This window comes from Macrobrachium nipponense, chromosome 20, assembly GCF_015104395.2.
Source record: "Macrobrachium nipponense isolate FS-2020 chromosome 20, ASM1510439v2, whole genome shotgun sequence".
Classification (NCBI taxonomy): Eukaryota; Metazoa; Arthropoda; class Malacostraca; order Decapoda; family Palaemonidae; genus Macrobrachium; species Macrobrachium nipponense.
In genome coordinates, this window is record NC_061089.1 from 61,693,026 (window position 1) to 61,940,525 (window position 247,500).

The 247,500-nt window shown below is 40.2% G+C and overlaps 3 protein-coding genes and 3 long non-coding RNA genes across 9 annotated transcripts in view; 3 read left to right on the forward strand and 3 right to left on the reverse strand.

The window, feature by feature from the left end:
- LOC135226595 (uncharacterized) overlaps nucleotides 1–15,261 on the forward strand; it is a 129,853-nt gene extending 114,592 nt beyond the window's left edge. Inside the window, 14 exon segments of the mRNA XM_064266293.1 lie at nucleotides 3,708–4,039; nucleotides 4,563–4,850; nucleotides 5,419–5,661; nucleotides 6,847–6,999; nucleotides 7,187–7,381; nucleotides 8,419–8,598; nucleotides 8,784–8,984; nucleotides 9,853–9,994; nucleotides 10,287–10,368; nucleotides 11,141–11,301; nucleotides 11,867–12,048; nucleotides 12,392–12,493; nucleotides 12,981–13,082; nucleotides 13,084–15,261. Of these exon segments, the coding sequence (XP_064122363.1) occupies nucleotides 3,708–4,039; nucleotides 4,563–4,850; nucleotides 5,419–5,661; nucleotides 6,847–6,999; nucleotides 7,187–7,381; nucleotides 8,419–8,598; nucleotides 8,784–8,984; nucleotides 9,853–9,994; nucleotides 10,287–10,368; nucleotides 11,141–11,301; nucleotides 11,867–12,048; nucleotides 12,392–12,493; nucleotides 12,981–13,082; nucleotides 13,084–13,593 (2,873 nt within the window). The 3' untranslated portion in view covers nucleotides 13,594–15,261.
- Nucleotides 15,262–42,555: 27,294 nt separating this feature from the next.
- Nucleotides 42,556–141,830, forward strand: LOC135226604 (ATP synthase subunit C lysine N-methyltransferase-like). Of its 4 annotated transcripts, XM_064266322.1 has the most exons (7): nucleotides 42,575–42,879; nucleotides 73,093–73,281; nucleotides 96,041–96,164; nucleotides 104,979–105,089; nucleotides 112,748–112,939; nucleotides 141,437–141,546; nucleotides 141,595–141,830. In XM_064266322.1, the coding sequence occupies exons 2-7, from the start codon at nucleotides 73,202–73,204 to the stop codon at nucleotides 141,626–141,628; spliced, it is 651 nt and encodes a 216-aa protein (XP_064122392.1). In that variant the 5' UTR covers nucleotides 42,575–42,879; nucleotides 73,093–73,201; the 3' UTR covers nucleotides 141,629–141,830. The 4 variants fall into 4 exon arrangements, with proteins under 4 accessions (XP_064122401.1, XP_064122392.1, XP_064122384.1 ...); XM_064266331.1 differs by lacking the exon at nucleotides 73,093–73,281 and adding an exon at nucleotides 72,412–72,512 and having other exon boundaries at nucleotides 42,556–42,879; nucleotides 141,437–141,830; XM_064266314.1 differs by having other exon boundaries at nucleotides 42,576–42,879; nucleotides 141,437–141,830.
- LOC135221125 (uncharacterized) lies at nucleotides 43,906–45,430 on the forward strand. Its single transcript, XR_010315886.1, has 4 exons — nucleotides 43,906–44,398; nucleotides 44,950–45,039; nucleotides 45,143–45,202; nucleotides 45,370–45,430. It is a non-coding gene; the product is annotated as an uncharacterized LOC135221125 (long non-coding RNA).
- On the reverse strand, nucleotides 58,845–69,233 carry LOC135226600 (uncharacterized). Its single transcript, XR_010317258.1, has 3 exons — nucleotides 69,072–69,233; nucleotides 59,877–60,052; nucleotides 58,845–58,980 (listed from the first exon to the last, which is right to left on the reverse strand). It is a non-coding gene; the product is annotated as an uncharacterized LOC135226600 (long non-coding RNA).
- Nucleotides 141,831–143,634: 1,804 nt separating the features above from the next.
- LOC135226638 (uncharacterized) lies at nucleotides 143,635–189,458 on the reverse strand. Its single transcript, XR_010317261.1, has 17 exons — nucleotides 189,283–189,458; nucleotides 182,295–182,372; nucleotides 182,064–182,113; nucleotides 180,625–180,700; nucleotides 175,907–175,982; nucleotides 175,676–175,725; nucleotides 174,268–174,343; nucleotides 169,844–169,921; nucleotides 169,613–169,662; nucleotides 168,196–168,271; nucleotides 164,729–164,806; nucleotides 164,500–164,546; nucleotides 164,217–164,287; nucleotides 163,629–163,706; nucleotides 163,400–163,446; nucleotides 154,057–154,173; nucleotides 143,635–144,043 (listed from the first exon to the last, which is right to left on the reverse strand). It is a non-coding gene; the product is annotated as an uncharacterized LOC135226638 (long non-coding RNA).
- Nucleotides 189,459–190,012: 554 nt separating this feature from the next.
- LOC135226629 (small ribosomal subunit protein eS10-like) lies at nucleotides 190,013–214,057 on the reverse strand. The gene is made up of 6 exons (XM_064266346.1): nucleotides 213,986–214,057; nucleotides 196,093–196,171; nucleotides 195,845–195,936; nucleotides 195,412–195,525; nucleotides 190,259–190,429; nucleotides 190,013–190,091 (listed from the first exon to the last, which is right to left on the reverse strand). The coding sequence occupies exons 2-6, from the start codon at nucleotides 196,142–196,144 to the stop codon at nucleotides 190,029–190,031; spliced, it is 492 nt and encodes a 163-aa protein (XP_064122416.1). The 5' UTR covers nucleotides 196,145–196,171; nucleotides 213,986–214,057; the 3' UTR covers nucleotides 190,013–190,028.
- Nucleotides 214,058–247,500: the final 33,443 nt, after the last annotated feature.

A 247,500-nucleotide genomic window follows, 5' to 3' on the forward strand; every position in this document is an offset into this window, starting at 1 on the left:
TAGTGCAAGTGATAGCCAGCTCAGATCTTATCTGAATAAACCAGCATTTGATTCCTGCACCAGCCAAGAAGGGATGTGTACGGTTGCCTTTCCTGAATAAATATAGGACTCTATTCATCTATGCAGTTAATATACAGTAGCCAGATGCTATAGGTCGCAGCTGGGGTGGAGAGAGAGAGAGAGAGAGAGAGAGAGAGAGAGAGAGAGAGAGAGAGAGAGAGAGAGAGAGAGAGAGAGAGAGAATAGCCTTCCATCGCTACTTCAAAAGGACAGGGGCTCAACAAGTCAATCCTCACTCTCCCGGAGAAAACCCTTTGTAATATATTCTCTCCCTCTTCTTTGGTCATTCAATAAATAAAATTCGACGTTTTACTGTGTCCTTTCTGCCAAATATGGGGTTTGCTGAATCCGAAATCCTTTTATTCTTCCTGCAATTCTCTGAAACAGAAAAAGGAACGTGAGTAGTAGCAATAATAATAAATTATAATGATATCATATCCTTTTCATTACTGTATTCACAAATGGATTTTGACTGATGCCTACAAGTATGCCTTAGGTTCCTCTTGGGAATCATACATAGACACATGCATACATACACTTGCTCACCAGTAAAAACGTGATTGCTTTATGCTTCCAGTTGCTAAGTCATGAAAACCTGAGTTTCTAATATAACTTACCTTAATAATCACTCACACACAAAGAAGATTGTATGTAAGTGCATTTGTCACGGTCAGAATTCGAACCCGTGCTCTATGGATTTGATATATAGATATATATGTACTTATATATATATATATATTATATATATATTATATATGTATGTATATATATATAGATCGATAGATAATAGATAGATTAAGGATAGATAGATAGATAGATAGACAGATATGTGTATGTTTGTGCGTGTTTAGTATGTACGTAATCTGACTGGCAGTGAGACAAACGCAATAAGAGATACGAATCTTGCCCAGGTAGACAGGTCAGAAAGACCCAAAACGGAATTTCCATAATGGCTGTTGACGGGTTTTGCATTTTCGGAATATAAATAAGATGCTAAGCAGGGCGCACGCGTCCGTGAATGATGGCCCCTGCTCCGCAGTGGTCATCCTTGACTTCAGTGAGTCTCTCGAGGCTTTTCCTCGCGTCTTATTTTGCTTCACAAAATACGGAGCTTTTAAAAGACACAGAGCCATATTCCGTAAACAGTTTATGCTTTATGCTTCGCACTACAAAAGCGGAAGAGAGAAATGTCATCTCAATTAAGTCTATCTTCAACTTGCCTATTCCTCGCGCAGAATTTCCGTGACAAACAATACATAATTGAGAATCATTTTGTTAGGTACGTTTACATTTGAATTTTGTTAATTTCGTATTGAACAACAGTTAAAATAGTATGGTAATCCTCGCAGATAAACCCTTTAGAGTCTTTAATTTTGGAATTTTTCACGACAGCAGTGGATGTACTTTCATGAAACTTAGAAGTTGCCTTGTCCGGGACAGAAGAGTCTGGCACCAAGTCCTTGAATTACCTTGAGTTACCTGTCCTGCTGGAGACAGGTTAGATGAAAGAGAGAGAGAGAGAGAGAGAGAGAGAGAGAGAGAGAGAGAGGGGGGGGGATTGGCCGGCGATGGATTACCGTTGCTATATTAACTTAATTTCTTTGTAGTTATTTTCTGTATATTCACTGTTTTGTTAACATCCTCTCTCTCCCTCCTTCTCTACCACTCTGCATCTCTCTCTCTCTCTCTCTCTCTCTCTCTCTCTCTCTCTCGTACTCTCTTCGTCATCTCTCTCTCTCTCTGTTATCTATATATTTTTGTGCAATCACGAGCCCTTTAAATTTCTCTTGCAATTTGGACAACTTGCAAAACCAATTCTATCAGTCTAATTTATCTTTTTCGACTTTCTTGTGGAAACCAGATTCCATCTAACAGAAGAATGAAAAACTATTCACAATACCTTCATCGCCATGATTCTCAGGGTTAATAAAGACTGCAATAAAGCAAAACAAAATTTGTCCTCTGTACATTTTACGCATTTATCTAAGCCTGCAGACTGGAAAGAAATCGATATACTGATAGTGCACATAAACGGATACTGTTTATCCGGGTTCCAACTTCCAATCCACATTACGTAACACAAAAGATCGTATGGTTTCCCAATGACCCGGGCACCTTCCTGAACCATAAGTTATACGAACCATCCCTTTAACGCAGCTAAGGGCATGTGAGGCTCGCTGTGGCATCCTTTTACTGCGATGCTGATACCATCAGGCGATAAAGAGGTGGCTTTCTCATATGGCTCCTTCCGCGTTTTCAGTTCGCAGTTTTATTTTCAGTTTAATATTCGTCTAAAGTAAAAAAGAAGAAAGGCAGATGCGATGTTTACCAGCAATAATAAGTCCCTGGTACTACCATCCTTCACACATTTGAAACTTCGTGATTTTTACCTGCTCTAGCCACGGGCTCTAATTAATAGAAGAAGAAGAAAAATATATGTGTGTGTATTTACGAATGTGTAAACACACACACACATATATATATATATATACATATACATACACATACCTACTAAGAAATCACAAAAGCAAGCACGTGATTTTTTTTATTAGCTGAAGCCACTAAGAAAGTTCGTGCATTTAACACATCTTCGGGGTACAAAGATGGGTTAAATACACGAAAATACTTGGTACTCTGCCTTTTTCATTTTTAACTTTCCTAGAGGCTTCAGCTAATACACATACCTATTCTCGGGTGTGTACATGTAGTCACATATAACTGTGTATACTTCGTTCTGCTATCAGAACGCAGAATGACTGTATCGCCAGGATAACATGTTGATTCATATCCTGGAAATACTAAATGATTTGTCAAACGCGAGGTATCCTCATTAGAAAAGAAAGGATTGGCACTCGTAGATAAGCTGAAATAGATCCCAAAGAACTATAGAAAGGGTCGAGATTGTGTGTGTGTGTGTGTGTGTTTGTCTTTTGGTTAACAGAATTATACAAAGAAACATGTCTGGAGTTTGGCGAAAATTTGACGAAAAATGGGCCTCGTTATTGGCAACTATTTATTATATTCTGGGAGAGATCAGGGTCTGTATAAAGCGCCTTTTAAAAGGACGGGCGGGGGAGGTGCCGTGGGCACATAGATTGCTCATCCCTAGCGGAGATTTGCGGTGTCCGAACATTATTCATTTCCATGAAATTAATCATACAAATTTTATTTTGCAAGTTCTTGGGAATAAATGCTCATTATAACATTTTCCTTTCTACAGAAGCTCCAAGCAGTAAGATCACTATACTCTGTTTTTTTTCATCTGTCCATCCGCCTGTGGTGTTTTTGTATGGCAACACTGCGGCCCGGGCTTTAGATAGTTACATTCAGCTTACATTCAACGATTATAATAATATCCTATTTCGAATATTAACGGTGTAATTCGTATACAGTAAATTATTAAAACACTTTTTAGTTGCAAATATACACCCAGATATCCTTTTATTTACCTAAAACTTACAAATAGCGTAACTATCTAAAGCCCGGGACGCAGTGTTACCATACAAAAACACCACAGGCGGATGGACAGATGAAAAAAAACGGAGTATAGACGTGTTATTACTACCATATTACTCAATCAAAATTATTATCGTGATATTGTAACTTATGGCTTCCATTTTTCTTTCTCTCTTTTCTCCTTCGTACAGAATCCCCAGGAATATCTTCTCTGCGGAGGGACACCGAAGTGGAGGTGGTTCCTTTGAGAGACCCATCCTCGCCCTCGACGGCAGATCACCCCTTCGTCATCCAGGCCTCCGCTTCCACGCCGTCCGACGACGCGGCGTCGCATTTCGCCTACGACTACGACGATGGAACTTTCGTGGACTCTCTGGTGATCCACAAGTGTTGCGCCGAGAAGGAGGTCTTCGACCAGGCCACCAAACAGTGCCAGAGGAGCGATGAGATCACCTTCAGCGTGCCCGTGTTCTCGGTCGATTACCATGGAATGTACACAGAGTCCAACCTCACTCGGGATAAGGTCAGTCGGTGCTCTAGGTGGCATTTGCATCTTTGCCAGGCGTTATAGTTCTTGGATAATTAACACACACACACACACACACACACACACACACACACACATATATATATATATATATACCCTATATATATATATATATATATATGTATCTATATATTTATAATATATCTATATATATATATATATATATATATATATATACTGTATATATATATATATATATATATAGTATATACATATATATATATATATATATATATATATATATATATTTATGATATATATAGTATATATATAGTATATATATATATATATATATATATATATATATATAAAACAAGTGGTTTTCCACTAAAATATGCATAATTCTGTTTGTATTTGCATTCTTAAAGGTTAATTGATTCGCTATAATGCCATTTAACAATTGGGAGAATGTTTCCAAAATTCGAATAGTAGTTTTGAATAAACATTATCAGCTACATTTAGCGCACCTCTCTCAACGGGTCTTGTCTCCCTTCCACAGGTCGAGTTGCAGACCCAGATGCTCGAGTGCGAGAAATACCTCCTCGACGTGGAGCCCGGGAAGAAGCCCGAGTTCGACTTCCGCGTCTTAGACACTGGACAGCTTTGGGTCCCTGAGTACGAGCAGTATTACGACCAAGAGCACTACTGCCTCGAAAACTTCGTGGCCAACGCCAGCGTCAGAGGCTCGCCCCATATCCAGGGAGCGATGGTCTGCGTCCTAGAGACTCAAGTGGAAACCTTCGACCCGTCGAAGATTCCCGTCAGGAAGTGTTGTATGCATCATGAGGTAAACAAAAAGAAGTGAATGACTCTCTCTCTCTCTCTCTCTCTCTCTCTCGTTACATTGAAGAGTCAGATGACGGGCCGTTTCATCATAAGGAAATGATCAAAAGTATATGACATCTGGCAGACTGCTGAAAGTAACACTGGTCAGATGGTGATTGATATTATACTTAGACACTCACAGACACAGATAAGCTACATATGTCGCGTGAGGCCATTTTAAATGTCTCGCAGTCCGCTGTTTTTTTTACAAAGTTGTGATGCATTTTGCCATTAACTCTTAAGGGAACCTTTATTAATTTTATCATAATTCTTGTGTTTTTTATTTGGAAATAAATCTTGTTTTCAGAGAGCTCCGTAAAATATCATGTGAACAAATTGTTTATGCCTAAAAATAAAGCAAATTAATTTTACAATCGTCCATTTCCTTGACAAGTGATATAGGCAGAGTCGTGGTTTTTCCTCCTAAAAACATGAAATCAAAGGTTAAATGTCATAAGCACCATTCAAACAACGAAATAGCTGACAGAGGAAGAATGGGAATTTTTAATTGGCTTTTTGTCTGTTTTTAGGTTTGGGACGCCAGTTCTAGCTGCACTCCTCGTAAGCTGGTCACCGAGGGCCCCTGGCTTGTACCAGTCAAGTCAGCACACCAAGAGACAGCATTTTCCTCCACCTCTCCCTCCTCCTCCTCCTCCTCTTCCGAGAAGAGCACTTTGTCATCTTCGTCCATATTTTCAGCATCGAAAGCTGACCTCGTTGATATCAGGCAGCATCCTTATTCAGAAACTCACGAAGTGGTGCCAAATTTCCAAGTAAGTTTTTCTTCATTTTTTTTATGCACAAGTCCGGTTGACTGGCCGTATTTTTCTGCCATTAATAATTCATACAAATATAACGTCTACATGAATTTCATTATTATCTGTTATCCAATCATACTTCAATTTATAAATAAGAAGTACCTGTACTTCCAGAACTTTTTGATTTCCTAATAGGGTCTCAGATATTGGTGTAACGCCAAATGTTAAAGATTTAGAGAATATTTCAACTATGACATTATATTTCATAATTAAGAAACGCCACTTTACAAATGCAAAATTGAATCTACGTAGAAGCACGCATAATATATATATATATATATATATATATATATATATATAATATATATATATATATATATATATATATCCCGCTTATGGCAATATAGAAATAGATAGCCATCCAAAATTACATAGGAATATAACATTATATTTAACCATCATGAGTAATTCCTACTGGATATTCCCCCACTGAAGATAACTTTCAGTATTTATTTCATAATTTACCTGTCACTTTATCGACACAAATAATGCAAAACAGATATTCATTACATAATAATGCATGTTTTGGAAATAAATTTCTGTCATATCTTATCTAACATATCAAACAACGTTCGATCATCATCATCATAATAATAATAATAAAATTTAGGTCATTCCTCTATTGTCTGATAGTCACAAACACATATATTGCATTTGACGATAATTATACTATTTCATTTACAGCTTGGGATAAATTTTCAGGGTTTTATCATCGGAACTTCGTGAATAGTCAAAACTTCCTCTTTACACAACAGCCAAAGTCAAGGCAATTGTTTCCTAAAGACTGCTCTGCTGATAGTACTACTGACAACGAGTAGGCCTATCTATGGCCCCGTCCACACGGACGAGCTTTGCTCGACGAACTTTGTTCGATGTGACGTCAGAAGCGGAGAAATTGCGGTAAAGTTCTGACTTTTCCCGCTGTTTCTCCGCTTCTGACGTCACATCGGACAAAGTTCGTCGACCAAAGCTCGACCGTGTGGACGGGGCCTATGGCTACCAGGAAACACGTAGCAAACTTGGTACAATTCAATGCTTCAGATTTATTTTCATCGTCGTGGCAACGGATAATCTAATGTCTATTAAAATCCCTGGAACCTCTCATTTTTCTACTCTGCCTTTCTTTTCCTTTCAAAACAGACTTGTGTGGGAGAGCAAATGGGTTGGGAGGTCGACAATTTTTACCTGGAAGCAGAGACGGGTCATCTCTTCGTGCCGTACCTCAACCGCCTGATCCCAGGTAACCAGTATTGCATCGAGGACTTTCATATCAATGGAACTATCGAACCAAAGGTTAGCATTCTTTCTCATTTGTAAACTTGAGAATTTATATACAATTATTACTGAAACGCCATGAGAAGGTTTATCTCAGATAAATTGTGATTTTTAACTAATATATGTTGAATAAGTTCAATTTAAACGTTTTTGACGATATTTTCTAACAATTAAACTCAACTTTTTACGTTGCTCTCATTCTCAGGCATACGTGTGCGTAAGCGAAAGTGAGAAACAGCGCTTACAGCATGTGCAGACGCCCGGCTGTCAGAAAGAGCGGTGTGTTTCAAAGTGCTGTCCGCTTGGAAGCATTCTCGACGCAGCTTCCAAAAGATGTGTCTCGTCTCGCCTCTCCTTCTGGCTTCCAAAAATGACGCACTCTAATTTCTCGTCTTCATTGGTAAGGAAATAAGAAAACGAAACAAAAACTCTCCTGGTTTTTATGTCTTCAGTAGTCCTTTTTTTTTATTTGTTTAAGAGCACGATTTTTAGGTAACACTAATCTCCTTAAGAAGAAGCGCTTAGACAAAGCTTTGCTCGTGAGTGTCTGGACTCCTTCTTTAGAGGATTTGCTTTATTCTCAATTTGTCTAATATTTAGCTAATAGCACTCTGATAAACGGTTGTTCTATTTTAAACAACAGTTTTGACGGAAGTCTTACAAATTTGATTTAAACCGTTCATCTGCATGCCGGGATTTTCAGGGAAATCGATGTTCCAAAGAAAATTTGAAACCTTAGGCTTCATACCTGGAGTTCTGAAGAGGAATGCAGATGACTGACCTTTCTCTAACTATATCATTATTGCTGTTTTTCACTTCGTGCAATCTAAGTTAGTCTCGGACACACATATCTATTTATCTATCTTTATATCTATCTACATACATATATGTATAAACACACACACACACACACACGAACACACACACACACACACACACACATATATATATATATGTGTGTGTGTGTGTGTGTGTGTGTGTGCATGTGTGTGTGTTTGTGTGTGTGTGTGTGTATCATGAGAAGAAAATATAAAGAGACCTATGTGCCAATGCTGAAATACCATAATAAAAGTATTAAGGGCTTTGACACAGAAAGAGCTAGCATTCCTTATAGTGATTTGAAGTACATCATGTTCGTAGATAAAATGAAAAAGTTGGTCATACCTAGAATATTTTCCTTCATGAACATGTTATATTTATATCATATATTTATATCAAAACCATAAGCAGTACATACCTCTCCACAAAGCCAAGTTAATTGTAAAAAAAAGTAATCATGATTATGCTACATTTCGCTATACTGATGGAAATCTAGACTTCTTTATTATTTCAGATATTATGTCCCATCAACAATTCATTGTTCCTTTATCCATCAATCAAAATGCATATACATTCATATATTTGCCATTTATTTATTTAATCTTAATTTTTCTCCAGGTCATGGACGCAGACTTCAAATTCGGTTTCCCGAAGTGTCCCGACCTACAGCTGACGTACTCCAACGAGCTGGTGCAAATGCAAGAGGACGGTTCCCTGCGGTACACTTCCAACGTCACGGATGAATGTAACCCACTGCAGATTTATACTATTCCCAAGGGCCAGTACTGCATAGATCAGGTATCTGTCAGGGCAGTGGATGTTATGACTATGAGTTTGAATAAGTATAAACGTTGAATAGATTTAGGCATGAGGATTTATCGACTTTTGTGCAAAGAGAACGCTGCTCAGTCTCACTAGCAGGTATTACGAACGCAACGACATCAGGCACTCTGCCTGCCTATCAATTCTCCTTTTCTTAACAGGTTCACTACCCCTCTGGTGAACTGAGGGAAGGAGCAGCGTTTTGCTTTAGGGATGAATGGGAGCATCTGGGGAAGCTGGAAAAGCTTCAAGACGGCTTCATCTACCCAGTGTTCCTGGCCATTTCGGATCTCTTCATCCTGATCTCGTTCATCGTGTATCTCACTGTACCTGACCAAAACAAGCGTGGACTGAACAAAAATGTAAGTGAAATTAAGCATACCACAGATTTGATCTTTTTACGTGGAGATTGTTGCATTTAAAGCGATGCAATTTCCTCTGTTAATTTTTCTAGATGACCCTTCCTTTTCTTTATTGTACAGAGGTGACGCCACGTTCTAGCCATTTAATAATTGTTCTTTTCTCCCTGTTTTAGTTTATACTGGAATAGCCACGTGAGTATGAAAGAATATCACTAATTGTTTACGAGTGTATTTTACCTTCCTGACAAAGTATCTGGCAAAGTTAAATCACAGCAGGTGCCATTTTCATCTTGAATGTCAGTATTGGTCTGTGAAGACAATTTTGTCCTATGACATAAATCTGGCGAAAGTTTGGAATATATTCAATAACCAATGGGAAAACTTATTATCATTATAACGAAAATGTAATAACACGTATAATAAAGTGCAGTATTAAACGAAAATAAATTGCATAACAAGTAATGAAAAAAAAGGACAGCTTAATATGAAGAAAGCGAATAACTCACTGAAGTCTTATATTCCTCCAACTGAAGCATGAGTCGATATAAAACCGTTTTATTAAGATTTCTTCTTACTGAATTCCAGGATTGTTTAGAATCATGCAAGAGTAAAGGTAGGATTGCCTGGAATCATATTTGAGTGAAGTAAGATGTCTAAGAATATTTCAGTTGACCAGCAATATGTCTGCTTAGAATCGTCTTTCAGTGGAACTTGATTTACCTAGAATCGCGTCCATTTGGCGAAAGGTTAAAAAAGATTCCTGCTCAGAGGTTGGAGTGATTTATGAAGAATGCGGCTGGTAAAACGCAAGGTTAACCTCGAATCTTTTCAAGCCAGAATTCTCTATAGAATTATATTATCTCAACAGGTGAAACTGGCCCATTCCGTCCTGGGCAGAATATTGCTCTCCTTCTTGTTCAGCCTCTTCTTCGCTTACCTGTTCCTGATCATTGTGAAGCTCTTTTCGGACCCAATTAACCTGGCCAGTCCCAGTGCCTGCATTGGAATTGGTGAGTGTACTTTTGACCCTTTTTGCAGATAGAGAGAGAGATCTAATGTTTAGGAGTATGATCTGTTACTATATTACTATATTTTGCCTCACCGTTGTCAATTTTCTGTACCTTATAGTGCTTTGAACATACTTATAGGAAGTCTCAAAATAATTTATGTACAGTGAAATACCGTAATTTAAGAAACTATTCTTTTTTTTATGTTAGTGCCTATTTTCCTTTTACTTCAAACAAAACGTCATTGCTTTCTGTCGAAAGAAATTCTAATTTATTTCCATTTATTTTTCAACAGGTGTATGTGTTTACATGTTTTTCATGGCCACCTTCTTCTGGCTGAATGTCCTCTGCTTTGAATTATGGTGGAAATGTGCAAGGTACGCAAGAACTACTTTACAAACACGACGAACTTCTTATCAACTATAACTCCCCATCGCTAAACACACACACACATATATATATATATATATATATATATATATATATATATATATATATGTGTGTATATATATATGTATATATATATATATATATATCATATATATATCTATATATATATATATAATATATATATTATTTTCGGGGTGGAGCGAATTGGATATTAATCGATATTTGTACTTAATGCTCGCATATATTTGTTTATACACACACACACACACACACACACACACACACATATATATATATATATATATATATATATATATTTATATATATATATATCAATTGAAGCTACAAATGTCCTTTAATATCTAAATTCACTTTACCTCCCAAATGATATATTTTCATATATGAACCGAAGGGGAATTTTTAGTTGATAATAATTTCGTCGCCCCATGGGATCGAACCACCGTCCAAGTGTGTGATATATATATATATATATATATATATATATATATATATATATATATATTATAGATATATATATATATATATATATATATAAAACATTTGGAGATTATCTTCAAAGTTGCTTAAACAATTCTGACGCTAACGTTAATTATGATTACACGAAAAATAGACGTCAAAATCATGAATATCCCGATCGTAAAGTTTTGATAGGTTACAAATGATTATGGATTGTAACTTTATTCTCTCACCAGTTATTTAAAAAAAAAATGAAACCACCTTCTCTTTCTCAATGAACAGGCAAGAAAGCTCCAGCGGTCGCCGATGGGTGTGGTACCAAGTCTACGCCTGGATTTGCCCGCTCGTCTTTGGTGGTGTTTCTCTCATCATGGAGTTCGCGCCTTCCATCAGCAACTGCTACATCAAGCCTAACTTTGGGAAATATTCTTGTTTCTTCAGCTGTAAGTTCATTTCATTTGTATCAATTGCTTCCCGCCATTTTTTTTCCTTTTATTTTTTTCTGTTACGCATAATTTCGAATGTTACAAAGTTTTGAGTTTTAATGTTATGTCCTTCTGACATATGATATGACCATATTACGGCAATTCTCCAGTTTATCGTCTAATAAGTACTACGTATATAGTTTACAAAGATGCCCTTATGAAAGGTATCGAAATTTGTTTTCGATTAATTCATGGGTATAAACGAAATCAAGCATGAGAAAGATGAAGTCTAATCTTAATTAAGCAGGAATATCATCGTCCTCTCTCTCTCTCTCTCTCTCTCTCTCTCTCTCTCTCTGTGTGTGTGTGTGTGTGTGTGTGTGTGTGTGAAGGATAACCTTTACGATTTAACCTCTACACTACTACACTAGAAGGATGGGATCATTCTACGCTCTCTCTCTCTCTCTCTCTCTCTCTCTCTCTCTCTCTCTCTCTCTCTCTCTCTCTCTCGTTACACGCAAACATACAAGCCCACCCACATCTATTCAGTTTTTATCAATCTGAACCCATCTTACCTGGACAGACTCCGTGACCCACAACAACGCTGCAAAGTGGGCCTACTTCTTCGGTCCCGTGGCAGTCCTTCTGGTTGCAGACCTCATCTTCTTCATCCTAACAGTCAGATCACTCCTGGTCACCGTCCAGCAAAGTCACAAGGGCACCGTCCAGAGACAAGCAAGGCAACGACTCAAGCTCTGTTTCAAGGTAAACATTTTACAGTAGGCCTTGTATTTTTATGTACTTCGCTTGTTAACAATTTTGACCAAATAAATCAGTCCTTGAGTTAATCAATCTATGCATATAATGGTAATTAGGCAGACAGGTGATTTGAATAATGCGTTTTGCCCCTCAAAAATGAGTCCAAAGCAAACATTAATGCGGAATAGAATTGATCAAAATACATCATTGCATGACTGGGGACACAAATTATCGTATTTAAACAAAAGAACATGGAATATATTACTGCAAAAAAAAAAACATGAATCACACGCGTTGTATATTTTTATGATAATTTTCTGTATCTTACTTTTTTTCTTGTCTTCCTCAGCTGTTTCTGGTCATGGGAATCAGCTGGCTCGCCGAGATCATCGCCTTTGAATTAGGTCCAAGAACTGTGTGGTACATTTCTGATGTCTTCAACTGCTTCCAGGTAAGTATTTAGAGATTAGAGTAAAACGCATTATAAAATGTTCTAAAAGATGTGCAATTTTGATAACTCTTAATCTAATTAACTAGCGTCACAAAAAGATGCCTTCCTCCTCTTCCTGTGTTCTAATTATGTAACGAACTTTTTTTCCCCACTACATCTTTATGAAAAGTCCATTTTTTATTCAACTGACCTCATTCTTCCTACGTCATCCACACTGCGCGCACTTGTCACTAGTCCATTTTCTTCCTCTTCTCTCAAGGGCCACATTGTGCCTCTCCGATTGAATTTAAAACTATATCTGCCATGTGCTTTTTCATCACTCCGTCTATATCTAATTTTATTATCCACATCATTTATGTCCATTGTTAATGAAAATTAGACAAGTGTATTGCACCACTTCTCATTACTTAAGTAACAGAGAGATAAACATTTTATAAGATTCATGTGCTCTTGTATTACAACTTCTTAATTTGCATTTGCTTTTCAGGGTTTCATCATCTTCCTCATATTCATTCTGAAACCCAAAATTCTGGAAGCTGTTCGTGTCCGGGTCTACAGATGCTGCTGTGGCTCAGCCCCTCCCGCCAAGCCCTCGTGGTACGATGGATTTCAGTTCGGTGACCTTATCCAACTCGTCCGGTACTGACGAGTTCTCCTTATCTAACCAACAGCTCTCTTTAGCCCGAGGGCACGACCATGCCCGCATCCACCTCTCTTACTCTGGGACAACCACCTCCTCCATCTCCTCCCATAGAAACCTTTCAATAACCAGGTCCTCGTCCCTCCAGAAGGATTCCTCTTTAGCCTACAACACTCCTCCGTCGCCTCCGCGTCAGTTGCACGTCTTGTCTCTTGAGAACCATCTGTCCAAGAGGAGGATCTCTCCCGTATCTGCCCCTCACATCCCTCCTCCACTTCCTCCCTCGCTTCCTCCTCCACCACCCACTCCTCATCCAGGAGAGGCTGACGGAGATGACGAAGGCTCACCTACGTCGACAAGCTCTTCTCCATTGTCCTCTCGATCCTCCACTCCAAGGACCAATTCCACGAGGGCCTCTCTCTCAGCAAGTTGCAAGTCTGTTGACGAAGGATCGTGCTGATAGGAATTCTCCTTCAGGGATTCTTCACTTCAATCAAAGATGGATCCTTTGCATGCAAGCTAACTTGGCATTTAAAGACCTCTCTCTCTCTCTCTCTCTCTCTCTCTCTCTCTCTCTCTCTCTCATTTGTATGATTACCGTATCGTTCTGCGTGAAATAGTTAGGTAGATTGTTGTAGCAAGATATAGAATCTGAATACTTTACTTAAACCCGCACAGTATATATAGATACTGACTCTGTGATATAGGTCTAAAGGACGGTTAGACGCAGAACAGCTTCTCGTGTAGATATAGGATAAACGACAATTGTATATATAAATTATATTACAGTGATATGGCAGCTTCTGTTTCTATTATATATATAATATTAATTGTAAGGAACCATTATGAGAAATATTTTCATTACGAAAAGCCAAGAATTACAGACGTGAGATATTTAACAAACGAAACCTATTTGCGTAAGAAATAAAGCATTGATAGCCCCAGTAATAATGCTTGTAGAAGAATTTATAATGCTCTTTTGAATACGCAATGCGTTTCTCTCTCTCTCTCTCTCTCTCTCTCTCTCTCTCTCTCTCTCTCTCTCTCTCTCTCTCTCTCTCTCTCTCTCTCTCTCTCTCTCTGTTATTAGTGACTACATCGAAGTCTAGTGTTTAGTTTGAATGAGTCCATGATGTTATTCATTGTGTTCGTTATGGAGTGTTACTCTCACAAGATAATTTTGAGAAACTAAACTAATAAACACGAAGGAAAATGTGATAAACAATATCCCACATTGCTCTTTGCAACAAATGACTGATCTACCAGGCACCCCCTTATGGTTTTATGGCTTCAAGTTATAATTATGTTAATTAGGAAAGGATACTCATTCCGATAAGTGCACTGCTGTTTCATTATGATGAACAATAATCGTCTTATATCAATATAAATCCTTGCTTTATGACCAAGGAGCGGACGAGCTTTAAAAAAGATAGTGTAATTTTAAGGTAATGGTCGTTACATTACCTTGGTCTCTCTGTAAGAGTAAGTTGATACGACGCTTTCTCTCTCTCTCTCTCTCTCTCTCTCTCTCTCTCTCTCTCTCTCTCTCTCTCTCTCTCTCTCTCTACTTTATCTTTCCGTTTATTTTACCAAGAGTGTTCATTCCCCTCTAATTATTACGATTTTATTTGTTCTGCATGCTACGTTTGCTTGTTTGTTTTTTGTCTTGTTATGTACACAGTACTGCAACATTTGTTAACATTATGCATTCAAATATATTTATAGCATACTGCAGTTGTTTTCTAACATAACCTCCTTTTCTGTTTGTTATGGTGTGTTTGTTGCTTGCTTTATCCCCACTCCATGTCGTTGCTTTACTTTGTTGATTGTTGCAAAGAGAGACAATGCAACAACTTTCCTATACAATCTTTTATTTTTTTAGCATTAGAAGAATGAAATATTTATAAGCCGGACTTACAAAGACCAAGACACGTTGTAAGTCTTTTAATGTAATTACGGACATTTTCATTTTAATACCTTAGACTACCGATAAGCACAAAAGAAAAACAAGTTGTTGACATTTCTGTATTGCAAATATAATTAACAAAAATTAACCGGGAATCATATATATATTTCACTATACGTGTAAGGGTATTTCTGACGCTAATCACACAGTTCCTCACTAGACGAGTGGGTTCCGTACTCGGCTATCAATCAGGTAGCCCGAGTTCGCTTCCCGCTTACCGCTCAGTGTAGAATCATTAAAGGAATTTATTTCTGGTGATTAGAAATTCATTTCTCGATATAATGTGGTTCGGATTCCACAATAAGCTGCAGGTCCCTTTGCTAAGAAATGAATTAGTTCCCAGCCACGGAAAATCTAACCCTTCGGGCCAGCCCTAGAAGAGCTGTTAATCGGCTCAGAAGTCTGGTTAAACTAAGACGTACTTAACTTTGAGGCTAATCACAGGACAAAGCAATATAAATCAATCAACACAGGTAAGTTTGTTTGAATATGATGGTTATCACAAATAAATGTGTAATGGACAAATATTTGGAATCGCCATTGTTACTGATTAGAACTACATGTGTACATGAGTATATTCAGATCAGATACGCGCACACACACACAATATATATATATATATATATATATATATATATATATATATATATATATATATATATATATATATATGTGTGTGTGTGTGTAGCGGGAGTCTATTTCCAACCAAGTTGCAAGGTGATGTCGGGTTCATTTCCATACTACTCAATGAACGCCTGATATTAATAATTATGCGTTTATTGCTTCGGCATTACCCCACGAGAAGAGGAGAAATTCAGAGAGAAATATTGGAACAAATGCTTGCGAATATCGATAAGTCTTGTTTGCAATCGACGTGCTGATAAATTGTGTATCTATTCCACCACTTTAGGTGATGTCTGTTAAAATGCAGTCATTATGATATCGCACGATATTCTAATAAATAAACCTGTAATTTAAGAACGAAAACTTCAACCGGCTTAAAATAAACCAACCACCAACCATGAACTTTACAAGACGTGTAGTTCGAGTTCCCGCGTTTCTAAAGTAAAATAAGTATTGCTTGTCATGATAGTTCAGTCTGTTTGATGTGATGTTATTATGAATTATTTGCGTTATTGTAGTAAATTTACACCATGCACAGTCGAATAGGGAATTAAATTTTGATATATTTTGGCTATTCTCTGACTAATATTAATTAAAATGAAATTTTACTGGTGCAGAGAAAGTTGAGGCAGAATGCTTTAAAATCAAGTAGTATGTTTGTTTGTAATCTTTTTTTTTTTCATTTATACAAACAGAGCAATTTGGAAATTGTTATATAAGCACAAAAACACTTTCCTTATGTCGACAAAATGATTTAGTTTCTCCAATCAATTGTAACTATACAAAAATCATGGATAAGATGATACATGTTCACAAAAAAAAGAAATACTTCCTTTTGCATCGTAATGTACTCAAGCGAAAAAATAAAGAACTGAAGTTCTAGTATCTAGACACAAGAACTGCAGACAATGGTATATTGACTGATGAGATGATTCCTACGGTAAAGACAGCGGCAACGCTTCTGAAAATATGCAACAGAGGTCCACATCAATTCCCTTATCCCTTTCAGAACCTAACCACGACTATGAATATGGCACACAGCCAGCCTAAATTAAACCAACCACCAACCATGATGAACTTTCCAGGATTTGAAGTCTGGAAGGCATCAACTCATTAAAAAAAATGTTGGAAAAGGTGGAATCGATCGAAAGTTATTGTGTAATTTACAAATCTTGTAGTGTATATCTCAATAGTTCATTGAAAACACTTTTGATTTAGGTAAAATGAATGGGTGAACAGTGTGCACGGAATATAATGCGTATGTGTTAATAAGTGCACGTGTATCTGTGCAGAAGCGCGCGTGTGTAGGTGGTGCGTAAGACAATATATGAGTAAACCAGTTTATGTAAGGGGGCCAACGAATTATTGATGAGCTTTTCATTTAGGCATGTGACTCGGTCCTGTCGTGGAAGTCTTTTGAACGGGAATTTTTTCTTGATTCAACAGTTAAAGGATAAAAGTAATACTCACTATCGAGCAGTTTTTCCTTGAAGCTACTTCTACTGGTGGAATATTGACTATATTATATATATATATATATAATAATATATATAGATATATATATATATATATTATATATATATATATTATATATATAATATATATATGATTATATTATTATAATATATATAATATATATATGTGTGTGTGTGTGTGTGTGTGTGTGTGTGTGTGTGTGTGCGTGTGTGTGTGATTAAATGCTGCGAGTCCAATGCGAGTCCAAAACATTTCACCCCTAGATACGTGTGATACATAATATATATATATGTATATATATATATATATATATATATATATTATATATATATAATATATATATATGGGTCCTTATTTTTGGAAACTAAATAATAAATTCTTATTATTTTGCGTATAAGTGAGTGTGTAGGTCTTCATGTAAAACTGAAGACATTATTTATGCTGTAAAGATGATTAACCTCTGTCACACTGTGATTTCTCCTACTAGGTCCAACAGGTCTCAGAGGAACAACAGAAGAAGAAATTGCCACAGGTTCCGACCTTCCCATGTTGGGCGTCACGTCAAGGACCAGCCATGATGCCTGAGGATACTTCTTCTTCCACCGCGAGGACCTCCTGCCTAAAAGGACTTTTCGTGACATCTTCGTTATCACAACTGTCACATATTCAGCTTTTAACGAAACCATAAGCTTTTGGAGGAAAAAATATATCAAAGTCGCGTGTGTGGTTTAATGATGAAATGATGATTTACTACTGGAAATGGTGATCAACATGGCCTACATCAAGGCTCTGTGTAGGTACTTTCAAAAATTCTGTGAGAGATCAGGAAAATTAATAGAGTTTTAGAGGCTAGCATTTAGCATTGGTTTTATCGCCTTACTGATTGGTATGTCACCATCATCTTGATTATTATTATTATCATTATTATTATTATTATATTATTATTATTATTATTATTATTATTATTATTATTATTATTATTATTATTGTTAAAAAGAATGGCATAATTAAGCGAGTTGATTTTATATATTGTTTTTTTCTGTTTTCCTTACAATTCGCTTCTCAGCCTCAGCGATGTTTCTGAGTAATTGGCCAATATTCATATTGGGAATTTTCAGAAAATTATAAATGCCGCCTACGGAATATTACCGGCACTGACGACGACCCCTGCTTGACCTGGACCTGAGATCCTGTTCGTTCTAATATAATAAAAGATTACCTTCAGCATTTATAATTTTTTGAAGATTCCCAATATGAATATTGGCCAGTTACTCAGAAACATCGCTGAGCCTGAGAAGCGAATTGTAAGGAAAATAGAAAAAACAATATATAAAATCAACTCGCTTAATTCCTCCATTCTTTTTAACAGCATTTGCCTAAAAGAGGGTCTTCTATCCAAATATTATTATTATTATTATTATTATTATTATTATTATTATTATTATTATTATTATTCTGCGAAACAAGCTGATGAGTCCTTTTCTATATAGGTGGTCTGTTGGGTATAGGCGGAAGTACTTAAATAGACAATATGAATCGCAAAACATCAATGTGATTCATAACAAAACGTCTTGTCAGTGAAATGTTGCCAAAACTAAGAATCGGCTTCCTTGAAGAGACAAAGCATCTACTGGAAAAAAAAAAGTTTCAAGATTCTTAGATGACGTTATCATTAAGCGTCATTTTTTTTTACTAGAAAAGACATTAAATATTCGCTAAGAAATAGAATTCGTCCAGTTCGAAGACAAAGGTTCAAGTTCCAATGTTATAATGATTTAATGCATAGCATAAAGAGTTGGTTTATAATATATACGGGAGCTTTTCATAGTTAACTAATTATTCAACTATAAGCCACCAATGGTAACTCTTTTTAAGTTATTTAATTATATGACTTAAAAGTAACAAAAATTAATGGACAATAAACTTGAATTCACGGATGATATACATTTGTTTCACAATTAGTTAGTAATGAAAGTTCGTTTAAATTCTGAGTGAATAAACATTATTGACATTAAAAAATCCAAGTTTAATTAGGTAACGATCTTCTGTTATATATACATACATACATTACATATATATCATGTGGATTTTGGAGTGTCCGACCACCATGTTTCATACCCTAACCGCAGGAAGTGTCGTGGCAGTTAAGAAAAACTAGGAGACTCCAGTTATTTCGTTCAACATAATTCAAGTAAAATACACTTATTACTGCTAGCAGTCCTGATTGCAAATTTCCCATTGCTAAAACATTTATTGAATTTTCAGCCTTTTAGTAATAATCCACATATGTCTCTTTAACAGATGTTATATCAAATATCCCTAGGAACTATACTTGAAAAGTTCAGCTACATAAATGGGTATAGCTTCAACTAAGGAATAATTTGAAAATGCCCTGTGGGGCCTTTAACAAATAAAAGGTGGGGTTAATGGGCTGTTGAGACGTCTGAAAAACAGATTTGAAGATATAGAATCTGAAGTTCTTTTCGCGCAAGGTACTAAATCCCACGTCTTGGTCTAAGGGGAACTAAATTAAGTGTTGAATGGGCATCCTTTGGCTGCCCTCAAGAGGTCAGACCGTCGAGGTCTCTAAATCTTCAGTAAACTGTACCTGAAGACTAATTCGCAATACATACACGGCTGAATAAAATAGGAATGAGTTTAAAGCAAAAAATTCACGGTGAGTCAATAGTTCAAAACAGAATTGATTCATTGGTTGCTCTATTCAATTTGCATCATAACATCAAAAGTCTGAGACGTGCAAATATACTGGTAGAAATGACTTTATATATACATCTAAAAAACTGGCGATTTTTAACTAAATTTCAACAGTCTTTGAGTTAGCGTGATGTAAACAGAATATATATCTGTGTCATACTAAGGTAATTAAAAACTACTTTGCAAATTCGAACAACAGTTGTACTAGTTAATATACTGTTGTTTGAGACCGCTTTTCAACAAATTACCTTAAAGATTACAATAATCTCGCGCTATGTATGTTTGTAAATATTGTTTATAAAAAGATGTCTATAAATAAACAAACACAAACACACACATATACACTATATATATATATATATATATATATATATATATATATATATATATATATATATATATATACATATATATATATATATATATATATATATATATAGTATGAATAATGGTGATTTTAGCTGCTTCATGTAAAAGAGAGAGAAGGCCATAACTGTGCTGCAGCGTGACCTCATAAGGTAAAAAGCATGTCTGGATGACTAAAATGCTTAAAAGAGCGTAAGCAAGTTGAAGAAGTGCTTTTAAAAATCGTTGAGTAGGCGATCTTGAAAACTGTCAGAGACTTCTTTGATCTTTATAGTGCAGCTTTGCATCCAGTGTGAACGGCTCCAAAGGATAAAATGGGAAATGGAGCTTCATCCAAGGTACAACTGTCAGTGGTTCTAACCACTTTTATCCATAGGAGGCATATCACCTAGGCCTACTGCCTTCTACTAGCTATGTTGCTAAAGCTTTACTACACAGCAGTCGGGGTTACGCATCGTGGAGAAGAGACTTCATTGCTTTCCTAAGCCCTTCCTCAGTTTAATATGAAGTACTGACAGTCGACTTTCAAAATTCCTTGCAATCGCTGTTTTGGAAAATCAATTTAAAACTTTTAGGGGGACCATGTGATAGGACAGACTTCGTCGTCATGGATAAGGTCATTCTTAACTGCAGTTACGCAAACTGTTATGACAGTGAAGGTCAGCTTTTATGCCTAAAGTTAGGTTAGGTTAGGTATTTTGATTTCCCATCTTGCATTTTCTCACAAAATGTCGTAAAAACTTGGAGTTTCTTTTTCGTTATTGTTATGAAAGCCACTTCTGTCATAAAACATTCACAACTAAAGTGAAGTTTTCCTGTGATTATGTCATAAGATTCCTATTGGATTATTTGCATAAGGTTAATTTATATTAAGTAATATTTTAAGCATTTATACCTACTATGTACAAATTCAATTTAACAGTTATGAATCTGGATTATATATTAGTAAGGAAATTTTCATAACTAGTTTACTCGTGTGATTTAACTTTAATAATCAGTGTCCTACGCTGGAGCCTCCAGCAGATTTACTTTAAGAATAAATGTAAAATATATTTTTATTTAGCCTAATATTGTTACATAGCTTTCTATAGCACTCAAATTGTTGCACTGATTTTAAAATAGCTTTCACTTGCATATAATAACTGTGCCTATTCGTGATTTTGGCATATGCAAACATATACGCATGTGTGTGTCTGTGTGTGGGAGAGAGAGAGAGAGAGAGAGAGAGAGAGAGAGAGAGAGAGAGAGAGAGAGAGAGAGAGGAGCTTGTTAAATAGTACAAAAACTGAATATGCGATCAAATAAATTTGCCACTTTCATTTAACTGTATACAGTACAACAATCTGAAAGAGATAAAAAAAAATACAGTGGAGTTACATGTAAAAGACTGTTTTTGCTATATGGCTTCAATAAAAGTCACATATAACCAACTTGTTTTAATTAATTTTCCTAAGGACGCAAACCTTTACAACAGCATAACCCCTCGCCACAACCCTACTACCCTTCTCAAATGAAAATAAATGAGGCATTGATTGATTTGCATGAGTAATCGTGCAATGAAATATACATCACTTCCAAAATAATGACTGGCTACAACTGCTAAAATTGTTCTTTTAAACATAGAATTCATTTAAAAGTAAAAAAAAAAATGCTTTACGTTTGCTACTCCTGAAACGTCAACCGTGGGGCACGGTAGTTGGCGGTTAGTAAAGCCTAGCCATCCGTAGTACACAAATGTCCCGACTTTGGCCCCTTATAACTGGAAATATTCAATCGATCAACATGAAACTTTGGCTTTAGAGGTTTCCCTCTAAGGTCTCTGACTGTGCCAGATTTCATCCAAATCCGTTCAGCCGTTTCGGAGATCCAGATATCGACTTTTGGCGTTCTGGGGATGTTGTAGCGGGTGGGCAGGTGTGGAACCTAAAACATCAGTGGAGCAATAACGGTAAAAGGTACAGCCGTGGTATTTTGTTTCTCTGTAAGCTCGTATTCTGGATGCCATTCAAATTAGCCACTAAAATTCAAATTTCCTGATGCTCGTGCGGACTACTCATAACATTAGAAGAGACGCTGTTTTCTTAATATGTGAATAATTGCAGGTGGTGTTAAGAAAAGTTGGCTGACTTACTGTCAATTATCTTAGTTAAAAATGATCAAACACGGTGAATTTACCTATGCGGTTTCGGTTTTAGCTATCGTATACCCTAAATAAAGAGCCTCAACAGTTAAAATGTTTTCACACACATTATGTATATATATATTTATACGTATATATACATACAACAATATATATAATTGTATTATGCAGCAAACGAGCTGAGCCAGGTCCCAGCGCTTGGCTTGATAGCACGACCCATATTATATTTATAATCGTCGGAACGATTTGCGTAAAAAACAGACTGAGCACCCCGAGATGTGTGTTCGTCAAGAAGTGCTTAGTGGCGGCGTGTATCTTTTTCTAAATAAGCTACGACAGTCATTCTAATAAGTAACCTCCATAATGTTAGTCACTTCTATTACTATTATGCGCATTGTTTATTCCTGGTACAAGTTGTTCAGATTCGTTTCTTTACAATTAATCAAAGGCATTTAAAAGGCAATAACAGTTTACCACAACCATTCTGTTCTACAGCAACCAGTTTATTAAAAACCCGTATTGAGAATTGATTTTAAAATATGGGTCCTACGCAGCAAAAAAGTTTTTTATAACCTGTATTTTACTTCATGCTCTAATGTGAAAATTCCTTAAGTAGTTGACAATTTCATTTTCCGTAATAAGCAGAAATGACAGCAGTTCAAGGGTCCATTTCATAATTATGATACATCCAGATGAAGCATTCCATATATAACGGCAGTCATGTTAAAATCCTCCAAACGTTTTTGATTACCAAGTTTGACTATTTTGCTCATTTATCTCCTATTCGGTGTCAAATTCACAAACTCACTAAGCCAATGGTATCCGTAATAATTACTATTCTAAACAACCAGTTCTGAGAATTATTAGCCTTTAAATGATTTCCAGAATAGAATATAGCACTTAAGCCTAATGCCAAGCGCTGGGACCTATGAGGTCATTTAGCGCTGAAAGGGAAAATAAAGGTTTGAAAGTGTAACAGGAGAAAAACCTCGCAGTAGCATTATGAAACAATGACAGGAGAGAGTGGAAAGAAAACTTTAGGAGAATACGAACGTAGGTACAGTAAAAGAAATTAAAGGGTTGTAGCTAGGGGACGAAGAGACGCTGCAAAGAGCCGTAAGTAATGCCTACGGTAAGCCGCACGAGTTGCACTGACGGCAGACCACCTTCCGGGGGTTTCATAGATACTTGTGAAAATAAGTGGTCATTACCCTATATTTTTTTTAGTAGTGACGTATTAGATTGAATGCAATCAGAAAATCTAGGCAAAATGCAAAGCGCTGGGACCTACGGGGTTATTCAGAATCGACAAAAGGAACTTTGCATCTTGAAGCTTTATGTGGTCAACCTCACTCGTTTGCTAAACGACTTCCATTCTCCCGCCTCCTCATCCCCATTAAAAACGCTGCCCAATACTTGAACAAGAATTTAACTTCAGTATTTCAAGTTTTTTTTATATAATTATAACTTAAAATTCTTTTTACCTGCGTAAATCCTATATTTAACGCCTTAACTTCAATAGTTCAGATTTTTTTTTATTATGTATAACTTATAAATCTTTTCACCTGCGTTGATCCTATATTTAGCCACGTAGCCTTAGACATACGTCCATGGAAGTGTAGCTCCACGATATGATTTTTTTTTTCGTACTAGCTCAATCAAACTAAATTTTATCTAGTTTTACCTCCTAATTGTTTATTGTTCTAAAGTAGTAAAATTACGTCATTTTCATTTTTTTTTCTCACATTACATTTAACAGCGTTTTTGGTTACTGCACATTTATTCATTAGCATGGAGTCAAACTTCAGCTCGTTCCTCACAAATTAGCCAAGGGCATTTGAGTGTTCCAACCTATACCCAAACCACATTTCCACTATAAATGTTGAACAAATGGAATTTTCAACAATTCCTTGAGACGGCTTAAATTAATTGCTTACGTTTAAAATTTGATATAGGCCTTGCACGTGTGTATTCACTCACACGTAAATAACTGTTAAACCTTATGGTATATTTCTAAATTAAATAGTTTTTATCTTCAACATCTGTAATTATATGGATGATAAACCAGTTTCCACATACTTCTTTGTTTTCCCCTATGAAAATATCGAGGAAGTAGTCAAGAACCGAAAAATGAAGACCCATTATTTATGTTTAAGAAATATTATAATACACAGGGAAATGGTAGGTTTACGAGTGAAGAATATCCGAGGAACCTAACGTACAAACTTATCAGGATTTCAATGAAAAGCGCAGCGTGGAAAATTTAGAAATTAAATGAATAGAAGCCTACATCTACCTTGTCGATATCTTGGGTTTTTAGAACTATCACACCGAGAGGCTCGCAAAACCCCTCAAATCTTCTTACAGCAATTACTCGGCAACTCCGTAAATAGAACGTTAACTCGAAAATTTCTTATACCTTAAGGATGATTAGTTTATAAAAGTCATAAGTTACGTTTCTCCAATCAAGGCGACAATATCCCCCCAAAAAAGGTTATACCCACTGAAAATTTGTAACCATCTGGAGTATTAGTACATTTTATACCATAATTGTGCATTAAGGCTGTATAACAAACATTTATACTTTTATAATGCTACTCTGCTTCTGACTTAAAACATTTTCACTTAAGAAACCACACATAATTTGTATATTAGGCCTGACCACATAAGCGGCCATGCCCGTTGAGCACTTCCAGCTGTTTCTATTTTCTCTCGCTTCTGAAGCAATGTAACCAGATAATTGCATTGTTCTGGCTCCATACTCTGTCGATTCAGTATAGCGTAACGTGTTGTGGGAGCAGTGTTTGCCCGTCGGGTAGATCCAGCTAGAGTGGTCAAGGCCTAATACTTAGTAAATGTACTAATCTGAAAATCGCCAAAATCAAAGTTAATGTAACCCACATATTTGATAAAAGTCGTGTTCTTAAAAAGATGCCTTTGATCTTTCAAGAAATCAGGTAAAAATTAAAGAAACGGCTAAAAAAGAAGAAAAAAAAGCAACAAAGTTGTGTAATGTGAGCTCTTGTTAGGGAGTTTTACCACTATCATTATCAAATACTCAACAACTCATACCTTAGTATACTCTACTTAAAAATGTATATTGTTACATGCATTAACTGTCTGCCGACCCTTTAAATATTCCAGGTGCTTTATAGCAAATACGACCAAATACCTGATTGTCATGGATAGCTTGAACACTGACGTTTATTACAGCATCGCATTCACTAAATTAATGGGGTACCGCCAATCGCATCCAACTCAAATCTAACCTCATTATCTAAGTTAATGTGTATTTCACAAACTCAGAAGCCTTATTGATGGTTACCATTGGAAACTCACGCATTGATTATGGATAGCATCCCAAACTAACTGCCTGTGTTCATGAACAGTTTCCATAAAGGCCTGTCCACACGACCGGGCCTGATTGGCGGACCTCCCCTCTAAAGGTCTGTCCACACGATCGGCGGACTTCCCCTCTAACGGTCACACTTGACGGGCAAACCGTCATATTGCCCGATGGGTCTTGTAGCAAAATCATCATGGTGGTGCCCGATGGCTTGAACTTCGGCCCTGGCAGACGTGCGTTAACCATATACATTTCTTTTACTGAGCCATTCTTTGCACCATATTCTCTTCTTTTTCATCACACACAAAGCAGTTATCACGCTACACTATCTTCTTCTTTGCGGAAGGCACCATGTTTATCGTACCGCACTGAACACACTACTGGCATCATCGGGCACGCCCATGTGGACAACATTCACGGGTAAAGGCCCATCCACACGAGCGGGCCTGATCGGTGTGCTCCGGGGTTGACGGGCAAATTCTGGCGGGCTTTCCCGTGAATGTTGTCTGAATGTTGTCCACACAGGTGAGGCGATGGAGAGGTGGGCATGCCCAACGATACCAGTAGTGTGTTCAGTGTTGTACGATAAACTTGGTGCCTACCGCAAAGAAGAAGATATTGTGTAGCATGATAATTGCTTTGTGTGTGATGAAAAAGAAGAGAATATGGTGCAAGAAATGTATATGGTTAACATAACTTTCGTCTGCCAGGGTCGAAGCTCAAGCCATCGGGCACCACCATGGTGATTCTGCTACAAGATCCATCGGGCAATTTGATGGTTTGTCTGTCAAGAGTGCCCGTTAAGAGGGGAGGTCTGCCGATCAGGCCCGGTCGTGTAGACAGGCCTTAAGCCTGCCAGAATTTGCCCGTCAACCCTGGAGCACACCGATCAGGCCCGCTCATGTGGACAGGCCTCAACGGGCAAACTGTCAAATTGCCCGATGGGTCTTGTAGCAAAATCACCATGGTGGTGCCCGATGGCTTGAGCTTTGACCCTGGCAGACGAAAGTTATGTTAACCATATACATTTCTTTTACTGAGCCATTCTTTGCACCATATTCTCTTTTTCATCACACACAAAGCAATTATCATGCTACGCTATCTTCCTCTTTGCGGTAGGCACCATGTTTATCGTACCGCACTGAACGAGCTACTGGCATCGTCGGGCACGCCCACCTCTCCATCGCCTCACCCATGTGGACAACATGCACGGGTAAGCCCGCCAGAATTTGCCTGTCAACCCCGGAGCACGCCGATCAGGCCCACTCGCATGGACAGGCCTAAACACACTGTTCAAGGAAGCATCACAGTTCCCACTTATGTTATGACCAGCCCCACGAAGCACTGCCCTTATTCAAGGATAGTATGAATGTCTCAGTGCCTTGTAATCATGAACAGCATCAATCATTGTACCGATAGTACCATTAACTGTGTTCACGGATAGCCTAACACGCATTTGACAGGGTTCAGGGAAAATAAATTCTTCGCCCACGCCCATGGATGGCACCACAAAACTATTGCCAGTATTCGTGGCCAGATCAAACTATTGCGTGTTCATGAATAATATTAACTCATTGTGTTCAGAGTAAAACTGCTTGTGTTCATAAAGTAACGAACTCATTGCCTGTTAATAAAAACTCATGGCATGTATCGAGACTAACCTCAATGGCTATCGAGTGCCTATATAGAGAGTAAACTCAATGACTTGAGAATTGAATTTAACAGAAGTTTGGCAAAATGCCAAGCACTGGGACCTCTGAGGCCATTCAGAGCTGAAACGGAAGGTAAAAGGTTTGAAAGATGTAACTGGAGATGTTAAATGAGAAGTACAGTAAAAGGAAGTTAAGGGGTTGCAGTTAGGGGCCGAAAGCTCGTTGCAAAGAACCTTAGATGCCGTTTTAGCGCGTGTCCTGCCAGGCTGTGACTCCTATATTTGAATTTGTCTGTTTGTACGTGCCAAAATGCCGATAAATACCAAACTGCGAAAAATAGTTAGAAACTCTCAATGTTTTAAACTATTTTTAGATGAAAACTCAGCAACAAACTGCCAAAATAATCCTGATAAATACCAAACTGAAAAAAAAAATAGCTCAAAACTATCTTTCAATGTTTTTGGATAACTTGACAAATCAGCTCGAAGGTTTTTTAAATACATTTCAGTCATTTCGACATTTTGTTCATACACTTAAAGGACTTATGCAACCCATACAAGATGTATTTTCACGATTTTTACGTTAACATTGTTTCCAATGAATGCTCTACCTTTCTGTAATCCATTTTTAATGGATTAGACAGGAATACTAGTCAGAAAATAGATTAGACGGGAATATTTGTCATAAATGCAATGGACCTGCATTCATACTAAAAAAAATCACTGGGAAAGGATTGGCTAGTATTGAGATGCAGGAGAAAGGGTTATCAAGCAGTCAGCTTGTGAGGAATGGTATTTCCTATACAATTAAATTACATTGCAACTTGAGCCTTTCTGCAATTTTTTTTTCTTTTTATGACTCACTATCGTAGCACAGGTTACAAAGAATACTGGATTATCACCCACTACTGTAACTGACTGGTTCAATTATTACCAGAAAGTCTGTTCTAGTATAGTTTGTCAGTCAAAGGGGGTAAATGGTTGGAACCAAAAACAATCCTATTCAAATCTACGAGTCATGATTTGCCGGCCAGTGCAAATACAACAGGGGTCGGATTTTAGAAGGACGTTACACTACATTCATAGTCTTTATTTAAAGGATTCAAAGCTTTGTTTCATAATTTTTGCAACTTTTATAATACAATATGTGGCAATAAGTGACAATCTTCCTTCTGTTTTTGCTTTTCACCTTACGTTGGATAGTGTAGGATACAAATGTCGTGGTAGGATCTACACAAAAGCAGAAACTGGTCTGCATGGGACACGCTAAAGCGACACCGAACCTAACGTAACGCCTACCTAATTCAAATATTCTAGTGAAAAATAGTTTTTGTGCTGTCTGTTAACAGGAACTTTCCTATCCAAGTTACTGACAAACTTCATAAAACTGATTCCATCTGCTAGCAGCAGAAATCTTTTGCTAAGTCTTATTCATGACCAGGTTCTTTATACAAAACATACCCACTCAATTTTATATGGACAACCTAGTACAACAACAAAGGTTTATGGATAACAAGTATTAATGAATTGATTAACAATTAATGAAGTAATAAAACTTCAGTGAACACGTGAATACTTAGGGAACATGAATACTTAAGTTATACAAATTAACGCGACAATAGCAAGTCCTGGACTCTTGAAGCAACCAAACTATGCAGATATGTATCTTGCCGATAAATTAACGACGTTGAAAAGTACGCTTAACTTCGGGTATATCCAAGAATCTTCAATGCAGCTTGCACTATCTCCCTCAGTAGGAATAATGGTCTTTCTCCTCACAAGGGCTCTCTCAACATTTACAGTGCAAAGCAAATGACAGACAGTACACCAGTCTTTGGGGGGGAGTTACAACATAACAGTAGCACATGCAGAAATCTGCGTAAGTATGCACAATCCTTATGTAGTACCAACGGCAATCAACTGACAAGTCTTCCTACTCATCTCATTCACTTTCTTCTGTTATAAAAGAGCGTAAAACATTACCGGTGCTTCTTGAATGTCCGTAAGCCCGGCTCTTCTTATAACCTTGCGGCTATGTCTCAAACCATTACAAGGTCACGGCAATATCACACATCAAAGACCATCTTCAACGTCGTAATTATTGGTAATGCAATGCCACAATAAGACAAAGACAGCCAAGCTCCCGAGACTTACAATCAGAACAGCCTCCGGTACCACGTCACTACCACCACTTGGCTCGCCCCTCACCTGTGACAAGACCGTTGTCCGAAAAAGAGAAAAAACCAGTTAAAACAAGCAATTCCCCACAGTGGAAAATAGCTCTGGACAATCTGCCAGGGAAAAACTTTTAAATGAATTTGATTTTCAGGAGTTAGCTACTGCGGAAGAAAAACCTATTATCGTAAATGACCCGTACATTTAGGGAGCTTCCTATATCACCCATAACCAGAAATTTTCACTTGTGAGAAAGGAAATACAAAGTTCGAATCATCTGGAAATTCTGTTATCTAACGCCAACTTAACACTTAAAAATTTAGTTTGGGCAAAAACTTATGAATATTGGTCAAAACTGAACTGACAACCTATCCACAAACAATCCATTTTCAGGAAGCTAAAACCCTTAAGTAAAGCAAGATGCAACACCTGTACATAAATTTAATAATCATAGGCGTACGGGACCCTTCTCTAAGGGTCTGAACTCTCTCTGCATGTAATATATTTTGAGTAAATCCAAGCTTATACATAAAATGTGTATGTGAGCGCGCACGCGTATAGCAACCAAAATTCATGAAGACTTTGCGCATTTATTCTACACACCATGCAAAAATGAAGGTTAACTGCTAAATTTCACCCAAAAATAACAATTTGTCGAAAATTGTATTTTTCCAAACTATACAAACCGGAGGTCCTTTAACAATAGGAATGTAACTTGTGGCAGCTGGAACCGGTCGTAAGCTTCGAACAAGGGAGTTCGGTAGTTAACTGCTTGTCTGACAGTCCGCGCACCGCGTGACTGGGAGGCGAAGATCCACTTTGCTTTAGGCCCAGGGAAAAAACAGAGTGAGGGGTGGCATGAGGTGGAACTATGTGTAAAGGACCTTAGGTTTGTATAGTTAGGAAAAATACAATTTTTGACAAATTGTTATTTGTTCCGATGCGAATACAAACCATCGGTCCTTTACAATAGGAAGACTCACTTCTTGGTGGGTGGAATCTGAGTCTTAAGAACAGACTGGTGTTCGTCCACCCTTGGTTCCCTCCCTGGTCGTAAGAGCAGAGGGAGGGATCCTAGCCTCTGCCCAATGATCGGGGTATGTACCGCAGGATCAATGGTCAGACTTCTGGACCCAAGTAATAAGAGGGAGGCAAGCGTACCTCTTAAAACTAGCAAGCAAGAACTTGTTCCTATTGCAAGAGGCAATATGAAGTCATGGGTTTGTCTCTTGTTGGCTTCCACTTCCCCCCCCTCCTTGTGGGGGGAAGTGGTGGATAATCGCCCTATCCCTAATGAAAGGGATAGGATGGGGCTTAGTCGAGTAGCTTACCTGCATCGTCTCCTGTTCCAGCATAGTGACGACCACGTCCCTCTGCCCACAGGTAGAGGGGGTGAAAAAGATGGGGAAGAGAAGCTAGTCACACTCTCATTCACTCATCCATTCATGCAGTCACACAAGGATGCAATGCGGTTCTGTCCGCTCGGGTGCTGGGTAAGCTACACAACGTGTTGAGCAGCCACCACGGGTCCCAAGGAGAAAGTGTCCAAGGACCTGTGGGCTATATCCCGAAGGTAGAAGGAGGTGAAGGTGGTCTGGTTAGACCAGGCCCCTGCCTTCAGGACCTGCGCCACAGAGAAGTTCTTGCGGAACGCAAGGGAAGGACCAATACCTCTGACTTCGTGGGCTCTTGGATGAAAGGTATGGATGTCGTCACTACCATCAGCTTCGTACGCCCTCCTGATCACCTCATGCAGCCAGAAAGAAAGAGTGTTCTTGGATACTTCTTTCTTGGTCACCCCGGTGCTAACAAAGAGGCGTCGACATTCAGGCCTGAGGTGCCGAGTTCTCTTCAGATAGCGCCATAGCATCCTCACAAGACAGAGCAGCATCTCATCATTGTCGGTGAAGTCCATTAGGGAGGGGATTGTGAAAGACTCGAACCGGTCGTCAGGGACCGAAGTATTCTGAGTCTTCGCTACGAAGTTCGGGACGAAATTGAGTGTCACAGATCCCCATCCCCTGGAATGCTTGACGTTGAAGGAAAGGCCATGCAGTTCCCATACTCTCTTCGCTGATGCCAGGGCCAGCAAGAAGAGGGTCTTGAGGGTCAGATCCCTGTTTGAGGACTCTCAGAGTGGCTCGTAGGGACTTCGAGTCAGACTCCTAAGGACGAGAGTCACGTCCACGTCCCACCCCAGGGGCCTGAGTTCCCTGGGTGGGCGAGACCTCTCGAAGCTCCTCATAAGCAGGGAGATCTCGAACGAATTCGAGATATCCACTCCCCTCAGTTTCAGGACTAGGGCCAGGGCAGCTCTGTATCCTTTGACTGTGGGGACGGAGAGGAGCTTCTTTTGGCGAAGAAACACGAGGAAATCCACTACCTGCTGAAGAGTGGCTCTGAGAGATAGACCCCGTCTACGACACCAACCACAGAAGACGGCCCACTTTCTCTGGTACACAGCTGCAGAGGACTGTCTGACATACCCAGCCATCTCTGTTGCTGCTCGGCGAGAAAAGCCTCTCGCTCACAAGGGATGGTGGATAACAGCCAGCCATGAAGATGTAGGGACTGGACTGACTGGTGGTACCGTTCCACGTGTGGCTGAACGAGAAGGTTGTGCCAAGGGGGAATCTCTCTCGGTGCTTCTGCAAGCAGAGCCAGCAGGTCCGGGCACCAAATGGGCTGAGGCCATTTGGGAGCCACCAGGATCACCCGGAGATTTGGGGTGACCAGCACTCGGCTGATCACCTTGCAAATCAGGCAGAACGGGGGAAAGGCGTAGACATAGAGGTAGTCCCACGGGTGTTGAAGAGCGTCCTCTGCAGCTGCCCATGGGTCCGGCACGGCCGAGAAGAAAACCTCAAGTTTTCTGTTGTGCTGGGTGGCGAACAGATCCACTACTGGACGCCCCCACAGGTTGAAGAGCCTTTCCGCCACGTCTGGATGTAGGGACCATTCGGTCCCTATCACCTGATTCCGACGGCTGAGCTTGTCTGCTACTACATTCCTCTTGCCTGGAATGTAGCGGGCTGACAGCTCTATCGAGTGGGCCACGGCCCACTCGTGCACCTGCAACGTCAACTGATGCAACAGAAGGGACACTAGGCCCCCTGTTTGTTGACGTATGCCACTACTGTGGTGTTGTCGCACCTCAACACCACAGGTCCTGGAACTCTTAGAGAGCGAGGAACGCTGCCTTGAGCTCCGGGACGTTGATGTGAAGGCGCTTGTCATGACGATCCCACACTCCTGCAGCCAGCAACTCCTCCAGGTGTCCGCCCCACCCCTCGGTTGACGCATACGAAAACAGCAACATCTACGGGGGAGGGAGTGCGGAAAGGCACTCCTCTTAAGAGGTTCCTGTCGTCCAGCCACCAGGCTAGGTCCTGTTTCACCTCCTCCGTGAGGGACACGGGGAAGTAAGGTGGTCTCTTGCCTGTGACCAACTCTCCTTTAGTCTCCACTGGAGAGACCGCAGGTGAAGACGCCCATGAGGAACTAACTTCTCGAGTGACGACAGGTGGCCGATCACGACTTGCCGTAGCTGCTGAGGGCTGACTGTTCTGGCCGAATAGACAAAGAAAACCAAAAACTGGTAGGCTGCCTCCTTGAATCTGCTGATCCGTGAGTCTGCGTGGAAGACTCGCCCTGCTACCGTGTCGATCAGCATACCCAGGTACTTCATCCTCTGCTTGGGCTTGAGATCGGACTTCTCAAAGCTCACCACGATCCCCAGATTGCGGCAGAACTCAAGAAGTCGATCCCTGTCCTGTAGCAACTGCGAGCGGGAGCTCACCAGTCGTTGAGATACCTCAGAAGACGTATCCCTACCGAGTGGGCCCAAGCAGACACCAGAGTGAACACTCGCGTGAACACCTGTGGGGCGGTTGAGAGACCGAAGCAAAGTGCCCTGAATTGGTACACCGTCCCGTCGAGGATGAAGCGGAGGTACTTCCTGGAGGATTGATGGACAGGTATCTGGAAATATGCGTCCTTCAAGTCCACCGAAAGTATGAAGTCGTTCTCCCTGATGGAGTCGAGCACGGAACGTGCTGTCTCCATCATGAACCGAGACTGGCGAACAAATCTGTTCAGGGGAGAGAGATCTATCACCGGGCACCAGCCCCCCCGAAGACTTCTCCACCAGGAAAAGACGGCTGTAGAAGCCCGGTGAACGATCCCTGACGATCTCCACAGCTCCCTTGCTCAGCATGGCTTGGACTTCCTGCCGAAGGGCTATGTCCTTTGATGTTCCAGGTATGTAGGTCTGAAGGTGGACCGGGTCGGAGGTGAGGGGTGGCCGAGACTCAAAGGGTAGTAGATACCCCTCCCGAAGGACGTCTACTATCCAGGTCTCCGCTCCATAGCACTGCCATGTTGCCCAATGGCTTGCCAGGCACCTCCCCCACTTCCGGCACCAGGTGAGAGGGAACGCCGTCCCTAGTGTTTCCCGCCTCTCTTCGACTTCTTCCCTGCTCCCCCTCGTGGGAAGGAGGGCTGGGAGGAGGGCTGAGGATGACCGCCCCTTGAAGAAGTCGAAGGCAGAGTCTTTCCTTTGGGTTTCGACGATGCAATCGTCTTGGTCACAGAGGAAGCGCTAACCAAGCTCTTGGGCTTGGCCGCAGTCGTTCGAGGCTGCCCAGACGCCTTCGAGACTGCCTGTTGGACTAGACGGTCACTGTCATCAGTGCGCCATCATTCCACCACAGCGTCCACCATCTCTCCTGGGAAGAGAGAGGAGGAACTCCACACCGGTCCATTGCGAAGACCCAGTGCCGCCTCTTGCCCAGCCGCCCTGGTCACTTGGGTGAGGACTGCGTCCCTACGCCGAAGAACCAGGTTGGCCCACAGGTTTGCCGTCTGGTGGGCTAGGTAGGAGATGGCTCTACCTCCAGACTGACACAGTCTCCCAAAAGCCGGGTCACCTTCGGGAGTGATATTTCCTGAGGTGGCCGCGACCTTAGACACCGTGAGGGACCACAGGTCTAACCAGGAGACTGCCTGGAATGCCACCATGGTGGTGGATTCCAGTGCAATTGCATCTTGCTGCGAGAACCATAAGTTCTCTGACAGGAGCTGTTGCAGAGACACCCCCGGAGTTAGCCTAGCTAGCTCCAGGTTAACCTGTTTGGGCAGCATAGGATCCTCCGAAGGCATGTAGAATCTCATCTGTCACAGTAGAGGCGGGGGAAGTAGCTTGGAAGACCTGCCGGACCTCAGCGAACCCTCCTGTCCGGAGACAAGCGAGTCCACCTGGCCCAGCACCGAATCAGCCAGAGCTGATCGCGGCAGACCCACCTACGTCTTGGTTTCCTTCTTAGGACCCCAGAACGACTCGAGCCGGGATGTGGACTCAGAAGGTGGGAGCGGCGATCCTTCCCCGAGGTCGTTGTGCTGACGAATTAGCACAATAACATCTGCAAACGACCTCTGGATCTCAGGAGTGACTGTGTCTTGTGGAGTAGGACCGTCAAGTCCCTCCAACAAGAACGCCTCTCGAGACCCTCCTCCTTCGGAAGGAGGAACAGCAACAGACCCCTCCTGGTCTCCTCCTGCCACTTGCGCATATGACCTGGTCGGTCCTAAGACCGTGCCTGGCTCGTAGGGCGATGTGGTGGGACTGTGAGGAGCGCGCTCCTCACGATCACTCCAGATCGCCTCGCTCTTCCCGGCGTAACCCGAGGAAGTTGAAGGGATCGGAGAGGAAGACCTGACGCTCCCCCCTCGCTCACCAGTAGAACCGGTGTGCTTGGGGGGCTGCAGGCGATCGCCAACCCACGGTGGCGATTGAGCTGCAGGCCTGGTCGCGCGGCTCTCCTGGGGAGAGCGGCTGGACCGAGAACAGCCGCTCCAGTCCCGTGCATCAGAGGAGCTGCTGCTGGTCCCCCTACCTACCCGGTCCCAATGGGAGCGATGGTCAGGGGACCTGCAGAGACCACTGTCGCGGTGGGAGCGGTGCCTGTCCTCACAGCGCGTTGAACCGCTGTCCCGTCTGGGACCGTCGCGTCAACCCTGGTTACCTGCGGATCGCTACGAGAGCGATCGCTGGCCTGGCGGGAGTCACCTGAGCGACCCTTGCCAGTCTTCCGCTCCGTGCCTCGGTCCTGGCGCCGAACGAACTCGGAAGCCTGAGCCTTGGCTGTACGGTCACACGCAGGTGACCGTACACACAGTACCTCTCGCGAACGAGAGGCCGAGCCGGAACCTGGTGTAGCGGCAGAACCCTTAGCACCAGGTGAGGAAGAACCGGTGTTAGCCGGTACCCCTCTGGTCCCCGTCTTCTTCTTCCTTGCGGAAGGAGAGACGGGCCCTGCTCCTGAAGGAGTGGGAGGACCAGTGGAAGAACCCCCCCATCCCACTGGAGTGAGACGGCCCTTAGAAGTTCCCGAAGGAGACTTCTTGTGGGGGGGGGGGGGGGGGGGAGGCAGACTTCTTTTTCCTTGGCTGTGAAGCCTTGGAAGTCGAAGGGGAAGAGGCAGCAGCAGGCGACGGCGAAGAAGACGACGACGATAACTTCCTCATCTTCCTCTTCTTCTTCGTCAGCTTCCTCAGGACAGACGTCAAGTCCTCCATCCAGGACGGAGCCGGGGCTATTGCTGAAGCAACATGGCCCAGCTGCACCTGTCCGGGCAGGAACGACGTCGGCAGGGGCTGGTCCAGGAATGGCAGGCACGACAGGAGCGGCAGACACGGCAGGAACATCAGGTACAGCAGGAGGCGGAACAGTGATCAGCGACATCCTGGGTACAGGTGGAAGGTCCAGAGGCGAACTCTTGGGGCACCAAAGTCGGGGGCTGAGGCGAGAGCGGCGAACCCGGGCGGCAGTGGCACGACCCTCCTCGGGAAACCAGCAATCGGGGCCTGCACCGCAGCTGAGGGTGTTACCGTAGTGACATGCTGGTGAGGAGGGGCGGCATACCCCGGGGTCGAGACGGCGGTGGTGGTGGTGGTCACTGGTCCATGAGTGACTGGAGCAGCACCCGCCAGGTGATGCAACAGCCCCCGAATGCTCGGCGTCCCCTGGAGGCCCAGAGAGAACCATACCTGGCCGAGGTCGTCGCCCGCAGCAGGAGCACCTGAGGAGGCAAAGGTCGGGTTAGTAGGAGGGGTTCCCCCTCGCACGGGGGGAAACAAGCCCCACCCCGAACGAACGGAAGACCCCGAGTACAGTTGAATGTCGGGGTACCTCGCCCCTCCTCTACACTCGTCGGATCGGGCGAAGAGAAGGAACGAGAAACAACCCCCCCCTCCCCCCGAAGGGGAAGGAGCCATACGCGGAAGCTGAGATGGCGGCAGGAAGGAAGACGATGTGTCTGTGACCAAGGGAGTTGCCGGAGAACCTTCTGAGGACTCCCTGGCTGGCTTACGTCGCTTCCTCCTACCCTCATATAGCACCCACTGCTCCTCCGACCAAGATATACATAAATCACAGGGCTCGGCGCGAAAGCATTTGCGCCCTCGGCGCCGAGCACACAATTCATGAGGATCCACTTCTGGGAAGGAGCGGAAGCCCTCACACTTACGTCCCTCCACACCAGGGCAAACTCTGTGGCTGATGGGGGGGGCGTGGGGACGTCTCCAGCTCACGGGAATCCATTTCACAATTAATAATAAAATACAAAAGCACACATACCTACAGTATTCTAACACACATACAAAGCAAACCAAGTTTGAGAAGACACAAAGCATGCGACGAAAGGCGGGCAGAGAGAGGTGGAGAACACGTCTGTAAACCAGCACGGCCAAAAGCAAAGTGGATCTTCACCTCCCAGTCGCGCGATGTGCGGACTGTCGGACAAGCAGTTAACTACCGAACTCCCTTATTCGAAGCTTACGACCGGTTCCAGCTGCCGCAAGTTACATTCCTATTGTAAAGGACCGATGGTTTGTATTCGTATCGGAACAATTACAGGTATTACAATGCTTAATCAAATTTAACCAAGTAATTAGTATGGGTCATACTTTTTAACGTAATATACTAAATCGATACAAGCTATTACTGGAATAAATTACAATGGTCTAATAGCCCTGCTACGTTGGCTCTTCTACACGAAAAAAAAGTGACTGCCCAAACCTTAGTGGGGCTGTAGATCCCCCCAGCCTCCCTGTCTCGTACACCTATGGTTTTAATGGTGAATGTCATTTTATGGCATGAACAGTTAACTTCTTCAAACCTTTGGGGGCCTCCACAAGTGGCAGGTATCCAAACACATCTAAGCACCTAATACCTATCTGAATTTGCAACAAAACCAAGCAATAGATTAAATCTATACTTACTACCAGAAATAATTTTCAGTTGCCTTCTACAAAACCACACAAGAAATCTGGGTAATTCTACAGAGTAGTTCCGCACAGACTGCAAGAAATGTAACAGCGGATAATCCACTAGGGATTGGGGCGTCCAATGTATTTCGCCGTGTTTAGTACTGTCCCCTGAGGGTTAATTACAGTCGTCCGAATAAATATTACTTAAAATTCTTGTTCAGGAGGTAAAACTGCATTTGTAAGAGTATATACCTTAAACTCCACCCCAAAGGGGTGGAGTTTAAGGTATATACTCTTACAAAACATTACATACATATTAAAATAGATTAAAACAATTAATAATGTAAACCGAATTTATGGCAAAAAATATGACATTACAAAAATTATATTTATTGCAAAAAATAAAAGGTAATATCACAACTGAAAGTAAATCCATAGCAAATCTGAAGTAAATTTATTTCCGATTTAAAAAAAAAAAGGTTTAAAGAATTCATTTTAATTTTAAAATTTAATTTATTAAATGAATTTGTGACAAAAAAAGGACAAACTAAACTTGGAACAAAAATACCACCTATGTACCTGTTGCTAAAGAGGTTTCTCATGCGTGAAGCTTTACCATTAGAATAGGACCTCAAAGTTAAACTTAAACAAAACATCCTGGAAAAGAAAAAGCTTTAGATGTGTAGGGTAACTATAAACCTCGCAAATTTTAGGCGTTTACTCGCGTCAGATTACGGGTAAGCGGCCACAGAAATGGTTATAATGACTGCCAAAGATATGTAGCTACGATACTAACACACAGTAAGATTCGAAAGTGCCCAGAACAAATATACAAAATTAACAATAACAGTATAAGTTCCAGTCTTACCATGCAGAAGCCCGGAATTTATTCTAACTTGACCAACGAAGTGATAACAATCAATGGAAATCTCAAGCGCAAATTCTAGCCAAACGACGAATTTTTTTTTAGTTAAACACTTCACAACAGCAAGAATTGCACTATAGTGCTAAATTAAGAAGGCATTGAATATAGGATCTCCCGGCAAACTCCTGTTTACATTCTGCGTCCTGCCGCCTAGAACAATGTTACAGTCGAAAGTCCGAAGGCTCAATGTCAGAAGTTCTAGAACGATTTGTCATTTTCCAAGGACTCTAAAGTCTTAGTAGTGTCTTGCATCTTGGAACATGGCCGAGTGCGTTCTAGGGATATCCTAGAAATTGCTAATTTTGCAAGTTTTTTTTTTTTTTTTTTTTTATTTCCTACTCCTTCTTTTACTTCTTTCATGGAAGTTTAAAATATAGCATTTGATGAATAGTTTTACCTGAACGTTACAGCTCACGAAGTAATTTATAGCATAAGTCTGTCGCACATTTCTTTCTATCACTGATAAAATATCGTTTAATCCTTGAACAGGGATGTAGGGTTCCTACCAGATTTAGAATGCATCACTTGAGGAGGGCCTCCAGCATATCTATGGTCTCCATCCTCTCCCCTGGGATGTTTACAAACAGGAGTCTCAAGGGCAAGGCGCCGTTGCCAGGGTTACCAACTTCCAGGACTGCTTTCCCTGAGACAGAGCTTCTGCCAAGCCAAGGAGCATCCCTTATCATAAGGTTTAGGAGGGTCTCCAGTCGTTGTGGGTACCCAGGGATCCCCTGGGAAAGGGAGCCCAGGATGAGGTCCTCTGGATGGTGGGCACCCCTGCGCTTGTGTGGATGACAGCCATGGAGAAGAGGCTTCAAAAATCTCTTGGGGATGACAGACCCGAGGTAGGGCCAACTGGGGATGCAGGGGCTTTGGTATTTAATGGGAAGGTCCCATCTAATTGGGCTGCCAAAGAAGAGAGCCTTCTTAGTGGTATGCTAAAGCACTGAAGACGTTACATGATGTGTCAGGGGCACCCCAATCTGTTTGCCTAAAGTATTCGAACTCCGAATCATTATACGTTTTTTACTTTCACGTAGTTACGAACTGTCAGAAAACTTTATATGCATTATGACATTTAATGAGACTTCTACTTTTCTGAATCGTTATATTTTCTTGTAAGTACGCCTAAATGTCAACCAAACCAGAATATTCGCAAGTTATGTAGGATTTACCTCATTTAAACTGTTTACGGTCGTATTAAAAATTATTACTTTTGATGATTCTTCCCTAGAATGACGAATTAACACACGAGCAATTAAACGTAAGAAATAATGTGGTAAATAAAAGAACAAATTTATTGTATTCAGGTAATTTTTAACACATTCACGCTTTTGCATGAGGGGTGCACTGTTTATCAAGATAACAGACTATATCTAACTAATTCTGATACGTTCTATAGATCACAAGAATTTGCTGGGTCGAGCACGACCCGAGGGGTGTTTCAAAAAACATGTTTTTCCCCCATAAAGCTTCGTCTATCTCGAATCTGGGTGTGATCGATCTGCAAGAGGATAGCAGAACACACACCACACTCATGTCAAAACTTGCGCTTGCCTTGCCTTTGTCCTTTCCCCTTTTCTGAGTAATAGTTTGTTTTGAACATGTGTGGGATACAAAGGCAAAGTTATCAAGTAGTGATTTCCTGTCTAACACTGTTGACTCTGGGATAGTTTTATATTGTTGGAAACTCTAGGTACGTGGTGTGTGTACATTATGCATGCCATTGGTTGTGGATGAGAAGTCTATATTGCCATTTATTCCAATTTCTTTCAAATGCCAATTTCTCAGTTTTTGCCTTTTTTTTTTTTTTTTTTTTTTTTTTTTTTTTTTTTTTTTTTTTGCATTTTTCATCAACAATGGCCAGCAGGCAATATTCTCTGGGGGAGAGATGTCATCAACTTACTTCTAATGGAATGATAATTTAGAGGTTGCTGACAACTCTATATGGCAAGAAGCCAAGTTTGGGTAACAAGAGTTGGATGCAAGGGGAATGACCTTGAAATTATTAGGACACAAGAGGGGGAGAGAGGGGAAGAAAGGGGTGGGCCTCTGCCTTTTCTGGTGACAGATTACATGAGCTTATGTCAATAAATCATGACAAACTGTAAAGAGAGAGAGAGAATAACATTTCTGATATAACAGTAAATTACATCTTAGTGCAGATCTTTTTACATAATTCTGTTCTAGGATAATATGAGTTTATTCTATAAAAAAAAAAAAATTAGCCACTTCCTATTTCATTTAGGTACCAAAAAAATTTGTGAAATTTTGGCCTTTTTTTGGCCAAAAAACTCACCCTTTTTTTCTCGTTTCAGATTTTCATCTCTGGCCCGACACATTTTCTGGCAATCACAGATTGTAAATAATAGTTTTAGGAAGGATTCCCTCAATTTTTGTGTGTATATAGCGTGTTTTGTATTTTTTGCAAATATTTTTGTAAAATATTTTTTTTATATACTTATTTTTTAAATATATTTGTAATAAATATTTAATTTGTAGATAGGTATGATTTATCTTCTCAGTAGTGTTCGGCAATGGTGAAATTGATTTTAGAAATTAAAATGTGCACCATAGCTGGTTTTAGTATTTTCACAAATTTTTCTGGGCACTTGGGTCGAGCTCGACCTCACAAACCTTTAAAGGGGCACCAAAATGGCGATACCTGTCCAGGGTTAATGAGTAACATTAAATTTATTTATATAATATTATCGTGATTCGAACAAATTTTGTATTCTCTCGATAAATAATGGATACCCATTCGTGTACTACATTTGTCATAAACTTTCAGAACATCAGACACCGTTTAAGCCCCAATGTAGTACCTACTCTCCCAAAAGGATTCAGGATTTTCAGGTAACTCCATCAATATGTTAATGGGATCATTCTTTTACAGATTTTTTTTTTTATTGTATATAGTTATTGTATACTAAAAATTTTCAACACCGAGAGAAAGCTAAAAGTTAGGAAACCATCTTGGTTTCTTGTGCATTTCTCTATTATGCAAATAAACAGACAAGTGTGCTTGTCTAAAAAAAAAATTCTATATATATAAGAAAAAAAAAAAAAATTATTATATATATATATATATATATCTATATATATATATATATATATATATATATATATATATATACTATATATTATATGTAGAGAGAGAGAGAGAGAGAGATATGCTGATATAAGGAAAATGCCCTAATATACTATTCCGAGCAGCAAATAATATTTCTCCTACATGTCAGACTATCCATGAATCTTTCCAAAATTTATTTTTTAAAAACATTTTTCATACCGAGTCATTCCTTTCTAGTGAAATGATATTCGTGAAGCCGAGAAACTACTATAATTAGGCTTATTCTAGCAAATAAACTTCAAATTTGATGACAGCAAATTCTCTCAGTCAGAATCACATGCATTTAAATATGTGCTCTTATTCTTCGCATAAAATTAACCCATTTATGATGAATATTAGGGAAAAAAACTAATTTCCAAGTCAATAGAGGGGAGCAATGGCGGCTCGGCTCCAGTTGATTGACCTCCCTGCTGGGTACACTCGTGAAACGGTGAAACATGTTGAAGCAGTTTAAAATATACATGGCAGTTGCGGTTTACTATGCAGTTTTACCTCCTGAACAAGAATTTTAAGTTATATTTATACGGACGACTGTAATTAATCCCCAGGGGCCAGTACTAAATACGGGGAAATACATTGGATGCCCCAATCCCTAGTGGTTGTCGTATCCGAGGTTACGTTCCTTGCAGTCCGTGGGGAACTATTCTGTAGAATTACCCTCTTACTTGTTTCAGTAGGCAACCCAACTTCAATACTGGTTATACTTAGAACCTGTGCTTATGTAAACAGGTAACATCACTTATGAGGCCATCAAACACATGGGCACTTAGGTACATAGTAATTGGAGATTTTGAGGTGGGGTTGAAGTGTGACGATAAACTGAAACGATACGAAAGTACTAACTACTATACGAACCACCAGCCCACCATCGTCCATGTTGTCACCCTGATGTCGACATGCCAAGTTGCTAAAGCTAAGAACAGGACATCATCGTTACTTGGCCAGAGTTAAATGTTTAGAGGTAAGTTGGTAAAACAGGTTATAAAGTTATTAGGCTATTAGCAAAGAAAGTTTACACTTGTGCTCAAGAGATGGCAAGGAAAGTTATGAGGAATACCTATTTGCGAACAACGTTCACTATCGATCAGTTAGAATAGGTCTGGTGGAAGGCTCAAAATAGGAATGTTAATATACTAGTTGCCAACTTCAAAGTGAACACAATAGTTTGACCGCTCAGTGTTCAGATGGCGTTGTAAGTATATCGCCTGTCGTCTGTTTGTTTATATTTAGAATTTGACAGTTGACTTGACACAAACGAAATCATGGCGCCAACAGTGAATAAGTCACACAAAAGTGTTGTTTGCAATAAACGAAAAGCAACCGATCCTCATTTGGTGTTTCACAGGTTCCCTAAGGATAAAGGACGGTGATTACTAACAGTATAATACATTATATATGTGCTACTATTAATCAGTAAGCCCCACTGATATTGGGTATAAGATTAAGGCAAGGCCTCAGCAGTACATTTTTTTGTTTCAAACTTTTTTTTTTTTAAGTTTACTGAGTAACTTTATGACTTCATCACACTCAAACCAGCAACCAAGCAGTGCTGTGCCAATTCAGGAGTGTTAAGAGAATAAAAAAAGTGTTGGTTTAGAGAGTAAAAGTGTTCAAGGTATGTCAATGAAAGTATAGCCTACAAGGTTAGAAAGGTTAAAAAAAAAACTTCCAAATTCCTAGCCTAACCGAAACTGATTAGTATCACAGCAAACATACCGATAGATGTCCAAAGGTTAGACAGATTTAGTATCGGTGATGATCCAAAATCAGTGAGTAAAAGATCGAAAAAGTGGAGAAGCAGCTTCCAAATTTATTTAGAAGCACTAGGGAAAATGGATAAAAAGCAGCAGAAACCATTGTTACTTCATACTGCAGGTTTAGAAGTTCAGGAAGTTAACAGAAGACAATTGAAGGGCTCACAAATCCATTTGCTCCTCAAGCAAATATTTACTTTGAATGTTATTAGCTCATCGAAGCCTCACAGGAATCAGGTGAGACAGTAGATTCATTTGTTACTAGGTTAAGGAAATTAGCTACAAGAAAAGAAGCTAACCATTTGGAAATACATTTGGCTGTAGCTCCGAAAATAGTCATAGGATTTTTTCTAAAATAATCTCAATGGGATTCCCACAAAAAGTTACCTTCGATTGTTTAACGTAACCTAACCCAACCTAAACTAACTTTTAAAGTGATACGCTCAAGAGTGATTATATTTTCTCTGCAACATAAGTCAAAACTATAGAATAGTAGAATGTATTTTTGTATGCTGGTGAAATAGGATGGCATAACATATAGTATTATATCACCTAGATGCTTGATATGGACGAACCCCATCCAAATTCTGGAGTTGAGGCAAAAAAACTCATGACAACTAAATTCAAGCTATTGTGTGTGCAGCAGGAATTTCTCCACCAAAAAATACCTTCATCCAGCTTCTGACAAACTTTGCCACAATGCCTGCCCAGATCAACATGTAGGAGGTATTTGTTATCTATTATGTGTTTAGTCATTACAATATTATCAACTGATTTTTTATCAGTGAGACATATTTTTCTACATAAAAAGCCTGCATCTATTGCGCATTACTGGTTCTACTAGCTGTACCAGATCAGATGTTGACCCTATAAAGACAAGTGAGTTATTGAAAAATGCTGATTTAATTGTAGCTATATAAAGCTTAGATGCCTTTTTACATGTTGGTATGCTACAAAGGAAAATGAAAGGTGAGTATACTCGCAAGCACTTTTGCCATACTTTATTCTGATAGCAGAATAAAGTACACAGTAAGCACTTACCAGTATTCTCACCTTTCATTTTCCTTCATGGCATTCGGTTTCATCCTATTTATATTTTTTTCCATGTGCAATTTTTGGGTATATCTATTCATATATGTATGTATGTAGTCTTTAATGATTTATATAACTGCAGTACATAATTTAGTAAAATGATTTTTGTGTGCTATATTTTTGTGTATATATTTATATACATATACTTTGTATAATGCACTTATTGTTAAAATACATATTTTCAGATACATCAATAAATTTACACCACCAAGCAAATTATACATCAAATTGGTTGCTGACTTATCCACACGAGAATTTGCACAACCTTGAATATGGTGTGTATTTGATGTGCAGTATTTGGTGTGCAGTTTGTATATGTTTAGATTTTCTGAAATGGTAAGTGCATCACAATTATTCTAAATATAGTTAATCTTGTAGGTACCATTCCTGCTCTGGAGAATAGATCATCTGAGATAGGAGCTTCATCCTTGAAACATGGTAAATGGTCTATGCTTTTGGTAGATATTACAGTTTTGTTTTTACTAACTAGAATTCATATAGTAGGTAAAGATTGACCTTTAAGATTTTGCTATATTATGCTACATATATATTCACTTTGTCTTCAGTGAAAAAGTGTTAGACTAATAGTTGTATTATGGCTATAGGGTTCATCTATCAACTGACCAGGGAAAATTCCAAAGAAGATTATGGAAATATTGAATTAAGTGAAAATGTTCAATCAGATATGGTAGAAAATTTGTTTAGTAGTGTGTATATATTTATGCATAAAATACGTATGATTTTACCAGCCAAATAATAAAGTATAATATGGCATTTTTTTCATTTCATATTATTTGCGTTTCCAGAATTTACTGATGGTTATCCAAAGGATACTGGCAGTGAAGTGTACAGTAATGCCACAGTAACAAGCATTATGGATAATATTAGTTGTATTGCTACAAGTGTTAGTCCTACAAAAACTATTATGACTGCTAAACCTACATTTGCTACTAATACTGCTACTACTACTACCCCTCCCCTACTGCTGCTACTACTACAACTAATACTAATGATGATGTTGATTGTAGCATTCTCAATGTAAATGATAATTTACAAAAGCCTGAAATACAGTATGAGACCATACAATAAGGGTTACATGAAGAAGGAGAACCAACATTCACAAACATAAAATCAAATGGCAAGATGATACCATGAATCACTTTTTTTTAAGAGATCAAAACAAAATATTTTTCCCCAATAAATGGTCCGTTCTGAAATATATTAATTATATATAAATTTATTTATATATATATATATATATATATATACATATATATATATATATATCTATATATATCTATATAGATATATATATATATATATATAGATATATATAGATATAGATATATATATATATATATATATATATATATATATATATACATATAATATATATATATATAGTATATATATATATATATATAATATATATATATATATATTATATATATATATATATATATATATTATATATATATACATATATATATATATATATATATATATATATATATATATATATATATATATAGATATAAATATATATATATATATTATATAGTATATATATATATATATATATATATATATATATATATATATATATATATATATTTATATAGATATATTATATATATATATGTATATATATATATATAGATATATATATATATATATAATTTAATGTTATTCTTATGTTTGCACTATATATTTAAATCTTGAAGAAAACCTTTTTTTAGTATTATGTTTTCTCATATTTATAATTATATTAGAATTTATTTGCATGTAATTCATCATGCAATTTTGGTTTGCTTGTTTGTTATTTTGTTGGGTTTACAATTTTTATGTGTTATTTTTTTCTTATTTATGTATAATTTATTAAAGTTTATTTGCATGTGATTTATCTTGCATTTTTGGTTGGCTTGTATGCTACCTTATTTCTATTTCCAACCCCCTTTTGATTATTTTTATGTGTGATACAATTTAGTGAGTTATTTTGTTCCTTTTGTTTGTATATTTATACATTTATTAGTTTATATTACTAAAGAATATACATGAGTACATTATGCATTTCCGTTTCAATAAAAAAAAATTACAATTGTGTTTTATATACACCTAATATCTCCCTTCTACAGTAGCCTACAAACTGTAATTAAATGTATGCCTACACAGATCCACTTGTGGCTAAGTTTAACAAATCAAATATACGGTATGTTTTACTTTATTCGAACATGATATTGCATAGAACATTTAAAAATGATTGTAATATGCAATACTTAAATTTGCAAGAAAATGAACTAAATCATAAGAGATATTGCTATTAAGTTTCTGAAAAATAGACCGAGAAACATAGGATATGTATTCTTAATCTATATATGTACCTATTTGTAAATTTGCATTTTAGTTATCTAAAATTTAAGAATGTCATAAATATAAGAAAAAAATATACTGACGTAGTAATTGCAAATTATGAACAAATTTGTCGCAAAATTTACAATCGAATTCCATCCTATATTCCCGTAAGCATTACCGCTCTGAATGTTTAACCGTTCGCTCAATAGATGGAGCCATTCGTTTCGCATGGGAGTATCTGGCACCTTTTTTTTCGCACACACATTTGAGTGATATTAGGCTCAGCCTTCCTATCTTCCTTCAGTATATAGTCTTTGGGTCTGGTCACTGGTTAGTAGGCTAGGTATGGTGGTACCTGGCATAGGGGGCTGGACGAAAAACAGTGGGAACTTATAATGAGGTCAGAGAAAGGACATACTAGACGGCCTGGGGCATATTGGTATTCATGACAGTGCTTAAGTCAGAGGATCGTCGATAGAACTCATCTCATGCTTAACCTCAGACTATTAAAGGAATTGGGTAATACAGTAGATAGTACTATAATTATGATGATTGTAAGACCATCAGAAATAGATGCCATTGTGTAAGACTATAGCCTATAGCCTAAGCTTCACTAACAGTTGAGCAACTTAGCTAACTTTTACACCCTTATAGCTAGTATTTGGTTATTGATTTCATATACCTACCATTTCATATTTTATTTCTAGTTACAAAATTTTACATTGGTCATAACCTTGTGGCATTTATATAGTAGTATTCTCTTTGTAGTGCTGTTTCGTTTGTTGTCGAAATGCCCGGAATCAAAAGCATTTTTCCCCAAAAATCAACCAAGTTTTTACCTTATCTGAGTCACTCTCTAAAAATGCTGGCCCAATAAGTAGTTAATTTTTTTTAAGATACCAAATACGTATTCTGGATCCTGTTCTTGGTACTCGGATAGGGTTCTCCAACCTAGCAGGTGCCTATTAATTGATCAAACTACATTTATTCTATTTACATTTACTTTGTGTTCTTCAATTCTTGCACTCCTTGGCTCAGCGATTGCTTTTTCCCCCAATAAGCTGCTGTTATGCTTGGAAATCCACTCCATCTCTCAAGGATTAGGTCAAGCACACCCCAGGGTAATGCATCATGATCCAGACTTAATTGTTATCTTCATCTTTATGCAAGCTTGGGTTAGGTTTGTACATTATGGCCCCAGTCCAATTGGGTTTTGTTGGCAAAACTTATCGTGTTCTTAAAAAATATGGTAATTATCCATAACCTAGAATTTTTCAGTTTCCCAATCCTAATTACATATACAACTCGGTTGCTTCAAGTTGCCCATAAAGATGCCATTTTTTTTTATTAACTGTATACTACACATTGAAATTGTTTCAAATACCTAATATTAATGCATAAAAACTTTCAATCATATGACAGAAGATTGAGATAAATAGTGGAGGCATTTCAAAGTTTGCTTTAATATTTATATCACTGTCAAGACAGGAATATCATTCAAATAGAAGAAAGTTAGAGATGGCAGGCAACATCATACTGTTAAGAATGGTCAACCCATACCACCATTTTTATTTTTTTAACTTCATATTTTAATTTTGAACAGCTGTTTATTCAACCACAGAATATTTAACTATGAGGTTGAGGACAAGTCAGAGGGGAGCCTGTAATATCAAAAGCTTAGCCCCTTGAGAGTGCTTTTCCGCATTAACCTTCCCATTCACCGATTCAGTTCCTTTATTCCTTTTGATAATGATATATTCCAACATCTGTCTGTGTGCTTGAATGACTTCGGAATTGTTTTATAAAGATCAATCAAGTCTGACCTTAGAAATAAGTGTTAATTATGGTGTGAATTCTTCACAATTACATTTAAATGCAATTGAAATTTCATATTGAGGTTATCAGGCGACTTTGAAATATTGCTGTCATATGCATGTTTTACTTGTGTTACCCAAGATAAATCACCATGCCTTCCTGTTCATCGTATCCACTTCATAATGCAAGTTGACATCTTGTTGCTTGAGGGTACTACACTATTCCAGACAATGTTCAGTTTTGATGTCCTGTCACATAAAACATTCACTTTCTTGAGGTAAGCAATTACAGTGGTACCTCGAGATACGAAAGGCTCAACTTACGAAAAACTCGAGATACGAAAGCCAATGCGAAAAATTTAATGGCTCTACATACGAAAAGTTTTCAAAATACGAAAGGTTTCTGAAAGTCCGAGATTTGCCCGATAACAATTTTGAAAATTGCGCCTCCATCTTAGTTCTAGTAGACTCGCCACCATCCTCCTGCTCTCCCATTGGTTCCTGATGCTAGCCACCGCCATGAGATCCTTCTCTCCTATTGGACAGCATCCCTCCCATCATGCATCTTATACGTACGTGGTGGCGTGCCTAACTCGGCCACTTCGTACCAGAATCTTTATCGTATGCACGCGGCATTCGTTCGGTCCAACGATTTCGTTTAGTAATGTAAATTCGTTAGTGATTTCGTTGTGCTACTTTATCATGTTGTGTGAGAACCTAATTAGTATACGTACTACATAACTTAATTACATACAGTATAGTCATGGGTCCCAAGAAAGTTGCTGAAGTTCACAGAAAGAAGAGAATACTTTCTATGGAGACAAAAATGGAGATAATAAAAAAGTATGAAGCTGGCTTGTGGTTGAGTGTGATCGCTAAGGAATACGGCCGAAATCCGTCGACGATAGGCACCATCCTTAAGCAGAAGGAAGCCATCAAGGCAGCTACACCTTCCAAGGGTGTGACTATATTGTCCAACAAGAGGGGCCATGTGCATAATGAAATGGAAAGGCTGCTTTTTGTATGGATTGAGGACAAAGAAATCAATGGCGATACGATAACAGAGATGGCAATCTGCCAGAAGGCCAGCGCTATTTTCGGTGATTTGATTGCCCAAGCCGAAGACGACGGCGGAGAGGGGACATCAACGGCAGCCCCAGAGTTCAAAGCTTCTCATGGGTGGTTCGAAAAATTCTGTAAACGGACTGGCATCCATTCGGTGGTGAAGAAATTGAAATTACGTAAAGTATAAAAAAGTAAAAAGAAATGTAAAAATAAAAAAAAGACAAAATAAATTTTAAGTTTTTTGTAAAGTTAAGTGTTACAGTTTTGTTATTGTGTTTTGTAAAGTTTAGTTTGTTTTTCTGACATTTTTTTATGTGTTTCGTAAAGTTAAGTGTACATATCTGCCATTTGTCCTCCTCCTCTGTCGCCACTTTCGGAGATAGCCTCGCTCGAAAAATAAGCTTCCATATTTTACGTACAGTATTTCTTGTATACCATGGACATTAATACACTTTATTTACAGGTTATTTTACATTTTGTTATTAATTTAGGTATTGAATGGTCAAAATTGTTGTAGTATTTCATTGTTTATAGGTCAATTTAGCTTTATTATGAAATTTACTGGGGTGTTTGTTCCGACACGGCATACAAACCTGAGGTCCTTTTACAATAGGAAGGTACTAGCGGCAGCTGGATAGGTCGTAAGCTTTCGAACAAGGGGTTCGGTAGTTAACTGCTTGTCCGACAGGCGCGCTTGCGCGCGACTGGGAGGTAAACAAACCACTTTTGCTTTCGGCCTGCTGGCGTGTGGACGTGTATCATCGCTCTCTGCCCGCTTCATCGTCGTTGCTTTCGCATGGTTGTGTTTTTCTTTTTCTATTTATCTAGTGAAACTGAATTGTAAGTACAATCATTTCATATTTATTTCCATTGAATTCAATTGTGAATTAAAGGATCTTGGTTTCACCACGCCCTCCGATTACCCGAGTGCCGGGGACTGAAGGCGTAAGTGCGGGAATTCATTTTCCCAGAAATGATCCTCATATTGTGTATGCTCGGTGCCGAGGGCGGGAGAGCGCTCGCTCCGAGCGTTATATTTTGGTTGGAAATTGTTGTAAGATGAAAATCGTAAGTAAGTGCTCGTTTTCAATTTATATTTTTTTTTTTTGAACCTGTATGGCTCGTTGCCGAGCGAATGCGCTCGGCACGAAAACTTATTCTGTATGGAAGTGGAATCGCAAGTACAGTATTCTTTTTCATTTTCATATATATTATTTTGATTGTAGCAATACTCATTTTGGATCAGTTTCCGAGCTTACCCGGAAATTGATCCTTTCCCCTTTTTATTTGAATGAAGTGAAATCGCAAGTGCAGTTCTTTTTCATTTTCATATTTTATTGAGATTGCATTGTTTACTTGGATCAATGTTTCCGCTATTTCCCGGGAATTGATCTTCCCCTTTTTATTTGTATGAAGTGAAATCGCAAGCGCAGTATTCTTTTTCATTTTCATATATATTTTGATTGCATCAATTCATTATGGATCAAGGTTTCCATTCATAATCGGGAATGGATCCTTTTACCCTTGCGCTCGGTACCGAGGGCGCAAATGCCGCTCGATCCGAGCCCTTATTCATTGTGAAGTGAATCGTAATGCAAGATTCTTTTTCATTTTATTCCTTTTATTATTGATTGCATCAATATTATTTGGTTCAAGTTCCGCTCAGTCAGGGAATTGATCCTTATGCCCTTGCATTCGGGCCGAGGGCACGATTGCTCTCGGGCTCTTATTATTATTGTTGGGTACATGGGTGCTGTGCGGGGGTGGGGAACGAGACCCCCCCCCCCCCCCCCCCGCTCAGCTCCCACAGATGGCCCTTCCCCTTGGGGGGGGAGGTTATCTGCGTTCTTCTCCTCGCCCGACCCGTCGAGCGCGGGGGAGGGCGCTCGGTGCCCGATGTACAATTGTATTTGGGGTCTTCCACTCGTTCGGAGAGGGCTCACCCCCCCGCGCGAGGGGACTTCCCCCCACCCCCACTAATCGCTACTACTGTTATTTCCGCAGGTGCTACTGCCTGAGGGTGGACCTTGGTGAGGTATGGGCGTCCTTCCATTTGCAGCAGTGCTAGGGTCCAGGGGCTGCGGTTCTATGTCTGGGCCTACTGCGGTCACCCATGGAGTGGTCACCACGCTCCAGGTGACGACGTCCCTCCTCACCTGTGTACTCGCCTCACGTGGTAACAGTCTTGCCTACAGCCGCTGTGAAGTGCCGTTCGCCGTACCGAGAGGGCGGCGTGGGGCCGCCGCTCGTGGTTGCCGCGCTGCCGCGACCACACTTCCGCTGCCCTAGAGCTCGCCCCTGGACCTGCCGCCGGTACCAGGATGTTGCTGGCTGCTGCTCCACTTCCTTGTTTTCCGGTGCTGCCTGCCGTACCTGCCGATTCTGGGCTGACTGTCCATGCAGTTGCTGCGCTGGCTGTCCCTGCAGTTGCTGCGCTGGCTGTCCCTGCCGTTGCTGCGCTGGCTGTCCCTACTGATGCTGTGCTGGCTGTGCCTGCTGTTCCTGAGATGCCCATACCTGCTGACGTCGTCCCTGTTCGTGGTGGTACTACCCCAGACTTTGGTCTGTCTGTACAGGTGCGTCCGGGCCCTGTGGCTTCGGCTACAGCAGCCCCGGCTCCGCCCTGGATAGCAGATCTTATGTCTGTCCTGAGGAAGCTGACGAAGAAGAGGAGGAAGGTGTCGTCGTCTTCATCTTCTTCATCGTCGTCGGCTGCCGCTCTTCCCTTCGACTTCTAAGGCTTCACAGCCAGAGGAAGAAGAAGGTTGCCTCCTCCCTCCTAAGAAGTCTCCCTCGGGAGCTTCTCGGGACCCGTCTCACCTCGGTGGGACGGGAGGGTTCCTTCCGCTGGTCCTCCTGCTCCTTCGGGAGCGGGGCCCGTCTCTTCTTCTTCCGCAAGGAAGAAGACTACGGGGACCAGAGGGGTACCGGCTAACACCGGTACTTCCTCGCCTGGTGTCAGTGGTTCTGCCACTGCATCAGGGTCCGTCTCGGCCTCTCGTCCGCGAGAGGTACCGAGTGTACGGTTTGCCTACCAGCGACCGTGCAGCCAGGAACCAGACCTCTGAGTCCGCTCAGCGTCAGGTTCACGGCACGGGGCGGAAGACTGGTGACAGCCGCTCACGCGACTCTCACCAGACCAGCTCTCGCTCTCGCGGCGACCAGCTGGCTACCCGGGGACGTGACGGTCCACGACCGGCCACGGGCTGAGGCTGGGAAGAGGTCCTCCCGTTCGCCGGTGCCAGCCACGGCTGGAACCAGCGACGTGACGTGCCGTGAGGACAAGCACCGGTCTCACTGTGACAGTGGAGCCTGCAGGTCGCCTGACCGTCGCTCTCACAGAGAGCGATCGGGTACGGCAACCAGCACAGCTCTTCTGACACTCGAGATCGGGGCCGCTGTGCTCAGTCCAGCCGTTCTCCACAGCGAGACGGTTCGACCAGGCCTGCAGCTCGATCGCCACCGCGGGTTGACGATCGCCTGCAGCCCTCCAAGCCTGCTGGTTCTGCCAGCGAGCGAGGAGGGAGCGTCAGGTCTGCCTCTCCCGTACCTTCAACTACCTCGGGTTACACCGGGAGGAGCGAGGTATTGAGGAGTGATCGTGAGGGGTGCGCCCTTCATGATCCCACCACGACGCCCTACGTGCCAGGCACGGTTCTTCTGGACCGGCCAGGACGTATGCGCAAGTGGATGGAGAAGACCGAGAGGGCTGTCGCTGTTCCCCCTTCTTAGGAGGAAGGTTCTCGGAATATGCTCTTGTTCGAAGGGCTTAACGGTCCCACTCTGCAAGATGCTGTGACTTCCGAGATCCAGAGGAACTTTGCCGAGGTTATGGCGCTGATTCGTCAGCACAACGACCTCGGGGAAGGATCGCCGCTCCCACCAGCAGAGCCACGACTCGGCTCGAGTCGTTTTGGGGCCCGAGAGGGAACCCAAATCGACGGTGGGTCTGCCGCGATCGGAGCTTGCCGACTGTGTTGAACCAGGTAGTCTCTCGTCTCCGGACAAGAAGGCTCTCTCAGTTCTGGCCGGGGTCGAACAAGCTACTTCACCTCCTCTACTGCGACAGAGGGCGTTTCTACGTGTCTTCGGACACCGTATTTGAATACCCCTTCCGTTGGTCCTCCTGAGGTTTCGACCTCGACGAGGACTGGAATGAGTCGGAGGACGGTATCGGCTCTCTCCTGTCAGGTGTCGATCAGCCCCACCCAGACGACGTTCACAGTGGCGGCAGACCCTTACCTACAGTATGAGTTCGTAACCCTCCTCGGGAAAACGTTTTCTCCTGACGATACGTTTTCCCAGGCTCTGAGAGGCCATCGCCGTAAGGCGATGGCTGCTCCTTTTCTTCTCCAACTGCTAGTTCCGCTGGGAAGGCGAGCCAGTATCCAATTCCTCCCCCATTCCCTCTCTCCTTACGGCTACGAGGGAAAGGGGAGGGATCCTACAGAGATTTCTCTGTAAGATCCCGAACGTTAGGGGCTGCGCTACCGGGGGGACCTTCGGGTCCTACCTGACGTAAGCCCCGGTCGTTGAGGAAGGATCCTGCCCCTTTCTCGATTTCTACGGGAATCGGGAGGATCATCAGCCGATATTGTTTGACGAATTCGTTGGGGGGTTTCGCAGAGTGCTTAGAATTCTACGGAATTTCTAGCGCACTCAGAGTGTTCGAGTTTTTTACGATCTCCAAACACTTAGGCGAGACCACGGTCCAAAGTGAACGAGAATCCCCGATAATTGTTACACGATAATCGGGAACCTCGCTTATGCTCGAATTCCTGTAATTTCTAGCATTTGGAAGAAGACTGCTGCTGAAAGAAGAGTATCTCACAGTAGGCGATTAACCTGGAATAGAGAAGAACGGACGGGAACTTCCAGTTTGGCTTGAACTATCGTCTTCGGTATTCTGTTCACCATTGAAGCTTTCCTTTGGGAAGACTTCTCCTTCACTCTCTTGACTAGAGAACGAAGGCGGTCGATCTCCAATCCTTATTCTCATTCCTCGAGAGGAAAAGAATTTAGGATGGAGGTCGTGGTACAGAACCTACAAATATACTACGTATATTACCCTCGCGACATTGATTCTTTTAACAGTTGAATTGTCCGGGGGGTAGGCACATACCGTAGTTAACTCTACGGTTTGTGACCGAGACGAATTGTATCTTAATTGAACTGCAACTCGGGGTTGCCTGCAACCTCCCAGCAGTTATCAGTTTCGATTTTAGATACTTGGTATTGTCATGACAACACCAAATCAGCTTTTGTATTTACCGAAATCCGTTTCGGTTAAATATAATTGCTCGAGCGTATTCTTTATGCTCGATGGTTCTAGCCGAACGCATTCCTTCGTGGAATAATGGATTACCTGGCAACTCAGGATGACGAGTCACCGAGAGCTACTGCGTATTGAACTGCCTGATAGCGGCTCAGTATCAGCTAGGTCTCGGAGATGCACGGTCGGTTACGTCTCTCTCTCCCCTGGTTTGATTGACTACCGAACCGTATCTCTGCCCAACAATCATGGACTTAGGTCTCTGATTAACGGGGATTCTCGCAATAATGAAGGACCATCTACTGCTGTGACGCTCGATTCATCGCCTTCGACATTGCGAGAATTTTCAACAGAGATATCTCTTGGACTCTTTCATCTTTCTGTTTACCGCACGGTAACAGAAGTCTGTACTAGTCACCGCTGCATCGCACCGCGATAATGCGAATGATTTTTGCAGACGTCTGAGTTTGTCTTCAAAATATCTCGTATTCGTAGGTGTGCAATTATTCATTGCTCGCCCCCCGAATTAACAGATATGTCAGAAGACATCGCCTACTCTCTGACCTGACAGCTCTACTTCCAAATGTTCAGCCCATGAGAAGCAGTTCTTCAGGCAGTATTTCCCTGTCTTCATTACTGAAAAGCGCTCCGCTTTTATTGCAACTACGATCCTCACCGGACAGCAATGAATAGCGGTTAGCGTTCTCAGTCTTTGTAGCACACACAGGTTCAGAATCTTGAGGAATCCTTCTCTCGGTTCAGCTGTGAAGACGTAGGTTGCATTTTCTGTACACCTTCGTCTTCAACGACACATAGTGTTGTTTCTCCTTAGCCGAGAATCAAACTATACTATGAGATATCTTGCCATCAGGGACCTCGGTCTCTAGAAGGCAATTGACTTTCGCCTGTTGGGCACATGCCTTAAGAGAGTCATCACCTTGCCTTCTGGCATCGGTGACGAACAAATTATTTGTTTAGTCCTCTTGGCATAACCCTTTTAAGGCGAAGGTCACGTGACTTGCTCGGGTGCTTGGACAACTTGCCTCCTACTGAACGCAGTCAGTCGGCAGCTGTCAGAGCGCCCAAGTCTGTTACGAACTTCGCTGTGGACTTAGTTCGGTTGTTCCATAACAGTCTTTTCTTCGTCCTAACGGCTTGTCACAGTACCCATACCATCGACACCCACCATTGAGTGTCGGTGTCCTATCCACTACCGAGAAGAACTAACTTCGCTGCAGACGGATAGACCAGTATGGGTACAGGACATCACCGAAGTCGAGAAGAGGGATAGGTCATACGACCATTCCCTTCTTTTCCTCTGAGGTAATTGCATGACTTTTCCTGCGAAGTCAAGCATCCAGGGGATGGGGATTCGTGACGCTCGATTTCGTACCGAATTCGTAGCGAAGACTCTGAACCCTTCGGTTCCTGACGATCGGTTAGAGTCCTTCACAATCCCCTCCCTAATGGACTTCACCGCCTTCGATGCGAAGGAGATGCTGCTTTGTCCTGTGAAAGCGCGACCGCGCTTTCTGAAGAAACTCGACATCCCAGGCTGAGTGTTGAAGACTCTTCGTCAGCACCAAGATGACCTAGAAGTACACTCCTCGAGTTACACAAGAACTTCTCCGTGGCGCAGGTACTGAAGGCAGGGGTCTGGTACAACCAGACCACTGGCACCTCCTTCTACCTTTTGGATATTGCCCACAGGTCCTTGGATCGTTTTCCTTAGGACCCGTGGTGGCTGCTCAACACGTTGTGTAGCTAACCCAGACCCTAGCAGGCTGAACAGCATCGAGTCCTGGTGTGACTGTAAGAATAGATAAGTGAATGAGAGAGTGACTGGCTTCTCTTCCTATCTTTTTCTCCCCCTCTAACTGTGGGTAGAGGGATACGGTCATCACCTTGCTGGATAAGGACGAGATGCCGGTGAGCTACTCGACAGAGCCCCATTCCTATCCTTCACTAGGGATGGGAGCGAATATCCACCACTTCCTCCTACAAGGGGGGGGAAGTGGATGCCAACAAGAGACAAACCATAACTTTATGTTGCCTCTTGCAAATAGGAACTTGTTCTTGTTTGCTGGTACGAAGAGATACGCTTGCTTCTCTCTTAGTACTTGGTCCAGAGGTCTGACCATTGATCCTGCGGTGCACACCCCGATCAATCGGACAGAGGCTTGGATCCCTCCCTCGCTCTTACGACCAGGGAGGCATTCCAAGGTTGGGCGAACACCAGTCTGTTCACAAAAGACTCAGATTCCTCCCACCAAGAAGTGAGTCTTCCTATTGTAAAAGGACCGAAGGTTTGTATGCCGTGTCGGAACAAATGACAATTTGTCCAAAATTGCATTTTTCCTAACTATACAAACCTGAGGTCCTTTTACACATAGTCCCACCTCATGCCACCCCTCACTCTGCAGTTTTTGCTTGGGCCAAAAGCAAAAGTGATTTGTTTACCTCCCAGTCGCGCGCGCGCGCCTGTCGGACAAGCAGTTAACTACCGAACCCCTTGTTCGAAAGCTTACGACCTATCCAGCTGCCGCTAGTACCTTCCTATTGTAAAAGGACCTCAGGTTTGTATAGTTAGGAAAAATGCAATTTTGGACAAATTGTCATTTTTGGAGGGCTTGGAACGGATTAGCCATTTTACATGTAAAATGTGGTCGAAGATACGAAAACCTCATGATACGAAGGGCGCCTCGGAACGGATTAATTTCGTATCTCGAGGTACTGCTGTACCTTGATTGCTCATTTGGTGATTTTCTTGTCCTCTACTGGCAAACTAATTCATTCCAGTGCGGATGCCATTAACCATTATTTTTGAAAGGCAGTACCCATTTTCCACACAGTACTGTCACTGTCTTTTCCTTTATTTCTTTGAGTTTGGCCAAGACATGTACATAATGAACTTTATTTTTGCATTGTTGTAATTATCATAAACCTTTAGTAAGTTTTCTTGATGTGGGGTTAGACATGAAACGAGTCCTCTCCACTATCTTCCATCTTGTGCACTCTGTGCCTGAATTACTATTTGGTCAGTTATCATCTCTCTCCTGTTTCCGTGTTTTCTTTAAAACAAGCTCATTCATTAAAAATCTATGATTTAAAGAAATTTTTTTCATATTTTCAATAAAAAGCCAAAATATTTTTAGTATAAATATTTCTTGGTAGAGGAATCTTTGGAACTTTTACTGGCATTTCACTTCATATAATAATGTCTCATACTGTATTGTAGTACATCATTTTTATGCTGTTGGAGTACACACAGGTACAGTAGGTACTATGAAAATCATAATCTACCATTGAGTTACTAGGATAGGTTACATGCACATATTTCCATAATATTCTAGATAAAAACTAAAAGCATGTTATGTCATCCTTGACAATTTTTGGCTAGAGTAGTTTTCTCAAATGGAATACTTTAGTGTGGGTTATGTATTTTCCATTATACTCCCAAAACCATAGCATACTTTATATAATTTTTGTAAAAAGTCACTTAAGAGCAAAATTAGATCTAGAAGTTTCAAGAATAAAAAAATTTTAATCATTCAAAGGGAAGCAATGAGATAAAAGCAATCAAAAAATACTTTATTAAGAAAAAAATTATTTTAGATAAAAGAGTATGTGTTTATCATCACAACATTTCCAGTGGCATATATCCATCATTCTCACAGTCAAGTTAGTAAAAAATCAGATCTAAAAACAGGATCCTGAAAAGAATAAGAGAAGGCTGTCAGTATTATGTTGAGCAAGAAGAATTTAGTGAAAACCACAATACGGTTCCTTTTTTTTTTTATTAATTTATGACAGAACCTGCTACAGTAAATAAAAGTAAAATCTAGAAGTACAGCATAGCCCCTATAACCACATATTTTGGCCTCATTTAATTCTTTATGCCTTAGCTCATATAAAGAGTGAGACGCTTCAGATTATGCACACAACTCAATGAGATAAATATGTCCCCTCTTAAGTTTGGTTATTTATATTTGGCAAAACTCTCTTACGCCTCTCTCCTGTATGTTAATACAGTATAAGCCATTATTCATTACAGAAAGATTGGAAATAACCAAGCTTCTATACAATATCTCAACTTTTGAACAACCTGAGGCTTGCACAATGATGAAACTTTTTTGTAACTTTAGAAATCTTACAGTTGCTGAACACCGTTCAAAATGCAAAACTGATATATCAAACACCTGATAACTTGAAATAGCTGTAGCTCAAGATATCTATAATAACTCCACTGTCAGAGAAAATTAGTTGCATCCCTACATTAATGAATTCAGTACATATATGAAAGAACTTTGAAATATTAAGCCTTATCCCTTAATTTATACTACAAAACTATCTCCTTTTCCAAAGTTTAATACAAGCCAGTTTAACCTTAAAATATTTAAATAATATGCTTTAATCTCAAGTGGATAACAATCCATATTTAAGAAAGAGATAATTCTACTATTCTATGTATGTACTGTATGAGTATCCCACAACATCAGGTATTACATTTTAACATCTTATGCTTGTGCTTAATCATCTATCCCTAATGAATTTTATGGTATAGAAATGTTTCAATCAAAGAGCAAAACTTTCAGGAAAAAGCTCTTACCACAAACTCAACCAAGTCGGGGATATATGGGTGCTATTCACGCCGCACTTTGCGTGCTGGACGTGTGCGTGATTGCTTTGACTCTTCAGAGGAAGAACTAGCATCCTGTTGTTTTCCTAATAACTCTCTAATGAATTTGAATCTTGAAAGGAACAGCTTCCATACAATAAACCATCCTGTGAAATAAAAAAAATATAAATAAATCCTGCTGTTCTATTATGTTCATACTGCGGAAGGGTTCTGGTAAAACACCAGTAGTATTACATGTAAAAAAAAAAAAATACAGTATGCATAGCCCATTAGTGTAGTGATTTCTAAATTATAATGATTTTTGTAGTGCAGCTAAAATATATCCTAGGCCTAAGCATCGATCCAGTAATTCTAATCCTGCCCTTGTATGGCTTGCTAGACAATGGCCTAGTGATTACTGGATTGTATGTGAATATCAAAGCATCCTTATGTAGGGTTATTTAGCATGCCTCATGGGGTATGAATGGCTTTGACCTTTTGAACATAATGTATCAAGTGGTAATTTACTTTTGTCTCTCATCTGCCATGTAAAAAGTTGCAGCCAGTTAGCTGGTTATATTGTTTGAGTGGTTGGGAGGAAACTGCATTTGTTCCGATACGTAATACAAACCATCGGTCCTTTAACAATAGGAAGTAGCTAGCGGCAGCTGGAACGGTCGTAAGCTTCGAACAAGGGGAGAACGGTAGTTAACTGCTTGTCCGACATCGTATGCTTTGTTTATATTGTGTTTTCTACTAATGGTTTGTTTGACTTGAAAATGAAACTGTAAGTACACTGTTTTCATTACTTAATTATGAACCAACATGGAGCTATCGCCGTAGATGCGGCGATTTCCTCTCTTTTCATGAATTGAACCCTTGAATTATGTCTCAGTGCCGAGGGCGGGCGCGCTCGCGCAGAGTCATGTATTTTGGGCGAAAGTGTGTAATTGAAATGTAAGTACTTTTTTCATTATATTTTTGCCCCGTGCGTTCGTTACCGAGAGCGTGATTGCGCTCGGCACGAGCCTTTTATTTTGTATGATAAATGCAATGAAAGTGGATTCGCAATACAGTATTCTTTTCATTTTCATTTATTTATTTGCATAAATTTAATTTGGATCAATTTTCGCTCTTACCCGGGAATTGATCCTTACGATTATTTTCTGTGAAAGTGAAATCGCAAGTGCAGTATTCTGTTTCATTTTCATATATATTTTATGATAGCATCATATTATTTGGATCAAGTTTCCGTTCTTACCCGGGAATTGATCTTTTCCCCTTTAAGTTCTATGAAGTGAATCGCAAGGGCAGTATTCTGTTTCATTTTCATATTACTTTTCACTGCTGTGCGGGGGTAGGGGAAGCGAAGGTCTGCCAGGAAGTCGTCGGAAAGCTCTCCTGCGACTCCCTTGGTATCCGATTCTTCGTCTTCCTTCCTGCCCCCCGCTCAGCTTCTTCGTTGTATTTTGTATTTGGGGTCTTCCTTGCGTTCGGGGTGGGGCATGTCTTCCCCCGTGCGTGAGGGAACCCCTCTTACTAATCTATCTATGCTACCGCAGGTGCTACATCCGTGGGAGACGACCTTGGACAGGTATGGACCACCGCGGCGGCAGGGCGTGCCTAGCATCCACGGGCTGCTGCAGCGTCTAGCGAGGTCTGGGGCGGTCTCCACTACTACCACGGCCGCTTATCTGCTCTCTCCCCCTCCTGGTCTACACTCCCCATGCTGTGTCGGTGACGCCGTCTGCCGCTACTAGGGCCGCCGCTGTACCGAGGGGGGGTTGCCTGCCCCAGACTTCCGCTGTTCCAGCAGCTCGCCCCTGGACCGGCCGCCAGTACCCAGGTTCCGCTGGCTGCCGATGATTCTACGAGGCGATCGCTGGGCCTGCCGTACCTGCCGCTGATGTGATTCCCGCTGTTGGCTTGGCTGTCCCTTCTGGGTCTACCGCTGCCGCTGTTCCTGCCGCTCCTGAGCTGGTTGCTGTTCCTGTCGCTCCTGGTTCCTGAGCCTGTCCATGCTGGTCCTGCCCACGGTGTGTCTTCCCCAGTCCCAGGTCCTTCCGGACAGGTGCAGTCGGGCCGTGTTGCTTCGGCAATAGCCCCGGCTCCGGCCTGGATGGAGGACCTGACGACTGTCCTGCGTGAGCTGACGAAGAAGAGGAAGCTGTCATCTTCGTCTTCATCGTCTGCTGCTGCCTCTTCCCCTTCGACTTCTAAGGCCCATAAGCCGAAGAAGAAGAAGGCTGCCTTCCCCCCTAAGAAGTCTCCTTCGGGAACTTCTAAGGGCCCGTCCCACCCCGGTGGGACGGGGGTCCTTCTGCTGGTCCTCCTGCTCCTTCGGGAGCGGGGCCCGTCTCCCCTTCCGTAAGGAGAGATAGACGGCGACCAGAGGAGTATCGGTTAGCTCTGGTACTTCCTCGCCTGGTGCTAGCGGCGATGCCGCTACGCCAGGTTCCGGCTCGGTCTCTCGTTCGCGAGAGATCCCGAGTGTACGTTCTCCCCCGGGAGACCGTGCAGCCAAGTTTCGGCGCCAGAGTTCGCTCGGCGCCAAGACGCGGCACGGAGCAGAAGGCTGGTGAGAGGCGCTCAGGTGACTCTCGCCAGGCCAGCGGCCGCTCTTGCAGCGACCAGCTGGTAACCCGGGTTTTCCCCCCTAAGAAGGCTCCTTCGGGACCTTCTAAGGGCCCGTCTCGCTCCGGCGATTCGGGGAGCTCTTCTGCTGGTCCTCCTGCTCCCTCGGGAACAGGGCCCGTCTCTTCTTCTACCAAGGAGAAGAAGACGGGGACCAGAGGAGTACCAGCTTCGGCTGGCACTTCCTCGCCTGGCTCTAGCGGTTCTGCCGCTAAACCAGGATCCGCCTCGGCTTCTCGTTAGCGAGAAGTACCGAGTGGACGGTCTCCCGCGGGAGACCGTCCAGCCAAAGTCTTGACACCCGAGCTTGCTCGCCGTCAAGACCGAAGCGCGGAGCAGAAGACTGGCGAGAGTCGTGCAGACGACTCTCGCCAGGCCAGTGGACGCTCTCGCAGCGACCAGCTGGCTGCTCGGGTTGACGTGACGGTCGCTGACCAGCCACGGGTTGAGGCGAGGAGGAAGGGGTCCCCGCGGCCGTCGGTACCAGCGGCTCGACACGCCGAGAGGACGCTCGCCGGTCTCACCGCGACAGCGAGCCTAGCAGGTCACCTGACGCCGCTCCCATCGGGACCGGGCGGAGACGGTAACCAGCAACAGCTCGCCTGACGCTAGAGATCAGCGTCGACGTTCTCAGCCGAGCCTCTCGCCCCAGGCGAGCGGCAAGGCTAGGCCTGCTGCTCGATTGCCACCGCGGGTTGACGATCAGCAGCAGCCCTCCAAGCACGCTGGTCCTGCCAGCGAGCTAGGGGGGAGCGTCAGGTCTGCCTCTCCTGTACCTTCAACCTCCTCGGGCTACACCGGGAGGAGCGAGGTACCTATGAGTGATCGCGAGAGGTGTGCCGCTCGCGATCCCGCTATGACGCCGTATGGACCAGGCACGGTTCTAGGACCGACCAGGACATACGCGCAAGTAGCTGGAGGCGACCGTCAGGGGTCTGCCGCTGTTCCTCCTTCTGAAGGAGGAGTATCTCGGGATCTGTTCTTGCTGGAGGGACTGGACGGTCATACTCCGCAAGATGCGGTTACTCCCGAGATACAGAGGAATTTGCAGAAGTCATTAAGCTGATTCGTCAGCATAATGACCTTGCGGAAGGATTGCCGCTCCCACCAGCAGAGCCCACGTCTCTGCTCGAGTCGTTTTGGGGCCCGAGAGGGAACCCAAACCGACGGTGGGTCTGCCGCGATCGGAGCTTGCCGATTCTGTCTCGAACCAGTCTCTCGTCTCCGGACAAGAAGGCTCTCTCAGTTCTGGCCGGTCGATCAAGCTACTTCCACCTCCTCTACTGCGACAGCGGCGTTTCTACGTGTCTTCGGACACCGTATTTAAATACTCCTTCGATCCTCCTGAGAGGTTTCGACCTCAACGAGGACTGGAATGAGTCGGAGGACGGTATCGGCTCTCTCCTGTCAGGTGTCGATCAGCCCCACCCAGACGACGTTCACAGTGGCGGCAGACCCTTACCTACAGTGAGAGTTCGTAACCCTCCGCGGGAAAACGTTTTCTCCTGACGATACGTTTTCCCAGACTCTGAGAGGCCCTGCTCCTACTCTTCTCCAACTGCTAGTTCCACTGGGAAGGCGAGCGAGTATCCAATTCCTCCCCCATTCCCTCTCTCCTTACTGCTACGAGGGAAAGGGGAGGGATCCTACAGAGATTTCTCTGTAGGATCCCACGTTCGGGACTGCGCTACCGGGGGGACCTTCGGGTCCTACCTGACGTAAGCCCCGGTCGTTAAGGAGGGATCCTGCCCCATTCTCGATTTCTACGGGAATCGAGAGGACCACCAGCCGATATCGTTTGACGAATTCGGTTGGGGTTTCGCAGACTGCTTAGAATTCTACGGAATTTCTAGCGCATTCAGAGTGTTCGAGTTTTTTACGATCTCCAAACACTTAGGCGAGACCACGGTCCAAAGTGAGCGAGACGAGAATCCCCGATATGTTACACGATAATCGGGAACCTCGCCTATGCTCGAATTCCTGGAATTTCTAGCATTGGGAAGAAGACTGCTGCTGAAAGAAACTATCTCACAGTAGGCGACCAACCTGGAATAGAGAAGATCGGACGGGAATATCCAGTTTGGCTTGAACTATCGTCTTAGTATTCTGTTCACCATTGAAGCTTTCCTTCGAGGAAGACTTCTCCTTCACTCTCTTTGATAGAGATCGAAGGTGGTCGATCTCCAATCCTTATTTTGTTTTCTTGAAGGAAAGAATTTAGGATGGAGATCGTTGTTCAGAATCCTACAAATATACTACGTATATTAACCTCGCGACATGATTCTACTAAGCAGTTGAATTGTCCGAGGGGTAGGCGCATATCCTAGTTAATCTACGGATTGCGACTTAGAAGAGAAGTATTCTAATTGATAGAAGAGAAGTATTCTAATTGAACTGCAACTCGGGGTTGCCTGCAACCTCCCAGGAGTTTTCAGTTTCAATTTTATATACTTATGGTTTTGTCACGACAACACCATTTCAACTTTTATATTTACCGAAATTCGTTTCGCCTAAATATAATTGCTCGAGCATATCTTTTATGCTCGGTAGTTCTAGCCGAACGCATTCCTTCGTGGAATAATGGATTACCTGGCAACTCAGGATGACGAGTCAGCGAGAGCTCAGGCTCAACTACTGCGTATTGAACTGCCTGATAGCAGCTCAGTATCAGCTGGGCCTCCGAGATGCACGGTCAGTTATGTGTCTCTCTCCCCTGCTTTGATTGACTACTGAACCGTATCTCTGCCCAACAATCATGGACTTAGGTCTCTGATTAACGGGGATTCTCGCAATAATGAAGGACCATCTACTGCTGTGACGCTAGATTCCATCGCCTTCGACATTGCGAGAATTTTCAACAGAGATATCTCTTGGACTCTTTCATCTTTCTGTTTACCGCACGGTAACAGAAGTCTGTACAAGTCTCCCGCTGCATTGCACTGCGATAATGCGAATGATTTTGCAGACATCTGAGTTTGTCTTCAAAATATCTCGTATTCGTAGGTGTACAATTGTTCATTGTTCAACCCGAATTACAAGATGTGTCAGAAGACATCGCCTACTCTCCGACCTGACAGCTCTATTTCCAAATGTTCAGCCCATGAGAAGCAGTTCTTCAGGCGGCTTTCCCCTGTGTTTTCATTACTGAAGAACGCCCCGCTTTCATTGCAACTACAACTTCTCACCGGACAGCAATGAAATAGCGGTTAGTGTTTTCAGTCATTTGTAAGCACAGGTTATGAATCTTGAGAATCCTTCTCTCGATTCGTCTGTGAAGACGTAGGTTGCATTCAATATCTACCTTCGTCTTCAACGGTACATAGTGTTGTTTCTCCTTAGCCGAGATTCAACAACCATGAGATGTTTTGCCTTCAGGGACCTCGGTCTCTAGAAGGCAATTGACTTTCGCCTGTTGGGCACATGCCTTAAGAGAATCATCACCTCGCTGTCCGGCATTGGTGACAAACAAATACATTATTTGTTTGGTCTCTCGGCATAACCCTTTAAAGGCGAAGGTCACGTGACTTACTCGGATGCTTAGACAACTTGCCTCCTACCGAACGCAGTCAGTCGGCAGCTGTCAGAGCGCCCGAGTCAGTTACGAACTACGCTGTTGACTTAGTTCGGTTGTTACAGAGCAATCATTACTTCGTTTTAATAGCTTGTCACAGTACCCATACCATCGACACCCACCATGGAGTGTCGGTGTCCTATCCACTACCGAGAACTTCGCTGCATGGGGATAGGAGGATGCGAGAGACTTCGTGGCAAACGGACAGACCAGTATGGGTACTGGACATCACCGAAGTAGAGAAGAGGGATAGGTCATGCGACTATTTCCTTCTTTTCCTCTGAGGAACTGCATGACTTCTCCTGCGAAGTCAAGCATCCAGGGGATGGGGATCCGTGACGCTCGATTCCGTACCGAACTTTGTAGCGAAGACTCAGAACCCTTCGGTCCCTGACGATTGGTTCGAGTCGTTCACAATCCCCTCCCTAATGGACTTCACCGCCTTCGATGCGAAGGAGATGCTGCCTTTTCCGCAAGAACTTCTCCGTGGCGCAGGTACTGAAGGCAGGGGTCTGGTCCAACCAGACCACATGCCCTTCCTTCTACCTTCGGGATATTGCCCACAGGTCCTTGGATCTTTTTCCTTGGGACCCGTGGTGGCTGCTCAACACGTTGTGTAGCGAACCCAGACCCTCGCAGGCTGAACAGCATCGAGTCCTGGTGTGACCGTAAGAATGGATGAGTGATGAGAGTGTGACTGGCTCCTCCTCCCATTTTTTTCTTCCCCTCTACCTGTGGTTAGAGGGACACAGTCGTCACCCTGCTGGGTAAGGACAAGATGCAGGTGAGCTACTCAACAGAGCCCCATCCTATCCCTTTCACTAGGGATAGGAGCGTATATCCACCACTTCCTCCAACAAGGGGGAGGAAGTGGATGCCAGCTTGAGACAACCCATACTTTATGTTGCCTCTTGCAAACAGGAACAAGTTCTTGCTTGCTGGTACGAAGAGATACGCTTGCCTCTCTCTTAGTACTCGACCCAGAGGTCTGACCATTGATCCTGCGGTGCACACCCCGATCAATCGGACAGAGGCTTGGATCCCTCCCTTGCTCTTACGACCAGGGAGGCATTCCAGGGATGGACGAACACCAGTCTGTTCATCAAAAGACTCAGATTCCTCCCACCAAGAAGTGAGTCTTCCTATTGTTAAAGGACCGATGGTTTGTATTACGTATCGGAACAAATGACAATTTGTCGAAAATTGCATTTTTCCTAACTATACAAACCTGAGGTCCTTTACATATAGTCCCTCCTCATGCCACCCCTCACTCTGCGTATTTTGCATGGGCCAAAAGCAAAAGTGATTTGTTTACGGCGCGCGACTGTCGGACAAGCAGTTAACTACCGTTCTCCCCTTGTTCGAAGCTTACGACCGTTCCAGCTGCCGCTAGCTACTTCCTATTGTTAAAGGACCTCAGGTTTGTATAGTTAGGAAAAATGCAATTTTCGACAAATTGTCATTTTTAAAAAGGCTTTGCCAAAAATTTACCAGGATAGTGAATGGAGTGGGAACATAGGGCAATTAAGCAATGCAGCAATCAAGGGTGAGGGGGTCACAGACAAGGTAAACCTACTGGGGGGGAGGGGGGAATAGGAAAGTCTCCAGCTATGTAAGGTTGCTCAGGTTAGGTTAGGTCAGGTCAGTTATAAGAAGACAAAATCGAAACATAAAGTACTGTACTAGAGCTACTTAGACTCTGTTAGGAATGAATGACCACTGACAGGCTATGGTAAACAACTGAGTGAACTAGCTGCGGCCACCTTAACCGTGTTTGGACCCACCTTCAGAAGTACTTTAACACGTCCTGACACCTGTAATGCCGTTTTTTCTTCACAACATTGGCTTTCAGCAGTGTTAACATAGGCAGTTCATCTTATTTTTTTTACTTTATTTATGATTTAATGGTTAGAATGCGTATTTTCCGATGTATAATTATTTCCCATGATGTTAGAAAACTACACGTCACTAGCTCAATATAAAGTATTTTTGACGAAGAAAAATAAAGGATTTCAATAAAAATATAAAGGATTTCAATAAATTTCATTTGTATAAATAAGCAGGATATGTTTTATATCTTTATTTTCATAATAAAACATAAAAAGGCAAAGTGAAGAATTTTTTTCCTCAGTGCCGTGGCCTGTGGTTGGAAAAGCCACGGAGGGTTGCCAGATGTCACCAGAAAGCCACACTAAAAGACGAAATTCCTCAAAACGGCAACCCTGCCTAACACAAGGGATGGGCACCAGTCACTAGTCTCAAGACTCGTGACTGGTGCCCATCTCCGGTGTCAGGACGTGTTAAAGTACTGTTTCTGAAGGTGGGTCCAAACACGGTAATGGTGGCTGCAGCTAGTCCACTCGGTTGTTTACCTTATTGAGATCTACCAACAGGAATACCTAACCTAACTTCCCCAAGAAGTTATATCTTGCAAATACCTCGTGGCTTTTAGTAAGACCATCATCCATGTAAATATTTGGTCTCTAGATTCAGACATAGTAGGTAGTTATGGTCAGCTGCTGACAGAATTGTACCCTCCACTAGGTTCTTATAGCAATCTAGCCTATAGCTAGCAATGGCCAAAGGGGAGGCTAGACCCAACCATAGTAAAGGCCACCCATTTACAAAAAATTCAGTACTCTTAGCTTATACTAAAAAAATAAAATAAAAAAAGTACCTAATTTTTTTGTTATCCGAACCAAGCCTAGGTTATGGGGGGTTCAAAAGTAGAACCTAGGCTAGCCTAACCTGGATACAATGGTATAATGTCCAAATATAGCAAAACTAAGCGGTCTTTCAATTAAATAGTTAGACCATTCGTATTCCTAATTTAAGAATGGGCCTAATCATCCCAGTAAATGGATTCGTACCCGATAAGTGTTAGCCTAGTGTAAATTTCCATAAGTGAACTAGGTTGACTTCTCCATCTAAGCTAAAACTGAACATTTCAAATCGGCTACAAATACGACAATTAAATTTACCTATTAAGACAAATAATACGACGAAAAAAAGTGAAGCAATAACCGAGACAATTCCGATTAAAATCTCTTTGGTGTCCATCGTCACTTTTCACATTGTTTATTTGTTTTGGTTGTGATATACGCTCGGAAGACCGCCACATATAACTCGGCCCACCTTAATCTTGCGCAAAGATCTGTGCATCTCATTATTCTTATAATATCTTCCATAGGGGACGACGTTGAAAATTACAACCAAACCGGATCGCCAGATATAATAATTGATAACATATTTTGCTTAAAAGAAATCATTGTGTAGGTTTCTCATCAATTTTTATGCTGTTTTTAAGTAGATTTTTAGCACGATAAAAGTTGTCATCAACTACAGAATCATTTCTTCTGCTGAATTAGTAAGCAATATCATCATCATCATTGTTAATTATATGCGTACCACTGCACATATTACAAACATCCTCTCGAAATTGCAAAATGTAGCATAGCATATGAAAAAAATGATTAACCCCTTTTAGTGTCGTGAATGTAAGGTTAAATCGGCAAAATGAAGAAATAATTTATTGACATGAGTAACAAAACTATTTGTGTAAGTGGCACAATCAGACTAGGAAAAAAGTTTCTCATTATTATTGTAAAAGATTGAAACTCGGAAGTAATGGTACTCGCACGAAAGATCCCTTTCGGAATCGTCTTTTATTTTGTCACACCAAGGTATCAAACCCAAGCCAGGTTTTGCATTAGACAATTTAAAATCGCCAGCTGTTATAAAGAATTGGTTTAATTTTGACAGTGCGGGAAGCTAATGGACATAGCATAAATATTAGATTTTCCGTTACAGGGAACAATCTATCCATCCTCTTCAATATTCAATTGTGGTATTACAGAGAGAAGGAATTAAACCAACAAACAAACATACAAAGGAGGAATAAAACAAACCATTTCAAAGGCATACTACTACTACTACTAAGCCTGATGAAGGGTAAAAATAGGAAAATTGTATTGGAAAGGATTAGCGATACCATCCTTCATGTATGCATGGAAGTCCTGAAACTTGACAAGAAAACTGTAAATGAATTTCAGAAGATGGACAATGAAGTCTTTAGAACAATTTTGAAAGCACCAAGGTGCACAGCAAGTTGTGCGTTAAAAACTGAAATAGGGGCCTCTTCCTGCCAGCTGGCACTAAAGTTTATGAAGAATAAACTCTTCTACCTACCTGAAACATACAGTGAAGAGTGGTGGAAATAGGCTCCTATATGAGATAACCATGTAAAAACCTGGATAATGCAAGTAAAAGAATATAAAACATAAACTTAAGTAAAATTGAAGGAGGTAAAGACAAACTGTTAAGAGAAATAATAAAGAACTGGGACAGAAAAGCATGGCAGAAAGCAGTGAATGAAAAGTCAACATTAAGAATGCAGAAAATTTAAGAGAAGAATCCTGGTATGACAACACTGAAAAAACAATACAGATCGGTAGGGCCAGACTAGGTACTTCTTCCCAGCCTTATCCCTATTCGGGGTCGCCGTTTTTAATGAGTCTCTTCCACCTACCTCTGTCCTGTGTCATTTCCTCCCATACTCCCTTCTCCCTCATATCTCTAATGCAATCTCTCAACCTGGTCTTCCTCTCCTTCGTGTTCTGGTCTTCCTCTCCTTCGTGTTCCATCCACCTCCACTTCCATCATTTCTCTTGCCATGTGTTGCTCTTCTCTTCTCATCAGGTGGCCATACCATCTTAACCTTGCCTCTTGCACTTTCTTTGATGCTTTAGTGACCTTTACTGTACCCCTAATATGTTCATTCCTAACCTTGTCCGTTTTGGTTACTCCTCTCATCCACCTAAGCATCCTCATCTTTGTTAGCAGGCCACTCACAGTCGATCTGGTCGTACGATGAGAACCGAGTGGGAGGAGACTCCAAACGAGTGACTGCAAACTCACGCAACTGCCCAGTCTGTATAATTAGTCAGTCTCTTAAGTTGTCAGCCACAGAGTTCGGACGTGGGCGGAGGGATTACCTGATAATGAACCATATATGCTTAGATTGTGCCGTTGTAGCCAATATAACAATTTTAAAAAATCGCGAAAAAGAATATTGGGTCAATGATTGGTTGTTGAAGAAAGAAAAATTGCACATTTATTGCTTTTAAAGGAAATACGGGTAGCTCCCAGTGATTGCTATGATAAACTTTAGGGTGGACGAGGCAACATTCAATTTTGTAGGAAGATAATAACGGTCGTGCAAAAGGACACATGCATGGCGAAATCCACAGTGCCCTATGAAAGGCCAAGTGCCACACTACGCTACTTAGCGACTGACTGACTTATCAAGATGTACGTAGAATTGAGTGTGGCCATATCGCCCAAAGATCTTGGAAGAGTCATGTTGGAGACATGTTAAGCTATTTGGACAACACTCTGCAAAAACTATATAATATAGATAAATAAAACTCATGTATACATATTTGTATCTTTAATAAAAAAAAATAAACTAGCTTTTAGAAACTCAAAATAATTAACTCTTCTACAAATATACCAAACAGTTTGTAGTGTATAAAATTAGTGTAGGAAATTACAAAAGTGAAAAGGTAATAAATCTTTGTGTAACCAGTCATTACACTACACTAATTCGCAATCAGCACCAAGTACATACAAGTAAATTATAAGGGTGTGAGGGAGGTTTCTTTACCTCCCATTATGGTTTGACTATTACATTGTCTCCAGTTCTCCTTTAAATCATATATCATTTAGTAGCTTTTTAGCATATATTATTTCGTTTATTTTCTTATTTTTCTTTTACTTTGGAATATAACTGATTAAACGTCCTGAGCAAGGCACCAATTTTTTGTTTTGTTTTTGAGAGATTAATTTACGTATTGTATAATATACATTACTATTAAACACACACACACATATATATCTATTACTTAATTTGGTCATTTTAAACCTTGTCGTTACTCCAAGATCTAGAAACGCTACGGCCTTCAATATCCAACATCACTGTAGTGAATGAAAGTTTTATGTAATTTAATTTTGTTTACACTCATACGGTATTTGCAAATATATAAAATTTTACAAATTCAGTATGTAAAGAAATAAGAAAAATATGTATAAATATCATATCTAAGGGACGACACTTCTTATGCACCACTTCCTGATTTCTTTGATGTCTCTACTCTCCTTAATTCTTTCCGATATGAAGGTCTTATATTTATTATTTATCTTCTTGTTCACCATTTCTTTCGTTGCATCAGGACACTTTTTCTTTAGTTTCTCAAATATCGATTAATAAGCTGCATTTCTTTTGTGTTTGTCAGAATATTCTTTACTATTTATATTCCGCAGACATTGCTACGACTTATAAATCTCGAAGAACCCCGTCCAGAACTCTTTATCTACCGAAAGTCTGACATGTTCAACGATATCCACATCTGCGCCGTTTCTTGGTAAATGAATTTCCTAGTTCATCAAGCCTTGTCGAAGACACCACTCATGGGCAAACTATCAGTTTTGAAAGACTTAATCTGAAAAAACCCTATTTGACTGTCGTGTCGGACCGTGAGTTCATTCTAACCTAAACTGTCAGGTTTGTCGATCCGGCTTGCTGTCGGGCTTGATCAGATCTGACTTGACTAAAAAGGCCATAGGCAAGATCTTTTGCTTCTCTCTGTACTTTTTCCATAATTTGTCTTAGAGCGAAAATACCATCCACAGTGGTGAGCCCCTTCACGAATCCTAGTTGCTGTCTACCGATGGGCCAGACTAGGTACTCTAGGATTAAATGATAGGAATAGGATAAAAGGAAAAAATACAAAATGTTTGTTGTGAAGAACAAAATGAAAATTTAGAACATTTCTTACATTACTGTCCAGTATACAATGAGATTAGAAATATAGTTTTGTGCAGCAACCATATCAAGAAAATAAGAGGAAATTAGTAGCTAATATACGTACTCTTATTGGTAGATCTACTGAGGGAGGAAGTGGAGAATAGGAAAGATTTTCTTAAAGAAATGTGGTATTTCAGAGAGAAGAAACCCAGATTAACACAAAGGAGGAATAAAACAAGCAACGGAGCCATTTCAAAGGCATATCCCGCCTATTACTACTACTACTATTGCTCAATTTCGACAGCCATGCAGCAAGAGAAAAAAACTAGCGAATTATGTGAGATATGTTCTGAAATTCGTGGCGAAAACGTTATCATTAGGGAAAAGTGAGTTGCCTTTAATTTTTTCATACGCAAGCCTGCCAGCTAGGCTATTCTACGTAATATAGTTTGTTTCAATACCGGTCTCGCTAGCCAGCTAGTACAACATACCTAGTTGGAGTGAGTTAGGGTAAACTATCACGGACGATCCATCGTCATCACGCTGGCCGGGTCTTATTCACTCGATATTTGATTGGTGAAAATATAATAAAATTACAACTTTAAGCATACCATTCAAAAGATTGAAGTTTCGTCAACATAATATGATATATGAAAGCCCCATACGAACTAAAATAAGCATGTGACGCTCCTCGTAAAATAAGTTTTCAAGGCAGTTTTGAAATCCAATAAGGCGGCTATCGTCAAGCTGGCCAGTCTAATCACGGACAATCCACCATCTTTCCCAGCCTTCCCAGCACTCATTTGAACAATGTTAGCGCATATAGGTATGTAACGTTTATTGATCTTACTCAAGATTGCAGTTGTAATCAGCACAATAAAACAACATTTTGTTGCCTATACAAGTGAAAGTATGAAACTTGTTCCCGGAGTCATGGTTTGAACTGAATTCATTTTTACCTTGTAATCGGTGGTTTTATCCTTACTGCCATCACAACTGAAACTCCACAGTGCTTATTTGATTGTAATTATACACATTATTGGTCTTAATCCACTCCAAATTGCACTTGAACCACGTTGCTGTTCCTGGTTCATGAGCGCTCACTCCACAAACACAGTTACGAGGAGCAGACAACGACACTGTTTATGAGATGCAAAGCTTTATTCCCTAATTGTTTACTTTAATCATTATTTAGTTTAACTTTACTTTGTTACTTCAAAATGTTTACATATTTAATTCATGTCTATTACAGTAGGGCCCCGTGATAAGTAAATACCCATGTTATCCTGGTACCCCCCCCCCCCTGAAAATTGCTTTAAACTGCCTACTTTAATAATTAACCCACCCAAGACCACTATTTCAATGTTTGTAACTGCCTACTTTAGTTCAAGCACCAAATATTTCTTCAACTATCACCTTAAACTAAATTCAAGACAGTTTCAAAGTTATTCTTTCCTATCTTCAATTTCCCCTGCATCAGATCAGCAAACAAAATTTTAATTACCTAACAATTCCTTTCTTTTTTTATGATTTGGCTGCTGCACCAAACTAAAAGTACATAGTATATCTATTTCGTGAATGAACATATTTATGATAAAAAAACATGATTTACTGTAATGTACAGCACCCAACTATAATATTAATGCATAAACAGCAAAATACAGCAATAAAAATCTAGTTTTGTCTTTTGTTTATGTTTAGAATCAGCTGATGGACGTTTATTACCGAAAGAATTATTTAGGAAAACAATTTAGTTGCTAAAAGAAACTAATTTATTAATGGAATTATTAGTATTATTAATTTTGTACATAATAGTTTATGATATTATGATACAGTAATTCATATTTCATTGAGAGAGAGAGAGAGAGAGAGAGAGAGCAGCTTGTGACGAGAGTAACTTGAATAGCTTGAGATAGCAGCTTAGGACGAGAATAGCTTGAGAGAGCAGCTTAGGACTAGAGTACTGTTGACTATCTTAGCTCGAGAATAATGAAATTTGTATTTTAAATATTTTATGATGATAAGAAATGAAACATGGATAGTGATAAGATATTCTCTTGTATACTGTTATAATATGTGATAATCATTGAGTCGACTATAAAAGTTGTATTGAAGCACAGTTTCCTAAATCACAGAAAGAATAAAAATATGGCAACACATATTTTTATTCTTTCGGGGACCATCTTGTTATTTTATTACGATAATAATAGATCAGTATTATAGTTTTTTTTTCTGTAAGTGGAGAGAGAGAGAGAGAGAGAGAGAGAGAGAGAGAGAGAGAGAGAGAGAGAGAGAGAGATTTTGCTATTTACATTCATAGTATTTGAAAATTTGTGAATGAGTTTTATTCTATAAATGCATTTAGTTATGAAAAGAAGAAGAAAACAGTAATTAGCGAATCTTGCTCTATGATAAAATTCGTGATTTCGTTAATTTTCCGGAATATACGTAGCATTTGGGCTTCACAAAAAAGTAAGTAAAGTGATTTATGACAGAGTTTAGAGGATATGTACTTACGTAAAAATACATCGGTACTTTGTAGAACGGTGACGTCACGGTGGTCATATGTATTTTTTTCGTGAATGAATATACATTTATGATAAAAAATAGTCACTGTACTACTTAGAGTACCATACTGTAATACTCATGTAATCACATCAAAATAAAGTAATCAGTGCTCATTGTATACTGTAAACATGTAAAGTGTATTTTTGCTTTTGAAAAATGAATTCCCCAAGGAATTATTCCTTGAAGAGGCTTTTCATTATGAAGATATGCCAATAATATATAAGATTTGCATTTTATTATGAATATATGACAATATTATATAAGGTAAATATGGTTTTATTACGTTTACGCTTCGTCGCCGATTGCAAACAACATACGATAATCTATGACAATTATCGTTTGTATGACTGCAGTGTTCAGAGAAGTTGATTACGTTATACCAAAACAATAATGAAGTTCGAATTGAAAATTTATGTTTTCCTAAATGTTATTACTACTGTAATTAAACTACTACTATTAACATTTCTAAAAGGTTAAGAATGACAAAGGTGCTGTGAAGTGTAACTCAGTGTTTACATTTCTGCTGGCCGCTCAACTACAAGTTGATGTCAATGACGTGGAATTATTCCATGAATAGGCTATATGAAGATATGCCAATAATATCTGAGGTGAGAATGGTTTTATTACCTTTATTGTCAGTTAATATCATAATGTGAATCTGTTCGTGCATTTGCTGGTTATCGGAACCGGACGAGGCTTAGCCTACCACCGACAAGCCCACGATGCTGAGATTCATACCAGCGATATATAGACTGAGAAGTGGTCCAAGGAAAAACCCGTGATTAACTGAATCCGTGATTGCTGATCCGCGACTAAGCGAGGCCCCACTGTATCCCTTTATTGCAACCAAATTACCCCGAAAAATTATAGATATTTCTAAAGTAGATACAATCTAATGTTTCTAACCTTGTCATACATCTGGCTGCCGAAAACCATCGCGGAGCAGACAATGATTAGTGGATTATTTATTTATTTTTTTTGCTAGCACTTTTCATTGATTTAAGTCTATAGGCTATTAGTGTTTTGATTTTTTTAATAACTGTATGCCAGAAATAAATGTAACCTATAATGTTTGCATGCTAAGAATGGCAAAATCATCATTGCCACATTAGTGGAGCTTCACACATACGCCAATGCATTATCATAAACTGTTTCTTTGAATTCTAGTTGTCATAGTAATGCAATAAAGATAAAATTGCTTTAATATTTATGTATAGGCTATATACTTCCAATGCATAGGCTAATTTCACCAATTTCCACATTTTGTGTAAGTCTTATACCCAGTTTGGAGGGTGAACACATACCAATTGGCAACAGAGAGAGAGAGAGAGAGAGAGATAGAAGGGAAGGTGAAGGAAGGAAGAAGGATAAGGGTGGCAGTGGAGGTGGGGGGAGAGGGTAGGTGGAGCTTTTTACTGCTGTGTTCGTATCCATTTCTGGATAATGGAGTTTTTGTCTCTTGGTACAAGGACAAGTGTCGTTATTCTTCACGATTAGTGATTCACGATAGCCTTATAAATTATGGCACTGGGTGTAATACACTATCCGTAGCAAAATCTCGTTCAGATACGAGTGTTCGTTACAGAACTATTGCCAAAAAACGTGCTTGCACTGTCTCTGAAACCCATAGTAGGTATGGTGCTTAGTTGTCAATCAAGTTTTTTGTAATCAAGTATTTTTACAAGCTAGCCATTGTATAAATTTGTATTTTTCTCAGTCAAAACATATGCTCCTCAATGCTAATTTTCCTCTTTTTACGATTTTCTGGTCATTGCAAATTTGGCCCTATTAATTTCTTGTAGTGCGAAAACAGATAAAGAGGCCCAGGGAGCGAAAGCGATTGCGTCACACTATGGCGGTAATCTGGCAGTAAAACATCTTCATATATCCAAAAAGTAAATAATAAAGATATATATGCGCATTACGATTATAACAATTACATGAATAGCTGATAATAATCTGCATGAATAACAGGTAAACTGTTCTGCAAGAAAGTTGAGTATAGCAATTAATTTACAATAGGTACGTAAGTCAAGATGTCGTGACGTCATAATATAGGACTTAAAAAAACTTTCTAATTCTGAAAAATAATTACTTAAATTTGAGTCAGGAATCGAGTTACTTTTTCAATAACTAATATTTTCAAATTAATCATCATGAATATATAAAATATTGATGTTTTACTATGTATTTAAATAATTATCTAGTGCACGCTTTGTCGTCATCTTCTACCAAAACAGTAGCTTCCTTAAAAACGTCGTGGCCAGGGACGTCTTCCGATTGTTGTGATGAAAGTGCCCCAGCGTCTATGGGTACAAGTGGTGTGCGGATTTATCACAGGAAATGGGAAGTTTGTTGACACAAGCGACTCCACAAACTTCAAGATGGCGTCAATCTTCTAAGTTATTTAATCGTAAGTAAAAATTTCTAAAGCGTTTTGGTGAAGTTTGCACTGCGTTGGCCACCCTTTTTATTACCCTCTGTTTAAAGCTTTAAATTTGGCCTTAATTTCTAACTTTGGAGAAAATACTTACTTCGAAAGGAGAGTAGAGGTCTTTAGCTGCGTCTCTCACCAACAAAACTCGTGACTGATGACCACCTCCGGTGTCAGGACACGTTATAAGTACTTTTTCGGAGGGTGTCCAGCCGTGACCGTGGATGTGTTGGCCAGTCCATGCTGTGTTTTACCCTAGTAGTATGCCGTAGTCTGCGTGTACTATTGAAGCTAATAGGGTAAACAACCAACTGGACTAGCTGAGCCACTGACTACCGCGTTTGAGGCCACCCTCCAAAAAAGTACTTTAACACGTCCTGACACTGGAGATGGTCATCAGTCATGAGTTGTTGTTAGTGAGAGGAACAGCTCGAGACCTCTACTCTCCTTTCGAAGTAAGTATTTTCTCCAAAGTTAGAAATTAAGGCCATATTTTAAGATTAAACAGAGGGTAATGAAAAGTCTCGCCAACGCAGTAGCACACTACCTCCATGATGCGTTCAAAATTTTTACTTATAACTCGGAATATTTAGAAGATTGACGCCATCTCGATGTTTGCGGAGTCCCTTGTGTCGACAAACTTCCCATTTCCTGTGCTAAATCCGCACACCAATTGTACCCATAAACGCTGGGGCACTTTCATCACAACAATCTTAAACACAAACTTCCAACCACTACTTTTTTAAGGAAACTATGATTTTTGGTAGAAGAAGAAGAAGGGTGTACTAGATAATTATTTAAATAAATAGTTAAATGGCAGTATACGGTCATGAATTGCATAAATATTTTTACATATTCATGAAAATATTCATTGTTGAAAAAGTAACTAAATTCCTGACTCAAATATCAACAGTTTTGCTTGTGAACGGTACCTATGGCGATCTTTGTGCTCTTCAATTGTTTATCAGTGTTGCCAATTGGTATGTTTTTACCCTCCAAACTGGCTATAAGACTTACACAAAACCGGGGAAATAAGTGAAATTAGCGTATCTATTTGTAGGTATAGGGTAAACAACCGACTGGACTGACCAATCCGCGGACTACTGCGTTTGTTGCCACCCTCCGAAAAAGTACTTTAACACGTCCTGACACCGGAGATAGTCGTCAGTCATGAGTTGTTTGTGGTGAGAGGAACAGCTCGAGACCTCTACTCTCCTTTCGAAGTAAATATTTTCTCCAAAGTTAGAAATTAAGGCCATATTTCAAGATTAAACAGAGGGTAATGAAAAGTGTGACCAAACGCAGTGCACACTACCCCCATGACGCTTTCGAAATTTTTACTTACAACTAAAAATGTTCGAAGATTGACGCCCTCCCGATGTTTGCGGAGTGGCTCGTGTCAAACTTTCCATTTCCTTTGCTAAATCCGCACACTACTTGTACCCATAGACGCTGGGGCACTTTCAACACAACAATCGTAAACACCGACTTACAACCACTACTTATCAAAGGGAACTACAATTTTTAGTAGAAGAAGAAGTGTGCACTAGATAATTATTTAAATAAATAGTTAAACGGTAGTATAAGGTCATGAATTGCATGATTATTTTTACATATTCATGATTATTAATTTGAAAATATCGTTGTTGAAAAAGTAACTAGATTCCTGACTCAAATATCAACAGTTTTGCTTGTGAACGGCACCTCCGGCATTCTTCACTCTCTTCAATTGTTTATCAGTGTTCCCAATTGGTATGTGTTTACCCTCCAAACTGGGTATAGACTTACACAAAATTGGGGAAATAAGTGAAATTAGCGTATCTATTTGTAGTATACATATAAGACTTACACAAAACCAGGAAATAAGTGAAATTAGCGTATCTATTTATGGCATATATCCATATTAGAGCAATTTTATCACTATTGCATTACTATGACAACTAGAATTCATGGAAACAGTTTGTAAATGTATCGGCATATGTGTGAAGCTCCACTAGATTGGCAACGATGAGTCTTTTTGACGTCTGCTAGTATCTACTTTGAAAATATCTGTAATTTTTCGAGGTTAATTTGGTTGCAAAAAAGGGATAATAAGACATGAATTAAATAGAAATTTTGAAGTAACAAAGTAAAGTTAATCTAAATAAAGAGTAAAGTAAACAATTATGGGAATACTAAAGCTTTGCACCTCATAAACCGTGTAGTCGTGTGCTGCCCGCAACTGTGTTTGTGGAGTGAGCACTTAGGAACCAGGAACCACAACATAGTTCAATTGCAATTTGGAGTGGATTAAGACCAAAACATGTATAATTACAATCAAATAAGCACTGTGGATTTCAGTTGTGATGGCAGTAAGGATAAAACCACCGATTACAAGATAAAAATGAATTTCAGTTCAAACCATGACCCCGGGAATAAGAAGTTTCATTCTTTCACTAAAATAGGCATCAAAATGTTGTTTTCTCGTGCTGATTACAACTGCAATCTTGAGTAAGATCAATAAATGTTACATATATATATGCTAACATTGTTCAAATGAGTGCTGAGAAGGCTGGGAAAGATGTTGGATCATTTGCGGTTATGAACGGTACCTCAGTCAGTGGACGCCATATTGGATTTCAAAACTGCCTTGAAAACATATTTTACGAAGACCTCACATGCCTATTTTAGTTCATGTGGTGCTTTCATATATCGCATTGTGTTGACGAAACAATCTTTTGAATGGTATGCTTAAAGAAGTAATTGTATTCTTGTTTCACCAATTAAATATCAAGTGAATAAGGCTGATCTGCACGATGACGATGGATCCACTGCATTGTTTCCCCCTATAGTACTACCTAAGTATATCCTTTTGTAATATAGGTAATACTAAGTACTAAAGGAAACAACCGACTCGACTAGCTGAGCCACTTTCCACCGCGTTTGAAGCCACCCTCCGAAAAAGTACTTTAACACATCCTGACACCGGAGATGGACGTCAGTCACGAGTTGTTGGTGGTGAGAAAGGGTAGTTTGAGACCTCTACTCTCCTTTCGAAGTAAGTATTTTTCTCCATTTACTTTCGAAGTAAGTATTTTCTCCAAAGTTAGAAATTAACCCTTAAACGCCAACTGGACGTATTTTACGTCAACATTTTTTGTCTCTCGGGTGCCGACTGGACGTATTTTACGTCGACATACAAAAGTTTTTTAAAAAATTCGCGGGCGGAAAAATACTTTTAGGCCTACCAGCCGAAAACTCTTGAATCACGCGCCTTGGGCGACTGGGAGTTCACAGATCAAGGTGTTGTTTTGTTTACAATCGTTACGCAGGCGCGCAAGCGCGAATTTCTTTCTTGCCGCACTAAAAAGTATCTGTGACACATCTCGGAAATTTATTTCGTCACTTTGATATAATTTTTGTACCATTTAAATTAGCTGTTACATGGAGTATTATATATGAAAATGTGTGCATTTTTATGTAGAATACAAAAAAAAAATACTCATGATTGTAGCTTTTATCAGTTTTGAAATATTTTCATATAAATAACGATAAGTGCCAAAATTTCAACCTTCGGTCAACTTTGACTCTACCGAAATGGTAAAAAAACGCAATTGTAAGCTAAAACTCTTATATTTTAGTAATATTCAATCATTTACCTTCATTTTGCAACTGATTGGAAGTCTCTAGCACAATATTTCGATTTATGGTGAATATATGAAAAAACTTTTTCCTTACGTCCGCGCGGTAACTTCCGAAAAAAATCATACATGCGATTGTGGTAATGTTTGCACCATTTTAAAATTAGCCGTTACATAAAGTTTTATATATGGAAATGTGTGCAATTTCATGCACAATACAACTAAAAACAACCCATGGTTGTAGCTTTTATCAATTTTGAAATATTTTCATATTAAAAATGATAAGTGACAAATTTTCAACCTTCCGTCAACTTTGACTCTACCGAAATGGTAGAAAAACGCAATTGTAAGCTAAAACGCTTATATTCTAGTAATATTCAATCAATTACCTTCATTTTGCAACAAATTGGAAGTCTCTAGCACAATATTTCGATTTATGGTGAATTTATGAATAAAATAAAATTTTCTTTACGTCCGCGCGTTAACTCTTCCGAAAAAATCATACGTGCGATTGTGGTAATGTTTGCACCATTTTAAATTAGCCGTTACATAAAGTTTTATATATGAAAATGTGTGCAATATCATGTAGAATACAAAAATAAAATAATTGAAGGTTGTGGCTTTTCTCATTTTTGAAATATTTGCATATAAATCACGATAAATAGAAAAAAACCATGTTCGGTCAACTTTGACTCTACCGAAATGGTCGAAAAACGCAATTGTAAGCTAAAACTCTTACAGTCTAGTAATATTCAGTCATTTATCTTCATCTTGAAACAAATTTGAAGTCTCTAGCAAAATATTTAGATTTATGGTGAATTTAAACAAAAAAACTTTCCTTCTCTCCCCGCGCGGATTCTCTGCCACAAATCTCCGAAATGCGTACGTCGCATTCTCGGAATATTTGCTCCGTTTCATATTAGGCATTTCATAGAGTTTTATATATGAAAATATGTGCAATTTCATGTTAAATAAAACGAAAAATATTTGAAGGTTGTAGCTTTTCTAATTTCTGAAATAATTGCATATAAAAAAAAATATATAAAAAAATTTGACATTTGGTCAACTTTAACTCTTCAGATATGGTCGAAAACTGCAAGTGTAAGCTAATACTCTTACAGCATAGTAATATTCAATCATTTGTCTTCATTTTGAAAGAAATTGGAAGTCTCTAGGACAATATTTAGATTTATGGTGAATTTTTGAAAAAAATATTTGTTCACGTCCGCGCATTACGAATTCATGCATTATTTTGTGATAATTTTCTCTGTGTTGCTTTTATCGTTTTACAATGTGTTATATACCAAAATGATCGCAATTTAGTGTTCATTACAACGAAAAAAAATTAACTCGTTACCTTTAACCGTTTTGCGCATAGCGCGATTTGAATACAATTATATATGAAATTTTGTTTTCGCGCTATCATATATCGCATTATTTATATATGATAATGATAATTTTTTTTTCAGTTCTGATGGTTGCATACTAAACTTCAGGCAATGACAAAAAAAGGAGCCAAAAATGAACTCTTAATCTTGAAAACTAAGTGCGCTGTGATTTTTTGAGGAGAAAAATTTTTCCGCTTCTGCGCTCACTCTGAGACCGCCTCGGCACACGGAAGACGATTTTTAATATACCCCTTCGCCGTTTAAGGGTTAAGGTCATATTTTAAGATTAAACATAAGGTAATGAAAAGTCTGGCTCTACCTCCATGACGCTTTCAAAATTTTTACTTACAACTCGGAATATTTAGAAATTTGATGCCATCCCGATGTTTGCAGAGTCGCTTGTGTCAATAAACTTCCCATTCCATGTGCTAAATCCGCACACCACTTGTACCCATAGATGCTGGAGCACTTTCTTCACAAAAATCGTAAACAATGACTTCCAACCACTACTTTTCCAAGAGAACTACGATTTTTGTTAGAAGAAGAAGCGTGCACTAGGAGAGGTGGGGGATGGACCGTAGGCTTGCTAGAGATTGTAGGGGTATGCTTTGAGAAGCCAGGGGTTGGGGGGAACAGGTGTAACAGGAGGTGCAATCATGGGGTTAGGTTGCTGGGGTTGCGATGCCGCAATTTGTCCTGATAGCAAGGAGACAAGATACTTGAACCGCTGGTTGTCTTCCTGTTTTGCTTGCTCCATCTGTAGTCTGAAGTTCTGCTCCTCTTGTCGTCGTCGGTGTCTTGCTCTTGCATGCTGGAAGTCTGCAGAAAGTTTATAAGATGAAGTATGTCATTATTCTGGTCTCCTGACCTATTGGGAGTCAGGTGAGGAGGGAGAGTGGTGCTGGTATCTTCATCAGCAGTGGGGAGGTGCACAGGTACCTCGTCTCTCATCAGACCGTCCGTTTGATCCTCTGCCTGATCCGCTGTCTGATCTTCTGTCTGATCCGCTGTCTGATCCTCTGTCTGATCCAATAAATCGATTAGCTTTTCCTCTTGCTGAGCCATATCGTGTTCGGTGTCGTAAGAGAGCTTGAAATCTGTAGAATACCAGAAAAATATCCAAGTCGCTGTATGTAAGCGAAAGAAAGCACTTTGGATATTTAAAAATTACAATGTTTGTCAGTGCGCTTGTGAAATAAGCGGCAGTTGGGCGAGGTGAGTGAGTGTGTGTTTATGTACTTGCGACCAGAGGGGAGGCGGGTGGGGTGAGCGTGTCTCTAGGTGAGCGACTCGGGCCTCAGTCACCATCGATGCGTGACGAGGGGAGGACATATGGTGCGGCTGCCGAGAAAATAGGTGCTTGAGTTCAAATGTCCTGAGGAAAGGTTGGCAACAAACAAACAAGCAAGGACACTAATATAATACAACACAACACTATAACACACTGTCACTCTAACCCTGCACTGCACAAACACTGTACTGTATCACTCTTGGAGACACTGTAGTCTTGTTGTTAATATCTTGAGTTATTGTAAGGGGTCCAATGTGCGAGACGAGAAGTAAACGGCAATGGCGGTCGTCTTCTTGGAATCCATAATGTGCGGTTACTCACTCCGCCATGTGTGGGATGCTGCCACATACATCCATGTAAGGAATGGAATGAAGGGTGACAAATTAAACCCGTAGATTCTTTAAATTCTTGTATAATGAAGATATACAGACATCAATGTGATAGCAGCGGGAAGCAGGTCCATGCTTGTCAAAACAATGACCACTGGACAGTGACTGATTTTGCACACGGCGGGAAAAAAAGCAGTGACACATCTAATTACATTGTTGCCACGATGCATAATGAGATAGTGGTCTTACAATATGTGCAATGGGAAAAGATAAATGGAAACATAAATATCATTCTTCTACAAAATAATAACAAAGCAAATGTACATTAATGTTCATAAACTGTACGTAATGTAAGTAATATACAGCATAACATTAGATATCTATACAGTAATGAGTGTTTTGCAATAAAAAAAACCGTGAATGATTGTGACATAAATAAAGTGGTCTGTTGCAGCCCATCATAATCTGACTTGAGATGCTGTGTACAAAGCTGCAAAACATTAAGTATACAATGGTAGTGGCAAGATTAAAGGTGTTGCACCTTTCAAGAGGATTACCCCTGTACTGTTTGAGTTGTGCTGGCTACCTGTCCAAGCTACAGTAATGTTTAAGATGTGTATGTAATGACTCAAAAAGCTATCGGGTATTGAAAATACTTGGAAAATGTCTTGCCCATAACACAGCCAGTAGATGATGTCAACACTAGAGTAACTACAGGTGGTTTCAAGTTATCCAGTTCGAATGTTGATTTAAAGCCTTTAATTTACTGCTCAATAAACCTCTTATATGATATCAGGAAGGCTGAAAATGTCAGTCTCGCAAAAAAATTAACGGCTCCTAATCTCAAAGTGTTATAACAGTGTGGGTGGATTTGGCAAATAAAATGGAGTATGCCATAAAAATTTGAGGTGTGCATCATTATATGGTGAAGGAGTTTGCTGGTCTTCCGGAATGCCTATGGTGGGGTGTGACCTTAGAAAGAAAGGAAGAAAAGGAAATGCTTAAATATTTATAGTTGCCCTCTATGTTATGTAGTACTTTGTTCTTGTTCTCCCCTTACCTATCCTGACCCTAAGTCAGTGGTTCCCATTTTTGTTAGATAAAAGATAAGTGGAATGTAATGGATTGACAAAGTATTTAAAAAAAAAGTGTCACAGTTACATGAAAACCTGTCAGAAAACCCATTGTCACATTTGATATACAGTGGTCCCCCCGTATTCGCGGGGGATGCGTACCAGACCCCCCCGTGAATAGTTAGAACCCGCGAATGTTTGGAACCCCTATGAAAATGCTAAAAACAGCCTATTTTGTTAGTTAAAACTGAAGAAAACCCACTAAAAATTTTCATACTTGGTTTTTTTAATAGTTTTATCACAAAAAGTGCATTTTATGATGAAATTCATAAAAAAAACCAGGAATTTGTGGATATTTATCATAGAAAAATACCGCGAATGCGTGAATTTTCCACGAATAATGCAGGGAAACGTTCCCCAGAGAAATCCGCGAATGTGTGAGTCCGCGAATCTGGAGAACGCGAATACGGGGGTCCACTGTAGCTTGGCTATAAAATTGTTTTGATAGTACATTATTCGTTGTTTTCAGGAAATGCACACATCAAAAAATTTTCTTCTTGAATGCATGGTACTGAGGTTGGTAAGTGCCATGCCTTTTTTCACCTATGGACCTTGTGACTACCACAGTCCTCTAATATATAGTATTTACTCAGGTACCCATGGATGTTACCGACAGTCATTAATTTATATTTACTCAGAACACTTCACAGAGTTCAGAAACAACACTTTGTTCCGACATGTAATACAAACCCTCGGTCCTTTACATAAAGAATTACTATTCAGCGCCAGCTGGACCGGTTGTAAGATTTACTAAACAAGGTAGTTCGGCAGTAACTGCTTGTCCGATGGTCGGGAGTCCCGCCCAACTGAAGGTAAACATACTATGTACTTTGCTTTCGACCGCCGTCGAGTGAAGACGTGTGCTCGCCTCTCTGCCCGCGTCTGTCGTGAGATTGTTACCAAAGCTGCTTACTTTTCTACCTGTTTCTTTAAGAATACTAGTGTGAATAAGTTTGTAAGTACTCTTTTTATTATTTTGTTCATTATTTTGTGGAATTGCATCGCTGAGACAACATGCAGTCCCACGAAGCGGAGAAGCCCCCTCGCCCACCATCCAACCAGAGAGTGTGCCCTGGAGTGGGAGGCCGAAGTGTGGGGCGTTTCGGTCCAGCGATGCCGTGGACCCTCATCTTAGGTGTACTAGGTGCTGAGGGCGTGAATGCTCTCGGGCCGTCCCTTGTGATGTGTGTGTCTCCTGGTCAGAGGAGCAGTGGGAGTTGTACGAGAAGAGGAGGAAACCGCATAGAGTTGCCAAGGTGTCATCGGAAAGCTCTCCCTTGACACCTCTGGTGACCGACACGTCATCTTCCTTTCTCCCACCTAGTCAACTCCCACGTATGGCTCTCTCCCCTTTGGGGGATGTGTCCCGCTCCGTCTCTCCCCTTTATTTGTCGAGCGCAGAGGAAGGAGCGGTACACCCCGACCTTGAGTTGTACTCAGGGTCTTCAGTCCGTTCAGGGTGGGATCCTTCCCCCTCAGAGCGAACAGGGAAACCCCCCCCCCCCCCCTTAACCTGACTGTTGCTTCTCCAGGTGTGTCTGCCTCCGCGGGTGGAAACCTCCAGCAGGTGTGGCAATCGTTGTGTCTTCCGGGCACTCCAAGTATCCAGGGGCTGATTCATCACCTGGCTGCAGCCCTGGTCACTCATGGGGTGAAGACGAGGACTACCACCAAAGTGTCAACACCAGGTTATGCCACACCTCCGCACCTGGTACAAGCCCCGCTGCTGTATGTGGCCTGGAAGGAGGTGGTTTCTCCACCGCCTGGGTTTGCTATCCTCACCCCGCCCCGCCCCCTGATTTCGAGTGCCCGAACAGCTCTCCTCTGGACCGTCCTCCTGTAGCTGTTGCCGTACCTGCTGTCTCCGTTCCTGCCCGTGGAAATGCTGCCGCTCCCGCAGGTCCCTCCGGACAGGTGGAGTTGGGCCATGTTGCTACCGCAACTGCCCCAGCTCCATCCTGGATGGAGGACCTGTCTGCTGTCCTGAAGAAGCTGGCGAAGAAGTCCAGGAAGAAGAGGAAGGTGTCGTCGTCTTCTCCATCGTCTTCATCGTCATCTTCTGCCGCCTCTTCCCCTTCGACTTCCAAGGCCCCCCAGCCGAGGAAGAAGGTGCCCCCCCCCTCAAGAAGTCTCGCTCAGAGACTTTCTAAGGGTCTGTCCCGCAGGTGGGACAGGTGGATCTTCCGCTGGTCCTCCCGTTTCTCTGGGAACGGGGCCCGTCTCTCCTTCCTCAGGGACGAAGATGACGGGGACCACTGGTACCTCTGCTCCCAGCTCCAGAGGTTCTGCCTCCTGACCGGGAACCGTCTCGGCCGCTCGTTTGCGAGCACCACTGAGTGTACGATCACCTACTGGTGATCGTGCAGCCAGGAACCAGATGGCTGAGTATACTCACCGTCAGGATCCAGGCACGGAGCGGAAGGTTGGCAAGAGTCGCTCAGGTGACTCTCGCCAGACTGGCGATCGCTCTTGCAGCGATCCCCTGGTTCCCAGGGTTGACGTGACGGTCCCACCAGACTGTTCACGTGTCAAGGCTAGACCTGGTACCGTGGTGCGTCGAGAGGATGGTGCTCGCTCTCACCGTGTCAGTGGACACTACCAGTCACCCGACCGTCGCTCCCACTGGGACTGGACGGCTCGCACGAATGGTAGCATCTCCCCTGACGGACGAGACCGACGCTACTGTCCTTGGTCCAGCTCTTTTCCGCACAGAGACTGCTGGTCCAGACCTGCAGCTCGGTGGGTTGGCGATCGCCTGCAGTCCTCCCAGCCCACTGGCTCTGCTGGTAGGGAGGCCAGGAGTGTCAGGTCTTCCTCACCTGTCCCTTCAACCTCCTCGGGCTACACTGGGAGGAGCGAGGCAAACAGGAGTGACTGCAAGGAGTGTGCTCCTTGTGGTCTCGCCACGAGAACTTACGATTTTGGCTCGGTCCTTGGACCTACCAGATCGTACGCTCAAGTGGTTGAAGGAGACCACGAGGGGTCTGGCGAGGTCCTTCCTCCTGAAGGAAGAGTGTCTCGAGAGGTGATCGGCCTGGATGGATCTGACGGTCCATCGCCTCAGGACACGATCACCTCTGAGATACAGAGGTCCTTTGCAGAGGTCATCACAACGACCTCGGGGAAGGATCGGTGGTTACTCCCTCCGACCCGCCTAAGAAGGAACCAAAGCGACGGTGGGCTTTCTCCAGTCCACCTTGGCCAACAGTGCTGGACCAGGTGAACGCTCTCGTCTCCAGACAGGAAGATTCACTCAGGTCCAGCAGGTCGGACAAGCTGCTTCCCCCTCCTCTGCCTCGCCAGTGGCGTTTCTACATGCCTTCGGTAGACCCGTTGCCGACCAAGCAGGTTGATCCGGAGATAGCTAGGCTAACTTTGGGGTGCCTCTTCATCACCTGCTATCCGAGAACCTCTGATTCTCACAGCAAGAGGCATTGGAATTTACTGCCATGGCAGCTTTCCAGGCTGTCTCCTGGCTGGATCTGTATTCCATCACAGTATCCAGAGTCGCAGCCTCCTTGGGAGCTATCGCTCCCGAGGAAGACTCAGTGTTCGGGAGACTGCCAGTCTGGAGGTAGGGTCATCTCCTACCTTGCCCACCAGACGGCCAACCTGGTTCTGAGAGGACGGGACTCAGTCGTGGCTCGGGTAACCAGGGCGGCCGGTCGAGAGGTAATGCTGGGTCTACGAAACAGACCGTTGCTGGGTTCCTCCTCTCTCTTCCCCAGAGAGATGGACATTGGTGGGAAAATGGAGAACTGAGGACAGTGACCGCCTAGTACACCAGGCAGTTTTGAAGACTTCTGGGCAGTTTCGATCAACTGCGGGCAGCGCCAGGAAAGACCCAGCCTTCCTCTTTCGTTTTGAGGAGTGAGCGTCAGCCCTCCTCCCAAGCCTCCTTCTCTTGCGGGAGAGCGGCTAAGCAGAAGGGGAAGAGAGGGAAACGCTATGGACGCCGTTCCCCCTCACCTGCTGCTGGAAGTGGGGCGGGGTTGCCTGGCGAGCCATTGGGCAACTTGGCAGCGCTACGGAGTCGAGACCTGGGTAGTGGATGTCCTTTGGGAGGGAAGCCTACTGCCCTTCGAGTCGAGGCCACCCCTCACTTCACGCCCAGTCCACCCTCAGATGTATGTCCCCGGTCCTGCTAGGGATGTAGCACTGAAACAAGAAGCCAAGACCATGCTGAGCAAAGTAGCTGTGGAGATCGTGCGAGATCAGTCACCGTGTTTCTACAGCCGACTTCATGGTGGAGAAGTCTATGGGGGGCTGGAGACTGGGATAGATCTCTCACTCTTGAACCGTTTCATTCACCAGACTCAGTTCACGATGGAAACAGCACGCTCAGTGCTCAATTCCATCAGGGAGAACGATTTCCAGCTTTTGGTGGACCTTAAGTATGTGTACTTTCAAATACCCGTCCACCAGTCCTCCAGGAAGTACCTCCGCTTTATCCTCAACGGGACGGTGTACCAATTCAGGGCACTTAGTTTCGGTCTCTCAATCGTCCCACAGGTGTTCATGCGAGTGTTCACTCTGGTGTCGGCTTGGGCCCATTCGGTCGGGATACGTCTGATGAGGTATCTCGACGATTGGCTGGTCCTGTCGAGCTCCAGCTTTCAGTTGCTACAGGACAGAGATCGACTCCTCGACTTATGCCGCAATCTGGGGATCATGGTAAATGTTGAGAACCCAGATCTCGAACCCAAGCAGAGGATAAGTACCTGGGCATGCTGATCGATACGGTACCAGCACGAGTCTTCCCCGCAGACTCGCGGATCAGGAACAGTCAGCTCAGCAGTGGCAAGTCGTGATCGGTCACCTGTCGTCACTAGAGAAGTTAGTTCCTTACGAACGTCTTCACCTGCGGTCATTCCAGTGGAGACTAAAGGAGTGCTGGTCACAGGCACGGGATCCACAATCCTTCCTGGTTCCTCTCACGGAGGAAGTGAGTGAGGACCTGGCCTGGTGACTAGCCGACAGGAACCTCTTAACCCTTTAACGCTGATTGGACGTATTAAACATCTATATAAATTGTCTGTCGGGTGCCGATTGGACGTATGGTACGTCGATATAAAAAAGTTTTTTAAAAATTCGCGGAAAAATAGTTATAGGCCTACTAGGCAAAAACTTTTGAATCACACGCCTTGGGGGATGCTGGGAGCTCATGGATCAAGGCGTTGTTTTGTTTACAATTGTTACCGAGGCTCGCAAGCGCGAATTTCTTTCTTCTCGCACTAAAAAGTATCAGCGACACATCTCAGAAATTATTTTGTCACGGTGACATAATTTTTGCACCATTTTATATTAGCCATTACATGTAGTATTATATATGAAAATGTGCGCAATTTCATGTAGAATACAACCAAAAATAACTCATGGTTGTAGCTTTTATCAGTTTTTAAATATTTTCATATAAATAACGAGAAGTGCCAAAATGTCAACCTTCGGTCAATTTTGACTCTACTGAAATGGTAAAAAAACGTAATTGTAAGCTATAACTCTTATATTCTAGTAATATTCAATCATTTACCTACATTTTGCAACAAATTGGAAGTCTCTAGCACAATATTTCGATTTATGGTGAATTTATGAAAAAAACTTTTTCCTTATGTCCGCGTGGTAACTCTTCCGAAAAAATCATAAATTATTTTGTACGATTGTCGTAATGTTTGCACCATTTTAAAATAGCCATTACATAAAGTTTTATTTATGGAAATGTGCACAATTTCATGTAGAATACAACTAAAAATAACCCATGGTTGTAGCTTTTATCGGTTTTGAAATATTTTCATATAAATAACAATGTGTCAAAATATTAACCTTCGGTCAACTTTGACTCGACCTAAATGGTAAAAAAACGCAATTGTAAGCTAAAACTCTTACATTCTAGTAATATTCAATCATTTACCTTTATTTTGCAAAAAATTGGAAGTCTCTAGCACAATATTTCGATTTATGGTGAATTTATGAAAAAAAAACATTTCCATACGTCCGCACGGTAACTCTTCCGAAAAAAATCATAAATTTTTTTGTTCCGACTGTCGTAATGTTTGCACCATTTTAAATTAGCCGTTACATAAAGTTTTATATATGAAAATGTGTGCAATTTCATTAAGAATACAACTAAAAACAACCCATGGTTGTAGCTTTTATCAGTTTTGAAATATTTTCATATAAATAACAATAAGTGCCAAAATTTCAACCTTCGGTCAACTTTGACTCGACCGAAATGGTCGAAAAACGCAATTGCAAGCTAAAACTTTACATTCTAGTAATATTCAATTATTTACCTTCATTTTGCAACAAATTGGAAGTCTCTAGCACAATATTTCGAATTATGGTGAATTTATGAAATAAACTTTTTCCTTACTTCCGCGTGGTAACTCTTCCGAAAAAATCATAAATTTTTTTGTCCAATTGTCGTAATGTTTGCACCATTTTAAATTAGCCGTTACATAAAGTTTTATATATGAAAATGTGCACAATTTTATGTAGAATACAACTATAAACAACCTATGGTTGTAGCTTTTATCAGTTTTGAAATATTTTCATATAAATAAAGATAAATAGAAAAAATTTGTCCTTCGGTCAACTTTAACTCGACAGAAATGGTCGAAAACTGCAATAGTAAGCTACAGCACTTACATTCTAGTAATATTCAATCAATTACCTTCATTTTGCAACAAACGGGAAGTCTCTAGCACAATATTTTGATTTATGGTGAATTTTTGAAAACGGCTTTTTTTTTTACATCCTCTCTTCACAAATTCATGCATCATTTTGTGATAATATTTTCTCTGTGTTGCCTTGATCGTTTTACAATGTGTTATACCAAAATGATCGCAATTTAGTGTACAATACAACAAAAAAAATTAGCTCGTTAGCTTTAACCATTTGGCTCACAGCGCCATTTGTATACACATATATATGAAATTTTTTTTTGCACTGTCATATATCCCAATATTTATGTATTATAATGATATTTTTTTCATTTCTGATGGTTGCATTCTAAACTTCAGGCAATGACAAAAAAAGGCGCCAATAATGAACTCTTAATCTTGAAAACTAAGCGTGCTGTGATTTTTTGAAAAAAACATTTTTTCTGCTTCGGCGCTCACTTGCGAACGCCGCTGGCATACGGGAGACGATTTTTAAAATACCGCTTCAGCATTTAAGAGTTAATTGGAGTGCCCCTGCGCACTCCCCCTCCGGAGATGCTTCTGTTCTCAGACGCATCAACTGAGGGTTGGGGCGCACACTTTGAAGAGTTGCTGGTTGCAGGAGTGTGGAACTATCACGACAGGTACCTTCACATCTACTTTCTGGAACTCAAGGCTGCGTTCCTGGCACTCCAAGAGTTCCAGGAATGACTGATGGGACACTCAGTGGTGTTGATGAGCGATAACACCACGGAAGTGGCATATGTCAACAAACGGGGGCCTAGTGTCCCTCCCCTTGCGTCAACAAACGGGGGCCTAATGTCCCTCCCGTTGCATCAGTTGATGATGCAGTTACATGAGTGGGCCATAGCTCACTTGGTAGAGCTGTCAGCCAGATACATTCCATGCAAGAGGAATGTAATGGCAGACAAGGTCAGCCGCCAGAATCAGGTGATTTGGACCGAATGGTCTCTACACCCAGACGTGGCGGAAAGGTTCTTCGACCTATGGGGGAGTCCAGTAGCGGATCTGTTCGCCACCCGGCACAACAAAAAACTTCAGGTTTTCCTCTCAGTTGTGCCGGACCCATGGGCAGCTGCAGAGGATGCGTTCCAAACCTGGATGATTCTGGTGGCACCCAAATATCCTCAGGCCATTTGGTATCCGGACCTGCTGGCTCTCTTCTCGGAGGCACTGCGAGAGATAATCCATGGCACAACCTGCTGTGCCAACTGCATGTAGAATGGTACCACCAGGCAGTTCATTTCCTGTGTCTTCACGGCTGGCAGTTATCCACCATCTCTTGCGAGTGAGAGGTTTTTCTCGCTGAGCAGCAACAGAGATGGCTGGTTACCTCAGACAGTCCTCTGCAGCAGTATACCAGGGAAAGTGGTCCGTCTTCTATGGTTGGTGTTGAAGATGGTGTCTCTCTCCGCTCAGAGCCACTCTTCAGCAGGTAGCGGATTTCCTCATCTTTCTTCACCGAGAGAAGCAGGCAAAGGCTGCAGAGCTGCCCGGCCCTAGTCCTTTAACTGCTAGGAGTCGATATGGATCTGACCCTCAAGACCATCTTTCTGCTGGCCTTGGCATTGGCGAAAAGAGTAGGAGAACTCCACGGTCGTTCGATGTTAAACAATCGAGGGGATGGGGATCAGTACGCTCGATTTCGTCCCGGATTTCGTAGCGAAGACTCGGAACCCTTCTGTCCCTGACACCAGGTTCGAGCCCTTGATGATCCCCTCCATGGAAGATTTCACCAATAATGATGCGGATGAGATGCTGCTTTGTCCTGTGAGGGTGCTACGGCGCTATCTGAAGAAAACTTGATACCTCAGGCCTGAGTGTTGACGCCTCTTCGTTAGCACTGGGGTGACCAAGAAAGAAGTGTCCAAGAACACTGTTTCTTTCTGGCTTCGTGAGGTAATCCGGAAAGCGTACGACTCCGACAGGAGTGCTGACACCAGTACCTTTTGTCCGAGAGCCCACAAAGTCAGAGGCATTGGTCCAACCCTTGCATTCCGCAAGAACTTGTCCGTGGCACAGATACTGAAGGCAGGGTTTTGGGCCAACCAGACCACCTTCACCTCCTTTCACCTTTGGGATATTGCCCACAGGTCCTTGGACACTTTTTCCTTGGGACCTGCGGTGGCTGCTCAACAAGTTGTGTAGCTTACCCAGCTCCTTTACAGGACAAGGTAGCATCTTGTCCTTGTGAGACTGCATGAATGGAGAGTGAATGAGTGTGACTGGTTTCTCTTCCTCCTCTTTTTCTTCCCTCTCCCTGCGGGCAGAGGGTAGCAGCCGTCACCACGCTGGACAGTACGACGATGCAGGTAAGCTACGTAACTGAGCTCCATTCTATCCCTTTCATTGGGTTAGAAACTTTTATCCGTCCCTTCCCTAGCAGGGGGGGGAAGCGGACACCAGTAAGAGACAAACCCAATACTTTATATTTGGCTCTTACATAGGACCTAGTTCTCTTGCTTGCTATTCTGCTATTCATAAGAGGTACGCTCGCCTCCCTCTTATGAATTGGTCCAGAGGTGTGACTATTGATTTTGCAGTGCCACTCTGATCAGTTGGACAGGGGCTAGGTTACCCCCCTTTGCTCATATGACCAGGGAGGGAATCCAGGTCAGGCAAACACCAGTCTCTTCACTAGACTCAGAAAATGTTTTTTTTTCCTAAGTATACAGACCTAAGTATACAGACCTGAGGTTCTTTACATATAGTCCCATCTCATGCCACCCCTCACTCTGTTCCTGGGCCTAAAGCAAAATGATATGTTTACCTCCAGTCAGGGGGGACTCCTGAACCATCGGACAAGAAGTTACTGCCGAACTACCTTGCTAGTAAATCTTACGACCGGTCCAGCTGTGCTGAATTGTAATTCCTTATGTAAAGGACCTCAGGTTTATATAGTTAGGAAAAATATAATTTACTTCCAAAAATTGATATCAAAATACCTTAGATGAACCTGAAAACTGACCAATGGTGCTTGGGAAAACAATCGGCAACTACAAACCAAGATGGTGTATCCATTGCTGGAGCAGAAAATATGGAAGGAAGTGTAATTCCTTATAGAACAGCAGAATTAAATGCTGATTGGTCGTTTCAGCAGGTCACATCACCTCAAGCATATGTAATTGTTCTCTTACACTGTAGCAAGCACACTGTTGGAGAATTGTTGGAGAATGATAAATGTGGCTTTAGATAAAATTGCTTAGTTATGAACACTCAGAACAAGCCAAAACTGTAAACTTAGGTCTAATAGTAGCCTATAATAACCTATAATTAAGGTCACTACTTACAACCTGGATAACTGAAAGTATGTCATATGTTAGGATATCTAATCCAACAACTTAAGATGAAGGCTACTGCTAGGCCACTGTCAGACTGGCTTATCGTCATATCATAGTCCGTGTTTATTTGCAGATAGTATCTACAATTTGCCCTTACCTTGGTGAATTATGTATTTTTTTTCTTTGGTATCCAGTTAAACATTACTTATATGGGATTTCTGTCACGAATGTGTACAGTAGTTACTAGATATGATGAAGAAGTTGTAACTATTCTTTCTTTACCTGGCTCCATATTTGTTTATGTTTAATATACGTATGATGGTATTTCACATTAAAACAAATGTGGTTAAGTAGGAATGGTAAGATTTGAATAAATGCTGATACAGTATGACTAACTTGCCGATTTCATTATATTCTCCAGGAATCATCAAGAACAAAACAACCGAAAGAATAACATAGGTTTAGCTTTGGTTGGAATTACTGGAGGGGCAGCTGTCGTGCTGAGTGTCATTGCTGCACCTTTTGTGACACCAGCTTTAAGGAAGGTGAGAAGATATGTTGAAGCAAATGTTTCAGTAATTCAGCTCCAGTTGTCATTGTTCCCACACAAGAAATTTGTCAATATCATTTCATAAGTACATTGTTGCAGCTATCTTGAGAAAATTGCTACTTCAGAATCTAATATACATAACTTTACCAATGCCTTTGTAATTACTTTGTGCATGTATCAAAAATATTTTTCCTTCTTTCTCTTTGTTATTTTGTTTTAAACCATCAAAGTTAATTTTATTGCACGACGTGGCATCTTGCCCAATGGATAGTTGGTGAGGTTAGTACCACGGGGAGTGGGTCTGTCAGTTGTCACACGTGGATGGGGAGGGAGTTTGGTATAATGGGCTTGTTGCTGGGCTGGTAGAGGACAGTGTAGTATTTGTTCCTACACAGTATACAAACCATCAGTCCTTTACAACAGGAACTACCTTCAGCGATGCTAGAAACAACCACTAGACTTTTATAGCAAGGTAGTTCTGTAGTTGAACTACTGCCTGGGTGGGATAGTTCTCCCCATCCGAGTATACGCATACCACTTCACTTGCAGCTGTCGTTGGCTTTGGACGTGTATCACATCGCTCTCTGCTCAACTGTTGCTAGTATTTCCCATCCATTTCCACGGTGAGATCTTTCCGTATTTTCAGTGTGTGAATCAGTATCCTGTGTACGTTTGCTGTTGACTGTGTTTCAAGTACAACATGTAGACCCGTGATTATGTTAGGCCTGCATCTAAGCCCTCCCTCCCCTAGCACGTGTGCCTTGGGGTGGCCGGTAAGAAGTGCAGCAATTGTAGATCAAAATGTGGATGTCAATCCTCATGTTCTTTGCACATCTTGCAGAGGGCAGGATTGCAATCCAGAATTGACTTGCAATGAGTGTGTTTCTTGGTCCCCTGTGCAATGGGTAAAGTTTGTGGGGAGGAAACATTACTGGTGGAAGGGCACCAAAACACTGTTGGAGGGTTTCGACAACTCCCTCTGTGCCAGACCCTTCATCCTTGTTCCTGTCTCCCAGCAAGCTTCCCCGGTTTGCTCGCTCTTCTACGGAGGAGGCCTTCTCTTCTCCCTTTTTGTCCGACAGTTGAGTGATGAGGATGGAGAGGAGCCAGGTTCAAGACAATCTCGGTACGGAGGCCTCAGGTCACTCCGAGGAAGTTGAATCCCTTGGTGCGACAAGGGCCCCGCCCCAATCTGAATAGCCCTTCTTCAGGTATGACAAAGGAGCAGCCATCGGATCTCACAGTAGCATGGCATTTTCTAAGCCTAGCGGGAACCACTACCACCTCCCTCCCCACTGCTATGTTTGCTACGATCCCGTATGTGGTGTACTGCCACCATCTGACTAATACAACTCCGTTGGCGGTAACAGGAACTGTTGCGCACCTTCTGGCATCGAGTCGTGGCATCTTCCCCTCCGGGGTTTATGACACCTCCAACCATCATCACTGTGTCTGCTGTTCCAGAGGGCCCTATTGCTCATGCTGAAGCAATGACAATAGTGGATCCCCCCCTAACCCCGTGGTTGCTCCAGCTCCTGTTATCCAGGCAGCCCCTGTTCCTAATTCGCAACTTCCCTCCTGGATGAAGGACTTCATTGCAATCCTCAAGAAGGTAACAAAGGAGTCGAAGAAGAGGTTTCCTAGAGTGTCGTTCATCATCTTCCTCTTCGTTATCTGCTGCTTTGTCATCTCCTCCTTCCAAGGCCTCTCGGTGTTAGAAGAAGAAGGTCGCCTGTCCTCCTCCTAAGAGGTCTCGTCATTAGTCTTCTTGTGATCTGCTTCCCTCCTCGGAAGAAGCAGAGGGCTCTTTTGCACCTGCGGGTGGAGGTACCGGTCTGCAGGCCCCCATTAGACCTTTGGAACCGAGAGCCAAAGGATTGATACTTAGGTAACTGCTCCCTCCACTAGTTTGAAGAAGCATATTTCTAAGACTAGTGCTGTGCCAGGGCCTCGGTCTGACTGAGATGCCCTGAATGTACAGTCCTCTACGGAGGCTCTCGCATCCCAAGCTGCTAAAAGAGGTTCCATTGAAAGCTTTACAGACAAGTCCTACTACTTTAAGCTTATGCCTTTGGCTCGGTTGTTGGACTCGAGGACATATGTCGGGGTAGTGAGAGATGGACCCTAGGGGTCTGGTGAGGTGCTCCCCCCTGAGGGGAGGATAGATCAGGAAGACTGCACCTTCAAAGGACTCGAGGGTCTGTTACCACTGAGATGCGGACACCCCCGAGATACAGTAATACTTCAGTCTTACGTGATTCGAGTTGTGCATATTCACAATAGCGCGCACTTTTCATTGGAACCTAATTAATCATCGTATGCGAGTATTTTACAGACGTGAATGCAAACACAAGTTTTGAAAATGAAGAAATCCTACAAAAGTGTTTTAATTATTTTATGTAATTTGTAAGTTTTCAAGCTTTTATGTGTAAATTAAATAACATTAAATAATAAAAAAATAGTAATTCTCTCTCTCTCTCTCCTCTCTCTCTCGCTCTCTCTCTCTCTCTCTCTCTCTCTCCTCTCTCTCTCTCTCTCTCTCTCTCTCTCTCTCTCTCTTTCTGAGACAAGAGAGTTGTTTTGGTAGATGCAGTATGTACTATGTTATTAAGATTTTCAAATAAAAATAATAATATAACTGTAATTACAAAATTCGTATGTGATAGCATTGTAAACAATAACCTTTCCATTTCACTTTTAAGTAAGAACAGCTCTTCTCTATCTCTCTCTCTTACTGAGATGAGAGAATTTTTATGGTACATCTACTAATGTTTATTAATATTTTTAAATAATAATAATAATAATAATATAATAGTAATATAACTGTAATGACAAAATGATACATATGAAGAATTCTCTCATTTTTTTTGTTTTTTACTCCGCCAGAAGTTTGAAGTCAAGATTTTTTACTCCACCAGAAGTTTGAAGCCCAGAGCTATCAAATATGTCAAGTAATGTGACAGAAGGGAGAGGGTTGCTGATTAGCAGTTGATGATTTTTTACATAATTCTCTCTCTCTGTCTTCATACATATGTAATTTCATGCAGTTCTATATTTTTACCTTACTACTTATGTAAAGACGATCTCTCTCTCTCTCTCTCTCTCTCTCTCTCTCTCTCTCTCTCTCTCTCTCTCTCTCTCTCTCTCTCTCTCTCTCTCTCTCTCTCTCTCTCTCTCTCTCTTAGTTAGCAACATAACTAAGAATTGTATTAGTCCAAATAAAAAGCACTGTTTTTCATGAAGAAAGAGTAAGAGACAGAATAAAGAATTTCTTAAAAGTGGTTGAGAAGACTTCTATAAATAGATTGGTCAGTTGGAAGGGGGGAAAGTAAAGAGAACTACTGTATGTATAAAACTTCACACACCTACATTTTTACCAACCATTGATGTATTTTTTTTTTAAGGGTAATGTATTAAGCTAACTTTTAAATGAAATTACAGTAACTTTAATTTAAAAGTTAGCTTAATGTTTAGGGAGCATGATTAGCGTCATATTTAGTGTTCAAACTCTAGAAGTATGCATTTATTAGCATTTTTAGAGACCGTGCCAAACTTGAGAAAATTTCCTTTGCATGAGGAGGTCTTGAATGTAACCTCACATAAGTTTGTGATATTACTGTATAGAGGATGTTTGCAGAGATCAAAGCACTGATTCGTCAGCATAATGATCTGGGGAAGTACCTACTGCTTCATCAGCAGACCGTCCTCCTCAACTGGAGTCTGTGGGGTCTGAAGAAGGAATCCAAGGCCTCAGTAGGACTGCCGTGGTCTTCTCTTCCCAATGGAGTCCTCGACCAGGTGGACGATCGTCTCCGGACAAGGACAAGAGAATATCTTCAGGTTGAACTGTTTGGACAAGTTGCTTCCTCCTCCTCTACCTCGCCAGAAGCAATTCTATCAACCTTTGGGGATGTCATCGGTAGCTAAGCAGGTTGACCCGAGTCTAGTTCGCTTAGACCCCGGTCTCTTGCCGCAACAACTGACTGCAGAGCCTGTCTCCCTCTTGCAGCAGGAAGCAGCAACCCTGGATAGGTCCTTTACGGAGGCCAAGATAGCAGTCTCCTCGGGCTATGTTCCCTGGGGAGGATTCTGCCTTTGCAAGACTATGCCAGTCTGGAGGCAGGGCAATTTCCTACCTAGCTCACCAGACGTCAGACTTCTGGGCTAACTAGTCCATAATAGGAGAGAGACTAACTTGACTTGCCTGACCAGGACTGGGACCCAAGTCCGCCATGACCCTAAGGAATGGACCGCTGCTGGGTTCCTCCTCTCTCTTTCCTAGAAAGATGGTGGACTCTCTCTTTCCTAGAAAGATGGTGGATGCTGCTGTAGACATGTGAAGGGTTGACAATAATGAAAGCCTTTCCCAGAGGCAGTGACGAGGTCATCAGTACCTTTGCGTGTTGTTGCGGCCCGACCTTCGGGTCAGGCTACCTCTCCCTCTTTGCTCACAATCGGCCCTTCCAGCCCTCCTCTTCCACAGGAAAGGCAGGCAAGGGTAGCAAAGTGAAGAAGAAAGGAAAACATTAGGGGCGGTGTTCCATTTCAGCTGCTGCCATCAGTAGGGGGTTGCTTGTTGTGCCATTGGCAACTTGGCTGATACGGAGCTGAGACCTGGGTATTGGATATCCTTCAGGAGGGTTATCTACTCCCCTTCGAGTCTCTGCCTCCCCTCACCAATCTCCCAGTCCATCTCCGGGCTTACATCCTCGATTTGTCAAAGGACATAACACTCAAGGAAGAAGTGCAAGCCATGCTGACCAAGAGAGCGATAGAAGTCATCTCAGATCAGTCCCCAGGCTTTTACAGCCGCATCATTCTCGTAGATAAAGCTTCGGGGGGGTTGGAGACCAGTCATAGATCTCGCTCCCTTGAACCGATTCGTTCACGAGGCTCGGTTCACAATGGAGACAGCACGTTTAGTGCTGGCTTTTGTGAGGGAGAATGACCTCATGCTGACAGTGGATCTGAAGGATGTGTATTTCCAAATACCCATCCTTCAGTCCTCTCAGAAGTGCCTTAGCTTTTTCCTCCGGGGGGGGGGGGGGGGGGGGGGGGTATAGGGGGGGGGGGGGGGGGGGGGGGGGGGGGGGGGGGGGATGTATTTCAGTTCAAGGCACTTTATTTTGGGCTCTCAACCACTCCTCAGGTGTTCATGAGAGTGTTCAACCTTGTCTCGGCTTGGGCCCATTCGCAGGGGATATGTCTGTTGAGGTACCTTGACGATTGGTTATTCCTGGCGAGCTCCAGCTTGCAGTTGCTTCAGGAAAGGGATCAACTTCTTGAGTTTTGCCCAAGCAGAGGATAAAGAACCTGGGCACTGACCAATATAGTTGTTCCTGTTTCGACAGGAACAACCAGTGTGGCAATGGCAAGTCGTAATCGGTCACCTGTCTTCCTTAGAGGAGCTGGTCCCTCACGGACATCTCCACCTACATTCTCTTCAATGGAGAATGAGGAAAAGACTGGTCCCAGTCTCAAGACCCTCAATCCTTCCTCTTTCCTTTATCAGAAGAGGTGAGGAGGGACTTGGAGTAGTGACTGGACGACAGGTACCTCTCAGTAAGAGTACCCCTGTATACTCCCCCTTCCAACATGCTTCTGTATTCGGATATATTGACTGAGGGATGGTGCGCACACCTTGAGGAGGGCACTCCATGGTGCTTGTGACTGACAACATGGCAGTGGCATATGTCAACAAGCAGGGTGCCTTGTTTCTCTTCAGCTCCATCAGTTGACAATATAGGTAACCATGGGCGGCTGCAGAAGACGCATTCCAACACCCGTGGGACAACCTTGACGTCTACACCTTCCCTCTATTCTGTCTAATTCACAAGGTGATCAGTAAAGTGCTGACTACCCTGAATCTCGGAATGATTCTGGTAGCTCCCTGGCTTCAGGCCGTTTGGTATCCCACTTCTCTTCAAGTCAGAGAGAGAGCTACCTCAATGGCACAGTCTCCTGGGCCAACCAACGTAGAGCAGTACCATCAGGCAGTGCAGACCCTGGCTCTTCACGCTTGGAGGTTATCCACCATCTCTTGCAGTCGCAAGGCACACCACGCTGCAACAGAGGTGTCCGGATACCTCAGGAAATCTTCTGCAGCTGTATACCAGGGGAAGTAGGCAATCTTCTGTGGTTGTTGGTGTCATCGAAGGAGTATCTCTGGTCGGAGCCACTCTTCAGCAGCTCGCGGCTCTCTTAGTCTTCCTTTGCCGGGAGAAACTTCTCTCTGTTTCAGCAGTAAAGATCTATTGAGCCGCCCTCAGCTTAGTTGCAGCTAAAAAGGAGTCGATATCTCATCATCCCTGGAGATGTGTCTCTTGTTGAAAAATTTCGAGAGGTCTTGCCTACCCAGGGATCTCAGGCCCTAAGGAGTCTGATTCGCGATCCTTACAAACCTTTACAAGAGTCGTTAGACAGGGATCTGACACTCAAGACCATCTTCCTGCTTGCCCTGGCATCTTCGAACAGAATAGGCGAACTACATGGAAGTTCTTGCAATATGAAACACTCTTAGGGGATGGTGATCATTTATGCTCTATTTCATTCCAGACTTTGTACTGAAGACTCAAAACCTTTCTGTCCCTGATACCAGGTTCGAGTCCTTTATGATCCCCTCTCTTGAGGACTTTGTAGACGATGCGGATGAGATACTGCTGTGTCCTGTTAGATTGCTGTGGTGCTACTTGAGGAGGACTTGACACCTCTGGCCTGAATGTTGATGACTCTTCGTTAGCACTGGGTTGTCCAAGAAGGAAGGGTCCTAAAACACAATTTCCTTCTGGCTTTGTGAGGTGATACAAAGGGCGTACTCGACTACTAGAGTAGACGACACCGATACCCCCAGACCAAATCTGTCTCTACATCAAGTACTGAAGGCAGGGGTGTGGTCGAGACAGACCACCTTCACCTCCTACCTCTGGGATATTGCACTAAAGTCCTTGGATACTTTTTCCTTAGGACCTGTGGTGGCTGCTCAGCAAGTTGTGTAAGCTTACCTGGCTCATGTAATGGGACAGATTAGTATTTCGCCTTAGATGTACGATTGTGGATGAGAGTATGAATGTGGATGACTGGATCACTTCTTCATCCTTCTCTTCCTTTGGGCAGAGAGCAGAATGGCCGTCACATATTGGAACTGGCTATGATGCAGGTATGTGACGTAATGGAGTTTATCCATTCTTTTGTCATAAACAACAGAAGCATCCGCTTTACTTTTGCAAGGGGAGCAAAACGGGTCCCAGACAATTAGGCAAACCCTGACATTGTTGGAATGCTCAGCAGGTGCCAAGTGATGCATCATGGCAGGATGCTTCCCAGTACTTGATCCAGTTGGCCCAATTGCCGCCCAACTGTGCTTAGTTAGGTGAGCTGTGGGCTCATTTTCTTCACCCAAACATTGGTCGGGGACTTAACAACACAGCGAGCTGTTCAAGCCGATAATAATGTTGACGTCCTTGTAGCCCTCAACTAGCCGCTGTGGCTGCACATCTTCCAGATGAGACCACCATTCAGCACATTTTGCAGTTATCATGTGGTCGGTTGTTACTGTAAGCTTGGTGTAGACTTCATCGACTAACAGCTGGTCATGGTTTTCAACATCACCTATACATAGCGTTACAAGTTCGTCACACCGGAAGTCTCTGCATTCGGTTTGCATTAGTATCTGACTAACGCGGCGGCTTCCCTTGATGTTGTGCGAGATGCCAGAGATGCTGCAGCACTGCAGTCGAGGAACGTCACACTGGTGTCGGCTGTGTTGCAGGATTCTATAAGAGAAGAGATTTTCATGTTTGTAATGTTAAAGCCCAAGAAATTAGGGCAATAGCCACTTCTTTGGCTTTCAAAACTAATTTATCTGTTTTGTCAATTGTACAATCTGTATTTTGGAGATGTAAATCTGTTTTTGCTTATTTTTACTTGCATGATGTTGAAACACTCTATGATAACTGTAGTGCATTAGGACCTTCAGCTGGCATGGTATTGGAAAAGGAAGGATAGGAGAATATGCTGTTCTCTATCCACTCGCCTTGACATTGGTCGTCAAGTTTTTTTGGGAAGCTTGGCGGTACTACTATGTACCCAGAGTACCCACCAATCTTGTTTTTTATGGATGGGTAATGGTATTTGTATTTAATTGATGTTCAGGTAACTTGAATTTCTGGTTGTTATGTCAGGGCAAGGGCTTTTGTTTATTGTTATGCTTTGGCAACCACCAGAGCACTCTTTGGTTGTAAAGCACCCCACTAAAGCAGAGGCAACACCTGACTTTACTGTCATGCCATTACAGGTCAAGAGGAGCTCTGACCAGAGGCAGTATCTTCCTGCTGTAGCTCCCTCACCAAGTAATGGTACAACAAGCATTTTATCAATGCTAGCTAATTTAATATTATAAATTCATCTCCATTACTGAGTGCTTTTAAATGGTATATATATGTCCATGCTGTCCCACCTTCTACCAATTTGGGATTCAGCTATGTAGTTATTTGGTAAGTTACTTATATAAAAATGACAACATGCTAAAATGAAATTTTATATATGTATACTTACCAAGTATACATGAACAGAGCCCGCCCTCCTCCCCTCTCATGGACATAGAGCATAAACGAATTGAGCTCCTCAGCTATGTTGTACCTATGCTTCCTGGAAGTAGGTGGGGTTAGTTACCTATACCAAAAACAAAAGAATCACAACCGCAAATTGCAAATCTAAGCAGCTGCAAAAGTTAGAAATTTATAGCTATGTAGTTACTTGGTAAGTATGTAAAAAATTTAATTTTATCATGATGTCATTTTTCTTTTAACAGGTATGTTTACCGTATGTACCAGCTACCACAGAGCAAGTGAATAACGTCTTGAGAGCATTAAGGGGCCGCAGTGGGCGCTTAGTTGATCTTGGCAGTGGTGATGGCCGAATTGTGAGTAAATACTGTGGTGCTTTCAAGTTTTTTCATAAAATTTAGATCTTGTTTAATAAGAAATTCCCATTAATTTTGGATGAAGTTTAGATTGCCTTACTGCAGATAGCCTTTTGCTGGTTATCATCTAAGGGTCTGTGACATTTATGATAACTTGAATTATGACTTTTTGTTCTAATGTTAAAGTCCTCTTGGGCCTCAGCAAGGCTCATTTGGCCGACAGCCAGTGGGGGACAGGTCCCAGTGCCTAAGACACGTGACCAGTGTGTCGCTGCTGATAACCAGATTTTGGCATTACGTAATACTTAACTGGTTAATGGTCCTGATAACCGGAAATCAGCGTATTTCAGTGCTAGACCAGCGCCTTAAAACTGGATCACCAATAGCTGACTGTATTTACAAACCCTTGTGGGTGGGACCTCTTACAAGACAATCATAAATTTTACCAAGTTATACATGCTCCCTTGAAGTCAAGATCACATCTAGCTCGTGAGCTGCATGCTTCTTAATTTTTGCCAGTCTTAAAGTTGCCATTAGTGAATTTATGGGCTATAGAAGTAAAGTAATACCCCTATGGAGGTTGGAAGTGGAGAATGAGAGGTTGAGGGTAGAGTGTGAGGAGCTGAAGAGCGAGTTAGAGGAAATGAGAGGAATGCTAAGGAGTGCGAAAGTGGAAATGAAAGAAGAGGTGAAATGAGTGGAAGAGAGTGGTTTAGAAAATGGACGAAAAATTTGGGGTAATGATGAATGCAGTGCAAGAGATGATGTAGGAAATGATGAAGGGATTCATGGGAGAGGGAGCTGTAGGAGGTAGGTCTATTGGGTCTTGTGACAGGCCAGGAGTGGTAAAGAAAGTGAAAGAGCGAGTGGATGAGAGTACGAGTGACGAAGGTAATTTGGTTGTGATAGGTAAGAGAAAGAAGGGTAAGACACAGGATAAGGATAAACCTGAGGACAAGAATAAGAAGGGGGCTGAGGAAAAGAAGAAGACTAAGGGAAAGAAGGTTAGTACGGGTGACGGACAGGATGAGACTAGGACTGAATACATTGGGGGAAGGGCTGAGAGTGATTTAGATAGTGGTGAGTGGAAACAGGTTGGTAGAAAGAAGGGTAAGAAGAGCGTAGTAAGGAGTATGGACGTGAGTATGGAAGTGGATTTGCTGTATTTGGAAGAGGGAAAGAAGGGTCAGAATGGAAGTAGTGAAAGTGAGAGTGAGAGTGAGCAGGCTGTGTATATGAGAGAGGTACCCCGATGTGCACAATACAAGGAATATAGTTGTAGGGACATAAGGGACTTTTTTAAGGAATATGAGAAGTATTGTGAGGCTAAGTATGGGGATAAATAGAGAGTCTGGGCAAGAGAGTTAGGTAGCTTTTTGAAGGATTTTTGTTGAGTATGTACAGGGTAATGATGAGTGTAGGGAATGTAACGTATGGTGCTCCTGCCTCTTTGGAGGGTGCGCCAGTAATTTCTGGTGCTCCTGCCTCTTTGGAGGCTGCGCCAGTAATTTCTGGTGCTCCTGCCTCTTCGGAGGCTGCGCCAGTGATTTCTGGTGCTCCTGCTTCTTCAGAGGCAGTGCCATTTGATTCTGACACTCCTGCCTCTTTGGAGGCAGTGCTTGTGGTTTCTGGCACTCTTGCTTCTATGGAAGCAAGAGCCAGTGATTTGTGGTACTCCTGCTGTAAATGGTGCTTCTGATGCTTTGGAGGATGTACCAATGTCCAACCCTCACACTCTTCCTCAGGCGGCATCAGCTTTGTCTGATGTTCCTGAGACTGATAACCCTCTAAAAAGGAAGGCAGCCTTAAACAATCGGCCTCCTTCCAGAAAAAAAGAGCAAGGTAGTAAGCTGAAAGCTCTTAAAAGGGGCAATAATTTAACAGCCTCTAAAGGAAAGTAGATTTCATTAATTTTTTTCCAGTGGAACTGTCAGGGATTAAGAGCTTAAATGGGAAGAATTAGGGCTGCTCATATCAGAAGTGTTTCCTGTTTGTATAGCTCTGCAGGAGACCATGATTGGTAATAATATGTGCCCCAGCCCACGAGAGTATACATCCTATCACTCCACCTATAAATCAAATACGTGTATTGGCAGCCATGGTAGCATCGCTTTGTATGTTCAAAATGACACCCCACAAAATCCTATTAGTATCCAATCAGCATTGCAAGTGATAGATGTGCAGATCCATTTGCAAAGAAAATATACAGTATGCTCTCTCTATCTACCACCTAACGAAGTCTTCGCCATCAATGAATTCAAGTCTCTTATTCAACATTTACCACGTCCTTTTGTTATTTTGGGTGAAATGAATAGCAGAAACCCTCTCTGGGGTGACATCGTCACCAATCAATGAGGAAGGTGCTTAGGTTCCATAATAGAAGATGAAAATGTGGGGATCCTCAACTCTGGGGAGTCTACATATTTATATGTTCAAACAGGCACGTTATCAGCAATTGATTTATCTATATTTACTGATGACTGCCTTATTGACTTTAATTGGAGAGCTATAAATGATAGATTTACCAGTGACCATTTCCCAATAGTGGTGAGTTTAGCATCAAGCCCTCCATCTTCAAGGCTACCTAAATGGAACATTGGTAAAGCTGATTGGGCAACATTCCAGGAGCGCAGCTCAATAGATGACTCTGCTGATGACTTTCCCTGTGTAGATGATGCTCTTGACTTTTTGAATACAATAATGTTTTCGGCTGGTCTTCAATCTATGCCTAGGACTTCGGGCATATTTATCCGCCGGCCAGTTCCCTGGTGGACTCGTAAATGCCAGGAATCACACAGAACTATGAGATCTGCTTTCACCAGATATTGCAGACAAAAATGAGAATATTACCGTGTTGAATTTCGAAAAGCAAGAGCTCATTTTTGCATGGAAATCAAAAAAGCACAAAAAGAATCTTGGACGATCTTCATATCTTCACTAAATTCAAAAACTCCTCTCACTCTAGTTTGGAAGAGAGTTAGAAAAATAGCAGGCAAGTTCACTCCTTGTCAACCTCCAGTTATCAAGATGAATGGTTGTGAGGTAGCAGACCCCAGTTAGTGGCAAATGAGTTTGCTAATCATTTTGCTAATGTTGCTAAAAAAAAATTATGATAGACCCTATTCAGCGCAAAGATGGATAATGGAACAGGTCGAAATTGATTTTAATACATTAAGACGATGCTCCTTTTACTATAGAGAGAATTTGTATCGGCCTTGAATAAATGCAATGAATCAGCTCTTGGACTGGATGATATAACATATTCAATGATTAAGCATACCCATGAAAATACCACTTTTCATATTGAGCCTTATTAACAGAATTTACCGAGAACATATCTTCCCCAAGCTTTGGGAGAAGTTAAAAATACTGCCATTCATGAAACCTGGAAAAGATCCATTCAAGACAGAAAATTATCATCCTATTGCATTGACATCTTGTTTGTGTAAGATCATGGAAAAAATGGTGAATAGTACACGCTTGATGTACTTGGAAAGGGGTAAATATCTGTCACCTGCTCAATGTGGTTTTAGAAGTATGCACTCCACAACTGATGTATTGGTACAAATGGAATCTTCAATATGTAAAGCTTTTGCCGACAAGCAGCATCACATCACTGTTTTCTTTGATCTAGAGAGTGCTTATGATACAACATGGAGATATGGCATTTTGAGGGTCTTTTGTGAATGTAACCTGAGAGGCAATTTGCCCCTCTTTATTAAGGGGGCCGGCCGGAACCCTTATATATGGGGGTATAGGGCGAAAAATGCAGTCATGAAAAAATTCATGGAGTTTCATATGGCAATTGAGAATACGCATACGAAATATTTAGTCAAAATTCCTCTTACTTTTAGTTACAGGGTAATTAGTAAACATAACTCAATAAGCCTAAAACATTCATCCGTACAAGAAAATGCGATATTTCTTCTGTTATCGTAAATTTTGATAATTATTGTCAAAGAAATTGAGATATGGCATCTGTAGAGATTCCGTGAGTCGCGGAGGGGAGTATGAGAGTATCCCATGATTCAGTGCGAGCACAGACTTCAAGTAGCCTACACGTTCGAGTTTCTACTCTGACATTCGCTTGCTTGTACATGTGTTTATCTATGTTTTGGCAAGAATTTCATCGTGCCAATGAGGAAAAGACAAGGAAAACATCTCGCTAACATAAAGACGAAGAAAATTCGCACTAATATGATTACTGAATGTCATAATACGTATATGCTATATTAGCATAGTTAGTGGAGAGAGGGAGGGTTGCGTAGTAAGTAAACGCCCCCGTCTTGCCTGAAGCACACGTCACACTGTCCCCCAGGCTACGATCTTTGAGCAAAGGGATCTTAATTTATGATAAATAACATAGTTTGGTTTATTAATACCCAAAAAGGAATATGAAATTCATAATAATCATGATTTATTAACATTGTCTTTGTAAAAAGAGAGTACAACTTCGAATTTCACCTCTTGACTTTCTCTTGCATTTACGTTTGCTTATCTTTGTTTCGGCAAGAGTTTCATCATGCCAAAACGGAAAATACTAGGAAAACATCTAGCTAACATACAGAAGAAGAAAATTCGCTGTAATAAGCCGAGTTAGTGAAGGAGAGAGAGAGAGTTGCGTAGAAAGGAGTGCCCCATCTTGCCTGACGCAGTGCCCCAAGCTACGATATATGAGCAAAGGGATCATCATTTATAATTAAATTATGATAAATAAAATAGTTTTGGTTTATTAATACACAAAAAAGAAATATACATTCATAATAATCATTATTTATTAACATTGTCGTTATAAAAATACGAAGAAAAACTTTGAACGCCCGTATCTCAAAACTATATAGTTATTGACCTTCAAAATCTATCTTCTCACTTAGTTTTAAAGCTATAACGATGGAATTTGGTATATAACTCAGAAAGACATTATAGAACAATCAAATGAAGCCCTTTTTTCCAATTTTTGTTTCTTCTTTTTTTTTATAAATTTTGTTTTCCTAATTTATAGGGTTTATTTTTTTACCATAATGAAAAATTCATATCTAGCAAAAAAATTACTTTTAGAAAAAAAACTCCTCATTCAATTGGAGGTCTACATCAGGTCTATATATGGTAGTAATCCCAGGTCTTAATATTAAATATCAAGGGAGGAGATAGAATTTGAAAAATTTTTATTTTTGGGATAAATCGCCCTGGCGTCACAAAACCGAAGGTCAGAGGCAAAAATCATGTGTGGTTTGGAGATGTTCCAAGTCACCTTATTAAGTGGTATGAATATCAAAGTCCTGTCCTTAAAGAATGGCATTAGCCGGCCGGCCCCCTTAAGGCTTTTTTAAAAAATAGGTTATTTCTGGTTCAGGTTGGAAAAACAATGTCAGATGTATTCAATCAAGAAGGAGTACTACAAGGAAGTGTTTCAAGTGTAACCTTGTTTGCCTTGGTAATCAATGGGGTTTCCAAAATAATTCCCCCAGATATAACATACTATACCCTTTTTGTTGACGACCTGTCGATTTCCTTTGCAGCATCAAAGATACCAGTGGCTGAACACTGCCGCCTTCAGCTCTGCATTGATAATATAGTAAAGTGGGCTGAGGTTAAAGGTTTTAGATTTTCTGACAGTAAAACAGTAACTATGCACTTTTGTTGTATAAGGGGATTCCACCCTGATCCAGATCTATTCATCCATAGGCAGAGAATTCCATGTGTTGGTGAAACAAGGTTTCTTGGTTTGATTTTTGATAGCAAGCTGACCTGGATTCTACATCTGAAATATATTAAGGAAAAATGCTTGAAAGCAATGAATCTGCTGAAAGTCTTGTCTCACACTTCGTGGAGTGCAGACGTACACTTCTGCGAAGCCAAATAGCCTTAAAAAGGGATTTTGACGTAGGAAAAATCTATTTCTGGGCTCAGCCGTGTCGCCCAGTGAAATAGGTTCCTTCAGCACTATTTCTAAGGTAAAATATTGCTATAATACCAGAGAACTGCTAAATTGGACCTGCCAGAATATTCCGGCTCGCTCACCTTCATTAAAAGGTGTCGGTATAGTTCTGGGGCGAGTGAAACCCACTAACACGGCACCCTCTCCAATTAGCCTCTCCCACATCAAAAACCCCTAAGAAAAGGGGAGCCGTCCTACGGTTCATCATGGAGGAATACGGTTGTGTACAGGAGCATTTAAATCATCTCCCGCCAAGAGCATGCTTGTAGATGCTGATGAGGTGCCACTAGATCTACATTACAAGCGTCTGCTGGTTTGGAGCTGGTATAGATTCCAGAGGCTACCCAAGTCTTAACCAGCATTTGTATGAGAAACAAAAGGCATTGGCAGTTTTATGAAAATCACCCCAAGCAACCTCATCCATTCTCTTTTAGAGTAAATTTTATTGTCTGTGAATTAAACATGCCAAGGATAGAGATTTTACCAGCAAAATATTCAGTTAGTCCCCCCTGGAACTTTCCAGAGGTAAAACTCTGTAGATATTTTATTTTAATTTTTACCAAGACAGAATTGTCCAGTGAAGCCATGTGGTCAATATTTTTAAAACACTTCTTGCACCATGATAGCTCTACTGCAGTTTTCACGGACGGCTCAAAGTCAGATGCTGGCGTCAGCTTAGGAGTAGCCTTCCCTGATATAGAGAGAAGCGGCAGGTTATCGTCTGTTGCAGCAATTTTTACAGCAGAATTATATGCAATTTTAAAAGCTTTAAAGGAAGTTTTAATTCGGAATGAAAATAATTTTATATATTGTGACTCGAGAAGTGTTTGAGACCTCAGGTTTGTAGATATGAAGAATACAAATTGTCTTAGAAATTTTGTCATTTTGTGTCGAAGTAATGAAAATACACATCTTCCCTTTTTGCACTGTATTGTCCAACTGATTAGAGACTCAATGTGAACAACTGGTTACAGATCTAGAATATAGGACAACTTGGTCCAGCCAGTCAGCTGTGTTATATTGCATTTTATTTGTAATAATATGCAGTAAGACAAGTGAGCTAAGATTATTTTTATGACAAAACTTTGATGAAATTGAAAAAAAAAGCATAGATATAACTAAACATCTCTAAACAGTATTCCTCTTAAATAAATATTCAACCAAATTTCTATAGTTGAATTGTATGATAGGATTTTATCCTTGCATATTTTACAAAAGAACTTAATCAAAGTTAAAACATAGCAGATATAATTGCAGCTATGCATGGGAAGTAAAGTGCAATTCCTCCTACAAATTTAATGAAATTTTCATTGTCAAATTGCATAAAGGTTTGAACTTCACCTGATTTAGACCTCATCTATGCTCATTATTTTTTTTAAACTGTTGATTAATTGTTTTATCCTGTGAAACTGATAAATGTTAAAGATTATTCTTTCTCTACATCTTCAGATGAAACCCTTTAAGGACAAAGTTAACACACGGAAAACCCAAAGGGAAATAATCCTGCAAAGAGCAGAAGTCATTGGAAAGGGTGACAGATAAATTAGCAAATAGAAAAATTTAATACAGCTGAAATTCAGGAGACTTCAGCATAGTGTAGGAATTAATTTGCCTCTTGCTTAAATATTTGGAGATCAGAAGATTCCACAAATGAACTAAACTGAGAATTCCACATTTCATTTGTAGCCAATGAAGTACAACAAATATTTTTTTTTTTCAGGTTGTGGCAGCTGCTCAAGAAGCTCGGCTTGAAAGTGTAGGAGTGGAACTAAACCCGTGGCTTGTGTGGTATTCACGATGGAAAGCTTGGAGAAGTGGAGTGTCATCATCAACATCTTTTATTACTCATGATCTTTGGAAACTTAACTTACATAATTACAAAAATATTGTGATATTTGGGGTTGAAGAAATGGTAAGTGTACTGTTTTTATTATTTTAGGAATTTATATTTTTTTTTAGTTTACATCTTCATGTTTTTAGGTGTGATCAGCATGCAAAAGAAAGAAAAGAATAATGCTTGGTTAACCTAGATGGATTATTGTTTATAATCCATCTGGAATGTTTACATTTTTGTCAGACCTCTTCCTGCTCTGTCTGTCTTCTATGGTGTGAATAAGCTGTGTGAATTTTGACTGTAATTTGGTAGATCCACTGTATGGTACTGTGCATGTTTTCTGTTTTCATAATTTCATCCACAGAAAGTAAAGATAGAAGCATTAAGTTCAGTAAGAATGAGTATTCACCAATGCAATATACTTACATTTGAGCTGAATGATGAATACAAAATAAAAGAAATATCACAATTTTTGGAAGTAAATTGTATTTTTCCTAACCATACAAACCTGAGGTCCTCTACCATAAGGAATTACTTATGGCGTAGCTGGAATTACGGGCGTTGAATCGTGAACAAGGTAATTAGGCAGTAACTACCATGTGGCAGGCAGGTTGGCTAGCCTGCCCGAATGTAAACACTCCACTTTGCCTTTCGGCCCAGGTTCGAATTGAGGGGTGGCATGAGGTGGGCATGTATGCAAAGGACCTCTGGTTTGCATAGTTAGGAAAAATACATTTCATACAATCAACTTACCTGTCAGATATATACATAGCTAAGACTCCGTCGTCCCCGACAGAAATTCAAATTTCGCGGCACACGCTGCAGGTAGGTCAGGTGATCTACCGTCCTGCCCTGGGTGGCAGGATTAGAAACCATTCCCGTTTTCTATTCATATTTTTTCTGTCGCTTGGAATGTAAACAACGTTTGCAGTTCCTCCTGACTTGATTTTTGGATTTCATCGCCATTGATCTTCTGGGCTATCTTTTGCAGGGAAGTACTGGATCTTTGGTTCGGCATACGCATATTAATTTGTTTTTATAACTTTGGCTTCGAAAATTTCGAAGAATTGTTTACGTGTAACTACCGAACTTTTCGTTAGACACTCACATAGTTTGCAAGAAGGAAAATTTTAATATTTATTCACCTCGTTCATACAGATAAACGTAATAACGTGTAGTAAATGTTAGAATTGATTGAGCTAACTTCCTTCTTGAGGATGTAGGAAAGAATAGTTACGCTTCCTTTAGAAGTTTATATAGCTCTCGTACTAACGAGCAGTTAGAGCATTAACAATACTAGTAGTGTGGTATCCTCATCTCCTTCTTACTTCACAGAATCTTCAAATTCATATTGCAAATTGAAGACAAAGGAATGTAGCTCAAAATACGAGCTATTGAAAGGTAAGAAGTGATTTTAGTGTTAGTGCAGTGGAGGGTGCGTTCTGATCGGCTCTGTTTCGCTCCCAGGCCTAGACCTCTTCCAAGCTCACATACCCAGAGGAGAAGGAAAGTCGAAAGCCTTACGGAGGTTATGGAGAATCCCCACCGATCAGGCGTCCCCTCGGCAGGATCTGTAGAACGTCCCAGACTGCCAAGTTCGCCATTGGAAAGGCGTCCTAATTAGTAGAGGGTGCGTTCGATCGGCTCTGTCTCGCTCTCAGGCCTAGACCTCTTCCAAACTCACAAGCCCAGAGGAGAAGGAAAGTCGAAAGCCTTACGGAGGTTATGGAGAATCCCCACCGATTGGGCGTTCCCTCGGCAGGATCTGTAAAACGTCCCAGACTGCCAGGGATAGCCATTGGAAAGGCATCCTTTAAAAAGTGCGTCTGTTCTTCCGTTTCTTCATCTTACATCCGAAAAGACGAAGAATGTACATGTTTGGAGTTCGGACGATCTGGCTCGTTCTCTGAATAAGAGAACACTGATTCACTGAGCGAGAGGCTGAGAGCCAGCCAGCAAGCTAGCGCGAGCCACGTTCCAACAGCCAGCAGCGAGCCGCGTTCCAACAGACTAGCGCGAGCCGCGTTCTGACAGACTAGCGCGAGCCTCGTTCATACAGATAAACGCGAGCCGCGTTCCAGCAACTGAGTGCGAGCCGCGTTCCAGAACTTTTTTCTTGGCGCAAGGCGCCTTCAAAGAGAAAACAGATGGCTTAACTAAGGAGCCTTATAGTAGAGTGGCAATCAGAAGGATGCTTCCATTGAACGTTTACTGGCAAGAGGCTCGTATAACAAGACTAGAGGCGCTCGGATCTATTAGGGCGCACGGGACCTTCCACGCAAGCGGAACGTTCCAGGAGCGAGTCTCCTTTCTAGCGTGCGGAACTTTCCAGGCGCGCGGAACTATCCAGACGCCAGGCGCAAGGATCCAGACGCCAGGAGTCAGAAGATTCCAAAATCTTCATTTGAGAGAGAGGTCAGTCGCGAGACTCCTCTTTGAGTTTTTAACTTGAGCAACTTTCCCCTGGCAAATGTGCAAGATGTCGCACAGGCGGCCGTTGCTTTTGTCAGAAGGATTCTGATACTAAGAGAAGCCCCTTTTCATTATTCAGAAGACTCCTGTGTTAGGCAGTTCCTCTCAATGCGGACTCTCTCCTTCATCCATGCTCTTGTTTTGAGGAGGCAAGAGCTTTGGGAGTTTTTCTTAATAAGAATCTCATCGACGTTTGGGTATGATGGCGGATAGGAAATATCTACTTCCTTCCGTAAACCCTAGTGATGAACAGGAATTCTGTCTCTTCCGCGATTTATGAGGAAATCACGAAGATTTAAAGAGTTCCTGGATTAACTTCGTTCCTTAAGGATATATATACTCTTTCTATCGTTCTATTAACGAAAAGAACGAAGATAGTAGAAGGTAGTAGAGTTTCTGCTGTATGAGAATACGATACGGTCAAATCATAAACACATACCGTAGTTACTTCTTTTCTGTGCAACTCAATTGCCAGTATCTTTCTACGACTTTCCTAGGAAGGACTACGCTTAAAGGGATTGTTAAGACAACACCTACTTAGCTTCTAGATTTATCGAAGTCTTGTTTCGCTTAAATATGCTTTAATAAGAACTTCCTGAAGTTCGATAATAATTTTATAAAATTCCTTTATTAAATGGAGTAGCTGGCAACTCTGGAAGAGTAAGCGGGGACTGCTTTCGCTGAGAGCCTGAGACCAACGCAGTACGCCTACGCCAGTTACTGTCAGTACCATGTAGGTGTCAGTCATGAGCGGTCGGTGTATCTCTCTCTCCTGCGGGATGGAATAACTATCCGTATCTCTCCCCTACAATCGCGGTCTTAACCTCGGATTGAGGGGATAGTTAAGCTAACATAAATAAAATATTGTATGCCTTTTGCTAAGAAGCTTTCAATAAGAGAGATAGTACAACCTTTCAATGCTGTTTACCGTGGGTAACATTATTAAAGGATTCTATCGCAGCAGAACATTATATTATGTAATGCTCTCAGGCTTACGAAAGCATAGCTTATTAGAGTACCTGCTCAGAAGAAGATGGATGAGTCGGATGGGAAACATTCTCTTTGGGGCAGAACTTGTTTCCCTGAATGGACTATACTACGTATATAAAGCTTTTTCCTACTAAGAACGGAATTAACATGTGAAAGGATGTCGGGTACCATAAAGGCACAGGTGTTCTGGCACATAATATAAAAAGAATTAGAAGAAAGCGCCAGTCTGACGCAATGCGCCAGAAGTGCCAACCTGGCGCAATGCTCCAGAAGCGCCAGCCTGGCGCAGTGAGCCAAGAGCACCATCCAAGATTTTCTCGTTTTAGCGAGTTATTAACCTAAGATTCCAGTAGCCTCTCGGACACCAAGCTCGGTAACGGCAAGATTCGTTCCGGATTTCGTTACCCATTTATTCACTTAGGCCAATTCCACGACTCTCTCATATCGCAAAGAGCATCGAGAATCTCTTTTTTTCGCTCCTATTCGCGTTAACAAAGAGATCCTTCTCGATCGACGATAATAACTGTTAACATGTTTAACATTTATTGGAAAGAGTTGTGAGAACCTGCGGAAAGTCTTCTTCATAGATCTCTCTAAGGTAAGTAGAAGACGAACAGGCTTCCTATAGACTGCTTCCTTTTCCTACTTCTCCCCCGATTGAAGATGACGTGGGAAAAGCTTCAAGGAAGATTATCTTGGCAGTACAAGAGCAACTGGCCTCTTTGGTGGGAGTGTTAGCGCCTCGTAGGAAGGACGTTGCGCTTCCAATCAACGTGAAGCTTCCAAACATATCGCAGAGGCTTCGGTTTCGAGAGCGAGATCGGGAGAATCTTACGGAAGACACGTAACGCCAGAGAGACGTGCGACGTCGTCAAGACATGAAGCGTCTTTTATAGCTGCTTTTAGACGCGAGGCTCCAACCAAAAAAAAAAATGGCGCCAGTTAGGACGCCTTTTGAGAGCGAAGCGTCTTCCAAGCGCGAGGCGTCATCCAGACGTCAGCAGCCACACAAGCGGGAGGCGTCAGCCAGGACGCTTGGCGGACTAGAAGCGTCTTCCAAACGAGAAGAGTCATCCATTTATGGAGAGAAGCCTGGGCTGTTGGCGCCTTCCAGGACTATTAAAGCGGGGAAGAGGAAGGAATATCATTCCCTTAGCCCCTCTCCTATTAGGAGTTTGTCTCCTCCAGAGGAAAGACGTACTGAATTAGCAGCGGAGACTCATCTAGACCCCGAGTTAGAAGTAAACTCGGAGGAGGAGTATCAAGGAAGAGAAGGACTGTCGAACTATAAAGTTTTGACAGCCTTGCTTCTAGAGGAGTATGGAGACGACTTGACTCCTGCCTCTCCTCCTCCGCGCTCTCTCTGCTCGAGTGCAAAGACGAAGAAATCTTCGTTTTTTCTTAGAATGAAGCCAGCCATTTCGATGAAGAGGGCTCTTCAGTCTTTAGACTCTTGGATGAAGTCGAAGAAGGAGTTAGTTAGAACGGTCTTCTGCATGCCTCCAGCGAGACTAGCTGGTAAAAGAGGCATTTGGTATCAGACGGGAGAGAATATGGGTATTTCTCTTCCGTCTACGTCAGAAGCGGACTTTTCGACCTTAGTTGACGCTTCTCGTAGACAAGGTTTGAACTCTGCCCGTATAACTTGGGGCATTTCAGAACTGGACCATCTCCTCAAGGGACTCTTTCATGTATTGGAAGTTTTCAACTTCTTAGATTGGTTCCTTGGGGTGATGTCCAAGAAAGCCCATGATTCTGAAGGACTCGAACCAGAAGTCCTTCTGTGTATTTTGTCTTGTATAGACAAAGCGGTTCAGGATGGCTCGGTTGAGATCTCCTCTTTTTTTTTTTTTTTTTTGGAGCAGGTCTTCTTAAAAAGAGGACAGTGTATAGTGCCTTTTTAACCAAAGCGGTCTCCCACGCTCAGAGGGCAGCGCTTCTGTACTCGCCTTTGTCTGACTTTTTGTTCCCTTCTCAGTTAGTGAAGGACATTTCTCGTTCATTAACTGAGAAGACGACTCAAGACCTTCCGACGAAGTCAGCAAGGAAGAAGAAACCTGCAGACAGCCCCAAGAACACTGTCATTGTCTGATGAGGAGAAAGACCGGGCCTACAACCTGACACAGATGCGCTAGATGCGAACATATAGGACAGATAAGAGTGTCCGATGTGGACATTACCAGACATCCTCGAGACTCTACCAAGCTCGAAGCTCCGGCAAGTGGGGAGGAGCCAACCAGGCGCGAGGCGCCAGGCAGGAGCGAGGCGCCAGGCAGGCGCGAGGTACCAGCCAGCCGCGAAGCTCCAGGCAGGCGCAAGGCGCCACTCCAACCGGGCGCTGGACGCCAGCCAGGCGCGAAGCTCCAGGCAGGCGCGAGGCGCCAGGCAGGCACAAAGCGCCAGCCAGGCGCGAGCCAAGCTCTAGGCGCGAATCTCCAGCTAAGACGCGAGGCGTCAACCAGATGCGAGGCGCCAGTCAAGCAAAAGGTACCAGACAAGCGCTAGGCGCCAACCAAGAGCAAAGCACCAGCCAGGCGCGAGGTTCCTGCCAGGCTTCAGGCTTCAGTCGGGAGAGATCCATTTCAAGAAAGCCCTGGTCTTCTTTGAAACATGGAGATCTAAGCACTTCATAAGTGATTTGATTCCTTCAAACAGCTGAGAATTAAAAGCGCAGGAAGTGCGCGCTTTTGCAAATTCTTGTTCTTTACATAACAATATGTCATATAAGACATATTAGCTGTATTGTACGGTAGAGGCAACTCTGTGTTGACTTCTCATTACACAAAGGATGTCAAGTTAACCTACGAGAGATCCTTCTCTTTTGGGTTATACGTTTCTGCGGATACGTTACTGGGATAAGGAGCCGACACTGATCCTTAACTTTGAGTTAAAGTTTTTTAACTTAGTGAAATTATTGAGGTTTTTGGAAAGGAGTGTGGGGATAACTCTTTCCAATTTGAGCGCGAACCCTCGTGTTAGGATCAGGTAATCGGGATCGGTGTTGCGCTCCTTCATAAGGTGTATTGTCCTTTCAGGCTCTGCCGAGTAAGCGGTTCATATCCCATCGGCAGACCCACAAGAACTCTTAGCCATAGATCACATATCTCGCTAAAGTCTTGAGGTGATGTAGACTACTGGGCAACAGCCACGAAGTTTACCACCTATCAGATAGGAACCAAGGTTTTTTATACCTACAACATATGTTGTTTACCTGTCTATTCCATGTTAGCTGTCTCTTACCCTCCACCAAAGGGTGTCAATCAGCTATGTATATATCTGACAGGTAAGTTGATTGTATGAAAATGATATTGTTATAATACAATAAAGTTTCATACATACTTACCTGGCAGATATATACGATTAATGGCCCACCCAGCCTCCCCGCGGAGACAGGTGGAAGAGAAAAAATATGAATAGAAAACGGGAATGGTTCCTAATCCTGCCACCCAGGGCAGGACGGTAGATCACCTGACCTACCTGCGGGGTGTGCCGCGAAATTTGAATTTCTGTCGGGGACGACGGAGTCTTAGCTATGTATATATCTGCCAGGTAAGTATGTATGAAACTTTATTGTATTATAACAATATCATATTTACTTCCAAAAATTGTGATTTGTTCTTACTAGATATACAAACCCTTGGTCCTTTACATAAGGAAGACTCACTGATAGGCGGGAGGAATCTGAGTGAGCCTCTAGAACTGACTGGTCGTAAGAGTGACGAGGAGGAGTGCCCTGCCTCTGACAACTTGATCGGAGTATAGGAGCTGTATGATCAAGAGTGAGACTTCTGGGCCTTTTCGAAAAGAGAAATGGGCTGTGAAGAATATTTGGTGTCGGAGACATTAATGCAAAGTTCTGAGAAGGATTTGCATTATTGTCAGTCTCCTTCCTCCCCTTGCTAGAGGAAGGAGTGGGATTGCTTCTATGACTGATAAGAAACATAAAAAGGATGCTTTATGTGTAAGCTTAACGCATCAATCGTCCGACCAGCCAGTGTAAGTTCGAGTCCTATCCTCAACCTGAAGGAAGAGGAGTGGAAGGACGAGGCATGGAAGGTGCAGAGAGGCCAGTCACTCTCGCATCCTTCTTAGAGAGATGCAACTGTCCTGCAAGCATTCACCATTGGTCCAAGGAAATGAGGTTCCAAGGACCTGTGAGCAGGCACGAAGGAAAAGATAGATATGGTCGCAATGACCGTATCCATCTTCCTGTCCGACATATTCTTCGGAGTGATGACCAGTACCCATCCACTGGGCTATCCAGCTGCAGCGAAGTCTCTCACGGTCTCATAATATCCGCAGCGGATAAAGACACAGACACTCATTGGTAGGTGTCGATCCTTATGATTACAGGAACACGCCAATAGGACAAAATAATGACTGATCCAGATCAACCGATACAAAGTCCACAGCGTAGCTCGTGACGGTCTCCGACTCTTCAACAGCTACCGACTGACTGCACTTGGTGTCACCGTGTGAGGCGAGCAGTTATGCATCCGAGACATAGTCACGTGACACTTGCCTTTTGAAGGGTTATGCCGAGAATCCATACAAATCGTTTATCTTGTTGCCACTGATGTTGGGAGACGAGATGATGATTCTCTCAAGGCATGCGCCCATCAGACGAAAGTCAATTGCCTTCTAGAGACCGAGGTCCCTGATGGCAAGACAGAAGCTCTCATAGTAGTTGAATCTCAACTAAGGAGAAACAATACTATGTGCCAGTGAAAGACTAAGGTGATTTAGGTGAATGCAGACCTACGTCTTCACAGCTGAATCGAGAGAAGTTAACTCTAAGCTTCTGAATGTTGAAAAAGTCCCGTCGATGACACCAACCAGTGGAGACTGCTTTAATCCCTGTTGTTTTACAGAGGACTGAAAATGCTAAACTGCTACTTCATTGCTGTTCGGTGAGAAGTCGGAGCTGCAATGAAAGCGGAGCGCTTTTCAGTAATAAAAACACAGGGATTGTACTGCCTGAAGAACTGCTTCTCATGGGATGGATCAGGGAGGACATTTCTATACTTGGAAGTAGAGCTGGCAGGGCAGGGAACAGGCGAGGTCTTCCGTTATTCATTTACAATTCGGAGTGGACAAAGAATAATTGCACGCCTACGAATTACGAGATGTATTTAGAAGACAAACTCAGGTGTCTGAAGAAATCATTCTGCATCATCGCAGCGGCAAGTAGAAGACTAGGCTACAGTCATACGCATACGCGTAGAATTCCAGCCAACCAAAAAGCTAAGTCTGTGATTGCCGGGTAGATTCGATTCGGTAGTCACTCATCGCAGAGGACGAGAGACAATAGCTGACCGAACTATCTCAGAGCCAGCAAGCACTGGGCTGCGGCAGGCAGGGCTGGTAGGCAGCCCGTATACACCGTTAGCTCTCGTTCACTTGTCATCCTGAGTTGCCAGGTAATCCATTCCAAGAAGGAATGCGGTCGGCTAGAACCATCGAGCGCAAGAAAATACGGTTGAGCATTTGCATTTTAACCGAGACGGATTTAGGTGAATGCAAACGTTGTGGTGTTGCTGTCGTAACAATACCACAAGTATCTCAAAAGCGAAACTGGTAACTCTTGGGAGGCTTGCAAGGCAGTCCCGAGTTTGAACTTCAATTAGGAAGATAATATTCGTCTCGGTCACAACCCGTAGTTAACTGCAGTATGTGCCTACACCTCGGACAATTCAACTGATAACAGAAGCATGTCGCGAGGGAAATATACGTAGTATATTTGTAGGTTCCTGTACATAGACCTCCAGCTTAAATTCTCTTCCATTCGAGGAACAGGAATAAGGACTGGAAGCAGACACCACCTTCATTCTCTAATGAAGAGAGCGAAGGTGAAGTTTTCCTGAAGGAAGAGTTCAACGGTGATAACAGGATACCGAAGACGATAGTCCAAGCCGAACTGAATGTTCCCACCCGTTCTTCTCTATCCTGGGGTTGACCGCCTACTGACCTCTTCCCAGCCTCGCTACGTGAACAGTCTGGTGGGAGCATCACGTCAACCCTGGGTACTGGGCGATCGCTGCGAGAGGCACCTGAGCGACTCTTACCATCCTTTCACTCCGTGCCTGGGTCCTGACATGGTGAGTGTACTTAGTAGTCTGGACATTGGCTGCACGGTCACCCGTAGGTGACCGTACACTCGGTGACGCTCGCAAACGAGCGGCCAAGACGGTTCCCGGTCCGGAGGTGGAACCTCTGGAGCTGGAGCCGGGAGCAGAGGTATACCCCTATGGTCCCCGTCTTCTAACATGGGGAAGGAGAGACGGGCCCCGTTCCTGGAGGAACGGGAGGACCAGCGGAAGACCCACCTGTCTCACTGGAACGAGAAAGACAGACCCTTAGAAGTCTCTGTGCGAGACTTCTTGGTAGTCGAAGGGGAAGAGGCAGTAGAAGATGACGACACCTTCCTCTTCCTCCTGGACTTCCTCTTCGCCAGTTTCCTCAGGACAACCGACAGGTCCTCCATCCAGGACAGATTGGGGCAGTTGGGGTAGCAACACGGCCCAACTGCACCTGTCCGGAGGGACCTGCAGGAACAGCAGTGGAGAGAATGCTTTCTCGAGAAGGGTTACGAAACTTAACTGGCAGGTGAAGCGTCTTCCACCGCCGAGACTGGTCGGTCGCGCTAACGCGACTGTTGTCTGGGTGGGGCTGAGCGTGCACCTGACAGGAGACAGCCGATACCGTCCTCCGACTCTTCCAAGTCCTCGTTGAGGCTGAAACCTCTCTGGAAAAAAAAAAAAAAAAAAAAAAAAAAAAAATTAAAAAAAAAAAAAAAAAAATTATTAAAAGAGGACTGGATGGGCTGCCTCCACCGGTCTCTGTATGCACGGACCCACAGGAACGTCACATCAACCCTGGGTACCGGACAATCGCTGCGAGAGCGATCACCGGTCTGGCGAAAGTCACCTGAGCTACTCTTACCATCCTTCCGCTCCGTGCCTGGGTCCTGACATGGTGAACGTACTCAGCAGTCTGGACCTTGGCTGCACGGTCACCTGTAGGTGACCGTACACTCGGTGACCTTGCGAGCGGCTGAGACGGTTCCCGGTTCGGAGGTGGAACCTCTGGAGCTGGAAGAGGAGGTACCAGCAGTGGCTGGTACCTCCATGGTCCCCGTCTTCTTCTTCCCTGAGGAAGGAGAGACGGGCCCCATTCCCGGAGGAACAGGAGGACCAGCGGAAGACCCACCTGTCTCACCGGAGGGAAACAGACCCTTAGAAGTCCCATGACGAGATTTCTTAGGGGGGGAGACCACCTTCTCTTCTACAGCAAAGCCTTAAAAGTCGAAGGGGTGGAGGCATGAAAATATAATGATCTCGAAGAGAAGGATGACGAGCTCTCTTCCTCTTCAATTCCTACAAATTCTGCCAGACTTCTACCATCAGGAGAGATAAACATCACAAGGCAGCGCGACAGTTTCATCCAGTGACATAACTCCAGGGTAGTAGTGGTAAATGAATATGATTATCAGCAGGGGATCAGTACACACACTCGAGTATCGGTATCGGAACATGCCACAAGTCACAGGTACAATTCCAAGGTTAGTATAACCAATACGAAGAGCTATCCAACCAATACTGCTGCAAACACAATCATCACTGTTAGTCTGTAAAATAAGGAAAAAATGATTAAATAAGGATACTCCTCACGCATCCAAGGGCACCGCCCTCCGAAGTGAGAGGAGATCCCCCAAACATTAGCACCACACGCCCATTCTTCCACCTTCTTCCGATAGTAAGTGAAAGGATGAAGGAGAAGAGAAATTACCATAAAAATTGAAAAACAAGGACAAACCTTTGTTTAATATTAATATCAAACACTGTGTATACATATTTATTTAAAAAACAAAAATAAACCAAAAAGAGCCCACTGGGAAAAAAGATCAATGACCAGTCAGCCAGAGCTCACAAACACACGTCTTCATCGGAAGATGGCTGAAAGCAAAGTGGAGTGTTTGGATCCAGGCAGGCTAGCCTACCCGCCTGCCATACAGTAGTTACTGCCTAATCACCTTGTTCAAGATTCAACGGCCGTAATTCCAGCTACGCCGTAAGTAATTCCCTATGTAAAGGACCGAGGGTTTGTATATCGTGTAGGAAGAATATAAGAATTTCATATACCTTAATTTAATACTTTGTCGAGCCTCCTTTGGCCTTGATGACGGCTTGTAGACGATGTGGAAGTGAAAGGGCCAAGTTCTTCAGTAATTGAGGTCAAGATTGTCCCAGATGTCATGAAGCGCAACCTTAAGCTTGGGAATGGAGGAGATGTCACGGTTCCGTAACTGCGATTTCATAATCCCCCACAAGTTCTCAATAGGATTTAGATCTGGCGAGTTGCTTGGCCAGTCTTAAACGTAATTAATGCCATAAAAATAAAGATAGTTTTGATTTAATTTTGCAGTATGTGCAGGGGCACCATCTGCTGAAAGAAGTTACTGTTGGTGGCCTGAAAGCAATATTCCAAATGGTTCATAAGGAGTTAAGGAGTTCAAAGTACGAGCCTTTGGTCACCGTTGATTCTTCGGCAGTAAGACGAGGAGTTGTCCGGCCCCATAAAAGGAAAATCAACCCCAAACAATCAGATACTGAGGGCGTTTTACTGTGCTGCACGAACTTGAGGTCATAGGGGTCGCTGCCAACCCTCTTTTTAACTTTCCCCCACCTGTTGTTTGCCACTGTGAACGTGACTTCATCTGTCCAGAGAATACGTTTCCACCTATCCTCCTCCCATACAATCTGTCTTGCAAAGAGAGAGCCTATTCCTCTTTTGCTTAAGGGTGAGAAATGGGCAACGTCTGGCAGCCTGCTCATGAAATCCAAGGGTGGCGCTAACGCGAACGTATTGTGTGCCGCTAACGTTCTCAAACACTTTGTTCTCCTGTGTGAGGATACATGCTGTAATCCTGGGATTCTTATCCACCTCTCTCTTTATGAGCCTCGCTGTAGTTTCATTTATTTTCCGTGGACGATGGCCACGAAGAGCATGGGTGGGTATTTCCTTGGAATCCCTATCTTTGAACTTTCGAATCCAAATCTGCACCATACGAACATTCACACCCACAACGTCCACAATATCCTTATTAGCAATATTAACTTTTTGTAAAGCGATTATCTGAGTAATGTTCAATTGGGATAGCAACCTATTTTTGCCCATTGTAAAAAAATAAGCAAACAAAATGGGGGAAAATACACAAACTGTATGTATACAACTAGATACGACAATATTTAAATGTTTACTGTCCACCCACGCGGAAGAATGCTTGATAGGTTGCCATGTTGCTTAAAAGTGAAGAAGGGTTGACAGATGTCCCCAGGAATGAATAATGGATTTTTCCTAAATAAAAGCTCCAAAGAGAATTTTGTATATGAAGCAAATTCAGTATTCGGCAAATAATCCATCCGCTGAGTCGTCACAGTTTGTATGTTACATGGATATAATGGTCACATATCACCAGAAGCTGAGTGACATACTGGCTGACACTACCAAATTCCGGAGAATAATGAAGAGCCCAATCGACGAGATCATGCGAGAGGCAAACAAGATCATAGAAACTGTCAACGCGGCCTTTTAACGCATGCCACCGCCCGCCTATTACCAGCGACTATAATTTTGGATACATTTATGGGAACATTAAGACCCATAAAGCAGGCAACTCTCTACACCCCAATCATCAGACAGATTTCTGCTCCGATGTATCAGCTAGCCAAGAAGCTGAATACTATATTGATCCCCTACATCCCGGCAGGATTCAGCCGTAAGTCGTCGATTGAATTCATAGCGGTCCTTAGAACTACCCCTGCCAAAGGCGTCATCAATTCTATGGATGTGGAGTCCCTCTTCACAAATGTCCCCGTTGATGAAATGATCCAAATTATCCTGGATAGAATGTATAGGGACCCCTCCATGCCTGTTCTGAACATTCCTAAAAGTGCTTGAAATTGTGTGTATATCTTCCTCTTTCCATTGATGAGTTTTTAAGTTTTTCTTTTAAAATGGCCATCCTTAAATTTAGCCCAGTCATGTGTGTATGCAGTAGCATATATTAGCCTGGACATGCCTACCTGATGCCACCCCACAATCTGAAACCTGCACTGAAAGGCAAAGTGAAGTGTATACATTTGGGCCTACCCGCCTACCAGATGGTAGTACTGCGTAACCACCTCGTTCAAGAATTTAATGGTTGTATTCCAGCTTATGCTGATTCCTAATGTAAAGAACCTTAGGTTTGTATAGTTAAAAAAAAATACAATTTACTTTAAAAAATTGTGATTTTGAAACATGCACATTATTCATTTACAGTTTAGTCTCATTATATGAATATCCAGTGTAGAATAGTTTAAATTTTGCTAGATATTGTATGGAATTACTGTCAGCCTTTAACGTAAGTTAAACACATTTAATGAGGAGTTGAAGTATATAAAGTTACATAATGTATACAAAATATAATGAAAGTGTTTACTTGTCAGTTGTCACTATAATTTAATGAAGGCTATGTTTTTAAATGCACTGTACGTTTATTTGTAAAAAAAAAAAAAATTAAATGCACTTTACGTATATGTAACATACATGAAACATATTCATACAGTATAAATAATTGAGAGAAATTAATATCCAATTGGAACATCATACTGTATGCTAACCAAATTAACTTCACAAACTAAAGTAGCTTACTTATCAGACATATAATGGCTCTATTTTTTGTATTTTACCCCTTTACCTGCCACTCCATGGGTGTTTGTTGGCTAGGAATTATTTTATACATGGCTGGGCAGCCATCTTCTGAGAAGTTGTTACAGATTTGGAGTGCTATTTTGACTTGATCCACTTGAAGAGGTGAGGTTATCATTGAAAAAACCTGTTAGCATTGTTGCATGGAATAGGGAAGCTATAAGTGCTCACCCTCTTTAATTTGTGGAAGGGACCTCAGATTTACTAAATAGCTAGAGATAACGTTCCTCACTGTGACTGTGTATTATCTCAGGAGTACTGACAGATATGCAATTGCCTCCAGTTTTAGTATATGTAACATAATTTATATAATGTATGTCTTTTTAGACAGGGCCCCAAAAAGAAGGGCAAATTAACATCCTGTGCAGAACAGTGCTCAAAAAGAGGACTGTCCTCCTTAATTAAAGCATGACATCTGACCAGCCTAATCAAAAGAATAATTTACCACCACTTTCAAATTGGTTTTTACATGATAAAAGAGCTTCTTGTGTTTACATCCAGTTCAGAGAGATGTCAGGGAAGTGTTCTTGGTGAATCTCACATGGTGCATGGAATGGAATATAGAAATTAAGCCAAAGGCCAAGCATTGGGATCTATGAGGTCATTCAGCAATTAAAAGGGAAATTAACAACTGTTTGAAAGGTTTAGCAGGTGGAAAACCATGAAGTTGCACCAAGAATGAATTGTTAAGAGGGTGGAAAGTAAGATGGAAAGGACGCTGCCAAGAACTTTGTGATACCTTAGGTGCAATGATAACACTAGACCCCTGTAATGCTTGTGTAGTGCAGGGTAGATAATTCTGAAGCATAGTTGCATTGTTTTACTTAGCTTATTTGTTTGTTTGTTTAGTGCTTTTACATTGCATGGAACCAGTGGTTATTCAGCAACGGGACCAACGGCTTTATGTGACTTCCGAACCACGTCGAGAGTGAATTTCTATCACCAAAATACACCTCTCACTCCTCAATGGAATGGCCGAGAATCGAACCTGCGACCACCGAGGTGGGACGCCAATACAATACCAACCACACCACTGAGGCGCTGTTTTACTAAGCTTTCTTTGTTCATATACGGAACAAACCTTCGGTCTTAATATTAGAATTTACTAGCGCCAAGCTGGAAACTGGTAGAATTAAAATTACACTTGTGAGATCCAGGGACTATTGGCATCTATACCAGGTCACGGGGCATGTATACCCAGAATGCCCACGGCTACCTGTGACCCACCAGTTATTTTCCTACCGCCTTTAAGATAAGACGTGTTACTGTCTATCTGATTTAAAGCCGGTTTTTCAGTTTGCCCGTTTTTTATCCATTTAATTTTTCATTTCTTATTACCTTTTCTTTCTACGAGTGTGCTCAGTGTGAGTGAAGAGTGTATAAGTGGTATGATGGAGAATTTTGCCTCAACATCGGGATCGTCTGCCGTTTCGAAAAGGAGACAAAGGAAATGCCCAGGAGTCAGTGGCTTTCCATGTTCTAGATTTCTAACTTCGGTGTCGAGGGATCCTCATCCAATGTGTAGTAGATGCAGTGAAAACGTATGTACGATTACTAATCCATGTTCTGTTTGTCACGGTTGGTCGGTGGAACAGTGGAAGAAGTTCTATGAGAAAAGCCAATACAAAAGGAAGGTGGTGACGCCATCTTTGGATGACCAAACCTTACCGGCTTCTTTTGTATCGGCAATAAACCAGGCTGCTCCATATGTTTCTCCACCTGCTTTTGATTTGTCCCATACCCCTTCGGTTTCTCCTAGTGGTTCAGTATCGGAAACGTCAGGAGGGGCCTTGGGTAATTTTATAAATAATATGCACTCTCCTTTGTTCCCAGCAAGTAGAGGGGGAGCACCGCCATCTTTGTTCCAGGCTCCTGCTCCCAAAGCGCATAGGTTGGATGGTACGTGGTCAGCGCTAGGCCTACCAGGCGTACCAACCTTGGATGGTTTGCTTGCGCATTATATGGCGTCACGGTTCCAGCAGGGTCCGGCAGCGCTGAATGTTCCTCATCCCCCTGGCTTGCAATTTATGGGAATTAATGCCGCGGCTACGCCATCAAACTCTATGTTTACAGCGATGCAGAACGTGGGAAGTAGTTTGGCAGCAAACGTGCGGTTGCCAGCAGAAACCTCACAGTCTCTCCCTACGAGAGGGATGACGTCACAATACGTCACACACCGATATGGCAGGCGTGATTACGTCACAGACTGCTTCTCGGCCTATTTCGCTGCACCCAGACTCTAATACGCCTTCTGACTCGACAATGCAAACTGTAATGCAGAAATTACAGGATATAGAGAAGAGAATGAATGAGAGACAAAAAGAAAAAGTGTGATTCGCCTTCTTAGTCTTCTTCCTCTAGTTCGGCGTCATCGCTAAGTCCGATAACGTCATGGCGAGCGCCAGTCAAGCGTTGGAGGAGGATTCGGGAGTTCGCGACTGATCCTCGGGCTAAAAGGAGAAGAATCAATTCTTCTTCATCTTCAGACCAAGACTGTCGTATCCAAGTCAGCAGGAAGGTCGGGAAGTCAGTGGCTAGTAAGCACAAGGCTAGCAGACGAAGCCGTTCGCAAGAATCCGAACAAGCGAGAGAGGCAACGACCGACGGACTAGCGGCCGATGCGGAGTTGCTAGTTCGATTGCAAAAACTATGATACCGCTGGTAAAACCGACGTTGGCGGCGAAAAGTGCAGCAGAGGATAGAATGCAGGTCCCAGTTTCGCCCGTAAGGCCATTCAAAATACGTATGAAGGACGATAAGGCTCCTATTAAAAGTACGAAGAATAGGGAGTTGGCAACCTCGGCGGATACGTTCGTGGAAGGCAGTGTCCGTCTGGATGAAAGGTCGAGGCCGAGTTCTCCGATGCTCGTAAACGATACCAATACTAATAGAGACGAAGTTATATCTGTCTTAACGGAGCCTTAATCTTGGAGATCTAGACGAGATTCTCGCTCTAGATCCATGAGCAGAGAAAGAGTGAGGCGTTCTTGTTCCCCTGCTGACTATTCGGGATCGAGCCAACGGCGGCCAGCAAAGATCAAAGAGACCGCGGCCGTGGAATTCCAGGCCGTCTGTCAGAAGATAGGGGCGAGACAACATCCCTTGTGACGGAGAATGGTACATTAGAGCCGGAGGAAGGAGAAAACCAAGAGTTTATGGCCTCGTATGCAGAGGTGATTGATTTGATTCGTCAATTCAATAACCTTTCGGAGAAGACAGAAACACCGGCCAGTATGCTTCCGCCTGGAATTGACATGGCATTTGGATTAAAAAGGGATACCAAGGTGTCGTATGAATTGCCTTGTTCGAGTCAGGCGGATTCTGTCTTGCAACACGTAAACGCAAAGATTGCAGGAAGGGATAATTCCTTAAGATCTAATAGATCATTTAAATTTATTCCCCCTCCAATGATGAAGCAAAGGAAATATTATACGACACCGAAGGTCCCTTTGCTGTCTAGACAAGTGAACCCTAATGTTGTAAGATTAAGGCCTGGATTAACCTTGGATCAGGTTAAAATGGAGTGCCCTTCGATGACGTACCAAAAGGCTGCTACGTTAGAAGCAACAGCTTCTTCTGTCTTTCAGGCTGCTTCTTGGTTAGATCTTTGGTCAACAGCAGTGGCGAAGATTGCATCCTCGGAAGTGACAAGAAAAGTAGTTGTTACGGACTCTTAGATCTCTCAGAGACAATGTTACGGTGTCGAAATATCCTGGTTAAAGGTCAACACAAATGTTACGGACTCTGAGGGAGGTCCGCTTCAGGTTCGATATGAAATAGTAAAAAAAAAAATATATATCGACACAAACAGTTGAAACTGGGGATACGAATATAGAAAGAAACACTAACACAACAAAGGTTTATTTACAGCTTACTAACAAAGGTAAATGCAGAATGGTATCTCCTATTTACATAAAAAGATAGAATCTTACACTGCAAGAACTGGGGGAAACAGTGAGGTAATTCAAATACTTGCTGCTCGATTTGGGGATTCGACGCGCTGGCTTCATAAATGTAGAGCGGCAATTGCAGTCATCCTCTTGACTCCGTATTGCAGAAACTAGTCTATTCGTAAGGCAGGAACTCTCCCCTTTTCTTCTCCGAAGTCTGCTCAACGTAGAGACAACTCGGCCGTCCACACCGGAAGACGACTAGACCAATATCCAACCAACACTCGAACAACTCTTCTTTTGATTGATACTTCGTCGGTTCCTTTTTCTCGTATCTTACGGAAGATCTCTGCTGCTGCTGATCTCTCACTGATAATCTGATCTGTGGCTCTTACTAACTGGTGATCTCTCTCTTTTACGATCTCTTCCTCTTACGATCACTGCTCTCCAAAGTTCGTTCGTTGTATTTATACGGCACTCTGGGGGCGGAGCCTACGGCGAACGTCACCGACTCCAGGGATTTCTAGAACTTCTTAGATGAATCTAGACGAGGTATTGCATCAGAAATCGCGGCGTTTCTCACGTAACGACGAGATCCACAACACTCCTGCCGATTCTAGAACCATCATGATAACAGGCACCTCCAACACATTGCGCCAACGCCTCCTTGCTGCCGAACTTTTCGAAAATGCGTTCTCCTTTCCTTTAACTTTCTTTGCTAGGAAGCAATTACCATCACACACCCCCCCAAAAGAGAAAAAAAAATTAAATCAACTGATTTTGTTTTTTTCTAAAGAGGAGCAAGAATTAAACAGCGGGGAAACAATTCTGCATAAAGCTTTAATCCAGTCAAACACGCACACTTCCCCACTCACACACTCACTCGTGCGATAACAGAAAACGGTTATTAGGCTACTCATTCTGAGAAATCTCTAAAGAGGCTATCAGCTAATACATTATCCTTCTCTCTTACTTTTTCCGTTTTCAGAACTCTGCTTAAAACTTATAAATACTAAAACACCTCTTGTGTTTTTCTCAAAACTAATCTCACTCAGTAACACTGTTACACAGGCGGAGGCCACGGCATGGGGGTTTGTTTATAATTCTGAAGCAAATTTACATTCATTTCCTTTGCTCTACTCTTACCCACAATAATTCTATGATATATATTTCCCCTCTTCTCTAACACTGAAAAAGGACCTTCGAACTTATAAGGTAAAAAGGGACTTTCGAGACTAGTACTAAAGCTTTATCTCTTACACACAAACTTCTTTTGTTTGCTCTTAGATTATGTTTCCCTTTAAGTTCCCCTTGACTTCCTTTCGCGTTTTCTTTCGCTAAGTGCCAAGCGTTTCCGTTCACCTCCGCTAACTGCCAAACATCTCTTAGATTGTTTTTATAATAATCAAGATTAGTTATACAATCATCTCTACCCTTACTTCTAGACAAAGTTCCAAACATATTTATAAATTCATTCTCTAAAGATAAGCCTACTGAAGGAATATTACACAACTGAACTCTGGGAATTACTTGAATCGGTTTCCCACAGTTTAAAGCATATCTCTTAAAACACCCATCATTTTTCATCTTAGGCCAAAAGTACGCCCTACTAATACACTTGAAAGTTTCATTTACTCCCAAATGTCCTTGCTTATCATATGCTAACTTCAAAACTAATTCATGAAGCTTCCTAGAAACTACAAATTTTCCTGTGATTCCCCTTTCACTACCTGGCTTAGGACAAACATGACACAAAACTTCGTCCTTTACACAAAAAGTTTCCTTACACACATCGAGATCATCATCCACCTCACACTCAAAAATTCGGGTTAGTGTCTCATCCTCTTTCTGCAACTTGACTAGCTCATCCTTATCCAAAATGTTAGAGCCTAATTCATCACCGTAACTAGTACTAGATACTTGCACATTTACTATGTTACTTCCAACAGCTACGCCTTCCCCTTGGCTCTCACTGTCAACGATAGGGTTAGGTCTCTCAGCCACACTCATGCCAGGATCAACCTCGCTACCTCTATCACACTCGTTTGAATCCACGAACTCACTCACGTTCGAATCCACGAACTTACACTCGTTCGAATCCACGAACTTATTATCACCGTAGTCTACATCTGTATCTAAACCCGACCTAGTTACTACCATTTCAGGCACTGGAATATTCCTCACAACAGGATTCACATTCTTGGATAAAGCTAAGTCATTACCGACAATAATGTCAACGCCTTCAACGGGCAAACTGTCCACAACTGCAAGTTTCACTTCTCCTGACACTACCTGACTTTCTAAATTCAACTTCAACAAAGGACAAAGAACACAAGTGTTAGAAAATCCACCTAACATAACTTTCTCTTCCAAATTGATTTCTGCCCTGTTCGGCACACACTCACTCCTTATCAGTGATACAGCAGATCCTGTGTCTCGAAGCAAGACCACTTCTCTCGAATCTACTCCTCCAAAAGAGGAAACTACGCCTTCCGACAGAAATTCGCCAAAAACTTTCCTAGTTTCTCTCATCACATCATTCCTACTTGATGAAAGGTTAACTAGTGATACTGGTATCTTACCGTCCTTCCTTTCTGCTGCACAATTTCTCGCTAAATGCCCTTTCCCATTACATCGGAAACAAGTTAATTCTGAGCCACTAGATGCCATTCTACTCTTACAAACCTTAGACGTATGACCAGGTTTTCCGCATGTATAACAGGAATAGTCACTTTTACTCGCATTGCTATTACTAGGACTGAAACCTTTACTGCTTTGTACTCTACCAGACGAAGGATCATTTCGTTTCTTACTAACACTCAAATTATGAGTTAGACTATATTCGTCAGCTAGCCTAGTTGCTCCTGCAAAAGATACTTCTCGCCTATCCTCTATATAAAGTTTAATCTCAGGGGATACGTTATCTTTGAAGTTTTCTAACAACACTAAGTTCTTCAAACTATCAAAATCCTCAACCTTAGCAGAAGTTAACCAATCAAAAAACAGCCTATCTAACTTCTTACCGTATTCTACATACGTAATATTTTCATCCTTTCTCAAATTTCTAAATTTCTTACGGTATGCCTCCGGTACTAGCCTATACGCGCTAAGAACAGTTTCTTTCACGATATCGTAATTATCACATTCCTCCTTAGACATGCAACTATACACAGTAAGTGCCCTACCACTCAAAACTGACTGCAAATATAAAGTCCACGTTTCTTTAGGAGAACCTACTCGTTCCATTAACTTTTTAAAACACATGAAATATGTTGTAACATCTTCCTCATCAAACTTTGGTACTAATTTTAGCACTGTACTCATACCTAACGTATCAGCTTCGTTTCCGTTCTCGCCTGACCGACTTTTACGAGTACTTTCCCTTAACCGAGCAATTTCCAACTCATGCATACGCTCTTTCTGTCTCCCTCCTGTTCAAGCCGTACAATCTTTCTTCTCTCTATTCCTGTTCATGCGTTACACCTCTCTCTCTCTCTTCCTGTTCCAATGTACAACTTTAATTTCTCTCTCTCTTCCTGCTTGCAGTACCAAACATTTCTCTCTCTTGCTGATTTTCATTACTTCTCTCTCTTGCTGCATCTTCATTGCTTCTCTCTCTTGCTGCATCTTCATTGCTTCTCTCTCTTGCTGCATCTTCATTGCTTCTCTCTCTTGCTGCATCTTCATTGCTTCTCTCTCTTGCTGCATTTTCATTGCTTCTCTCTCTTTCTCTTGCTGCATTTCCCTCTCAGCTGCTCTTTCATCTCTCTCATACTTTTCTCTTTCTTTCTTCTCAACATACTCACGGAGATCATTCCCCTCTAGACCTAGTAGCTTACCTGACTCAATAAACTCTTTCACCATCTCACTCATTCTGATTCTTTCTATATTTTCCCTGTTTCAAACTCTTAAAGTGTTGATATCCTGGCAAGGTCGCCACAAATGTTACGGACTCTTAGATCTCTCAGAGACAATGTTACGGTGTCGAAATATCCTGGTTAAAGGTCAACACAAATGTTACGGACTCTGAGGGAGGTCCGCTTCAGGTTCGATATGAAATAGTAAAAAAAAAATATATATCAACACAAACAGTTGAAACTGGGGATACGAATATAGAAAGAAACACTAACACAACAAAGGTTTATTTACAGCTTACTAACAAAGGTAAATGCAGAATGGTATCTCCTATTTACATAAAAAGATAGAATCTTACACTGCAAGAACTGGGGGAAACAGTGAAGTAATTCAAATACTTGCTGCTCGATTTGGGGATTCGACGCGCTGGCTTCATAAATGTAGAGCGGCAATTGCAGTCATCCTCTTGACTCCGTATTGCAGAAACTAGTCTATTCGTAAGGCAGGAACTCTCCCCTTTTCTTCTCCGAAGTCTGCTCAACGTAGAGACAACTCGGCCGTCCACACCGGAAGACAACTAGACCAATATCCAACCAACACTCGAACATCTCTTCTTTTGATTGATACTTCGTCGGTTCCTTTTTCTCATATCTCACGGAAGATCTCTGCTGCTGCTGATCTCTCACTGATAATCTGATCTGTGGCTCTTACCAACTGGTGATCTCTCTCTTTTACGATCTCTTCCTCTTACGATCACTGCTCTCCAAAGTTCGTTCGTTGTATTTATACAGCACTCTGGGGGCGGAGCCTACGGCGAACGTCACCGACTCCAGGGATTTCTAGAACTTCTTAGATGAATCTAGACGAGGGATTGCATCAGAAATCGCGGCGTTTCTCACGTAACGACGAGATCCACAACACTCCTGCCGATTCTAGAACCATCATGATAACAGGCACCTCCAACACATTGCGCCAACGCCTCCTTGCTGCCGAACTTCTCGAAAATGCATTCTCCTTTCCTTTAACTTTCTTTGCTAGGAAGCAATTACCATCACAGTAGTGGATGAATCATTGTTCATTAGATTACTACAGTCAGGTTCCAAGGTGATTGCGTACCTGACAAACGTAAGTGCCAATGTTTGGGCAAATATCCTGCTAATGAGGAGAGATGCAGCGTTGGCTAGACTAAGCCACACTGTGGATTTGGATTCCCTGTTAGCAATGAGGAATGGGGATATCTTGGAGTCGCAACTGCTGTTGCCAGAGGTCATACTGGAAGAGGCGATGGATAGAAGAAGGATGGACACTAACGATAGGTTGGTGCACCAGGGAGTTAGGAAAACGTCTAACAGTCAAGCTACTCCTTTGGAGGGAAGACAGCAGCAAATGTCTCGGAAGAAGACAGTGAGACATAACATCCCTAATAGAGCCACAAGACCCTCTTCCCCAAAGAGGCTAACTCATCGGCCCTTTCACAATAGAAACAACAGAGGGAGAGGCTCAAGAAGATAGGATGGGCGCCTCTCATCACTCGGCCACACCAGTGGGGGGGTTGCCTGGCAAATCACTGGAAGGGGCAGAGCAGTGGGTGGTGGATGTTCTCAGGATCGGGTATTTGATCCCGTTCGAGGTAACCCCGCACCTGACAGATCAGCCATTACCCCACATCGCTTATTCTGCAGGACGAAGTGAAGAAGATGATGGAAAAAGGAGCTGTGGAACAAGTATGCAGTCCGTCAAAAGGCTTCTACAGCAGGATTTTCCTGGTACCCAAAGCCAACGGGGAGTGGAGGACAGTAATAGACCTGTCAACTCTGAATCTGTTTATAAGGAAAACCAATTTCAAGATGGAAACTCCAAAAACGGTTCTACAAGCAGTCAGGATCGGGGACTTTATGCTGACAGTCGATCTAAAGGACGCATACTTTCAGATACCAGTCCATCAGTCTTCAAGGAAATTTCTCCGCTTCAGTCTTGCAGGGAAAGCTTTCGAATTCAAGGTCCTGTGCTTCGGATTGACAACGTCTCCTCAAGTTTTTACAAGTGTGTTCACTCTCGTGTCGACGTGGGCGCATGCTCAGGGGATCAGGCTAATAAGGTATCTGGACGATTGGCTGGTGATAGCAAAGTCCAGGGAGAAATTACTCGGACAGGGCGACCCTCCTGCAGCTTTGTCACAGCCTAGGTATTGTGATAAATCAGAAGTCGCAGTTGGATCCAAGTCAACGTTTGGAGTATCTGGGAATGGTTATAGACACAACAGAAGCCAAAGTATTCCCGACAGACCAAAGAATAGAGAAATGCAAACAAGTGGTGAATGCCTTTCTGGGAAAACAAACACAGCCAGCAAGACAGTGGCAGGTGGTGCTGGGAATCCTAACCTCCCTGGAGAAGCTAGTACCACAAGGAAGGCTACACCTTCGGTCCCTACAATGGAGGATGAAGGAGTTTTGGTCACCAATAGTAGATCACCCGTACGAGCAAATTCCCTTGTCGGCAGAAGTGAGGAAAGACTTGCTGTGGTGGGTGAACGACGACAATCTGACAGTGGGTGCCCCCCTTCAACAATCCTCTCCAGACCTCTTGCTGTTCTCGGATGCGTCACTAGAAGGCTGGGGAGCCCATATGGAGGAGTTGATGGTGTCAGCAAAATGGAGTTGCAAGTACAGAGAACTCCATATAAACGTGCTGGAGTTAAAAGCAGCGTTTCTAGCTCTACAAGAATTCAGGGAGAGAGTAAAGGGACACTCAGTGGTATTGATGTCAGACAACACCACAGTAGTAGCTTATATAAACAAACAAGGAGGCCTAGTTTCTCGGCAGTTACATGTGATGACAGTTCAACTTCATCAGTGGGCTGTAGAGAACCTGGTAGACATCAGGGCCAGGTATATTCCGGGAAAAAGAAACATATTGGCCGACAAGTTGAGCCGCAGGGATCAGATTCTGGGAACGGAGTGGTCCCTGCACAACAGGTAGTGGACAGGATGCTCATGTTGTGGGAAGGACCGATCATAGACCTATTCGCAACCAGGTACAACAAAAAGTTGGAAGTGTATTGTTCGGTAGTCCCAGACGCAGAGGCAGTAGCAGAAGATGTGCTACAACACCCTTGGGACAATCTGGACGTGTACGCATTTCCTCCATTTTGTCTAATCCGTCAGGTTCTGAACAGGGTAATGTGGTCTCAGAACCTCAAGATGACCCTGGTAGCTCCGTTATGGCCGAAGCATGAGTGGTTTCCAGACCTACTCGAACTCCTAATAGATGTGCCGAGAGAGTTACCCCCATGGAGCAACCTACTGTGTCAGCCGCACATGGAGAGGTACCACCAGTCGGTGAAGTCCCTATCGCTTCACGGGTGGAGACTGTCAAGTATCTCCTCCGAGCGAGAGGGTTTTCGCAGAAAGCAGCAACTCAGATGGCAGGAAATATCAGAAAATCATCTGCGACAGTATACCAAGGAAAGTGGTCAGCATACTGTGATTGGTGTCGTAGAGGGAACTTAGTCTCCACTCGGTACCACTATTCAGCAGTTAGCAGACCTTCTGATATATCTCAGAACAGAAAAGCATATGTCTGTATCTGCAGTGAAGGGGTACAGGGTGGCTCTAGCCTCAGTCTTACGAATGAAAGGAGTGGACATTTCGTCTTCATGGGAGTTGGCCATGCTGATGAGGAGCTTTGAACAGTCATGTCCACCAAAGGAGCTAAAAGCCCAAGATTGGGATCTGACCATGGTACTGAGTAGTCTGACAAAACCCCCCTACGAACCACTAAGGCAGTCCACGGATAGGAGCCTAACCCTGAAGACAGTCTTCTTATTGGCCCTGGCTTCAACCAAAAGGGTGGGGGAGCTACATGGCCTGTCATATCTCATAAAGTACTAGAGGTTGGAGGTCAATGGTATTTGAGTTTGTCCCAGAATTCGTGGCCAAGACCCAAAACCCAACAATAGTAGATGGCAGATTCAACTCCTTTACCATACCTTCCTTGGCAGACTTTGTAGACAATGAGAAAGATGAGATGCTTCTGTGCCCCGACTAAGGGAGTACTTAAGAAGAACAAGGCACCTCAGGCCGGGGTGCCAGAGGTTGTTTGTAAGTACAGGATGGAACAAGAAGGGAGGTTGTTTGTAAGTACAGGATGGAACAAGAAGGAAGTGTCCAGGAATACAATATCGTTTTGGCTAAGGGAGACGATCAGAGATGCTTATATGGCAGAAGACAGAGGGTCAGATAGCCAGGTGGGAGCGAGAGCTCATGACATCAGGGGCTTGAGTGCTTCTCTGGCATTTAAGAAGAACAGGTCGTCTGTGGATAGAATTCTGAAAGCTGGTGTGTAGAAACGCCAAACAACTTTCACCTCTTTTTATTTGAAAGACGTTGCCCATAGATCCTTGGACACTTTTTCCTTGGGTCCAGTGGTGGTGGCCCAACAAGTGATATAGCTCGTCCAGTACCCCTGGCGGGTCAGTTTGCGTCTAGTCTAAGATGAAGGTATGAAAGCAGAATGAATGGGATGACTGGTCTTTTTTCTTTACTACTTCCTTCCTACTCCTTCAACTACGGGCAATATAAAGGAGAGTACCGTCATGTGCTGGAATGGACTAGATGCAGGCGAGGTGGTCAGCCATACTGTGAAGCTATCTTAGGTTATGATATACTTTTCAGTAGCAACACACCCCTCTAGATCAGGGCTCTCCAAACTATGGCCCGCGGGCCACATCCGGCCCGCCACATAATTTCATCTGGCCCGGCAAACAAATGTGTGTGTGGTGGCCTTGAAAAAATAATTATCACACGACTGACATCAGAATGTGAATGGATTTGGAAATTGGCATTTTTTGCAGATATGACAGGTCATATGAATCAATTGAATCTGAAGTTGCAAGGCAAAACAAAATTTTATCAGTGACTACTTTGTTCATGTCAAGGCATTCAGAACAAAACTTGCGCTACTTGAAGGCCAGGTGAAAGTTAAGAATTTTGCTCATTTTCCATGTTGTGAAAAATTTCATGCAGGAAGTAGTTTATTTTCCTTCTTCATTTGCAAATTAAATAATTTCAAAGTTGAAAAAACAGTTTCAGGAGCGATTTGCTGACCTTGATGCCAAAGCAAAATGAAATCAGGCTCTTTCATAATCTATTTGACTGCAATGCTGAAAATTTTCCAACTCGATTTCAAATGGAAATTATTGATCTCCAGGCAGATGACAGACTGAAAGATAAGTATAGAGAAGGAAATCTGATTGAGTTTTATAAATGCCTGCAGCCAGATCAGTTTCCAAATTTGATAAAGTTTGCTAGTAGTTTTGTGTCCATTTTTGGTACAACATACTTCATTTTTTCCAAAATGAAGTATGTGAAATCTAACTATCGAGCAAATTTGTCTGATGATCATTTGAAATCAGTTCTTACAATTGGATCATCTAATCTGGAACTTTATTTCAATGAAACTTTGAAGTCAAAACGTCCGTATCATTCGTCACACTAATTTGGTTGCATAAAACTAAAGGCAGGAATCTATTTAGTTTACCCTGATTTTTTCCAACAAGATATGTTTTAATTTTTCAATGTTTATACTGTAATATTTGAGGAAATTAAATTACTGACACTGATTTTTTTCCCTTTGGCCCGCAAAAATGTGGAAATATATAATGTGGCCCTTACATTGAAAAGTTTGGAGACCCCTGCTCTAGATAATAGGGAAGAGAGGGGTGAAGGTGGATCCAGTTGCAAGGGACAAGAGTAAACCATGGAATGGTATCAACACCCAGTGAGGGAAACCAATAGATTCGCTTATATCTTTGGTTCTAGGTTCATTGTCCATTCTCTTAGAATTTCCCTATATATTCGGAAATGGATAAGGTGGCAAACTCCCAGTCAGTTGTAGAGACTTACCTCCCTCCAATAAGTAAGTCTATCCTAATGTTAAGACCGAAGGTTTGTTCCGTATGTGAACAAATACCAAATTTGTAACTAATTTGTATTTTTCATAACTAACAAACCTGAGGTCTTAACAGGTAAAGGCCCACCTCGAACCAACCCTCTAGCAGTCTAAACTGGGTTAGAAATATAACTGGTGGGTCACAGGTAGCCATGGGCATTCTGGGTATACATGCCCCCGTGACCTGGTATAGATGCCAATAGTCCCTGGATCTCACAAGTGTAATTTTAATTCTACTGGTTTCCAGCTTGGCGCTAGTAAATCCTAATGTTAAGACCTCAGGTTTGTTAGTTATGAAAAATACAAATTATTTACAAATTTGGTAATTTCCATCATGCTGTACTTTTTAGCAATACATACTGTTAGGTTTTCTCTCTCCTGTTCCATGTTTATTCACCATTTTCAAATAACTTCTCTTAGCTTTCAACTTCATAAGAGTAAAGTTCATGACTGATTCATCATCATCTCATTTAAACTTATTTACCTTTTACTTTATTTGCAGATAACCTTTAGTCAATCCTTAAGTCCCAGGAGCATAAGGCGACATATAATACATAATGTATGACCATCAAGGTTCTGTTCTTCCTCATATTTACTTTATTTTGCCCTAGACCTATTATAACTTTGTATATTTAAAAGTTAAAAGTTTTCTTATATATCATTACAGATGCCACAGTTGGAAAGGAAATTGGTCCAAGAGCTGTCCGCTGATGGTCTTGTTGTTGCATGCAGATTTCCTCTGCCAACTTGGCAACCAATAGCTTCATTTGGAATTGGAATTGATACAGTGTGGCTGTACCAGAGACCATAATGCTCCGAATGGTTAATTGATACAGTGTGGCTGTACCAGAGACCATAATGCTCCGAATGGTTAAGTATAGAAAGCTCGGTATGAATGTAATGTACTGTAAATATATGAAATGGTAAGAATTTTGACTTCCATATGCAGGGGATAAACAGCTATTAAAGCTTTTTTTTTTTTTTACTTAAGATTAAATCAAACCAGATAAGCAGCAGCTTTTAGAGGAAATGTGATTATTAAAAATATATACTTGTGTGACTGCTGGTTTTCAACATTTACCCTATTCTCAATTAATAGAGCTGTGTGAAGTAAATGTGAAATCTACTTCTAAAAAAATTTGGAATAAGTAGTGTTAACATGCTAGGGCTACTGAAAAACTAGTAATGTTCAGCTTTGAAGTGGGTTGGTTGTACAAACATTAACTTTGTAAGCATTATAATTATTAATATTACAGTTGTACTATATTTTTTTAGTATAACCAGTGTATATTTAGAGAATCCCAACAGGGCACTGAAGGAAAGCTGCAAAGACCTTGCACTAATGCTTATTCTTCTTTGAAGTGGTTTTATTAAATTACTTGTTCTGACACAAACACAAACCTAAGCTTTCACATCTGGAGTATAGCACACTAACTGCTAGCCTATAGTCATGTGTGACCTGGGTCGACCTACTGTCTCCCTTGTGTTTGCAGTTGCTGCACCTTTTGCATGCTTCTGGTTTTTGTTTCATGCTTTCGGTTGTTCAGGTTCTTTATTCTTAGTAACATGGCCGTTTTTCCCTTTTTTTCCATTTTTTCTCTAAGGTCATGTATCTGTTTGGCGGGTTATGATTAAGCAGTCTGTGCCGGCACGGGTTTAGAGCAGCCCGTAGTTATGTACCTCTTCTCACATTTTTTTTTTTACTGTACCATTTTTATTTTCTGGTGTCAGACAAAAAAAAAAATTCCAGTGAAGGGTTGTTAAGGGGTTTACGCTCCACAAAACTTTGGTGTATGGAAATTGAAGAAAGCAAGTCCAAGGATAAGCCTTATTGTAATTTGTTATTGGAGGACCCCCACTTGGCATGCATTTCATGTAGGTGTTGATAATGTTCCTTTGAGCGTTCTTGCAAATATACAGCATGGTTGTCTCATTGGGTAGAATATGAGAAGAGATTAAGGAAGCATGGTTGTCTCACTGGGTAGAATATGAGAAGAGATTAAGGAAGAAAACCTAACTCATGCACCTTAGTGGCATGGTCAGTTTGGTCTTGGCTGGCCACCTCGGTGGCTGAGAGTTCAATTCTTGGGCATTCCATTGAGGGGTCAGAGATGTTTATTTCTGGTGATAGCTCACTCTCGATGGGGTTTAGAAGTCACGTAAAGCCGTAGGTCCCAATGCTGAATAACCATGGTTCTGGGCAACGTAAACAATGTACAAACAAAAATAAAACTTACCTCATCTCTGGAAATAGGCTAATAATCTTCCCGGCTCCATCTGCTTTTCCTCCTTTGTTACTGGTCATGCCTACTAAAGATTTTTTTCTGCTACTCAACTTGTAATAAGGAAGGCTGAGCACATCTGATATTATCTTAAGCATAGCGAGGGAGCTAGACAGCACAGCAGACTGGATTTGCTATCTTTCTAGCCATGCAATTTGAAACAGCCAAGTCCTTTCTAGCCATGCAATTTGAAACAGCCAAGTCCTTTCTAGCCATGCAATTTGAAACCGCCATAGTCCTTTCTAGCCATGCAATTTTAAACACTTTCCCCCAGCCATCGAGTGTCACCTCATTGAAATGCGGAAGGTTTGCTTAAGGATAGTCTCATTACTGTTGAAGAGTTGGTGCACTCTTTTTCAAGGAAGGGATAATTTGTCTCAAACCACCATTCCTCTGCTCTTGGTTGGGCAGCGGTTTGGGCTCACCATTTCTACTCCTCAGTACCCCTGTTCTTGCTTGGGCAGATCAATCTCTCACCATTCCTCATGATCTTGCTCGGGCAGATCAGTCTCTCACCATTCCTCATGATCTTACATATTTCCAAATACTAGGATTATAAGTACTTCACAGGCAATAATACTACTTTGTTTTAAGACAACTTTATTGGATTCAAAAGGTCATTTTTACATAATTCTTCCAGCTATAATGGCATGGCAATACAGTTACTATGAAAATCAGTGCAGCATTGTTACGATAAAAATCTTAATATTTCAAAAAGCTGCTTTAAGTACCACACTGCTCAAAAAAATAGGAGGACAATTTAATTTCAATACATTAAGTACCACACTGGCTAGGTTGTTGTGAACTAGGAAGACAAAAATGCCAATATCTGGTTTAAATACTACTATTAATTTTAATTCTCTTGTGCTATTATACTACCAGTAGTTGGTCTCTCAAAAACTCTTACTTAAAATCTTTCTCAGTAACTTACCTGAAGTAATAAGAACATTTGGTAACTTGTACATCCATCCACATCTTTCCCAGCAACTTACCTAAAGTATAAGAACATTTGGTAACTTGTACATCCATCCACAACTGAATACTGTATGTAATGTGAGAGGACTGGCTTAAAAACCAAGCAGCCCAACTAAATTCTACTTACTCCATTATTTTTCTACTAAATTTAAAAACATGAATCAATGAATAGGTAGTTTATATACACTTGACAATTGTTTCCCAAGACGCCACCAGTTTTCTTGTTACCTTTGACAGGAGATAAGATGGCCAAGCCTATTATTAAGCCATGAAGTCTAAAGGATTTCTCTCTAAGCTACCCTTTAGTTATAAAAGCCCACCACCCGGTCAAGCTAAGAATTTGAGAATTTAAGAAAGAAAATTAATGACTGGTATATTGTATTACTGAAAATTCCACCAACACTTGGCTACTTTTCCAAAATCCATGCTTGCAGGGAAAAAATTATTTCAGCTAAAATATAACTGAACCTGGTCTCGGAAATACACAGTTACTGTGATCACACTTTTTTGTTGTTTTAAGATTTTTCTTTGACCCTGGTTTTATTTTTATTAAGCCAATTCACGAACAATGTCTCGACCACTCTGCATGGAATAATTTTGTAACAATCCCCACCGTAATTAATTTAAAAGTGTTTCCTACAGAATATCTGCTTAGTGATCAAGTGTCCTCTTATTTTGAATTGTACATGAAGAGACTGGATGCACTTGTGTTTCACACAAGTTATGGGCTATGAGTTTGCAACACCCAGTACAGTATACATATTACCTTTTCTTCTAAGCCTGCATATCCATGATCAGGTTTACCTGCCAGTCCACTTGTCAGCTCATTGAAACACATTAAAACTTACGTGTAGATGACAATTTGTGTTTGTAGGCAGTCAGTCACCAGAACAGATGGAATTCTGTAAATTTGTACCACTCAACTGACAAGTGATTGCACATGTGGATGGGTAAGCAACAATTCTATGAGTTTGCCATCAAAATTTTTACTTGGAAGGCTCTAAACTGCTCAACCCAGAATATGAATAAATAATGTATAGGCGTAATTTACTTAATTGTTAAACCCTGCGGCATTATTTGTAGACCATTGGAGAGTCCAAATTTGATAATAAAAAAATATTTCCATGTGATAAGACAATTTAGTATAGGCCTAGGGCAGTGTCTGCCTTTTAATGAAAGGTGCTACTAGTGAATGAAAGTAGGCTTCACAGTCAATGTCATAAACAAGCCACCACCTTATCGACCAGCAGTTTCCATCACTGCCATATAGTGTTGCCTAACTAAGGCTATGCAAGAATTGAGGGCGATAACCTCGTGTCGATTGTCCGACTGACAGTTTTACTGAAGAGTGGATGCTCATCCGTCAAACGGTTGCAAGCGAACTGAAAGGTAACCCTGATCGTGAATACCAAGCATACGTTAAGCAATACCACTTCCAAGAAGTTCACATCTACTTACATCAATTGTATTAAGATGGGTCTTATTAAACTACAATATTTGCAACAATTTTCCCTTATTCACAAAATTCCCTTCGTTTATTTTCTCAACCAATCTAAACTAGAAGAAAAAGTCCCACAGGTCCTAAAGGTAAAAGTACTATGAATTAGATTTAGAGACATGGCTTGAGAAAGGGGATTCAATACCAAATTTGCTATTTATGGCATGTTATTCATGTATTAGGCAGCTATACCCAACCACTGTATTAAACAATGTAACATACCAAATAAATATGTAATATTTCAACTTAATACTCTCAAGGTACAATCATAATACCACTGCCATCTTTATGTGGCACTGAATAAAATAATTACTATATATGTAGACCTGGAGAAAAGTCTAATCAACACAAAATGGAAAATAATATAAGCCAGCCTAATTAAATCCAAATGACAGGTTATGCCCTGCTGGTTACAGAATATTCTAAGTGCTTTCCCACGACATACTGATAAACATATATAAATACATTTTATTTGACCCAAAAAAACCTACAAAAATGACATAAAGTGACTCTCCTACAAAAAGGTGCACTTCTGTTGTTGCCAGTCATTGTTGTACGAGAGAGTAGAGAGATGCCAAAGAACACTAACCACACAAAATATTGTCGAGATAACAAAAATAAGCAGTGTTACTACTTACAGAAGACATATATTCGCATGTGCCCCTTTAAATTGGTTACATGTTTTGCCCTTTTAAACAAATTGGAGCTACAGTCCACAAGTTTTAAATATACCTTTCAGTGTATGTTAGATATTAGCATCAATCTTAAATTTGAAGTTTTGAAGGTATATCACCTATTCAGAGGGTATGGTATGCCCTGAAGTCACAAATAAATTCACTTATATGGAAATGCGAGAGGACTAACATGGTGACCATGCAGACTAACCAATTTTTACAAGTTCATCTTGCATCTGTTTTTAGAAGACTTATCTGCAGATCAAGCCTTACTCTTTCAGTGCTACACGTTGACAGGCCCTATTAAATGTATGGGGTATACATTACTGTACTATGTAAGGTTCAGGACAAATATAAATTGGAAACTATAGAATATTAGGGATTAATAGACTAAAACCAGTAACTCTGGAATGAATTTAACTAAGATATAAAATAAAAACCCAGTAATATGGAGCAAATAATCAACACAAATATTAAACACTCTGAACCCAGTGGACAACCTTACGAAAATGTTGAAGATATATTTTTTTTTATATCAATATACAAATTTTTAAAAACTATAACAAAAATTTCCAGAAACTATAGAAACTAGTAATCCTTATAATCGTCAGAATCGAGCAAACTAAAATTTATTACCACAAAGGTTAACGCGATTCACATATGAACCGAAATGCAGTACTATACATATATTAGTTTTCACTTTTTACTACTATATTGATTGAATTGAATCTAGAATTTAGGCCAAAAGCCAAGCACTGGGATCTATGAAGTCATTCAGTGCTGAAATATACATTGATAGCAATAGGTTTGAAAGGTATAACAGGTCAGACCTTGCAGTTGCACTATGAATTATTGTTAGGAGATGGAATAAAGAGAATATGAAAGGAAGTACAGTAAGAGGAATGAAAGGGGTCACAGGTAGGAGTCTAAGGTATGCTGCAAAGAACCTCCAATAATACATTGCACAGCATAAGATGCACTAACCACCTACAGGGACTTTTGCTTCCTTTTACTAAATTCCTTTTCATAACTATATTCATTAGCTTTCACTTCTTTTTACTAAGTACAAGTCTTTCTTAACTAGTGCTGTTTATGCAACATCAGCTCTTAACCCTCTTACGCCGAAGCCCTAAAAATCAAAACCTCTCCTGTATGCCGGCGCCGGTTTGGAGTGAGCGCGGAAGCGGAAAAAATAATGTTTTAAAAAAATCACAGCACGCTTAGTTTTAAAGATTAAGAGTTAATTTTTGGCTCATTTTTTTGTCATTGCCTCAAGTTTAGTATGCAATCATCAGAAATGAAAAATAATATCATATGTAAATAATGCGACATATGGTAGCGAAAAAAAAAATCATAGATAATTGTATTCAAATCACACTGTGCAAAAAACGGTCAAAGCTAACGAGTTATTTTTTTCTCGTTGCATTGTACACTAAATTGCAATCATTTTGATATATAATACATAGTAAAACAATTAAAGCAACACCGGAAAAATATTATCACAAAATGATGTACGAATTCGTAACGCGCGGACGTAAAAAAAATGTTATTTTAAAAAATTCACCGTAATTCTAAATATTGTTCTAGAGACTTCCAATTGGTTTCAAAATTAAGACAAATTATTTAATATTACGATACTGTAAGAGTTTTAGATTAGAATTGCAGATTTCGACCATTTCGGACGAGTTAAATTTGACCGAATGTCGAAATTTTTATATATATATTTTTTTATATGCACATATTTCGGAGATGGAAAGAGCTACAACCTTCACTTATTTTTTAATTGTATTCTTCATGAACTTGCGCACATTTTGATATACGAAACTTAATAAAACGGCTAATATGAAAAGGAGCAAGTATTAGGATAATGCGATGTACGTATTTCGGAGACTTGCGGCCGCGAATTGGCGCGCGGAGTGAAGGTAAATATATTTGTCAAAAATTCACTATAAATCACAATATTGTTCTAGAGACTTCAAATTTGTTTCAAAATGAAGAAAAATGATGGAATATTACTAGGCCGTAAGATTTTTAGCTTACAATTGCGTTTTTCAACTATTTCCGTAGAGTCAAATTTGACCGAACATGATTTTTTTTCTATTTATCGTGATTTATATGCAAATATTTCGAAAAAAGAGAAGCTACAACCTTCAATCATTTTTAGTTGTATTCTACATGAAATTGCGCACATTTTCATATATAAAACATTTCGACAATCGCATAAAAAAAATTCTGATTTTTTCGGAAGAGTTACCGCGCGGACGTAAGGAAATTTTTTTTTTTTTTTTCATAAATTCACCATAAATAGAAATATTGTGCTAGAGACTTCCAAGTCATTGCAAAATGAAGGTAAATGATTGAATATTACTAGAATATAAGAGTTTTAGCTTACAATTAATTGCGTTTTTCGACCATTTCGGTAGAGTCAAAGTCGACCGAAAGTTGAAATTTTTGCACTTTATTTATATGAAAATATTTCGAAACTGATAAAAGCTACAACCATGGGTTGATTTTTGTTGTATTGTGCATGAAATTGCACACATTTCCATATATAAAACTTTATGTAACGGCAAATTAAAAGGGTGCAAACATTAGGACAATCGCACGAAAAAATTTATCGGAGGAGTTATCGCACGAACGTGAGGAAAACGTTTTTTCATAAATTAACCATAAATCAAAATATTGTGGTAGAGACGTCCAATTTGTTTAAAAATGAAGGCAAATTATTGAATATTATTATAATATAAGAATTTTAGCTTACAATTGCGTTTCTCGACCATTTCTGTAGAGTCAAAGTTGACCGAAGGTTGAAATTTTTGCACTTATCGTTATTTATATGAAAATATTTCAAAACTGATAAAAGCTACAATCATGAGTATTTTTTCGTTGTATTTTACATTAAATTGCACACATTTTCATATATAATAATTCATGTAAAGGATAATTTAAAATGGTGCAAAAATTATGTCAAAGTGACGGAATAATTTTTGAGATGTGTCATTGATACTTTTTAGTGCGATAAGAAAGAAATTCGCGCTTGCGCGCCTGCGTAGCGATTGTAAACAAAACAATGCCTTGATCCGTGAACTCCCAGCATCCCCCAAGGCGCGTGATTCAAAAGTTTTTGGCTGGTAGGCCTATAAGTATTTTTCCGCGAATTTAAAAAAAACTTTTTTGAGCCAACGTATGATACGTCCAATCGGCATACGGGAGATATTTTGACTCGACGTTTAATACGTCCAATCGGCGTAAGAGGGTTAACATCTGACCTGGTTTGCTATTCCAACATAATACCTGCAAAATGGATAGCCTTATGAAAAAATAATTTGAAAACGCAAAACCAAGAACACTGTATTCATGTTTGCAGTCTGATCGAGATGGTTATTAAGTTGTAAATTATTACTATTATATTATAAAGGATTAGTTTATCCAGACCTCTTGAGACTTGTACTTTATTTTTTTATAACATCAATAGTGCTTTTGTAAGTCACTGAAAATTATGGTGGAAATTGCCCTCTTCCTAGATATTATGTCTAGTGCTATTTGTTGGGTGTGAGTTCTGCAGCGCACACTGTTGATTTTGGGGGAAGACTTAATTTTAACTAATTTAACAATTTTATCTTTTGCAAATAAATTAACTTGTATGTAAATGTGAGAGGACTAACATGTGACCATGTAGACCAACCAAATTTTACAAGTTCATTTAGCATCTGTTTTTATAAGACTTATCTGTAGATTAAGCCTTACTCGTTCAGTGCTACACATTGACAGGCCCTACTCTCACATTGCCCTGAACCTTCACAGTGTACAAACACCAACTAAGTACTATATGTTAACTGTTACTATCCAAAAGTAAATGGCATTTTGAAGCATGATTATATAAGTTTAGTTGTTTCTGCTACTACTTTTCAAAGGTTATCAAAAATTCCATTGTTCCATGATTTCAACTGGATACACACATTAATAAAACAAACTCACTGACTGCTCTTGGAGATTATGATACTTATGGAGCAGAGTTTTGGTTAATGGCGCCTCTGTTATGTATGTTATGGCGCCATAATTCTATCATTGACATGTTGTGGAACCATAAATTGTCTATTTTATGGCGCTATAAACTGGATCGCCATTAACCAAGATCGCCTGTATAGCTAAGCTTTCCTTCTCATGCTGCAGTTCACAAATATGTGGAAAAACGATAAAGATTCCCGTTACACAGGTCTGCAAAGGTTTTCATCAAAATTGCAGATTCTACACTCCATCTGCTTACTTGAATACACTGTCTCAAATATTGGAGGCCAAAGTAAAAGAATTTACTTTGGTACTATGATATAGAATTAATCTTGGTTGGATATAGAGCCTCAGAGTCTGCCACTCAACAGAACGTCAAGATGGCAGAGACAAAGCTTTTGCTTATGATTAAGTAAAATATACCTTATGCTTATGACTCTAATACTGGAAAATTGCAGAGTAGGATTAAGTTACGGGTTGCATTTTCTGATTTTATTACCTAAAAAGCTTAGACTGAGACCTGACTACAATTCCTAGTTTAAATTATTTCCTAGGTAAACCCAAAAACCAAAGCACCCTAATCACCTATCAATGCTAGATCATTATACTCAAATGTAAATTATGCCTGTATATTCTAGGCAACCAAAGACCATCAAATGTAAATTATGCCTATATATTCCAGGGTTCCAGAGTCAGTATTTTTTCCCCTTTTTTTCATGAAGACAATACTTATAAAGTAAAAATGTCACTACACACGAGTGATTCAGAGTAGTTCAGCAACTACGGTAAGCCAAGTGTGTTGCTTATAGGTTGCAATGGCACTGGTATCATCATCAACAAAATAGAAAAGCAGTATAACAATCAAAGTTTTGATTTTAATATCAGCTGGGGGCAATTATGAAATGTTTATTTTGCCATACTGAACTCAAATCAGTGATTTTCTTGCTTTAGTTAGCGTAAATGAGTCTCTAGAAACTCTACTTATATGAAAAAGTTATTTTTTGTTATACAAAGTGATTTTTTTGCTAATGTTGCATGGGCCCTGCTTGTGTAAAAAAAAAACACACACACACACACACATTCGGTTTGTTATTTTAATTTAATTTCATCACAAATATTAGCTTTAAATATTTAGCTTTTATCAGTGAAAACAGTAAAATGAGTACTTTCATGACCAATCGTTTTGATTAAAGTTTCTCTCAAATTTTATTTACGGTCTAGTTTGATAGTACTTTACCAAAGTTTTATGGGAGTTTCATCCATGTTGCCAATGCACCATAATTGTCGTTAGCTGCATGAACATTGCTTTTTCAGTTTCAGCTATACTTTGTCATTTGTAACATAACTAGTTATTTTTTATGTCATTTTATCATCATATGATGATTGAAATGCAAGCAAAGCCGATGTTATCAAATTCTGTTGTTCATAGCAAAAACAGCAGTTTCTTGTTCCGTTGTTTATGGCAATACGCATTTAGGAGTATAACATTACTAAGGATACTTAAAGTATTCTTTTTTAATTTATCAACTTACTTGACTAGAATATGGGATAGATAAAGATATGGAGGAAAATATGTTAGCCTACTGTAATGTCTCAAAAAATGAACTCATCTCATACACGATACATAAAAATTTTTCTTAAGGGTGAAACTTTCGGGGTTGCATGATAAGCGAGATTGCGTTACATAAAATATATATGGTAATTAGTATATTTGTTATAACAGAGTACTATGAGTTCAATCAGCTATAACAGAGTACTATGAGTTCAATCAGCTGTATTTTTTTTTTTAATTTCCATTGAAAAACAACAGGGTAACTTACGTAATACTATACAAGCAAACAGGTTTCCAACCTTCAAGGAGGCATGCATGCTATTCCTCAAGGAAACAGGACAACACTTGGAAAAACCCAGAATTTATTAACACAACTTTATAACCTTTTTGACAACTGTAATACATTTAATACTTCAATTTCAAAAATCTATCAAACAATGGAGGCCAAAATTAAAGAAATTTCACTGTGGTACCTACCATGTTAGCAACTTAATCTTGGTTGGATTTAGAGCCCCAAAGTCAACCACGGAACAGAACGTTAAAATGGATGGAAGAGACAGCTTTTGCATGGAGGTAATGTGACCAACCTCAATTGTATTACCGAAGCTCCACAACTACATGCACCAAATGTATTACACAGAAATGGTTTTCAGTAAACCAAGTGCACGCACTGTACACACACAAAATCTATAAGAATGGAGTGAAATTATATTTATCATCTCACATGGGCCCATCCCAAGCACTGGGTAACCTTTTTATTTTTAGAGCTGCCATGGAATGTGAGCTTACCAAATAAAGTCTGACTGAGGAACAGGAAAAGTCTTAATTTTCAATTTTTTAATGAAAATGTTTCAACTCTATGAAAACTCAACCAAGTAAATTTAATTTGAGTATAGCAATAAGAGATAATTTTGGTTGACTATGAGTTGAGTTGCATATAGAATTTAGGTCAAAGGCCAAGCACTGGGAGTTATAAGGTCATTCAGTGCTGAAATGGAAATTAACAGTAACAGGTCTGAAAGGAGTAACTGAAGGAAAACCTCGCAGTTGTACTATGAATCTATTGTTAGGAGAGGGTGGAAAGATAGGTGGAAGAAAGGCAATATGAAAGGAGGTAGAGTAAAAGAAACTAAAGGGGTTGCAGCTGGGGGCCAAAGGCACACTGCAAAGAACCTTAAATAATGCCTACATTGCACCGCATGAGGTGCATTGATGGCACTATTCCCCCTATGGGAGGGTTGACTATGAAGCCATAAGTCAATCACTTTTGAGAACATTTGAACAGTAGACAAAGCATCTGCTAACATGATGTGACAAACTACTAGAGAAATACCCAATTAAACTTACAACCATTAGCAGATCTTGCAAACTTTACAGCACAATCTGTAAGACTGAAATTAATATCTCAATATAAAGTGGTCCGGATACCACAATAAGCTGCATGTCCTGTTGCTATAGTTCGACAGATCTAAACTGAGAGATTTTCTTTTTCTTTGGGTAAGAACCCTGTTACCACATCTGCCAGTATCCAGTTTTGGATACCTTTATAACACATGAATCAATAAATGGGTAGTTTAAAGTTTTTAAATGTTTTGCTGAACTCAAGTGTTCACATATTGTGATTATAATTTTATTTGTAAATACAATGAGAAATCGCATTTATAAATCTGAAAGATGTTTGAAAAGATGCTGCCACTTTTCCTGTTACCTTTGACAGGCAATATGCAGGTGGGCCAAGCCTATTAAACCATGAAGTTTAATGGATTTTTTTCTTAAGCTACCCTTTGGATAAGCCTGGTTTAGCTGAGAACTCTGCCAAAAAGAATGACTTCTTACTTTAGGTTACCAAGAACAATAGTCAGTAGCGAAATTAATTCATTCCTACAGAAAGCACGCTGTGAAACGGGCAAATGCCGTTAAGGATTCCAAGAACTTGCGAACAGGCAATGCTGCAAAGGATACCTGTTATTGAACTAAGATCATCTGACGACGAATATTCTTCATAATGTACATTTTGTATAGAATCAATACAATTCCTGTGATAATTGTTGTAAATAAATTATTTCTCTCCCAATGATGAGTTCATGTGCAACAACCGTAAAAAAGTAAAAATTATTACATGCATTAGATTTACTAGTTATAACTTTTGAATTTTAGCCTAGCCTAACTTTCACCTTTTTTTTTTTTTCCCCCCACTAATGTATAATCTACCCACCTATACACATTCTTCAACTCCAGTATACTCCAGAAATCACCAAGTTCAACAGCACATCAAGACTTAAACCGAAAAACTCCTACCAGACAGAGCTCTCTCCTTCCAACCAAACAGTCCATGCATGTGTGTCCTTCTGCCCAGTGTTATTGTTTATATCCAACCGACGTCGCCACCATCTTGTCTATGACGTCACAACACCACTTAAATACATAAAAAATCAACCATATACTGTCCATATATAGGACACCCACCATATTTTGACACTGCATAAAGTACCAATAACATTTATATAATATATATAATCACACTTACCTCTTCCTCCCTCCCCTCCGATAGTTTCCTAACCTAGTCCACTCTTAAATTTCCTTCATCCTCCAACTCTTTGTTTATAGGATTTCTTCCACCCCTACCTCGGTTCCATCTTCCCCGATATCTCTGGTTTTCCCTCCCTCTCCTAGAACTGGCATTGCCTTGTGCGACCCCCACCATTCCCGTTCCTCTTTAGTTCCCAATCCCTCAAATAGTCTTTTCATTGTTTGCGACACTGTTTCGTAACTTTTCTTGCCCACAAGCCCATAATACCATTTGTTATTTATTTTCTGAGAGATTTGCTTGCTCTATTACATGATAACCCTTGACTTCTCCTTCAAGCGTCTTTCCCCATTGCTCTTTCACACACTGATGCTGCCTTCTATTATCTAATTAAATAGTCCGCCATCTTTTCACTAGATTCTCTTCTTATTAGAATGTATTTTTTTATTCTGCCGTAATTCTCTTTTAGATAGGCTTTATCTACTTTGTCTACGATTATCTTTGGACCCTCTGTACCCATAAGTTTATCTTTATCAATCCTTCCACTAGTTCTCGGGCTTTCCCTTTTAAGCTCACTCATTTCTATCACTGGGTATTTTGTCTTCTCCATACAAAAATAGCCAATCTTCGAATTGACCTTTCCATTCTTTGTACTCTTCTTGTACCCCACTAAACCTCGGACATTCCCTTCTCCATCAAGTCTCCCTTGTTCACTGTCGGATCCAGGCATCTTTGATCAACCACGCTCTGCTATCAGTTTGAATTCCAGCCTGGCCTAACCTTTTTTTTTTCTTTTTTACACATGTATAATCTACCCACCTGTATGCATTCTCCAACTCCAGTATACTCCAGAAATCACCTTAGATCAACAGCACAGGACTTACGACCCAAAAACTCCTACCAGACAGAAAGCTCTCTCCTACCAACCAAACAGCACACGCATGTGTCTCCTTCTGCCCTGTGTTATTGTTTACATCCAGCCGCCGCCGTCTTGTCTATGTCACAACACAACTTATATACATCAAACGACACCTAAAATCAACCATATGCTGTTCATACATAGGACACCCACCATACTTCGACAATGCTTAAAATAACAATAACAACTACACAATATATAATCAATAACATAGTCCAGACTGTTATAATAAATCTTTATTTACTAATATGTTTTCATATCTGTAAGTCATATATTTTTCAGAAGAAAATGTCATAAGAAATAATGAATGGTAATGCCAGATTTTTTTTTTTACTTTAAATGAAAAACATTTTCAAATAAAATGCTAGTAATACATGCAAAATTTTAAAAGGCATAAATTATAAAAACAAAGAGAATATTACAGCCTTAAAAGAGAAAATAAGGCAGAATACTCTGTGGTTTTAAAATATAATAAAGAAAAAGGAAATGAAATTTAAAATCTTAATTTGATGAATGAAAATGAGGGGAAAACAAAATGAAGAGCAATGAAATGCAAAATATTACAAACTTGTTTAGGAAATGGATAGTATGGCAGACAGAAAATTCAAATAATAAAGAATAAAAAGAAGTAATCTACTGACAAGATTATAAGAAAATGTCATAAGACATACATCCTGCATGGTAATTACCAATTTGTATTATTTTTAATTAAAAAGATAATCAAATAAAATATGTAATATAATATGCAAAATTTAAGGGTGTAAGTCATAGCAAATATAACAAATAAGTCTCAAAAGTAATAAGCAAATAGAACGGGGATTGAGATTACGGATTAGGATTTATACGGTCAGTTTCACTAAGTTCTGTCCCAAATATTGCCTCGCTGGGAGATGGCTGAGGACTTAAGGACTTAAGAAGGGACGACTTAAAGGTTAAGAGAGAACTGGCAACAGGGTTTTACTTAAGGAGGTAAACAATATGAAGTTTTTATGATAAAACGAAGTTTAATGTATACTTACCTGGCAGGTATATATATAGCTATATTCTCTGTTCCGAAGTCCGACAGAATTTCAAAACTCCCGGCACACGTAGTGGTCGGCCAGGTGGTAGTACCCATTCCCGCCGCTGGGAGGCGGGCGTAAGGAACCATTCCCATTTTCTGTCAGATTTTTCTAGTGCCACTGTCTCCTGAGGGGAGGTGGGTGGGCACTTTGATTATATATATCTGCCAGGTAAGTATGAACAAACTTTATTGTATCATAACAATATCATTTTGCTCACGAATCTTACCTGCCAGATATATATATAGCTGAATCCCACCTTTGGAGGAAGGGGGAGACAGATTCGATTTTGGGAAACAATTTCATATATATGATTGATATTTTGGTTCCTTAACTGTTAGCATAGCTGACTTCGTGAGTACCGTCACCCAAGTCTGCATCTGCTTTACTAGAGACTCCAGCTAGGTAGTGACCTGTGAAGCTGTTGAGTTCTAGAGGATCTGTCAACGGGGGCGTGACCACAATGCAACTAGATCCTATATTATAGACCTCCAATTTCGGTACTGCATTCCTAGAGGTGCCAGCAAGGACGTGACCTGTGTAGCTGGTGGTGCGCTCAAATGAACTGTCACGGGGAGCGTGACCACAATGTGACAGATCATATAGGTGTTGTTTAGACACCGAATGCTGTTAATGCTTCACTGGAGGTGCCAGCAAGGACGTGACCTATGTAGCTGGTGCGCTCCCAGATGATTTGTCAATGGGGGCGTGACCACACTGTGACAAAAACATTTTACCCTACTATGAGGGCGAAGCAAAAACATTACCACCTGACCTAGCCTATCTGGTTAAACTTCGTAAAACCAAGGCTAATGGAGGGAAGGCCGCCTAAGGCGGCCTACCCAACCGACCACAAAAAACTAAACACCTACATAAACATAATAAAAATAAAAAAATAAAAAGAAATAAAATTAAAAAGTCCAAACTAACATATTATTTTCTAAAGATAGGAAGAGTGCTACTCTCTGTCCCCAATATATTGTCTGCTGCGACATATGGGCCCAAAGAGTAGCAGTTCTCGTATGTAATCCTCACCTCCCGAAGGTAGTGAGAGGCAAACACTGAATTACTACGCCAAAATGTGGGATTCAAGATGTCATTGAGTGCCATGTTCTTTTGGAAGGCTACCGACGTAGAAATAGCCCTCAGTCCATGCGCATTCACCTTCAACACTTTCATATCACTGTCTTGACAGGATGAATGCACTTCCTTGATGGTGCCCCTCAAGAAAAAGCCAAAGCATTCTTTGACACTGGTAACCTTGGCTTCCTGACCAAACACCACAAGTTATCAGAAGGACCTCTTATAAACCTTGGTTCCTATCTTTTCAGACGGAGGTTGACTTCCTAGCTATTGCTTAGGAGTCTGCTTCGTCTCAAGAGCCTCAGCGAGGATGTGACCTATGGGTAAGAGTTCTTGTGGGTTTGCCGATGGGGTCTTATCCACTTACTCGGCAAAACCTAACTGGCATTTGTCAATGGGTGCTAATCCACTCTTATGACCATATACCTATGCCTATTAGCATAATTAAGGAGCACAACACCGATCCCAATCACCTGATCCTAACACGAGGGTTAGCGCTTAATTTTAAAAAGAGTTAAACTAAAATTAACTCACTAGTTAAGGATCAGTGTCGGCTCCCTATCCCAGCAACGTATCCGCAGACACGAACAACCAAGAGAAAAGGATCTCTTGTAGGTTGAATTGACATCCTTCGTGTAACGGGAGGTCAACACGAATTGCATCTCCCGTAAGTGACAGCTCATATGTCCTTTATGACATATTGTTATGGAACCAAGAAGAATTCATAAAAGCTCGCACTTCATGCATAGGTTCAAACGGACTGGACATGAGGAACTTCAGAACTACATCCAAGTTCCAAGACGGCAACTTGGGTTGTTGAACCTTCATCGTTTCGAAAGATCTCAAGAGATCGTGAAGGTCTCTGTTGTCCGCCAAGTCCAGGCCTCTGTGCCTAAAGACAACTAAAAGCACACTCTTATAACCCTTGATTGTAGAGACTGCAAGTTTTAGATCCCTTCTCAGAAAAGGAAGTCAGCAATCTGGCTCACAGGTCGTGGTGGAGGAAAATGCCGTTCTTCTTGCACCAACTCCTGAAGACTATCCACTTCGATTGTACACTGCGTTGGAAAACGCTCTTCTTGCACTGGCGATAGCTTTCGCCATTGACGTATAGAAGCCTCTCGCTCTGGCCAACTTTTGGATAGTCTGAATGCAGTCGGACTCAGAGCGAAGAGGCTTCTGTGGTACCTCTCGAAGTGGGGCTGTCTGAGTAGATCTGTCCTTACTGGAAGCGTCCTCGGGAAGTCTACTGCAAAGGCCATGACCTCTGTGAACCACTCTCTCGCAGGCCAGAACGGGGCGAACAAAGTCATTCTCGTCCCTTCCGACACCGCAAACTTTCTCATGACTTCCCCTAAGATCTTGAACGGGGAAAGGCGTACAGGTCCATCCCCGTCCAGTCCCAGAGAAGTGTGTGTATCGTCACTGGCAGCTGGGTCGAGTACTGGGGAGCAGTACAGTGGAAGCCTCTTCGTTCTGGACGTCGCAAAGATATCCACGAGCGGACATCCCCATAACCCCCACAGCTCTTGGCATACCTCCAAAGCAGAGTCTACTCGGTTGGCAGAAGTTGACCTCGTCTGCTGAGGAGATCTGCCCAGACATTCTCTACTCATGCTACAAACTTCGTAAGGATCATGATGTCCAGTGCCCTTGCCCACAGCAAGATCTCCTTTGCCAGAGCAAAAAGGGACTGAGACTGTGTTCCTCCCTACTTCTTCAAGTACGCCAGAGCTGTGGTGTTGTCTGAGTTGACTTGGACTCTTCGACAAGAGACTTTTTCTTGGAAAAACTGGAGAGCTAAAAAGATGGCTGCCATTTCCTTTAGGTTTATGTGCCAGGACACCTGTTCCCCTCTCCAGGTGCCTGCCACTTCTTTCCCCCTAATGATGCTTCCCATCCCGTGTTGGACGCGTCTGAGAACAACACTAGGTCGGGGCTCTGAAGCTTGAGAGACACGCCCTCCGACAGCTACACTGGATCTAGCCAACATTTCAAGTGATGTTTTACCTCTCCTGAAATTTCCAAGATCATGTGTAGATTCTTGTTTTCTTTCCAATTGTACTTGAGAAAAAAATGTAACGGTCTGAGGTGCAGTCTCCCCAAGGAAACAAACTTCTCCAGCGAGGAAATGGTCCCCAGTTAGACTCATCCATTCCCTCACCGAGCACGAATCTTTCCTTAGGAAGGCTAACACTTTGTCTAAGCCTTGCTGCTGACGTCCCTGGGACGGAAAATCTCGAAAAGCCACTGAATCCATCTGAATCCCCAGATACACGATGGATTGGGTTGGGATCAGATGTGACTTTTCGAAATTCACCAGTAGTTCCAGGGACTTCACCAACGATTAAGTTGTTTGAAAATCCTTCAGACACCGCGTTTGAGTGGAGGCATGAATGAGCCAGTCGTCCTTCGAAGATAACAATTGCGAAGGAGGAGACTGAGGGGCCGCAGGCTGAAACTATTCTTCAAAAGAGGCTCAAAGCCATCGAACCAAGACCTCTTCTTCTTCTCAACTGACACACGTTCGGGAAGATGGTAACCGTGCTCTCTAGACAACCTCTGGAGAGCTGCATGAAAACTAGAGAGCAAGGCAACTGGCGAAAGAGCGGAACGAGGAGAAGGAGAAGGGACTGCCTGTACTCTTGATTGGCAGCCTATCATCCTTCCTCTCGCGATGTGGCTTTGCCTTTCTCACTGCAATCAACAAAACAAGTTGTTGTTGCAAAGACACAATCCTCCTTTTCGATGGAGAACATTCCTTCTCAGGCAAAAGGCTGATCCTTTGAGAAGACGATGGGCGAGGGGAAGCCCTCCTCCTTCTCACATGGACCGCCAAGGATATATCTTAGGAGCGACCGAAGCGCTCAAAAGCATACTCATCGGAAGACGTCCTCTCCGGTGAAGATCGCAACACAGTAGAAAAGAGAGAGGACGTGAAGCGTCCCCCTCCCTGAGACCCTACATCATACATCTTAGCTCTCTTTTACTGCGGAAAGTCTTCCAATTGCCCAGGAGACGACTGCAAAGCAGAAGGAGCTAACGGACGAGAAGCGTCCCCCTCCGAGGAACCAAAGACGACGGCCGCCTGTGCGACCTATATCGTCTTCGTTCTCCTCAGAGGGAGCGAGACCCTCCGAGAGTTCCAACTCCTGCGCGGGGAGGACGTCTCTGAAGACTAAAGTAATCTTTCAAGATTCAAATTCTATGAGATTATGAGCCATGACATCACCTATAGACGAATCTTGACTATGAGAGATGTTCAGAATCATTTCTAGATCATCTATGCTATTCCAGTTTTTCTGCAGGAAAAACTGGAGAGGTGTGAATTTCAGTCTATTCAGGGAAAACAAACTTCTCCAGCGAGGAAATGGTCCCCTGCAATTCATTCATTCCCTCACCGAGCATGTTTCCTTCCCTAATAAGGCTGCGTTTCACTTAAACAGGAGTAATTTGAAGACACTGTAGAAGATTGTTCATTTGTTTCTTCCTAAAAGTCTCCTTCCTGAGATCCATTACTATTCTCTGATTCTCGGCGAATGTCTGAAGAAGCATTACGTTGTGCGTCCATCCAAGCGTCCTGCCGAGCGTCGCGCTCGGCGCTGTCGTATTTGGCAGCGGAAGGAGTCCCCTTCATAATCGAGCAAGGGACGTCTCGGCGAGCTAATTGACTGCATCTCTTGCACATCCTTCTTGTTTCGAGGGAAATCATGTGTGTTATGCCGCTGTAGACTCGGACAGAATTCTGTTACCATGCGGTAAACAGAACCGAAAAAGGTCTAATACATATATATATATACATACATACATTTACACATACATAACTATACATATATATATACACACATATATATATATACATATACATATATATCTATATATATACATATACTACATACACAAATATATATATATTTTTTTTTTTTTTTTTTTTTTTTTTTTTTATGAAAAAATTCTCGCAAAGTGAAGATGTTCAGCCATGTATGCTAGAATTCCCTTCAACCCGAGGCTAAGGCCGTGATTGTAGGGTAGAAATACGGTTAGTCCGTCAATCCCGCAGGAGAGAGAGAGACGTAACCTACTGCGCTTAGCAGACAATCAGATGGAACTGAGCACTGGCATTACGCATTAGTGACAGCAGAGAACGTTCGTCGTTCTCGCACTGCTCTGCCTGAGTTTGCCACCTACACCATTCTACCGAATGAATAGGTTTACTATCATTATAGAGCAGAAACCAAAATCCATCAAACTAGTATATTTAAGCGAAACTGAATTTGCTAAATATAAAAGGCTAACTTGGTATTGTCATAACAATACCTTAAATGTTTAAAAATAGGGAAACCGGCAACCCCTGAATAGTTGCAGGGAGAACCGATTAAATGTAATAAGAATAATCGTACTCTCGGTTGTCCTCCGTAGGAGTAACTATGGTATGAGTATATAACTTGAACCATACAACAGTTTGATAGTAATATGACGTAAGGGCAAAAATAATATTACTATGATACAACATCGCTTGTTCACCTTTACCCGGCAGATATATATATACATATATCTGACTGTGTAAGTTTTTATGAACAAACGTAGAGTATTTTAGACACTTGGACAGCTACCTCCCTACTACATTCTGCCTCACCGAGGTAGGGAGAGCCATCACGCGGTAGTGTTTTGTCAATGAGAAATTATACGCTTACGCGATAGAATGAACGCTCATGGCATTATCACTATTCTTCACTACACTACTATAACTTTCCAATGCAAACATGATTCCAGGCTACGCAGAGATTTAAGAATCACAGATAGGGTATTACCCTCCAAAGACACTATTGTAGGGCCCGAAGGCATCACAGGTCTTTGGAGGGATAAATTCTACTGGACGGGTAACTTGTGTTACACGCCTGGAGGAAGACCTCCTTACACTATCACGTTCTAGTTTACGTACCTATGATTCATAAGCCTTCCACGCAGAATCAGACATATTTTCACACTCGTTGCAGCGCTCATCATACATACAAACATGTTTCCTACAATTCGCGCACACTGTATGAGGGTCTACCGAAGTTTTCGGTAGCCTAACCTTGCATTCTTCCACACAACATACTCTGGCCTAGTCGAACTAGATCCAGACATCGTAAGTTTAAGGAAAAATCAAGCCAAAATAAAACAATCCACAATTAGCGTATGCCTAACCACCGATCCTAATCAAATAACCAAAATCAATCGGGATACTCAAGTGACCAAAAGAGTTCCAAAATCCAATGACGGAGGTGCAGAAAACACTTGTTGTCTGCACCGGCGACAGAAAATATCTGACAGAAAATGGGAATGGTTCCTTACGCCCGCCTCCCAGCGGCGGGAATGGGTACTACCACCTGGCCGACCACTACGTGTGCCGGGAGTTTTGAAATTCTGTCGGACTTCGGAACAGAGAATATAGCTATATATATACCTGCCAGGTAAGTGTCATACATTAAACTATCAGTTTAGATATGTCAAACTATAGGTAACCAATCGATTCCTAACCACGTAAAAATATCCAATACTTCGGGCCAGCCCTAGTTGAGCTGTTATCAGCTCAGTGGTTTGGTTAAATTAAGATATACTTAACTTAAGCAATTTTAAATGTATTTGAAATGCATTTCAGTGCCAACTTACTTTTTTTATATTATAACTTCCGTTCCAAGTCAAAAAATTTCTTTTAACATTATCCTAGTTTCATTTTAACAAATAATTCAAGTAATATTGTTCAAAATTCTTTGTATGCATCTGACTTGCATATTTTTGTAAATGACATGCTACTACAAAGTATTCAATTCTATGTTAACCTTTGCTTTTAACACCAGCATCCCTGTATAAGCAATTATCATAATGTCACAAGACCAAAATTTACCAGATGTGGCTTCAAATAATTAAGTAGTACAACTGGCTAATTATGAAGAGCTGGCAAGTTTTACATACAACCTACAGTAGAATTCCAATCTATACATTATGTTACTCAAGAGACTAAATCACTAGAAATACTGTGTAAAATTTAAATAAAATGGTCCTCACCAGTTTTCAACACAATCTTGAAGCCTGTCCACCGCAAGAACATCAACCTGAACAAGAAAAAGTGTGCTTTAGTACAATACTTGGCAAATAAATCAACAATCAATAACTAAACATCAGTCCGCCCTAGATAACATCAATTATTACTCAGTTAAAATTTAACCCTTTAGCAATTCTCATCAATAGAGTAAATTTAGTATTTGTAGATGGTTAAAAAAAGAAGAAAACACACCTGCAATGAACATGCTCAATTCTGATGTAACCTTGCTTGCCAAACTGCTATCTAACAGTTTCATAAAACAGGCCATTCCTGAAACAAAACACAATTGTTAAACTACAAATCTATTTCAAACTACCTTTATTTAAAATTCACAATAAGTTGCAAATAAATTCACTTGTATGTAAATGTGAGAGGACTAACATGAGACCATGTAGACCAACCAAATTTTACAAGTTCATCTAGCATCTGTTTTGATAAGACTTATCTGTAGATCAAGCCTTACTCGTTCAGTGCTACACATTGACAGGCCCTACTAAATGTATGGGGTGGTAGACATTATACTATCAAAGTTTCAGGACAAATATCAATAGTGAACAATAGAATATTACGGAAAAATGGTAAACAATGGCCAGTAACACTGAAATTAATTTAACCAAGACAAAAAAAAGTAATATGGAGCAAATATTCAACACAAATGTTAAACAAAGAGAATATAAAAAAAAAATCTCCACATTCAGTGCAAAATATTTTTCAAATTTTTTTCTAAATGTAGAATGTTTAAAATGTGTAAATTTTTTCTCAAATATAGAAATTACTTACTATCTGTATAACAACTCCAAATTCTTGCCAAGCAAATCAACTATCCAACAGTTTCATAAAACAGGCCATTCCTGAAACAAAACACAATTGTTAAAAAACTACAAATCTATTTCAAACTACCTATATTTAAAATTCACAGTAAGTTGCAAATAAATTCACTTGTATGTAAAAGTGAGAGGACTAACATGACACCATGTAGACCAACCAAAATTTACAAGTTCATGTTACTGAAGAGACTAAATCACTAGAAATACTGTGTAAAATTTACAGAAACGTTCCTCACCAGTTTTCAACACAATCTTGAAGCCTTTCCACCGCAAGAACATCAACCTGAGCAAGGAAAAGTGCGCTTTAGTACAATGCTTGGCAAATGAATCAACAATCAATATCAAAACATCAGTCCGCCCTAGATAACATCAATTATTACTCAGTTAAATTTTAACCCTTTAGCAATTCTCATCAATAGAGTAAATTTAGTATTTGTAGATGGTTAAAAAAAGAAGAAAACACACCTGCAATGAACATGCTCAATTCTGATGTAACCTTGCTTGCCAAACTGCTATCTAACAGTTTCATAAAACAGGCCATTCCTGAAACACAATTGTTAACAAACTACAAATCTATTTCAAACTATCTATGTTTAAAATTCACATTAAGTTGCAAATAAATTCACTTGTATGTAAATGTGAGAGGAATAACATGAGACCATGTAGACCAACCAAATTTTACAAGTTCATCTAGCATCTGTTTTGATAAGACTTATCTGTAGATCAAGCCTTACTCGTTCAGTGCTACACATTGACAGACCCTACTAAATGTATGGGGTGGTAGACATTACACTATCAAAGTTTCAGGATCGAACGAAGATGACGATGATGGTGATATGGTGATGACGACGATGATGATCCTGCCCCACGAGAAAAACGTGGTTTTGTTGCCAGCAAGGGCTGGTTCGAGAAATTCGAGGTTTGGCCTTCGCAGCGTTTCGTTGTATGGGGAGGCCACCTCAGCAGACCAAGAGGCAGCTCTTCGTTACGTCGAGGACGAGTTCCCGAAATTAATTAAAAAGGGCGGCTATATCCCGGAGCAGGTGTTTAATATGGATGAAACTGGCCTCTTTTGGAAGAGAATGCCGTCCCGGATGTTCCTTTACAAGGACAAAGTGAAGAAGCCAGGGTTCAAGGCCCACAAAGATAGAGTCACCCTGCTCATGTGCGGGAATGCTGTGGGCTTCATGCTCAAGCCCGGCTTAATTTACAAGTCACTGAATCCTCGTGCTTTGAAAAACAAAAACAAAGCCTTGCTGCCCGTCTACTGGATGAGTAATAAGAAGGCATGGATAACTAAAGCCCTCACACTCGACTGGTTCGTGAACTGCTTTATCCCGCAGGTGAAGTTGTACCTCGCAGAAAATGGGCTGCCCTTTAAGGTCCTCCTCTTGATGGACTGTGTAGGAGGACATGCAACGGACCTGCATTACGACAGGGTCCACTTCCCTCATACAACGAATGGATCAGGGGGTCATTCAGGCCTTCAAGGCCCTCTACACGAGGTCCACGATGGAGGGCCTCATCTCCTCCATCGACGAAGGCGACGATGAATTCAGCATCAAGAAATATCGGAAGCTGCCGTCAGTGATCCCCCGCCTCTAACAATTGACAATGAGGCGTCACCTGAGGAGCAGTAAAGCTCTCATTAACCCGTGCAGTATAAATCTTCATCTTCACCTCCATCATACTGCACAGGTGTTTCATCGTCATTTATCAAGATCATCGTCATTGATAGAGGTGAGTAATGTATCTTGTTATAAGAATATACATGTATACATGTACAAAAAAAACCAATTTACGTATATGTACTACACATTAAAAAAATAGGGGGGACCCTACTTCGCAGTTTTTCACTTATCGCGGTCGGTTCTGGTCCCCATTAATAGCGATAGGTGAGGGATTACTGTATAAACATGAAAGAATATCACTGTCGCTCATCTCCCACCTTATTATAATTTTAACTGCACAGGCTCAAACCCAAACTTGCTAACTGTTGCACATAACTCTGCCGTGCTACAAACTGGTATTACTACACTTTTTTTTTTTTTTTAAATACTATATTAACTTCATTATTAACTTTAAATATAAACCTGTACATATTTCTTAAATTCTCTCACACAATTAAGGTTAATTTTTCACATAAAAATTGGGATAAAAAAAGTAGAATGTACCTTACGCTTACGACTTGCATTCTGAAAAATATATTGCATACAAGGGATGCAACGAGATGTTTCCTCTACTGTCACATCAATGAATGCTTGAAAATGGTTGCAGAGTAGTATTTACATAAGTTATGGGTTGCATTTTCTAATTTTATTACACAAAAAGCTTATACTGAGGCTTGACTACAATTTCTAGTTTACTGTAAGTGGGAAATTGTTTCCCAGGTAAACTCAAAACCCAAGCACCCTAATCTACTCTACTATCAATGCTAGATTATACTCACATGTGAATTATGCCTGTAAATGCCAGGCAACCAAAAGAGTCAAATGTAAATTACACTTGTATATTCCAGGTAACCAGAGAATGAGTTTTTTTCCTTTTCTTATATAAAGAATACTTATACTTAATAGATAATGTCACAAGTAATTCTGAGAAAGAAGTTCAGGAACTAACAGTATGCCAAGGGTGATGCCTAGAGGTTGCAGTGGGACTGGTAAAAAGTAAAAAAAAAAAGGCAACCATGACTCAAATTGTCTATTGTAAATATTTGCATATCATGTGATTTTGAAGAACTAATTTTGAAATCAATTTCATGGGGGTAACACCACACGAGTTATAAAATTAGTGTAAGGAATATTCACACATCAGTAACATATTATAAATTACAAACATCACAAATATGCATCTTTTAAAAAGTTACTTTACTTTACTGTATCCAATAAATTTGTATGCATTTTCATATTACTATATTTGTTTTCATATTATATCTATATTATAAAATACAAACACAGCATCAAATGTTTTTGTTTGGATATCAGCTGAGGGCAATTATGAAATTAGTTTGTCACACCATATTGAAGTCCAAACAGTGATTTTCATGCTTCTACTTAGAATAAATGAGTATCTAAGCTAATCTATTTATATGGGACAAGGTTATTCTTTGTTACATGTAGCGTTTTAAAGTAAAAATAGGACTTGAATGTGTACCTTTGTAAAATACCAAATTTGTAACTAATTTGTATTTTTCATAACTAACTTTTTTTTTTTTTTTTTTTTTACTAGATGTCGCTGGGGCCATGTTTGAGTAAAACATCCAACAGATTCCGTTCATTACTTTCACTCCATCATAATACATATGAGATTTACCCTTTGATAAAAGCTAAATATTTAAACAGCAAAATGTGTTCTTTCATGACCAACAGTTTTGATTTAAACATGTTTCTCTCAATTTTTATTTATGGTCAATTTTAATGGTACTATGCACGATAACAGTCGTTAGGAGCATGAACATTTGTTTTCTCAGCTTTAGCTACACTTAACATCATTTGTAACATAACTACTGTAATTTTCTACTATATGATGATGGTTGAAATGCAAGCAAAATTGCTGTTATCAGATTTGGTTGTTCATAGCAAAACAGCTATTTCTAATTCAGTTGTTTATGGCAGTAAGCATTTATACAAGGAGTATGATGTTACTAAAGATAATTTTAGCATTTTTTATTTTTAATCTAAATCGAATATGGGATAGATAAAAGAGAGGGAGGAATAGATGTTAGCCTATTGCAATGTTTTTTCATTCTAAAAATTTGAGGGGTTACAAATTTACGCAAGTATATTCAGTAATAAGTACTATTTGTTATACCAGAGTACCAAAAAGTCAACCAGTTGTATGTACTTAAAAATTACCAGACACTGGCACTGTAGAATGGTACAATTTTTTTTTCCTTTTTTTATTTTCTATTGAAAAACAACAGAGTAACTTACCTAATACTGTAAAACAAACGGCTTTCCAACATTCAAGGAAGCATCCATGCTATTCCTCATGGAAACAGGACACCACCTGAAAACACACAGGATTTATTAACACAACTTTATAAAACTTGTGAAGACTGTAATACATTCACTACTTCAATTCCAAACATGTACCAACTAATGGAGGCCAAAGTGAAAGAAATTTCACTGTGGTACTATGTTAGCGACTTAATCTTGGTTGGATATAGAGCCCCAAAGTCAACCACCTAACAGAAAGTTAAAATGGAAGACGCAAAGCTTTTGCTATGGAGGTAATGTGACCAACCTAAATGTAATACTCAAGCTTCCAACTACAGCCAACGCCCTAATTCGCAGATTTCTCTGAAACATATAACCCCTTTATTCGCTGGAAATTCACCTAATTGTGGTATAATTCCTATTTTTCTATGGAAAATATCCACAAATTCCTGTTTTTTTCTTTATCAATTACATGATAAAATGCACCTTTTGATAAAAATATTTAGAAAACCAGTTACAAACATTTTTAGTGGGTTTTTCTTGAGTTTTAACTAGCAAAATAGAGAGCTTTTAATTGTGTGTGTTTTTTCAGTCTATAATAATGGTGTGAAATTATATTTTCCATATCACATGGGCACATCCCAAGCACCACTGAGTAACCTTTTTTAGAGCTGCCATGAAATGCGAGCTTACCACATGATGCATTTGATAGAAAGAAAGAAAGAAAAAAAAAAACTTTACTGAGCAACAGGAAAACTCAAGATGAATACTTTTAAAGTTTTCTTTATTTGCAATTGCAATTTCTTTCTAATGAAATTCTTCAACTATATGAAGACTCGACTTCATCTTAGTATAACAAACGAGATTTAATTTTCGTTGAGTATGATGCCATAAATCATTCACTTTTGAGAACATTTGAACAGCAGACAGAGCATCTGTTAATATGATGTGACCAACTACTAGAAAAATAACCAGTTAAAATTATTACAATTAGAAGCTTTTGCAAAATTTACAGCAAAATCCAAAATAAATACACTTAGGTAGTTTTGAATGTCTGAAATGCATTTCAGTGCCAACTTATGTTCCAAGACGAAACTTTTCTTTAACATTTTCAAAAGGTTCCATTTTAACAAATAATTCAGATATTTTTCAAAATTCTTTGTATGCATCTGACATGTAAGATTTCTGTAATGACATGCTATGTTAACCTTTGCTTTCAACACTAGCACCCCTGTAGCAATCTCTTTAATGTGACAAGATTAAAATTTCAATAACTATGCTGTACAACTAGCTGATTATGGAGAGCTAGGAAGTTTTACATACAACCTACAGTAGACCTCTAGTCTATGTTATGTTACTAAAGAGACTTAATCACTAAAAATACTGTTTAATTCATAAAAATGCTCCTCACCAGTTCTGAACACAATCTTGAAGTCTGTCCACCATCCCAAGAACATCAACCTGAATAAGGACACATATGCTTTAGTACAATACTTGACAATTAAATCAATAATCAATATCAAAACATCAGTCCGCCCTAGGTAACATCAATTATTACTCAGTTAAAATTTAACCCTTAAGCAATTCTCATCAGTAGAATGAATTTATTATTAGTGGATGGTTGAAACAGAAGAAAACACACCTGCAATGAACATGCTCAATTTTGATGTAACCTTGCTTGCCAAACCGCTATCCAACAGTTTCATAAAATAGGCCATTCCTGAAATAAAACACACTTTGTAAACACGGTACACATCTATTTTATACTCATATTTTAAATTTATAGTAAAGTTTGAAACTGCAAATTCTCATTAAAAACACTCCTTAAAAGTATTCAAATTAGCAATAATACTTTTTGTTTAATTTTGTAATGGCATTTAAACTGGTCATTAGCATTCATGGACAATTATAATTTAATGTACAGGCAGTCCACAGTTATCAGTTCCGTTCCTGATGGGTGTGACAAATAATACCCACCACCAACCAAAACTGGGCGATAATAGCACCGATCCCTGGTTGTTGGTGCCGATAACTGGGAATCGGCAAAAGACCTGTGGCAAAAATCCAGTTATTGTCACCACTAGAGAAGCAGCGTAAAATCTGATCAACGATAACCGGGGACTGCTTGTATTCCTAATGAGAAAATTTTGTTCTGAACATACAATGCGAGTTAAAATTAATCAGTGTTCTATGGAACATGGAAGAATAAGGCAAAAATATTTCATCGCATTCTTAAGAAACCTGTTTTGCCTTTTTAACTCTACTATTACTATTAAGTAAAATTATTAAAAAGACAACTTCCTCTTGCATTGATTTTTGGCCATCCAAGTTTTTAAACCTTGCATGGAATTCCGTAATGCATACACAACGACATTCTTTTTAATAAAATAACTTTATGCTCACATCTATCTTATTACTGAATCAAACATCAACTGGGGGGTGGGATGAATGGACAATTATACTCCAAACCTTTAAAGTGTGGTAACGAATGAAATCAAAAGGATGACTAGCACTGAAACAACGCTTGCTGCACTTAACCTTAGTGGTGTGGGCCAAGGTTCACCTCTACTTCAATAGATTTGAAAAGGAGGATAGGCCTGACCTCTTAACAAAACACATGCATAACATGGTGACCTTGCCCTGGTCACAGTACCATAAGATCAAACAACTGAATAACTCTGTCACCAACACTTACATAACGAACCACTACCTCGACACCCTGCATCAAGGTGAAGAAACGGATGAAAATTTTTCATATACTTTTTCCCATAACAACATGCCAGCCAATGGAGGAATGACTTGTTTTTTTCAACAAGGCGAAGAAACATGAAAATCTCTCATATACTTTTTCCCATGATACCATACCAGCCAATGGAGGAATAACTTGTTTTTTTTCAGGTCGGTACCGGATAGACAATCCAGGTTTCTCCTACGATAGTAGTTCAAGGTAAGTATATCAGAACAAACAGAACATTAGGGAGAAAATAGTAGGCAATAGATCAGGAAATCTGGAATTAATTTAACCAAGATAAAAAAAAAAAAACAGTAATACAGAGTAAATAATCAACACAAATACTCAGAACAGTGGACAAATTTATTCAAGAGTAGAGGGTGCATGAAAAAAAGTCATGCTACAAAATGACAAATTTTTAACCAATTTGTATTTTTCAAAACTAACAAACCTTCGGTCTAAACATTAGGATAAATACTTAGCACCAGCTGGAAACCGGTAGTTTAAAATAATTGTGTACGCAAGGGACTATTGGCATCTGTGCTTGGTCACAAGACATGTGGAGCCACCCACATACCCCTCTTTAACTCGTGACCCCATTAGTTATTGCATTTTTTTTTTAAATACTAAATTAACTTCGTTCTTAACTCAACATTTATGTAAACCTGTACATATTCCTTAAATTCTCTCTCACACAATGAAAGCTAATTTTTCACATAAAACTTGGGACAAGAAAAAAAAAAAAAAAAAAAAAAAGTGAAATGTACCTTACGCTTGCGACTTGCATTCTGAAAAATATATTGCATACAAGGGATGCAACCGAGATGTTTTTGACACTTCAATGAATACTTAAAAATGGTTGCAGAGTAGTATTTACATAAGTTATGGGTTGCATTTCTAACTTTTTTACCTACAAAGCTTATACTGAGGCTTGACTACAATTTCTAGTTTACTGTAAGTGGGAAATTGTTTCCCAGGTAAACTCAAAACCCAAGCACCCTAATCTACTCTACTATCAATGCTAGATTATACTCACATGTGAATTATGCCTGTAAATGCCAGGCAACCAAAGAGTGTCAAATGAAAATTACGCTTGTATATTCCAGGTAACCAGAGAATGAGTTTTTTTCCCCTTTCTTATATAAAGAATACTTATACTTAATAGATAATGTCACAAGTAATTCTGAGAAAGTAGTTCAGGAACTAACAGTATGCCAAGGGTGATGCCTAGAGGTTGCAGTGGGACTGGTAAAATGGAAAAAAAAAAGCAACCATGCTTCAAATTGCCTATTGTAAATATCTGCATATGTGACTTTTGAAGACCTAATTTTGAAATCAATTTCATGGGGGGTAACACCACACAAGTTATAAAATTAGTGTAAGGAATATTCACACATTAGTATTATATTATAAAATACAAACATCACAAATATGCATCTTTTAAAAAGTTATACTTTACTTTACTGTATCCAACAAAATTGTATGCATTTTCATATTACTATACAGTCATAACCCTACATATGAAAGTCCCTACGTACGAAAAATCCAGGTTACAAAGGCAGAGACAAAGATTTTTTTGCTTCTGTGTACGAAAGTAATTCAGGTTGCGAAAGGGTGTACTGTAAAGTCAGAGATTTGCCCGGACTGCTGAGAACAATTTTAAAACTCGCGCCCCACCAGTTATCAACGTAAGATCCTGCTCTCCTACTGGCCAGCATATATCTATGTAAGGGAGTTCCTCGACCATTTCATTTCGGCAGCGTTATCGTACAAATGTGGAATTCGTTCATTCATGTAGATTTCGTTCATTAACGTAAATTCGTTAGTGATTTCGTAAATTCGTTAAGTGATTTCGCTTTCGTTGTACTGCAAGTTACTTTATTGTGTGCACATGAACTTAATTACTTACGTTATTAGCCATGGGTCCCAAGAATGTTGCTGAAGTTCATGGAAAGAAGAGGATGCTTTTTATGGAGACGAAGTTGGAAAGGTTCCATATTTTACCACATATGTATGTACATGTACATACAGTATTTCTTGTACCCTGTACACTAATACATATTTACGCGTACAGTAACAATTAGGTTTGGGACAAATTCTTGTATTTCATTGTTTATTGGTCAATTTAGCTTTATTATAAAATTTACTGTGCTGTTTTTGTAGGGCTTGGAACGAATTAGGCAATTTACATCTAAAAAAAATTCTAGATACGAAAACTCAGGTTACAAAGGCCGCTTCGAACGTATTAATTTCGTAACCTGAGGCACTACTGTACTTGTATTATAAAATACAAAAACAGCAACAAATGTTTTTGTTTGGATATCAGCTGAGGGCAATTATGAAAATAGTTTGTCACCATATTGTAGTCAAAACAGTGATTTTCTTGCTTCTAACTAGAATAAATGAATATCTAAGCTAATCTATTTATATGGGGCAAGGTTATTCTTTGTTATATGTAGTGTTTTCAAGTCAAAATAGGACTTGAAGATGTACCTTTGTAAACTTTTTTTTTTTTTTTTTTTTACTAGATGTCGCTGGGGCCATGCTTGTGTAAAAAATACAATAGATTCAGTTTGTTACTTTCACTTCATTTCATCATAATACATATGAGCTTTAAATATTTAGCTTTTATCAAAGGGAAAACAGTAAAATGTGTTCTTTCATGACCAACAATTTTGATTAAAAAAGGTCTCTCTCAATTTTTATTTATGGTCAATTTTAATGGTACTATACCAAAGTTTATGGGAGTTTTCAGTCCATGGCCTGCCAAGTGCACCGAGGGATTAAACAGTCGTTAGAAGCACGAACATTTGTTTTCTCAGCTTCAGCTATACTTGACATCATTTGTAACATAACTACAGTAATTTTCTACTATAATATGATGGTTGAAATGGAAGCAAAATTGCTGTTATCAGACCTGGTTGTTCATAGAAAAACAGCTATTTCTAATTCAGTTGTTTATGACAGTAGCCGTTTATACAAGGAGTATGACGTTACTCAAGATACTTTTAGCATTTTTTTACTTTTTTAACCTAAGTCGAATATGGGATAGACAAATAAAGGGAGGAACAGATGTTAGCCTATCTATTGTGATGTTTTTTATTCTAAAAATTTGAGGGGTTACAAATTTATGCAAGTATATTCAGTAATCAGTACTATTTGTTATACCAGAGTACCAAAAAGTCAATCAGTTGTATGTACTTAAAAAGTACCAGACAATGGTACGGTAGAATGGTGCAATTTTTTTTCCTTTTTTATTTTCAAATGAAAAGCAACAGAATAACTTACCTAATACTGTACAAACATTTCTATTGAAAAACAACAGGGTAACTTACCTAATACTGTAAAACAAACAGCTTTCCAACATTCAAGGAGACATGCATGCTATTCCTCATGGAAACAGGACACCACCTGAAAACACCCAAGACTTGTTAACACAACTTTATAAAATTTGTGAAGACTGTAATACATTCAATACTTCAATTCCAAACATGTATCAACTAATGGAGGCCAAAGTGAAAAATTTCACTGTGGTACTATGTTAGTGACTTAATCTTGGTTGGATATAGAGCCCCAAAGTCAACCACCTAACAGAACGTTAAAATGGAAGACGCAAAGCTTTTGCTATGGAGGTAATGTGACCAACCTCAATGTAATACTCAAGCTTCCAACTACTACGTACAGCCAACCCCCTTACTTCGCATTCTCTGAAACATATAGTACCCCCTTCATTCGCAGGAAAATTTTCTATGAAAAATTATCCACAAATTCCTCTATGGAAATATCCACAAATTCCTATTTTTCTATGGAAAATATCCACAACTTCCTTTTTTTTCTACCAATTTCATCATAAAATGCACTTTTTGATAAAAATATTTAAAAAACCAGGTACAAACATTTTTAGTGGGTTTTTCTTGAGTTTTAACTAACAAAATAGAGAGCTTTTAACAGTTTGTGTTGTCTTTTAGTCTATATGAATGGTGTGGAATTATATCTTTCATCTAACATGGGCACATCCCAAGCACCACAGGGTAACCTTTTTATTCTTAGAGCTGCCATGAAATGTGAGCTTACCACATGATGCATTCAAGAGAAAAATAACACTTTACTGAGCAACAGGAAAACTCAAGATGAATACTTTTAAAGTTTTCTTCATTTGCAATAGCAATTTTTTTCTAATTAAATTTTTCAACTATATGAAGACTTGACTTCATCTTAGTATAACAAATAAGATTTAATTTTCGTTGATATGATGTGACCAACTACTGAAAAATAACCAGTTAAAATCATTACGACAATTAGAAGCTTTTGCAAACTTTACAGCACAATCCAAAATAAATACACTTAAGGAATTTTGAATGTGTTTGAAATGCATTTCTGTGCCAACTTATGTTCCAAGACAAAACTTTTCTTTAACATTTTCAAAAAGTTCCATTTTAACAAATAATTCATATGATATTTTTCAAAATTCTTTGTATGCATCTGACATGTAAGATTTCTGTAAATGACATGCCACTACAAAGTATTTAATTCTGTTAACCTTTGCTTTCAACACTAGCACCCCTGTAGCAATCTCATTAATGTAACAAGATTAAAATTTCAATAACTATGCAGTACAATAAGCTGATTATGGAGAGCTAGGAAGTTTTACATACAACCTACAGTAGACCTCTAGTCTATGTTATGTTACTAAAGAGACTTAATCACTAAAAATACTGTTTAATTCATAAAAATGCTCCTCACCAGTTCTGAACACAATCTTGAAGTCTGTCCACCATCCCAAGAACATCAACCTGAATAAGGACACACATGCTTTAGTACAATACTTGACAATTAAATCAATAATCAATATCAAAACATCAGTCCGCCCTAGGTAACATCAATTATTACTCAGTTAAAATTTAACCCTTAAGCAATTCTCATCAGTAGAATGAATTTATTATTAGTGGACGGTTGAAACAGAAGAAAACACACCTGCAATGAACATGCTCAATTTTGATGTAACCTTGCTTGCCAAACCGCTATCCAAGTTTCATAAAATAGGCCATTCCTGAAATAAAACACTTTGTAAACATGGGGGACATCTATTTTATACTCATTTTAAATTTACAGTAAAGTTTGAAACTGCAAATTCTCATTAAACAACACTCCTTAAAAGTATTCAAATTAGCAATAATACTTTTTGTTTAATTTTGTAATGGCATTTAAACTGGTCATTAGCATTCACGGACAATTATAATTTAATGTACAAGCAGTCCACCGTTATCAGTTCCGTTCCTGATGGGTGTGACAACCAAAACCCACCACCAACCAAAACTGGGCGATAATAGCACCGATCCCTGGTTGTTGGTACCGATAACTGGGAATCGGCAAAAGACCTGTGGCAAAAATCCAGTTATTGTCACCACTAGAGAAGCAGCGTAAAATCTGATCAACGATAACCAGGGACTGTTTGTATTCCAAATGAGAATTTGTTCTTCTGAACATACAGTGCAAGCTAAAATTAATCAGTTCTATGGAACATGGATGAATAAGGCAAAAATATTTCATTGCATTCTTAAGAAACCTGTTTTGCCTTTTTAACTCTACTATTACTAGTTAACTCTACTATTACTAGTAAGTAAAATTATTAAAAAGACAAATTCCTCTTGCATTGATTTTTGGCCATCCAAGTCTTTTAATCCTTGCATGGAATTCCGTAATGCAAAACAACAATGACATTCTTTTTCATAAAATAACTTTATGCTCACATTGGCATGCCTAAATCTAACAAATTTGCAGCAGTGCATCAGTTGCAGAGCGCACAAGACACGCCCTACCCACTGCAAGGATACGTGGGAGCGACACGGCCAACAGCCTCTTTCTGTTTTATTGCTGTAATGGCCATGAAAGAGGAAGAGAGGGAGGACTCTGATTCAGGAATTACTTAGTATATATAAAACTCTTTAATTACTGAATCAAACTTCAACTGGGGGGTGGGATGAATGGACAATTATACTCCAAACCTTTCAAGTGTGGTAACGACTGAATCAAAAGGATGACTAGCACTGAAACAATGCTTGCTGCTTCCTCACCTGGCAAGAACTACTGAAGGTGAATACTGCCTCTGGCGCTCAACTTAACCTAAGTGGCGTGGGCCAAGGTTCACCTCTACATCAATAGATTTGCAAAGGAGGATAGGGCTGACCTCTTAACAAAACACATGCATAACATGGTGCCCTTGCCCTGGTCACAGTACCATAAGATCAAACAACTGAATAACTCTGTCACCAACAATTACATAGCGAACCACTAACCCGATACCCTACATCAAGGCGAAGAGGCGGATGAATATCTTTCATATACTTTTTCCCATAATAACATGCCAGCCAATGGAGGAATGACTTGTTTTTTTCAACAAGGCGAAGAAACAGATGAAAATCTCTCACATACTTTTTCCCATGATACCATACCAGCCAATGGAGGAATAACTTAGTTTTTCAAATCGGTACCGGATAGACAATCCAGGTTTCTCCTACGATAGTAGTTCAAGGTAAGTATATCAGAACAATCAGAATATTAGGGAGAAAATAGTAGGCAATAGATCAGGAAATCTGGAATTAATTTAACCAAGATAAAAAAAAAAACAGTAATACAGAGTAAATAATCAACACAACCAATTAATACTCAGAACAGTGGACGAATTTGTTCAAGAGTAGAGGGTGCATGGAAAAAAAAAAAAAAAAAAAAAAAAAAAAAAAAAAGTCATGCTACAAAATGACAAATTTTTAACCAATTTGTATTTTTCATAACTAACAAACCTTCGGTCTTAACATTAGGATAAATACTTAGCACCAGCTGGAAACCAGTAAAGTTTAAAATAATTGTGTACGCAAGGGACTATTGGCATCTGTGCTTGGTCACAAGACATGTGGAGCCACCCTCATGACCCCATTAGTTATTGCAATTTTTTTTAAATACTAAATTAACTTTACTCTCAACTCAACTGTTATGTAACCTGTACATATTTCTTAAATTCTCTCTCACACAATGAAGGCTAATTAATTATTCCACGTAAAAAAAAAGGGGGGGGGGAAATGTACCTTGCGCTTACGACTTGCATTCCGAAAAATATATTGCATACAAGGGATGCAACGAGATGTTTCCTCTACTGTCACATCAATGAATGCTTAAAAATGGTTGCAGAGTAGTATTTACATAAGTTATGGGTTGCATTTTCTAACTTTATTACCTAAAAAGCTCATACTGAGGCTTGACTACAATTTCTAGTTTACTGTAAGTGGGAAATTGTTTCCCAGGTAAACTCAAAACCCAAGCACCCTAATCAACTATCAATGCTAGATTATACTCACATGTGAATTATGCCTGTAAATGCCAGGCAACCAAAGAGTCAAATGTAAATTATGCTTCTACATTCCAGGTAACCAGAGAATGAGTTTTTTCCTTTTCTTATAAAAAGACTACTTATACTTAATAGAAAATGTCACTACACATGAGTAATTCTGAGAAAGTAGTTCAGGAACTAACAGTATGCCAAGGCACTACACATGAGTAATTCTGAGAAAGTAGTTCAGGAACTAACAGTATGCCAAGGGTGATGCCTAGAGGTTGCAGTGGGACTGGTAAAATGAAAAAAAAAAAAAAAAAAAAAAAAAAAAGCAACCATGCTTCAAATTGCCTATTGTAAATATTTGCATATCATGTGACTTTTGAAGACCTAATTTTGAAATCAATTTCATGGGGGTAACACCACACGAGTTATAAAATTAGTGTAAGGAATATTCACACATTAGTAACATATTATAAAATACAACCATCACAAATATGCATCTTTTAAAAAGTTATACTTTACTGTATCCAATAAAATTGTATGCATTTTCATATTACTATACAGTCATACCCCTACATATGAAAGTCCCTACATACAAAAAATCCAGGTTACAAGGTCAGACAAGATTTTTTTGCTTCTGTGTATGAAAATAATTCAGGTTGCGAAAGGGTGTACTGTAAAGACAAGATTCGCCCGGACTGCTGAGAAAAATTTTTAAATTCGTGCCGCCAGTTATCGCCATAAGATCCTGCTCTCCTATTGGCCAGCATATATCCCATCATGCATCTATGTAAAGGAGTTCCTCCACCATTTCATTTCGGCAGCTTTATCGTACACACGTGGAATTCATTCATTCATGTAGATTTTGTTTGTTAAATTTGTTTCAGTGATTTCGCTTTTGTTGTACTGTAAGTTACTTTATTGTGTCGCGTGTGAACTGAATTACTTATGTTATTAGCCATGGATCCCAAGAATGTTGAAGTTCACGGAAAGAGGAGGATGCTTTCTATGGAGACGAAGTTGGTAAGGTTCCCTATTTTACTATACTACATACGTATGTACATGTATGTAAAGTATTTCTTGTACGCTTTACACTAATACATATTTACGCGTACAGTAAAAATTAGGTTAGGTATTGAATGAGCCAAATTGTTGTATTTCATTGTTTATTGGTCAATTTAGCTTTAATATAAAATTTACTGTGCTGTTTTTGTAGGGCTTGGAATGAATTAGGCAATTTACATGTAAAAAAAATTCTAGATATGAAAAAATCAGGTTACGAAGGCTGCTTCGGAACGGATTAATTTTGTATCCTGAGGCACTACTGTATTTGTATTATAAAATACAAACAGCAACAAGTGTTTTTGTTTGAATATCAGCTGAGGGCAATTATGAAATTAGTTTATGTCACCATATTGTAGTCAAAACAGTGATTTTCTTGCTTCTAACTAGAATAAATGAATATCTAAGCTAACCTATTAATATGGGACAAGGTTATTCTTTGTTATATGTAGTGTTTTCAAGTCAAACTAGGACTTGAATATGTAGCTTTGTAAACTTTTTTTTTTTCCCCTTGATGTCACTGGGGCCATGTTTATTGTGTAAAATATACAACAGATTCACTTCGTTACTTTCACTTCATTTCATTATAATAAATATGAGCTTTAAATATTTAGCTTTTATCAAAGGGAAAACAGTAAAATGTGTTCTTTCACGACCAACAGTTTTGATTAAAAAAGGTTTCTCACAATTTTTATTTATGGTTAATTTTAATGGTACTATACCAAAGTTTATGGGAGTTTCATCCATGCTGCCGATGTACGATAACAGTCGTTAGAAGCATGAACATATGTTTTCTCAGCTTTAGCTACACTTAACATCATTTGTAACATAACTACAGTAATTTTCTACTAAAATATGATGGTTGAAATGCTAGCAAAATTGCTGTCATCAGATTTGGTTGTTCATAGAAAAACAGCTATTTCTAATTCAGTTGTTTATGGCAGTAAGCGTTTATACAAGGAGTATGACGTTACTAAAGATACTTTTATCATTTTTAACCTAAGTCAAATATGGGATAGATAAAGAAAGGGAGGAACAGATGTTAGCCTCTGGTAATGTTTTTTAATTCTAAAAATTTGAGGGGTTACAAATTTACACAAGTATATTCAGTAATCAGTACTATTTGTTATACCAGAGTACCAAAAAGTCAATCAGTTGTATGTATACTTAAAAATAACCAGACAATGGCACTGCAGAATGGTGCAATTTTTTTTCCTTTTTTATTTTCTTTTGAAAAACACCAGAGTAACTTACCTAATACTGTACAAACATTTCTATTGAAAAACAACAGGTAACTTACCTAATACTGTAAAACAAACAGCTTTCAAACATTCAAGGAAGCACGCATGCTATTCCTCATGGAAACAGGACACCACCTGAAAACACACAGGACTTATTAACACAACTTTATAAAACTTGTGAAGACTGTAATACATTCAATACTTCAATTCCAAACATGTATCAACTAATGGAGGCCAAAGTGAAAGAAATTTCACTGTGGTACTATGTTAGCGACTTAATCTTGGTTGGATATAGAGCCCCAAAGTCAACCACCTAACAGAACGTTAAAATGGAAGACGCAAAGCTTTTGCTATGGAGGTAATGTGACCAACCTAAATGTAATACTTAAGCTTCCAACTACAGCCAACGCCCTAATTCGCAGATTTCTCTGAAACATAAACCCCTTTATTGGCTGGAAAATTTTCTATGAGAAATATCCACAGATTCCTATTTTCCTATGGAAAATATCCACAAATTCCTGTTTTTTTATCAATTTCATCATAAAATGCACTTTTTGATAAAAATATTTAAAAAACAAGGTACAGACAATTTTAGTGGGTTTTTCTTGAGTTTTAACTGACAAAATAGAGAGCTTTTAATTGTGTGTGTTTTTTCAGTCTATAATAAAGGTGAAATTATATTTTTCATCTCACATGGGCCACATCCCAAGCACCACTGGGTAACCTTTTTATTTTTAGAGCTGCCATGAAATGCGAGCTTACCACATGATGCATTCGATAGAAAGAAAGAAAAAAACTTTACTGAGCAATAGAAAAACTTAAGATGAATACTTTTAAAGTGTTCTTTATTTGCAATTGCAATTTTTTTCTAATGAAATTTTTCAACTATATGAAGACTTGACTTCATCTTAGTATAACAAAAGATTTAATTTTCATTGACTATGAAGCCATAAATCATTCACTTTTGAGAACATTTGAACAGCAGACAGAGAATCTGTTAATATGATGTGACCAACTACTAGAAAAATAACCAGTTAAAATCATTACGATAATTAGAAGCTTTTGCAAACTTTACAGCACAATCCAAAATAAATACACTTAAGGAGTTTTGAATGTGTTTGAAATGCATTTCAGTGTCAACTTATGTTCCAAGACAAAACTTCTCTTTAACATTTTCAAAAAGTTCCATTTTAACAAATAATTCGTATCATATTTTTCAAAATTCTTTGTATGCATCTGACATGTAAGATTTCTGTAAATGACATGCCACTACAAAGAATTTAATTGTATGTTAACCTTTGCTTTCAACACCAGCACCCCTGTAGCAATCTCATAATGTAACAAGATTAAAATTTCAATAACTTTGCAGTACAACTAGCCAATTTTGAAGAGCTAGGAAGTTTTACATACAACCTACAGTAGACCTCTAGTCTATGTTATGTTACTGAAGATTAGTAATCACTAAAAATACAGTTTAATTCATAAAAATGCTCCTCACCAGTTCCGAACACAATCTTGAAGTCTGTCCACCATCCCAAGAACATCAACCTGAATAAGGACACATATGCTTTAGTACAATACTTGACAATTAAATCAATAATCAATATCAAAACATCAGTCCGCCCTAGGTAACATCAATTATTACTCAGTTAAAATTTAACCCTTAAGCAATTCTCATCAGTAGAATGAATTTATTATTAGTGGACGGTTGAAACAGAAGAAAACACACCTGCAATGAACATGCTCAATTTTGATGTAACCTTGCTAGCCAAACTGCTATCCAACAGTTTCATAAATTAGGACATTCCTGAAACAAAACACACTTTGTAAACATAGTACACATCTATTTTATACTCATATTTTATATTTACAGTAAAATTTGAAACTGCAAATTCTCATTAAAAACACTCCTTAAAAGTATTCAAATTAGCAATAATACTTTTTGTTTAATTTTGCAATGGCATTTAAACTGGTCATTAGCATTCATGGACAATTATAAGTTAAGGTACAGGCAGTCCACCGTCATCAGTTCCGTTCCTGATGGGTGTGACAAATAATACCCACCACCAACCAAAACTGGGCCATAATAGCACCGATCCCTGGTTGTTGGTGCCGATAACTGGGAATCAGCAACAGACTTGTGGCAAAAATCCAGTTGTTGTCATCACTAGAAAGGCAGTGTAAAATCTGATCAACGATAACCAGGGACTGCTTGTATTCCTAATGAGAATTTGTTCTGAACATACAGTGCGAGTTAAAATTAATGTGTTCTATGGAACATGGATGAATAAGGCAAAAATATTTCATCGCATTCTTAAGAAACCTGTTTTGCCATTTTAACTTGACTATTATTAGTAAGTAAAATTATTAAAAAGACAACTTCCTCTTGCATTGATTTTTGGCCATCCAAGTCTTTTAAACCTTGCATGGAATTCCGTAATGCAAAACAACAATGACATTCTTTTTAATAAAATAACTTTATGCTTACATTGGCATGCCTAAATCTAACAAATTTGCAGCAATGCATCAGTTGCAGAGCACGCATGACACGACCAACAGCCTCATTCTGTTTTATTGCTGTAATGGCCATGAAAGAGGAGGGAGGGAGGACTCTTATTCAGGAATTACTTAGTATATATAAAACTATTTTATTACTGAATCCAACATCGACTGGGGGTGGAATAAATGGACAATTCTACTCCAAACCTTTATGTGAGGTAACGACTGAAATAGAGAGGATGACCAACACTGAAACAACGCTTGCTGCTTCCTCACCTTGTAAGAGAGCTACTGAAGGTGAATACTGCCCCTGGTGCTCAGCTCTACGTCGATAGATTTGCAAAGGAGGATAGGCCTGACCTCTTAACAAAACATATGCATAACAAGGTGCCCTTGCCCTGGCCACAGTACCACATGATCAAACAACTGGATAACACTTACATAATGAACCACTACCTCGACACCCTACATCAAGGCAAAGAAACAGATGAAAGAAGTCTCTCGTATACTTTTTCCCATAATACCATGCCAGCCAATGCTAATGGCCCAAGGTACTGCAATTTTCAAATACTGTTTAAACATCTTTTAAATAATGAGACATGAACATCAATTTGAACCTCCAAAAGATCGGCTGAAAAATGGACGAGAGGGATAAATTATGCTTATGGCAATGGCTTCCTGGACCCTAGAATGAGCCTTGGAACTCAGGTCCATTAAGAATGACAGAGAAGGCAAGTATGATTCTTGAAAGCACATTACAGATTTTCTGTAAGGCCCCTCTGATTTTCACAGTAGCTTGTAGATAATACCTAAATGTTTTGACTGGGCAAAAAGCCCTTTCCTCTTCTTCTGGGCCAAGGATCTCCATTAAAATCACAATTTTTGGAATTATTTGTATTTTTCCTAACTATACTAACCTGAGGTCCTTTACATAAGGAATTACTTAAGACGTAGCTGGAATTACGGCCATTACATTCTCGAACAAGGTGGTTAGGCAGTGACTACTGTGTGACAGGCGGGTAGGCTAGCCTGCCCAGATATAAACACTCCACTTTGCCTTTCATCCCAGGTTCAGATTGAGGGGTGGCATAAATATACAAACCTCAGGTTTGTATATTTAGGAAAAATACAATTTACTTCCAAAAATTGTGACTTGTTCCTGCACGATATACAAACCCTCAGTCCTTTACATAAGGAAGAATACTGATTGGTGAGAGGTATCCGAGTGAGCCTCCGACTCTAAATATTCATCACAGCCCATTTTCGGATGAGTTACGATTCCTCACTCATTTCGAAAAGGTCCAGAAGTCTGACTCTTGATCATGCAGCTTCTATACTCCGATCAAGTTGTCAGAGGCAGGGCACTCCTCGCTCTTACGACCAGAAAGAGTGCCCTGCCTCTGACAACTTGATCGGAGTATAGGAGCTGTATGATCAAGAGTCGGACTTCTGGGCCTTTTCGAAACGAGTGAGGAATCGTAACTCATCCGAACATGGGCTGTGAAGAATATTTAGAGTCGGAGGCATTAATGCAAAGTTCTGAGAAGGGTTTGCATTATTTCCAGTCTCCTTCCCCTTGCTAGAGGAAGGAGCAGGATTGCTTCTATGATTCTGATAAGAAACATAAAAAGGGATGCTCTATGTGTAAGCTTACTGCATCAATCGTCCGACCAGCCAATGTAAGTTTGAGTCCTATCCTCAACCCAAAGAAAGAGGAGTGGAAGGACGAGGTGGGGAAGGTGGAGAGGCCAATCACTCTCACATCCATCTTACCTCTAGAACTACACACCATAGGCGAGATGCAACTTGTCCACTTGAAGGAGCTGGGTAAGCAAACACAACCTGCAAGCATCCACCACTGGTCCAAGGAAATGAGGTTCCAAGGAAATGTGGACAGGCCCGATGGGAAAGATAAATATGTTCGCAACGACCTCAACTATCTTCCTGTCCAACATATTCTTTGGAGTGATGAAAGTACCCATCCACTGGTCTATCCAACTGCAGAGAAGTCTCTCATGGTCTCGTAATACCTGGAGAAAGACTTGTCATCTTACACTTCTGCAATGGCAGTCCGCGGCGGATAAAAAACGCCAACACTCCATGGTGGGTGTCGACTCTTATGGGTACAGCAACACGCCAATAGGACAAAGTAATGACTGATCTGGATCAACCAATACAAAGTCCATAGCGTAGCTCATGACTATCTCGACTTTTCAACAGCTGCCAACTGACTGCGCTCAGTGTGAGGCGACTAGGAGAGCAGTCATGCATCCGAGACGTAGTCGCGTAACACTTGCCTTTTGAAGGGTTATGGCAAGAAACCATACAAATCGTCTATCTTGTTCGCCACCGATGCTGGGAGACAAGATGAAGATTCTCTCAAAGCATGCGCCCATCAGATAATTCAATTGCCTTCTATAGACCGAAGTTCCTGATGGCAAGACAGAAGTTCTCATAGTAGTTGAATCTCAACTAAGGAGAAACAATACTATATGCCAGTGAAAGATTAAGGGGAATGTGGACCTACATCTTCACAGCTGAATCGAGAGAAGTTAACTCTCAAGATTCTGAACGTAAAAAAAGTACTGTCGATGACACCAACCAGTGAAGACGGGTTTAATCCCTGTTGTTTTACAGAGGACTGAAAACGCTAAACCGCTATTTCATAGCTGCTCGGTGAGAAGTCAGAGTTTGCAATGAAAGCGGAGCGTCTCATGGGCTGGATCAGGGAGGACATTTCTATTTACATTAGAAGTAGAGCTGGGAGGGCGGGGAACAAGCGAAGTCCTCCGTAGAAAAAAAAAAAACTCAGATTGTCTGAAACCATTCTGCGTCATCGCAGCGGCAGGTGTGATGAAGCGGAAGACTAGGCTAATGACTTCTAATGCCATGAGGTAAACAGAAAGATGATAGAGTCTAGTGAGACATCTCTGTCTGAAAATTCTCGCAACGGCAAAAGGTGATGCAGGAGAGATGGTAATACACATATGCGAGAATTCCAGCCAACCAGACATATAAATCTGTGATTGCCAGGCAGAGATTCGATTTGGTAGTCAATCATCGCAGAGGATGAGAGACAATGCCGACCGAACTATCTCAGAAAGCCAGCCGTACTGGCTGAGGTAGGCAGGCTGGCAGCGCCGCTGGCTCTCACTAACTTGTCATCCTGAGTTGCCAGGTAATCTATTCCATGAAGGAATGCGTTCGGCTAGAACCATAGAGCGCAAGAAAAATATGCTTGAGCACATGCATTTTAACCGAAATGGGAGTGAACAAAACCATCCTATTCGGTGAATGCAAACGTTGTGTTGTTGTTGTTGTAAACAATACCAGTAGTATCTCAAAATCAAAACCGGTAACTCTAGGGAGGCTTGCAAGGCAGTCCCGAGTTGTAGTTCAATTAAGAGAAGATACTATTTGTCTCTTGTCACATACCCGAAGAGTAACTACAGTTATGTACCTACTACTCGGACAATTCAACTGAGAACAGAAGCACGTGGCGAGAGAAATATCCGTAATATATTTGTAACTTCCTCTACATCGACATCCTTCATTCTGTAATAAAGAGAGTGAAAGTGAAGTTTTCCTGAAGGAAGACTTCTACGGTGATAACAGGATACCGAAGACGACTAGTTCAAGCCGAACTGGATGTTCCCAAAACAGTAGCACTGGAAAGGCATTCAAACTCTCGGTGTTACCCATTCTGAACGGATTGACGTATGTTCGGTAAGATCCTAGGATTGAACCAAAAACATAAGTCTCTCGGGTTTGAATTCTGAGGAGTAAACTCAACAGAATTCCTCTTACTTCCTTGTTCCATTCTGGTATAACAAAGAAGTAAAAAGAAAAAAAGAGAAGAGGATTGGCTGTTATATTGCCCGTTCTTCTCTATCCAGGGGGTGACCGCGTACCGAGGCGACGGACCTTCAGGTCCATCAAAGCCGAGCCCGACCAAAGATATTCTTCCTTCAGCAGCAGTAGTCCTCAATTGGAATCTGAATCCAAGCTAGAAGACTGTCAGTGCACATCTGAGTTTGTTGACACTTGGGATTTTGCAACAGGCTTGACTGAGGGGATAAAAACCCGTGGGCAACCCCAACAGGCTTCCTTGGACCTTCAATATATCTTCTCCCAAGTTCAGAGGAGCAGGACAGTGACCTCCATCTAGGAATACCGGTGGGATGGGTAAACACCTCCTCCACTTGCACTTCACTGGGCACTTCTTCACTAAAAACTTTGTCCATTAGGACTTTAGGGATGCCCCTATTTCAGACTGAACCTACACCACCAGGTTCAACTTCTCATCAAACTTGGTTTTGATTCTCAATTCAAGGTTGGCAATGGCATTGGTATCAGAAGCAGGGGAGTATGTGGAATTATAAGAGGAGGAATGAGAATAGGAGAAAAGTGTGTTACCAGGAGTTGAAGGAATAGCAAGGATAGGATCTGACTTAGGTTTTGGGGAAGAATCTAGGATAACAGAGGGCTATACTTCCACTCGAGCAGGTGCGTTTCTCTTCCTATTCCTTTCATGCTTTATAAAGCAATATTCCAGAACCTTCCATTTACTTTCACCCCAATCCTTACATTCCCGACAAGTATTCTCCCTTGAACATACCTGCCCTCTACAATTACCACACATGGTATGTGCATCATAGCAATGTTAGTTAGCCTAACCCTGCAGCCTTCATTACAATAGCCTACGCTGGAAGTAATGGAATCAGACGTAACTAACTTATCAAATAACTAATTCAACTGACAATTGTTTGTATAGTGTTTTTACATTATATATGGAACAAGTTGTTATTCAGCAACGGGACCAACGGTTTCACGTGACTTCCAAACCACGTCAAGTGAACTACTGTTACCAGAAATACTTATCTCTCACCCCTCTATGGAATGCCCAAGAATCGAACTCGCGGCCATCAAGGTGGCACACCAACACCATACCGACTTCAACTGATGTAAGGCAAGACAGCAGCTCGAGCTACAAGGCAAAAAAATTCACAACTTTTGGCATACAAAATCACTGGTAATACAGGCAGGATTGCAGAGATCAGTGTGTTGTCAATAGCAAGACATAAAACAGGAGGCCATCATTGGCTATGCGTTTATTTGCTTGTTTTTTGTATGGTGTTTTTATATTGCATGTAGCCAGTGCTTATTCAGCAACAGGACCAACATCTTTACATGACTTTCGAACCACGTCAAGTGAACTTCTGTCACCAGAAATACACACTTCTTACACCTCAGTGGAATGCCCGAGAAATTGACTATGCATTGTTACTACATAGCCTTATAGTGGGTGGGGCCTGCCTCCTGTATTCTCCAACTGATGCCTTGCCACAAATTTTTAAGTTTAGGAATGCTGATGAGAGCATAAAGTGCTAGGTAAGTTGCAAGTCAGTTTTTTGCCGTAAACATCAATTTAACAGTGCTCACAGTGCCATAACGCATTGTTGTATCAAGATACAGCGCCATTAACTGTATGCCTATTCTTGCTGTTAGCACTGTCATCAGTGCCATAAACTGATGCAGCATCAAGTTATAACATTCTAAAATTCCGTTAACACCACGGAAAAGGCGCCATAAGATCGAATTGCAGCAAGTTGAGGACATAATTTACTTGCTAAGTTACTTGTAAAACCTTAAGCTCCAACTCCTTTTACTTACATGGACAAATTAAATACTAACACTTATAATTGCTTGTATGGTGTTTTTACATTGCATGGAACCAATGGTTATTCAGCAACGGGACCAACGGCTTTATGTGACTTCTGAACCACGTCAAGAGTGAACTTCTATCACCAGAAATACACATCTCTGACCCCTCAGTGGAGTGCCCGAGAATCGAACTCGTGGCCGAGGTGGCAGGCCAAGACCATACCGATCATGCCACTGAGGCGCTTACTAACATTGATATGATAATGTACTACTATTTTAAAAACTCATGTTACTACAATATACTCTTAAAATAAGCAACATGTTAACAGAAGAGTAACAAGAACATTGGCTGATTACCGAATAAATCTTATAAAGTAGGAAAATTAGCAGTGAACTTACAGTTCTTACCAACTACAAGCATACATATAAATGGAAGTTCAATACTTCTTAAACACTAAGGCATAAGTAATAGCAAATATTCCCCCCCCAATAAAAAAAAAAAAAAAAAAAAAAAAAAAAAAAGGAGGGCAAATTCAAGTCAAGTAAGGATCTACCTTGTATCACTCCACAGTAACAAGACTTGCCCTTGCTGGATACTCCCACTGGGCACTGGTTTTATCTGAAATAGAAAGCACAGGGAGTATAGGCAAGTATATGGCTTCAATATTACATATTATGTATACTAATATATAACATAACATACAAATACATATATGCATATATATATATATATATATATATATATATATATATATATATATATATATATATATATATACTACATTGTATGTGTATATATGTAACCCAATTTCAACAATGGTATGAGGAATATAAAAGATGAGTATACTATACTTACATTTGCTTAACTTCTGATATAGTGTATCTCATTTCTCTTTTGCAAAACAAAAGTAAGTTTGCCATTAGAAGTTTCTTTTCCACCAAACACTCCTCCCATTGAACCCAAACAATGTAATTTCCAACTGATAAAAACTGCACAGCAGAAGAGTATCACACCACTAAAGTAATCAACCATACCCATTTAAAAAATTAGCAATGTAATACAAGCAAAAACACAACTTCACTTTCCTCAAGTAGTTTGCAATTTTCATTAAAGAGCAACAATTAACAATTTACCAGTACATATTATAAAAAAAGTACACAAACTAGGCCAAGTGTAATCCTAAAATACAGCAACAAGGTCTAGATCAATATTAAGGTCGAGTTAAAATAAGCTTTACATATCAATGACGACTCAGTACTTCATCAGGACAAATGAAATAACTGTTACTCTCTCATTAATTTATTGAGGTCTTCGGCTACCACGTCCAAAGCCACCGCCACGGCCAAAACTGCTGCTGCCGCTCTGTAGAAAGAAAAAACAAGCTTTTCAGAATTAATATAAACTTTATAGGCTGTTGACTACACAATAATGAAGTTTCTTACATAAAATATTCATCGTAAGGAATTTTATCAAAATCACAGAGAACACAAGGCAAGTGCGAATTCAAGACCTCTAGTCTTTACACTTACGAATTCCATAGCGGCAGAGCCTGCACCAGCATCACCAGTCTTATCAACCCCCATGGGTGCACGCCTGTAGGCGTCACGTGAACCTTCCCCACGAGGTCCTTCTGGGCGAGACTGAATAGGCCTTGGTCTGCCTTCCAAGCGTGCAGGCTTCTTGAGAGTAGCTGGAACAATCTGGAGAAAACAAAAATATATAACCCTTCTTGGTTTGTGACTGAGTAGCATTCTAATTAACAGCTGAGAATTTTTTAATTAACTTACAATATCAGCATATATAAGTGCAGACTAATAACAAAGGAAATCAATCCTTCCTCTATCAAAAGACATCAACAAAAATGTTCAAATTCCTACCAGTTTCTTTAATAAATCATGTTTCAGAAACATTCAATCAATCTTTTGTATAAAAATAAATCATAAGATCTAAACTACTTAGAGTGCTCCTCTATTTTTACGCGGGAATAGGTTCCAGTCATTCTGGGTTGGGGCCGAGAATGAGCTTAACAAATTTACAATTTGTGTTACAGATTTATTTAATCTGCATAATCATTTTACCGATATTTGCTGCTTTTACATTAATAATTGAAAATTTGCAAACCATTTTTCATAGATATCAACAATTCTTGGTAGTTTGTATTTTTCCTAGCCATACTAACCTCTAACTACTATCGTAGGAGAAACCCTGGATGTCAATCTGGTACCAACCAGAAAAAATCAGTTATTCCTCCACACCCCGGCCAGGTAAATTCCCCGGGGGGGTCGAAGGCCACGCAACCTCTTGACCTGGAGCCCAGTCTTTTCCACACCTTAAGGCACCTGTCCTAAGATACACGGGGATGGTAAGGAGGGACTGAAAACTCCCGTAGTTCAAGGTAAATATAGCTAAGAAAAATACAAATTACCAAGAATTTGTGATTTGTTACAACACTATACTTACCTCAACTGCTTTCAAAGGAGACTTACTCCTTAGGAGGAGGGAGTAGCTTAGGGGAGGCCCGGGAGAAGGTCCGTGGGAACCCAGCCCTGCTCGTAAAGATGTAGGGTTGGGCCGGGAGGCCCTACACAGCTCAGGCACTAAAGGGGGGGGGGGGGGGGGGGGGGGGGGGGGGGGGGGGGGGGGGGGGGGGGGGGGGGGTGGGGGGGGGGGGGGGGGGAAGAGGAATAACCCCTTAGGGCATCATGTAATGCAATGGTTTGTTCAGTAAGTTCCAAAAGTGAAACGACATATCTCAGAATTGATCGTACTTCTTTAGAAACTCGTGTGGTTGCCAGTTAGTATATTTTTTTCAAATTATAGTCATCCTATTTATCTGATAATACGTATCAGTGATTAACTGTGTAAGTACAGAAAGTATTTCGCCAGTGAATGATCAATGTTAGTTCAATATTTGTTAACCCTCTTACGCCGGAGCCCTAAAAATCAAAACGTCTCCCGTATGCCGGGCCTGGTTTGGAGTGAGCGCGGAAGTGAAAAAATAATTTTTTCAAAAAATTACAGCGCTGCGTACTTTTGAAGATTAAGAGTTCATTTTTTGCTCCTTTTTTTGTCATTCCCTGAAGTTTAGAATGCAATCATCAGAAATGAAAAATAATATCATTATCATATGTAAATAATGCGATATATGGTAGCGAAAAAAAAAAACAATTCATACAATTGTATTCAAATCACGCTGTGCAGAAAACGGTCAAAGCTAACCAGTTACTTTTTTTTGCGTTGTATTGTACACTAAATTGCAATCATTTTGATATATAATACATTGTAAAACAATAAAAGCAACACCGGAAAAATATTATCACAAAATGATGTACGAATTCGTAACGCGCAGACGCAAAAAAATATTTTTTTCAAAAATTCACCGTAAATCACAATATTGTTCTAGAGACTTCCAATTTGTTTCAAAATTAAGACAAATGATTGAATATTACGATACTGTAAGAGTTTTAGATTAGAATTGCAGATTTCGACCATTTCGGACGAGTTAAATTTGACCGAATGTCGAAATTTTAATATATATATTTTTTCATATGCACATATTTCGAAGATGGAAAAAGCTACAACCTTCAATTATTTTTTATTGTATTTTTCATGAATTTGCGCACATTTTGATATATGAAACTCTATAAAAAAGGAGCTAATATGAAAAGGAGCAAATATTAGGATAACGCCATGTACGTATTTCGGAGACTTGCGGCCGGCGAATCGGCGCGCGGAGTGAAGGTAAATATATTTTTCAAAAATTCACCATAAATCACAATATTGTTTTTAGAGACTTCAAATTTGTTTCAAAATGAAGAAAAATGACGGAATATTACTAGGCCGTAAGAGTTTTGTAGCTTTACAATTGGGCGTTTTTTCAACTATTTCGGTAGAGTCAAATTTGACCGAACGTGGTTTTTTTTTTCTATTTATCGTGATTTATATGCAAATATTTCGAAAAAAGAGAAAAGCTACAACCTTCAATCATTTTTAGTTGTATTCTACATGAAATTGCGCACATTTTCATATATAAAACTTTATGTAACAGCTAATTTTAAATGGTGCAAACATTTCAACAATCGCACAAAAAAATTCTGATTTTTTCGGAAGAGTTACCGCGCGAACGTAATTTTTTTTTTTTTTCATAAATTCACCATAAATCGAAATATTGTGCTAGAGACTTCCAATTAGTTGCAAAATGAAGGTAAATGATTGAATATTACTAGAATATAAGAGTTTTAGCTTACAATTGCGTTTTTCGACCATTTCGGTAGAGTCAAAGTTGACCGAAAGTTGAAATTTTTGCACTTAACGTTATTTATATGAAAATATTTCAAAACTGATAAAAGCTACAACCATGGGTTGTTTTTTGTTGTATTGTGCATGAATTGCGCACATTTCCATATATAAAAAACAAAACTTTATGTAATGGCAAATTTAAAAGGGTGCAAACATTAGGACAATCGCACGAAAAAAATTTATCGGAAGAGTTATCGCACGAACGTAAGGAAAAAGTTTTTTCATAAATTCACCATAAATCGAAATATTGTGCTAGAGACGTCCAATTTGTTGCAAAATGAAGGCAAATGATTGAATATTACTATAATATAAGAATTTTAGCTTACAATTGCGTTTCTCGACCTTTTCTGTAGAGTCAAAGTTGACCGAAGGTTGAAATTTTTGCACTTATCGTTATTTATATGAAAATATTTCAAAATTGATAAAAGCTACAATCATGAGTATTTTTTAGTTGTATTGTGCATGAAATTGCGCACATTTTCATATATAATACTTCATGTAAAGGATAATTTAAAATGGTGCAATAATTATGTCAAAGTGACGAAATAATTTCCGAGATGTGTCACTGATACTTTTTAGTGCGATAAGAAAGAAATTCGCGCTTGCGCGCCTGCGTAGCGATTGTAAACAAAACAACGCCTTGATCCGTGAACTCCCAGCATCCCCCAAGGAAGGCGCGTGATACAAAAGTTTTCGGCTGGTAGGCCTATAAGTATTTTTCCGCGAATTTTTAAAAAAACTTTTTTGAGCCGACGTATGATACGTCCAATCGGCATACGGGAGACATTTTGACTCGACGTTTAATACGTCCAATCGGCGTAAGAGGGTTAATTAAAAGAAAAATAGAAAAGAGAAATTCCCCGTAGAAACATCTGCAGCTCTCAAAGTGCGATATCAAGTGTTCACCATAGAGTGGCAGCAAGAACTGAGTGCATGAGCATTGGCCTAATATTTGTAAATTAACTTTCAACTTTTATAGCGTTATATCAAAAGTTATGATGATTTCCTTTGATAAAGCACAGAGAAGTTTAGCATCTGATTAAATGAAATACAAATAATAAATATATATACATAAATACACAAACCCAAGTTATATGATTAAGCCTGTTTCAAGAATCAAGGAAATATATTTTCCGGCTTGTTAGTTAATAATTTCATCGAATTTCTCAATTGTGCAAATTTTTGCATGTGGAATTGTGTTCAGGGTCGCACCAAACAATTATTTTCGTAGGTTTCCACCTTTTTTTTTTCACTGCATAAGTGAGACTATTCTTGTCCATACGATCCGGAGTGTGACTATGCTTGGCGAGCATTATTTTTTTCTCTCTCTCTCTCTGCAGGCCCAGGGAGGAGGTAGGATGGGGGGGAGAGGGGGGGGGGGGGGGGGGAGGTTGGTAAGGGACTACATTCACACCACCACTCATACCCTAACGCTTCTATCCTAAGTGGGGGCTAGATCCTCTGCTGACCAGCCACTACTGGACTGATTTCGAAGGAATCGAGAGATCTCCTAGTAGTCCTTGGGTAATGGGCCGTAAAGGTGACTGTCTGTTCCACACCTTAGGACCTGACAGACTGCCAAGTTCTTAGACAAAGACAGACTCTGAGTCCCAATACCCCTGCTGTTATGGGGCTTGGCACCCTACACTGGGGGGGGGGGTCCCCCCCACTCTTTTGTAGGCCTTCCTGATGGTTTCCCTCAACCAGAAGATGATGGTGTTCTTAGAGACCGCCGCCTTCTCTCTTTGACCCCCAGGGCATTTACCTGGCCTGGGTGTGGAGGAATAACTGGTTTTTACTGGTCGGTACTGGATTGACATCTGGGATTTGTTTCTCCTACAATAGTAGTTCAAGGCAAGTATACAGCGCCAGGTAAAAAGGAAAATGCAGCAGTTAGTGAAATTCCCTCCTCAGACAAGTAAATATGGTACATGGACTTACAAGGATTAGAATGTCTCAAAGACTTATCAGTCCATCTGAGGAAACTTCGTGTGGGCACATATCTCTTGGAGTAAGTTTTACCGCTCACAATGTTCTAACGATTTTTTCTGGCTTTCTTTTAAATTATTCCACAATGTTGCTCTTTACAACTTCTAGTAGCAGTTTATTCCAGGTGTCACATATCCTTTATGTAAAGAAGTTCCCACAACGGTGTGCGTTGTATATCTACAGTTCTAGTTTTTATCCATTCTTCTTGTCTGGTTTTCATTTAACGTAATTAAATTACTGTCTACTTGTCACTCCTTTCAGTATTTTGAAGGTTTCTATTAGCTGTCCTAGCACCAATATGAAATGCATAAAAATGGGATGGGGGAGGAACAATGTATGGCATGTCCTGCATTGTAAAATACTTGGCATCAAGAGAAACATTCATTGAAATTACCTCAGCTGGGAGATGTAGGAAATCTCTCAAGTACTGAATCCCTTCATTAGTAAGTCTCCAGTAATAGTGGCGCCAGGCAAAATTCTGTTCTACATAACCACGTGACTTCAAGCTCTGGAATAAATCACAAAATTTAACGTATAAATTAATCACAAATTTTCATGTATGAAGATTTACATACTCAGCAAATTTATTTTAAGCAGCCATATCTAAAGTTTCTCATCTAACAAGGCCAGGTCAGCCATAGAAGGCCACAATGAAATTAGACAATTGTCTGTTCTACTCTAATGAAGGCCATGATGAAAAATTATCCCATTTAAAACTACTTTTTTCCATTTTTTTTTCTTTTTTTTGCAGTATTCACTTCAAATTAGCCATGAAATTAATGCTCATACAATTTTATACATAATTCTGCTTGTACATTACACCTCACCTGTAGGGCTTTGATGACATGAAGGTTAGGGATCTTTTCCAATTCAGGATGCTTGGGCATAAACAAATCTCTCTCAGCTACCATAACACCCTCTGCAAAACCAAAAAATCGTTGTAAGTTAACTTCTGACACCCACATATACCTTGTATACAGTATTACCAGAGTGTTTATTTCCAGTGAAAAAAGGAGTTGCAAGAACATGACAGTCAATGCAACATAATATGAAGTTCCTCAAAATACTGACATACCTTTAAAGAGGTGTTCATATATTGCAACTCGATTGGCTTTTGGCATCAACATCTTGGCAGGTCTACAGTAAAGACACAACTGGAATACAAGACAAAACCATTAAATAGTACCTGTATCTTCAAGAAGTGTATAATAAAATGTTTAAAACAAAAACCATGTTAAATTTACATTCTTTCATTAGGCTAAACAATGTTTATTACAGTGCACTAAGTCATAACAAAAAGTGAAACTTTGTCACGCACTAAGAGTCAAAACAAAAAGTGAAACTTGGTTTGTCACAATGACTGTAGCTTATGAATTATTCTCCTAAAGTTTCGAATGGCGGCAAGATGACACCATATCATCCTTCAGTCAAAAAGGATTTATGATGAAGGAAACATGTGTTATATTATTATTGTAATTCTTCTTACTCACAAAACTGTGAAAAAAACATAGCTGGGGTAGAAAATCTTTATACTACTTTACTGGCAGAAGTACATTAACATCTACAACGGTGGAACAATTACATGAATTATTCTAAGAACTGTGTGCAGAAAATTGGAAATCCTTATAAAGCTTAAACAATAAATGCACAAGCAATATTTATATGGATTGTGCATAAACTACTATAGTATATACTTTTTCTGGCCCCCTCAGATCATGGACATTGTTACTTATGGATATATTGGCTCGGAAAAATGTAAACCTTTCTAAATAGAATCATCTGCTTGGGGGATACCACTAATGCATACTTATATGCCAGTTCCCTCTTCCTCTTGTTTTACAAATGGTATACCAGGAAGGCTCAATATAAGGTCCAAGGATGCCTGGTGTGGTTTAGCAAGACTTTTTCCTTAAATCTTGCCCCTTTTTTTTTGTTTTTCATTTACACCCATGATCTCGTTTTCAAAAACCACCAGGATCTAGCACAACTTTTGAGATTTATTTGTCCTAGATGAATGCGATGGCTTACAAAATTATTTTGATTTTACAGTATACTACTGGTTGTTCAAGTTGGCAAATATTCTTAAATATTTGTTCTATATGCTGTTGCTCCTATCAAATACATATTATTGACCTTCGTTTTCATGAAGACCTTCACACTTGTGATGCACTTGTACATAAATGCCTACCGCTCAATGAATGTGCCGAGGCATGCATGGTTGTCATAAATTACACTGTAATATACCTATATTAATAATAATAAAAGGAAAATGAGAAAAATACAACGTAGCTAATGTTCACAAAAAAATGTTGAAATCTGTATAAAAGTAATCAATTACTTTTACAACAAATATTTTCAAATTATCACGAATACATAATAAATTTATGCAATTCATAACCTTATTCTGGTTTAACTATTATCAAGCGCACTGCTGTTCTTCCCAAAAAATCGCCAAGCTTCCCCAGTTGCAAGTGTGAACACCTTTGTCGTTTGAGATTGTTGAGAAGAAATTGTACCAGCATCTATACATGAAGTGTGTGGATTTAGCACAGGATATGGGAAGTTTATTTATACAAGTGACTGCAAACATCGAGATGGCATCAATCTTCTATCTTCAAAGCGAGATGGCATCAATCTTCTATCTTCAAAGTGTTTTAGTAAAATTTTTGGAGTGTCATGGAGGTAAGTTAGCACTGTGCATGGCCAGACTTTCATTAACCTCTGTTTAATCGGATATTATGGCCTTAATTTCTTACTTGGAAGAAAACACTCACTTCGAGAGATAAGTTGAGGTCTCGAGGCGTTGCTTCTTTTGACGTTGGCTTGTAATTAGTTCGTAACATACCAAACATCATGAAGATAACTTAATTCTTCATTCTAAATTATACCTGATGAGACTTACCCGACTGAAATACGACAATTTCAATACCATAATTTAGTTATCAGACGGGACTTTTCTTAAGTTTCCAATACTATTTAACAGCAAGCAAGGTTGCTCTCCAATAGTTTTTCCAATCACCACTTTATGCCGTTACAGTTGGGGGCATTTTGGATGTTCAGTTAAAAACATTTGCAAAATATCCATTTTACAAAGCTTGGTTTCTATCCACCTCCTGTTTTCCCTGCCGAGCACAAATTTGACGCCTCCCTATAATAAGGTAGGTTAATTGATGTATATGTAGGTTAGGATAAATGTTCCTTGGTAAAGGGTAAAACGAATAGTTACTATATAGCAGGTATATTGGCAAGTGGAAGACAAGGCCGGTCACCATTTCCGAACATTCACTTACCCTAACAGCCCATATGTTCGAACTGTGAACTCGGCCAAATAGTAATCCCTGCATTCTAAGAATAATTAAGTTTGTTTACATGTACATAAGAAGTGACAAAGGCCAGTCATTTCCAACATACAATTGACAGCGGATGTTAAAAATATTATCGTTAAAAAGGTAGCATCATCCAGCATATGTAGAGTTGGGGGTCAGCGTGTCAATAACGAGTAGTGTTTCTTAGGTGGGCAAGCAATAGCCTAGGTTAGCTGTGTCTGTAGGTACATCCATGTACACTACAGGAATGTTGTAGCCCCTTGTATGTAGTGTAGGGGGTTAGCTTCTGTGTAGTGTTCTTGTAGGCAAAAGAAAGACTTGGCCAATTATCATGGCCATACGTCCACTTAGGCTAACAGCCCATGTGTTCGAACTATGAACTCAGCCAAATTAATAATAATCCTGGCATTCTAGGAAAAATTCAGTTTCTTTACATATACATAGGAAGTAGTCTAGGCCAGTAATATCTGAATGTACCTACTTCCTAGGAGTCACAGTCATGTCCGAATATACAAGTAATAGGGTAAAACACTGCTGTGCAGCCAGGCAACCACCTATACAGTTGCGAAACCACTTTCCCAAGTATAACTTCAGCACTTCCAGTAACCTGGATTAGTCACAAGCCAGTCTAAGGGAAGCAACACCTCGAGATCACTACTTTCCTCTTTTAGTAAGTCGTTCCACATTCTCAAAAGATAATACACCACTAATTGTACTAACAGATTTATTAGGTAATTGGGACAGCCTAACTTTAATGTTGGGGAAACCTATCTGTGCTCATGGTTCGTTGGGTACTTGGCCATAGCTTATTTCAAGATTCAAGATACGTACGCTTTCAAGAATCGAAGAAGAGATTCGACGCTTTCGTAAGGCAGTGGCTGAACTGTACCATCAGCCCGTTCAAGGTAAAGTTCCCAAACTATACTTCTCAATTACCAGTTAGTTAGATTGTGTTTTGGTATTATGTACTAAGTTACAGTAATTTTTGGGGGAGTTGTTATTTACCACCCTATCTCAGCCTAATGATCACACATCACTTTGCCAACTCGTACCTTTTGTGGCCCCGCCCCCATATCCCCAAGGCAAACATACGTCTCCCTGGCAGTTACATATCCCACACCATCTACCAAAACTCAAACATGGCGACTTTGTTTACATTTCTTCGCCCCAACCCAAACCTTCGAATATTGTGCAGTCGAACTAGACTATGGCAGTTGATGTTTTTCTATGTTATTTTACTACTTGCTTTACAAGAGTTTAAGGTAATATTTTGCCGGTCAACTGTAGCTAAACTTTAATTTACCTTTGAACTCTTATGTTGGTACATGGGACCCGTTGGTAACGTCAAGTAGTTTTCAAAGGTACATTACAGTTTAGTTACAGCCAAAAATAGTACTTTAAATTCTTGTTAAGCAAGTAAAATAAAGAAAACGTAAATTGCCACAGTCTACTTCACTGCAGAATGCCCGCGCGCGCGCACGCACACAGAGAGAGAGAGAGAGAGAGAGAGAGAGAGAGAGAGAGAGAGAGAGAGAGAGAGAGAGAGAGAGAGAGAGAGAGAGAGAGAGAGAGAGAGAGAGAACGGTCGCATAAGAGTTAAGGCAAGTGTGGCTGTTCAGTGGGGTAGAGCATGAAACAAGGACAATCTTATAATAATACCCTTAACTGAGGACAAGGAAATTTTTAATGAGTGCAAAGACTCTTAGTATACCTATTATGGAAAAATACATAAACCCCAGGGTCGGTGGTAATGTCTGAAAGTTGGGCAGCCTACAAGAGTTTAGGCGACTTAGGGTACATAAACAATGTGGTAAATCATTTGGAAGCATTTGTGGACCCGACAGACAGCACAGTTTACCCGCAGAACATTGAGAGGCTTTGAAAAGACGTAAAGGAGTGGACGAAGAGGCCAGGGCTTAGAACAGAATACTACTACCTTGTGCAGTATTTCTCCCGGTATCAGTTCCTGCAGAAATAAAAAGTGGAGGAGAGGCTTCAGCTGTTCAAAGTTGCTGCCCTTTTGTATCCGCTAGTCTGAAGGCCACACATGTAATACTACTGTCGTCACGCTTCACGAGTTGTTCAAAGCTGCTGCCGTTTTATATCCACCAGTCTGAAGGCCGCACACGTACTACTACTGTCGTCACTAACAAACAGTGAAGAAGACACAGACACTTGGCAAACCTACACCTGGCCCATCACACAGTTAAGAAGGTATTTTAAAAGCTTGAAGGTATTTTAAAAGCTTGAAGGTATTTTAAAAGCTTTTTCATATCATGAACTGTGCTACACTTGATATTTTTCTTGCTTGTTATGAAGGTTTTTGCATGTTTCATACCATGATTGTTTTTGGAAATGCTTAGTCTTTGACTTGGATTAAAGTTGAAGGTAATTTTTTGGGAGCCTCCAGCCAGAATAATAAATCATTTTACTGTTACTTTTCTTGTTTTGTGCTGTCACTCCTTTTCTATTACTTTATAAATAAATTTTTAAATAAATAGTTAAACAGCAGTATAAGGTCATGAATTGCATAAATTTTTTACATATTCGTGATTTTGAAAATATTCATTGTTGAAAAAGTATCTAGATTCCTGACTCAAATATCAACATTTTCGCTATTAACAGTACCTAGGGTGTTGTTCGCGCTCTCTTACTGTTGCCAAATGGTATGCATTTACCCTCCAAAATGGGTAGACTTACACAAAACTGGGAAAATAAGTGAAATTAGAGTATCTATTTGTAGTATATATGCATATTAGAGCAATTTTATCATTACTATTGCATTACTATTGACAACTAGAATTCATGGAAACAGTTTGTAAATGCATCAGCGTGTGTGAAGCTCCACTAAATTGGCAACTGTGAAATTTTGTTGGCGTCTGCTCAGTGATGACAAGGCTAGAAATATTGGATTGCATCTAATTTAGAAATATCAGTAATTTTTAGGGGTTAATTGGGTTGCAAAAGAGGGATAATAGACAATTAAAATAAACATTTTGAAGTAACAATGTAAAAAACTAAATACTGAGTAAAGTAAACAATTCAGGGAATAAAGCTTTGCACCTCATAAACAAGTGTAGTCTTATGCTCCCCGCAACTGTGTTTGTGGAGTGAGCACTTAAGAACCAGGAACCGCAATGTAGTCCTAGTGCAATTTGGAGTGAGTGAGTTAAGACCACAAAATGTGTATAATTACAATCAAATAAGCACTGTTTAGTTTCAGTTGTAATGGCAGTAAAGATAAACCCACCGATTACAATATAAAAATGAATTTCAGTTCAAACCATGACCCCAGGAATAAGAAGTTTCATACTTTCAGTAATATAAGGGAAACAACCGACAGGACTAGGTGATCCAGTTTAGCCCGCATGTGGATCCACCCTCTGAAATAGGGTAAAAAACCGCATAGTACAGGGGTGGACCATGTACGATCAATGTGTACAACCCCAAGAAATGTACATTATAACGCGTCCTGACACCGGAGTAGAGGTCTTCAGCTCCGTTTCTCACCAACAAGTCGCGTCTGATGCCCATCTCCGATGTCAGGACGCGTTATAATGTACTTTTTTGGGGTTGTACACATTGATCGTACATGGTCCACCCCTGTACCATGCGGTTTTTTACCCTAACACTTCCTGACACCGGAGATGGGCACCAGTCATGAGTCATCGGTGGTGAGAGCAACAGCTTGAGAACTCTACTATCCTTTCAAATTAAGTATTTTCTCCAAAGTTAGAAATTGAGGTCATATTTTAAGATTAAACAGAGGTTAATGAATGTCTGGCCATGCGCAGTGCAAACACACTTCCATGACGTTTTTAAAATTTTTACTTAGAACACCAAAAATGTAGAAGATTGAGGCCACCTCGATGTTTGCAGAGTTACTTGTGCCAATAAACTTTCCATTCCATGTGCTACATCCGCAAACCACTTGTACCAATAGACGCTGGGGCACTTCACAACAATCATCAACAATGACACCATCTGTCTGGCAGATCCAAGGAAACTACGATTTTTTGGTAGAAAGAAGATGCGTGCACTAGATAATTTAAATAAATAGTTGATAATCAGTATAAAGTCATGAATTACAAATTTTTTACATAGTCATTGTTGAAAAAGTAACTAACCTAGATTCCTGACTCAAATATCAAGAGTTTTGCTGTGAGCAGTACCTACAGCGTTGTTAGCGCTCTTCTATTGTTTATCAGTGTTGCCGATTGGTATGTGTTTGCCCTCCAAACTGGGTATAAGACTATTTGTAGTATATACATACATATTAGAGCAATTTTATCATTACTGCATTCCTATGTTTTGATTGAGAACAATACAAATTTATATAGGGTAAAAAACCGCATGGTACACGGGTGGACCATGTACGATCAATGTGTACAACCCCAAGAAAAGTACATTATAACGCGTCCTGACACCGGAGTAGAGGTCTTTAGCTCCGTTTCTCACCAACAACAAGTCACGTCTGATGCCCATCTCCGATGTCACGACGCGTTATAATGTACTTTTTTTGAGGTTGTACACATTGATCGTACATGGTCCACCCCTGTACCATGCGGTTTTTTACCCTAATAGCTAGCTTGTAAAAAATACTTCATTGACAACTAAGTAGCATACCTACTATGGGTTTCAGAGACAATGCAAGCACGTTTTTTGGCAATATTTCTGTAACGAACACTCGTATCAGAACGAGATTTTGGTATAGTGCATTACACCCAGTGCCGTAATTTATAAGGGTATCGTGAATCACTAATCGTAAAGAATAACGACTTGTCCTTGTACCAAGAGACAAAAACCCCATTATCCAGAAATGGATACGAACACGCGTAAAAAGCTCCACCAGTCCATGCGGTTGTTTACCCTATATATGCTAACATTGTTCAAATGAGTGCTGGGAGGCTGGGAAAGATGGTGGATTGTCCGTGGTTAGACCGGCCAGCCACACGATTGATGCCATATTGGATTTCAAAACTGCCTTGAAAACATATTATACAGACCTCACATGCTTATTTTAGTTCATATGGGGCTTTCATATTATGTTAACGAAACTTCAATCTTTTGAATGGTATGTTTAAAGTTGTAATTGTACTTTTTTTCTCCAATTAAAAATAGAGTGAATAAGGGCTGGCCAGGCCGATAATGATGGAACGTCCGCGGTTGTTTACCCTACTCCTCATCCATTGCACATTGCTTTAGCTGCTGCTAACCCAGTTACGTTTTCAGACTTGATCAACTTCTGTAACGTTATTGATGTGTTACGTTCATTACTTTATAAAAGTGGCCTCTTAGGCGATTTTAGTGATCAATGTGAATACTGCAAAGAGGAAACAATGAGCCTCGTGAAAGAGAACAGTTTTGTGCCCTAAGTCAGGTTAGTGGGGTTCGTTTGGTTAGGTCACAACTTTTGTTACCATACTGGGGGATCCAAGGTGGCGAAGCCCACCAGCCAAGTTAGGGAGAGCGCCCCATGTCAGGTTAGGTCACAGTCATTGTTACCATACTGGGGGTGGCCAGGTCAGGGAACGGCACCCTAAGTCAGGTTAGGTCATTACCAGTATCTTTTTCCCCCAACCCAAAAACCCCGGTTCCCCAATAGGATCCCCCTTTACCACTTCCATTAATCTTTTGACAATTGCCGCCACTCGTATCCATTTCCCCCACCCAAAAACCCAGGTTTCCCAAGAGGATCCCCCTTTACAGTTTCTATTAAGCTTTCGATGTTACATTGTTTGTTGTTGTTTTGGTTACACCGCCATTTTGGTTGTGTTCTTTCATCGATTTCTTGTCCAGACTTACCACCAGCTGGTGGTAGGTTGGACATGAAAATTGGTCGGAGGTAAGGCTGGCCCATGAAACTGTAGCCACTCCATACTAGGTATTACCTATTCTTTCACCACTTAGGGGGAAACATCACGACAGGCCAACCCTCATCACGGTAGACGGGTCTTATTCACTCGATATTTAATTGGTGAAACATGAATACAATTGCAACTCTAAGCATACCATTTAAAAGACTGAAGATTCGTCAACATATTGTGATATATGAAAGCCCCATACGAACTAAAATAAGCATGTGAGCTCTTCGTAAAATATGTTTTCAAGGCAGTTTTGAAATCCAATATGGCGGCTACGTTTTGCATGGACGGTTCTCATCAGTGACGGCCACCATCTTTCCCCAGCCTTCCCAGCACTCATTTGAACAATGTTAGCGTATGTATGTAACGTTTATTGATCTTACTCAAGATTGCAGTTGTAATCAGCACAATAAAACAACATTTTGTTGCCTATATTAGTGAAAGTATGAAACTTGTTATTCCCGGGGTTATGGTTTGAACTGAATTCATTCTTACCTTGTAATCGGCGGTTTTTATCCTTACTGCCATCACAACTGAAACTCCACAGTGCTTATTTGATTGTTATTATACACATTTTGGTCTCAGTTCACTCCACATTGCACTTTAAACCCGTTGCTGTTCCTGGTTTCTAAGCGCGCGCGCCATAAACACAATTACGAACAGCAGACGACGACAGACGACGAAACTGCAAAGTTTTATTCCCTAAATTGTTTACTTTACTCGTTATTTAGTTTAAATTTACTTTGTTATTTAAAAATTTTGATTTAATTCATGTATATTATCCCTTTTTTGCAACCAAATTACCCCGAAAAATTACAGATATTTCTAAAGTAGATAAAATCAAATGTTTCTAACGTTTTCGTACATCTGGCTGCCGAAAACCATAGAGGAATGAATACGGAAAAGTGCATAGAGGAACGACTACGTTTTTTTTTTTTTTTTTTTTTTTTTTTTTTTTTTTTTTTTTTTTTTTGTTTTTTTTTTTTTTTTTTTTTTTTTTTTTTTTTTTTTTTTTGCTAGCACTTTTCATTGATTTCAGTCTTTATTAGTATTTTGAATTTCTTTAATAATCGTATGCCAGAAATAAATGTAACCTTTAATGTTTGCAGTTTGGAGGGTCAACACATACCGAATGGCAACAGAGAGAGAGAGAGAGATAGAGAGAGAGAGAAGATAGAGAGCGAGAGAGAGAGGAGAGAGAGAGAGAGAAAGGAAGGCGGAGGAACGAAGAAGAAAAGGGATGGCGGTGGAGGGGGGGGGGGGGTAGGTGGAGCTTTATACGCGTGTTCGTATCCATTTCTGCATAATGGAGTTTTTGTCTCTTGGTACAAGGACAAGTGTCGTTATTCTTTACGATTAGTGATTCACGATACCCTTATAAATTACGGCACTGGGTGTAATGCACTATAGCAAAATCTCGTTCTGTTACGAGTGTTCGTTACAGAAATAGGTATTGCCCAAAAACGTGCTTGCACTGTCTCTGAAACCCATAGTAGACATGCTGCTTAGTTGTCAATCAAGTTTTTATAACCAAGTATTTTTTACAAGCTAGCTATTGAATAAATTTGTATTTTTCTCAGTCAAAACATATGCCCCTCAATGCTAACTTTCCTCTTTTAACGACTTTCTGGTCATTGCAAATTCGGCCCCATAATTTCTTATGGTGCGAAAACAGACAGCGCCCATGGACGAAAACGATTGCGTCACACTACGGCGATAATCCAGCAGTAAAACACCTTCATATATCCAAAAAGTAAATAATAAATATATATATGCGCATTACGATTATAACAATTACATGTATAGCTGATAACAATCTGCATGAATAACTGGTAAACTGTTCTGCAATGACAGTTGAGTATAGCAATTATTTACAATACTAGGTACGAAAGTCAAGATGTCGTGACATCATAATACAGAACTTGAAAGAACGTTCTAATTCAGAAAAATAATTACTTAAATTTGAGTCAGAGTCGAGTTACTTTTTCAATAACGAATATTTTCAAATTAATCATCATAAATATGTAAAATATTGATGTTTTACTACTTATTTAAAAATTAGCCAAGAGCACGCTTCTCGTCATCTTCTACCCAAACAGCTGTTTACGCCTGGCTTGTTGTTGGTGAGAAATCGTGTTTCGATTGTTGTGATAAAAGTGCTCCAGCGTCTGTGGGTACAAGTGGTGTGCGGATTTATCACAGGAAATGGAAAGTTTGTTGACACAAGCGACTCCGTAAACATCGAGATGGCGTCAATCTTCGAAACATTTTTAGTTGTAAGTAAAAATTTCTAAAGCGTTTTGGTGAGATTTCCACTGCCGTGGGCGCCATTTTCAGTACCCTCTGTTTAAATCTTAAAATTTGGCCTTAATTTCTAACTTTGGAGAAAATACTTACTTCGAAAGGAGAGTAGAGGTCTTTAGCTCCGTTTCTCACCAACAACAAGTTGCGACTGATGCCCATCTCGGGTGTCAGGACGCGTTATAATGTACTTTTTCGGAGGGTGGCTAGGTGTTGATTGTAGGTGGCCTGCTTGGCCTGCTGTGATGTTCTACCCTATACCTACAAGTGAATAAGGGTGGTCTGCCCGAGTAAGATATACTCAATTAGGTTGTTTTTCCTCAAGTACTTTTTCAGAAAGGGGAGTCAACGGGCAAGATTGGCCTGGTAGTCCTCTCGGTTGTTTATCCTCTGCTCGAGATTTAGCTAGGGGGAAACATCAGTACAGGCCAACCCTCATCACGGTAGACGGGTCTTATTCACTCGATATTTAATTGGTGAAACATGAATACAATTGCAACTCTAAGCATACCATTTAAAAGACTGAAGTTTCGTCAACATATTGTGATATATGAAAGCCCCATACGAACTAAAATAAGCATGTGAGCTCTTCGTAAAATATGTTTTCAAGGCAGTTTTGAAATCCAATATGGCGGCTACGTTTTTCATGGACGGTTCTCATCAGTGACGGACACCATCTTTCCCCAGCCTTCCCAGCACTCATTTGAACAATGTTAGCGTATGTATGTAACGTTTATTGATCTTACTCAAGATTGCAGTTGTAATCAGCACAATAAAACAACATTTTGTTGCCTATATTAGTGAAAGTATGAAACTTGTTATTCCCGGGGTTATGGTTTGAACTGAATTCATTCTTACCTTGTAATCGGCGGTTTTTATCCTTACTGCCATCACAACTGAAACTCCACAGTGCTTATTTGATTGTTATTATACACATTTTGGTCTCAGTTCACTCCACATTGCACTTTAAACCCGTTGCTGTTCCTGGTTTCTAAGCGCGCGCGCCATAAACACAATTACAAACAGCAGACGACGACAGACGACGAAACTGCAAAGTTTTATTCCCTAAACTGTTTACTTTACTCGTTATTTAGTTTAAATTTACATTGTTATTTAAAAATTTTGATTTAATTCATGTATATTATCCCTTTATTGCAACCAAATTACCCCGAAAACTTACAGATATTTCTAACGTAGATAAAATCAAATGTTTCTAACGTTTTCGTACATCTGGCTGCCGAAAACCATAGAGGAACGAATACGGAAAAGTGCATAGAGGAACGACTACGTTTTTTTTTTTTTTTTTTTTTGCTTTTTTGTTTTTGCTAGCACTTTTCGTTGATTTCAGTCTTTATTAGTATTTTGAATTTCTTAAATAATCGTATGCCAGAAATAAATGTAACCTTTAATGTTTGCATGCTAAGAATGGCAAAATCATCGTTGCCACATTAGTGGAGGCTTCACACATACGCCGTTCCATTATTATAAACTGTTTCCATGAATTCTAGTTGTCATAGTAATGCAATAATGATAAAATTGCTTTAATATTTGTATATACTTCCAATACATAGCCTAATTTCACCAATTTCAACGTTTTGTTTATAGTCTTATACCCAGTTTGGAGGGTCAATGTTCGTTACTAAAGAATCTGTAACCTCCTTAAGTCGTTCAGTTGACATAGTAAACCTGAGCCATATTTTCACTCGCTGAAATGACGATATCCGGGTGAGGGGCAAGTGGGCCCATCCCTTTGCCCTACGTGATGTACCCATGTTCGTTATTACTAACTAATATAATATTTATTACCTGCAATATAAACTGTTGTGCATGAAAATTTTTAATATTTTTAAACTAAAATTAGAGCATACATAAACCACACAAATTGTCATAAAAATGAAACATAAATCAAGTGGCTATTATTGTTTAAACATGTCTTCGTGATGAAAATTAGCGCACGCACGGATTCCTTCCCAACCTCTCTCCAAAATATTTACCCAACACAAACCAGCATTCACAAAGGGCCCCCTGGGAACCATGTAGGGTATATAGGAGGTTAATAATTAACAATAAACAACACAACCTCATTCATCAGCAACACTATACGCTATGAGGAGACATGTGTGCCAAATTTTCAAAACAACTTTACACTTGTGTGACAGACCTTTGAATGGTTTTCGAGACAAACCCTGAGGCTATAATTATTGGATTATAGGGATTTTCATTTCCAGGTATTTTAATGTCCCTTCCTATTCCGTCCTCTCTCTCTCTCTCTCTCTCTCTCTCTCTCTCTCTCTCTCTCTCTCTCTCTCTCTCTCTCTCTCATTTTTTAAATTTTACATACCTATGTCCTGCTTAACTATTTTGCGAGCACTAGTAGATGCACCTACATTCATCATTACGACTGAATTAAAAACTTGAAAGTATTTAATTAATGCTATACAAGTATGAAATATATTTTCTTGTTCATTTTTCGAATTACGATAAAAGAGAGAGAGAGAGAGAGAGAGAGAGAGAGAGAGAGAGAGAGAGAGAGAGAGAGAGAGAGAGAGAGAGTGATTGAGTGGATCAGTGTATAAAATATCTGTCAATGGGCAGGTAACAACCGAGTGAATCGTTAGATATCCACCAATGTAAACTACTATTATTAGATAGATAGATGGAAAAATCATAGAAAATAAGTTTAAACTGCAACAACTTTCAGAGAGAGAGAAGGGAAGGTGAAGGAAGGAAGAAGGACAGGGGTGGCGGTGGAGGTGGGGGGAGAGGGTAGGTGGAGCTGTTTACTGGTGTGTTCCTATCCATTTCTGGATAATGGAGTTTTGGTCTATTAGTACAAGGACAAGTGTAGTTATTCTTTACGATTAGTGATTCACGATACCCTTATAAATTACGGCACTGGGGGTAATGCACTAAAGAAAAATCTCGCTCTGTTTACGAGTGTTCGTTACAGAAATAGGTATTGCCCAAAAACGTGCTTGCACTGTCTCTGAAACCCATAGTAGACATGTGCTTAGTGGTCAATCAAGTTTTTATAACCAAGTATTTTTACAAGCTAGCTATTGAATAAATTTGTATTTTTCTCAGTCAAAACATATGCCCCTCAATGCTAACTTTCCTCTTTTAAACGACTTTCTGGTCATTGCAAATTCGGCCCCATAATTTCTTATGGTGCGAAAACAGACAGAGGCGCATGGACCGAAAACGATTGCGTCACACTACGGCGATAATCCAGCAGTAAAACATCTTCATATAGGGGGAAACATCAGTTCAGGCCAACCCTCATCACGGTGGACGGGTCTTATTCACTCGATATTTAATTGGTGAAACATGAATACAATTGCAACTCTAAGCATACCATTTAAAAGACTGAAGTTCGTCAAAACATATTGTTTGATATATGAAATAGCCACCATACGAACTAAAATAAGCAATGTGAGCTCTTCGTAAAAATATGTTTTCAAGGCAGTTTTGAAATCCAATATGGCGGCTACGTGTTTTTTCCATGGACGGTTCTCATCAGTGACGGACACCATCTTCCCCACCTTCCCAGCACTCATTTGAACAATGTTAAGCGTATGTATGTAACGTTTATTGATCTTACTCAAGATTGCAGTTGTAATCAGCACAATAAAACACATTTTGTTGCCTTGCCTGAATTAGTGAAACGTTATGAAACTTGTTGATTCCCTCGGGGTTATGGTTGGGAACTGAATTCAATTCTTACCATTGTAATCGGCGGTTTTTTTTTTTAATACCTTACTGCCATCACAACTGAAAACTCCACAGTGCTTATTTGATTGTTATTATACACATTTTGGTCTCAGTTCACTCCACATTGCACTTTAAACCCGTTGCTGTTCCTGGTTTCTAAGCGCGCGCGCCATAAACACAATTACAAACAGCAGACGACGACAGACGACGAAACTGCAAAGTTTTATTCCCTAAACTGTTTACTTTACTCGTTATTTAGTTTAAATTTACATTGTTATTTAAAAATTTTGATTTAATTCATGTATATTATCCCTTTTTAGCACCAAATTACCCCGAAAAATTACAGATATTTCTAACGTAGATAAAATCAAATGTTTCTCTAACGTTTTCGTACATCTGGCTGCCGAAAACCATAGAGGAACGAATACGGAACAGTGCATAGAGGAACGACTACGTTTTTTTTTTTTTTTTTTTTTTTTGCTTTTTTGTTTTTTTGCTAGCACTTTTCATTGATTTCAGTCTTTATTAGTATTTTGAATTTCTTAAATAATCGTATGCCAGAAATAAATGTAACCTTTAATGTTTGCATGCTTTAATGTTTGCATGCTAAGAATGGCAAAATCATCGTTGCCACATTAGTGGAGGCTTCACACATACGCCGTTCCATTATTATAAACTGTTTCCATGAATTCTAGTTGTCATAGTAATGACAATAATGATAAATTGCTTTCAAATATTTCTGTTAATATATACTTCCAATACATAGCCTAATTTCACCAATTTCAACGTTTGTGTGTAGTCCTTATACCCAGTTTGGAGGGTCAACACATACCGATGGCAACAGAGAGAGAGAGAAAGGAAGGCGGAGGAACGAAGAAGAAAAAGGGATGGCGGTGGAGGGGGGGGGGTGGGGGGGGAGAGGGTAGGTGGAGCTTTATACGCTGTTCGTATCCATTTCTGCATAATGGAGTTTTGTCTCTTGGTACAAGGACAAGTGTCGTTTATTCTTTACGATTAGTGATTCACGATACCCTTATAAATTACGGCACTGGGTGTAATGCACTATAGCAAAATCTCGTTGCTGTTACGAGTGTTCGTTACAGAAATAGGTATTGCCCAAAAACGTGCTTGCACTGTCTCTGAAACCCATAGTAGACATGCTGCTTAGTTGTCAATCAAGTTTTTATAACCAAGTATTTTTTACAAGCTAGCTATTGAATAAATTTGTATTTTTCTCAGTCAAAACATATGCCCTCAATGCTAACTTTCCTCTTTTATTTTAACGACTTTCTGGTCATTGCAAATTCGGCCCCATAATTTCTTATGGTGCGAAAACAGACAGAGGCCCATGGACCGAAAAACGATTGCGTCACACTACGGCGATAATCCAGCAGTAAAACATCTTCATATATCCAAAAAGTAAATAATAAAGATATGCGCATTACGATTATAACAATTACATGTATAGCTGATAACAATCTGCACGAATAACTGGTAAACTGTTCTGCAATGACAGTTGAGTATAGCAATTATTTACAATAGGTACGAAAGTCAAGATGTCGTGACGTCATAATACAGAACTTGAAAGAACGTTCTAATTCAGAAAAATAATTACTTAAATTTGAGTCAGAGTCGAGTTACTTTTTCAATAACGAATATTTTCAAATTAATCTCATAAATATGTAAAATATTGATGTTTTACTACTTATTTAAAAATTAAAATTAGCCAAGAGAACGCTTCTCGTCATCTTCTACCCCAACAGCTGTTTACGCCTGGCTTGTTGTTGATGAGAAATCGTGTTTCGATTGTTGTGATAAAAGTGCTCCAGCGTCTGTGGGTACAAGTGGTGTGCGGATTTATCACAGGAAATGGTTAGTTTATTGACACAAGCTACTCCGTAAACATCGAGATGGCGTCAATCTTCGAAACATTTTTAGTTGTAAGTAAAAATTTCTAAAGCGTTTTGGTGAGATTTCCACTGCCGTGGGCGCCATTTTCAGTACCCTCTGTTTAAATCTGTTTAAATCTTAAAATTTGGCCTTAATTTCTAACTTTGGGGAAAATACTTACTTCGAAAGGAGAGTAGAGGTCTTTAGCTCCGTTTCTCACCAACAACAAGTCGCGACTGATGCCCATCTCGGGTGTCAGGACGCGTTATAATGTACTTTTTCGGAGGGTGGCTTGCACTGATGGTAGCTGGCCTGCGTGGCCTGCTTTGATGTTTTACCCTATCCAAAAAGTAAATAATAAAGATATATATGCGCATTACGATTATAACAATTACATGTATAGCTGATAACAATCTGCACGAATAACTGGTAAACTGTTCTGCAATGACAGTTGAGTATAGCAATTATTTACAATAGGTACGAAAGTCAAGATGTCGTGACGTCATAATACAGAACTTGAAAGAACGTTCTAATTCAGAAAAATAATTACTTAAATTTGAGTCAGAGTCGAGTTACTTTTTCAATAACGAATATTTTCAAATTAATCATCATAAATATGTAAAATATTGATGTTTTACTACTTATTTAAAAATTAGCCAAGAGCACGCTTCTCGTCATCTTCTACCCCAACAGCTGTTTACGCCTGGCTTGTTGTTGATGAGAAATCGTGTTTCGATTGTTGTGATAAAAGTGCTCCAGCGTCTGTGGGTACAAGTGGTGTGCGGATTTATCACAGGAAATGGTTAGTTTATTGACACAAGCTACTCCGTAAACATCGAGATGGCGTCAATCTTCTAAATACCTCGAGTTGTAAGTAAAAATGTTGAACGCGTTTTGGTGAGGTTTCCACTACGTTTGAGACCGTTTTCAGTACCCTCTGTTTAAATCTGTTTAAATCTTAAAATTTGGCCTTAATTTCTAACTTTGGGGAAAATACTTACTTCGAAAGGAGAGTAGAGGTCTTTAGCTCCGTTTCTCACCAACAACAAGTCGCGACTGATGCCCATCTCGGGTGTCAGGACGCGTTATAATGTACTTTTTCGGGAGGGTGGCTTGCATTGATGGTAGCTGGCCTGCGTGGCCTGCTGTGATGATCTACCCTAAATGCACTGTTTCACCAATTAAATATAGTGAAAAAAGTGGGGTAAAAGTGGTCTTTTACGAAGGAACATGAGGAAACACGCCTGTCGATACCGTACCTACCTAGGCTACATCAAGAATTTTTCACGACTTGCGAGGGAACTGTTTCTTAACGGTATCTTTGCGATCCAGCAAGGTTTGATTTCACCAAGACTAGAGCCAAAAGCAACGGGCTACCCTTTACTGAAAACTGAAAAGATTCACGACCGCAATTGGTGAAATTAAAATAAGAAATTAGAATAGGTAACTTATCACATTTAGGTAGTTTGCCTCACTTGGCTAACAAACGGCTAAATGGTGTAGCAGTGACCTAGCTATAGCTAGTAATAGCTATTGCTTTAGTTTTCTCAAGCATACGAGATACCTGGCATCAGCTACCATTCAGTGCTTAATGTTATGCTTTTGTAAAATGAACACTATTAACATGACATCACGGTCATTGAACAAGAACAATTGGAATGATTTTGGCGTGTCGCAAGAATGCCGCTGAACAAAAATCTACACTTTTCTGAGGTCTATTACATCGAATAGTCCTTATCTTAGAGGATTCTAATAGTTCACAGTCACTTTCTTAACTATCAAATACAACACTAACATACTATACGAAGGAATAAATAATAAGATGGCTTCCTGAAACATCGATAACATACAGCAACAGCAACACCACGGTACTTACCCGACGATGTACGGATGGAAGGAACTTATTTGCAGTTTGTCGAGAGAAATAAACAATGAAAAACTGAACGTCGAGATGCGCACAGCGAACTATGGTCTATGAGCTTATTTTCTGGGTTGGGAGTTTTAATATATCCAACACTGAATGGCCAGCTTTAGAATTGTCGATACTATAGTAATAACAATTAATAATTTACTGATATTCCGCCCTCAAGATATTCTAATTTTCTTAAAAATCTAAACTAAACTCAGTGCAGACGTGACCAGCTAAGAATAATTAATGTCTATATTTGCTGAATTTTGCAATATTCTCTCCGTCCCCCTTTTTTTTTCTTTTTTTCCCACGTGGAATTCGCTCTTGATGATGATTGTTTTGCAATGCAAATATCAAGGCCATGTGACCTTATTAAGTTATATTTTCGAAAACTTTTCCTTTTATTATTTATATCGAAATTTTTACGAGCTTGACCAATGGTGTTCAATTTTTATGCTGATTTAAATTAGCGCTACATTATCATCTTATTCCTCTTCCTCTAAATCTCATCCTTTTAAGAGGATAAGCCATAAGTTTTTTGCCCTTTAATTCTTTGATCAGTGAAATGACACTTAATCTATTTAAGCCGTTGGCTATGCTATCATAAAGTTGTAGTAGTACAGTGTTGTAAAACAATGGTGTAATTTTCAATTTTACCTCCCGTAAAGGAGACGGTCGCACGAAGATATCTTTTATTAATATAATGCTTTAGGCTAATAATATAAAAAAAAAGTATGTATAATGTAGTACAGCTGAAATAAATCTATAAAATTACTGAGATAACGGGAAAACTACCGTCCTTTGTCTATATTTTTACTTTCATCCCCGAGGGTCCGGTAGCAAACACCGTGTTTGGGGAGTTTCTGCCATGTTGATCACTAGCCCTTCGCGTTGACCGTAAAACATATAAACAAAAGTGGGTAAATTCATTTCCCATCATCATCGTGAATTTCTCAGAGTATCTCACCTGTACTGCATACACCGTATCCCTATACTGATTTACCAATATATATATATATATATATATATATATATATATTATATATATATATATATATATATATATATATATATTTACGGCCTCGTTGTGACCCAAATGCGTAAAGGAAAATATTATATGGAAATGCAAGGTAACTGGATTTTAACTTACCTTAAAAAATGGGGGTTTTGGTATTATTATTTTTAGAGAAAGAGGTCGCCAGAAAACTCAGCTAATTACTTTGCATACATTTATTTACAAGAGGCCGTTGAATGGCCTGGAGAAAGAGTAAATGCAGCTTGTCTGCATGGGGACCAATATTATCTCTCACAAGGGGATAGCTAGCTAAAATAAGATTCACGTAAATGCTGGCTTTCAAAATTTTTCATATTATCTTACGGTAATGCAGCACTTGCGGGTGCGAAGACTTGGACACGTGACTCAGCAAATCTGGAAAAAATCCCAGATTAGACACAAAATAAAAAGGAAGACTTCTTGCACAAGTTACGGTTATTCAGTTTTCTCTAACACACTGGGGAAAAGGAACTCTAGCATTTAACTGAGGTATGCACTGAAGACTTAGGCTTTACCAAGTCACAAGGGGAAGCACATGGCCCAATGAGGACAAAGGGCTTTTGATGTAAAAGTGATACAAGGGAAATTTGAAAATGAAATCAGCAAGAGTCTCTTGGAGAAAGAGCTGGTTTGGAGTTTTACACTTTATAGACGTACCTTAAAACCTTGAGGCTTGAACATGGGTCATGCTATGAAGATGGTCCCACCAGCGTTTGGACAAAGGGCTGACTTCCCGTCAGAGGAGGAGAGAAGGCGCATCCGCCTTGCTTCAGGTCTAGCTTTGACTGAGAGAGAGGCTGGGTGTCTTGGAAACGCGGGGATTTCACACACAGCCTCGGGCATTGCCTGGAAAGTCAAAACAATAACCAGCGAATTTGGAAAGAAAAAGGTCTTATGGTAGGAGTCCCTAAAACCCATATCGAGGCCTAGCTAATCCCGTGACTTGCCTGTCTTACCCTAAGATTCAGCCTGACCGGAAATTCCTTTTCACCCGTCCTACCGCTTGTTTCTCTCCCAAAATCAGCTGATTTAGGAGAAAACATGGCTGCTCATTTAGAAATAAAATGAATTAAATACTGCTGGGAAGATGAGGTGATCAATATTTGTAACAGCTCCCCCTGTTAAGAAGGTATTCACTCCCTTTCGGGCGTGAAAGCCTTGGTTAAATAAGTTGATCGTCTCGACTACCCAGTTCTCCTACTCTAACTGAGGTTTTTAGAGCAGCGATACGGCTAACTACAATGGCCTACCTAACTTATAAGTGGAGATGCTAAGTGTAATAACTTATTGAATTAATGTAGTTTAGCCTAAATGAGAACTACTGGTCGTCTGTGACGACAGTCTACTCTACCCCTAGGTAAGGTTACTTGAAAATTCTATTTGCAACTATCCTAATGCCCTGGTACTAAATTATTAGCCTAACCTACTCATTACAGTTAATTAGAGACGCAATCATTCCAGAGTGTGATATGCACAGCAGTGGTTTATCAAACTGAATTGTTAAAATACATGAGATGAGGTAATGATGCGTGAGTATGATGAATGATTAGAAGTGTACCTGGGTGTCTTGGAAACGTGGGGATTTCACACACAGCCTCGGGCATTGCCTGGAAAGTCAAAACAACAACCAGCGAATTTGGAAGGAAAAAGGCCTTATGGTAAGAGTCCCTAAAACCCATATCGAGGCCTAGCTAATCCCGTGACTTGCCTGTCTTACCCTAAGATTCAGCCTGACCGGAAATTCCTTTTCACCGTCATACCGCTTGTTTCTCTCCCAAATCAGCTGATTTAGGAGAAAACATGGCTGCTCATTTAGAAATAAAATGAATTAAATACTGCTGGGAAGATGAGGTGATCAATATTTGTAACAGCTCCCCCTGTTAAGAAGGTATTCACTCCCTTTCGGGCGTGAAAGCCTTGGTTAAATAAGTTGATCGTCTTGACTACCCAGTTCTCCTACTCTAACTGAGGTTTTTAGAGCAGCGATACGGCTAACTACAATGGCCTACCTAACTTATAAGTGGAGATGCTAAGTGTAATAACTTATTGAATTAATGTAGTTTAGCCTAAATGAGAACTACTGGTCGTCTGTGACGACAGTCTACTCTACCCCTAGGTAAGGTTACTTGAAAATTCTACTTGCAACTATCCTAATGCCCTGGTACCAAATTATTAGCCTAACCTACTCATTACAGTTAATTAGAGACGCAATCATTCCAGAGTGTGGTACGCACAGCAGTGGTTTATCGAACTGAATTGTTAAAATACATGAGATGAGGTAATGATGCGTGAGTATGATGAATGATTAGAAGTGTACCTGGGTGTCTTGGAAACGTGGGGATTTCACACACAGCCTCGGGCATTGCCTGGAAAGTCAAAACAACAACCAGCGAATTTGGAAGGAAAAAGGCCTTATGGTAGGAGTCCCTAAAACCCATATCGAGGCCTAGCTAATCCCGTGACTTGCCTGTCTTACCCTAAGATTCAGCCTGACCGGAAATTCCTTTTCACCCGTCCTACCGCTTGTTTCTCTCCCAAAATCAGCTGATTTAGGCGAAAACATGGCTGCTCATTTAGAAATAAAATGAATTAAATACTGCTGGGAAGACGAGGTGATCAATATTTGTAACAATATATATATATATATATATATATATATATATATATATATATATATATATATAATGACTGGTAGAAATGTTCTGTTTATGTTAGTTAGGTATGGACAACAGAGCTCAGTTATTTTAACCTTATAAATAACCATAATGCAGAATGAACTGGAATTTGTCAGGTATGAGTTATAGCAGTAAATGAATGTCGGTACAAAAGCCAAATGGTGGAGTTGGCCTTGATTACACAACGAAAGGTAATGAACATCGTAAAGGGCGCCAAGGATTCAGATATCATAAATAAAATCTTCCTTCAACCAACGCTCAAGAAGATTAAAGAGAAATTATCAACAGGGGTGACCTAGTAAAAAAAAGCTTGCCTGTGGATCTCTTGGTATAAATACCGCCTTTTCTGTATATTTTTTCATTCATTACTTATCTGAAGAGGGAAACAGCAGTCTAAAATATAGTTGTACTTATACTTTCTATATTTTGGTCTCCTTTAATTAGATGGAATTCTGTTGTAACAGAACATTTTTACCATATATATATATATATTAATATTATACCTTGATGTGGCCATCTCTTTTGCATTTTGCCCACACTTCTTCGTCGTTTCTGTTAATTATCGCAATAGCCTAAATACCTTGATTGATATGTTAATGATATAACTGACTTTGGATTTCATTGGGCATATCTAGTTTTCTGTCATTTCGTTGCACACCCTAATCCAAATGTTTTTCCTCTAATTTTCTTTGATGTCCTACAAATTTTCCAAAGTTTCTAGAAAGATTATAAGGTTCTACTATAAAACTTAGTTTTTTTTTTTGTCTCTTTTTAATTTAATACTCTACTGAATTCTCGTATGTACAATACCGAAAATTATTTTAAACTTTCCATGCTCATTATTGAATCCCTCAAAGGCCATGCTCATTATTGTATCCCTCATAGGCTAGTTACCGTTTTCATTAATTTGAAGTCTCTTGTGGTTTTCACATAGTTTAGTCACGAGTAAAACTTAGCAACCATAACAGAAAATGGACATTCACTTGAAAATAGAAAACCAAAGTCATGCTATTTTTATGGGATACTATTGCTGATATTCGACAGATCTGCAGAATTATTGCCCACATCGTCATCATCAAAAATAGATCACATATTATTACTATTATTATAGTATTATTGTTGTTGTTGCTACTTTCTACGCAATCGCTCAGCACGAACTATTACCTAGGAAACCGATTTTTCCTGTAATTTTTGTGCTGCTGATATAGAATGGCGTTGTTTATTGTCAGTCAATAATTATTAAACTCACATCTACTATATCCAACGTGGTTGGGGACTCCATGGGAATGCGGGGTTTTGGGCGGGGTGAAAACACTCAGAGAAAGACCTTACATGTTTTTGTTATGGAATGGTTCAGCATATGCCATAAGGGAGCCATATGTTCAAGAAGGGGTAAGGAAGCCTATTATAAAAGGAACTTTACTACTCTAACCTACCTAACCTCGTAAGTTGTATAAGACATTTCATATTCTCACATGGCGACAGGAAAGACTAGTAATTATTAAGAACTTGGTATTTCAATTGCCCTACTCTTGGTACCATCAAACTGTCTTTCCTGCCGTCCAGTCTTTAAAGATGTGGGTAGTTTTGCTAACTCCTCCTCCTTCCATATGCTTTACTCGAGCGAAAACGGCGACGAGGAGCCAGGCAGCCCGGCCGTCAGGCAGACTCAGAGAGAGACACACAGAGAAGAGAGCAGAGACCTCACTTACCTGGGAAGGTTCCTACAGTTTTGATTCGTCCGACATGCCTGTCTTAGGCTAAAGGCTTTTATTGGGATCCCTGGTCTACGTCCCCCTCTTGAGAAAATTCTGCCAAAATCCATCTGCAACGCCTTTGTGCATGGTTCGACAATGGTGAGTACCAAGAATATATAGGGCTTATTTTTAAGGTTATCATTGCGAACTCTCATTGCCTTGTGTTGCCTATTCAAGTTTTCCTGTCTGTCATTTTTAATCTTATGAAGATTCGTAATAGTTTTTTGTGGTCTATATGTTTTATACATCGTTTTCTCTTGTCCTTTCAGGTGATTTAGCTCTCGGACTAGTAACTCTAGCTTATTTATAAATTCACGTTCTTAACACTTGGGTAAGAGAATCGTCTAATACATTAATGTTTCGAGTGGTTATATTTATGACGGATTGTCCCCCATATTACGACCGAGCAAATTTATATTAGGTTTACCGTTCATTTCAGGATGGTGTTTGGTTTCGGTGTATCGGCCCTTTTATTTCCTTCCTGATACTAATGTAAACCTCAGTTGATCAATTGTAAGGTAATTTTAAGTGGGTTATTATTCCTATGGGTATATTCTTCTACATAAATGACCATGACGTTTTAGATACTAATCTTCCTGAATATTCTTTACAGAAACAGCGGGCGAAGCAGAACGAGAGGAAACGCCCTACGATCTACGTGAATTGCCTTGTTCTCCTACCAATTGTTTGTAACTACGTCAATTTAAAGGCTTATTTATGTAATAAATATCATATTTAATTACATTTTTCCTTCCAACCTTTATTTCAAACCACAGATTTTTATAGGTGTTCTACTTATGGCGCCCAACGTGGGGCAACACGAAGAAAGGTGCTTAATGATGATGGTGCAGATGATCCAGCAGAGAATTGACCACGACTGGGACACCCAATAGTCTCTCATATTTCTATTTGCAGGACATTGACATTTTCCTTTCCAGGATATTAACATTTTATTGGTATAAATATAATTTTCCTTTTCAGAAAATTAACATTTTATTGGTTTGCATTTGTTATTCTTCTGTTATAATGGCTAACTTACAGGTACTGATCGGACAACGAAAAGTCATTCGGAGAAAAGTCACCGAACAATTCAATAGGTCTGAAACCTATTCTGCCCTTACATAAGAAGAAAAGTTAGCTATTAAAGGTCTTCTTGTTAATTATAGAAACAAGTTGTCAGAGCTAGATGATCAAATCCTCTTGAAGAAATTTCCTGACATATCTGATGAAGCAGAGTTAGAGCCAGAATTAACAAGTTGCCAGGATTATCTAGACACAATTGAGCATTGTCTACCATTACTTGAGATTTCCAGGGGTAAGAATGATTCTAATAATATTCCCGACGTGGCCCGCAGTTTACTGAAACGGCCAACAGCTCCTCTTCCTAAGTTTACAAGCAAAGAAGGAGAATATTTTTTGAAATTTATAGCATAGTTTGAGGGCTACATCTAAATTTTGCATTTTCATGTAATCCAGACAGAGAATTTACTTTTATTGCTGAAGCTAAAACCCAAAAAAGAAAAAAAAAATTTAAGAAAAAACCCCCCGGGGGTTTTTTTCGAAGCAAAGACTTTATTAAAGTTCTCTGGAAGCTGATAAACAGCGTTATGTAGATGCCAAAGAACTATTGATTTCCGCCTTTGCTTCTAAGGAGGTTTGTAAAAACAATGCAATTAGGAAAATTACGGAGTTAAGTCTAAGAGAGGGTGATGATCCCTTCACATTTATTTCCATCCTCCGATCAGTATGCGAAGCAGTCAAGACTTTTAACGTTGAAGCGGATGAATTTGTCAGATATTTTGCTTGGCACGGCTTAAATGGTCGCTTTCAGCGTCATCTTATTAATATTACAGGAAAGACTCATCCTTCCTTAAATGACATTATTTCACATTTCTTTGCAGCTTGCGAAAGGTACGAAAGTGACGGGAAAGGTGTTGAAAGCTTGAAGTGTAAAGCTTCGCCTGTCAAGACATTAACACTCCCTCTTCGTAAAGAGAGAACTACCAGCATGGCTGCGGAAGCAGTAACCTATGATAAAGACAGGTCTTCGCCTCAGTGTTCCTTGTGTTCTGCGGTCGGAAATACTGATAAATTTCACTTTATTCATAAGTGCCCTAATTTTCTTTCTCCTACAGATAAAGTGCACATTTTAAAATCTAGAAATGGATGTGTAAAATGCGGCCAGTTTAATCATGTTTCCGGTAAGTGCCGTTTTAAATTAAAAAGACGCTGTTCAAATTGTAACAGCTGGCATATGACTTCCCTGTGTGATAGGAGTCAGTCACCAGGCAGAAACTCTAACAATATTAATAACGGCAAATCCAAGGTGGAAACTTCTCCTCAAATAAGCAGCGGTGTTGCCGTCCTTCCTACTTGTCATGGTGATTCCATTTTACCCACCTTTTCATTTAAAGTTGGGGGGACTGTTTACAGAGGACTGAAGGACAGTGGTTCGCAGAGCACGTTTGTCACTAAGAAATTGGCGGAGGAGAATAATCTTAAAATCATTAACTCTAAAGTAAAGCTAACAGTTAATGGGCTTAATGGTAACAAGGAGTATTTTACTGAAATTGTTGAAGTTCCTGTTACGATCGGAGATAAATCCTTTATAATTTATTGCTTGGTTGTACCAAATATTAATGTAGCATTGAAATTACCTCTGCTTGGTAGATTAGTTGATAAATTTCAGGCACAAGGTGTTAAAACTAGCTGATACGAGAGTGCAAACCTCGGCTGTTAGTAACCCATTAGAGTGTAGTTCTGCTATTCATCCAGAGTAGTTCCTTTTTGCTGAACTCTAAAGTTGATATTTTTGCCGATGATAGACATTGTTAATACCAACTTTGAAGTAAATTGTTCATTTTTCTGTAATAAATGAAAGAGGTATGCTTATGGAGAAACCACTGCAACAGGCCACTGACCAACTTCTAGAGTCTGAATGTAATTATTACTTATATTACGATCAGAATTTCTACAATGATGAAAGTATTGAACTTAACAACCAGTTGGTCGAATTTACCATCAAAACCCTTCGTCGTAGGGAGTCTGATGGACGTATTATCGTTCCCTTGTTGTGGAATGGGAAAGTTTCTCATTTACTTTCAAAGAATGAAAATCTATCTAAGTTGATATTAAGGTCTAATCTCAAGAGACTTAAACGACATCCGGAACGTTTGCAGCTCGTTGACCAAACAATTAAGGAGCAATTGAAGGCAGGCATAATTGAGCCCATTTATGATTTAGAGGTGTTTAAAAGTGAGAACCCTCAACATTCTTTTTTACCACACATGCCTATCTTTAAACTGGATAAGGATAGTACCAAATGTAGGATTGAATTTTTGTCCAACCTTAGGGATTCTTCTAATAGTATACCTTTGTCACATAACCAGTGCATGTATTCAGGGCCTACGTTAAACCAAAAATTGTCTTCTTCCTTTTTACAGCTTAGATTTGACCAAAAGTTACTCATATTTTACCTTAAGAAAGCCTTTAATATGTTATCCTTAACAGAAACTGATCAGTCTAAGTTGTTATTTTTTTGGTACAAAAATGTGAGTCAAGGTGATTTTTCCTTATTGGCTTTTTAAGAATGTAAGATTACCTTTGGCCTTAGATGTAGTCCCTTTTTTAGTTAATGATTTCATTATATTACATACTTGCGTTACAACCTTCAGAGGATTCTCGAATAGCAGATTTAAAGAAATCTATCTATTCCATGATTTATATGGACAATGGGGCTATTACTGCCAATACTTCAGAGGAGTTAGAGTGGTCGTATAAACAGCTTTCGAATATATTCAATCCCTATAAATTTGACGTTCAGCAGTTTGTAACTAATGACTCAATTTTACAGGATGAAGTGGACCGCGAAGCCGAGGCAGCTACGCCTTTACGTAACAAGTTGTTTGGTTTAAACTGGGACCGATGTTCCGACGAAATTTTCACTAAACCAATTTTTCTTGATCCCAATGCTAATACTAAAAGGTCTCTTTTACAAACAATTGCTTCACAGTTTGACCTTTTTGGTTTTAATATGCCATTGTTTAACCGCTGTAGATTGTTCATGCATCAATTACAGGGTCAAAAGAATTTACATTGGGATCAACCATTAACGCAAGAATTGCAGAGAGAATGGATTAATATTTGCAGGCAAACCAACAGAGCTCCTCCTGTAAAAATTGCTAGGTGTGTTGGTCACGAGATGGCAGTTATGATATTTATATTTTTAGATGCAAGTAAGGACATATTTGGTTGTGTACTCTATTTACAGCAATATTGAATCCAATCGCTTAAGCTTTATACATGCCAAAAACCGACTTGTAAATAAGCAACTCAAGAGTAAATCCATGCCCTCTCTGGAACTTAACGCAATACATTTAAGTGTTGAGTGTGCTCTTGATATTTACAAAGATTTGTCTGGACCTGCTTGCTTAAAACCCTTGCAGGTTAATAATATTTACGTATATACTGATTCTCTCTGTGCCTTACATTGGCTGAACTCTGCTGCTTTGAAATTGGACAAATTAAATAAACATTCTCCATTTGTCGTAAACAGACTTCATAATATACAAAGAATGTGTGAAACTGTTCCTATAAAATTTAGCTTTATTTCAGGAAAAAACAATCCTGCGGACATAATCACCAGATGTGTGTCATACAACCAGTTGCAAAATTCTTGCTTTTTTTCAGGACCAGATTTAAGTATAAATGAAGTTCCAGAATTGTCAACTACTATACCAGCATTTGAGATGCCCACTGAGGTTCAAGCAACTCCTTCCACAGCTCGGGTTATTGAAGTTGCTAACGATCTTATTGATATTAATAATTATTTCAATTTCAGGAAACTTGTATTGATTTTTCGCAGAATTTTCTTAGTGGTGCACAAGTGGAAGCTGAAAGCGAAAATTGCTTGCTCACCAGTCGCTAATTACTTTGCCCAGGCTATAAATTACTTGTTAAACACTGAACAAATGAAGCATTATCCTGAGGTATATTCTTACCTACAGCATGGGTCTTAATTCCAGAAAAGACATTCCTCCTATTATAACGCAACTTAATTTATTTTTAGATTCACAGGGTCTTCTGAGAGTTAAGAGTAAATTCAAAAAATGGAATTATGGCTTAAGTGGAAATTACCCTTTATTATTGCACCCAGACAGTCATTTGACCAAACTAATTATTTGGGATGCACACCTCAAATTATTACATTCAGGATGTTATTCTGTATTAACGGAGCTCAGAAAGCATTATTACATCCCTAAACATTTCTCAGTTGTGAAAAAGGCTCTTAAACAGTGTGTTCATTGTCGTAGGTTTTTATTTAAGGTTAAATCAGAACTTTTACAGAGACTTCAGAGCAGATCCTCCTACGGTTCCTTTTTCTAACATATTTATGGACTATTTAGGACCCTTCAATACGAAGGATGGAAAAGAGACCCGTAAGGTTTGGTTACTATGTATCACCTGTACTTGGTCTAAGGCAGTTAACCTCAAAATTTGTAGGAGTTTGAATGTTGCAAAATTTTAAGAGCGTTTCAGCTACACTGCTTTGAGTACGGGATTCGTCAACTTTGTATTAGTGATCTTGGAACTCAGTTGGTGGCAGGAGCTAATACCATAACTTCCTTCATTAGTGACCCTCAGACGCAATTATATTTTGAGGAAAATAATGTAAAACCTCTCTCCTTTCAGCAATATTTCAAAGGCTGCAGTCAATTGGGATCATTAGTAGAAGTCTGTGTAAAAATGGTAAAAAGATTAATGTTTGGAGCAATTAAGAATTTTGTATTGACGTATGTAGACTTTGAATTTCTTGTCTGTAATATTGTGCATCTCATTAATCGACGACCTATAGCCTTCAAAGAAGCTATTCGTGCTGAGACTGACCACGTGCCCGAACCAATAACGCCGGAACAGCTCGTGCGAGGCTATGAATTGACTTCTCTAAACCTTATCCCTAATCTTCAACCTCTTTCAGTTGAAGATCCAGAATTTGACCCTGATAATCCAGCTATTTCTCAGAATTACCTAAAGTTGTGTAAAATTAGGCAGACATTAATAGAGATCTATCATAATGAATTTCTAGGTACTCTGATTCAGCAAGCAGTTGACAGAAAGGGGCGGTATCGTCCCGTTACTCATAAATTACTAAAGGTTGGCGATGTTGTATTAATTAAGGAGGAACATACCAAAAGGAATATTTCCTCTAGCATAATTCTAGAAGTTTTTAAGAATGATTTCGGTGAAGTTTACCCATGCTGTTATTAAGAAGGGAAAAAACAGGCCAGACATCAAGGTTGCATGTAAATAATATTATTCCAATACTAGAAAACACAGGAAGTACCTATTCAAGCTACTCCTGATATTTGTAATTCTGTTACTTCGTCCTTAAGGCCCAAAAGAAAGGCTGCTATATTAAGCCAAGAAAGGACAAGACAGATGCTTTAATCTTTATTCAGTATTTGTATTTTCTTGTATTTAATTTAATTATTTTTACATTTCTTAAATGTATTTTTTCTTACAATTGTCCAGTTACATATGTTTCAGGATGGAATTTTTTCATTTCTGAAAAATTCCATCTTCGCCCCTGGACTGTACAAGACATTTCATATTCTCACATGGCGACAGGAAAGACTAGTAATTATTAAGAACTTGGTATTTCAATTGCCCTACTCTTGGTACCATCAAACTGTCTTTCCTGCCGTCCAGTCTTTAAAGATGGGTAGTTTGCTAACTCCTCCTCCTTCCATATGCTTTACTCGAGCGAAAACGGCGACGAGGAGCCAGGCAGCCCGGCCGTCAGGCAGACTCAGAGAGAGACACACAGAGAAGAGAGCAGAGACCTCACTTACCTGGGAAGGTTCCTACAGTTTTGATTCGTCCGACATGCCTGTCTTAGGCTAAAGGCTTTTATTGGGATCCCTGGTGTTTATACGTCCCCCCCTCTTGAGAAAATTCTGCCAAAATCCACCTCTGCAAACGGGCCTTTGTGCATGGTTCGACAATGGTGAGTACCAAGAATATATAGGGCTTATTTTTAAGGTTATCATTGCGAACTCTCATTGCCTTGTGTTGCCTATTCAAGTTTTCCTGTCTGTCATTTTTAATCTTATGAAGATTCGTAATAGTTTTTTTGTGGTCTATATGTTTTATACATCGTTTTCTCTTGTCCTTTCAGGTGATTTAGCTCTCGGACTAGTAACTCTAGCTTATTTATAAATTCACGTTGTTACCACTTGGGTAAGAGAATCGTCTAATACATTAATGTTTCGAGTGGTTATATTTATGACGGATTGTCCCCCATATTACGACCGAGCAAATTTATATTAGGTTTACCGTTCATTTCAGGATGGTGTTTGGTTTCGGTGTATCGGCCCTTTTATTTCCTTCCTGATACTAATGTAAACCTCAGTTGCTCAATTGTAAGGTAATTTTAAGTGGGTTATTATTACTATGGGTATATTCTTCTACATAAATGACCATGACTTTTAGATACTAATCTTCCTGAATATTTCTTTACAGACAGCGAGCGAAGCAGAACGAAGGAAACGCCCTACGATCTACGTGAATTGCCTTGTTCTCCTACCAATTGTTTGTAACTACGGTACTACGTCATTTTAAAGGCTTATTTATGTAATAAATATCATATTTAATTACATTTTTCCTTCCAACCTTTATTTCAAACCACAGATTTTTATAGGTGTTCTGCTTATAAGTTGTGATACTTAGCTGGGGGCTCCGCACCTGAAACCCCTGGTGAAGAAAACTCCACTCTTTACCAAAAGCTCCCCTAACACTGCACATGCGCGATAACACTCCAGGATGGCCAGCATACAATAACATAATTAGTTCTGAGGTTAATTACAGTTTAATTAACCTCTCTCTCTCTCTCTCTCTCTCTCTTAAAGCGAGCTTTCATCTGGAGCTGCCAGACATCCTCGGGCTGGGAAGCTGAGGGTGGACTGATCTTGGCGTAGTGTCCGTCCTCCTTATATTTGGGGTTGACAGCAGAGGGTCTGCCCCATGCTGATCTCCTATTGGCTGGGAAGCTGAGGGTGGACTGATCTTGGCGTAGTGTCCGTCCTCCTTATATTTGGGGTTGACAGCAGAGGGTCTGCCCCATGCTGATCTCCTATTGGCTGGTGGCGGTGAATCTTCATTTTCATTGGTGGCTTGAGCCAGGTCTCAAGCCACTTTCTCCGAGCCGATGGTTGCGATGCTGCAGATCCTGTAGCCGTCTAGACCTCCTGAGTGGCGTGGTAATGTTGATGGGCGTTGCGCTACCCTGTGGGATGTCACGGCTAATTTGATTTCCATCGGCTGCAGGAGTACCTCGTTTGGGGGCGTTGTCTTCCGTGGAATTGTCATGATCGGTGGTCTTCTCATACTCGTAGGGAGGAGAAATTCTTCCTGCGTCGTATTCAGTGTAGGTTTTATTTGCTGGATGAGAAGCGCCTCCAGCAGGCACAACCGATGGGCATCAAGGGCCTTCCCGATGATCTTCGTGTTCTGTATGATGACATCCCGGGAGATGGCCTCTTGATGTTTGGTGCGGGCGTGATTCTTGATAGCCCCCTCTTGGGCGTGGCATGAGAGTCTCTTTGACAGGCGGATGGTAGTCATACCTACATAGCCGCCGCTGCATTCGCGGACTGGGCATGTATACTGGTACACTACATGCGTCTGCTTCAGGGGGTCTCGTACCTGTGGAGAGGGGTTATTTTTCATAATAAGGTCGGGCGTCCTCCAATTCTGGTAACTCGACCACACCTCCCAAGTACTTGTGAATAACGGGCACTCAAATAAATTAATCAGCAAGGAAGTCCGCACAGCCCTGGAGAAATGGTACAGTAGTGAGAGGCCGCAGCCCCGCCCTCAGGATAATATCAAGCTGTACTACAATTTTTCCCTTCAACCTCTCCTACTTGCTGAAGCCCTTACAGAGAGGGGCTTGCACTCCAGCGGGATCCTCACCAAAGAGATGAAGAAAGCAGCGAAGGAACTGAAGGAGAAAGTGAACATCACGGTGCGACGCGTGGACAAGACAGCAGCCTTCGTCTTATGAAAAATAACCCCTCTCCACAGGTACGAGACCCCCTGAAGCAGACGCATGTAGTGTACCAGTATACATGCCCAGTCCGAGAATGCAGCGGCGCCTACGTAGGTATGACTACCATGCGCCTGTCGAAGAGACTCTCATGCCACGCCCAAGAGGGGGCTATCAAGAATCACACTCACACCAAACATCAAGAGGCCATCTCCCGGGATGTCATCATACAGAACACGAAGATCATTGGGAAGGGCCCTGATGCTCGTCGGTTGCGCCTACTGGAGGCGCTTCTCATCCAGCAAATAAAACCTACACTGAATACGACGCAGGAAGAATTTCTCCTCCGTACGAGTATGAGAAGCCCTCCCACCAACAATGACACCACCAATCACGATAACTCCACGGAAGACAACGCCCCTGAACGAGGTACTTCTGGAGACGATGGAAATCAAATTAGCCGTGACGTCCCACAGCGTAGCGCAATGCCCATCAACTTTACCGCGCCGCTCAGGAGGTCTAGACAGCTGCAAGATCTGCAGCATCGCAACCATCGGCTCGGAGAAAGTGGCTTGAGACCTGGCTCAAGCCTCCAATGAAAACGAAGACTCACCGCCACCAGCCAATAGGAGATCAGCATGGGGCAGACCCCCTGCTGTCAACCCCAAATATAAGGAGGACGGACACCACACCAAGATCGCAGTTGCTGCTCAGCACCTGTAACAGTAACTTCCCTTCTGAGGCCTTTTCTGGCGAACGCGAGCGGCAGCGAGCGATAGCGCCATCCCAGTCGACAATAGCAGCGATTTTTTCCAGCTATTTTCGGCGGAACTTTCGGCGATTTTACGACGACGCTGAGAATTATAAATTTGAGAGAGCTCTCTCACATAATATAAGAAAGTTCAATTGACATCTCTGTTCTCTCTCAAATAATTTTTCTATTACTAACAGTCTCTCTTGCCTAAAATTCGGTAGCCGTTGTGGTCTAAAAACTCCGATTGAAGCAAGGACTAAGAGACAAAACTTCCTACTTTCGCAATCCTTTATTGCAAGTAGCAAAGGAACGATAGGCTGGTGTCTCTCATAAACCAGAAGTTAGGCCCTTCAGGCAAAAGTAAAACATAACATACACACACACACACACACACACATTCTCTCTCTCTCTCTCTCTCTCTCTCTCTCAAACCGTTTCTCTCTCTCTCTCCCTCTCTCTCTCTCTCTCTCTCTCTCTCTCTCTCTCTCTCTCTCTCTCTCTCTCTCTCTCCTCACAGATAGACGGATGCAGCCATGGACCCCTGGACTCAGCACACACCCACCACTGCAGATGCAACAGCCCCAGAGAACCGGAAAAAGACGTCTGCTTCCTCCTCCTTTTCAGATGCACCTGAGGCTGTAAGGCCAAGATTGAACTACTCCACCTCCTCCGAAGAAGAAACCACCACGGCCACTCCAGAAGAAAGAGCAAACCCCTCTGCCATGGACACCGACAAAGGCTTCCAGCTGGTTACCAAACACAAACGGAAGCAGCAAGGACCACCAGCAGCACCTTCAGCACCCTCACATGGAAAATACCTTATAATTCCTCCAACCAGAAGCAGCTCCTATGAATTTGTTAAAGATCTTGAGAAGAAAGGTAAGTTTTTCAAGGTAAGACCCACCACCAAAGGAGAACTGTTTGTTATGCCCACTAATGAATTAACAAATGAAAACATGATTAAAAACCTTACTTGTTTCAAATATCTAAATCCTGAAGACAAACCCACCAAATTCATATTATGCCACTTCCCTCTGCAATTTGACACCAGGGCTATTCTTGAACACCCAAAAGTTGTCAAAGCAGACAAATGCCACACAAAGGAACCCAACCTTTAGCCAACCCGTAAAGTGTTAGTTGTGTGGAAAGGACCACAGCCAAAATCACTGAATCTCGGCATGTGAGGCTCCTTCCCCACCATGGACTTTACGCCAGAGCCTCTCAGATGTTTCAACTGTCAGAAGTATGGACATCACAGCAGTGCCTGCACTGCCAAAGCCATTTGTGGAGTATGCAGTGGGAGACATCCCACAAAATTATGCACGGATAAATTCAAAGCTGAACAGGAAACCATGCCAGATGCCCCGCATGCAAGGGAAACCACCATGCGTGGAATAGGAAATGCCCAATAAGGCTACAGAAAATTGATACTCTCAAAGGCACTGCACCTCGGAGCCTCCCTAGACACTCACAAACCACCAGACCCCACCAGACAGCTGCAGCTCCTACTACCCAGCAGGGACTAAAGTCCTATGCTGCTGCAGCTAGGGGGCCTCAACAGGCTCCCAGAAACACACAACCACACTCCCAGCATAAGCCACAGTCCTATGCTGCAGCAGCTGGAGGGCTTAGACCGACCAAAACACAAAAACCAACCTCAGAAGAAAGAAATCAAAACACACACCAAACCACACCCAGACCAACACACTCCAAAAAAAACAAATCACCACTCCAAGAAGAAAAATCAGTTTCTCTGAACCCGCCACGCCAAAAAACACCTACACGTTAACCCCTCCTGTCCCCGAAACCAGATCTATCCTCCTCTCTCCAAATCCCAAAACCAGCTCCACTGACCCTGGCTCCCCAAAGCCATACAACCCAGTCTCCCCTCCTCCTCCTCCCCCACAAATCAACAGGTATGAAGCTCACCCAGAGCTAAAACATGACAAATACATTGCCCAGACACAAGATCTCACAAACCTCCTAGTGCAAATGCTATAAAAGTTTGCAGAATTGACAGGATCCAACTTCTCGGAAGAAATTGCCAAAGAAGTGGTAGACAAGTGCATAAGAACGTCCAGAGGACTCTTTGCATCACCATGCCTACACAACTAAACAACAACAGTGCAAATAGCACTACAAATACACTCGGTGTCAGCTTCATCCCAAGTGCCAGGACCAGGTACATCCCCAGTGCCAGGGCCAACCACAGTGTTGGTAGTCAAAGCACATCAAGTGCAAATGATGAGTTAGGAAACAATGACAACACAATCAGAATAAATGACTGCAGAGATACAGACACTATAAAAATCCTTCAGTGGAACATACTCAGTGCAAACAATAAATACGCATTCCTGCAAGCAAACACACAAACAAATAACTATGACATTATAATGTTACAAGAAACACTAGTAAGGGAAAATACCAAATTCTCATTTAAGGGGTGCAAAGTATACAAAACCCCATACACAGACACTAGAAGAGGGCTAATCACCCTGGTTAAAAATACAATCCCATCAAAGAAAGTAGGCAACATCCCTTGCAGAGATGATGTAGAATCACACAGTGTAAAACTCATACTTGCAAACACAACACTGACAGTACATAATATATACAGGGCTCGAGACAGCAACACAAGAAAACACAGTAATTGTGGGAGACTTCAATGCACATCACCCGAGTCTAAACTCAACACAACAAACTAACACAACTGGTAGACATCTACACCAGTTATCATGTGAATTCCCAGAGGTGTGCCTACTAAATAGTGGAGAGCTAACTCATCTAAAAGGAGGAAGACTAGATCTTACCTTCACAAACTCAGCCCTATAGGTGCAAGCAACATGGAAGCTGCATGAGACTCTCACAATTTACCACATAGCCATTGACATTGGCCTACAGCTAGAAAAACTGGCCCCCCACACTGCCGCCACCAGAGAGATGGAACCCCAAGTTTGCAAACTGGGCTACATTCGAAGCCACAATGACGAGATGGGCGAGGGACTACCTTGAAAACCCAGCAAATGACATAGAACTCTTCTATGAAGAGTTCATTAGCAAACTCAGAGAGGCAGGAAATATGTCCATGCCAAAGATCAAACGATCCAAGATCGATCACAAAGATGCATGATACCACTGTGAAAGAGTCAAAGAACTCAATGCCAGAGTTAACAGAGTCCGAAAGCTCTTCAGAAGGGAGCCATCTGACAAGATGCACAGACTTCTCAGAGAGGTAATTGCCCATGCAACTGAAGAGACAAAAGAAATCAAACAACAGGCATGGTATGATTGGCGTGCCAACATCAGCAATCAAACTCCAGTAACCCAGATCTGGAGATTCCTTACAAAAATTGCAGGGAAAGGAAGAACAGAGCAAAGCATCCATCCCAACCCACAAGAAGAAGCTGACAACATAACCAGAAACTTCGCAGAGAGGACAAAATCCCACAACCTTCCCCAAACAACACAGGACAAAATAAATGAGATTTCCCCAGCAAGGTGGAGAGAAATCAATACTGCCTGCAACATGCCTGACGACACAGACACACCCTTCACTATGGAAGAACTAAACGGTGCACTCAGCAAGGGGAAATGAGACACAGCCCCTGGAGCAGATGCAATCACCTACAGCATACTGAGGCACATGGGCGACCCTGCCAAACAGGTATATCTTCTCCTGGTAAACAGGATATATGCAGAGCACACCAGGCCAAAGAAATGGCAACAGCAAGACACGCAACCAATACCAAAGCCAAAGGAGCCAGGCGCATATAGGTCGATATCCCTCATCAGCTGCACGGAAAAAGTTGCAGAAAGAATGGTCCTAAACAGACTACTATGGAAAGTAGGGCCCCTACACCATAGGCTCTATGCCTATAGGGAAGAAGTAGGCACCCGCGAGTGCCTCACAGATGTGCTAAGTGCCATAAATGGCAGGAAATCCATAGTGGTCTTCTTAGATCTAGAAAAAGCACATGAACTGGCCAATGCAGCAACCATCCTCTCCTCCCTAGTCCGAAAGAGGATCAAAGGCAACCTGCTTACATGGACAAAAGGATACATGCAAGACAGAGAAGCAAGAGTAGTGTTCCAAGGCAAAATGTCAGAATACTACTCTCTTGAAAACGGTACTCCACAGGGGGGCATTCTAAGCCCCTTCTTATTCAATGTCCTTATGGAAAATGTAGCCTGTCTAGAGTTACATCAAGGAGTAGAGGTCTTCATATATGCTGATGATGTTTGCATCGTCAGCTCCAGCCCTCAAAGACAACTCCAATAGATCCAAGAAGCCTTGCAAAAACTTGAGGACAAGTGCACACAACTGGGACTCAAAATCAACAGAAATAAGACAAAAGCCATGGCAATAAAACATTCTACATAGACACATGAGAATCTCCTGTTGTCCTACCAACCTCAAAACCAAAGAAAGCTGCCTGAAATGTTATAGGTAAAAGTAACTCCCTTTTTTTTTCTTTTCCTACTCAGCACTCTCCATCCAGGCTGAGTCTCACTGCTTAAAAACTTTCTCTCCTACTGATGGGTAACGTAAGGTTCCAAGGGGTTGCAATCCTGCCGCTTAATCTTCAACAACAACAACAACACCAAGATCAGTCCCACCCCCAGCTTCCCAGCCCGAGGATGTCTGGCAGCTCCAAACGAAAGCTCGCTTTAAGAAAGAGAGAGAGAGAGAGAGAGAGAGAGAGAGAGAGAGAGAGAGAGAGAGAGAGAGAGAGAGAAATCGTTAATGACTTTGATGACTATGGTATCATAGTTTATCTGTAAAATTCAAATATATACACCTATTTTGACACTGTATTTGATCATGACCTCTATAGGCGCTCTACTAGCCTGTTTAAGTAGCACGGAAAAAGCCGCTATTCGCAAAATAGAGAAGAATCTCTACAAGTGTAACGCTGCTGAAGTAGCCATTACTTTTTTTAATAAAGTATTATTATATTATTATTATTATTTATTATTATTATTATTATTATTATTATTATTATTATTATTATTATATATATTTTTTTTTAGCTTTATCACAGTCCTCCAATTCGACTGGGTGGCATTTATAGTGTGGGGTTCCGGGTTGCATCCTGCCTCCTTAGGAGTCCATCACACTTCTTACTATGTGCGCCGTTTCTAGGATCACACTCTTTTGCATGAGTCCTGGAGCTACTTCAGCCTCTAGTTTTTCCAGATTCTTTATCAAGGATCTTGGGATCGTGCCTAGTGTTCCTATGATTATGGGTACAATTTCCACTGGCATATCCCATATCCTTCTTATTTCTATTTTCAGGTCTTGATACTTATCCATTTTTTCCCTTTCTTTCTCTTCAACTCTGGTGTCCCATGGTATAGCGACATCAATGAGTGATACTTTCTGCTTGATTTTGTCAATCAACGTCACGTCTGGCCTGTTTATTATTATTATTATTATTATTATTATTATTATTATTATTATTATTATTATTATTATTATTATTATTATTATTATTATTATTATTATTAAAAATTGGCTAACATTCCAAGTGAGGAAGTCTAAATGGCAATTGACTCTCAAGTTAATATTCAACACAATAGATGTCCCATGTGTGAAAAGAAAGAAAAGAGACAAACAAAAGCGAATAAAGATCTATACAGAATAACAGATAAACAGAGCAATATACATATTTTTCCTATGACGTCACAGCAGACGAGCACTTGATCAACCGTCGCCGCCATGTTTTAGGTCAATCATTGAAAACACAGGAATGCTAAAATTTCGTTGTTATTCTAATGAATTATGAACCATGTCACGAAAAATGGCAAGCAAGGACAATTCACAAACAGAAGATAGATTACATCAAGTCACTGGAGCCTGCAGTAAGTGAATATAAACTGAAACTTATAAATAACAAAGACATACAAGTTGACAGCTGAACAATGAAGTTCTCATGTGGATTTACTGCCTGCAGTTACGTATCAGATATCGTGAACTATTTAGTTAATGATGTAAGCTACTACATATTGGACCAGCTCTAGGCCTACAAGTCTCTGGAGGCTTATGGGACGTTGAAAATTACTATTTACAACCTCTTGTTGTATACCTCTTTTAAAGACAATAGTAAATTTTTCCCAAGTTACACATGTTTCTTCTAATAAATAATTTTATTTTGTAAAATTATAATTACAGCTCGTACAATATCAAAACAGATATCAATAACAAATTTTGATTATACTTGTTGTAAAATATTCATAGAGATTGTCCACATCACGATATAGAAATAACAGGCAGTCCAATTCGCAGGTCTGACCGCCCGTGTATTTTTATGTAACCGACCATAATATGTGACGTCATCCAAACTCATCGGAGCGCAGTTTGCTGATGTAAACATAAGGATAATTGCCTCTTTTTACACTTTGAAATACGATTTATTAAATATACTTCCATAGATTTAAGTGGTAAATGCTATTTTGGACATATGAAATATTATAGTTCATGTGAATGTTGATATGAAGAAATCGAATAGGCGAAATGTTGCACAAATAAGGTTTTTTTTGTGTGACACCTTTAGAGACTGATGTCAAATCATTTTCAATTTTTTTTCAAACTTTTCTTTCTTGTTCTTATGTACATTTGGGACCTTGTGGTCAAGTGTTTTAAAATTGATTTCCTTTTGTAAGTTGTCCGTTGGCGTGAGTCCGACTTTCAGTTCATTAATTTTGTTAAACTGACATAGTTTAATTTTGTGAAAAAATTGTAAACCCAAGCTGATTTTGCTGTTTGCTGATATCTTTTGCATTTTTGAAATCTAATTTCAGTTTTAACAAATACATAATTATGTTACACTACAATAAACCATTTTGAAGTCCACAATCACAAAAACGATATCACTAAGACACGAATGAATGGTCACTTACCGGAAATTTTGGCGGTTTACGAAAAAAGCGCGTGAAAATAGCAAATAGATACATACCATTAATATTAATAATATCTCTAGTATGAAAGTTAAGATCATTCATCATTAGATTTTTTGAAAATTTCTCAATATATGAGAGGGATATTGCCATTTGAAGCCATGGCAACAGCTTTGGCGTACGGTACCTTGACTCCACAAAATCACAATGCGCAGATTAGTCTCAACTCCAAAACTCGTGGCTAGAGGGGGACTGCCTTGTCATTTCTATATCGAGGTCGGCACCACCACACCAATGCAGCTTTGGGTAATCTCCATGCATTACGGGTTGTTCCAAGAGCAAGAGCTCTTGCCAGCACAAGACTGGCTTATCTTAAACAACAACAACATCTCCATGCCAGATGAAGCCATTTAGTTCGATGAAAATTTACATTAAAGCAACGTTTGTTTCACATAAAAAATACGAATATTTTTCACTCCGATTTAAGTAATAGAAGTTCTTTTCTGTGATTTGGTTAGGTTACATGTTTAAAAGAAGAGATTTGTGGACAAAACCAGTAATCTACACATCTACTTAATACTATTAAACCTTTTCAATAACGGACAAGCTCGTTTGTACTTCATATAATGTAGCATACATAAGATGATATGAAGTTGCGATTTCAAAACTGAAGTTACCATTGCCCTTAAGTGCCACAATAATATGCTGAAAGTGTGACATGTTGACACAGAAAGGATTGTTTACAAAAAAAAAAACTATTTTAATTTAAAATCGAATAATAGGAGCTGTTTTCTGCATTTGTTTATGTCGTCCTAAAACGCTCTTACCCAAGTGTAACGTTTCGGAATTTCGTTGAGAAACCAAGTATGGTGGCGTGCATTTTCTTAAACAACTCTAACTGCCTTTGATGTCTGTGTGCAATTCACTATCCATTACTTCAAGTTTTAAAGATTTGACCAAAATAATTTCTTAGCGGCTCAAAGTCATCTATCATTTGACAGAGAACACAGCGGCTGTTAATGAATTACGTTGCGAAAAATTTATGTCCTAAGCTTCTTTAATTATTCACCATTATCACTAATTACACTAACAACTAATAACACGCATCACTACTGTAGTGATCTGAGCAGATTTTCGCATGTCTTGACGGCTGAAAATGAGTCCCGTTTATCCTGGATATCCATAGTGCTCTCCTTCTTTCACTAATCTCTTGAGTTTTATCTCGTTGATTTCTCATAACAGCGGGCACGGAGTAATACAGTTTACCGTTTCTGTTTGACCTATTGTGGCACCCAAACACACTGTAAGTATTCCCCATATTTAAAGGATGAATAAGTACAATATCATTGCAAATTTCCGAAAAATCGTTCTTATCATGATTGTGTGCATCTCTTTTGCTCAACACAGCTGACCTACAACATGGCCGACTTCCGTGTTCACATCCGGGCCTCATTCTGGATCGAAAACTATCTATATGCAGTACGTGCATAATTATCAATATAGGGGATTAAAAACCATACAACAATGCATAGTGTTATATGGTAGTGTTACAGCCTTCCAGGCTCAAGGCATTTGAATTATAAATGGAAGGCTTTTATCTTTGAGCAGTCTGACAATATGGTGCCTCAACAGAATGTGGATGTCAATGCTGCAAAAGGGAGCTTCAGCATCCACAATGTGTCAGTTCTAGTAAGGATGAGGTAACGAAATGAGGCTGAGCCTTGTTTGTAAGTATATGAAACGGCTGCTGTTGTGGAAGTCTTCTGCACAGGGTTATCGTTCTCGATTCAGGGGTTCAAAGGTACATATGACAGTTATTCTCAGAAGTCACCATGCATTCACTGGGGGTAAACTGTTCACATATGTAGGGTCAGTGCTTTGATCCCAGTCTGTCACTCACCGGTTAACTTAGCTATAAATAGTTTTGTGATTCAGTTTTATTTATATATATAAATATATATATATATATATATAATATATATCATAATATATATAGAGAGAGAGAGAGAGAGAGAGAGAGAGAGATTTCAGGAATGTAGAGCTGTGGGAGTTGTACGTCGATGATCTGGCGATTACTGCCAAAAATGAGGAAGACCTACATAGAAGGGTTGGAGAGTGACAGAAGTCTTAGAGAGGGGTGGCTTAAGAGCAAATGTGAAATGTGAACAAAACAGAGGTTTAGGTGAGCAGTAGGGACAGAACAGTAATACAAGAAAGAAGAGGCTCGATTACCAAACAGTGGCATAGGCAACCAATGCTCTCTCTCTCTCTCTCTCTCTCTCTCTCTCTCTCTCTCTCTCTTTCCTGTTAAGACAGTTGCTTCAGTAACATTGCCCAACATTTTTGACATTTTACATTTCACCACTTCTCATCCCCATTCCTATTGGGGCTGAACTTGGACTTGAAGGGCATTGGGAGTGTCTCTGTTCATCCCAGTGACCTCACAAACTATGGATTAGACACTAATATCAATAATTTTTGACATTTATTTTTCACCCATTCTCACACCCACTTCCTATTTGGGATGAACTTGGACTTCAAGGGCATCAGGAATATCACTTTTCATGTCAGTGGCTTCACTATGGATTAGACACTTATATCTGTAGTTTTCTGTTACTTTTAGGAGTCACCATCTTCCCACTCCTTCTTCCTACTAGGGCTGAACTTTGACTTAAAGGACATTGGAAGTGTCACTATTCATTTCAGTGACCTTGAAAACCATAAATTAGACATTAATATCTGTCGTTTTTGGTTATTTTTACATGTCATCCTCTTCCCATCCCTTCTCTCCGCACTGTCCTATTGGGGCTGAACTTGGACTTGAAGACTTGGGAGTGTCACTAATCATCTCAGCCGTATCAAAAACTATGGATTAGATACTGATATCTGTCACTTTCGATTATTTTTACATGTCATCCTCTTCCCACCCACTTCTCACCTCCCTTCCTATTGGGGCTGAACTTGGACTTAAAAGGCATCGGAAGTGTCACTATTCATCTCAGCAACCACAAAAACTGTGGATTAGACATTAATATCTGCCATTTTTTTTACATGTCACCCCCTTCCCACCCCATTTTCAAACCCCCAATCCTATTGTGACTGAACAAGAAGTTAAAGGGCATCAGAAGCATCACTATTCATCTCAGGAGCCTCAAAAACTCTGGAGTAGACACTAATAACTGTTGTTTTTGGTTATTCTTACACATCACCCCTTTCCCTACCCTTTCCACCCCCGCTTTCTATCAGGGCTGAACTTGACACTTAATTGGCGTCAAAATGTCACTATTCATCTCAGCAAGCTTGTAAACTATGGATTAGACATTAATATCTTTTGTTTTAGGTTATTTTTACATGTCACATCCTTCTGACCCCTTTCCATCCCCCTCCCTATCGGGGCTGAACTTTGATTTTTAGGGTATTGGGAGTGTCACTATTAATCATAGTGACCTTGAAAACTATGGATTAGACACTATCTGTTATTTTTGGTTATTTTTACACATCATCCCCTTCCCAACTATTTCCAAACCCCCTTCCTATCGGGGCTAAACTTGGACTTCAAGGGCATTGCCAGTGTCAATATTCATCTCAGCAGTTCAAAATCTACTGATTAGACACTATAATCTGTCGTTTTTGGTTATTTGTACTTAACCCCTTCCCACCCCTTTTCACCCCACTCCCTATTGGGGCTGAACTTAGACTTGAAGGGCATCAGGAGTGTCACTATTCATCACAACAACCTTAAAAACTTTCGGTTAGACAATAATATCTGTCATTTTTGGTTATCTTGAGGTCATGCCCTTTCCACCGCTTTTCACCCCCCTTCTCTACTGGGGCTGAACTTGGACTTGAAGGCCATTGGCAGTGTCACTATTAACCTCAGTGACCTCAAAAACAATGGATTAGATGCTAATATATGTCGTTTTCAGTTATTTTTACTTTTCACCACTTTCCCACTCTCTCCCCACACATCCATTTGGTGCCAGTGATGTCTTACCCTCACAGTATTCTTTCCCAGATGCTAAGTTATATGTACAACAAGTTTGGTTGAAATTGCTCAATGCATTTCAAAGTGTATGTGACACTTACCCATACACATTCATACATACATCCATTTTATATATATAAAAGATATATATATATATATATATATATATATATATATATATATATATATATAAATGCTCGAGGTGACAAGCTTTGGGAATGCTGACATGTCTTTTTGGGTGGTGTGATATCAAAGTTGCTGTCTTAGCAGATCAGTGCCCGTCCTGTCGCTATGAGCGCTTGATACAGAGGTGCCTTATGAAACTGGTTCTAGGCAGTAACCTGGGTGTGGATAATGTGTGTGAGATCATGCGTGTGTGCGAGCTTTTCCCTACATATGAGAGTGTAAGGTAGCCAAGATGGGGAGATCTGTACAAGAGAGGCGAGAAGCCAAGATGGCTCCTGCAAAAGTATTTTTGAGAGAATTGTTGTGAATATTGTGTTGAATGGGTAAGCATACTTATTTTGGCCAAAGATGTGGCTGGATTTTATTTGAATATTTATTTCAGCTGGATTTTATTTGAATATTCATTTCAGAGATGTTCTATTTCATATGATCTTTGATTTTAATCTTGTCCTTATCGAGGTGCTCTCCTGTCTTCTAACAGGTGGTTCTGGAGAAAGGGGAACTGATCTGGAGAAAGGGGAACTGATCTGAGACAAGGGGAACTGACTTAATTACTATGGTGTACTGTACTATGACTATGCCTAGTTTTGTGACTGAGATAATGTTGGATTTTTGGAGTAGAAATATGGAGTGGGGTTATCTGAGTTCAATCTTTCATTTAATCTTTTTTGTCAAGAACCTGAGTTATTTAGTTTACACTTTGCTTTTAAATAAATGTTATTTTTGTAGCTCACGCGTCTGATTTAGTTGCCTTAGGTAATGGAGGGGGAGGTGTGTTGTGGAGAGAAAGATATATATATATATATATATATATATATATATATATATATATATATATATATATATATATATATTTTCAGGTGTCTGAAAATGGGATTTGCAGATGCAAATGCGGGATATCAATTTGTTTACATATGCAGATGCGGATGTGGATGCAGATATCAATCTTTTAAATTTGCGGATGTGGAGCAGATGCAGATATTTGATGACCATACCCTCGCGGATGCAGATGTGGATGCGGATACTTTTTAAATCTAAATAATTTAGATATATTTAATTGTCAAAGACAATTTTCAGCCAAATAATTCAAGATTATGTGTTACCACATATTTGATGTACTAACTGAAACATAAATGAAACTCATGTATGTGTGTGTATACTTTCATATGAATGTACAAACAATAACAACAATGCACAAACGTTTTAGTTGTCTTAGCACAAGGTTATTTCATGCTCATTGCATGATAAAGGTAATAAAACCCAAAGCCATTCTTTGCATTAGAGAGAGAGAGAGAGAGAGAGAGAGAGAGAGAGAGAGAGAGAGAGAGAGAGAGAGAGAGAGAGAGAGTGTGTTTCCTAAAACATGCAATACCCCACCTTTATAATTACAACTGCTGTAAATGACATGAAATTACTTAAATAAATATGCTTAACAAATATGCTATAACAGAGCCACTTATAAAGCATATACTGTATGAAATGTGTAATTGTGTATCATATGTTCTATATAACAAAAAGTCAAATTTAGCAAAACCTCCCCACCCCCCCAAAATCTACTTTTAACTACAATGTACATATAAGCGTGAGCTATTGAACACTGAGCAGGGGGTGGTATCCTCATATCCGAATTCTCAAACTACAGATGTGGATGCGGATGTTGCTCGCAATGCTAATGCCGATGTGGATGCGGATGCTGATGTTAAGAATTGTCAATGCAGATGCAGATTTATAACAATGTGGATAATCTGCGGATGCGGATGTGGATATCCGATACATTGACCCCAGCCAGCGCTACAGGGATCAATGCACTGACCTTGCAAATGTGAACACTTCACCCTCATCCAATGCATGGTGACTTCTGAGAATAACTATCATAATTACCTTTGAACTACTCTATTATATATAAGTATGTACTATAATTGAATCACGAAAATATGGAACGAATTGCATATATAAATAGAGTCAAATTCCACGAAGGAAGGAGAAACACTGGAGTTTGGCATGGCCTTTCGACTTCTTGTCCTTTACTTAGCAGATTGAAGAAATATAAAAATAAGTTTACAAAGGAAGCTTGTATAAATGACAGATGGGGATTACAAATGAAAAAAATATGTACCTGGAATCCAACACAATTGAAGAATTAGTAGTCTTACCAAAACAGGGTTAAGAGGATTTACAAAAGATTAGGTCCAACAGTTCAGAAGCAGGGACAAGACAATTAAAAGATTATACAAAGAAGGTGATTGACCACCATAAAATGTTATAAAAGTACAACTCGATAATTCTCCATTTGGTGACCAATAAAAATTTTTACAAGGTGAAAATTTTTTACCAAAAAAATATTTAATACAAATACATATAAAATATATATAAGGTAACTAAATTGTATTTAATGAAGTCAGTGATTTTAACTTTTAGGTCATTCCTGAACATTTTACTAACACAGGAGTCAAAATAGTAGATGCCAGAGCTAAGGTTAATTACAACTGAAAATAAGCTGTATAATAGTGGATTCTAAAAGATTTTGTGAAGAGAAATCTTTCGATCTGGCAACCACTGAACTTTCAGTCCAATTTATTCTATGAGAGTTTTCACTTAAATGAATGGACATAGCATTGGATGTTTGCCCAGTTTTGACAGAATACTTATGCTGTTTAATTTGTACTTCTAAATCCTTGCTGGATTGGCTGATATAAAAAGAGGGGCAGTCCAAACATGCAGTTTTCTATATTATATTGTTGCTTTCCTTTGGGCTATTTTTTTTTAACATTCCTTTCAGTGAGTTATGATACGAAAAACGAGGTTGATATTAAATGATTTAAACAATGATTTTGTTTTCAAAACCAATAAAATAAAGAAAGCTAAGAATGTTCTTATAGGTTTCTTTCTTCATGTTACTTTCATTATAACATTTTTTATGGGATTTATTATAACAAAAAAGTGAAGGATAACATAAATCTTCTCTATTTTTCTTATGCATTCGATTTCTTGATCCAAATACTGTGGACTGACAATGTACAATGCTCGTAAAAGCATAGAGGAAAAAATTCATATTTTAATATTAAGGTGATGGCCTGAATAAAATTGGAGTTAAGTTGTTGGTTGGTTTCCTATAAATACAGAATTTGCAATGAAATGGTTCGCTATGTATTAAAACATCTAAGAAAGGGAGGAAATTGTCCTTTACCAATTTCAAAGTAAACTTAATGGATGCTACCTGGTTATTTAAATTAGAGTAAATTATTTACATTAATACCAGCTGGCAAAAAGCTAAAATATCGTCAACATTATCAATACCATGTTAAAGGAGTATAAATGATATTAGGTAAATATCAGAGAGAGAGAGAGAGAGAGAGAGAGAGAGAGAGAGAGAGAGAGAGAGAGAGAGAGAGAGAGAGAGAGAGAAGAAAAATAGTAATTCGCTCTCCCTAAATAAAAATGATCACGTAGGAGGGTAGCTGGGATAAAGGAATGGAATGGCTCAAGTTTGAACCTAAGCACGGAGCACAATGTGGCTAGAGTTCGCCACCTACCAGTGAACAGAAAAGTGAGATCCTTAGGGAAAATAAAATTATCAACAACTACTAGAGGTATGAGTTAAACTTAAAATGTCCACTAAAATACATACAATTCACTAAAGGGAAGATATATACAGAAGCTACAATAGAGCTCCGTGGCACTCTTAGTTACAGTAACAGGTAACAAACATAAAGCATTGTGCCACACTACTGTAGTTATATACACTAAACCAAACTGGTTGAATTCATAGATTCAAAATTGAAAAGTGATCAGGATGCTTGCAAATGAATGGTACAAGGAATTAGCTGTAGCACACTCTTCATACTGGGTTCCAGGAATGCTTGACTGGATCTGGCACTGGTAATGTCAATTAAGTGGCACCACTGATCTATTGGAGACACACTCCCGGGACACTCATGAACAGATCTGCAATGCAGGGGTTGTTGTACCACATGAGGGGATGATGAGTGAAATTAAATTGGGATAATACGAGGCAAAATACTAACACATCAGAACATATAACTCTACTTGTAGTACATCACAAAATTTATCACTGTAATAGTGAATAACGTTACTTTAACAGGTTTTTCCACTATTTCACATTTTTCTGATCACAAGGAGAACTCTTGTAGGGAGATTGCAAAAGTTAAGGGCTCAGAGAACAGCAAAAAGCAAGAAACAAAGTATGAGAATATGGTGAGGCTGACATACAACTTCCATTTACTTTACCTTAGTCCATGGACGAGATGCGTGGAGAAACAGAGCCAGTCTGCAGTGTGCAGAAACTTCAATAAAAATCAGTGTTGCAATCGGTCCAGACCCAGGGAAAATGCAGAGAAGGAGATATTCTTCTGGTTACAAGTTCATGGTGAAGAGAATCATCAGTGATGATATGCACGCCCACCTTTCCCAAAGGTGCAGCATAGACAGGCATCGGGAACGGACTTCTCTTCAAGTACTAAGGTACTAGTAGGTAGCAGGTGCTTCCGTAGACAGAGTAATGACCAGCAACATTCTACTGATGTTGGGGAAACATGAATCCAGCAACAGTTCCTCTCTCCTTGACTCAAACTCCTGCTACTACTGTATACAGCAGCAATAGCCCTCTATACACCAGATGAGGGACAATAAAATCATTGTCGTCTTGTTGTGATTGTATATGGCTGATCCACTGTTTTGGGGTCCCACTGGGGTGCTTCAATTTGGACAGGTTATCTGGAATGGAAATGGATGAGGGCCAGTGCCACAAAAGACAGGAAAGGAATACAAGGTGTAAGTCTCTTGAGAGTCGAGAGTGACAAAAGGGTAAATTAGTGGGAAAACTACCTGAGGATTACAAGGGTCAGGTCAGAGGGAAACTCATTTCGAGGATGCAGTTGCAAGAGGTAAAGGTGAGGACAGGTAAAGGGCACTCCCTAATGATTGACCGCTAATGACCCTGGTTATTTTTCTAAAGGAGGCCATAAAAGGGTTTACCTGCTTGGCTTCTGCATAAAGTCAGATGGGAAATCCTATAATGATAGTTTCGACGACCTAGGAATTAAATTTACTTCAAGTTGTTTTCAAATGAGGACAGCCTTTTTTCAGGTGATCTTGAAATGATAAGTTCCAAACTTTGAACGTGAATGGATAGGATATGAACTTTCACGTTGGAGGCTTAATTATCTATTCTTCATTTCATTAACATAAAGTTACAGGAAAATAGTAACCCAACTTCCTGATGGTCAAAGCCACTTTATATACTTATGAAAACTTCCCAGTGGCTACAGACTATCTCATTCCATTCACACGGGGCAACTCACATCTGCCTAGGTACAAAATTTCCTTACTTCTTATTTCTCTCTCCAGCAATTCATCGTTATAGTTTTTCTACGTTTTTTCACAAAGCATGTGATTTATTCATTTGCTTTTATTCTTTCTGCTCAAACAATCTTGGCACATCCAACCATTCCGAAGCTCAGTTAAATCTGTTCCTTCCTTTCTTTTTATTTCTATATATATAAGCCTTTCATTTTAGTCTCAGCCTAGCTTTCATCACTGATTTATTTTATTTAATTATTTTCTTTTTGGACAAATTCCACACTCAAAACTTTAATTACACAAACAGCGTTTGGCTCAAGTCTCAGTATACGTGAAATTATGGAGCTCTGCCTTCTTCCACGTTGGCAAGAGTTTTAAAAAATCCCGTTGAAAGTGAACTAGTTGAGATCGCCTGTAAGAGAAAATCTGCGCTTCTGAACTTATTTATTTCCTCTTTTTCCGTGTTCTTAAAGTTGTCAAGCTGAATTCAGTTGTTTACGGCCTCTGTTATAAATTATGCAACTTACACAATTTGTTTAGTCTTACACAAGATCGCCCCCGCAGCTCCCAAACCAGCAATGCTTAAAACTTGTAGCAGGCCGGAGGACTTCCGACGTGAGTGACTGTGGGTTCAAAGGAGGCCCAAGGAGCCGCCAGTTATGTGCAAATGCCTCGTCGGTGAAATGCTCTTTAAAGGGAGAGCATTTTATCGATTATTGGATCCCTGCCAGGAGGTAATACGGGTTCAAATATGTTGTCTGTCGACGTCAATCTCAGAAAATGCAGTTAAGCACTTTTAGTCCATATTCAAGCAACTTTATGCTTGCGTTTCTCCATCTTTTGCTCATTTATTTCCAGAATCGCAAAATTTATGAAAAATCCACACATGAGCTGATATATATATATATATATATATATATATATATATATATATATATATATATATATATATGTGTGTGTGTGTGTGTGTGTGTGTGTGTATACACACTATATATATATATATATATATATATATATATATATATATATATATATATATATACATATCTGTGTGTGTATGCGTGCGCGCGTGTGTGTGAGTGTGGCCGTGTGGTTGTATGTATGTCATGCAAATATGAGACTTTTGTAAATGCTTTTTCCATAAATGGAATTATTATAAATACTTCAGTGCAGCAATACATAATCGTTATGAGTTGTACTAAATATCTTCTTTGCTGTAACCGTATGACCTGAATCCAAATAATCGTCCCTTTTGTTTTTGTTTTTCCATCGTTCGTTCATTGTTGAATGCACTTGCAAATCGGATGAATTGCACATTCTTATTTGTCTAAATCGTTTACAAGGTTTGCGACTTACGGCCAGCGAAATATATATCAAATTCTGAATAATTTCTCTACTTTCTGTGAACTTTATTTGGTCCCACTTTGCTTTTGAGATTCCTTGAGTTTAGGGAAATGAAAAAGACAATAGAAGTATAAAACTTACCCCTGGTCATGTTACTAGGAGACTCAGAAAGGTTTGCCCGCCGCGAGCGGAAATGGAATTCATCATGGAGCAGAGACAAAGGGAAAGGTTCGAGCAGAAATCCCTTAAAATTTCCTGTCGATGCAAATGACCTACGTAAAGCGATCGTCCTCTTAAAGTTAGACTGTCGTTCGACTGGAGACCGAGAGGAGGGCGACTCGACGAGGAAAGAAACGGACAACCAGAATCGAAAAAGAAAAGAGAGAAATGGAAATTCGAGATGAGAATGAGAAGGGAAAGATGAAGAATCAAGATAAAACTGAAAGCGATGATGTAAAAAGCATG

Coding starts and splice junctions, on each gene's coding strand:
- LOC135226604 (XM_064266322.1), top strand. CDS start 73,202: ATGCAGCAAGAGAAAAAAACTAGCGAATTATGTGAGATATGTTCTGAA. Junction 105,090..112,747: donor GCAGTGGTGATGGCCGAATT/GTGAGTAAATAC, acceptor TTTTTTTTTCAG/GTTGTGGCAGCTGCTCAAGA. Junction 141,547..141,594: donor ATAGCTTCATTTGGAATTGG/AATTGATACAGT, acceptor CTCCGAATGGTT/AATTGATACAGTGTGGCTGT.
- LOC135226629 (XM_064266346.1), bottom strand. CDS start 196,144: ATGTTGATGCCAAAAGCCAATCGAGTTGCAATATATGAACACCTCTTT. Junction 190,430..195,411: donor TCCTACATCTCCCAGCTGAG/GTAATTTCAATG, acceptor TGTTTTCTCCAG/ATTGTTCCAGCTACTCTCAA. Junction 190,092..190,258: donor GCTCTGCCGCTATGGAATTC/GTAAGTGTAAAG, acceptor TTCTTTCTACAG/AGCGGCAGCAGCAGTTTTGG.